The sequence below is a fragment of the Drosophila grimshawi genome, unplaced genomic scaffold, assembly GCF_018153295.1.
Source record: "Drosophila grimshawi isolate 15287-2541.00 unplaced genomic scaffold, ASM1815329v1 contig_44, whole genome shotgun sequence".
Lineage (NCBI taxonomy): Eukaryota > Metazoa > Arthropoda > Insecta > Diptera > Drosophilidae > Drosophila > Drosophila grimshawi.
Window position 1 is genome coordinate 3,572,645 of NW_025063240.1, and position 249,966 is coordinate 3,822,610.

Consider the following 249,966-nt stretch of genomic DNA (forward strand, 5'->3'; position numbering starts at 1 on the left):
ACCTGGCCAAGTCCTATTTTTTAAAATTCTATGAGGAGTCAAAAATGGGCGAAAACCGTCCATTATTTCTCTTTGGAGTGGTGTCAACATTTTTTCAAATCATACATTATAAATGATATTGAAATGTTTAAAAATTCTTTATGCTTTCCAAGATGTTCCCAACAAAATCAATAGATACTCTAATGCTATAATTATTAACATACATTTTTTACAAATACAAAATTATATTTGTAATTCCTAATTAGATTTCAATGTGAAATGTGAATATTGGTCTACAAAATTAAGGAATATTCTGCGCGCCTAAGATAGCTGATGTTATTTTTTTATTTTTTTGGAAAATAAGATTTACAGTGGAATAAAGCTCGATAACTATTTTGACCTTCATATTATTCTTCAAAATAGTTATCGAGCTTTATTCCGGTCCACAAATACGCATAACAAACTGTTCGAGCAACCCATTTGTTTGCACCCACACAAATACAAGTTGGCATATTTCTCCACTGTGTGGGTTGTGTTTGGTTGATGCCCGGAAAACACCACGCGACGCGCCAGTTATTGTTTTGCCACTTCAGTTTCTATTGTTATTGTCAGGCAGCGGCAGCGGCAGCGGCAGCAGCAGCGGCGCCTGCAGCGACGGCTTTGATGGCAATGACTTTATATCCGGTTGGAGTGCTGTTGTTTGTGGTAGCTGCTATTGCAGCTGGTGCAGCTGCAGCGGCGATTATGCAATTTAATTTTGATATAAGTGCGAAATGAAATGCATGCCCTTATTGCAACCTTGTGGCTGCAGCAACAGCAACATTAGCTGCAATAGCAGTAAAAGCAACTGCTCAATACATTGACTTTGCTAATGACGTAATTAGGCGCATTTGGTGTAAGCAGCGTAAACGAGATTTGAACAGCAACATTGTACTCTTAATTAAGTCCATTTAAAGATAGACCCAAAAAATATCTCAACTCTCACGCAGAAGGCAGAAATGAAGCCTTCTTCTATTTCTATTTTTATTTTCGTTTTGATGCGAATTATTTTGACAGATTGTGCTGGAGTCGTCGGCGTTGGCTTCGGCATCGACGTCGTTTTGTTTTGTGTGGCAAGTGTAAATTTATGCAAATTACATCAATAAAAACATTCCGTCTTCGGTTTTTGAACAGCCGGCCCGTTATGATTTGGCCAAGATGGGCGGCCGCGTGTAGCTCATTTTCTATTAACAACTGCGTCCATAAAAACGACAACGACGAAGATGGTTTTGGCATTGGCATGGGCGTTGGCGTTGTCGTTGGCGTTTGCAAAGGCAACGAAGCGTCCAAGCAGAAAACCAACTACGGGACAGGCTCATTTGCATGTCCACCCCAAAAGGCATACGCCTGACCCCGAGCTACGTCCCGAGCCGTCAGCATCAAAGTCACAGTCACCATGTGGTTACGTCTGTGACAGCGTCGAGACTGACAGGCAATCTGGCACAGTGGTCGAATGTCTCTTAACAGCGAGTGAAACCAATAACAAAAATCAAAACCTTTGGTATTTATAAAAAATGCAGTAAATCTTTTTTAACTTGCGATTGATGAATGAAATACTTATGCAGCATCTAAACTGCGCTTAACTTCTTATCTTTACTGAGTTATGACAAAGGTTTCTTAGTTTCTGCATAATTTCGGATATATTCCATTGTCAATTATACACATAATTAATACAAATAATTATTACGATAAATTCAGAGTAGACATAAATCTCTTTTATTGTTTTTCTCTCTTTTATTTTTAGACTTTAGATTAAGTATTTATTATATGGGAACAAATAATTGAATAATTACTGCGAAGCTTGTTTTCTATGGTTTTTTCTGCAATGGACTTTTCATTAAAAATTGAAAATACCTCAAGAAAAATTTAACACATTGCTCATCACATTCCTTTGAAAAACATTTGTGATTTCGATCGATTTAGACAAATTTGGTGTCAGTGTTCAGCTGTCGCATCAAGTTTCGCTTTTGGACACGTTCTGTCTTGGCCCTAATTCAAGCTACGCACAGAGGCTAATCAACGCCAGGCAACTTGGACGGGAATCGTTAGACAGACCATAAACAGAGCGAAGAGCAGCTGTGGAGGAAGGGGCGGGATGAGGAGCGTAGTGTTTGGTTTTTTTCTTTTGAATGGATGGGGCAAGCAGACCGCTAAATTTTATTTAATTTTTGTTTAGCCGCGAAAAGTGGCGTATAAAATTTACTTTGGCTTCGACGATGATGGCAATGGCGATGACGAGGACGAGGACGATGAAGACGACGACAAAGATGAGGACGAGGACATAAAATAATGGAAATTGCCAAATGTGACAGCCACAAAGCTGCGCAGGGGCGGCGGCAAGCGGCAACTTCCAAAGCGGAGGATCGTATAATGCTCGTATAAATTTACAAAAATTCAACTTTAATGCGACTCGACGGCTGTTGCGGCGGCTGCTGGTGCTGCTGCTGTGACTGCGGCTGCAACCGCAAATAGAATTAACTTTTTTTTTTCTGCCCACAATTTCTTTTTGTTAGTCTTTTTTCCTGCTACACATTTTTGGCTTTGAAACCGCTGCCGCCGCCGTTGCTGCTGCTGCTGCTGCTGCTCCTGGCTTGGCTGTTGGTAATCGCCGCACACTTAAGCGGGCAATTTGAAGTGCAATAGCGCAACGTTGCAGAGTCCGAGATAGGTGGGCGGTTGGGTGAGGATGTATTAAGGAACACAGCACTGGCTGAAGCCGAATCTAAAACGGCGCTATAAAACCTCGCATATGAACCGGCAACAGTTGCCAGGGCGGAGTACCAAATTGGCAGCACATTGGCGGCACTATGGCAAATGGCCACAATAAAAAAGCCGTTTGCTGCATTCTCATGCGCAACTTGGCGGCGAAATCAAAAAATATAAAAACGAAAAAAAAAAAGAAGAAAAACGCGAAAAAGAAAAAGAAAAAGAAGAACAACTGCAACAACAGTAGTGGCAGCTACTTACAGAACTTTGTGCTATCGACGACGACCACCGCAAGGCATAAAGCAAGTCCATCTCATCCTGGGGACCAGCTAGTAGTCCTGCTCCTCGCGTGGCCATAAAATGGCCAAACGCATGGAAACAAACGAGCATTGAAATTGAATTTAACAGCAAACAGTTTTAAGTAGCGACCATAAGAAAGGGATAGGGGAGCGAACAGAAGCCACAGCTCATATAGCTGACCGGGTATAGCGAGGGGGTGTTGAGGTTCCCGGCAGAGCAACAACTTCAGTCTGTGTAGAAGTTTGTATGCGCTAATGGAGATGGATGCGTAAAAGTTGAGGCCAAATTGCGTATGCGTCACGCCGTATTGAAAATGGTAATTTTTCAATACCGCGCATACGACATGTGGCCAGAAGGCAAGTACAATATAATAGGTTGAGCATTAGGTATACGTGTGGCTAGACATATACCAAAGTTTAAAGGGAAAGTATCTAAATCGTTATCTTTCTATATGTAAATACTTACGAGCACTTGCATGGTTTTTACAATATTTGCTTTATGTCTTTGAATAAAATTTAAAACGAAAAAATATCATTATCTTTTATCTTAACCACTCTTCAACAAATACTTGAACTTATCACCTAAGACATTCTAAATAAATGCGATCACAATTTTAATTCTGTATTTTATTCACTTACAAGCTCAAATGTTATTAGTTTATAGTGACTAAAGATCAAAGGGAATTTGAAATGCTTGTTAAGTTAATAAATAAGAATACATTTGCTTGCACAACAATTTTTAATAATTGCTTAATTAAATAAATAAATACATTTTTACTAACCAATATAACCGAATCATTTAAATAATATATATTTTGCTTTAATCTAAACATTATTCATATTAAAAAAATTAATCTTAACATAATTTCCAACTAATATTTTTAAAAAATATTGTTATAGATATGAAAAATCTTCAAATTGATCATTATGAATAAATTCTTATAGAACGACTCAAAGCCATTTGGCTTAACTCTCTTGACTACAAGCCAAAAGCATTTTCTCCACTTCTTACCCCTCAAGGACCTGACCCAGCGAATGGACTGCACGTATCAATTGTAGGGCAACGGCGCATTCTGGACGCATATCAGCAACAGCATCGAATGCCATGTCTGCGACTTATCGCCCAAAGAAATATGCAGCAAAATAGTTTCCAAAACAGCCCTGGCCACAACAACAAAAAACAAAGCATTGCAGCAAGAGCATAGTCCACACGGTGTGTGTAATATTGAACGATGGAAGCTTATGTGGCGGATAATACAAGGGGATTTCATTATTTCGGCACTTACGACCGAATAAGCACTAAGCAATTTGAACAACGGGGCCAGAAAAGCATGGCAAATCCTTTGGGGTAATGACAACGACAGCAGTTATAGACTTTAAACCTAAACATAACGCCTTCCAAGAAATCACTAAGAAACTAGAGGAGCAGCAGCAACAGCAACAGCAGTCACAGCAGCAGCATCTTCGCCAAGTTCGAACAACGAGTAAATGAGCTGTCAAAGTTTGTAATGCAGCAACGTTTCTGGCAATGCGGCTGCCAACGACGTCGATAGCAGCGGCGACGCCACCAAATGGCAACGGGCACGAGCTAGACAAGTAAATCTTATTGTGCAGAAAATGGCAAATTTCCCCAGACGGCCAACAGCCAACAGCCAACAGCAGCAGCAGCAGCTGAACCAACCAGCAGAAGTAGCAGCGGCACCACAACAGCTTAAATGCGGGTGGCTTGGCGAGAAAACTGATGAGGTGGTTTTTGTAAAATGGTGGGCGTGGTAGTGTGAATGCAGCAGCAGCAGTAGCAGCAGCAGCATCAGCAACAGCAGCATCGGCAGCAGCGGGTACTTTGAAGTATTTTTCAGCATTGAGCAGACATTTGATTGAGAATGTATTGTATAATTTCCCGAGCGTATTTAGTGTCAGCATCGAGACGCCAAAAAGCGCAATACCAACCAAGCCAGCAACATCAGCAACAACAACAATAACGCTCAACAGCAACAACAATGAGCACACAAGCGACAAGCAAACGAAGCGAATCTTTCGCTTTGTTATTAAAGCGTGTCTGGAATGAACATTTCAATAACTTCAGATACGACATTCATCAGAATCTTAATTTGCAGCTGACAGAGTAGCGAATAATGTTGTTTGGGGATGAATAATGATCCATATTATTGACTAAACGGATGTTCGAATATTTTATTATACAGGTGAAGTTGTATTATACCTGATAAGTTCAATAACGAAGTTGTTTATAGTAAAAGTTTAAATATATTCACATTCACATTCACAATTTTAACATTTTAGTAAATTTATCAAATATTTGTTCAACAATTTCTCACAATTTGTATATAAATTAGTAAAAGTACAAACTAAGATATAAAAATATACTACAAAATACATAGAATGATTATCTTAGCCATGTCCAAGAATACATATCGAAATTGAAACTATACCCTCTACAAGAATATAAAAAATCAGAAATTAAGTCCATTAAATTGAGGATATGAATGATGGCTTATGTTCGATGATTAAAAGCATCGATGTCAATAATTAAGATATATATTGATCAGCAATCGATATGAACTAAGAGACTTTTAATTTTCGACGCAGACTCTTCGAATAACATACTCGTTATCTTTGTAGCCTTTGGCACGCAACAAATTCCCCACATCAGCACTTCTAAAAATTTCGAACGCCAAAAACACATTCATCACTTTGAGAATGACGCCTTACGCTTTTACCAGCCCATCCCGCTTTTAGCCTGCTCGTTTTGTCAGCCTGCCATGTCACTTAATCAATTTCGCGTTAATCAGCGCAACGTCGCCGATGGCATCTTAAAGTAAACACGCAGCAGTATGAATTAGAGGAAATGGTGCCCCTTATCTCAGACGCCATCTTTGAGATGCGTTTCCGTCACGCTGCTCTTAACCTTCTCTTACTCTCTCGTTCGCTGACTCGCTCTCTCGTTCGCTCACTTATTGCTATAATTTTTATGTCAAAATATAAATTAAATTTTTGCTTCACACGCGATTGTCGTTTTGATGTCACACACACGCTCAGACATGCCTTGTGAAATTGTGGATAACTGGGCGCTGGGTTACTCTGGGAGCTTTTAGACTGCTTTGGAGTCACACAGTCACGTCTCAAATGCCAGGCGAGCTGACACAGTTTGTTACTTTTTGGAGGCAAACGCTTCCGACGACGCCTGTAAGCGACGTTGACAATGTCGGCGGGTCCAAAAAGGTTACCAAACACACACACACACGCACACACACAAACATACACAGCATTCACCCTTCAAGATCTGGCAGTGCTAGTATAGTGGTAGGTGGTCGGATGAGATGCCATCATCATCATCGCCATCGTTGTAGTCGTAGTCGCGCACCTTGCGGTCTGCCATTTTCAGCAAGAAGTTCATTACTCATAAATGCTGCACATGGCAGCGTCTCCAGCAACCGTCAGCGATTCCCATTAAAACAACAACAACAGCAACAACGAAAAAGAGAACAAGGTAGAGCAGCGGAGGGGAGACGGTTTTAGGGTTGCGGGTTGCGGGTTGGGGGAGCATTTCAGTATCGCCTCGTTATAAGTAAAGAAATCTGCAGTGCGCTTTAAGTGTTATCGGCGACACGCACACGCAACCACCCAAAAAGCCAAAGCTGTACCATGTGCCACGCCCACAAAATGTGGCAACGTGAAGGACATTTTCATTTTATGACAACGTTTGGCTGGAAAATTTTTTCCGTAACCACCGAATGCTTCTACGTGTTTGCGGCTGAGTTCAAAGATTTATCAGCAATGACTTCGACGAGACTGTCGTCGGTTCTGGTTATCCTCTCCCCTATCCCCTCTCCCCTATCTACATTCTCCTCATGTCTCTTTGTGTATTTGTGTGTGTGTGTGTGTGAATGTGGTTATTTGAACAGATTTAATACCCATACACACACTTCAGTCATGTGTGTGTGTGTGGATCTTTAAGTGCTGCCCATAAAAAGGCGACTTCTAATCCGCTGAGCAGCAGCAAAGGTAGAAAAGAAATAACATCACACACGCGCTCATATTTGTACACACACACACACTTACACACATTTTCACACACACACACACACACACACACACACACAGGCGGAGCGTGAGGTTCAAAAGAATTTTGTAAGCAAAGTTAAAGTTAAAAGTTGAGAAGTCGCTTGCCTCGTTTGGCAGCCCATCATCAAAATGGCATCTAAAGTGGCAAAAATTGGAATTGCCAATTTGTGTTGCATATGTGATGTTGATGCATGCCCCGGGAATGCGATTCACATCCGAGCAGCAACAACAGCATTCGTTGAAAGCTTACACCAAACACCAAAAAAATTGCAAAAGGAGTTAACTACGGGTAGTTAAACATCAAACTAACTTACATACACTCAATATATACATTTATAGCCCCGCGGAAATGCTTTCTACTTCACAACTCACTCGGAATATCCGTTCGCATTTGTATTTGATGCAGCACAACGTCAACTTGATTGACCTAATTTTTGGTGAAATTATTTCTTTATTATCTCAAGTGCTTTTGAAAATGTTTTTGGTCTTCAATTAATGAGTAGTTTTCTGCTTGAGCAGTTCATCAAATTATCTGTAGAAGGGATAATAATAATAATCAAATGTATGCCAATCTCTCAGCTCTTAAAACTCTGGATGGTTGCTGCCACACTTTCCTGATAAACAGCAACAAATTAGAAGCTACAAGCTACAAGATCGACGTGCAGCAGCAACAACAACTAATGTTTGAAATTCAGATCAGCTCTCAGCTGATAGTCCCGGGCAGTAATTATTTTCTTTTTAAGTAAATGTTCTTACTAATATTTAGAATTCTGTACACTGGTTATTAGAACAATACCTCCTGAGTTACCCTTGACGCCAAAATTATGCCAAATAGCTAAAATGCTGGGTGATTTTTTCTGAGTTTACCAATATAGCTTCTATTTACAATTAGAGTACCCATTAAGTTAATTTTTTAACCTTTTTTCTGGCTTTAGTAGTCAATAATCAAGATATTAAATACCTTATTGAGTCAACATCCCGGCGCTTCCTTAAATTCCTCATATTTTTAACAAGCTTTCGTACCCACTTTATGGGCACAGAGTATGAAAAAAGCCTCCACTTAAAAGTGCCAGGAGCCAAACAAGAAGCATTCAACGCCAGTGCTTGTGGGTCAACAATTACTTTTATATGGGGATGAATAGGGTGGTGGTGGACTACTCAATAGCATCGATAGCCTCTCAATGTTTGCCCAACTGGTGGCAATTTAACTCGACTCCGTCTGCTATTTGCGGGTATTGTGCCAATTGCGAGTTCTTCGAGTTGTGTACTCATAGTCGTAGTCGCAACCGCAATCATTTCATTTCCCTTTTTAATATACGCTGCACAAGCACATTAAGGAGAGCAAAGTCGAGAGTCGAGAGCCGGAGCGACAGCCAGAACCAGAATCAGAACCAGAACCATAACCAAACCGATGGCAAACCAAACCACGTGCCAGACGGCGATGATTCCTTCAGCTGAGTAACCCGTCCCCTCCTACTCATGTTCCACATGCTCGATCCCTTTGCAGTTTTTGGTTAGAATATTCGTATAAGTAGTCTTCGGAGGCGTCCCTTTTACTCGTCTTCGTTGCTCGCATACGAGAGTTTTGTTTCCGTTTCCGTTTACAGTGTTTGCAATTTTGCCTCTAGTATTAATGGGCTTAAATTGTATTGATGTGTAAACGCTGCTCACCATACAAAATCATCTATCGCTCTTTCTCTCTCTCCCTCTCTCTCTCTCTCTCCCTCTCTCTCTCTCTCTCTTACTCTCTGTCTCTCTCTGGTCACTCGCTCGACCAAATCGATTGGAAAGTCTACGAAAATTTTCACGCCGCACACGCGCGCTCCTCAGCTAATTTTGCATGCAGCTCAGCGTTTCAGTATATGCTTCAGTCCGCTCCCCGCCTCCTCAGTCACCCTGCCAACATATACTGGATGTCCATCTGTCCGTATTTTTATTGAGCCTGTATACCAGGGACGACACGGACAGCAACAAAATAACGGAAAATGTAGGGAACAGCCCCGCGGGAGGTAAAAAACGCTTTGCACTCACATTGATTGCCTGGCGTAGTTTTATTTATGTTGTTGGTCAGTTTCAGTTTACTACAACAGTTTTTTTATGAGCATTTGTAGGCCACAAAGTGCATATTAAGCTGCAAAAAAAAAGTTAAATATATATATAGAAATTGCACCAAAAAAAATGTAAGTTTGAAAGGGTCAGCAATGGGTTAAGCGCATAACTGCAGGCCGGGTTAATAACCCAATGAGCTCGCAGCAAACTGACTGTCAAATGAACTGAACTGCAAAAACTCGGCCCTTAGCTAAACGAAGCATTTTTAAAGCACTGCGAATTATTTATGAGCTCTTCGAAACTGTTAGCCATCATCATTTTTAATTAGTGGCATATTAGTCAATTACTTAATTGCCTGAATTAAATCAGTTAAAAATGAAAAATCAAACCAAATCCAACAAATAAGTTCCAGGAAAATATTAAAATCTTCTTTTCAAAATGTTTAAACCTCAAAAATCAGTTTTCGCTAATTTTTAAGGTTTTCGAAACGCTAATTTACTGTGAAATAAAATGAATGACAATTTCTCAGCGCACTGGATGGCTGCTGCTGCACTTTACTGATAAACAACAACAACAAATTAGAAGCTGCCAGCTACAAAAACTACAAGCAGCAGCAACAACAACAAATGTTCGCAATAAATAACAGCTCCCAGCTGATAATCAACAGCGAACAAAATGAAGTCAACGTCTCGGGCAGTAAATAATTTTTGAAGTTGCCTGCCATTATGCCGCCCCCTTTGCACCTTACTCAGCACCACCGCCAACCCTGGAAATGTAATTTTCCTCGACATTTTCCGGTTGGCAATCATATCGCGCCAACGCCAGACAACAACAAACTGTCGAAGGGGCGAGCGGGTAAGAAAACTGACCGGAGACGAAACTCTTGAGGACACTGCGAAACGCCGAGTTCGAGTGAGAAATGCGGCAGCGTTTGATTTAAAGCAACAACAGCAAACGGTGGCCAGTTGTGGACCCCAGTTGAAGTCATTATAGCATGGGGTGGGAGAAATGAGACTTTTTTCTTTTTTCCACTCACTCTCACTCAAGGTTGTTGCTGTCGATGCTCTTATGAAATCAGCTTAACGAGATTGGAAATCAGAAACGGAGTGAGTGGTCCAGAATGGAGTCCATTATACATTGCTTCGTTTTGGGGGTTGTAATGCATATAAGAAAGCAGCGAAAACCATTCCACTCCACGATGGTAGTTCAACTGGTCAAACCAATTTGCAGGCAACAAATTGAGGCCACAACAAGGCATAATATCCTCCAACCTATGTGTTGTCAAGAATAAAGCTACTAAAACTTTCCGCTGTGTTGCATTCTTTAACATAAATCGAAAGCGCCAGCAACAATACGTAAAGTTCTATCAGTTTTGCAAACAGGAAAATGATATAGAGGAAACTCTGTCTGCTTGGGGGTGTTTCCGGGTGTTGCACAAGTAAATCGAGAGGAAAATAAGTTACGGGAACATTATAACTGCTTATATGGTATCTATAAATTACGAATCGACCAGGCGCCAATAATATAAAAGTGTCACAGAATTATTAAACATAATAAGTTCAATAAAATTCGAATGAGAAAATTCAAAATACTCAAAGTAAATAAGTTTCCAGCGATAGACAAAGAGGAAAAAAATTGATAATACTTGTAATTTAATAAATAGAATATAAATACATATATTTATAATATACACATACATGGCAGATTTTAATGCATGTTTTCAGCTAGAACTCTTCCCAGCTTTCATCCCTCCCCAACTACGCACGTGCACCCTTTTAACAGCTGATGCATGCGTTATGCATGCAATCACTTCCCTTTACCAGAATGCACTTTGCACGCCTCAAACATACATTTGTCGATATATATATATATAGACATATATATATATATATATATATATACAAATTTCGCTATTCGCTCTCGTTTGTATGTATATATTCATTTCGAATGCGATACATGGCGTTTCCATTGTTTCCATCAACGCTGATGCTGTTGCTGCTGATGCACGCCAATAATTGATGATGAACAAATAAGATGGTTTCTTTTGGGCTTGGGACACGGGAATCTCAGTAGTTGATATCGACGTGTGTCGGCTGTTGTGTAATGCAATTCCATTCAGGCATGCGAGACAGCCAATCTATCCAATTCACATACATACATACACACACACACACTGTCATATACATACGCACATTCATCAGTATGCAAGAGATGAAAGCTGCCACGCTCTCTTTCTCTTTCAGTGCCTGCATCGCTCTCTGCCTCTTAGCCCTGCCAACAAACAAAAGTTATTTCTTTTTAACCATTTCGTTGGGTAGGCTTCGGAAAATATTTGACAGACACGCATCAGAATTGCTGGATATTGTTCCTCTTAACGTTGGCTTTCCCTTTCGACAGAGTTTCATCACTAACTCAAGACGTTTGTAGAAAAATCAAGTTTTACTTACTTAATGCAATAGAAGTTCTTTTAAATGTAAAAAAAAAAAACAGTAAGAAATAGTAAAGAGCAGACAAAATGAGGTAATTATAAAAATATATTTACATATATTGTCAATAAATTACATGTATTGTTTTATATTTAGAAACAAACAATCTTTATTTTAAATTTTTATATTATTTTCTTAGAAATTTCTTGTCAAACATCATAAAGCGTAGTGTATTTGAACAGCGACCATTGTACAGAATGCACTTATCTTGTTTTTATTGTTTTTATTGATTATATCAAAGTGGCTGCCTTGTCCTTTGTTCAATGCATAACTTCCACTTTTGCCTGTTGATTGACTTTTAATTTTCCTTTTCGCTGTTGCAAAATTTTAAGCCTGCCACTCCTATCATTGTGTGTTGGGCTTTCGTCGCATCATTACCGCCATCATTTTAAAAAAATATTTATTCTTAATGGTCATATGTATATGCATATAAATTTTACGGCGCGAGGCGAGCCAAATGAGTTTCCTGCACAGACGTTAACGAAGAAAATGACGAACAACGAGCCACGATGATTTCGCGACTGGCAGCACGTGAAAGAAAAACGTGGCAAGCAGGAAAGGAAAACGGAAAATTTACAAAGTGCAACTAAAAAAGCGATTAAAGAAAAATAAACAAAAAGGGGAAATAAAATCATGAAAAACAGTATCCCAGACGACGTTCATCAACGTCAAACAGCGATCGATAAAATGCTTGCATGTGAATTATTTTAATGAGTTCCGTTTCGTTGGAAATGTAAAATATGAACGATAAACTAAATATATCCAGATAAAAATAATACATGAAAAACTCGTCACACAATGGCAGCCGACGAGTAGAGAGGAGAACAAAAAAAAAACCAAAGCACTGCGATTCGTTTAATGCATCTTAGTGGGGCTTTCCATGGAGTCAAAGGTTACCAGGCTGCCAACTCAGTCAGAGCAAACCATTGGGAGCCAACGTTTTTGGCAACATTTTTCAAATTAATAACCCAAAGTCGAGTACAATTTTCTAAGACGCAAGAAGTAAGATGTCTGAAATACGGTTTTGGCAAACATTTTGATGCAGTTCACATGGCAAAAGTCATGAAAAGAACAATGAAAAGAAAGAATTTATGATTGTCCGGGTTTATTTTTAAACTCGCAATATATTCATATATTGATAATTTTAATTAGTATTATTGTTATTATATTTGTTTATTTTCAGACACGCAAAGTGGGGCCTTATTAATATCATCTTATTATTATGATTGCTATTATTACTGTTGTTATTATTAGTATTCTAATTATTATTATTATTTATATTATTGTTATTATTCTTATATATTTTGGCTACAAATATACTTAGCTCTGACTTAACCATATGCAATAAGTTTTAACATAACTCATCTACTGAAGCTGTAGGTCTGAACTTCTTATAATAACTTATTTTAATAATAAAAAATTGCAGATATCAAGCATATCGACACAGTTATGCCCAACTTGCCTCAAGTTACAGCAATCGTGCAAACGTTGCAAATTTAAACCATGGCGTGTTAACCTTTTGAGACAACCAACTACCAAGAGTTAATATGGCATTGCAGCGTGCCAGTAAATTATTTCGTTTTTACTCTCTTTCTCCATCACATTGTGATAGCCGCGAATCCAACGGAGCACAAAGAAACCTGAAACGAGAGATGGCATGAAGCATGCTATAGCCGTTACTATATCTATATCTGTATCTCTATAGAGAGGTCTATAGAAATCTCAATTTCTTGCTGGTTGTCGTGTCTCGCTTTATGTTTCCCAACATCGTTCCACTTATTTTTTTTTTTGTTGCTTTCTTATATTTTTTCTTCTTTTGGGCGACACTTTTAGCGTCTCAATCAGATAGCGCAAACAGAGAAAGGAAGCCGTTAGTACGAAGCGGGTATACAGGCGGAACAACAAAAGTTGTCAATTGACGCCAAAAGTTGACGCCACAACCCAAATTGAAAAAAAAGAAAGAAAGAAAAGAGAATAAGGTGCAAAATGCAATAACAGTTAAGTCATTGGCCCCAAGTGCTGGCAAATAACCCAACTCCCAACTGCCAAACGTTAACAGTCGCTCGTTGGATTTAAGCATGGCACACGATTCGGCGATTCCGGCTACCAGCTAGACGGTTATAAATAACGCTTAATTGCAGCACAATGTTTATAGCTGCTGCCAATTTTGTAGACGTTGGAAGGGGCTGGACCCATGCACGAGCTGTAGAACACTTTAGTTACTATGTCTGTTTTTTTTTTTAGATAGAGAGAGTGAGAGAGAGAGAGAGGGAAAGGGAAAGAGAGAGAGCTGTTTGGTAGGTGAGTGGCGCAGTAGGAGGTGTGAGCTATTCTTCGGGGGCATTATGAGTAGTTAATTTAGAGCAACAAAGTTGTTAACGGTTGTTGCTTCAGCAGCTGCTGTGGCAGTGGCAATTTTCAGCTTCTTGCTGCAAATTGCCCAATTTTAAATTAACAAATTCCATTTCAACATTTTAATTAGGTTTTAAAAATTTCATGCGACTGCCTGCCACAGTTAGCCGGTAGACGGTAGTTGGTAGCTTTAGCCAGAACAAACCGACAGACCGACTTCCTCGAGAGCAGCTTGCGTATTAATATGCGCCATTTCCGTTTCCGATTAGCATAGCGAAAGCGCGAGCGAGCTAAGCAAATGGCGCCCCAAAATGGCGGCAGCTGCGCCACCAGAGAACAACAACAACAGCATCAACAGCAACAGTAACACACAAACAGGAAATGGCACAGAACTGACTCTGACTGTCTCTACAGACAAGTTGAAAACGGCTTCTCGTGTATGTGTGTGTGTGTGTGTGTGTATGTGTCTGTGTGCGTGCGTATATATCTATCGATGTATATATGTATATATATATGCTGTTTACTGTGTTTACTGTAGGCAAATGTATTTCATTTTCCTTTAATTTTCATCATCATTGCGCGAAACTAGCACAGACAGTAGAAGAACAACAAGAGCGCCCAGCAATGAGCAGAGCGAAAAATTTTCACATTTAAAATCCAAAACGATAAAAAATATCAAGCAAAACTGGTCAACACCATCACACAACGAATAGACAATACACTGCAAATGTAACAGGAAATAGAGAATGAAGTTTGATTTCTTTTTTTTATAATAAGTTTTAAAAATGTTTGAATTAAGTTTAGTACAGAGAAATATCAATCTTTCGGTTAAGAATTTAATTTTTTGTATGATTAAAAACAACGATTTTTAGATAAGAAAAACGGATTTATTTAATCGACTCTGTTGCTTAATGTAGTTGAACTACAAATACTCAAATTAGTCACAGCTATTGTACAATTCATAATTTAATTTGCTTTGAATGTATTACAAATGTATTAGCTAGCTAAGATACCTGCTTAAGGCATTTCATTGGTTATAGTGTATTATAAAGCTTGTGAGCGCTTCTCGCGTTTCGCTTGTGCAAAAGCTGCAGTTAATTTGGTGCTTCAAATTTTAATGCCAGGCCAGGGCAATGGGCAACAAAAGTAGCAACAACAACAATAACATTGAGAACGACCACGTTCAGCAGAAATGGTTGCTAGGACGGCTCTGGGCGCCGTTTTATAGTCAGACGCAAGCTCAGCGTCAAGAGCCAGGCGACCAATCTCTAAGCTGCTCCAGCTCCAGTGGTTGCTGTTGTTATTGTTGTTATCCTTGTTGCTGTCGTAGAAAGGCTCTTTTGCATAAAATTCTCACATTACGCATACGTTGTATTTACAGTTACTGAACATTTTATTTCGTCCCCGTTCACTTTATACTGCAACATTTTGCTTTGCTTTCGTGTTTTTGTGTTTGTTTTTATAGATTTTATGGCATTGCTCAGCTTCTGTTACTGTTGTTATTATTTAAAGCAACAAATATTTTCAACTTAATTAAACTTAAAAAGCAGCTCTCGCTTTCCAGATTCGAACAGCTGCCATTTCGTCCCTTAACTGCAATGCCATATAATTTTGGTGCATAAAATTCACGTTTAATGCCGCAAAGTGTGCAACGCTCTTTATGACCCCCTGCCGTCCTCATTCTCTGACCAAAAACGCACACACACAAAAACACCCACCCGATTTCCATATAAACACAAATACATCACAAAGGTTTGCTGGGACCTCTACGCTCAATTTATGTCCCTGGGCAACAAAAATTTATTGTCAACTGATAAGCGGGTCGTAGCAAAGTAGCCCAAAGGCGAAAATGTATAAAAAAATCACAAAAATTAAAAGCAATCGACAGGCTGAATTTTAAATACTCTTTTAAATATTACATCAGCAAAAAGCAAATCTCTTTATTTGCTTCTGTTCGATATCCCAGTAAAATATTTTATATATTTTTTTGCATTGAGTGTAACTAAAAAATATAGTGCAGAAATAAAATATATTTTTAAATTTTAATTAAAATTTCTTTTGTCAATAAGAAAATTATTGGTTTGTGAAATAAAATATCCAAGAAAGAAACCTCATATATTTCTGTCATTTTTCGAACATCTTCTGCCGTATGCACAAATTTATTTAGGATTATTAAAATTCTGAAATTATTGGAATATAAGTTTAATCTTTCAAGATTTCAGTGGTTTCAACTTTACATATAAATAAAAGACTATTCAAACATGAAAATAATTCATAGTATTTAAAAAAAATCTCTTAAGATGTGCGGTTCTTAAATCCAGTGACCAACTTATAATACCCTCAAGCTGTGGTTAGAATTAGATGAAAACTGGAACTCGGCCAGTTCGTCACTTTATTGATTTTGCTTTGGCACATAAATTTTGAATGGCAAAGAAAAACTTTCGTTTGGGTTCTGGGCGCTTTTTCGGGCATTGGGTTTTTATGCAAATGCATAAAAAGTGTCATGATTGCCGTGTTTGTTTGCCTGGACAAGGCATTGCTGCAGGTTGTGGACATGTCTGACCCAGGACTGACCTTTTGAACAGCCCCTCAAAAATGTGTCTATGGGTTGTCCCTTCCATTTGTTTGTGTTGAGAGATTTGGGCAAAAGTGCTCCATATTTGAGCATATGTTTGGTTTCCCCCGGTCTGAGTGCCTCTGTGGCCTGATAATTGAAATGGCTCCCCAAGGACACGTTAGAAAACCGTCTCTGTCTCGTAGTCATCATTTGCCTGTCTTTATTTATTTCATTTTATTTTTGAATATCCATACATGTTTGTTGTGTAGGCATGCGTAAAGTAGTTGGTACAACAACTATTTGGGATGCAAGGCAATGCTCCGCATACATTGTGTGAGTGAGCAAAAATAAATATGAAATGGATTTAAGAAACATTTTTGCTAAGAAATAAGTATGCGAAAAGAAAAGGTCAGAGATGAAACACAATATTTTTGTTAACATGCTTAACTTGAAATTTACAACTGATTGGCTGAGCTTAAACATGATTGCGGAATGTAGGAATATCACAAAAGATATTTAAAGCTGGAAAGTTGATATGTATATAATCATCAAGGCTTATAATAAGTTCAAGAATTTGTGTATATTTCAAAAACTATAAATGTATGTATTTAAGCAACATATGCGTCTAGAATTTATTCATTTCTACTCCACTGCTAATCAATTTGTTCACTGAAAATTTCACTCCAGCAAACATCTCGTTACGCCACGTAATCTACCGATTCCCCAATTTATGAATGCAGCTAGCGTTATCTTATTAGATGTGTATAAACTTAATATACCTTTTCCATATGTATTTCTGCCCAACATACGAACCATTTTTCATTTCTGTTTCACACATAAAATATCCTCATACGCCCGGCTGCCTTTCAAACTACTCGTACTCCCCGCCCGCCAGCCCACAGCGCCCTTCTCCCACCCACGTCTGTGAGGGCGCCTTGTCAACTGGTTTGAAAAATAGATTTTTACGGGCTTAGTTGCGCATCGTCAGCCACGACGACGACGACGACGACGACGGCGGTGGCGGCTCGGACGGAGGAAGGTGGCATCGTTGGCATTGCTGGCGCAATGTGGACAATATTGTGGTGGCGGGGCGGTGCGGGGTAAGCCTGGCGAATCCCGCGGGCGTTCCCTTTTGTGTCTCACTCGCATCATTTAAAAGACATTTGCCTGTCATTTTATGCCGTGTTTGGCACAGTTTTCTATGGAAAAACTTTTCGCTTGCCAACAATTTGGCGTGTGATGGCTGAGATGAGAGGCCAGCGATAGGCGGCATGTGGCAGGCGGTATATGGCAGGCGGCAGGCGGATCGTGTGCTGCTGATATAGCCATGGAATGACAGTGTCATTAGTTTGGCATTGGCAACACATTGCCAATACATTTGCACCAGGTGCTGCACCAACGTCATTGCAGCTAACAAAAAAAAAAATTATTTAATTTATAGCGCGAAAAAGAGAAATTCTCTAATGATCCAAAAGCGTGGCAAGGCTTCAAATTAGTTTAATTTAATTGGAAATTGGATTTGCAAAATGTATGCAAATTAAAAAAGCCGCTCCGATAGCGACAGCCGGCGTTAATTTTTCAAATCGAAATGCACGGGCTTTATAAGCTTTAATTAGCCTCGTGCTCATGCACAATGCAATTGCAAATCCTTGCAAAATTTACACATAATTTATTTTAAGCCATTTGTACAATGTGGCTCAAGCGTAACTTTCCGAGCTCTACATGGAACACATTCCATCTCTCTCTCTCTCTCTCTCTCTCTCACTCTCCTTTTATGTTTTCTCATACGCTCTCTCTGGGCTTTTGGGGGCCTTTGGTCTGAGCTTTGGGCTTTGAGTTTTAGCTTTGGCTTTGGCTTTGGCTTTGGCTTTCACAAATAAACGCGAAATGCACGCGTCTAAACTTCAAAAGTGCAAGAATGCGCCATTAGAAAAACGCTTAAGCATCGAAGGGGTTGTTTGGGAACCGTTACATTTGTTAGGGTTCTATAGTTTAGGGTATGGCTTTCACCAGCTTCGTTGCATAACATAAAAGTTTTGTGAAATGACATTAACTTAATATGCAACGTGCACAGCGGCGCTAACGCAATTTTATAGCAGCATGAAAAAGTATGAGGCAAATGCGATACCCTCGAAAATATGTTGTACTAGTTATAGTTAAATATTTATTTTAATCAAAGAGCTAATAGACATCGAGTCAATTTAAGTATTGGAAGGCAAGTATATAAGGATGACGGCTAAAAGCTACCGCTAGACTTAGTCACCACAAATATGCTTAAGTATACCCTTTCCTTTTGAACAACGCCCTAAATTTATAGATAATCCCACAATATCTGAGCTTTGAAAACAAGCATCATCAGTTGCTGCGTAAAAACCGCTTTGTGTGTGTGCGTGTCTATGTATTTCGAATGTAGCTCACATGTTTGTGTGGAATTGTGCCACACACACACACACACACACACATGTGTGAGAATGTTACAAGTTTTCACTTAAGTAATTTTTGGTATTGAGGTTTTCATAGCATACTTTCCTGCGCTTTTTTTATAACTGCATGCATAAATCTTACATGCATCAGAGTGTACAGTAATAACTCCGATATGTTTTACAGACGTGACAGGGAGCTTATTGTTAACCTTCACTGACTGCCCTTAATAATAATATTTTTGGTATATAAGTAATTATGATTTATACAAAAATGCAAAAATCGATAAACAACAGCGAGACTCTCAAAAATTTAATTCCCTTAACCATTATAGTCATTATCAGATCCGTGTTAATCAAATCGGCTGTTAATTTTGATCATTAGCCTCCTAATTAAAATATATTTATAAAGAAATGTTCTTATCTTAAGTCTTTAAGAAAGATAAACTGTTTAATTTCCAAGCGATCACTGTACCAATATTTAAACATTTTTTCTCGAGATAATGTTGATGTTATTTTATTTTTACTGTTATGAGCGTTTAAGCAAAACTTTGCGCTCATACATAAAAAAAATAAGTAAAAAAAAAAAGAGGACGAAATATTCGTTGGGTAAACATAAAATTATTATCAACCCGCGCGAGCACACCAGCCAACCAGGACACCAGCAACAAAAACAACGCAGTGCACGCAATGTTGTAGAACAAATATAAAGTTTCTTTTTTTGCCATGGACACTTGTGTTTTTGTTGCTCTCTTTCGGACGCAGTTTTGCATGGCCACGTTGGTAATTGAACCGAGCAAAAAAATTATCCAAAAAATACAGCAACAAAAAAAAAAACAAAAATAAAAAATTCATATCAAGATAAAATAGTCAGCGATAAGCTCAACGTAAGTTGAATGCTCTCAAAAAAATAAATACGTTATCTAATTAAAAATGTACTACAGAAAACAACATGTTTAATTATGAGAAAATAAAATTCCGAAAGAAAAAAAAAACATTTTAATGGTTAATTTTTATCTACAGATAACGAAGTAATTATATTCAAATTGCTTTAGAAAATGCATTATACTCTATACACTTTATAGAGCAGAGCGATAAATGTGTGTTTAAAAGCAGTCGGCAAAGTTGAGCGTTAAAAAACATTTCAACACTTGGCGCACATGGTGTCACAACATCTACAGCAACAACAACAATTACACAGTAGCTAAAGCAACAATAAAAACAACAACAGATACAGCAACACATGACCCAAGCGTGGGGCAACCACAGTGACAACAAAAAAACAAAAACAAAAAAAAAACACTGAAAAAAAAACACCGCAAACTGTTTGGCGGTGCTTATTTTTTATGAGTGACCCGGTCTGGTCCGGCTGGGTCTGGGAGACCATGTCCGACTTGTGTCCTTGTCCGCATCATTGTGCAGTAATTTTCATAAATTGCGTCCCCGACTATTAGCGTTACTTCTAACGTCGCGTTGAAAGCATTACAGCAACAATTTTTATTTTATTTTGCTGGTCAACAACAACTTCACTTAGATCAAAGATAAAAACGCTAAGAAAAAAAACATACAGAAACGGGATGGAAAAGCGAAGAAACCTTTAGATATGCGCAAAAAGATAGCGAAACAAATTTATTTATCATGCAAATGTGACAAACCAGGCAAACACACAAGTCGAGAAACCAACTGACAGTATGACAGCCGACATTCCCCCCACTGTCACTCACTCAACCATTCATTCAGGCATTACTTTAGTCGAGTCACTTGAAGCGTGATTCGAACCGGGAAGCGTTATTTTCAAAATATGTATTTCGCTTGTTAACTTTTTAAACAGCCGGCAAGAACGTGATGGAAGTGTTAAGACGCCGAGTGCTTGACTTGGATATATCCTGTGAACAAGATACACAAATATTTAATCGATCTTATTTATGAAATGACTGTGATCACTCTTTATATATTTCCCACAATCCCAGATGCAACAATATCAGGTAATTCTAGATGTATTACAAATTGTCGCTTGTCATACTAGATCAATTATCATAGTTTTGTATCAACTTTGAGAGTTTGAAAATCATTCTGTTAGCATATGTACTTTTTCTGTTGCACTGTTGCACACACTTTTCTAACTGAATAATATACATCGCATACAAAGTTCTATAGGTAAAGGGTAAAATATGCAGTAAAAGAACCCCCAAACAAACAAACAAATGCTGAAATGTAGAGCACACAAACTGAAAGTAAAAGCTCCGCCAAACTGGAATCTTGCAAGTCGCAAGAAGCATGTGGGAGTTGAAGCTGATGCTGATGCTGATGCTGATGCTGTCTTTGCCCATGGCCAGAATTGTCTGACAGAGCAGCCTGGGTGCAGTTTAAATTGAAACCCAGAAGGGAAAAACAAACTGGAATATTTAATGTGTTATGCAAAAATGCGTTCGCCGTTTACAGTTTACCGTTCGCCAACGTTCAACGTTCAGCGTTCGTTGGGGAGTTGAAAACTGTTGCATGGTGCAGCGCAGCAGCCAACGCTACTTCAGCAATACGTTTAAAATAACAGCAGTCACTACAAAAACAACAACAACAATAGTCATAAGAATAGCAACAGCAAACAACTTTATATCGCTGTCAGCGAGGGAGATTAGAGCAGTTACTCGAATTTAACACCAGCGCAAGTAACAGTTTGATAAACAATTAGAATTTGTGGACTGCGCTGGCTTAATTGTACAACTTTAATTTGTTTGGGACACGAGCTTAAACTATAGATTGCTGCGCTCATTATATATTCCCACCTAATAATATATTCTCATAATAAATCGATTATAAGGAAAATTTGTAAAAAAAAAAAACGATTTAAGAGAAGTTGTAAAATATAAAAACAACTAACCAGCAAATGTGTATTGTTAATTAAAAAGTAAGATTTCTTGTTCTGATTTTAAGGATTGAGTCTTACATTTATTTATTACTATTAACTATAATAAGTATTGATACTAAGGTTATTTTAAATAATAATAATAATAATTAGTATTATTAATATATTAATAAAAAATAATAATATTCAAGATAATAATAACAATAAGCCCAATTTATTTATTCTAAGGATTGTAGGAATAATCCACATCATTCATGAACGCATCAAACTTATAAGGAAAAATTCAATAACAGTTAAATATTCAAATATTTAACATATATTTTCATAAATTTTTTAACAAAATGTTCGGGCAAGTCTTCAGTCAACCCTCTTAATGGTTGCATGGTCTGTCATAGTTTCGGTGGTTCTATCAGTCACTTTGGCGCCTGCCTGCCTATCCTTTACCGCTTTCAGTCAATTCTTTCCCCACTCCCCCAGACAACTCTGCGCCAAAGAATGATAAGAGGGGAAATTTTATGCTAGATTCGCAGAAACCTATATACCCTTACCATTTTTTTTATTTGCTGATCTAACACAAAATTCTTGTAATCTATTTTAAATATAAATAATGAAAACAATTAATTGGTTTGTATGATTATGTTTAGCTAGGCTTAGTAAGAGTATTAAAATGGGACTTGAATTCAGTTATATCAGATGAAACAACAATCAGACAACAATCACGGGGGACTTGTTCGGCAAGCCGAAAAACATACACAAGCATCAGGCACTATGCCACCCTGCATCCACTTCGTCCTACCACATTCCTCTCCAGTCGCACTCGGCATGCATTATTAATGCACATGCAAAATTGGAAATAACTGATGGAAGCCGTCAAAAAATGCTGCCGCTGTCGCTGCCACGCCCACTCCCCACGTGACGTACATGGCGACGTTTACAGGAGAAAAAAAAACAATAAAAAAAAAACAGGCACACACACTTTGGGCAGGCGTGGGTCGTGGCAAGAAGTGCATTCCTGACATTAATAAATCGATGTATGAAATTCCAGCCGCCGGCTATGAGACCCCTTCCCCACCACACACTCCATTGCGATGCAGCCAGCGGCATGCTGCAACAGCCTGCGGGTCACTTTGGGCCACCCATTTGACAAAAGCATGGCACAACACACACTCACACATACTTTCACACGGCACTTTGCTGCACACACTCGCACATATGCATTTTTAATTAATTTCATGCAATTTGTACGAGTCGAGGTCTGTCGAGCGGGGAAGGGTTGCGGGAATAGCTGTGCAATTTGCCAGGGTTAAGCCGATAAGTGCATTTTTAATGTAACCCAATGAATTTTCTATTACATTTTAATTTAAAATAACAAAAAATAAGAGCAAAAGGAAAAGAGAAAGAAAAACAGCATGTAAAAGATTGAGCAGCAGATGGTCGCGCTTTTTGGTCAATGTAATTTGATTAAAGATTTAGATTAATCGTTTTATGGAGATCTAATGGCATATAAATCTCTTTCGCAACGCACTTCAGCGCTGCAAATCAATCATGTCTAAAGTTTCCCCTGATTTTAACGCTGATTGTCCAACTATAAAAAAAGAACTATCAATTAGACTAATAGCGGGGGAGGAATGTTCTGGAATGAAAATGGATGATGGGCTGATGCCAGAGCGAAATCGAAGTGAATTTGCTAACGAGTTGAGTGAGTCTTTTTAAAAGATACAATAAGCTATAATCAATTACAACACAAAGTTTATCAATTAAAAAGTTTTTTTGTAGCGTTCAAGAGGGCTTTTATGCTTTTATGCCCTGACTAAATTAAAATTGAATGAAATGGCAAATATATATCCCATAAAAATATATATGCTTAAATTCCACTAAGAGCGGATAAGTTCACACAAGTATTCATACGCAGTGGACGGCAATATTTGTTGTAAATTAAAAATATTGGTTAAAAAGTTAATCATATTTGTACGTATTACAGAAGTAAATAAATGATTATCATATGATTATGCAAGAGAAAAAATACTTGTCATTTTATATCCTGTAGCAATGAGACAGCTCACCAATAAAGTATTTGTAAAAATAGAGCAACTTAAATGTTTTTAAAATCTTGACATATATATTTTGAAAAATACCGTAAGCATGTTATGTTATAGCTGTCATCTGTTTAAAATTGAGTAATATGAGAATTTCAAATACGCCACATGTCTGCAAGTGTATCTAACCCACCTCAACTGTTCTGTGTTGTTAGGACTTTCTGAAGATTATAAATTTGTTATGAATTTTCCAAGAACCCAGTTAAGCTAAGTACCATTAAATACATATCTTGACACCATGACATTGATGTGTGCATGTTCGTGTTATCGTGACTGACGCTTCGTTGGCATGGCATTTAAAAGGTTGCCTCGCTGAAGTATTGGCATCAAATTGTTGTCTTACGCTCATTGCGTGTTATTACCGATCCATAAAAATCACACTCAACTGCTGATATATATTATATATTTTTCTTCTTTTTTTCTTTGCTCTTGGCGCCGCTTTGGCTGCAAAACAAATTCATCAAAAAATGCGCATACTTCATTTACGGCCAAACAATTTTTATAACCAATTTTTATGAGATGGAAGCAAGACTAAACGCCGTGCCTCCCCACCAAAAAAAAAAAAATAAATAAATAAAAGCCAACAACAGCTCACAAACATAAAAAATGATGTAAATTTTTTAAAAATGCCAACTTGTTTACAAATAAATAGCCCGGTTTTTGTGCAAATATTAGAGGAGCCAGTCCCAAAGCGAAAGCAGCTAAGCAGGAGCTGAAACAAAGCAAAACGGAAAATGAAACAAAAAAAATAAAAAATAAAATAAGAAAAAAGTAAATTTTAATCCCAATGAAATGCCAACACTCGACTACAGTTGAGCTGCTCCTGAGCAGAACACCTCCTGCTTTCCTCCCCCTACACAGATTTATCTCGCTTAATTTACCGTTATTTGGGCATCAGCTTTGCAACAATGCAAAGTGTGGCGAAGAGTATGAAGTACAATAAGAAAATAAACGAAAAAAAAAACAACAACAAAATATAAAAATAAACCTTCGCATGGCCCATAAAATTTCATTAGCGTCATATTTTCAAATAATTTTGTTCTTATTTTGCGCTACCTCTAGCGTGACCTGAACACACCCCCCTCCTGAGCACCAATCCTCCCATCTGCCTCTATTATAGAGTGTCCCCAGAGTCGGTGGCTTTGCTGCCGCCGCCTGCCTCATGTCGCCTGTTGCCTTTTGCGGCTGAGTGGGCGGGTACCAAGGTATAATCATAATTTGAAATTGCTCATTCGAATCTTAGATTGGATTAAGTGCGAATTAGAACATCAATAAGGCGGAGACGGAAGTGGATTCGCAAGCAGAGCAGGACGCCGACCGGAAAGCGGAGACAGTGGCAGTGGCAGAGGCAGCGTAACGCAACATTGACGACAATGCTGCAAAAGGGATCAAAGCGGATTAGCCAACACATATTTGTAATACGGCTGAGACTGGAAATAGGTGTAAATGTGCCAAAACCTCCACTCAGTGTGGGTGTGTGCGAGTGTGCGAGTGTGTGTGCATCAAAGGTGCTCAAGCAGGCGACTTAATGAGCACTGACTGCTTAATCGAAATGCGATAACAATAAACACCCTAGCTGTTGTTATGCATGAAAGGTATCTTGAATTGGCTAATGCAGCTAACTTTAATATTCAAGCTAGTTTCTTTGAAATTAGTCATTCAGAAGGACTACAGGAGATAGCGGAATAGTGGGGTATAGTAGCACAAAGAGACAATTATGGCCCAAATTACTTTCGACACTAAATGGAACTAACAGCTTAAAGATTATATCTTAAACAAGAATTCGAAGATGAAAATTAAGAATGGATTGTCAGCACTCCAGTTGCTCAAACCTGAAATTCTTCAAAACAGATTTCTGTACTTAAATCTTCATTTTGATTTTCTATAGATAAATTTAAGATTAATGATACAGGGATTATAAATATATACAAATTTAAAACTATTAAAACACATTGTCGGTTTCATGCCTTATACGCATAACATTTTTTGTTGCGTCTCACTCAATGTGAATTATCATAATTATATGATAATTTTGTATATCATCAATAAACCTAAAAAAGTGTGATTAAATAATAGCTAAAATTTAAGGGACAAAAGAGCTAGTTTGTGAGCAAATAATTCGACAGACGCTAAGTGTTTAAGTGTGAAATTCCAGGGTTTCTCAATAGATTTCCATTTAAATACTTCAGTGGCACTCTCCACTTATCTTCCCAACCACAACTCTCTTTTTTCCCACCAACCCCCTCTCGCAATCTAGCTCTAAAATGTTACAAACTCTAAAAGCATAGTTGTGAAACTTTTTTGACTCATCAAGCTGGAAACATGCGACAAAAGCCGCTGGGCAGTGCCCATAGAGAGAAGTTTGCTCTGTGTGCTCTTTATCAATGCATAGTGAAAAGTTGCACGGCATTACGCACATTGCCAACAGAAGCCTTCAGGGATAACATAATGCAGCTCCAGCTTGACTCAGCCAACTAACAAATTATTTCTGCATGTGTGCATCACTCAAAAGACCAGAGCTGAATATGTATATGTGTGCGTGCGTGTGTGTGTGTGTGTGAGAGAGAGTGCGTTTTGGGGGCGTAGAAGTGGAACTGATGCCAGCTCAAGCATATGGTCAACAACGGCAGCAACAACTACAGCATAAACAACAATGAAAGCAAAGCCATCAGCTCAACGCTGTTGTCTGGGAAATTAAGAACAATCCCGAGCAATTTCCGGTACGAGAAACTCAAAAATTGTTCAGCTTTTAGGTCTGCTTAGTTAGAGCGTCATTTGCTAACACGCTCCTTATTTGGAGTATCTTTGGGTAGCTGTGTAGAGTGTTAATAGACTTGCACAACGCTGATGGAAATTGTATAGTTTTTAATGCCCTGCAGCGATTAGATGAACGGAAGTAGTCGTCTCTTAGATATACAAAAATAGGTTTCTCTATCAAAATTATTTACCATGCAATTTTATTTAGAAGCAATTCATTGGTAAGCATTGAATGAAACTTGAAATATAATATTAATATTAACTGCTCGTTCCAACAATTCAATATCAAAAAATTCTATACCGCATTTGGTTGTCGCCTAGGCTCCAGCCAGAGTTTCTTTTCAATCTCCTCATTTTCCTAATGCTATGCATGTCTTCAAAAGCTTTAAGCTGATTTATTTTTCATTCAAAGTTAATTTATTAGAAAATAGCTGGTGAAGTTATTATCTAAACGGAAAGTGTGCAGACCATATCAGCATTTGGGTCTTAGCTAAAGGCCAACAAGCATTTTACGCCAATGCCGAGGCGACTTTAAATGAAGTAGAAACTCCCTGCCATAAAATTACGCGCATCGTTAGTGACGATTTGCACCGGACGACAGCAGAGACAAAAGCCAAAAGGGCCGGACAATAACAGAGGAATAAGGAGAGCAGGAGAGCCGCAGAGCCGGAGAGCCGGAGAGTGCCAGTGTGGAAGACAAAGATTTAGCCATGTAAATTAAGGGGCATTTTAAAATAATGTGGAAAATGTTCAACATGCAGCTAAGAAAATTACGTAAATGCGTTCAACTCATTTAATTTATTTGGAATGCTGTTGAGATGACTATGTCTGGGCATGTCCTTGATAGAGCAAAAGTCAAGGGTATGGCAGCGCCCCAAAACCCCAAAAAAACTGGCGCAAAGCTTTAAATTACCACAAACACACAAAATACGCACAAACAAACAAACAAGCAACAACAATAACAACAAAAAACACACACAAAGATCAATGTACAAACATACATATGTATGTATATACATATCTATAATGAATTCAGTGATTTTATTGACTTTTGTGTTGTAATTTATTAGTAGAATTTTCTAGCTGGCAACGCCCATTTGATGGGGCGTTCGCTTGTTCGTTTTTTGGCAACACTGGCAACTTTCTCAAAAGCCGCTACTATAGCGATTTGCTCCCTTTTTCCTTTGAGCAAGGCCAACGAAATTAATTAACCCAACACTGCGGTAGTCGGCCTGGCAGCCAGACCCAAAGGAGCCGCAGCTGCAGCACTCAATGCCACCTTTTGACCTTTTTTTTTTTTGGCTCTTGCGTGACGACGTCTGGGGAACCCCGACCTGTGTGACCTTGTGCTTTTCAAAAGCAAAACATGTGTCATGGTACCCGTATGGTGTGTGTGTGTGTGTGTGTGTTCCAATCTTCTCTGTTCACATTGATTCGTTTTTCTCACATTTGTATCAATCAAACGACTCACTAAGCAATAAGCTCTGGGCGGGGTATGCATTGAAAGCATTGAAAGCAACGAAACTCAATTAAAATAAATACATATAAATTAATTGAAATCCTTGGCATACAAAATGTAATTAGCTTACAGACATTGCTCGCTTTCGTTTGCGGTTTGTGCAAAGGAATCTGATTTATGTAAACAACAGCTAGTATTTGATAACAGCGAGAAATTTTCATTAATAAATGGATTAAATTACTTCAGATTATGAAGGGGTTCAACCAAAGCAAACAAAAGCTTATTAAATAAGACTCACAATTAAAAATAAAGTATTAACAATATTTGAAAGGTTTAACTTGACTTACTCACAATATTTACCTAACAGGGGTGTTCCACGTTGTGAATTTTAATATAACCCACTCCTTAAGCTGTTTGCTTTTCAGAAAACAATTTGTATAAGACGATGGTGATGTGATGGAAGTAAACTCACGTCCAGAAGAAATATCTATGAAGAAATGTATCCAGCGAATGCCAACGTTGACTGCATCCATCATTCTTTGCAGCTGATTTCTTTGTTAAGTCAGCAAGACAAATGTTTGCCATCACCAAAGTCACCAAGGCGATTTATTAACATTTACCAATCCAAAAATGTCATTGCACTTTATTCGAGCAACTTTTTCCAAATGTGATCTAGTAAATAGATATTGATGTGCGCACCCACCTCCCTCTCCGCCACTGATATCACCTCAATCGAAATAATCCACACTGCATTTGGCGCTTGACACCTTGGCAATTTGTATGTTCGGGAATTCAACAACTCAACTCGCTTAACTTGTAAACAAAACCGAAAAGGATATCAATGCGATAAGGGTAAATCGCTAACATGCAATGCACATTTCTCAAATAGTCTCTGGCAACACCCAGAGAGCTTTTGGTATTAGAACACCGACAGCGAATATAGATACAAATATCGATACATATATAAACTTGTAATTTGAGAGGAGCATACCCAAATTGCCATCTGGCGTAACTGAGAAATGCACTTTTAAGCAGCTGATGTTGCTGCTGCAACTATTCGTCAGGACAGTCTTCTTTTTTCTATAACAAGTCCCAATGGCACAACGGGCAAGTCCACCCACCAGCAGATACCCTGTTGCTAAACACAACTTGGATTAAGCGCAGACTAATATAGCTTCGCCATAAAAATAATATTTTAACAACTTGGTCAATTAATAAACTCATTTAAGTAGATATTTGAATTTGGTATACAAAATTGCCATACCTACTTACATCTTTTGAAAATCACAAAAAGTAAGCACTCTTGGCAATATTTCTCAAAACTTTGAAGTGCGCCTCATATGAAGTTCGCTGCGTGGCAACCTTTTAAGTAACTTGTCGTTTTCTATGTTGATTTTGTTTTTGCAGTCGATTCTGCAGACAACAGTTACTTAGGATTAGCGAATTGAGCAAAGCGCAACTAAGAGCAAAAGCCAAAGCACGTAGTAAGGCGAAAAATCCGGGTTCGAATTCCACGACACAGAGTCTCAGTCTCAGTCTCAGTCTGATGATGTATGCTCAGCTCTCTGTGTCAAATCGCACCTGCATGTCTGAGTATATAACCAATGGCAACAGCGCCAACGACAGACATACAGACGGCAACAACAGGCCGAGATGGCAAAAGGCAGATGGAAAAGCAAAGCACCTGCAGCGTTGACCTCAGCATCGACAGCTGGAGCAACAAGCAGCACTTAACAAATGGTAAAAGCATCAACAAGCTTCCGCATCCGCAACGGAACGCGCCGGCAACGCACAGGCACAGATAAAATGTCTTAGCTGCTCCTCCAACCTCTCTGCTTTGTTGTTCAGCGATTATGCCAAGGAGCTGTTGCCGTTGCCATTGCCGTTGCCGGTTGCAACCACTTGAATGGCATGGAGCACGTGTAAAGCGTTTGTAGTGCGTCGGCATGGGATTAGGTGACGAGCAGCTCTCAGAGAGAGAGAGTGGGTAACAGGTAAATGGAATGCGAGTGTGAACTAGTCCAGGCGACATGCCAACACAATTGACATTGATGTTATATGTGTGTGTGTACGGGTTTCTTTACGTATACTGTAAAAATGGCATCCAATGTGAGCTGTCAGATGTTCGAATGTTGAGAGAAATGTGAAAAATGAAAATAAATACGCTGTTGAAATATGGTGTGTGTGTGTGGTTGACATATAACAAAGATGTTGCACACTCTTGGGAAAATGGCAAGTCTGTATTCTCATCATCAATTTTTGTTAGTATTAACTAAAAGTGGATTTCCCTAATGGGATCTGGCGAGCTCACCTGATCTTTCAATAGAGATAATAAATAAGTTCGAAAAATATTGGTAAATACATTAGCGTGTTTGAGTATTTCATACACATATTAAACATAAAAAACTACTCTTAAAATAAAATCATTTTAAAATACACTCTTGGGAAAATGAAAAACCTGTATTTTTGCCACAATTTTGGTTTGTAATAACAAATAGGAAATTCCGCTGAACTCAGCTGAGCTTATTGATTATAATACATATTAAACTAATCTTATTATAGAATCAGTTTTATAATTCATATAATAAATATGAACAAATATATTTTCATAAATACGTGAACGAAAACAAAATACATATTAGATATGTTGGAATATTCATATTATAAATCCACTTAAGTAAACTTGCTGAGTAGAGAACCAAAGCTGAAACTGAAAAGCATCTTGAAGCGAATATGAACATACACCATCAAGCGATGAGACACAGCCAAGGAAGCCAATGTGATAATTCTTCAAAAACTCCAAAGCAAGGTTCTTAGGACATTATACAAAGTACATCACGGCTTAGCTCCCGTTATACGAGAAAAGTCCCTGACCATCCCAACAACTTGGTCATTAATCTGTTGGAAAACCACAAGAGAAAAGAGACTTTTGCCCATATTTACTATAATAATCAGATTTAATTCATCCTCAAATCATTAGCAGAATCCACATATAGTTTTAAATTCCCAATATACAAATAGCTTTTGACAATTTTGTGACCCGGCAAGACCTGACTTCGCTTCAGTTCTTGAAATGCAGCTCACAGCTAATATGAACTTTACATTAAGCACAAGAGAGTAAACGGGAATAGAAACCGTCGGAAAACAAAGCATTCCCTAACCCAACTCTGCAGCAACATTAAAATATTCGCGTTTTGTTTTGTTATGTAATGCATGTTTATGGTTACTCATCATTAATTTGTCGATGAAACTTATGGCAATATTCCCAGGCAATGTTTGCACAAGCTGAGAGCTTTTCCGAGCATATGTGATGTATGTGTGCTTGGGTGGGTGTTCGAGTGTGTGTGTGTAAATTTTTAGTAGCATTTGAGGCGGTCTTGGGTGCGTGTTATTGTTTGCCAAGTTTTTGCATATTATCAACGGCAGCAGCCGAAACAGCAACGAAATGCGTTCATAAAATAATGTAATCTGTTTAAAAACAAACATGTCCTGAGCAATTTCGCGCGGCTAGGGACATATTAAAATGGCACTGGCTGATGCCACCTAAGAAACGCCACCAAACGAGAAACGTCAGGCAAAGAGTCGTTAACAAGACTAAGTTGACAAGGAAACGGTAGAGGAGCAGATGGAACCAAAAAGAAACAACAACAACAACAACAACAAGAATGGCAGCACAAAAACAACCAACCAACCAACTGAACTGAACTCAACTGACTGCCTTGTGGAAACAAATTTTATGCCAAGATAAGTAAGACGGCGACGGCAACGGCGATAACAACTTTGCCACTGCCACTGCCACTGCCACTGCCACTGCCACTGCCACTGCCACTGCCACAGCTACAGCTTCTGTTTCTGCTGCAATTTGAGAAAAGCGCGCGCGGAAAAGTTTTTCAAAATTCATGATGAAAACTAAAAGTATACACAGCATGAGAAGCAGCCAAACGATGCTAACGGTAAACGCATTTTGTATGGCTGCTCAGAAAGTTGGGCGACCAGGCGACCAGCATATCGACAAGCTATTAAAGAGATAACTGAACGCACTATTAAATCAAAACAGCGCGAGGGGAGGGCAAACTTCAAAGATGGTCGACACACTGCCAACAATTCAGCTAACAAAACTTTAAAGCTTTGTCAGATGCAACACTCACAATTAGTCGCCACACGCAAAAAGTGCAACAAAAGCACAGGTAAGCCAGCACAACTGCAGCAACAGCAACCGCAGCAGCACAGTGGAATGCAAATTGCAGCCATTTTTTACTAAATACATATTTGTTTCATAGAAGTTGCTAACAATAAACAAAAACGCTCAACACAAGCTGCCGGTCATATGTGCCATATAATTAAATGTATATATTTGTATAACTCTTGTGCTTTATATATACTTAAAGTGGGCAAATTAACCACCAAATGCTTTTTGGTGCCATTTTAGCCATGTTAGCCTTTGCTAGTACATATATTATACATAATTCCTACATTATTCTACTATTTTCGCTTATTTCTATTTTCTCCTTTAAGTTGTCAACTATTTTGTTGCAAAAATAAAAATAAATTGGAACAAAAAGATATTGCAGACAGTTTACCTTTTTAAATAGTTTTTTAATTAATTTTATATTAATACGTTTATTATTAGCGATATAATTTTAATTCGATATTGTCATCAGCATTCGTAACAAATAAATGAATTCACACAGGGTCAATATGGTTTGATAAATTACTAAATATTTATTTATATTAATACACAATCAATAAATGATATATATTAAATTTTTGTTATATATGATTTATATAAATATATATTATATAATACTAGACATACTGTCAACTATTTTTGAAAAGTCACAAAACAATAAAAAACATAAGAATTCTTGATATGTACAGCATGTTGTCATATTCAAATTTGAATTTGAATTGAATGCAATGCGGACTGCTGACATTGACATGAATACAATTAAAGTTTAGCAGCCACTTAACTAATGCAATTACACTTCAAGTGGCATGACTTTCCACTTAAACTCACCCCGGCAGCACGAACAATAAGCTCTTTGTTGCATATTCACATAGACATGTGTCTGTCCTTTCCTTTCCTTTCCTTTCCTTTCCTTTCCTTTCCTATTCTTTGCTTTGCTTGCCTCTCGCCAGTCCCTGTTCGATGGAATTAACTCCTTCGTGCAGCATCGTTGAAGCGTAACAGTAAGCAAGAAGTTTCCTAGCTGCTTGCCACTACTTAAAATATGAGCACCCATTTCCTATGGTCAAGCAATTGAAAATGATTTTGGACAACAACAAAAACAGTAGCGTAGCAGTTTCTTCAGCTGGCAGCAAAGTCAAAACAGACAAAATTTGTCGAAAATCCTGTGAACAAGCAGAGGACAAAGTGCTGCACATTGCCAGGCAAAAAGGATTACGTCAAGCATATGTATTATATGGGTGGGTGATTCCCCTTCGACCCCCCTTCGAAAACTTATACGTTTTGTCCGTTTGTCCATCGTCAACTTGAAGGAGGCGAAATCACACAGATTTCAATTTTCCGATACGAATTCGATGGCAATTGTCCTGGCTATCCCCATAGCATCGTAATATGACATTTGAAGTGATTTTTATGTGAAACTTGCTGATGCTTCCTCTGGCCCCGGCGACAGCGTTTTTACGACCCAACGTTTGTCCTGCGGACGTGTGTGTGTGTGTGTGTTCTGTTTATGTCCTGCGACTGTTTGCAAAACTCATGCCATCCGAAGCGCAGCAGAGACAAAGGCCAACAACAGCAACAAAATAGCAAAAGGAAAAAACCAACAACAAAAAAAACACCCTTGAAAATTTCTAATCTCTTAATGGATGACAATCTGCGTTTTAAATGGTTTGCACGAGCACTGGCCAAAAATGGATCCGTTCAGAAAAAAAAAATAAAATAAAACTAATTCCATCAGAGCGACTCGTCGCCATTGTTTGACTAATGAAAGAACGCTGTTCTGGCAAGTTTTTAAAGGATTTTACGGACGCTTGTTTGATTTTTGCTTGGCCAGGACTTGCAAAAGCTGAGCGCACAGAATGATTTGGAAAATTGACATAACATGTCAGGACTAATCAGAGAACCATATACACTCATATGTTGTATGTACAAGCAGACAGACAGTTCATAAATCATTGTGTTTCTCTATAATCAGTAAATAAATCTCGCCAGTTGGCTCATTGGCTCTGCCAGACAGCCTTCAAATATTTATGATGATGCGACTCAAAATCACAGCAACTAATCAAATTATGTAACTAAAACCTCAAAGCAGAATAAGCAGGAGGTTGATTTCTTTTAAGCTGCCTCAACATCTTCACATCCTCGGCTCCCAAAACTGTGGGCAGAGTTGAGAGGCAGGTTGAGGTCTATTATAGTTCGTTCCAGACATGCTGGCGACGCAAACATGTCATCGATGTCGATGGGGATGTAATGGGGAATACGCACACACAGCACTAAGCGTACAGTGGTACTTCAATACCCGCAGGATAATCTTGAATAATAAAACTCCCTTTCCATGCCAACAAAAAGCCACAGCTCAGAGACACCCAGTCAGACAGTCAGCCAGGCGACAAGCAAGCACAGATTAATCTACAAAGCAAATAGAATTCGCAGTGAGCTTAATCGCCAACTAAGTCGACCTCAATGCTCCCAAGTAGCTCTAAGGAATGTAAGAAAAGTAACAAATTAATGGGCAATTAAAAAACATACATATTTTTTATTTAATATATAAATCAATATCTGAAGGAGAACTAATTAAAACCAAGTTGTAATTAATTAAAAATAGAATCTTAAGGAATTCAATAGAATTACAATCACTAAAATTAAATACTGCTAAACAACAAATTCCAAAATTATGAAATTTTGTATGCCCACATAAAAGAATACTATATTGTATTCTTATTAATTATTTCAGTGGAATTGGCAAGTATAATTATTGAAATTAAGATATTGAAATAAAATAAATACCTTTCATACATAATGACACAAGTAATTAATGTAATGGAACAGTAATCATAATCAACTTGAACACACTAACAAAAATTAATAACTTTGTTGTAAATTGATATTAAGTAAACAAAAGCACTACCAATTTATTTAATTAACCATTTTTTTCCAGTTCCGCTTCTGATTACATAATTTGCAACTATTTGTCGGCTGTACTTTGATGTCGTGATTTTGATGGTCGTACAGTGCTTTAAAATGCAGAGACACACACAAGCAGACAGAGACTCAAACAAATAAAATTCAACACACTCACACACACACACACACACGCTCAGCAACACACAAATAGGTTGGGACTAACTGTTTTTACACGTCTATGCGCCATTTTGTATGTCGACGCGCCATTTGAATATTTCACAGCGAGAGCCCGGCCAAAACAGAACTCGTCTAGGTTTATTCGTATATGGTCTATAGAACTGTCTGATTGTGTGTCTGTCTGTTTGTCTGGCTGTTTGGTCGCTTTTTAATTATAGCTTTTAAATGCTACCATGCTAACGTGTATTTTATTTATTTCACAGCTGCGGGTGGCTCATCAGACAATGTGCCGGAAAAACATGCCATGTTGTGGAGGCTGCGAGTGGGTGGCTGGGACGGTTATGCAAACTTCCGTTTCCGCTACTCTACCATTCCATCCACAAAGGAAGACCTGCCGTTCCCGGACTTCCCTAATCCCGCGTTCCCCACTCCATTTGTAGAGCTCTGTGAAAGCGCTAAAATTACTCGGGCGCTTTTAATTTGATATGCAAATACAGCAAAAACGAAAGCCAAGTCGGTAAAGGTTGATGATGGAAATGTGAAAAGTGAAAAGCAGACGACACCCAAACCTCAGGCCAACGCCGCCCAACCAATCCTTCAACTATACACCAAAAACCCAATTCAGACCCAAACACGTTGTCTATTTGCAGTTCAAAGACTCAAATGAAGTGCGGCGAGGCGCAGGCTGCTGATGCTGATGCTGCCGCTGCCGCTTCATGATATAGATCTGTGGGTTTGGGTAATGAAAACCCTAACGTGCCAGTTGCCAGCTAGTTGCCAGCTAGTTGGCAATGATGATAGCATAGCAAATGCCAATGATGGAAGTCATAACGGAAGCCATAGAGACGAAGCTGTTGATGCCAGCAGCACTTTTATGAGGTGACTAAGTTGGCGATAGTTTAAGCTGACTTATCGTTGCCATGGTAATTAAAAATGGCGAACTTTAACTACGGCACAAGCTGTTGATAGGCTCTTAAGTTGACAGATATCGTAAAGCTATAAGCAGGCGGCGACAAAACGGCAGCAAGCAACTCACAACTCACAACTTGAACCCCATCATCAGGCGGTTATGCATTTTATTGAAAGTATAAAGTATGCATAAAACATACCAAGAAAGCGACAGCGAAAAACTGGAAAACTGGAAAACTTTCAGAACAAGGCAAAGAGACTAAGAAAAACAGCAAGAAAACATAGAAGCAGTTCTTTCAAATTAAACTCATCTGCATATAAAAATAGTTCATTAATGTAAGTAATACAAATTTTTTGTAAAATAATACTACACCTTAAAAGAAAATGCTTCATAAACTCAAATGTAATAATAATTAATGTAATAGTTAAATATATAAAAAATCTTTAACATTTAAAAATATATATTTTATGAACTGTTGTAAGCCAGTAATTATCTACCTCAATATACATTTATAAATACAGAATTGTTGCATATACTAATGAACTTATCTTAATTGTATCAATCTTAAAATATTATTTCATTTGCCAAAGATTATTTACTCTGTTTTTCGTTAAATTCCAGCAGCATTTCAAACAACTTTGAGTTGTATCAAATTATTATAATGCAGACAAATTATTAATTATAATTTCTGATTTGATTTAATATTTTTTGGTTTTACCCACTCTTTGTTGATTTGTTCAATCAACATTGCAGAAATTTTTGCAAATATTATTAAGCATATAAATTGATTTCAACATGATTAGTTTTATCTGTTTGCTCTGAATAAATACTCAAAATTGCGAAATGTCAACTTTAATTGCCAAATTCAAGTAAGCTAAATTTTTTCATACCATCAAATTTTATATTTAATCTATATTCCACAATTTTATGTTTTCATTTCCACAACATCCCATAAGCATCTCCTTTAATATTTTGCTCTATTCGATTTTTGAGGCATAGTTCACACTCCCTTTCATTGGTAGTTCCACCCTCGAACGTTTGAAATTGTCAACTGCTACAACTAAACGAAATTCGATACTGTTTTTTATGCCTGGGAGCATTTCGAAATAGTCAGCAAATTAATCGCCACACGCTCCGTACTAATCGCTTTATGGATGCAACACATACCAAATGCCTAACTCATGAGATATGCACGCCTCGTGCACGTCCTGTCCAGATAGTCCCCATCGCCATCATCGTCATCATCATCGTAATCATCATCGTCATCATCAGTAGAAGGTGCGCCCAGAATCGTACTTTCAATCGTTGTGCACTCAATCACATGCCGGAAATCAAACGAAGCGGATGTCCGTTCAAATGGTCGCTGGGCTTGTTGGGTTCCTGCGGTTTGCTGCCGCTGTGGGTACGGTGGGCGGGGAGGCGAGTGCAGCGGGTAACCGCAATGTGAAATCGAAAGTCCGCTGATTAAAACTCAACTCGCAATCGAAGCCAGCGAATTGACGACGTCATCATCAACACGATGAACATCATCAGCAATATCATTGTCGCCATTGTGTCGTCGGCTTTGCCGGAAATTTATGCATGTCAATCAGCAAATTAAGCGTGTGCCTCTGACTGGCACGTTTCTTAGCTCCATCCCCTTGCTTTCCTATATTCCGTTCTGTTCAACTTGAGCATTAAACAGTTCTTCTTCATCGCTAAACTTTGGCCCACATTGCGTCATATTTGAAAGTACTCGTATGTATCGCCTTTTTGGCCCTGCAACATTTTGTTAACTTCAAACATTTATTGCATTCTGATGTGGTTGTCCAACGCCAGGCCCTTAAGGAATTCAGTATTCTGTATTCTCCAACCCCGGCATTGCGTATTTTTATTACCAAGACTCGCCAGACTCGAAACTGCCACTGCCACTAAAGCCCGGCGCCAGTTTGCACATAAACACAGCAAAGAGATCCCCTCCAGCAAAATAAAAAAAAAAAAACCGAATTCTTAGCCATTGGTGGGCATTCCCATTGAGTAGCTTGACAAAGGACGCTCCACCCTCCACCTCCGGCCTTGTCTCGGCGGCGAATGCTCCTGCTCTGACCAGCACGTGACCCATGCTCTTGTCACTAACCCTTTCTACAAGTTCGCACTCTTAGTCGCACGTAAGTTGAAAGTAAAAGCAATAAAAATAAAAAATATAAATTGGGACTACTGACAAAAAAAATAAAGACAAGGTCCGACTGGTTGTCAAGTTGCTTTGCATGTGTGAGAAGCAGTTGTTAGCATTGAAGATGTGCCTGTGAACATAATAATAACATAAATTATAATATATGTTCAAGGTGTATACAAAAATATATTGAAATTAAATGAAATTGCTAATTAAAGTTTTATTCGAAATTCCGGAAAGTAAACAAAATTACTTTAGAAGTATAATCTCCGAGAATATCTCACATTGTGATTACAAATTAATATTATTATATTTATATTATTTATTTTTCGGGTTAGAGTCACGGCTCACGACTCATGCACATCTCTAGTGCGATGAATTCCAAAAGGTTTTCTTCGCATAGTTGCTCGCTTTTATTGTTTATTCGTTTTCGATAAGGCAAACGGAAATTGCGAAGCCCCCATTTGGACGTTCCTTGGGCTTACTGAACAGCAGCTAGAAAACAGAAATGAATTAAAGGCCCCAAACAGATAATGGAGAGACACCAGAGCAAAGCAACGAAATGCGTAAAATCAAAAACTGACATATTTTAGCATTTGTGAGTTTGGGGGCAACATTGGATATTGGACTTTGCCTCTTTTATAGTCCTTTGTAAACTTTTTTTTGATTTGAAAAACAATTACGAGGCCCTAAACTTCAAGAAAACGGGATATTGAAACAGTAAAAAAAAAATAAAGAAAAAAATATTGATAGTTAAAAGTGCTTCTAGCAAAAGCAAGTATAAATCGTTATGAGACAAAGCTTTGCCTTTTTTTGTGGCAATTCCGGAAACGATTTATAAGAGAATTGATAGACCCTGATTTGTCTGAGGTTTGAAATTGAGTTTAGACAAAGAGTGATTTGATTAAAAAGCATTAAATAGGCTGGAAAACTTGCACTTTTCAAAGAAAGAAATATATTTCAGATGTACATTTCCTTTACACAAATTCTGCCCAAGATTGGTCTGATCTCATTCGAATTGCTGCTCTAAATGTTAACTGTCCTATTTTTGCATGGCCTTCAAAGACATTTGTCTACTTACATTTCACCCTACTAAGCATTACTCTTGCCTTTCGCCAAACACCACATTTTAAGCGCCACACGATACGAAACTAACCAACAAAATTTCTATCTTCTGAATGCCAAAAGGACATCCATTAGCACGCACAGCCTTCCCCTCACCCCCTGCATAAGCCATGAACAGGCGCATTCAGGAGCAAAATGCTGCTCACAACGCTAATTACGCATTTTGTAACCATTTCTAAACACCGGCAACACTGACACAGACGCATGCCGCAGACTTTTCAGCCCCTGCATTACACTGTCCCCTCCACGCACCCAACCCTCCCTCTGGCCGTGATGCAATTCTCCATCTGCCACATTTCACTACGTTACATGCCATGGCACAAAACAGTCAAGCAGGCAAATAAAAAAAAGTTGCAACACAAAACAGACGACAGACGACAGACAATGTGGCGACTTTGTAACATGAAAATCGCCAGGACAACAGCACGCGACGTTGCCACCTGCCTGCCAGACTCACGGTTCCACTTCCCCTTCCGCACTCACCTTTTCACTTGTGCTAGTGCTGGTTACCCAGCACCCACCTGACTTTATAGCCTGCGCAACAACATTTTTGCTGCATAGACAGAGTAATCGAAAATGTTTGGTAGGGTAGGAGGTGCACTAAAAAAAAAACATAGGTCATAGAATTTTGAAAATCTTACAATTGATTTTGTAAAAGTACTAACGGTGGCTCTTAATCTATTATCCCGAAAGGGAATTTTATTTTTCATATTTTATAAGCCGTTCTTTGATCATACATACTACATTCTTGTACTTGCACTGTACTCATTACCAATGGCTTAGAAAGAATATCAAGAGTCAGAAGCCAATTTCTCCGTTTATATTTACTTCTCGATATCTCAATCCATTATAGACAATATCATCCAAAATCGATTTCCCACCCAAGCTCTTTTTTTTTTGTGAATATGCTTTAAATTTAATGCTCGGCAAAGGTATGTTCGCTTTTAAGTTCCGCTGTACATATTTTTCTGAGTGTATGTGCTTCGACTGTCGAATGTCGTCTACCGTTTGCCGTTTGCCATTATCCAAAACGAATGCGAAACAAAATTCCTGGCAGAAAACATGCAACGCATCCTGCGTGACTGAGACTACGAATGCGACTGCAATGTTTCAGCTGTTTCAGACAACCAGCCAAAGTATTTTTAAGATTTAAAAACCTTACACTGCAGCCCACAGTGCGGCCACTTTGCAACACATTGGTGTGACTTTACCCGTTTCAAGCCTGTTTAGTTTTTTTTTTTTATATATTCTTTCAGGGAGTTTTACCATTTAGCCATGAGCTGTGCAACGCCTTACAACAAAAGGCAAAACGGATGCGTTATGTACTTCCTTTCCCTTGGAGATCCTTGGTATCATTTGATACATATATATTAAACATTATATTCCACATATTTTAGATATTAAAAATGTATTTGCCCAACCAGACCACCTCTAATAACTATTTGATTACTTATCTGACAAGATTATATATACACGGATGAGGTTATATCGTGTTAAAGTAATATCCACAAGGGTATCTTAAGTTCGTTACTGTCAAAAACAACTAGTCTGTCTGGATTGTTTTTTTTTTTTTTCTGTCGCTCTGTTGAAGTAGTGTAATTGAAAAATTCTAGCAAAGTCAAGTCCAAAGTGAGAGTGACAGGCGGCAGGCGGAACGAAGGCGTCTCCAAAGTTACGCTGCAGAAAATTCACCGACGTGCGTAGAAGGAGAGAGGGATAAAGAAAAGGGTTGGGGAGGGGGGGAGACGCGCCACCAAGCGGCAAGCAGCGATGCAGTGAAACGTGGCCAAGTTGCAAGTCAAGACGGCGACTCGGCTTGTAGGCGGCAGGGAAATAGGGCAGGTATTTTAAACGCCAGGCAACAACAATTCCCATTTCATGGCACATTATTTTGTGGCTTTTGTTTTGACTGCCTTCTGGCACTTCCAATAGCAAGTTAGCCGTGTGTGAGTGTGTGTGTTTGGGTGTGAATTAATGGATAGGTATGTGTGTATGTATGTGTGTGTGTGTGTGTTTGTATGAGACAGGCACGTGCCTTCCACTTTTGTCTTTTGCCTGTCTTACATTTAATAATAAAGCTTAGCATATTTTTAATGACTATTTATGAAAATTGCTTGTGGTAGAAACACACTTTTTTATGTAGTATTAAATACCATAAGGATATCCATGAAATAAAGAGAATTCAACAACACAGTTTGATTGATTTTCTTTCAGTTTTTCTTTTTGTTGTATTCTGCGTGTTAAGAAGAAACAGAGAATATTGGTTTTGTACATTAAGTAAGCACTATATATGCACATGCTTATTTACCCAACTATTTTTACTACGTCCACAATAGACAGAACTGTTTTATTATTCTACATATGTTTATATGGAAATGAATGTCGTCGTTCATATTTCAAAAATGGATATGAATCAAGATTACAACCAAAACCTAGACTCATGTTAGTGCAGACGAGCCGACTCTGAATCTGGGTTTTTTCTCTTTTGGGCTTGCAGCCGTGATAAAAATGTTCATAAATCGTAAATTTAAAATTGTCAAGAATGGGAACATTCAAGATATGAAGCCTTTAAAAAAATTGCACTAAGCAATAGATTGACTTTTTTAAAAGTACTAAAAACTTGTCATATTAATTTATTAAATACACATACAAATACACATGTTATATACAACTATATTATAGTTCCTATCCCACGTTTTCAACAAAGCCAATTCAGAGAACATTGCGAAACATTGAATTTGTCGAAAGCCCCAACTCATTTGGTACAACTTGTGTACACATGAAATTTATTATGCCGACCATTGAAAATGCTACACAAAAGCATCCAATTTGCAATGCGAACTAGATCTCTTTTATTTCATTTGTGAGGCTGACGCGCCGCACACAACCACACACACACACACACACACAGCCACACACACAGCCACACACGCAGACATGAGCGGTGTGTTGTACTCCTGCCAAGGCAACTTTAAATTAGCTGATTAACTAAGTAGTAAAACAGACCATAAGCTAGAGTTGGGGTTGGAATAAGAGAACTGGAGACAGACTCACCATTTGCCATGCCCAATGTCTACGTGGGAGTCGTGTCTCTGCCACTTCCACCACTAACAGCAACGACGATAGCAAAAGCAGCAAGAGCAACTGTTACAGGAACACCAAACGGAGGCAATCACAAAATACCGAAAATAATATTTTTTGCGCTTCGTTGCATAAAACAAAACAAGCTGGGCTAAAATAAAAGAAGCGAAATAAAAACATTGCCTGGCTAAAAAATCAACAGCTCACCCAACAAAAAATAAAATAAAAAGAGAAAACTACAAAAAGAGCATCAAGTAACGGAGGAACTGCAGCAAAACTGTTACCAGGCGGCCAAATGAAAAACGTATTTTATCTTTCCACTGGCGAGGCGAATGGAACGCAAAAGGCAGCCGCCGCGAAAGCTCAGGAGCAAGATGATAAAAGAGTGGACCATTTATCAAAAAATACTCACGGCGCCCAAAACAAACGACCACCAAAATATATGAATGCACACTGTTGATCCAATTGCCAAAATAAATAACAAAAATCGTAACACATCGCTTACATTTAGGCTTTAGCTGCAGCTTTTGCGACGCCATGTTGACTGTACCTGGCTGCTAATTTGGGTCTTCCTTTTTTTGTGGCAGGCTAATTGACGTTGCATTTTTGTTTGTCAACTTGCCCCACTGTGCGCTGCTGCAGCTCTGACAACGGCTGCTTGCTGTCTGTGCCCTTTAGCTCTGACTTTTATGTTTTCGCCGCGTAGATATAAAACTACAAAACTAACTCACACACACACACACACACACACGGAGTGAACGAGGGGAAAAGATGGATATGTATGTGGGAAGCCAGTTTTTGATACCCTTGCAATTCAAGTCAGAACTTAAAAATGTACAGAGCATGAAAATCACAATATGCTATACTCTTAAAGACTCAAACATAAGCTAGACAAGATTTCCACCTGATTCTGATTTTTCAACCAAAAGAACATATATTGTTACTTATGTATTACATATCGGCTTGTTACATTTTATATTTTTATTTTTAGTTACTTAATATATAGAGGAATAGCAAATATACCTTTAAGTGAACAAATAAATAAATAAGTGAATATCATTTGAGGACGCCATTTAAGCTACAACAAACAAAAGAATTTATTTAACAGTCGTACTAATTATGTCTTATCACAAAACTACAGTTAATAAGTTGACATTTCAAAAGTTTATAATTATAGACTATTATTAATTACAATTTACAGGGTATGCAAACTTTGCTCATTCAATAATAGTTTGTATACGATTCTTATTATATTTTTTCGCAATGCCGCCGGCCGAGCCAAAAATAACAGTAAATGTGGCTTGCTAACGTTTTTGGTGGAGAGCATGTATGGAGGGGTGGAGTGGATAAGGATAAAAATAAAAATAAAGCAAAATATGAAATGAATGAATTTTTGTTACCCACTGACACGATTTATTTACGAGTGTCCTGGCATTGGATTGTATACCCAACATGTGTAACCTTAGCCAATGCCTGATTGTTGTTGTTCTTGTTGTTGTTGTTGTTCTAAACAACAATAACAATTTTTTATTATCCCTTCTACAGCGTTGCCCGCACTGTGTACATCATTATACAACAATTGAAATGTTGTTTGGCGTCGCCTCGCCTCGCCTCGCCTCGTTCACCCCTCGCTCCACTGCCGCACCACCGCTAGAATTGTGGCGACTAGTCTGACGCCCAGGAGGTGAGAGGATATCCAGTGGCGTTCTGGGCTTTAGCCAGAGCTTGACTGATACCACTGCGAAGGCAGCCAAAAAAAGTCACTAACACACAACACACACATAATACACACTCACAACACACACACACAGAGGCCGCCTTTTTTCAATTACCAGCAAAATATACGAGCTTTGCTTGCTGTTATGACCTTTGCAGAAGTTTCACATGTGGATTTGGATTTTAGTGTGTATTTGTGTGTGCGTGTGTGTGTCTGAAGTGTGCGCGTAAGGTGATATATATTACAAATTTATGATACACACCGTTTTTTGGCAATTTCCTAATAAGAACGCCCTCAGTTTGATATACAACTTATCAACCCAAATGTACTCTCATAATTGTATTATTCTCAATGCAATCGCGGCAGTGAATTTTCTATATAATTATTAGTTAGGTCATCTAAATAATTCTGTGCTTTTGCTGTCGAAAAGTGATTGAACTATAAGCTTTAATACATCTTCGACTTTAATTCAAGTATTCTTTTTTTAAAAACTTTTTCCTCGGTAATGCTTCAAGCACTTACCAACTTTAGTTGTTTACCCTTTTCACTTGAATTACAACCATAGCATATTTTCCAGGACATCTCCTTCAGAAACATTCATTAGAATTCCAACAACAAAATTGACGAAATATGAAAAGTTAATTTAAGTTTCACTTACAAATGGAAATGAAACAGGAATAAAGTGAAATCTATAGCCAGTCCGCACTCAAATACTGTACCCATTCATATGGAGGCGGGTGACCCTAAAATATAACAAATATACAAATATAAAAAGCGGCTAACAAACATGATGCGGATCCAGACGAGACGCCTCGTCTGGGATGGCCAAAATGCTGAAAAGGGTTGCTGGCTGCCTCTCCCTCGACTTCTCGATCTGCCACTCCCACCCCCACGTCTGCCTAATAGATTCCGCATAAATTTATGCGCCCCTTTTTCTGAAATATGAGAACGTCGAGTTCACGACATTTGTTTAGACAGCGAACTTTCTGCGTGGGCGGGGCAGAAGATGGGGCCAGAGGGGGGACGGGGGACGGGGGTTTTGTGTTGTTCAGCTATCTATTTGCACAAAATTAAACACCCGGAGCGTAGAGCAAATAAGTTTCGGAGCTGAGCCAAGCCAAACAATTATCCCTTGTACAAATTCATTTGCCGCACTATTGTCTCATGCAATTAACGCCCAGCGCCAACGAATGAAAATCCAATTTTTGATAAATGCTCAAAGATAAGACAGTATTTTGGCTCTTAGATAGAGTACTCGTAACTTTTGGCTGCTTTACGGCTTTGGCATAATTGCTCTGTCATTGTCGAGTTGTCAAGAATTGCAAAATTGCGAGCTGCAAGCCAAAATGCGAATTTAGTTATAAAAAGGCAAATTGCGTTGCCAAATTAGTTGCCATTTAAGAAGGCAGTCAGCGCTCTCAAGAGCCAGGCCATAAACATGCAATGAACTCAGAACTCATTCCATTCAACGAATAATTCATACACTTTTGCACAACACACTACACTTCTTCCCGTACTGAGAAATCGAGACTGTTATTCTTAAATAAAACTTGCCTAGTCGATCAAGGATTATCAATATGTATCACATTTATTTGTTGTCTTATTATGTTTGATGTTCATTTTCGAAAAGTAAAGCATCCATAAGTTCTTAGAAAGTATAAGGCTTTTTAAATACCAACAAATTTCATTAGTCAATTGATTTTTAAAGAAATTTTCTAAAAAATAATGACAATTCAATAGCTTAATTCTATATAAAAACATAAACAAATTATGCTATCGTAGTTTTAATTGAATTTTGCTTAAAGCTTCTCAATATGATTCTTTAATTAAATTTATACACCATATACAAAAAATAAATAAATATCGTTGTCGACTTTAGTAGAGGAACAAACAGGTTGACAAAGTTATCATTCCACACTTTTTTCGACTGGTTGTAAAAAGTGCACTCGAGACGTTGAAATACTTTGAGCTGTTTTCGTTGTCGTGGCAACAATGTGACGAGACCATAAAATTTTGATTTGACAAATGCGCAGAAAATAAGAGAGTTGGAGAGAGAATAGAGAAGGTATTTGAAGAAAAATTATCTGGGAATTCAGTGAGTGAGCTACCTGCCTTTTGAGTTTTTTGAGTTGTAAACAAAGTTTGTCGCGTTTCTACGCGTTACAAAAAGTTTGCAGTTAATGCGACAAAGGGGATTTACGTAGCAAAGTTTTGCGGCATTGCGCAATGCAGTTACAGTCTTACAGTCTTTGCCTCAACCTCAGCCGCAGCCTCATCCACCTCAGCACCTCAGCACCTCAGCACCCTCCCCTGCTAAATTAGCCCCGGTAACGGCAAAGCCAACTGCAAAAGCAAAGGCAAAGGCAAAGGCATAGGCAAAGGCTGTGCTTGTCAAGAGCTGCACATGCTGAGGACTTCGCTGACAAGCGGCTTGGGAAGCAGTAAAACCCTCAACAGAATAAAGAAAACGCACGCACGTCACGCCGACAGCATTGGCGCACTTAAAGGCCCCAAGGCTGTGGTACACGACTGAGATGTGAGGCAGGTGAGTGTGTGTCTGTGCCACCGATCCCCGATTTCTCATTTGTAGCTGCGGTTTTGCAGCAGCGCTTTACAAAAGCCGCATTGTGTTACTTTAATGAAATGAATCGCCTCAAGGATGTCGGCCTGAATTGAGAACTTTCTACTTTCTACTTTCCACTTGGTACAATCCAAAATTTAAGCTGTTAAAAGATGCAGCACATCCTAAGGGATGCCGCAATATACACATGACCCACAATCAATACAAGGACTGTTAATAAAGCAGCAAATGTTGAACTAGCAGTTGATTTACCAATTTCCCAATGCATTTTTTATGTTTCAATTAAAGTTTCAAACCTTCACTGCATTTTTAGTTTGAAATAGAGAAAGAGAGCAAAAAGACTTTATTTGCCTTTGAAAATACACAGCAAATAGCTTTTAGATATTTATCTTCTATGAGTCTTGTTTGGTTTATTAATAATGATAAAGTGTGTTTTGGCAAAATGTAGGTTTCTGTAGTGAACGCAGAGCATATTTGTTTTTTGCTACTATAAAAATGCTATCCCGAAACTAACTTTTCTTTACGTTTTATCAATTGCCTTCTTGCTTCCACTTTTGCTGATAATTAATTAATTAATTTGGGCTTACAGGCTTATGCTCCTCAGATATTGGAACATTTTTCATCAAGACTGTCCTTTTTTAAGACATTTTTCACACACCCAAAGTGACAAAAAAGTACGGAATCAAGTATGATAACGCTTTAAAAAAAAAAAAAAAAGCATTAAATCTAAAGTGGACTTTTGCCAATCAAATTTATATTGTTCAAATCGTTTATGTGCCTTCAAAGCTGCACTAAGGTCACATACTACTTTAAGTATGTTGCCCAAATGCAAATCGCATAATACTATAAATAAGACAAAAGTACATCCAACAAAATCCATATTTCTATATGAATGAAATGCACAAATGTCTTTGGCAAATAAGAGCAATTCTTTGCATATTTTCAGGCTTGTTTCATATTGTAGTTACACTCATGATTGCCATGGCAATCCAATTGTAAATTCGCCAGCTTCTTTGAATGCCCGTCGATTTAGTCAAAATGCAGTAGGGTGGCTTAGTAGTGATGTGCTAGTGTCTGTAATATGGGGGTTGTGCCTGCAAACATGTGCCAGAAACAAAATTGGGAGGAAGAAAATCGATAAGCACAGCGAAACATTTGTAATACTGAGGATATGTGATATGTCTAAGGAGATGAAAAGGAATTATTCTACTTACATTACAAATTCAAATACTCAACAGTTTTGCCAACAGAGTACTTTAACTAATGAGATACTTGGCAAAAAAAAGAACTGTCAAGAAAACTGACAATGTTTATTTATGAGAAAGATGAGAGCGTTTATGACAGAGATGAAAAGTGAGTGCATTTTAAGGAAAGCAATGTTTAATTTCAATGTTTATTCTCTGTCCAAATCCACTACGATAGAATGAAGAATTTTCATTGTTTCACCCAATACAGATCAGTCTCCATAAAATAATAATATACGCTGTCATATTATTGTATATATCAGCTCAATTAATTACGAACAATTTTGTTACTAGAGTTATCTCTTTATTTTCACTGATAGTTCAAAACTCTGAATTATTTTTATTACAGCTCTAATAGCTTACTTGGAATTGCCGTGCAGTCAAAGTCTAGACTCCGGGACTAGACCCACTTGTTTATGATTTTACCTTTATGACTTGGCCCGGTTGAAGACAGCGAACGGTTAAGTTGCGTGCAGCGCTCAAAACTGGTAGTGCCATTGCCATTGGATATCCCGTTCTTAAATACATCTCTATAAATCTCAATTTCCCACACCCAGCACGCAGCGCCACCAAACAATGCGCTTTGGCTGCGCCCTGCTAAATTTATAACTATGCGCTTTTTATTATTATATTCGTTTTTTAGCTGCTTCTGCTGTTGCTACTGCTGCCTTTTATTAAAAACAGTCAACAACAACAAGAAATGGCCAAAGCTAAAAGGCAAGTAAGCCACAAAGTAGAAAAGTAAAATGCCAACTCCTTGCCAAGAATGAGAAAAGGAACCGAGCAGAACAAAGTCCTCACGCAGCGGAGTTTAAGTGGCACAGGAGCTGCGCTAGCTGCTCCTTCAAATGTCCCGTTATACATTTGCATACGTATTGCAAAAAACAAAAAAAAACAAAAACCATCTCATTCTCTTTCTCTCTCTCTCTCTCTCTCTCTCTCTCTCTCTCTCTCTCTCTCTGCATTTACTCTTTGTGTGCAGTTTTTATATCATGAATTGTTTTCTTTTGAGTCTAGAAAATGACTTTGCATTCTGTGACAAATTAAGTTGGCAGCAAATAAGATATTTTTATGTACCCCTGCAATAAAAAAAACTCTTCAGAATGAGTCAATGGTGAATAAAAGGTTTACTACTGCACTATAGGAGTAAGTCACTGCGCTCCATAATTAGAGGTTAAAAACTTTTTATAACACCATCGATGCCATCGACTTTTTAATTAAACGGCTTAAGGATATTCCGAAGTGTGATTACTCTTTCAACGGGGATTTCAAGTTGTTAATATTCAGATATCTATGGATTAACAAGAATTCAACATTTTCTCTCCTCGAATCATAATCATAATTATTATAATGTCGTATTCAAATACACGAATATACTTTATAATTTGCCTGTTATAGTCATAATCCATCAAATTGGATATCTAAAAAAAAAAATGTGACTTCTTATCACAGCTTTCATCTTTTTGAGATCCACAAGGGTATTTAAACTTTAACGACAGCCCAAAGGTAATTTCTCCATTTTTTTTATTTTCATTTACGCTTCGCGCGAAGTTTGCGCAAGTTAGAAGTACAAATTATGGTGCGCTTTTGCCCAAAAAGTTGTGAGATTTTAATCAAATTTGGTAAAGTGTGTATAAATTGGCAAGCATAGAAAGTAGCACACAACCCCCTCCCTCCATTTACCATACACCAGCCTTCCACCCCTGCGCAGTCGACCGACCCCTTATGCATATGTCGTAATTTGCGCAAGCCAATTTATATGTACAGATATATATATATGTATATATATAAATTCATACATAGACATTTCCATGTACATAAATGCGTATGTATATGTTCTCTTTTCTTAGTCTTTGCCTTTGAACTTTGATCAAATTTTAACCCCTCCGCGTAACGCTCGGCGTGCGCTCTGTCAACTCTCGTAGCATACTTTTTTGGGCACTGTGGCGATGTCTGTGAGAAAAATGATAAGATGACAGCGCATGAAGTGAGCGCACGCAACAGCAACAACAACAGCAGTAGCAGTAGAAGGAGCAGCAAAAAAAAATAATAAAAATGGCAGCTCATTTTTTTTAATATTTTTGGGCAGACAGTTTGTAAACAGAAGCTAAGTAAGGATAGCGTCTGACAGAGTTGGAGAGCAGTTGAACCACCTGCTGAAATTCTTGCGGCAACCCCGGCCAGAGACTAAAATTTAGACGTGCCAACGATTCTCCGAGAGGGCGTCGTGGAGCGGGCAGTGGGAAGGCCTTGCTCGTAGTGTGCACACACGAGTGTGTGATTATGTGTATATATGTGCGACACGTAGCCTTTGACATTGGCCTCGCTAATGAGCGAGCACTTTGACAAGGCGCCTTGGCACTGAACTTCTGAGCGACAAGGTGCCGGCTAATGCAGGTGGAATACCTTTGCTCCCATACAGTTGCTCAATCGAATTTGTGAGTTGAGATGACATGGCTAAAACAAAAGGAGGAGCAGAGGCCGGCAGCATCAAGAGTAAGTGCGAATTGAACGTGTATGACTTTGTCGGGACTAAACTGATTTTCAAACGAGTTGCTAATTGTCAAAGGATTCATCACTGAGCAACCAACTAAATTTGATACCTTACTGATATTTAATTATAATTATTTGTATTTATTATGAACTCATCAAGTATATATTATTGATCAGTCGACATAGCCATCTGTCTGTTTCTGAGAAATATTCCCTTAGGGTTAATGTTATTGTGGAACATACTTTATAAGAGCCGAAATTTATAAGTTATAAATATATAATACATATTGCAAGCCTGTGAAAGTGCTTTAAATTTTCATTATAAGTTAAGTGATTTACGTAATCTCACGAACTTCGCTTGGTTAACTCATATTGAATGGCTACAAACCCCATTTTAATTATTCCATTGTAGCTGGAACAAAAAAATATCCCTTGCCAGCTGTCGCTCTCAACTTCCACTTCCCCCTACATTCACTACCCAAACCAATCACATATCAATGCCCCCTCTTCGATATAACTAACGCATAAATAATAAGACCGTTTGCCAATTTTCGGTGCGAAAATCAAACCATCAGTTTCAAACTCCTAACAAGAGCGAAAATCGATGAAATTACTTTTTATAGCAATATATAATTGTGAAAACAAATCGCTGGCTTTAACCCATTAGTGCTGAACAAAAATGGGAAGTGGTTGGTGGGGAGTGGCTGGGTTGGGTTGGGACTTGTCCCTCCGGCCCTGATTGGCTTTATAAACATTGTTCGAAAAGTTTTTGTAGTCGCATCTCGTTCGCTCTCGTCAATTTTTGGTTCGGAATACTCAACTCATCAAAAATTAATGCAAAAATAAATAATAAAATAATACACCGTTAAATAATCCGAAAACCAACACCATTAATAAAGTGAAAGCAGGACGCAGCACGAAGGACGAAGGACACGAGACGTGGAACGCGACTCAACTCAATTCGACTCGAATCGTTCCGCGAGCCAGCCACTCGCCAACACAATGAAATATTGGCAAATAAAACGATTTTGACGCTGAATTTAAAACAAGTGGCACGTAGCAGACGACGCCAGGACGAACGCCAGGACCAACCCCCAAAAAAACTGTTAGCCTCAAATTCAAATTCGCATTTATTATACTTACATACCAATGGAGGGACAACCAACCAACCCCCCCTCAACTCTCAACCCCACGCAGCGTGCGTTTGTCAAATATTTATTCTTTGGATTGGATCGCTGGATTTACTTATTAGCATGCGCGGGGCAGTGCCAAGCAGGACCCAAGTGCCGTTCGCTAACGAATATAAGAGCCTGTCTGGCTGACTGGCTGACTAGCTGGCTAGCGGGGGGGTTGGGTTCGGTAGTCCCGGAAGGGCCACTCGCACAGCACGGAAATAGGCTAAAGAGCGCGTGAAAAAGTGTACACAGAAGCCACCCAGGAAGACAGGAAAACAGGAAGACACCTGAAGTGTTTGACGTGCCAGGACACCGGGGCAATGAGACATTGGACGCCGAATGCTGGAAGCCGAAATGCTGAATACGCCGTCAATCGTCGCTGACACAAACCGAAATCAATTGTGGAAGGGCAGCGCGAAACGAAATTACCAATTAGTTAAATGGCAAAATGAGTGAGTGCGAGGACGATTTCAGGACTTCAGGGGGCTTCAGCGACTTTCAACGGCGTGTCAGCATTGCCGTCATATTTCATTCTCTCTTCCTCTCTCTTTTCAGTTCTCCCTTTCTCTCTCTCTCTCTCTCTCTCTCTCTCTATCTCCCTCTCTCGCTCTCTCTCTCTCTCTCCATGTCGCAATGCTTATTTAATTATGGAGCCATCTGTGCGCGTTGCAGGTTGCTTTGATTTTACGCTTTTGTGAACATTTCCACATGCCCCTCTGTCCTGCACTCTCAGCCAGTCGCATTATTTGCTTTGCCTTCCCATTTTTTTTATTTCTTTGAGTGCCTCCTCATCGTCTTCGTTGTGTCGCGATTTTCTTATTCGTGTTTGGTTCGTTAATTTCATTGTTTTCGCATAATATTCAACGGAGCCCAAAAGTTCCATTTTTATCAGCGTGTTGCAAAAAAAAAAATTATAATTTATTAAAAAAATTAATTTTATGCGGATCCCTCAAATAAATTCAATAAATATTTGAATAAACAATTTAACAAAACCAAATACAATTTCAGATCTATTTTGTCTCGAAAAAACCACTACAATAAATCCTAAGATTAATTTTCTCATTGCCCAATTTCTGTCAAACTCTGTTAAACTTTATTGGTATATATATTTCCTTTTCAACCAACTATTTTTATCAATTGGTTTTGTGTTTTCTAATAACAAATGTATAAAAGTATATTGGTTTTGTCTGTTTGTCTACATGAAAACAATGTTTTTCGACAACTCTAAATCTAAGAGCCAAATTCCTAAGAGTTTGATGCTACCCCTATTATGGGACTGGGTAATTGATAATTTTAAGAGCTAGTTTCACCAAATCAAATGAAAATATTCAAGATTATTCATGGGTTGGGGCATAAAGGTTTTTTGCCCACTGCTGTATTACAGGCTGTATTACACTGTTACCAGAGTATTCCCCAGTCGCTAGTGATCGACTGCACCATTCTTACTTGTTTTTAGTTTATTTCCATTTCCCATTCATCAATGTCACCAAATTTAGCGATTAGCGCTTTACAAATACAAAAAAAAGAAACAGAAAGAATAAATAAATGTGCTTATTGAGAAGTCAACAGGCTGCGACAGGCAAATTAAATTTACCAACTGACACCTCAATTGAATTTTGCTGCGGGTACAGGAAACGACAAAAGGGAGCAAAGGAGGCTGGAGACAGACAATGGCATATTTTGATATACTATATGTCAGGTAAGATCAAGGCCAGACGTTTGATTTCTTGTGTGGCTGGCTTGATTGGCACAATGGCTAAGGTAATTTTCAATCGAATGTCAATCAAATGCTCTTAAGTTGTTAACTTTCTGAGCGAGAGAATCAGAGAGAGAGAGAGAGCAGGCACATTAGCAGCGCCAACATCCTATTTGTATTTCAATACGTTGGCAAATTTTTGACACAGGTTCGACAACGAACAAAAAAAAAGAAAAACATTAACTAACGAAATGCCGCTGGTAATTTGTTAAAGCGTTTCTTAGCGGATATCACGTGCGCACGTAAGCCCCAAACCTAAAGGCATACACATACACATTTAGCTGGGTGCCAACGCTAGGGGGCGCCAGCATTAAAATCAACGTCGCGTCGTTTCAAGACGATTTGACACGTTGATTGATCCGCTCATTGGCGCACAAAATGAAACCCAAAAACTCCTGACTGAGCCCTGACACGACGCAAATCTGCATGAGGTGTTCCTCATTTTCCCCTTCCTTGTCGGCCACCCTTCCCTTTGTGTCCCTTCCATTGAGCCACACCCATTTGGCAACATCTTCGTCGTTTCGTCTACGATGTGGCATTAAACAAAGTAACAACTTCATGGAAAATAACCAAAAGGGAAACAGTCGAAAGGGATCGACTAAGTGATATCCCGTATATTTAAAGTACTTTCTTAAATAGCAAAATATCAAAAAAGTAATTGTAATTAGCAAAAGTATATATATACAAACCAATATATCAAGGCCTGTCTTTTTTTCCCCATTTAAGGATACAGAACACAGCATTATAATTTAAATTAATCCTTGTATGACTTGATGCCTTCATCGTCAATCCAATTTATATACATTATAAATTATAAACTACATTCATAATATTATACATTAATTTTTGAATTGATCTCTTCGTCATCTCTTATTATATTCAACGATATATAGACTCATAATATTCCATTGTGAAAATGTTTTTATTTCAAAACCAAACTATACTTTCTTTAAAAATCCATTTGTAGTCGGTACAGGGTGTTAAAAGATGCCGTCATTAGTGGCAGTAAAACGCCTTTTGCCACTTTTTTAGGGCGCGTCAGCGACAGCAACACATGCTAAAAAATGATTATAAAAATTCGCTGCGAATTTCTCTGTCGCGTCATGTGCAAAATTATTGTGTAATTAACGACGAACTGCAAAAAAGATAAATATACACCCAAAGATATAGACGAACAAATGGGCGCTATAAAAAAGCGACGCCAGACGATTAGCTAAACGATTTTAGGAACTGGGCGCGTGCAAGAATTTTACTTATCACTGGGTGTGCTCGTCCGGATAATTAATAGATAAATGATATATATTTTTTGCAAAACGGAATAGTGAGCTGAAAACAGAGGGCAGAGAAATGCACAAAAAATAAAAATATTTCTCTAACTCCATCAGTGAGTTAAATATGCTTAAATGCTATATGGTATTGTAAGTATAAATATACTATAAAAAAATACATAACTTTAAACCTTAATGCAATTAAATATTCCAAGTCAGAATCGAACACCACGTACTACATAATTTTGCAAAAAAAAAAAAACAAAATATTGAAACAAATTAACACAAAATAAGTAAGTTAAATAGCTCAAATATAATTATTTATTTAATGCGGTCTAAAAACATTCCACAATTTGTAACAAAATAGTTTTAAAAATAAAAACCAAAAAGATAAAGAATTTTTAAGCGTTTGTTGTTTTTTGATAAGGAATGTAATGCATTGGTATGCAAAAATCAATAAGCTTTCCCACCAGTCAAATATTTTGACTTAACAAAATCTGTGTTTACCTAAAAACTTTTAATATGTGCAGCATGTGTCGGTCAGTGGAAAACAAAGTTTGGACAAATTACGAGTGTAAAATGTACGACCACAATTGCAACTCAAAAATGGAAAATACAAATACAAAATCAAAGCGTTCGCAAATTGAAAAATAGTCGGAAAAGTGGCAAAATGCTTAATGGCTAGAATGCCTGGTCGGCCAGTTTAAAACAGGCCTTCATTACACAACCAATTGACAGTCACATGCCACAAACAAAACCAATAACACTCCCACACACACACGCACACTCACACACACACGCACACACACACACACACACACTCCCACACACACGCACACACACACATACACATACAGATAAAGTACTGAGACAAAAACGTGGCTAACCACATCAGAAAAGTCCATGAGAGCATTGTTTAAATATTGCATCGTATTTAGATTTGTATCTCTACTGTTATCTCTCTCTATTCCTCTCTCTCTCGCTCTATCTCTCAGTCTCTGTATCTGCCTCTGTCTCTTACTCTCTCTTTGGCATTTTGGGCAACAGAGTGGCGAAAAATGAACTTTGTCAATTAATTGCTCAGCTTTGCAATCGAATGGCGAATATTAAAATGCGAATTTCGACCAGCAAAATGCTAACAAAATGCAACGAGACACTCAAACACACTCACGCTCAGAGCATTCCCTGCATATATATATATTTATATATATGTATATTTATATATATATATATTTATATATGTGTATGTATTTGTGTATAAATTAGCAATGTAAATATACCAATTTAAAATGCCGTACAATAAATATGAATACAAAAGCGGCGCACAAAAAAACAAACGACGATATCAGCGTAAAATAATTGAATTTACCCACAGTGGAACAGTCTGTGTGTGAGCGAGATAGAAAGTGCCCGCAGCAGCACACACACACTCACACACACTCGCACAGTCAGCCACACAATTGCACAGTCGGGCAAATAGACAGAGAGACAGGCAAATAGACAAGCCGACATATTGTGTGCCTTTGTACGAATCTAATAAACCGAATCCTGCATACAGATGATGTACATACAAATGTATTTGCAAAAATAACTTCAACTCGGTGCCCGTTTGATGTGTGTGCGCACATTTGCATATGTATGCGTGTGTCTCGCTCATGTGAAAAACACTCTGCAACAAATGTTCGTCCTCTGTCTGCCTGCCACCAAATGACAATAACATTGCTTAAGCGCGCAGTACAATTTTAAATAATACTTTACTAATCTACCAAATCCTCTTATGCCACAAATACCAAAGTTTGCTAACAGTGCGATATATGTTCGTGATAATGATGAGGTATTTCTATTGCTGAACCAAAAAAACATTCTCTTCACAATTCTCCCATATTAATTTTCATTATGCCCAGATCTAATTTCAATTGAAAACTTATAGGCAATGAAATATAAAAAGAAAGCGGCAAAATAGGGCATAGTCTACTCCGTCTTAAAAAGCCTGGAAATTTAGGACTACATATCACAGAAGACTGTCATAATTTAATTTATACTATGGAAATAGAAAATACTATATTTAGATGTTAATATGCTCTACTGAAGAAATTTTTAAGATAATTAAATTAAGTTGCAGAATAACATTATAAGCTGGGGATGACTACTCATCCCCTAAAAGCTTCAATAAAAAATATGCTCGTTGTAGGAAATTTCAGTGGTTTGGGTTGTACAAAACACAAGCCAGCATCAGTAAATAATTGTGGTGATAATTATCTTTACTACTGTTAATTTACAGTTGGCTAAGATATAAATTGTATGAGCTCGAAACATTTTATTGTGTTTATTTTAGTTCTTAGATGATATTTATTCATATAGAATTTTGTGGATTTTTCCCAATATTATTTTTTTATTTTATTTTCTTCTTAATTTTATTTAAGATATTTTTTACTGATTCCAAGTCAAGTATTTTTTATATTTTAAACACTCAAATATATATCGGATCCCATCGGGATTGGAGTATTTAAAAGTAATAAAACTCTTGGAGAAAGCAACAAACATATTTAAATTATAAAAAGAAGTCACCATACAATATTATATTTATTTTATGTATTTATTTTATTTATTTTCCTTGTATGTATCTCTGCCAAAAAGATACTTTTAATGGATTTTACCTTAAAAATATATTTGCAAGCAGCCAAATATTTCGCAAATATTTTGGTGTACAGTGTAATATTCGAGGGTCGTTTGATTATGTCAGCCATACAGCCAATACTTATGAAATATTGAAAACCTGCGGGTCTGGTGTGGCAGTGGTGGCAGTCATAGTGTATGGCTGTGGGCGTGGCCTGGCAAGGGCGTAGGTGTGTGCGCGTGTCACGCAGCGCACACGAATGATGAAATATGCATGAAATTGACTTTTATGCCAAGCCAAAATCACGGCATCTGCATAAGGGAGCTAAACTGCCCCATCACCCCTTCAACCATTGCCTCGATTACATTGTTGTTATTGCTGTTGGGGTTATGTAACTTTAATTGAAATGTAAACTGAAAGCCGCACGCGACTTAAATGAGAAAAGCGACATTTTAATGTGTCAAACAATGGAACCTCCCATGCCTACATATTGGCACACATACCCTTTATCCACTATATTCCCTAACCCAAAAAAGCGTGGACGAACAAGCCACCATAAGCCTATCCAATAAAATGACAGGTAAAATTGCAAAACGTGGACAAATATTTTTGTTTTACATGTTAGCGCATTTTAATTGCGTCAAAAAGTCAAATGTATACGAGTTCAAAATGGTTGAGTACGCTGGCCTAGGCATTTACATATATGAATGTGTTTATGGGTTGTGTTTAGGCACTTGCATAATGCATATCAAATGAGCCGGTGAAAAATGGTCGTGTTGTTGAGGTTTGTGATTCATGAAATCATTTCATGCAATTGTTATAACAAGTACCCAGCTAATAGCTCGAAATGGGTGTTATTATTTGTAATTTTAGAGCAAAGATTTATTTGTATATACCATACCATACTTGCTAATATTGTCATCAAATAATAATATTGAGCGATAAGCAATTAACGCATTCTTTAGCCATATTAAAATCATTTATCGTGAAATTATTTCATGGAATTTTTATAACCAGTACCAAATCGAAATCGGAGTTATTTTTACTGCGAAGTGGTTAAAATATGAACTTTGATCGAGTTTTTTCCACTGCTTATATAAGAATCGATAAATAATAATTGAAGTTTTGTAATAATACATAATTCTCTAGTGCATATTTACTAGACACGCAGCATAATTAGCACAAAGCATAATTAAAATAAATAATACTTTTTTTTTTTAAACAAAAATTGCTCGAAATTATTCACTTATGTTAATGTTACAAGATTCATTTTTGATTTTGCCTCTTAATTTTATCAATTTTATCTTTTATTTATTGAAAACAATTTTTTTTCTTTTGCCAAAGCTTAATTTTTTATATTGAATGTTTGTACAGTGTATATATAATGTTTTTGCTAAAAATACAGTAAAATAAGAATCTTAACACTCTTAAATGGCATACGTAGATATATATTGAAATACATTTCTTAGTGTTAAAAGCATGCCTGAAAAAATATCATAGTATATATTTTAGAGTTAGAGCAAACAGTTGAGATCCAAAAACATTTTCTTAATGCAGACAAACAGCGATACACTAAAACAACAAAAGGATATAAATCATTGTTAAGCGTTTGTAAAATTGGAGTAGGAGTCCAGAATATTGTTTGTATACAGTTTGCTGAGGCTAATGTCGAAAATGTATACATATATATATACATATGCACATATTGTAACAAAGTACTATGTACAATTTACATAAGGAGCAGAGCAAAGTTGCAAGCCTTTTTGCATAGCCAGGACAATGTCGTCAGTGTCGCTGCTGTTGTTTTTGTTGTTGGCATTGTTGTCGTTGTTGTCGCCGCTAGATAATAAATGACCGGCCATTAAATTGCAATTAAAAGCTCATATGTGCGCATAAACTTTGCGCCAGCCAACCAACCCGACGTTGAGACAGACATACAGACATACGGACAGATAGACAGACAGACGGACAGACGGAGAGACAGCGAGGCCACGCCTACCCAGCCAAATTTGACTATGGCCAACGGGCCATCGCATAATAATGAAACCCAGGAGCAGGATAATAGCCCGTATAATAGTAAATTTAACAGTTGGTTGCTCGGCCATTTTCCACTGCAGGAGCTCAGGCCTCAATAGTCAGCAGTCGCTACCGGTAAACAAATTAAGCGCTACTCCCTCATCCCCACCGCACCCTTGCTGAAATCCCATGCCGAATGACCAGGCGGCCACTTTTCTTACATAATTGACATAACGTATACGTAATATGCAGCCGCCTAGGCAGCAGTCTTTGTCAGTGGGCGTGTATTTGCCTGTGCCTGTGTGTGTAGTCAATTAGAAAATGTGCATTCTACATAATTAAGATTTATACACACATTGAACAACATTCAATACGAACAGCAAAGCTAAGTGGCCAAAATATTAAAGGTTCGGCCACAACGATATAAAAATGCCCTTCGCATGATCATCAAGTCTTTATTATTGTTTTATTTATTTTATTTTAATAGTAATGCTTGCAAATAATTCGTAAAGCTCCAATTAAGCAAAACCCAAATACAATTTGCGGCTTGCATTCTCAAATAAATGTTAGTTGAATTCCCAAAAAAGAAAAGAAAAATAGAAGTTAAATAAAATGTTAAGAAAAAAGTTGTGAAATTGAAATTAGTTTAAAAGCTCATACAATTTCAATTCAACTTAAATAACTTCAACAATATTGAAATATTCATATATAATTTAAATACATTTAATTAATAAAAGACAACTTTATTTAATTTAATTCATTTCTTAGAGTCTAATTTCAATGACAACTTCTTGTGGAAATTAATATTTCAAACTTGCCAAGTAGCTCACTCAGCGTTCACTGCAACTTGATCAACTATTTTGAGGAGCACAACACAAAACAAAAAAAAGGCTGAAAAATAAAAAACGGTTAGCGTATTTTGTGCACACTGCCGACTGGCTGCAAATTTCCATTAGCCATGCAAACGCAAAACTAGCCGCCATTTATCTGACTAACTGTGGCGGTATGCATTGGGCACAGAGACAGGAGCGGGGAGGCCGCAACGGATAGTCATCGGCCTGGCAATAGTTAAAATTTACTGCCAGTTACCAAACAGCAGCAGAGGCAACAGCAAGTTGCAAGTTGGCAATATGCATACGCATTTTGTGCGATGCAGCAAACGACGACAGCGACTGAGAGCGGGGCCATTTTAATGGAAATTTTTATTGAAAGCCAACAAAGCGCTCAATGGCCCAGCTAATGGCGTTAGTTCGCCGACTGGAAGAGCCACAGTAAAGTAGCTTAAAACTTAAAATGAATACAGCTGGCAGAAGGCAGAAGGCCTTCTATTTCTCTCTCTCTCCCTCTCTCTCGTTCTATTAGCTAACTCATTTCTTTTTGTTGCAGCCTTTGATATTTTGCGTGCCGCAAGCTCTGCAAAAAGGCAGCAATAAGTTTCCTAGAATATATTACAAATATGCCTTGGGACAAAATATGACTGCAAAAAGAATGCAAGTATTAAAAAATGGAATCGATTCCAGTTTCAATTTATTGAACCAGAACTTGCATACATAAAGTGTGATAATTGATATTCTAGTGAATTTATTATAATAACATATACATGTGGTTTGTTGAATAAAAAATTTAAAATAAATAAAAAAAAACTTCGAATACTAATTTGTATTTTAGTTAATATTTATAAACCTAGATAAATTGGGTTATTATATTTTAGTTTAAAAAAACGTTTATTTCTTACAAAAGAAGGTAAAAGTCGTGTTTGGGAAACAAATGACAAAATAGAATTAGACTAAACAAATTGGAATAATAAGCAAAGAAGTTAATATAATAAACTTAATACACAATAATTTGCTTAAAATATTAATTGCATAACTAAGATTGAGTTTTTTGTAAAAATTTGCCAAAAATACTTAAAACTATAATTCCAAGAACAGCTTTTAAAATAGCTTCAAGGCTTGAGGAATTCTTCTTCGCTTCTACCCTGCCCTTTTTTTTCGTTTCTTCTTGTGAAAATACAAATACATATTTATTAATAATGCCTTTGACTTTTTTCCATCCGAAGAAAGGAAAGGAATTCAGGCAATAAGTGGGCGCTTTTCATTTTTGCACAATTCACTGCCAAAGGCAAAACAAATAACTACAGCCTTATGCTGGTGTGGTATGAGGTTTCCGGGGCGGGGGCGTTGGTAGAGTAAAAGTATCTGCTGCTCATAATTATATAAAATGCGTACGCATTAAAAATTAATAACTAACTGCCGGCTCCATCCGCAGCGTACAAATAAAAGCCCATTTTTAATAAAGTGCAATATCTCGGCAGAACAATGAAAACGGCATTTTTTATAGTTCAGAGAAATGCCAACAAAAGGCGGCTTATTAAATATACGCAATGTTGACTCGCAGTGAAAATTTTGCGATAAAATGTTGATCAATTAATAGGAGATTATGAAAATGGTCAAATATAAAGAACCGGCTGTAAATATCAACAAAAAACGTTTTACTTTATTGCACAATTTACACTATTCACTTAAAATTTAATAAATATTTTCTAAAATAATTGTCTTTTCACACATGAGCCAGAGCTTAAAGATATTGAGCACATATGAATTGTGAAACAGAGCTATCAACATATAAACAAAAATTGTAAAGCATCGTGCATGACTTAAGCTTAAAAAATAATATCTTATGATATTATATATTCTAAATGGTGAAAGCTCAATTGCCTGTTGATAATCCAACAATATTTGCATTTTTAATGCCACGATTACTTCAGCAACAATATCCACCAAATGTACTCTCACTTCATGTCTGGAGACACGAAAAGCAACGCAAATAGATAGGAAGTTTGTTTGGCAAATCTTTATGAAAACAGCTCTATTGTATTAAATGTATGCATAATACATTTATTTCTTACGAACTTGCAAATATGATAAAATAAATTCGAAATTGTCAGGCTTAGGCATTTGAGTGGAGCAATGCACAACAGATGCCCAAAAAACCAAAAAACAAATAAACGAACTGAAAACAATAAAACAACAAAAACTGCCGAATGTGTCCCCGCCTCTCCCAACCACCATTGAACCATTTGAGAATATTGCACCATTTCCATAAATCGCAGAGAAGCTGACGCAAAAACTCTTTGCATCGATGAGCAAAGGCAAAATGCAAAAGCAAAAGCCTCACCAATAACAAAAGGCTGGCAAACTGCTGTTAAACTGTTGTTTAAACGCATTGCCAGCCAAATTGATAGAAGGTGGAGTCTGTGGAGGGTGACTGCAAATTGGTGGAGTTTTTGGGGCCCATTGTGAGACGGAGCCCATGAACCACAAGCCGCCCACCCACAACGCACCACTCAGGCCACACCAACCACACACAACACACACACACACACACACACACACACACACACACACACACACAAACACACAAACACACACAAACACACAAACACACACACACACAAACACACACAAACACACACACACACACTGACACATGCAAAGCATACAAACATCTGCACACAGAGATGCGAGCATGTATTGGGTATTGTAAAATCCCTTTGATTTTTTGCCGCACCATTGCAAACAGCAATTTGGCAAATCCTTTCACAATCAAAATCAACCGCAGATGAAATTTTACCCAAAATTGCTAGGCAAAATGCGAGAGTTCCAACTGCGTTTACGGAGCTTCATAACTATGTCCTAACGTCAACTTCCGGCTGACGAAGATTAAATACTCTTAGCTCTTCCGAATGATCAACAAACTCCCAACTCAATTCTATATCCTTAATGAAAATGTATAATTTATATTTGATTTATATGCCGAGTTTGATCACGCTTCGGTAAATATAGTGTCAATTGAATATATTAAGTTTGTTATAAGTTTAAACCTATTTAAATAATTATCGTTATTAATACAATTGTGATGCTCGACATATTCATAAATTGTTACGAGATACTTCATTAAAAAAGTCGCACGTGACTTTATCGATGCAGTTTCATATTTTCATTTAACAACAGAATTATTATATTCCCTGCAAGGAGAGAACGAAAAAAACGAAAGCAGAAAAAAACAACAACGTTCAAAAATCAGTCGACAGTAAAACGGCAAATTAGCGTTAAGTGGAGTCGCATTCAAAGTCTGACTGAGACTCCGACTCTGACTCCGACTCCGACTCCTACTCAGACTCAGACTCAGAATTTAACCTCGACTCGGAGAAAGAAGTCATTCATTTTACCAGCACAGGTAACAGCAGGTGCTTAAGCATTTTACGAGCAACTGTATTCAATTGGGTTGCAGTTGCCAAGGGCTCCTGGTTGGTTGGCTGTTTGCCTGCATTACGCATACGCCGCGTGTTAACTGCGCTTAAAAGTCAGGCCAATAAGTTGCAGCTTGTAAATTGCCTCATCTCGTTGACTTGTTGTTATTGTTCTTGTTGTTGTTGCTGTCGCTGTTTGTGTAATGAAAACTTTTACAACGCCATATGCAGGCTATTAAATAACAACTTACACACACGCACGCAAATTCACACACACACAAACATTCACACACACACGCCTCGAAATATGCAATCAAGCTCATTTATACTCATTAAGCGCAAAGCGCATAAGAGAAGCACAGCATTAACAGGAGCGGATGTGCACAGGACACGGGATAAGTGAGAATATTAAAAGCGGAGAATACAGTGAAGATTCTGATCGAAAAGTATTAGCACTGAGAATATGAAAAATACACAAACATTAAGAACTAAATCCAAAATTACTTTTTTTTTAAAATGTAGTTATAAAATTTGTAATTTAAAACCAAGAAATGTGAATAAAAATTGAATGATCGAATTTTAGTAAGAAGTTGGCCGAAAAATTGTGTTTAAAAATATAAAGGTCACTAATTCCAAAATTGCTTGCCAAAACGTTTTATTTTTGAAATTTACAATATGTAATTCATATTCATTTTAGTGGAAAACCAAACATTTACATGGAAACCCAAAAGAATTTGATAAATCTAACTTAGGTTTCTTAAATAGTTAACAACTCACTAAACTAATCTTGATTCTGAATAATAAAATAATTATACAATGATTTTAGGCGTTTCGCCTTAGCATAAACGTCCCTGCTGCTCGCAATGCGTATATGTTCTGAGTTTTTTCCCCTGGCTGCTTAACTTGCCTGCTAATATGTTTCTGATGTCTTGCGAAAGGGGGTGATTCGCCCTCCTGAACGTAGGCAACTCTTTTTTACTTAATGTCATGCATCTCAGTCGAAGGCTGAAGCTGAAGTTGAAGCTGGCGTTGAGACTGAGACTGAGACGGAGACGGAGACTGGAGTCCTGTGGCGCTTGGGCTGTGTATGCTGATTACTTTGCTGCTGTTGCTATTCGGTTTATGAATTTACTGCTGCTAGCTGCCGTTGCAAGCTTAAGTAATTAACAAATTAAAATATGTATAGAACGCAGAATGGAGGGAAATATTCTATTTCATTTTGTGCTGTTCGGGGCAGTGCTGCAGTGTTGCTTGATAGGGATAGTAATAAGAAAGCGCCAGCTGTCCCGATCTGAAGTCGACTTGCATAAGAGAGCAAGAATTAAAAGCATGCTTCTGGGCATTGCCATTAAAAATGTTATGCATGGCCACTGTGGTTGTAATGGAAGCAAGCTGATGAAAATAACTGAACTAAATGCCATTATTTAATACATATTGTATGTATGTTAGTATCGCTTACTTACTCACAATTAATATAAAGTTTTAGTTTAAAAAATGGCTTTTGCTAATGGACCATTCTTCAATTATAAGTTAAGTTATTGCACTGATTAATAATTATTCGATATATTTATTACTTTGCAAGTAATATTTGTTAAATAAAAATACACAAGCTGCTTTTTAAGCTCAACATAAATAATCATTTCACTCTGAACTCAAATTATTTGCCAGCAATTAATAACTTTAATTGTAATTTATCGACATTGATTTCACGACAACAACTCAAACTGCGCTTTCAAAATATTTACCGACAGCTGTTGCTGTTTAGTTCACACTCACAAATCCGCAAACCCTGCCAATCAGATGTCAATCCCTTGTCCCCGTAACCAACAATTGGCCAAAAAGCTGTCGCATCAAATGAGCCCCATAAATAATTTTCCTACTCATTTCAATGCCGAACCGAATGCGGACGACACATTAGACAAACGGAGGCCGGGGGAAAATTATCCATCCCAATTTACTGGTGCCAACTGTTGCAAAATTCACAGTTTTTCACACCCGGCACACACACACACACTGCCTGCTCAATAGTGTGTGTGTGGGCAACAAATCGCATAAATCATTCGCCCAGTTGTACACGAAGCACTCTTTGGGGCGTTAATTGTAAATAAATAACATATTAAAATTTCCAGTCAATAAGTTTAAGCCGTAATTAAAAGTAATAATGTGCACAGTAAAACGAGAAACGCTCAGCGTCGTCTACTTCAGTACCTGCTGGCAGGATGCCGAGCAGCAGTCAGGACAACAGCTCGAATGGGGGATATCCCCTGCTGCTCGAGCTATTACTGCTGCTGCTGCTGCTGCTACTGCTACTGCTACTGCTACTGCTGCTGCCAACGGCAGGCGTCGCAAAACTTTTTGCGAAAAAGCTCAATTAAACTGCATTAAGTTTAATAACTTTTGTGCAAACGAACAAAACGAGAGAGTGAACGAACAGTTACGAAATGTCTGCAGACCCAGCCGCAGGCACATTAAAGTACGGGTGAAAGGCTTTTGGCCAGCGGATTATGTACAAAACAGACATGGGGCCCCAAAAACACGTTACGAGTAGAGAACGCAACATATTGTGCGGCTTGCCACACGCAGCGTCAACAACAATAAGAACGTTGTATTGAGGCCACTTAGTTTACACATGCTCAACGGCGCCATACCCTATAGCTAGAAATTTGCTCAGCTGCTCACACTTTTAACATTACTTACGACAGAGGCTCAGAAAATATTATTGAAATTAAGGCAAAGATTACTCAACTCATTTTAATAATTGCATTATTTATAAATACAACTTGTTTAATTATTTATTTAATACTTATTCAAAATAAAGTCAGGGCTCACTCATCTCATTTTTATAATTTTTATTATTTACTTATTTACGGTCAACAATTAAATTAGAAAAAAATATTACAAGAATTAAAAAGTAAATTTCATGAAATGTTAAATAATATTTTATATTTAGCTTTAAGCTAAATTAATTATCAAAAATAACAAAATATATATTGTTGAGCAATATTTTACAGTAAGTGTTTGCGTTGAAACTTGAAATCTTCTTATTTTCTTGCCCTTAAGGCGCTTCTTGAAAATTAAAATCATTTTTCCATTTCGATTAATTTGCCGCTTCTATGGTAGTTTGCCGCCGTCACAATATATCAAAGTTAAATATTTTGACACAGTTAACAGCTGTTGACAGAATCCACACATGTCAACAGTGGGTTAACATTGTGGATCTTAGTTTTGCGGTCTGTAAACGGACACCGTTGACACCGTTTATTTTATATGTAGTTTTTCGTCATCGATAACTTTTTTTGCTTTAAGAGGTAGAGGTCAATAGTTGTGAATAAAGTAAAGTAAACAGACATTTTTGAAAGAAATATAATTTGGTTTAGACTGCTAATTAATTTTTTTGATTTTTACATGCGTATATACATTTTTTGTCAACATAAATTATGCAATACATACTAAATGAACACAGTTTATTAGACAAATTTGAAGGCAAAAATTACCCCTTTTGTCTTGCACACAGAATAAGGCTGGGAAAAAGATTGAAATCAAAAGCAGCATATAAAAACTAATGTGAAAAACTAATTGCAATCCTACAATATATAAAAGAAGGTTTATTAATTAAATGTATTCATTAATTTAAATGTCTATCTCTCCATCTCTTAGAAATATGCACACTTTATTATAGGATCGCTTGCTGAGTATAACAAAAACATGCATACAAAGGTACGAACACCTGTTTATGGTTTTTCGGCAAAACATTTTACAACTACAAGGCCAAAGGAAGGTTGCACACACACACAGTTACACTACACACAGACTCACACACACACACACAACACATCCATTGAATGGTCGTCTGTTGTGTCGTTTGGTCGAGGCCAAAAGTTTTCGTAGCCAACTAATTTTTTCCTGTCAAATGCACAGACGACAACAAAGAAGCAAAAGGCGACGACAACTACGGCGACGGCGACGACGACGATGGCGTCTTGGCGGGAAAGTCGCCAACAATAAAATAAAAAAGGTGAGAGAGTTGAAGGTGAAATTAAATGTAAGCAGCGCAGGATATGCGAAGGATGTGCGTGTCCTCTGTGTGTGTGTGTATTGTGTGTATTGGTGTGTGTTGCCTTTTGCTTACGCCTGATTATGCGTTCGCATGCACACAAAGGTAAAAGTCAAACAGGAGACAAACTTCCTTGCCAGACCAGCAGCAAACAAGAAGCGGCAGCAACAACAACAATAACAACAACAACATCCTCGCATCGTTTTGGCAACCTTTTTTTATTATTATTTTTATTTTTTATTTATTTACGTGCGCTTTTGATGGGGTTGACAGCAGGTGTTTGCTTTTCTGTGTGTGTGTGCGTGGTAAATTTTGATGGCATTTTATGCTGCTGCAGATCAGACCAAAAACTGCCGACCACGCAATTGTCCGCCCTCTCCTCCCTCCCTCACTCCCTCACTCCCAAAACCCACCCCAGTCTCCGCGTTGCCACAACCGGATGCGCTGCGTGTGCCTCATGCGTGCCATAAATGTAATGTCAGGTCACAGGACCACTCCGTGCTCTGTCTCTGTCACGCTCTCCGCATTCCATCAGATACTCAAAAGCAATTCTTTCTTTTTCCAAATTGCTATGCACAACGGTTTTCCCAGCAACTTTCGAGACATTTGCGAAAACAATGCGCTGGCGCTCCAGAGTTATTTTCTTATTTATTTTTATTAATTTTTAATGTAGACTAAATAAAGTGCACATTTTTCTGAATGATTAAAAAGAAGTAATTATAATCAAAATAAAATAATTATTATATAATTAGATATAATTATATAATTAAATATTTATCATAAGTAACTCATAATAAAGTAGAAGAATACTTTATAATAACTCATAATAAAATAAAAGAATATTTTATAATAACTCATAATAAAGTAAAAGAATATTTTATAATAACATATAATAAAATATAAGAATATTTATATTATATTTATTCGAATAATTTTATTTTGTTTGCAAATGAATCAAATTACATGAAATAAAAGCTTTCAATGTTCTTTAATTAGTAATTTATTTTTAATTTTAATGATATTAATCGCCACTCGCTTGACTTTCACCAACTTGGACTTTATCTTCATATTGATAAATGTATTTCTCCATAATTTATTTCAATTATAAATTATGTTCTCACTAAAACAGAGAGACCATATCTCTTTATTTAATCAAATTAAAGTAAACAGTACTTGCAATCATTTATACTTGAATACCAGTCAGTATTACATAAAAAATTCACTGCTGACGGCATTAATGCAGACGGTTCCAGGCAACTGTAATCCACTTATTTTTTTGTATTTTGGTTTTTATTTTGCTTTGTTTCTGCTGCATTTTTCTTTAGATATGAAACGCTGCACATCAAATTGTCTACATGGCAAGGTAACAGAGTATTAAGAATTTCAATACCAGCAGACAGTATTTGACCAGCTACCATGAATGCCATGCCCCAAAACCAGTCGCCACCCAGCCACCATGGCAACGCAAGCCGCTTAACGCAGCCAACTGCCAAATGTAAATATATTCTCCAACCCCAGTCAAACCGACAAAAAATACTTATATAAAACTTTCTTAATAATACAAAAAAAAAAAAAAAAAAACAGCACAAAAAAAACATCCATTCAAGGCGCAGGAGAGCCGCAAGCGGAATGCGCATTGTTTTCAGCTTTTCAGCGCCGAAACAACAATAACAACAACAACAACAGCAATACAAACACCAAGTGGATAAATGAAGAACGGAACTGGGCGCCTGGGAGCGCGACGCGGCATGAGGAACTTAAAAACTTTGGCCATATCCCGCAGCTATGAACAACAGCAATCAATTTTCACATGCCGGCGAACAAATGTGCCGCACCGGGGGTCCGTTCGCGCTACGGATATAACTGGCATACGGGTAGGGGGTATTTTTTTGGGGCAGGAGCTGTACGTTTTCTCACTGGGTAGTTTAAAATTATAATGCGGCGGGCAGAGCGCGTGTGAAAGTACCGTCATGACCATCAAATACTGAGCAAACAACACTGGACACCAGTCACCGTCTATGGCACTCCGGGTGTACATATTTGCCGAACGCTTCACATTACGTCCAGTTCCATCAAATCCGTGGAGACACGCCCACGCCATCAGCGCGCCCCTACATCTCACCCCTGTCCATACCTCCGACACACGCCCCGCTCCGCCAAGGCCCGGCTACGCTCCGCGTTACGTTGCGTCGCGTCGCGTCGAGTCGAGTCGCCTCGCTGATTAATTTCTCGTTTTTGCGCCATTTTCTATTTGTCTTGGTCTCGGTAATTACAACAAGTTGTGAGCTTCGTGCCGCGTGGCACAAGATAAACACACAGCAAGAAGAGATTGCCGGTCAGAAGTGATTCTCAGCTGGCTGAATGCTTCCGGTAATTGAATCAAATGAAGCAGCATTAGTAAGTATTAGCTTCTTATGCTCGTCAGTTCTTTCAACTTCCTTTAGCTTCTCCGCCCTTCTCCCTCGTCGACATAATTCTGTTTGTTTTTGTAAATTAATTTTTAATTTAATATACGTATGATAGGGAAGATAGGACGATATGGTCCGAGGGTTCCTAGTTTCACGCCCACAACCCCCCAGACACAAAAAAGAGAGCTAAGAAAATAGGAAAAATGCAACTAGACTCGGCGACTTGACGATACTCCGTAAACTGATATTTAATACCAAAAGAAAATGCTGTTTAACTTATGAGTTTATAATCTATAATATTTTTAAAATGTAACTAAATTTAACGTTTTCTCTTTTTTGAAACTGTGAGTTATGAGACTTTAATTGGTTTTTCAAACCAAATTAATATCTGAGGTTAATTAATTCCTATAAGTTAAAAGTCTTAAATGGTTCGAATCGCTCATCAAGAAATTTCTTAAAATTGGGCTTCAAAATTTGGAACCCTGTAACATCTAGTTGCTCAACACAGATGTACCCTAAATATATTTGAACATACAGCGTATAAAATTAATAAAAGAAATGTAAAGATAAAATTTTGTTAAGTTGACCTTGCCAAAGAAAATAAAAAAAAAACTTCATTATTATAATTATTTAATGAACAACAAGTCAAACAAACTTTTTATTAAGAATTTTTACTTAATTAAAATTTAAATTGTTTAATCATAACATAAGTAAAATTTAAAGCATCAAATAAAATTTAAAAATAAGACTTAAGATATACAGAAATATAAACGAATAACGACTTTAAGCAAAGTGTTAAAAAACTAAGACAAATATAGAAACAATTTCTAAAATATATAAAAAATATAAGTAAATATAAGTAATCTTAATTTTTCTTAATATATCTGTTAATATGGCATTAACATTTATATATTTAATTTTAGCTAAATGTTTGGTATAACTATAATAATGAAATATGAAGAAAATTCTCTTTTAGGTAAGATTCGTTTGTTTCCGAAATAAGTTTACCATGCACTTTGTGCATTTTTTACAATTATCGTTTATGTTTGGTAACAGAATCGGTAAACACATAAAATAAAATAAATGGAGAATTTTATATACCCCTTATTCTGGCTTATAAGCCTTAAACTAAGCACTCTAATAATTTTTTAAAATTATCGTAAATAGCTTAAAACATTATAAAGTTTAAAAATATTTTGCTTGCAAATACTCATAAAATAAATGTTGAATGAAATTCATATACCTATTACTTTGGCTAATAAACCTAATGGCAGTATTATAATACCACAATGCTAGGCGACACTGGACGACAAAGTGCCCAGAACGAGTCCGCAAGTATTTGAAGTACATAAATAGACGCAGATATAAAAATAACAAAATTGGAATGGGAGCAATGGCGGGAGGGCAATTTCAGTTGGTCAGCAGAATTCGCAGGTTCGCAGTTTGGAGGCTGCCGAAAATAAAAGTAAAGGAGCAACAAAGCACAAAGCGAAGGAAGAGGACAAAAGAGTGAGAGAGAGAGAGAGACAGAGAAAGCGAGTCATAGACGACGAGGAATACGTTTTCCAAGATAAACGGAAACAAGCCAAGATGGAATTAATTTTCCGCTTTGAACAAACAAGCGGATGTAAATAAAAAGTACCAGCGAACGTTTTCTACGTCAAAGTCACTCGACGGGCGGGGTTGGCGTGGCTGGCGGGGCTGGCGGGGCTGTCGAGGTTGGCCCAAAGGAGAAGGGCAGCCGCAATGGCTTAGCCCCCTTCCCCCTCTTTGTGTTGTTTTTGTTTTGTTCTTTATTAAGGGGGGAAGGGAAGGGGAGGGGATTTGGTTAGGGCGCTACGTCTGCCAAGTTTAGTTCCAAGAAGAGGCTGGCCCAAGTTATGTGCTGTTAATGACTGTACAAGAAGTTTAATTGTATGCCCAGCCTTAAGCCGGCCATGAACACAGATAGAGAAGCACACAAAAACAGAAATAGAGATAGAAATAGAAATAGAGACAGAGATAGAAACAGAGACAGGGTTACGGGGCAAAGGTGTGAGCAAGGAGTATGGTTGAGTTATGGTATGGGGAAGGAGTGGAGTGGGGCGCGAAGGGGAGTGGAGGTTAGTGGACGCACACACGCATATTGACAAATTGCAATTTAAATAGACAGCAATAAGTTAAACAGACGCACATGGACACAGAGTGAAACATCAAGAAGAAGTTAGGGAATACAGGAGACAGGCATAAAGCACGCAACATCTAATTAGTTTAGCTGTCCGGCGGGAAATGGGAACTCATCTGTTCCCTGGTGATGGGCGATATATTAGAGTATATTTAAGTAAGCGATGTTTAAATTTAAACAACTATATTACAAATTATATATTTAGAAAATATATTTACAAAATATATTTGAAAATGTACTTTCGTTCATTCGAAACATTTGATTTTTTTTTTTTTTCGGCAAACCAATCTTGGCATATTGCACGCATTCTTAAGACATCATCGGTGGCATTTATACGGTATTTTGAAATGTACTTTCCTTCATTCAAATTGGTTTAGGAAGCTAAACAATTATATAAAAAATAATTGTATAAAAATAATGGTTTATCATTATAAGTTAAAGTTCACAATAACATCTTCGATTCGGTGTTGCATATATATTCTTAAACTCCATAATGTATTAAACTCCAGAATGTAGTAAACAACCTCCCACAGTTTGAAACGATAGTGTCGTAGAATCAGCTGGCTGCTGATATGTTGTCTCATCTCTAAGTTGTAAATGCATTAGGACATTATTTTACTGACTAATTTACTTAGATGTATTATATTATATTTGGTATAGTACACAATAGTTGCCATCTCTCTGCGTTGATGTTGTTGTTTGTGTACCAAATATTGATGAAACATTTACGCACATACGCACACAATTAAACACGTTTACTCACGCAGCACACAAAGTGACTCGCACACACAGACACATAAACCCACACATAAGCACACCCATACTCACACACACACATACACACATAGAGAGAGACTAACACACACGCACAGACAGCATATATAAGTAATAATTGATGGGTTTCCTTTTATAACAACATCAATCATACGCACTGTGTTCGTTGCCCAGGTTAAATAATACATATGCACATACATTTCCAGCATTTGGTATGTATTTATTTGCCAGAGCTTCTTTGCACCATATCAAAAATATATATATATATACAGCACACACACTTGTGTATGTGAATGTGTTAAGCTACTATCTAATCTAATCACGCCTTGACATTGGTGTTGCTACTGTTGATGTTGTTGTTGCTGTTGTCCTTGTTGTGTCATTGTTGATGCTGCTGCTGCCGCTGCTCCTGTTGTGGTTGTTGCTGTTGTGCTGTCTGCGGTCAAACTCTGACGTTTTATCCAGCACAAAATATTTACCCAAATCATGCCACAAAGACCCATATAGATGATACGAAAACGTGGCGCTATGAACATAAAGTTCAAGGCCTGTGCGGGCAGCCAGAAAATACACGAACGCAAAAAGGTGGGTACGAATTTTTCGCGCAATTCCAGAAAAATATCCTCAGAGCCCTCCATAATTGACATACCTAATACAACGAATAAACATACAACATTAATTAATAATTCAAATCGAGGTAAGCTAGAAATTAAAAAATAAAAAGAGCCACTAACTTTAAAATATGTTTATTAATAAAATTGTTAACTTTTATTATTTAAATGCTGGTGGAAGAATATTTAATATGTTGGTTCAGGATTTAATAATAGATAAAAAAAGAACAAATAAATATATAAATTGTTGACCAATTGTCTGTATGAATATTAAAAGTATAATAAAAATATATAATAAAAAATTGTATCTTAATAATTTAATGTCAAAATGTTAAAAAGCATAATAAATATTATTTAATATCAAATTGTTAAAAAGCGTAATAAATCGAACTTTTCATATAAAAAATAATTAAAGAGAACTTGAGAACTTAAACTATTCAAAAATAAGTAAAATAAAATAATAAAAAATAACTAATTGATAAGGCTTTTGCTTAAATCCCAATTTAACGTTTTGAATCATTTTAGACGTTTAGACAGTTCTTACCAGTATAAAATAGTGTCAGACAATATGGTGTCAATATAAACTGATCAAGTAGCAATTTTTTTAGAATTGTTGTCTTCATGGTTCCAGGAAAAACGCCATCTAGCCATTTATACCTAGGATGGATGTCTCACAAGTCAATCAAAAGAGAAGTGCACAAAAAAAAGAGAGATAGAGAGAGAGCGACAGAGACATGGAATGAGATGGCAACCAGTTATGGCAAAGTGAAGGGTGCTGTGTGGGTTAGTGTAATTTTGCATTTGAAACGTGAACATTATTCGGCTCTTGTGTGTATCTTTGTCTATGTAGATTTGTGTATCGTGTGGTGTTTATCATCCGACCGACACTTACATATATCTGACATAATTGCGTGCACATACATATATGCCACATGTTATGGTGCGTAGCGTGCTTAATTGGAGTGGAGCTTTAATAACCAAAAGCTCCATGCTCTTTTGCCGGTGCTGCTAAAGAGAAAAAGGAAAGAGAGCGAGCGAGTGAAGCTGTGTGTGTGCGCGTATGTGTGTGTGTGTCTGTGTGTGGGTGAGTGAGTGCTGTGATTTCATTCTCTTAAATGGCATACACGTGCTATGACAGCTTTTGCAAATAGTAAACAAATTGATTGAATCGAAACGAGACGAAACAAAACGAAAGAGGCGACAAAACAAAAACATTCCACATTTACAATGGCACATGGTAGTAAAAGTGTGTGTATGTATGTGTGTCAATTGGGTGTAATTTATATAAATATTTATGGTTTGGCTTGGATTAATTAGGTGCGTGTAAGTTTTACAGCTTGTGTTAAAATTTATAAGCAGAGAACAGACGAACCAAACGTAGAGTGACGGGGCATAAAATGCAGTACCCATCACCGCATAACGGCCCACAGTTGCATAATCGATGTCCTCACGCTCCTTGGGCGGCTGCAAGACACATAAATTTAATTAACCCTTATGTGTGTGTAAATTTTATGCAATTTGTTTTTCGCTCACCGGCAGCCAACGCTTGGAGACATATTGCTGAGTAAATTCTGCTCCCACATAGAGACTGCCATAGATGGCGCTGTTGGTTACAAAAGGATGGCGCCTGAACAGGCCACGAGCACCCGCAATTATGCGTGACATTGTCCACGAGCAACAACAACAGCAAACCACAACTGCGACAACAACGACAACAACAAAATGTGATTAATTTTGATTTATTTGAGTTGATTTCTCAACTGTTACAATTGAGCTTGCCCTTCCGGGGAGAGAGAGACAGCTGCCAGCACCGACAAAGCTTCACAACTGAATGAAGCTCACGTCGCGCTCAGCTGTTGCAAAAGCTGCCACAGCTTATCAACTTGGTTTTGCGAGAGACAAAGAAAGCGAGACAAAGAGAGAGAGAGAGAGAGAAAGCACCTTACATTTCTGACTATGTTCGATGAACTTTTTCAGTGCGCTACACCGATTTTATTTATTTATAAAATAATTGTAAATAAATAATGCTGTGACTCTATTTTAAACAAAATTAATTGATTCCATTTTTTATTGGCCATAAATTAGCGTACGCACTTGAGTCACAAAAAAATCAATCAATACACTATCTGTCGTTGATTTATGAGCTGTTTGAGATTAGATTTGTTTAATATAAGTGCAATTAATATATCAAGTGGATTATATTGTTGCACCCATTGGCAACAAAGCGCCACAGGAACTAGCTAATTTAGATAAGCAAATAGATAAAACAAGAAGGCTAGATAAACTAATGAATTTGAGTTGTGTTGCGTAGATAAGCAGAAAAAATATTGATATGATAAATCTTATTTTTAACCTTCCTGTTTATGGGTTAAAGTTTAATTCAAGTAATACTTGCTAGTCGTTTATTATGTACGCTCATTTCTTTATGCACTGAAATTGACGCAATCAACTTGTTCAACTCCTTCCGTTTCGATTCCAATCAGTGACTCACTTTGAGAGGCACAAAAACTTTTAACCATAAAAATGCAATAAGTGTACTAACCTCATAGGCAGTGAGCCCCTTTTACGAACAGCAATTCACGCACGACTAACAAGCGCAGCACACACAGAGACAGAGCGAGAGAGAGACAGATAGAGCGAGGGAGGGTGGGAGAGGAAACGCACTTGGGTGAAACTTTGATTGAGTGCCAAGGAAACTAACTGTTTTGGGTGTAAGGTGTGAAAAACTGAAACCAATTTAAAAAGTTTGCCCAACCATATGGAGAGTGCCTGCCTCTCTGACTGACTGCCTGACTACCTGACTGCCTGCCTGGCTGCCTGTTTTCCTGGCGACGAATGCAAGCAAGCAAAAAGTTAAGCTCGACTACGACATACCCTGGAACCCAGCAAATCGATATCAATATTAGAATTCGTTTTTGACCATAACTTGATCGAAGTTCGAGTAACGGAAGCAGTTATCGATATAATGATGCAAAAAGTTATACGAGAACATATATTCCACATTCAAAGTATCTAGCATTGTCATTGAGAGGCATGTCATTCATACGGCCGAACTTACGGATGGACATACGGACGGACGGTTGCACAGACAGACAAAGCTATATTGACTCGGCTGTTGCTCCTGATCAAGAATATATTGACTTTATGGGGTCCGAGATGCATTTCTTTCTGCCTGTTACATACACTTGCACAAAATCAGCATACCCTTTTACAAATTACATGCATACAGACACCAACAGAGAGAGAGAAAGATTAAAAAGCAGGCGACGCTGACAGCACACACAACAAATACAAATACAAATACAACAACAAACGAAGCGAATGAAAGGAAACGAACTTTCGACACACGACAAAGGACACCAAAGAACACCAGTTGAGAGGTCAGGATGAACCTGGGCGCCTTGGCCAGAAGCTTGAGCAATAGTCTGAGATTAACATTGGGCTCCAAGAAACAACTACAGACGCCCAGTGAAAGTTCATCGACGCCATCGGTTCGCTTGGCGCCATCGAGCAGCATCTGCAGCAGAGATCCCGCCCAGGAGGATCGTCTCGCCCAAGCTGTTGCACAGATCAATCAACGGCGTCAGCCCTACAAGCAGACGGTGGAGCTCATCTTGGACAAGGTGAGCGAACTGGAGCACACGCTCTACGAGGATCAACAGCACGAGTTCCAGTTGCGCATGGCAGTCGAGCGGCAAACGGAGCGGATTCACGAGCTCAACTTCTCGTTGGACACGGAGAAGCAGCGTAATAATCGACTCGTCCAACTTCTCCGTGGCGTCGACACCGAATCCAGCAGCGACAGTGAACCGGAAACCCAACTCTTGAACGGGATGCGACTGCATTCCAGGGACGAATTGCATGGATCGATTAGTCCATTGCTTATGCAGCAGCGGTAAGTATCCCAAAATAGAATTAGTCAAGGAATTGTTTGAGCCGGATATACCATTAATCCATTTACACTCAAAAATCTTCCATGTCTTTGCACCAGTTGATTATTATTTTAATTATCGCCAGCATAAATACTTTTCTGTATTTTGGTTGGTATTAGCTTCACTTTGTGGGAACTAGCCAATTATTTCCTAAGCAAATCCTACATTTGTTAATTTGTAATTAAAATATATATTTCATATTCAAATCACATTTTCAAAACGGACAAATTTTCGGTTTTCGCAAATTTTGAGCACTCCAGATTAACATCGGAAGTCTTTTTCTTCAGATTATCGCCGTGAAATAACCTGAATCTTTTCCTCTTTATCTGTTCTTATTCCTGTCTGCTTTCGTTTGTCCTGTTTTTATAATTCTATTATAAATATCGAATATATCTAACTTATTATTATATTATATTAGTAAATCAAATTCCAGTGTGCACTAAGAAAACTAATAATAAATGTTAAAATTAAATAATTAATATTTAGAACAAGAATCCTCCCGAGTCCAGAACTTTCCTTCTTGTTTATTTAATATCAACTTACTGACATGAAATTAACCTTCGTTAAATTTTTATTTAAGGTACGAAGAACTTAGTGCCTCAAATCGTCAAACCCATCGACAACTGGCCAAGAAGGATAAGGCACTGAAGCTGCTGAAGTGCGACTTGGAAGTGTTGCGTGGCAAATATGATTCCATGTACGATGATTATCGCAGCGAGCAGCGCCGGCTGGAGACGCTCTGTGGCCGCTATCTGCATATGCAGCAGAAGAAGAAGCAACAGATCTTCATTCTCAAAGAGACGCTGGGCTATGCCAGCGAATGCCTCTTCCATGCCCAGGTGACCATCGAGAATTGTGCCCGTGGCGCCGACATCGATGAGCATCATTTGACAACGTTCAATCAGAATATGGAGCTTTTTATGCGCGCCCTGCGCAATTGTTGCTGTCTGCGTAAGCTGCGAAAATTGCAGCAGGATGCAGACGAGGTGGATAAGTTGCCGGCGCCATCTGTGGGTGACAGCTCGAACTGTCGTGACCCGCAAGTGACGGCGCAGAAAAAGCGACGATTGCGCAAACGTTCAAAGCACTGAAAATCTTTTAAAATTGCATTTTCTTTCTAGTTTCCACTTAAATGTTTCTCACTAGCAACAAAAAAATGAGTTTAGTTTACCAACAAAGAGCAAGAAAATGTCAAAAATAAGTTAGCAAGGAAAATAAATAAATTCATTGTAAGCATATTTTCATGATTTGCTTAATTTACTTTATTTTATTTGTAGCCTGAAATCAATAAATACGATTTGATGGACGATTAAGACAAAGTTAATAAATATAGAATTATAAAATATTATTTTAAGGTGACTAAGAACCACAACAAAAAAGTATTGCTTTAAAAAATCAGATCAGTTTTTACACATTTAGTTTATTTTATTTCAAGCCTGAAATAAATATAGGCGATTTGATTACGACTAAGTAAGTAAATAAAGAGTTATAATATATTATACAAATATATTTAATGTGAAATGAAAAATGAAAAATGTGAAAAAAGGTTTACTTTAAATATCAGATCAGTTTCGAAATTCATGCTACGATTTTAAAGCATAACTTTCGTTTCCTAGTCTGTCAGTAAGGAAACAAGGCTGAATAGAAAGCACACAAATTTCCAACTAAATACTCTACAAAATGCCGGGATCCAAATCGATAAATGTAAGCCGTTCCAAAGCGCATCCCGCAGCGGAACGTAAGGCACGCAGCACCCAGCATGTCACGATAACTGGCGATAAGAACAAAGCAAGTGAGGAGAATGTGCAACAAATCAAACCGGTGGCAAGTGTAAAGACTGATGAAGATTCGGATACTGATTCGGAGGAGGCACACTCGGAGGCACAGCCGGCCACTGATGTGACCATCTATAATGAGTATAGCATGGGACCCGCTTTCGGTTGCAAGTTTCCATTACAATTTATACATTTTATGGTCAATCGCGTCTTAAGTACCCAGCTAAAAGGTAAGTACTTCTTGATTCTAATAACCGTTTCAATGTAGTTTTTTTATGTGACCACAGGCAAGACCTACCAGCCGGGAGATGCCACCAAGTGGGTGCGCGATGTGGCTGACAATGTCAACCTGAAAATGCAGGGCTATTGTCGGCAGCATCGCTTCAAGCATGTGGTTAATGTTGTCATCTATCAGCAGACAGGTGCTGGTTTCCATTATGGCTTCCGTGCCGTTTGGGATGTACTTGCCGATGATCATGTACGCGTCACCTTTGATGCCGGCACTTTGGTGTGCATTGTCACCGTCTTTGGCTGTTATCAATATTAAATTGAATACGATTTTAGCGCAATAAATATAAATAAATATAAAAAGAAAACTCATTGCATCCCAAATTCAAATGTAAGCATGTGCGCGGGTCAAAATCAGCGCAGAACAGCTGACAGATGCAGGCAAAACTTATCGAAACTATCGATAAGTTACTATTGTAACACGACCATCTCTATTAAAATAATGCGCACATGTTTTTGTTTTTATTTTGCGTAGACGGTTTATTGAAATAGCTCAATTTTAAACAAATCAATTATCAATTGAACAACTTGATGCTATTTGCGAAATGAAGGTGAAAATGATAAGTCGCAACCCGGACAACTATGTCCGGGAAACCAAGCTGCAGCAGCACAAACGTAAGCCGCTAACGAGTAAAAAAAAAATAGCCACTGAATATTTTACAAATTTGCAGTGCCACGGAACTACGATCCGGCGCTGCATCCGCTGGAGGGTCCCAGGGAATATGTGCGTGCCCTGAACGCCACCAAACTGGATCGTGTGTTCGCCAAGCCATTTGTGTGCAATTTGAGTGGGCATCGCGATGGCGTCTCCTGCTTTGGCAAGCATCCCAAATTGTTGTCGACGCTGGCCACTGGCGCCTACGATGGCGAGGTGCGCATCTGGGATTTGGCTAATCGCACGAGCATACGCAATTTTGTGGCTCACGATGGCTTCGTGCGTGGCATTGCATACGCTGGGAATGGCGATCGTTTGTTGACCGTCGGCGATGATAAAACGATCAAAATGTGGAGTTCTCAGGCGCCTGAGCCGGGCGAGGAAGAGGAGCCAATTAACACGATATTGAGTCGTCACATCTTGCACGGCATTTCGCACAATCGCAGGGAGAATAGCTTTGCCACGTGTGGCGAAGTTTGTGCCATTTGGGATGATCAGCATAATGATCCCATCAAGACGCTCAAATGGGGCGTGGACACGCTGCACACGATCTCCTACAATCCCGTGGAGACAACTGTACTCGCCTGCTGTGCCAGTGATCGCAGCATTATTCTGTATGATCAGCGAGAGGCGCAACCGTTGCGCAAAGTTGTGCTGACCATGAAGAGCAACAAGCTCGCCTGGAATCCCATGGAGGCGTTCAACTTTACCGTTGCCAACGAGGATTGCAAGTGAGATGGGTCAAGAGGGAGGAGGAGGAGGAGTAGGAGTATACTAACTGAAATCATCCTTATTTACAGTCTCTACACATTTGACACACGCCAGCTGCAAACGCCTCTAAAGATTCACTTTGATCACGTTTCGGCAGTGACAGATGTGGATTATGCTCCCACAGGGCAGGAGTTTGTCTCCTCCAGCTACGATAAGACGGTGCGCATCTATCATGCCCATCAGAGTCACTCCCGCGACATATATCACACGAAGCGCATGCAGCATGTTGTCTGCGTTGCCTGGTCGCTGGACAATCGGTATATCTTCTCGGGCTCGGATGAGATGAATGTGCGCATGTGGAAGGCGAATGCCTCGGAGAAGTTGGGCATTATACGACCTCGTGAACGTGCCAATTTCAACTATCAGGAGGCGCTCAAGGAGAAGTATGCAGCGCATCCGCAAATCAAGAGGATTGCGCGTCATCGCCAAGTGCCGCGACATGTGCTCAATGCGCAGCGCAAGATGCGTGCTGTCAAGGACAAGGAGCTGCTGAAGGAGGCCAATGTGCGCCGGCACTCGAAGAAGGGCAAGGTGCCCTATGTCAGTGAGAAGCAGAAACATGTCCTGCGACAGGATGTCTAGAAATAAGTGTCTTTCTACTAGTGTCTTAATCAAATGCAAAATATAAAATTCAAATTTAAGTTGCGTGTAATCGATATTTTGGGCATACTGCTCAGCGATAGCGATAACGATAACGATAGCAGCGCTTTTGCGTGCTTATCTGGTGCATTTGGTTTTGTATAAAGTGGACAGCGCCAGCGTTGTGGAGCCCAGTAGTCGTCCTCAGTTGTTACGGCAGCGGCAGTCCGTTTCGTTTGGTCGTTGTTAGGTTTTTGTTTCGTTTTACATTATTTATTTACCAACCAAACGACTCGATTGCCAGTGTTGCAGACGCATAACGTGTTTCTTTCAAACATAAACAGACAAGACTTCGAACAACATGGATGGAATTAGCGATCTTTTGGAGCCATATAGTGAAACAATTGGCAAAATAGCCGGCACAATAACAACACTACAATTTCTGTCTGGCATCGCACTTTTGAATGACATACGTAAAAAGCAGTCTAGCGATGTTTATCCCGTCGAACCGTTTTTGGGCGGAATTGTGCTGTGAGTGTTTACCTATATGTTCCCAAGCATATTCGAACGAAAATGTAATTAAATGCAATGCCGCACACACACACACACATAGAGAGACGAACACACACACAGAACAGTGCTCAACAAACAAATAAAAAATAATTGCAACTGTGTGAAATTGATTACATTTGTTGAATTGTTTTTTGAGTTGTCGCCATGACACTGCAAAATGATGCAGAAAGTTGAACGAAGTTAAGGGGAGTAAAGAGTGAAAGTATTTTTGCATAGTTCAAGGCCAAATCAAACGGCATTTGATAGTCAAGTTTCAAGCAGATCTCAATCAATGCACGGCGCAATTTTCATTTCAACAATTGACAATTGACGGTTACATAAAACTAAACCTCTCAGATCCTATTAGTCAACAAAAATTAGTTCAAATTTATTTAAGCAGACATTTCTTATCGTTCCAAGTATAGCAGACAACACGTACATCTTATCAACATATATACACACATAATATATTATATATAAATATATATATGCCTTGTAACTTAATCTCTTAATATGCCACACTGCCGGCACTTGGGTTAGTCTCCTAGCTTCACATTCGCTGATCATTTGGCGGGCCAAACCCATATCCCAAGCCCCATTTCCACGTGCCCAGTTTCCTTAATGAAAATTGAAATTTGTAAATTTGCACCACTCCCATCCCCCACACCTTTCACACACCCTATAATGCTTAAGTGCTGTAAAACACGCGAGAATCCGCGTAATGCGCAACAGTTGCGTGTTCAAATATTGTTTAGCTTGTGGGGTGGCTTAGTTTGCGGCAAGAAGGAGTTGCAAGGGTCCTTCAACTATTTGGCTCACATATGCAACGGTCACCTATGCTTATACGTAGCAAATATTATTGTTACAGCTGCGAAACCTGTTCAATGAATAATTTAATTTTAGTTTGTGCTTGGGAATTAATAGCTTAACTCAGACATTTTCTATTGATTATTACTTGGATTATTGGAGTACTGAAGAGAAAAAGAATGTGGGTTGGTATTATGGCAAAATAGTCTCCAATAGAACTTGACTTACTCATTTTCAATATCAAATTCATATTCCCGACAAAAATTGCATCATTTTGTTTTTATTTTTTAAATCCCACAAAATACACCTTTAACTTAATCATAATAAAAATAATCAAAATAGTTTGTGATAAGCCAGCTTACTGAAGATAAACGATAACAGCTTTATAACTATGTATATACAAATACAATGTGTATAATTTTCTTGACAAAATTTGCGTAATAATTTAATTTTTGAAAAATTCTACACAATTGCTCTGCATAACTTTTGAAATAAGCAAGCTGAAATATAAAATCAAGAAACCAGTTTTTTTTTTTTTTTGTAATTCAAGAAACCGGAATTATTTGCACTTTAAAATAAATTCTGTAAGCATGGCAAATAGTGAGTTGACTTTTAGTTTAAACATAATCAAAATTATTTCATGATAGGTTAACAAAATTATGCCATAGGTTTTTTTAAACATACTTGAATACTTTTTGATAAGCTAGCTTATTGATGATAATCGATAACAACTATAGAACGATGTATGTAGAAAAAGCTATGTATAACGTTTTGTGGTATTGTTATCTACAAATAAATTAGCGCAACAGAAGTTTTAATGGTGAAATTGTAAATAGATTCTATGGACATATCTATTCAAAATTTCCCCATGAGAATTGCTGTTGCGCGAGCTCACTATGTTATATTAGAATGCTTCAGACGCGACAGCGACTAGGAGATACCCTAAACCACTTAGCAAAGAATACATAATGTATAAATTGATATATAATTATATACAATATATTCTTGTAAGAACAGCTTCTATTTAATTATTAGGGAGTCAAGCTAGTGTTATTAATTTTATATTGCTTTCTGAAGGATAATCAGAAAAATTAAATTGAGCAAACTATTTTTTTGTATTATATTTTTTTATTATTAAATGTAGGAAAATTACAATTATAAACTGAACAATCTAGCTTACGCATGTCTATATATATAGTAGACTACTGATGGTAATTTTAACGTTTGATTCAATTAAGTTCTGTTATACGCGAATTCGTAGTATAAATTTGAAGTCTCCGGCTTTTATAGTCACTTTATGGGCTCCATGAACATGCTTCCCCTTATCTGTTATAAACTTTTGTACAGCTTTTTAATATTTTGTACGTGAAATAAATAAATAAAATAATTTTCTATGGAACTGTGTAGACACTTTGATAATAATAATCTTTACAAAACCCCTTTCGCTTCTCTCTTCTCGCACAGCACTGTGCTGAGCGTAAAACTGGGTCAAGTGATGGGTGACCAGCCAATGATGAAGGTCAACATAATTGGATTTGCCATCAATACGGTGTTCATGGTTGGCTTCTATTATTATGCGTCCGGCGAGAGAAAGACGCAAATTTGGGCAAAAATTGGCTACGTTTCGCTGTTCCTCATGTCCTGCATAGCGTATGCCAACTTTGAGGATCCGAAACAAGTTGAATTCCGTCTTGGCATGATCATCACCGGCATCCTGGTGTGGCTCGTTGGCTCCCCCCTGCTGAACATTCCCAACGTCATCAAGAACAAGAGCACCGAAGGCATGCCCTTCCCCATTATATTTGCTGGACAGCTTGTGGTTACTGCATGGATGTTTTATGCGTTCTCCATTCGTAATCATGTCATGGTGGTAAGTATTAAAGAACCTAAAATGAAATCATAAATTATAAATCTTTACTTATTCGCAATTCGTATTTTAGTGGCAGAATTTGCTCATCTTTGTTTTGGGTGGCATCCAGCTCTCGATGTTTGCCCTCTATCCGAACACACCGGTCAAGAAGCAGCCACCAAGTGGCAAGAAGAGCAGCAAGAAAAATAACTAATTCGATAGATAGGTTCAAAAAATCAAAAATATTCAAATTTTTTATCATCAAAATGAGGGACATTTAATGGCGCCATTTATGTAGTTAGTATATAAAAAAAAAACTGTGCAACAAAAGTCAACCAATTGAAAATGATTACTCTTTTCTACCTATATAAGCAATTTATATATACATCTATATTTTCTTAGAACAAATCGCGCTTCTAGTACAATTCTCGCCAAGCGATCGAGCATTATCAGAATGTAATTAGCTAAGCTTTTACTTTACAAAACTAGCAAATATTTCAAATACTATACATTAGGATAAGCCGAGATATAATATCAAATTAGATGATTATTTGAAATAGTTCAAGTTTTGTAAAGTATGCCCAAAACTAATCCAATATTGTCCAATATTCAATTCAATTAAATAACATTTGTACAAAGCGTAACAAACTATTTGCAAATTTTGACAATAATTCAAATCTTCCAAATGCATATTTATATATATTGTATATAAAAAAAGTGTAATTAATATAAATATTATTATTAAATCAATAAACGTGTTACAAAATCAGAATTCTATTTTTGGCTCCATTACTCCACCGACACCGTGGAGTTGTAATGGGCGCCCAACTGATAGATATGGCGATGATAGCAAATGATTAATGGCGCCCCGCCCAATTCCTCCAGGGAAAGCAGCGTGGAGGCGCCCACAGCTTGGATCACTTCGATGGGGACGCGCAGCAGCGAGGAGAGCGCCTTCAGCTCAATGTGTCCGCCCCACGAGTGCGTCTTGGCAATGTCCTCGCAGTAGGCCTCGAATTGCTCATCGTTAAGCACCTCGCCCGTCTCCGGATGCGTCATGTAGCAGATGAGCTCATCCTTATGAGCACGCACATATTGGGCAGTCTCGTGGCGCAGTTCGGCAACACTGCGATCGGGCAGCCCATGCAGTTGCAGCTGATGACGCACCGCATGATATAAGCAATCACCGTCGGAAGCAATCGAGTGCAACGCAAGCTGGCGACTGCTCAACTTAGCCGTGATCTGCTGCAACTCGATCAGCTTGGGCGACGGCTCATTGGCTGCATTCTGCAGCTCAACGCGTATTTCCTGTTCCCGTTCGCGTGCCTCACGCTCCTTTTTGTCGCGACGCTTCTGCGCCTTGGAGACTCGCTGCTGCGTCGGATGCACTGCATCCACCTCTTCGTCGTTGTCATTGTTATCGTTATTGTTGTTGTTGTGGCTGTCAGCAGCTGGTGGCTCAATGGCAGCTTGTAGTGTTGTCGCAGCTGGTGCAACTGCCTCTTGCAACTCCGCCTGGTGACGCTTCTCCAGTTCGCCCTCTAAGCGCGCCATCTCCTCGAGAAACTCCTTCCTCTTGTTTTTGTTGTTTTTCGGCGCATTTTTCTTCATCGCCTGCAATTTGGCTTGGAGTTCTTTGCGCTCGCGGCGATGGCGGCTGGCCACATCCTCCAGTGTGGACCCGCCCAATCGTGTCTCTAGTTCACTAATTGCCTCAACGCACGACATTTTTGTTTTTATTTAGGTTTTTTTGGCAGATCCTAAGAGATTAATTGAAGTTGATTTTGTTGGCACTCAGCTGTTGTGCTAATGTTAAACAACAACGAAAGGTGCTCAACGTAAACGCAAGATGCTACAAGTTAACATAACGTAACGCCAACATAACATACACACATATCGCCGGCAAATCGTAGTTAGCAGATGGCGGTTCCGCGCTCTGTTAATTAACTGACAACTGTTTATCTGTTTAAAATTTGAAAATAAAAGATTTGAAATTGTTTTCAAATTGCATTTACTTATGCAACTTTAATATTGATACAAATTACTCTAATATTGACAATCTATGATTATCTTTAGTATTGTGCTTATTACCCACATATCATATATAAAAGATACAATTGAGGAGATATTACAAAAGTTGACGCGTGCAAAATGTATCCTTTTTAAAATAACATCTTATATATTTCATATTTTTATAAGCTAATTGCACATTTTGTCTGACACATATCTCTAATGTGAGCTCAACTTAACGTGCATTTCTAGAAAACTTAAGATCTGAGCGAATAACAACAGTTAGTCAATTAAATCGAAAGATAAAAGAATTGTTGAATTTTTGCTGTAGATTTTACAATTTGAAATTGACCAGAGATGACTATCATATATTAACATCTTATATATCTATATATCTATGTGCGTGAATAACAGAAACTTAAATATTCAATGTTACTCGTAGTATAATATGAAAGAATCCTGCAATAACTTTGTTTCATTTTTATCATATTATTTACACGGTCGAGAAGAGAGTGACTATCAATATATACTTAAAAACAATCAGAAAAAAACTTTAATTATATTTAGACTACGTAGGACTCTTCGAATTGCCATATCAAATGGATATTCTCCTTTGCAATGATCACTTAGATGTAATATATATATCCTATATATATGTATATATCTAATGTGAATTTGTTCTCCAGTCGAAATGATATATGTTAACATAATATTTATATAGAAACGGAAGCACCGGCTACTAAACTAACGTAACGTAAACACAACAATAAATCAATCAGTGCCAACATCAGTCAGTCAGTCAGTCTACAGGCTCTTGGTAATGTTGTGGAACAGACGACGTCCCCACCACGACTCCAAATCGAATGGCTTGAAGTCATTCAGAGCCGGACTCGGTGGCTCGACCCAAACAGCTGGCGCTGCCGATGCGGACACAGGTGTGTTGGCGGCCATGATGCTGTCAACAGGATTTGGCGTAGCCAGACTGCTGCTGTTGTTGTTGTTTGCATCGGCCTTGCCATCCGGCATTGCTGTGCTCGAATCATACGGATTTTGTGCGACCAAAATGTTCCAGGCTGCCAAATATTACAAAATGTTAATATTCAAGTCTCTATTCAAGAGATTAAATTCAATGCTTACAGTCATTTATGTAGCGTATTATCTCCTCATGTTGCGGCGTTATCACCTCATCCTCAATCAGTTTTGTGGGCGCAATGCGTTTCGAGGCGAAGCTCTGTTGAAATACCGGGCGAGGTATGCTAAGAGATGCGAGAATAACATAATCAAATCGAATTATTAACCCGACAAATCAAGATGCACACACATACATACGTACATACATACATGTACGCAAGTTAACAGAATCGAATTATTAACTTAACAATAGCAGATGCACACATACATACATACATACATGCTTACAGAATCATCAACTTGACAATGCATGCATGTTAATCATTAACTTGACAATACAAGATGCACACACATACACTTATATGTGCGTGAGCATGTGAGGAGCACTTATGCAAACCATGCGAGACACGCACATGCCGAATACGCAAAACGTAAACGTAATGGAAAATCTTTTGAGGAGCAATTTCTTGTGACGTAATGGGCAGGGAATGAGCGAGTAGCCGATGGTTGATGGCTGTTGATAACCGAGAGTGACCCACGTGTTGTCTGCCCCGGTTACTTAATTAACATAACAACGCTAAATACAAAGGTCGTGTCTGATAAAAAAAATTATATGCTCAGATAAGCCGCATGCAGCGTTCATCCAACCGTTTGCATAAGCAGCCCCCCCAAGTCAGCTGTGCTTCTTCTTCTTTGCTCTTCTTGGTTCACTTACTTTTTGTTTTTTTCGGGACTGTTCAGATCGAAGCTGCTGCTGACGCTGCCATATTTCTTGCCGCTCTCCTTGATGCTCTCGAACTTTTCAAAGTTTTGAGGCAGACCTGTGGGCGGATGGGTGGGTGGGTGGTTTGTTATTGTTTGAATGTAAATTCGGTTAGCCGGCAATAAACACAAAACAAAAGAGAGAGCAAAAGAGAGCGAGCGAGCGCTGTTTGAGCGCGGCTAAGCAGCGCTGCTTCTGCTGCCTCTGTCGGCAGCAGCGGCGTGTTGTGACATAACAGCAACACTTTTCGCAGGCGGCAGCGCTGTTCCCTTTACTCCCTTTGCCATCCTCAACCCCTTTGGGGTTTATTATACTTTTTACATATTACATGTGTTTATTTGTTTTTGCTCGTGCACTTAAATAATAAGGGTGTGTATTGCTTACCGCGTCGCGTCTTAGCAACAATTTTGCTGGGTCCTTTGTTTACCGTGTACATGACAATTTTATTTGATTTGATTTGTATGTTCGCTTTCGGTTTTAGATTCGCTTTGACAGATTTTTTTATATTTTGATGAATTTATGTAAATCCAACTGTTGACAGGCAATTCTGCGGTCTCATTTCAATTTCATTTTCTCAGTCGAGCAATTACACAATATATTCACAGTTAGCTTTGATTTTGTGTTGTGTCGATTGAGTTATTGATGTTATCGGTGCAAAATCAAATGTCAAAATCAATCGTTTCAATTTACTGCCAATTATTTGTGAATAGTTGCTGAAAGGGTAAGCGAATGATTCGCCTTCCTCGCCGTTCGCGTAACACACAATTTGTAACGTATTCCGCGCTACTGCAATGGATGCACACACACTCAGCTCACTCACACACGTGCACCGAAAACATATGGTGCGCTGGCAGTGTGTACACGCCTTGTGCGGATTTTTAAAATTTACCTGCTCACTCAATTTTAAATTCATTAAATGGGGATTAGGGTATTTTCCACAGAAAATCATTAGATTATACGCTAATTCGCATATTACAGCTTTACCTGCACAAATTGACAGCTGCAAAGTAGAATTTTACGACGGCGTCATAAAAACGTCACGTTTATTTTTGTATATAAAAGTCAGGAAATAGATATTTGAGAAATTAGTTGCAAGTCAACATCACGTGCTCAAAGTACTGCAGATAATTTGAATCAGCGCAAAATGTCAAATACTGAAACAAATCAAATTATGCTGCGCTTGAGTGGCCTGCAAATTGTTGAGACACCGCGGCAACAGCAACACCGTGAAAGTGGAAAACGTGAATGTCACTCGGAGAACGCTTGCATGGCGGTTGTACCCGCTACACCCTGTTCTGGTGCAACCACATTCTTGACGGAACTCAAGAAGCGACGGAAAAGCAAAACTTATCGTGTCTTTAACTATGAGATGGACAAGCAATTCATTAAAGCACGCAAATCGTTAGAATTTTAACTAATACCAATGTAATCACTTCTTTTAGCAATAATCACATTCGATTTTAAATCAAACAACACTTTTTTTGAATACAAATAAAATGTACAAATCGCTCATTAAAAACAGAAATTACGCGTTTATTTTGCTATGTGGTCACACTGATTTGGCAGCCGTGACAGTTTCACAAAACTAATTTAACAACTACTCGCTCCGATTTCCTTAGGTAGAAATTAGGATACGACAAAAGGAACATGTGACGCGAGAAGCCACTTTATTAACATATGTTAATAAAAATGGGAATAAAAACAAAATTATACACAAACTTTAGAAAAGTTATATATTTAAATTTAAATTTCAGTTATCTCATTATATTCGATATACGGTTAGTAATTTGACGTGGTCACACTCCAGCTGCTGGTGATGTCAGCCCTGGTCGCTTCAAATCAGCTGTTTGTACGCGTATATTAAATTGTCTGCTCAGCTTAAATACAATATTATTTACTAAAGAATCCATAGAATAATAATATTTACACAATGGAGGACATTTCAATGACGAAGGAGACGAACTCAAACAGCAACGAAACGGCAGATGGGGCCAATAAGCCGCTGCAGTTGCCTACGCCTGAATTCTTGCAGCGCAAAATTTACTTTTTAAGTATATTTTTTTTCAGAGATATCACAAATCGTGAATTAATTGCAAATTTTCTGTTTTTAAGTGGATCAATTGAAGGAAATGCATGCCGAGCTACCAGAGTGAGTAATTACTGGGAAAGCAACTCGTCTCTATTGATTTCCGAATCCAAACAAATCTAGAATCCTGCAGACCCGCATTTCCTATGATTTGCTCACAGAACTCGCAAATTGTGTGTTGAATGAAAGCATCTTTGACATAGTCAAGGCGCTGATGGAATTGCAGCATGTGACCGAGAAGCATTTGATCCAGATGCGAGCTCAAGTGGAGAATGAGTATGAAATCGAGGTAGCCGATTGGCGTGAGAAGATCAAGGATCCGGAGGAACTGCAGCATATACTGGGCCTTATGAAAATCAAACATACAAAAAAACTAGTAGAAACTGACAAGAAAATCGTTGAAGTGCTCGATCAGAAGGTATTTTTCTAACGAAACCCAAAACCAAATCAAACCGTAAACAATTTGTTTATTTCTTGTTTAGGTTTATGACCAGCAATCAATGTTGCAAAAGGCTGGCGTACCTGGATTTTACAGCACTCAGAATCCCAAGGAAATCAAAATACAAATGTTTTTGCTCGATTTCATTTTACGGCTGAGTAGACTTAAATACGAGCCGAGTAAATAGAAATAAATATCCAAAATGCTGCCTTTTCCATAAAGTGGAATTGATATTTTTAATAGAAATAGTATTGAAAAAAATTACGAATTGTACAGTATTGTCTAAGAATTAAACATTTACATGCAATAAAATAAATAAATAAAGTATTTTAAAGCACGGTAAAAGCTTTTGTTGAAAGCTCGCTTGAAGAGCGCACGCTTAAGTAGCTTGGCAACATTTGTATGTTGACCAAAGAGTGCTCTATTTTCATTTCTCAGTGGGTATATTGCCAACAGTAGAAAAGCGAGAGCTGCTCTCACTCTATCTCTCTGGAAGGGGCAGAATATTATCGTTGAGTTGGCGCAGCTATAAATTCCGTGGGAACTCACTTTAGATCAACAGTTGCTCGACTTTCTTAAGACAACAAGCACAGAAAACTTTATATACAAAATATGTCGCTCACCATTGAAAAAGACGTTTCTATTCCTGAACTCAAGGATCTGGTAAGCAAAATGTGAACAAAATGAGTGCATCGAATTATAAGTGTAATAAAAATCATACAAAAAAATACAAAGGCGATCTATAAAATTATTATAGTGTACTTGAATCAAGCTTCCCAGTGCTTTGAACGTATTCAAGGTCACTTGAGCAAAATTTAAGCTTCTATTGCGATGATATGCTTTTTGATGGCACTTCGTATTTTTTTGTTTTGGCCAGTTTTTAGTTACCGCCCAACTTGTCAAGCTGAAACAACAGTCAAAAATGTTTGCGCGTCTCTTTCGTAACTTTAGGGCAAGTTCAAAGTGATTAAATAATAAATAACAATAATAATAAAAATAAATATTGGTAGCAGTGCTGCAAAAAAAAATCTATGAAATTCTTGTGCTTTGCGCTGCTTTTGCTCTTGTTTGCTTTTGCAATAATTGCAATTTTTTCTATGCACAAACTGACCTTGAATATACTTCAGTGACGTCGACGTCGTCGCTATCGTCTATGTCGATGAAACAGCTGTTCGTCGCTGGCATCGCAAACAGCTGAGCAGTAGCAACGCTGAGAGTCGCATGTCAAAAGAACATGAATGAAAGCGCAGAGAGTCAGTTGTCGGCGAAACACAGGCAAAGCAGAATAACTTTAAAAGGCGGCGTTTTTTCAATATGCGCTGCCTGCCCGGTTTAGACTACTTTGGACTCGCCTTTCTCTTTGTGGTGTGCGAAGTTTTCGCTTGTGCATATAGCTCTTATTCTCTCTAACATCCACACGTATTATCCGTTTGTTTTCTTTTTTACTCTCATTCTTTAGAGCACCGTTCGCAACGAGCAAAAGGAGCTCAACTTGTCCCCCGTTCATCACTTAAATGTGAGCCATGCGACGGCCACTTTCGGCATGGGCTGCTTTTGGGGCGCTGAATCGTTGTATGGCGCCACACGTGGCGTTCTGCGCACCACTGTCGGTTATGCGGGCGGCAGCGCCGAATTGCCAACGTACCGTAAAATGTAAGCTTTGCACAGTGGGACATTTATTTTCCTAACGAACAAAAAAATGTCTGCTCTCTCTCCCTGTTCCCCTTTCTCTCTCTTTCTTTGTCGCTTTTCCTAACTTTTATGGCCTACTAACCACTCCCACTCCATGCAGGGGTGATCACACTGAGGTTCTGGAAATTGACTATGATCCCACGGTGATCAACTTCAAGGAGCTGCTGGAATTGTTCTGGAACAATCACGAATATGGCCTGACCAAGCCCATCAAACGTCAATATGCCTCCCTCATACTCTATCACGATGAGGAGCAGAAGAGAATTGCTGCAGCCTCCATGCTGGAAGAGCAAAAGCGTCGTAGTCCCGAGGTGATTACCACGGACATTGCGCCAAAGCTAAACTTCTATGCAGCGGAAGAGTAAGTATTGGATATATTTTGTATATATATTTATATAATTTTGTACATATATATATAATTAAATTAAATAAATCTAGCTATGTACTGAATATTAATTATTTACTTACACAGCTACCATCAAAAGTACAGACTGCAGGGTCACAAAGATCTAGCTGCCTCTCTCAATCTCAATCCGCAGCTGCTGCAGTCAAGTTATGTGGCCACAAAATTGAATGGTTATCTAGCTGGAGTTGGGGGCATCGAGCAGTTTAAAACGGAAGTGGATACCCTCGGATTGACGCCCACTCAGCGCGAGTACTGCAACTATCACATTGAGAATAATGAAGGTCAGGGTCTCTACTGCTGACCATTCTTTATAGACATTAAGCGTAAATCATACACATAAGGGGTGTATATATTTACTACAACTAATTTTAATACTGTCCCGATATTTGTTCTTACATTTCATGTGCAATAAAATGTGTATTACTTAGGTTTAGACTAATACTATGATAATAAATAAATATGATTATTTTTAAAATTTGTTTTTATGGTTTAATCTATTATAATCTGTTAAGTTGCCTACAGTATATATAATTGTTGTTAAAGGTCTGACATCATTCCCGGTAAAGTGCTAAAAATTAGCCGATACTAAAGTAAACAAATGGCAAATGCGTAGAGCCGGTTTTTAGCAACAAAAAAAAACATATATAGTATAATAAAGATTTCGAAATACTATCTGCCTTTTTAATTATGTTTACTATCTGCATTTTATAGCGCTTAATTTAATACAACTAATCTATATAAAGTGAAGCTTTCTGCTAGAAATGAGTTTCGTGAATATAGAGTAGCTTTAATAATCAATAAATTATGTAATGATCAATAAATTATTTAAGCTACTCTATATTTATGAAACCCATTCCTGTGTTAGATATTATTACCGTTCCAAAACTGTGCAACGAGAATACGCTTAAGAATTTTTGACTTCGCGTAGTTACTTCAAGGCTACTATGATTATTATACTATGATTTTATACTTTGATATCGAAGGTATCATAGTATATTGGATTTGTCTGTCAACTTTTTCGACCTTAGAAATAGAGACTTGAAGCTTGGACCGGTATGATATCAAAGTATTTCGCAATCGGATACGCCCGACTGCAACGTTCTCTCCTGTTATTTTATAAATTTTAAATAAATTAAATTATGGCATTTTACTCAAAACCACTATTATTATATATGTATGTATGTATGTACAAATATGTGCGAAAACATACACGTATATGACTAGCTGAATTTTGAATGAATACAATCAGGAGTCTAGATCTAATCGAAACTGGGAAAAATGCATATTCATGGACTTATGTACAAATGTATGTTAGATGACTTTCCACTTGCAAATCCGCTATTCACGGTCGACTCGAATGATTAGCAATTTGGGATCAATATTTACTAAGATATTACAAGCTATATAGCCTAGTTAATCATAATAAAACTGATTAGGGCACTCGGCAATATTGACTGTAATTTAATCATATGACTCGATAACAAACAGTGTACTTAAAACAGAGATACAAATGAGGATTTATCGGTTAATATCACCAATAACTCGAATAAAACTGTTCATCAAACAAATTTAGACACGATCACACATGTACACATGTGCGCACACGCACACACACACACATGCAGACAGCACACGCCGTTATTCTCAGACACCACCGCCCCTTCACTTCACCCGACCAAACAGTGCCTCTTACAACACTTACATTTGTTTGATTCGATGACAACGTCTCTCTCACTAAACGCCGCGGCTTTCCCTTGTCACTTCTCTCTGTCTCTTATTCTTTGCCTTAGATAAGGTAGCAGCGTCGCCTTTCGTCTGTCGGCCGCGTGCCTTGCTCAGCTCACTGATGTTGCTTGATAGCGACGACAAAGCGAAACTGTATACAATAAATGAGCAATTTAAAATGAATTTCGTTAAATGATTTGCATATGTTGGCAGCAACTGATTCACCTGAAATTTGGCAAAACGTTATCCATGAACGCAAAGTATCTGATTTTTCAAGAATCAACAAAATCGGAGCTATTAGTGCGCTGCTGTAAACTTTTGCGATTTAAGCGGCTTGCAAAGGAGCAATTTCCATCAATTTTTGTGGAGTTTCAGATGATACTATGCACGAGCTTCAGGCTAAAAATCAGATCAATCGGGCCAGTGGTTTTCGCACAGCGATTTTTACAAAATTCGTGCGTTATGAGTTTCCATTGCGAATAAGATTTCGAATAAACGCGGCAAGTTGCTCGATTGAAGCGAGAGATAAATTCCATAGTGATATATTTCACACTAGTTTTGTAGATTGTTGCCGAGAATTGTTTGGCTTCGAGCATCCCTAAGACAATTTTGCAAGTCATTCCTGGGCGAAAAGGTCAAAGTTGCTCGTTTTTTTGCAAATCAAATGATTTGCGTAAAATTCCATTAATTGCGTGGCAGAAAAATCCCCATTGTACACAACATTAACAGAATGGCACACATTCATAAATTAATTGAATGTGCTTATTAGAAACCTCAAAATATATTTTTATTTTCTTTTTGAAAGCCATTTAGCTGATAAATCAATAATCAAAATTTAAGTGCAGTGAACTATTCCAAATCTCACATTTACAAATTGGCACGTCAAGATTAAGTGAAAACACTCAAAAAATGCCAAGGTCAGGAGGCAATGTTTTTGCCAATTCTTATCAACGCAATTAAAAAGTGAGATACAGGTTATATAAATCGGTTGTAGATAGAAAAACAGGGCAAAACAGGTTTCCATTTTCGACAATGTAAGATCCCTAATTAAAAACCCCAAACTCACCCTTATTTTTAATGAAACCTTACACAAAATAATTCGCATTTTGAAAAGTATTATGTTATAAGCAAAATGACTGCTAACAACAAAAACTCACACTTTTGATGCGATTTTTTTCTGTGTATATACTTTTAATAAATATTCCCCTTATGCCGGCTAATTTCACCCAATGCTAAGCTATCAAAGCTTTGATCAACAAAGCTTTTTAGCTTAGCAGTTAATTTCCCAACCTTTTAGCAAAGCTTCTTTGAAAACATTTAGTACTTTTAAGTTTGTGTATTAGCTATTTAAATTACCTTAGCATACTTAGAACAATTTATAAACATACTTAAAAACTAAAGCATAAAACACGGAAGCTCAAAGTTATTGGATTATTATCGATCACACCAAGTAAAATATGTGTGAATGTATTCTTCAAATTCTCATCGTTAGGCGTCGCACTGTCTTCCTTTGCTCCATCTCACAACGCTGGCGGCGCAGTTGCCACAAATCATTTGCCTGTCGCTCCTTACGTAACTGCCGTCGGCGGGGCGATAACTCAACCTGGGCGTCAGGCATCGGGAGGCGTCGACAGATGACAAACTCCTCCGCATCCTTGGCAAACAGATTTAATTTGCGTAATCGCACTGTGCGCTTCGGTGTGACTATCAGAGGCGACTCCTCCTCATTTTCCACAGTTGACAACTGCTCCTCGTCGTTGGTGTCAACCAACAGTTCTTGGAACATTTCATCGATGGCCGTGTAATATAGGGTTGCATTCGAGGAGGACATTGTCTGAACAACCTGACGCTTGGCTGGCGCAAACTAAACTGTGATTGACGCCAGACGGGTCCGAGACGTTATTTTCATCCCTCGATGTTTCAGCTACCTGACCAGACTAAAAAATAACATACAAAGGATACTGGAAATTGTTTACCTAACAGCTGCTCGCAGATGAGGGTTTAACAGCATGATCCGTCTCTCCTTCTCTCTCTCTCACTGGCGCTCCTCGTCTTCACTTTCATATGAATCATATATGTATGTATATAGAGTTGCTCATCAGCCAATATAAACCGAAAAGCGGGTAAAAACCCTCTAAATTGGCCACACCAACTATTCTGCGCTGTTCAGAAATTTCCACAATCGACTGATAAAAAACCCAATTATAAGGGTACTCGCTTTAGCGATGAGCGATTAGATTATTTGGCATTGTTTTTGTTAATATATAAATATATATTTTTTTTATTAGCTATTTAACTTATTTTATAAATTCTTTGAGCGTTATGCAATATTCAATATTCCTTGTTAAAGTAATCGCGAATGCTTCTCTTAACAATCGGCATCATTTTCTCTATTGCTTTCTGCGAATCGTTGTTGCTGTCTTTGTTGTAGAAGACGGTGAAGTAAACAATTAATCCAATAATGACCAACACCACTATGAAGGAGCATATAATGCTCAAGACCATTTTGCATGCGCATTCGCAACAACTAAAAAGGATAAAAAACAGTGAAAAATTAGGAGTTTGAAAAGATTTCATTTAATATCAACTAAAGTCAGTCAACACAAAAATAACATAAGTAAATAATATATTTAATTAAATTATTATATATTAATTGTAACTCAAGTTCTGAAAAGATCTTGAACTAAGCAAAGAACGCTTTAAAGTATTATATTTGATTTACAATTGTAGTCTGACTTATAAAAAACAAAATGTTCTTCCGCCAAATAAGTCACTGTTACAAAAATACACTATATTGCATAAATATATTATTGTAATTTTTCTCTGTTAAGCAATGATAATGGAAACACTTTAATAAGTCACAATTCAGGTTAATGCTTAATGTTTTATAACTGCCACACTTAAATGAATATAGGGAATCATTAAAGCTATCAATGCATTCAAACAAAAACCACACTATTTGATAAACTTTAATGTTTTCACAATTATATTACTTTGTGGCTGACTCACAAAAACATTTACAAATTAAAAAACATACCAGCAAATAACTTTGCCTGGGCATTTGAGGCATTCACACAGAGCGTTGCACATTTTGATCTTTTTTCTCGATCCTGTCTATATGTGAAATATATATATATATATATATATATTGTTTATATATATATACTATATAGTGTCGTCGGAAATATTCCGTATGATCCGCCGTTGCTCAAAACAAAATATGAACTGAAATGTTCGTTACTCAGAAATCAAGTTATAGCTGTGAGCCCTGAAAAGCTTTTATCATATCGAGGCGCAGTTATAAACAATCGGCTGATAACAAGACACCAGTAATTAGCACAACAACTGGGCGATAATAAGCCTATGGACGACCTGAAAATATATTTCCGTAGGCTGACTGGCCTTTCAATTGGTTTAAATTCATCATTTGCAGTTGCTGGCAATGATTTGTGATAAACCGAGATTCCGTTATAAATGATTAAACCGTCAGATAAGCCAAGCCGAACCAAACTTGCTGATAGTATCGCTACCACCTCCAAGAATCTAAAGTTAAAAATAGATTAATCTTCAACTTGTTGCCAAAGGGCAATTGCTTCATCTTACTCAAAGAACAGCGAACAGACATCCAAGTCCCCGTAATAAAAGTCAGGTAAACTCAACTATAAGTCCCAGGCACATTGACTTCCACAAAAATATTAATAAATATATATTAATATACATATATATTAATACATACACACCAAAATTTATTCTGTATAGACAAAAGCAATTTGATTAGAAGTGCATAGGCGTTGATAATAAAACATATTTTGTTGGAGGATATGACTAAAGTTGTACAAATAAAACCAATCAGTCAGCGCCTTTGACAAAATGGCATTTACCATCTCAGATAACACTATGATGATGAATACGTTTTCATATAATCATATGTATTGAGTATATGCTATGTATTCGTATTGCTTGGGGATTTACAAGAGCACAGGAAGTTATTATCAACAAATGAATAAAAAAAGAACACACCTTGTTTGCTTGAAAGTTTTAGAAGTTTTTCAGATTATTGAAGATTAGATAAAGGCAACCGATTGGAGCGTTTAAATCAACTAAAGTACTTACCTCGAATAATATAAATAATATGAATATTAGGTCAAGAAATGAAAGGAAATTTCTGACTAGCGATTAGCTATTTGGTGAGAAATTTTAGTTTTTCGATTTAAAAAAAAACTCCCAAACATATATAAGAAATTATAAAATGTAATATTATCTATTTGAGCAGCTTATGTAATCACAATAAAATCATACAGGGATGCTTTATCAGTTCAATACTTTATTTACAATTAAATAGATATGGTGTCTTTTATACGAATGATTCATTGCAGCTGTCTGTCAAATACACAATGGCTGCTATAAAGTTATTGATTGATCTATATTCCACAAGCCGATGACCAGATACCCTTCTGGACTTTGGCAACGTGTTGCTCATTTGTGTAATGTACTTAAAATAAGAATAGTTAACAAATATTAATAACATTTGTATTAGAGATGGATATGACCTCCATTTGCATCGGTTTTATATATCTAACCGAATGCAAAAAGTTGATGTTTTAAGCACTTTTCGAAATGCAGGTTGTCGGTTTATTTAGTTTGTCGACTGACACACGATATCCCAAGTGCTGAGATAGACAAATTGACGATTTACCGAATTTCATGAACTGCCTTGACTTGGCTAATTCGATTTACAACGTAAGCAGTTGTTGTTTCTCTGGCTCTGTGCCAAGTGCCAAATGCCAATTGCAGTCCGCTCACTAAACGATGGAAAGACAAACGCGTCTCGGTCTCTACTTTGTTTACGGCATGTTAATTGAAGCGTCAATCAACAACGCTTGGCTGCAGTCGCAGCCGGGTCTCAACGAGTCCAGTTACAATGTGCGTCACCTGTCCACCCACTTCTCGCGAGTGTTCCTCAGCATTAGTGTGGCGCGCAATGATTTCCCCACGCTGATCGAGGCCCAGTGGCCCGTTTCTTATTTGCCCATGCGCACAGCGATATTTCCCAGCAGTGAGCTGCATGCAAGCCGTGCTGACGTCGAGTTGGATTGCACGCTGTTGCAGCAGGCCCACTGGTCACAAGTGGACAGCCTGAGCCGGTTGTGGGTCATGGATGTGGGCTGGCCACATAACGACTGTCCGCCCAAGCTGCTTGTCTTCGATCTAATGCGCAACAATGCGGAGCTGTTGCGCATCGATTGTGCCCAGCACATTGGCGCCAATGCCACAGAGAGCCTGGTCGTGCAGCTTGGTCCCAGGTCGAGCAGCTGTGAGCTGGAGCGGCACATTTTCTTCATTTCGGACAGTCAGCCGCATATTTTGGCCTATGATATCCTGGAGCAAACCTGGCATCGTCGCCAACTACTAAGCAACAAATACGAGAACATGACTCAGACATTTCCCATTAAGCCAATGGATTTTACCTTTGGACTGCAGGGAGAACTCATTGTCTCCGATCTGGATGGCGTCCTCTACAGTTCCATGCGTAGACTCCAATTAATAAGTTCCACTCCATCCTCCTCCTCCTCAACCATCTCCTCATCGAACTCGCTGCACATACAACTAACACGCTTGGGCAGCCTGCTGGGCCCCAGTCGCAGCATGTTAATGGATTTCTTTGGAGCCCTCTTTTATGTGGTACCCAAATTTGGAGCCGTTGTTCGTTGCGCTCAACTGGCAAATTTAACTGCCGAGGGCAATGAGATTATTTATCTTACTTCCAAGAATATTCAACAAATATTCTTTGGAGCAGAGGGTGCCGTCTGGGTATTAAGTGATCGTGTCCTTACCCCACAGGATATTTGCTATCCCGGCATATTGAATTAATTAATAGAACCTGTAGTTAAAAAACAAAGCATACACGAGAAGCTAAATAACGGCACTTGCATAGCTGTTCCTGTTTGATCGACTATCGATCTTGCGACCGCCGAACGATAGACATCGATTGGCACTAATGCTGTCAACCATCGATTGCCAAACAGAAGAACAAAAAGGTCGAAAAATAAAGGAACTACGCAAATATCATTTTAAAATTCAATTTATGCTAAAAATTCATGAACTAATTGGTTTATGCTTATTTATAATTCAACTTGGATAAGTTAAATTAGTAATAGTATCTTAGGAAACTCAATTAAATACAAAATGTGTAATTTTCTTATATATTACGTTCAGATAGAAAAATAAATGTTTTACGATTACTACACAAAAAAAGAAAATTGCTTGTGCAGGAATGGTTCAGTTCGTGGGCGAGATAGCAGTTCGATACAATTAAATATGAATGCTTAAATATTCGATAATTTCTTCTGTGGGTTGCCTGCACATCTCTAACTGCCTATGAGTCGTTCGTAAGCCGAAAACAAAAGAAAGTTTTCTTATTTGCTGGCGAACAATTATTATTTAACTTCTCGTAATTGTATGTAGTGCATATTTAAATCATACATGCTGTTGTCATTCCATCACTCAGTCAATCATCCTACTTACGGTCTACACATTGCGCACTTTTAAAGTCACGTCCCCCAACTACGGCATCGAAGTGGTCATCTTCAAACGCTGAGGAGGCGGCGGCTAACGAACGCACACCGCTCATGGACGCAACGTCGGCGACGCCACCGGACGCCGATGGCAGCCTGAGCGGCGCAACAGAGCGTTTGGAGCGCCCTCCAAAGCGGCAACAACAACAACAGCAGCAGCAGCAACGTACCAATTATGGCACCAACAATGCAGATGCAACGGATGGGGTAAGTTCATCTACTCGATCAACCCACTTTATGTGCATCAATAAACCTTAAATTGTGTGTATGTATGTGTGTGTGTGTGTGTCTGTGTGTTCTGTAGGCTGTGCTTACCGTGCCCAGTGTCGTCATACGTGAATCTGGCTCTCGTCCCTCAAGACTGAATGCTGGCGGCAATGATGGTGGTCACAGTTCTGGCTCTGGTCCTGGTCCATCCCAGCATGACATCGAGGAGGAGCAGGGCTTGAAATATGGTGCCCAGCATGTCATAAAATTATTTGTGCCCGTCTCTCTCTGCATGTTGGTCGTTGTGGCCACCATAAACTCGATCAGCTTCTACAACAGCACGGATGTTTATCTGTAAGTGTTGATCTGAAATGATAATCAAACTGATAACTGATCCAATTCTTTGCCAGACTCTACACGCCCTTTCACGAGCAATCGCCGGAACCGAGTGTCAAGTTCTGGAATGCCTTAGCAAACTCTCTGATCCTAATGAGCGTTGTTGTAGTGATGACCATTCTGCTGATTGTGCTGTACAAGAAACGCTGTTATCGTGTCATACATGGCTGGCTTATACTCTCCTCGTTCATGCTACTGTTCATCTTCACGTACTTGTACCTGGAGGAGCTGCTGCGTGCTTACAACATTCCCATGGATTACCCAACGGCCGTACTGATTATGTGGAACTTTGGCGTGGCCGGCATGATGGCCATCCATTGGCAGGGTCCATTACGGCTGCAGCAGGGCTATCTGATCTTTGTGGCCGCTCTGATGGCGCTGGTTTTCATTAAGTACCTGCCGGAGTGGACAGCCTGGGCGGTGTTGGCAGCCATCTCAATTTGGGGTAAGATTTCTCGTTGGAAATAATTCACAGAAGCTATTCTTATTTGTTGCCTCATTTACAGATCTCATAGCTGTATTATCGCCACGGGGACCGTTGCGCATTTTGGTTGAAACCGCGCAGGAGCGCAATGAGCAAATCTTTCCAGCATTAATCTACTCCTGTAAGGCTGCAGCTAAGGTTTATTTATGCATTTCCTTTTCTGAGTCTACGTTTGCCTTGCAGCTACGGTCATTTACACCTATATGGGCACACATTATACGCCGGAAGAGACACTGCCAACGGCCACAGCCACTGCCACATCATCGCCGTCATTCAGCAATTCGACAACGACAACGCGAGCGACACAAAACTCGCTGGCATCGCCGGAACCGGCTGCCGGTCCGAGCAGCAGCTCCACACGACCAGGTAATACGCGCACCAATCAACAACGTCAGCAGGACAATCCCTCGGCTGCTGAAGGTATGCCACTTGTGACATTTAAAAGAAATTTGCACGGAAACGGTACATATGCATTTATTTTTTATGATTTCTTATATCTAATCTAATCCCTTAAGCGCTTTCGTTGAGCCTCCTCTGTATTTGTGATCTCGTACTACTTTGTGTTGGTTACTTTAAATTTAGCTGAAAGCTATCTGAAAATTAAGTCACTTAATTTTTAAACTTAGCTAATATTGCTTGCTGCTTAAGGCGTAATTTTTAGTACCAATTCGTTTGACCTTCTTGTCCAGTTGGTCTTTTTAAATGGTGTAGGACGCTGCTACCTAACTGTTCCAATCATTTCCAAAAAAGGAACCAACAATTGAAGCAATCTTTCTGATTTCTTTTTGACAGAGGAAGCGGCTGGCTTCACACAGGAATGGTCCGCCAATCTCAGCGACCGTGTGGCTCGTCGCCAAATCGAGGTTCAGAGCACACAGAGCGCTAATGGACGCTCCAATGAATATCGCACGGTTACAGCGCCAGATTCAACGCAGCAGCCAGAGGCGCAGGAGGAGCGTAAGTGAATTTAGTTAAAATCCTCATTCTATATTAATATCTAATATGATAACTTTGTAGGTGGCATAAAGTTGGGTCTCGGCGATTTCATCTTCTACTCCGTGCTGGTGGGCAAAGCCTCCAGCTATGGCGACTGGACGACAACAATTGCCTGCTTTGTGGCCATATTGATTGGCCTTTGCCTGACGCTGCTGCTCTTGGCCATTTGGCGCAAGGCACTGCCAGCATTGCCCATTTCCATTACATTCGGCCTAATATTTTGCTTTGCCACTAGCGCCGTGGTCAAGCCCTTTATGGAGAATCTATCGGCTAAGCAGGTGTTTATCTAAAACAGACATGTAAATTAATGGATTAACCTATGTTCAAGTATTCTGTGTAATCGTAGTCCAAAAATGCCCCCTTTTACAATAAATTTCTTTAATTAACAAAGCATAGTAACAAACAAAAATGAAAGGACTTTGTTTATGTTGTCTTCAGCTTGACTATTGTTTTGTCCACTAAGTTTATGAGCCAGCCTGGCTCCAGGCCGTGGAACAATTGCCGTGCATTCTTGGCAGCTGTGAGCATCTCATAATCGGCATCATCCTCAATGCGCGGCAACACATAACCGTATTTTTGCGCCAGCACTAGTCGATCCTTGCTTATCTCCTCGGGATTGGCCAAATAACCGCGATTCTTGGCATCCGTGTAGTATTCCGCGGCATCCTGGGGCGGCAGCATGCGCTGTGGTATCGGGATACCCTTTGCGAACCATTTCTTTGGATTGGCCAGAATGTGAAGGCTGCGCGGATCGTAGTAGGCGGTGCGTATGACACCACCATTGCGCTCCACAGCTGCTATGACTGCTTCACTGGCGTGCTGCACTTCAATGTTGATCTTCGCCTTGAAATTGTCCAAGCCATCATCAGTCAGCTGGAATCCATATTGCATTTCCGCCGGTTTCAGCGACAACAGACCCGAATTGCACAACGTGGCGATGTCAATCGGTTGGCTGGCATCAATACGATCAGTGTCGATGAGCACCTGCAGCTGCAGCATGGAAATGGGCGGATATTGGCGACGCATATGATGTCCTTTGTAGTAGGGCTCGTATGGGAAGCGCAGGTAGAAGGGCTGGTTGCCCGTTTCGTAACCGAGACGCATGAAATTTTGTCGCTGACCCGAGCCCTTGTTGCCGGCACCATGCTTATCGCCACCATGTTGAGCGCGTCCGCGTTTGTCCTAAAAAATGACCAAGAATCAATGATGTGAATTCTGCCATCGTGTGAAATGTTATTTAACCAGCCGCTGGCTACTCACGTTCTGTTTGGAGTTGGGATTTGGTCGCAGGTTGCCAATTTGTACACGCGGCAATGTGCGCAAAAGCTTCAAAGCCTTTTCAGAGCTTTCACGCAAGTGTGCCATCTGTTGTTTTAATTAATAAAATCCGAATTTTCCAAAATAAAAACCAACACGAGCAAGAATAAACTACCTACAGTCGCTTATCAACACCTACAGTCTGCATTTAGCAAGCACTGGCAAACACCATCGTTGCCACACTTTCCAAAAATGCTAGAAAACTTAATTAGTCAGTTTTATAGATTCCAGCCCTAGTATGTTTCATTGCTTGGCTGTTAAGTTAGCCGGCCCCATTTGGGGCTCTGAATAAAGGAGCCCCTTTTTACATACAGCTTTACAAGGCTTGTAATCCTTTCCAAATTTTATTTTCAAACCTTTCACAAAACGGTTTGTATTCAAGTCACAAATACCAGAAAGTGTGACCACACTTTCAAACAAACTAAACATCAGTACTGCCACATGTTGCAAAAAACCTACCAAGCTCAATTCTGTCTTCCAGCCCTAGTCGTACTTATAGAATTGTTTGATTAATTTTTTTTATATCTAACATTCTGCGTGTAATCTAATAAACAATTGATTCCTGTTGGCATCATGAATTGTGTCACGTGTCAAGGCAGCGTTGACAAATCATCAAAATGCTTATTAAAAGCACTGGACACCATTAAACAACACTTTATGAGTGAGTAGCAACTTTGTTGTTCTAAATCAGCAGTTAATAAAGGTGCCTCTTTTTATAGTGATGCAAAGTGTATGTGAGGAAAATGTCAAAACCATTAGTCGGTTAAACCAGCATAATGAGAAACTGCACAGGGCAATCAACTTGTTGAACCAGCGCACCAAACCAAGCCCAAAGCGCCGCAGACTCTCGCCCAAAAAGATGCAACAGCGCCGGAGCACCATTCAACTGGCGAATAATGCCTCACCATTTGTGCCGGAGAGTCAGAACTCGCTAAACATGAATATTGCGCTGCAATCCGATGACGAGGAGGAAGAAATCATAACGGAAACGGAGCCAGCAATCAGTCCACATAAATCTTGGAGCGCACGTCGCAAGCTGAACGCCACAAATTGCGAAAATGAGCTGCCAACAAGCACCACAATAAGAACACTCAAAACAGACACCAGCAATGCCTGGCTGAGTAAAGCGCCTATGGACAAATTGCCAGTGGGCAAAACAAAAATGTCGCTGACACTGCGCAGCAACTCACCCAGATTAAAGCAAACGCGACTAAAATTCGATGCTAGCCAAATGAACAATGCGGCAGACTACGATAAGGATATCATTGAATCCAGTCCCAATTTGTATTCCTCGCTGAAGCATGCCAAGCAATCGCGTTCGCTTCTACAGAGGTAAGCAGCAGGCTGCCTGAATAAAATAATCTTAATTATAACAATAATAACAATTGTCAAGTTTGCAGAGCCGACAACACCAGCGCCTTAAGCGTCAAAACCAACTCTTTAAACATCAAAAGCAGCGCAAGCAGTAATAATCAGCATATATTTGATTTGGACGATGACGAGTCGTTCTTCGATCTATGCCCGGATCCGTCAGCACCTCGGCCGTCTTCGGATGTTGTCTTGCCCTCATTGAGCGGCACCTCAGATACTTCCAGCGTGGTGCTGCTCACTCCTGCCACACAGGATATAGTGTTTATTGATGATAGCATTACTGAAGCGAACAATTTAAATACCATGGCCTTTATGGAGGAGGCAATCAAGCAAGATGACAAAGTGTCTCTTGCGAAGTTGCAAGAATTCGAAGCGGATCTAATCAGAAAGTGTCAATTTGAGGCTGCCAATGTGAAACCTATTGCAATTTCAGCTGCGAAGCCAGCTGCCAGCGTAAAGCAGGAGCCACTGACTGAGCTCCCAAGTGATTTTGGCAATGAATCAACCAAGCTGCCAGAAGATTTTGATATGGACGATGACGAGCAGGAGGAAGAAGAAATCTTCCCGCTACCCATTGTGATTAAGCAGGAAAAACAAATGAGCGCTAGGGACCGCTTTAATATTGACTGTGTGCAGTGTGAAAAGGTGTGTTTTTTTAATTTTATCTGCTTTCAATCCAATTGATTTCAATTTTCAATTTATTTTGACAGTTTATCAATTTCATGGGCAACAATTTCGATGACGAAAAGATACGAAAGTATCTGAGTAATTGCAGGCATCACGATGAGCGAGAGCTGGAGAACAATACACCCGATGGCTTTTGGAATCCGCACATGGTTTCATTTGCGGACGATGATCCGCGCAACAAAGTGCACGTTGATCGTCGTTTTGTTGACCAGCAAAAGAAATAAACAAAGACTTGTGGTTATTTTATTTCAACCACCTACAATTTATGCAAATGCTTTATATATTGAAAACGACTCAAAATTATAATTCAATAGTTAATTACAAATTTCCGCGCTTGGCCTGCTCGATCTCAATGGCTGTAAAGAGCGACTTGAAGTTGCCAGCGCCGAAACCCTAAAAATAAAGTGAACATTTCTAAATTAAAATATAAACAGATGATTAGACTAGAATATTGAAACTAACGTTGTGATTGAAACGCTGGATGACCTCCAGGAAGAGCGTTGGCCTGTCCTGGCAGTTCTTCGTAAATATCTGCAGCAGATATCCGTTTTCATCGAAATCAACGAGAATATTCAATTTCTTTAATATTTCCATATCCTCCTTAATTTTAGTGCGACTATGCGACAGCTGCTCCTGCAGTATATCGTAGTACGATGAGGGTATGGTCAAGAATTCTGTGCCACGTGCCCGTAAGTTGGTCACAGCCGCAATAATATCACTCGTGTTGAGGGCAATATGCTGCACACCCGATCCGCCATAGTAGTCAACATATTCCTGAATCTGCGACTTCTTTTTGCCATTGGCCGGCTCGTTGATGGGCATCTTAACCGTCTCCTCATAGTTGGCCATCACAATCGAACGCAGCGCTGAATATTCCGTGTGTATCTGCGAATCATCGACAGACCAAAAGCGATGGAATTGCAAAATGCGTTCATACCAAGCGGCCACGCCCTCCATTTCCAAATCGGGCTGATTGCCCACCACGTGGTCAATGAAGTTTAACTTCGTGACCGGCAGATGCTTGAGGAGCACATCCTCCACACCGCGCTGGAAGCCAGGCAAAAAGTCACCCGCATATCCATTGCGCTCCACAAAAGTGTGCGTTGTGTCACCGTACTAAAACATTGAGATAAATGTCAATTTCAATTTAATTGAAACCACTAGTTTTAGATAACTTCTTAGAGCTTATAGCTTGAAGCCTGAAACAGTTTGCTTACCGTCTTGATGGTGGCAAATCTCACGAAACCATGAGAATCGCTCTCCTCCCAGATGTCGCGAATAACTTCCGCGCCTCGGGTAACCGCCAGGTTAAAGATTGAATTTAAATCCTCCACTTCGAAGGCCACATCCTTGACACCATCGCCGTGCTGCATCAAGTGCAAGCCATGCTCCTTGTCATCGGGCGTGTACGCCGAGACAAACACAAAGACGATCTTATTTTGGCGCACCGCATGTTTCGCGTAGCGTCTCTCTCCCGTCTCCAATCCCTGATAGCCAAGTGGTTCAAAGCCCAAACGGGTCGTATAATAACTAGCCGCCTGTTTGGCGTTTCCAACGTAAAACGTTAGATGATCAAAGCTTAAGAATTTTCCGGCTTCAGGCTGCAGGAAATCACCTTAGTAAATTACTTCGATTTAAAAACGTTTTTACGATGTGAACTTACTTTGGTTCCTTTGTCAGTATAGCTTGTCTATTGCGGAATTAAAAAAATAAATAAATAAAAAGAATTTGTAAAATTTAATATTATATAAAATAGTAGTTTTCGATTTTGAATAAAAGCTGAATGAACAAATATCACTTAACAGAATTCTAGAAGTACAATTAATAATTCACTAAAAAATCTTTAGAATGGAGCAACGTTTTCTGTTGGAAAGCAGGTTTAGTTCATCACTTCACTTCTTATGCATTTTAATTCACATATTTATTATGCGTTATATAACATCACAGATTCATTACCATTATCACTCAGACTCAATTGATGCAAAACTCCTTCTCACACGCGTTATTTTAATAAAACTCAGCTGCGATCCGTTGATCTTCACAGATTGACTATAGCTGAGCCATGCCGAGATGGCGCCTTATATAGGCCCCAGCCGATAGAACTGTTGATCAGGTGAAAATCCTGTACTACTAATGTCTCATTTAAATATTTGTCAAACTAGTATTTTGTTTACGTGTATTTCACAAGCTATATTAAGAGTCAGGTTGTTGTTGTTATTGTTTTCGATATTCGCATATTTAAATAGAAATTGCAGAATTTGTTTACTGGAACAGGTGTTGCTACCTGTTATCATTAAATGTAAGCAAATTCCGTTTATTTCGAATGTAAGTTCTGTTATTTTTGGCCGGTCCCCAACTATGTGTGTCTCACATAAATATGCATAACGTTTTTGCTCTATTAAGTGCGATTTCCTTACATTATATATAGCACTAGTGCTCATTGTGCATGGTAACCAAAATGTTTATGATATGAAGAATTCGTTTTTTTTATAACATTTTGCCGGTTGGCGCTTAAATATTCATGAATTCTACAGGTTTGTTAAGCTACAAATAAAAAAAAAAAGAGTGCCACGCGCTCGTTGCTAAGTCGTTTTCAACTGGATTCTGTTGCGAGCCCCCAAAAATGCTCATTTAAAATGCATAGTGGTCTATATAGAGTATAATTGTTGTTACTTATGATAATCATAATAGTTGTTATGCATAATATTAATCGGCTTTCAATTGAAAAACAATACTTTAAACTGGTTTTCAACAGCTGGCAATGTTTTTGTTATTGTCATTTAATTGCTGTTACAAGTTCACTTTGCATTGCTGCATTTTTACCGACTTTGACCTAAGTAAATAAATTATGTTTAGCATATTCATATGTCAATATATATGCTAAGACTTTCATTGGCACCAAATTGTGATAGAGAGTAGCAGCTCAAGGCTATTAGATATGTAATTTTCGCTTGGGATTATATACTTGTAATTTTCTGTTTCTGGGAAAAGATTAAGAACATTTATTGCTTATATCGCTGGCATAGTTCTTTCATTTTTTTTTTAAATATATAATCAAACAGATTTTTAATGGCTCTTTTGGCATGTGCCATCAATGCGACAATGGCTGCCCTTACATAGTTGCCCCTCAGCACCCTCCAGAAGCCACTCAACTGTGGGCAGGTTGTGGCTTTGGATGCGGCCCTAATAAGCCAATCATAATAAATGTCAAGCATCGAATTGGCTTCATGCCAATGGCCACTTGTGCGCCCCCATCAGAATAGCTCCCATCGAGCGCCCTCCGCCGCACCCTTTGATCAAATCCGTAGCCAGTCAGTTCATCATTAGCTGGTCGCCAGCAGTTGCTGCTGTAGTCTGAGGCTAATCATTAACGCTTAACCGCTTGAGTTCATGCGTTGCCCATACGCCCTGTATGCGTTCGGTATTTTTCTCATCTTCTTTAGCAAGTATTTTTAGCGCACACATAAATCGATTTGAATGGAGCGAAACGAACGCATAATTTATGTGCGGAGCCAAGATGCGTCTTGAGATTTCCAAACACCTATTAAAATGAGAGTGCGACATTTGTGTCTGGGAAGCAGTAGGAAAAGAAGGGGAAACTGCCCTATCCCAAGTGTAGCCCATTTTGAATTTAGGAAGGTGTCGTACCGAAAGGGAAATCAGCAAGAAATAGATACCTACTGAATTGAACTTTAACTTAAAAAGAGTAAACTCCTATGTGACATTATAAATAATTTATATATAGCATTAAATAAGATAAAAATACATTTTATCTGCCAAGAATATTAGAATTCACATATTTTATACTAATCAGCCACTTTTGTTTGCGAAATCGATTTCTTACAAATTAAATGGCCTAGAAAAATATTCCTACGAGATTGATGATTTTACCCCTAATCCAATATTTAAGTGTTATTCTCTGTTCATCTCAATTCATCTTGTAGTAGACGCCTAAATTTAATATTCTTCATTAATCAATTTCCTTAGCGCTTGCCGACACTCTTTTTGAAATACACCAAATACCATAGCAAATCCGTCGTTAATCAAATCGCTTCTGCCCAATCCCATGGAAATATTCTTTACATTTCAGTCAAACGTTTCCCATTCCTCAGCCTTAACCTATGCAAATATTTTGCTTTAAATATCTTTGACTCTGTTGTCCTTGGCGAAGGTTTTTTGCGCCGTTGCGCAGGTTTGTTTGGGTTTGATGTGGGTAGCCTGTTGCTTACGATTGGGATATTATATTACTCATGCTCCCATTAGAATGTCTGGCTTTCTCTCACTCTCTCTCTCTCTCTCTCTCTCTCTCTCTCTGTTTTGGTTAGGGCATTGCCAGCTGCGAGGAAATCGTGTTGCAGGGGTTGCTTTTTGGGCTTGGAGGGTGCAAAGCGCCGTAGTCGTTTGCCACAGAACAAAGGACAAAGGATGTGTGGAGTTGTGCGTTGCCATAGCCGCAAGCTGTCGGCGCCGCAACGTCGCCGTTTGCGTCACGCTTTCAGTCGTCGTCTGAGTCTCGTTTACTACGCTTCCAAGAAGAAAACAACTGCAATATCTAAAAAATCCAAAATTGTTTATTTTATTTAACAAGCGGGGTAACAACAACAAAGACTACTTATGTATGTTTTTTTTTTGTTTTTGTTCATTCTCTATTATTATAAAAAGCCAAACGAACTTGAACTGTCGCTAGTTTTGTAACAAAATAGCAGAGAAAAACCGCCTGAAAAAACTGAAAATCATTTGTCGCCATCTATTTTGCTATTATGCTGTGCTTTTTTTTCGCTTTTTTAAATATTGACAAATTTGTGCTGAATGCTTTGACCGGCGTCTGATTAAAATCTCTGTGTGCAACCTAGAAACAATCTATATGCCCAGAGGCAAAAATGTACAAAATTCACGCATGGAGCGCGTTTTAATGTAGTCGCTACTCTGCTGATTGTTAAATATAGTTTTCATTATGATATACGTTTTTTTTTTTTTTGTATATTCAGTCCGATTTGCTGATTGATTGTTCGGCGTGAAAATGATCATAAATTTTCCTGATTGTCTGCTTTTCACAGTTACCACAACTATTCCAAATATATATTTCGGACACCAGCTGCTGCAGGCGACGTACCAGTGCTTCCTAAACGGTTGTCTACAATGTTAAAATCGCGCGCGTTTTCAGAGAAATCGCGTTTGTTGTGTTGTGTCTGGGTGTTCCCACCCTGTGCTTGTCAAACTGTTCTTTAGCTGTAAAATCGCGAGCGTTTTACGAGTATTAGGAAACCAACTAATAAACGTGCGCGTTTTAAGAAAATATACTGATTTATATTTTGCCTACAAATTACAAACGATTTTTTTATATACTATATATATATATATATGCATAATAAAATGTATATACATAAAAAATCATATTAAATATCAAAGCAAAATCTAGTCTAGAAACAAGTTTGAAAATACTTTTAAAATATTTCATTCATAGCCAAAATTAGTACACTTATGCAAATTGGCAAAATAATTGAAGCTTGCGTGCCCCACAACCATTCAAGGCAAATAGATTGCTTTTTTCATTACCTCGCCCAACATTATTTGCATCCCTATTTCGGTAGTACCTCCCCGTGGAACATTATTTGGCACACCAAGGTCCATTTGATGACTCTCCCATTGCCTTGATACGAATTTCCTGTGAGTGCTGGCAACAATATCCTCTTCATTGAGCTGCATGCACTCTAATTATGTTATTTAATCTCGATGTCGTCATATTGTAGATATTTTTACATTTATATGGATGGTAGACACATTTTAAATGGTAAGCCATAGACTTTTGAGCGCAACCACAAAAGAAAACAACAGCCTCCCACAGTTTGTAGGCCAGAACCACCAGCATTTAATAGTCTATGTGTAATACTAGAAAGTAAAGTCCATAAAATTTCGGTTTCAAAACAAAGAAGAAAAACTGCAGACTCTGCCAAGATTTACGATGCGGCATAGAGGCGGCTGCGGGGAGTAATAACAGGTTGCACCAGCAGCAGCATCAGCATCACAAATAAACAAAAAAAAAAGGGGGAGCCTCAAACAGATCAAGAACTTCCTCAACACATCGTTGTTGTGAATTTGATGTTATTTTTAAATACACACACACACAAATTATGAGGCACTGTATACCTAGTCTTCTCTATTTAAAGGGACTCCGCTGCTGTGCTGCTAGGTGAGCATAAATTATAAATATATTTCAGTCTGTGTCAAATACTGTTTTGCCCAAGCAGCCCAGGAATGTTGTTGTACTGTGTGTTCCGCATCATTTTCAACAAATTACTACAGATTATTAAGTGTCATCCTATTAATGGAGCATGATATAGTTCTTCATTGAGCACTTCTTGGTTGAGTTCCTTAAGCGACTGTTGATAGGCGGTGCTAATCAGTAAATGATTGCATTCAACTTCTGGTTTTACAAAGTTGAGTAATAAGCAAATTTACTTGGATGTTAATTCTTATGAACACGATTAATCAATGCAAACCATAAGAGTTACATTTATTACTGATGAGTTCTGCGAAAAGAGACTGCTTTTGACCTTTAGATAAGAAAGCTGATTAAAGCCTACAATCTAGTAAAGTTAATAAGGCTTATAAATAAGAAACTTTTTGTAAATAGTAGATTGCAAATATTCGCAAGCCTACATTTGCCAGGTTAAATGCATTTTTATAAAGGGTTATAATTGTGCAATTCGAAATTCTTATCTTTGAGTAAATTCAATATTTATTTAATGATATCGCTGTTGAAGGTGGGTTCCTGCAGTTGTGTGAGTAAGACTAAAGAGCTACCCTTTGAAGTCAGCCAATTTGGCGTCGCTTGCGTTCATTTGCGACGCAAAACGTTACGTTATTTTAACAGTCTCAAGCAGCACAACAGCTGCGTCGACGCCAGCGTTAACGCCAGCGTCGCGACGCTTTGAATTGCGAGTGTGAATGTGATGCGACTGCTGCGAGTGCGAGTGCGAGTCGATTGTTTGCTTTCGAACGTTGCTGCGCATCGTTCAGAGTGAATTTGCATTGGCAGCGAAACGGACGACTTTGTCGGGTGTCTGCGACTCTGCAAGTAGAATTTCTCTATGCGAAAAACGGCGCGCTGCACGCATTATTTTCCCGTTGTTGTAGTCGTCGTCGTTGTCTTTGTCGTTTTCTGAAAAATGATTTTCTTAGTTCTTTTTGGTTGGTGAAAATGATTTTCTTGTAACTTTAATTTATGAATGGAGGACGCGCTGAGTGAGTTGCCGAATTGCTGCATAATAAATTATGTGCCGAATACCAAAGATATTTCTATTTGAAATGAAAATTCCAACATAATTTATCCGTTTCTAAAAGGATGAGAGATACAAATTTGTAACATGGATTGATGTGAAATGTGGAAATATAATAAAAAATAATAATTATAAATATCTACACAATTAAGCAGATCAATTATCAGCGGGCAAAATTAAAATAAATTTAAATGTGAGCTTATTAAAAATGAAATAAGTGCACTGGTCCAGAAATGCCTATTGAAATATTTTAAATTATTATTATAATTGAAAATGAAACATTGCGAAGCTAATAAGGAAATTGGATATCCAAAACAAGATTGGGAAAAATTAATATATTAAATATTGTGTAAAGAATAGTTAAAAGTGTCACTGAAATGCTAAACTATGTATGGATTTCATTTAAATTCGATACTCTACTCTCTTCTTTAAATGCTTAACGTAATAAGCGTTAAGTAATGCCAAGCAAAAAATTTTGACTCAAGCCGACATATGATTAAATGATACATACAAATATTTAGAATGCAATCAGGTGTAAAGTGAATAGAAATAATGGCAATCGCTCAGTCGGAAAACGACGGATAATAAAAAGAACTAGTATAGAATGCATACTTTATACGCATTATGCACCACATATTCTACATGACCGCGTTTCGAATATACTAAAACGGTTTCTCTCCCATCTTCCAGCCTCTATGCTCTCAATCACTTGGCACGACTTATGCATCGTATCGAATTACAAAAACAAACAACAAGTATAACTCGATACAGAAATACAAATAAAAAACCACTTAATGTGACTAAAATATTGCATACTAAAAATTTCAAAACACAATGAGGAACACAACAGAAAATTGTTTTGTGCGCAGCACAAGTTCTTGCAACACGAGTGAAAACTATTGTTCCTGCCAAAGATTACACGAAACGAATCGAAAAACTACGCACAATATACGATCCAATATTCTTGCTGAAAGTATAACATTCCTGCATCTATGCGTCCTGCTGTTGCTCTGCCTGAGCTCCACACTGGCCGCACCACAAAGCTCCTGCATACTCTGTGATAAGGAGGATTTGAGGTCCAGGGAGCAGCCAACAATCAGCGACAGCTATGAGGAGTTTACATTTGATCATCAGGTGACACGACAAGATGCCATTCAAGCGCTGCGCAAGTACAACGAAAGTAAGGCTCAATGCTCTTTTATAGAGCTAATCTAAGTCAGAGGTTTATCTTGGAATTGGCAAAATCTAACTCTCCTCTCTTTCACATTTATAGCGCTTGGTGGCGCACAAAACTCTTGCAACTCAATGCAGTGCACGGCGACTGTGATGAAATATTGCTTGGGTTTACAGTTCCTAAATGATCATTGCTGGTGCGAGCTGCAGCACAGAGAAGGTGAGTTGCACAGTGAAATACCATATTATATTATGATAGTATATATGAGCTGCCAGTTTATGGCATGCACACATGGCGCTTAACAACAACAAACAAAACTGTGAGCTTTGCAGATTCTCACAAGTAAACAAAAGAGCTGGAAAATCTTGGAAATGAAAACGGTGGCGAGTGCCACTAACCCACTTAAGAGCTGCTTAAGTTTAGCTTCATTAGTTCATTACAGCAGCAACAACTTAATTCTTTAATGAGCGACAGGCACGCAATGAGTGCAGCTCAAAGATGATGCAAGCTAAGCGAACTGATAAACTGTCCCATAATTGGGTGGGCCCTTCTCTCTCTCTCTCTCTCTCGCTCTCTGTCTCCCTTTCATTAGCACGTGGCCATCGCGGAAGTAGTTAGTCGTAAAAGTTGTGGTCCAAATGTATTAACCGCAGCCACGCTTCATTGCATTGATTTGCATGTTGCTACAGTAGTTGCTCATTATAAAGGCTACATAAAATAGCCCATATTTCGGCAAATACAATATATATAACTTGCTTCTATTTTTGTAACGATTCTAAGAAGAATGTTCATAAATTATAAATTATCCATCTTATCCATGTACACGGAAAATGTTTAAGCATTTTATGAGGGATACTACATAACTTGCTTGACTAAAACAAATTCTTTTGAAAATTGATTTGACCTTTCTAGTTTCATTGAAAATGTTGCCAGCAAAGTTTTTTAGAAATATCTAACAATTTTTTTTATCATAGAAGGCTTAAAATTGTCTTTTGTACTCAGCGTCCTTTGCCTATTTTAGCGTGGCCTCACTGTATGTAAACTTACATTCCAAGTGTCCAAGCGTCAGTTTATAATTTTCTTTAGTTTTTTATATATTTTTTTAATTTTAAATGTTTGTGTTGATGTGCATTGGCGTCTGGTCTGGTCGTCGTTTTGTGGGTTCGGCACTCCGTTCGTATTTTCTACACTTGAATGGTTTTCTTCAAGGCGTGCACAACATTCCGAATCGCATTTTTTCCAAATGCACTCGCAGTTGCATTGTGTTCTAGTAAATATGCTCATTAAATTTAATTTTCTGTAGTAGTGTGTTTTTTTATAGACTCATATAGAGGTTATAATTGGGTTTGTGTTTATGGCCCAAGAGTTTTGCAGTCCACATACTGAAGGCTATCATTGAGAAAGCCCTACATTTACTCGAACAAAGCATGTGCTTGTATTGGCTTATCATTCAATATAATATTTGCTTAATAACTTTTTAAATTCCAGGTATTGGACTCATTTATAATAATACTTATATAGAATACTTATAAATGATCATTTTTGAAGAGGTATCATTAAGTTGTGCAAGGCTGATAGTATAAGTAAATATTGATTATATTCGTCGTGCTACTTCAAGTGCAGTATTGACTGAACTCTAACCCGAAATAAGAATCGATTCCATCTTAAGTGTCTCCTTATCAGGCATCGCAAGTATTTTTGCGCTTGTCGAGAAACAAAATCAGTAAATCTCACTTGCATTTACCCAACAACAAAATCAACTGTTTCAAACTAAGACGATCTTAGCTAAATTTCTATAATATGTTTATTTATGGAACTGAAATATTTTGCCACTGACTTTGTTTTCATTTAATATGCAACGCCTTTAGCTTTGACAATAACAATAACAGCCAAAGCATTCAATTAAATACGTGCTTGAAATGGCAATGCTGAAACACCTGTCTCGTCAATTGTAGCTCGATGAATGAAAACTCTCTGTGGGTGGTTTTAGATTTCTAGTGTATTTTGTAACGACTTTTTACCATTATTGTGGACTGACTGTAAAGCAATTGATTATTACATTCTAAATTTTGGGTAATCAAATTTGAGAGTTTTGCGCGTTTTTTAACACCCAAAGCTAAAAATTTGTTTATTATTTGTTTATCATATATTATTTGATTGCCTGCGATGAGTGTTGACACCGCTTGATGAATCACAAACTGTCTAATTAAATTGAGGAAGCTAATGTACTTGAATAGATACCACGCCAACACTTCAATTGATTTTTTTTTAACTTATTAAATTTATTTAAAAAAATTGGGTTATTTGCAAAAAAAATAGAGAAGCATTTTTATTAAATTAAAACAAGGATTTAGCGTCTAAGAAAATTAATCCATTAACATAAGAATAGGTTAAATATTTTTTATATGTTTTAGTCAAAGCTAGCTTTGCAATCACCTGGAGGTCATCGCATAAAAATAGACTCAATTACTTCAATATAGATTAAAATAAAATTTGAAGATTTAAAATGTGCCATCAATCATAATCAATTCCAGTTTATTTTCAAATATATATGCTTGTTTGATTTTTGTCATGTTCTCGCTTCGTGTCAGCTGTCTGTAAAGATTAATAATACAATTGTGATCACTAAATTGATCCAATATTATTGTGTGTACTGGCGCTCATGTCGATTTGCATCAAATTTAATATAATTACATAATTGGATAAATATTTGTGACACGCAGCAGCGAAACAATGAGTTCGGCCATTATTCCCATTTTTAAAATGAAACTTTATAAAAATCCACAAGTTTTGTTTTTCTAAACAAATGTGTAAACAAATTGTTGAGTTCGACATGGCCCCAGAAGAACAATATTTAGTCATTCAGTCGGTTTTGTATTGTTTGGAAAATTATTTGTTGATTTTGGCGCTGCTCCTAATAAACATATTCTATTTTATTGCTTTCCGCTTCTACTTAAACAAAAAGCACCATAAAACTATATAAAACTAAAACTATCTAAAATAATTTTAAGTGCTCTTACTTTATTTTTTATTTCAAAATGCGTATATATATATATATTAAATAAATTCAAAACACGATGTTGTGTTGCCCAGAGAAAATGCCTTTTTTGGCACAGTTGGCATCAAATATTTTTATGATTGACAGCGACAGCTGATCATATAAAATCAAATCTATGTCCAAATGTCAGTCTGAAATCCCAAGATTTAGTTGAAATATTAAAACTAGAGACATACAAAATGTATTGACTAATTTTTAAGTCAGAAGATTATTGGTGGCACACAATTTCTGTTAATATTTTGTAACTGCAAAATCATTTAGATATTTGTGGAGAAATTAATGTAATTCATTCAAATTTAAGTTATTTTAAAAAGTTTTTGCCAAAATGAAAATTGGGTATAATTCTACTATTATTAAACTTCTTAACACATCTCAAGGAACAATTTGTTCAAGAAAAAATTTCCATATACAAAACATGGTAAACTTTGTATGGAATTCTCGCACTGAGTGCAGAAGGCATCCAACAAATACTTAAATTTATTTCTTAATGTACTACTCATTGATTGATTTATAGAGAGCCATATGTTAAAGAAATCTTTATATACTAAACAGATAATTTATTTTATTACCTTATAGTCTACCATACATACTATATATGTTGCGACCTGAACTAAAAATCTTTTTATATCTGTTACAGAGGGTCTGCCCTATGTGCCGCATATATGTTATGTGGGCGAGAAGGTGTACAAACCATCGGTGGGTTCCTGTTTCTTCTTTGAGGAAGTCAAGGAATGCTGTTGCGCATCCGCTTTGGTCCGCGAGTGTAAGTGTGATTAGAATCTGTATGAATCACTTTCAACAAGATATTTTATTTGAAGAGCACTGGATATATATGTCCGTAATATACTAATACTTGTGCATACAGAAATCAATGCTAAATGCTGGGGTTCCGCAACATTCAACACTCACACACACCCATCTAGGGATTAACAAAGCGATGCTAATTTCATAATGTAAATAGACACGATCGCTTCTGATTCGATAAACAAACCTAAGAAAGGCAGCAGATCATCGCTTCCAAACGCAGCAGAAATCAAATCATGATAATTAGATTTAGTTTATAACGCTAATTGAAATAACTCACCATTTTTCAGCCCACAATAGACGTGATTCGAATAGCTTTAAATCATAAAACATTAGCATCACTCCGTGGTGATTAAAAACTAGCTACTTATTTATATTTATGCATATGCTGAAGAGCAATATATGCTTATTGTTCTTTCCCAAAGTTTACAATTAGTTTGCCTGAACAGAACTTGCTATTCCGAGGCAAATAAACAAATAACTTTGGCTAAATTAAGTGCAGGCTCATAAATAATTATGGCTAAAGCTGCAAAATAAATAAACTTTTTTGGTATTTAGCTTTGAAAATCACATGCTGCCCTTTAACATGGCACAGCTTTTAGCCATCTGTAACTAAATTAAACCTGTTTTCGTAACTCATCCCTTCAGAACAGAATATTTCTAAAATGTAGGCCATTAACCTGTTCTTCTGTTATTAGTGAAATTCAATCTGTATGTAGTGTTAATTATTATATTAAGTTTTATGTATTCAACTTTTGTTGCTCAAGCTTGAAGTAAAATAATGCCATGATAAAAAAAGTTTTTTCTACGTGTCACATTTATAATAATAATAATATAATAATATAATGTCTTCTGTTAATTGCAGGGCGACATATATCAGGCGCTTCATTTACAATACCAACAACCATATTGAGCACGTCGCTGGCATTATTGAGTTTACTGCACTGGCGGAGCAGGAGGCGTTGCATTTGTTAAAGTTGAGAATTGGGCGGGTCCGTGGATTGGCATACAATCTAGTAAAACATAGTCATAGTCGTGTAGTCATCGAGCGGTGCAGCGCGGCGCCTATTTAGCCATTAATAAGTGTACTTAGTTCAAAATGTCCAACACAGATCAAACTTACTTGGTAAGCATTATATATTAATATATTTAAGCGTTAATAAATATAAATTTGTATATCTAAATCTGTGTGTTGGGTTTTTAGTTATCCCATATGCATTATGTGTACATAATATATAGTCACATATTGCATTTATAATTAAATCACTTAATCAATAACTCCGAATGCGGCATGCTGTGTTTTTGAATTAATAACAAAATCTTAATGTGAATTTGGTGTGTACATAATACGAACAGGAACGAAACCACACAATGTTTGAACAAAATTAAAAACAATGCATAATGGATACAAGTTTCTTAGGATGCCTAGACGAAAATGGCAAAGACCGTTGCTTAAATATTATTTGGAGTCGCGCACTTAGATCTAAACGGTCCACTGAACCTCTAGTTCAGCAAGTCGGCCTTAAGTCTAGGTGAAGTCTACAACCTCTCTTGGCTGCTTTATAAGCTGATGCGGTTGTTGAGCGTGCGCTGCAATGCATTCACGCAGGACAGAACATCCTCGTAATCCTTGGACCACTCACGCAAATTGCGCTCCAGTGTCTCCAGCCGTGTCTGTCCCAGCCGCATGCCGCCATGCTTGATGGCCGCATAACAGGAGCAGGCCAGCAGCTTGAAGCATTGTCGCCGCACCGCATTATGGGAATTGCTCTCCCAGTTGGGGGTGCTTGCCACACACTGCCAGGCCATGCTCACATAGTCCACCAATCCATCCCAGTGTGTGGAGTCGTGTAGACACTTCGCTTGCGTCTGCAGCACACGCTTAAATTCGTTTAAATGTATGGATGCTTTTGAGTAAGCAGCGGCATCTGTTTTCTTGCACAGACGCGACGTGGGCAGAGATTTGAATATTAGCCGTTTGGCATGATGCAGCTCCTGCTCCAGCGAACTGCAAATATTTTTGAATGAATAATATACAAATGCTTTGCTATGAGGTGACTCACCTTATGTCTGGCGTGGGCAGCTGAGCGCGTATATTCTCCTCGGCGCTTTGTGTTGCTGTCGGCGTCTCCTGTTTAGTATTGCACATAATCAAATCGATGAGTTGTTGCTGTGAGAGACCTTGCAGAAGCGCTGTCAGAGGCACCTCGTTATTCGTTTGCGCCACCGGGCGATCATCCATTTTAAGTTTCTTCACTATTGGCGTGCCCGGCCACAGCTCTTGCTTGGTGCTGCTCAATTTGATGGGTGAATATGTATCCATTGGCGTCGGATCGGGTGGTGTGCTACCCATTGTCAGCCGTTTGCGTGGCGAACTGCGCAGTATCATACCACTGGTCAATTGCAGATTCTTTGTTGGAGTACGCTGAAAAGGACTGCGTATTGGATTGCTGCTGCTGCCGTTACCGCCGCCATTGACTTTGTCCGGGGAAAAGGTCGTTGTGAAACGACGCCGGCCACGTTGTCGTATAATCAGTTCATCTGGTGAGGGCAGCGGCGAAAAGCTAAAGTCAACACGCAGTCCCAGGCCACCAGCAGCACCGCCTCCTCCAGCACCACCTCCATTGGGTGTGTTCGCTGTAGCGGCCGGTGTGGGCTCATCGGGTGTACGACGATTGGCATTTGTGGGTGTATTCGCAACTCGAAGAGCCTCCAAACGATCGGGTATCTCAGCCAGAGCCATGCGCGTCTGCATTGTCGGTGTCGTTGTCGTCATATTGTTTTCGCCTTAGTAGCTGTAAAATACCAAACAGGAAAATTAGCTGTCATCGCCCCTGACATTTAGTGTGCGCCCCAATTGTACTTGAAGGAATTTTATTAGGTTTTCATTGGAATGTGCTTGACTCGACCGTTTACCTCGCTGGTTGCTAGACTATTTTTATTTTGTTTCGTTTTCTTTGCCAAAATTGCGCCAATTCATATGGCAAGCAAACGCAGGGCTACCAAACACAACAGTGTTGTCGCTGCACGCTAAAATTAACGATCTGGTAAGCATTCGCAAGAGCATACAATTAGCTGTCTGGCAACGTCGTTCTGTTCTTTTGGCGTCTTCATTAACATCGACAGCGTGTTTGGAGAGGTTTTTAATTATTTCATTTATTGAATTATACCAATTAATTGGTCAATTAATCATATAATAATGTGTATGAAGAAGCAAGCTGCGGTTCGTAGTATGTACAATAATCCTGGAAGCATATTTGGCTTTCTCGATTGAACAGCTACAGCCACCTAAACCACGTGGCTTGGAAGTTCTTAATTTTTTAATTTAAAATGAGTTAAAGCTACACATTTCAATACGAGGTAAGTTATTATTCCTTTGCAAGACCTGCACATAAGCAAATCGAATGATGATATTTTCATAACGAAATCAGCAAAATTTTCAGCAATTATGTTGAAATATATTCAAACATGCATCGCCATCTAACAACAAGATTTAATAGATTGATCCTCATAAGCAATTAATTACTCTTCTTTTTGATTAGTGGGAAGCTCTCAATCGGAAATGTGGTTGAGGGCTTCACATAACCTAAATTGTAAAGTACAGTATGACAAGAAAGTGTTTGGACACAGGAAAAAAATGTATATTTTCTCATAATTTTGCTAAAAAAAAGTATCGTATTGACTTTTATTATCTTGTTCTTATTTTTCTACCATTAAGTGGACTTCTTCAAACCATTTAACAAAAAAATTAACAAGATTCATTTACTGAGAGAATTGTACAATTTAATAAACCCAAGTTATACATTCTTTGGCTGTTTACGATTTTGTCAATTCGCTTTTCGGTCGGTCTCGTTAAAAATATGCTATTTTTTTGACTTGCACGTTGTCTGTGACCTTGGTGAACATATTCTGTTGAAATCTGGCCATGAAAGGTAATTTTTGCAAAATGTCGATATTAAAATATTTGTTTGCAAAAGAAGTTAGAAAATACGAATTTTTCCTGTGTCCGAACACTTTATTGACATACTGTACTATAAGTTCAAAATACACACATTGTCACATTTAGTTTCTCTTATACTAAACTCGGAGCAATTATGTGGACTATTCTATTTATTTCTATTTAACATGCATCAACATCTGATCAACCACATACAAAACTAGTTTTGAATTAAAAAAAACAAGAAACTAATTTGCTTTAATTTTCTTGCAGATGCTTTATCCACTTTGATAATTGGAATACGGAATTAATCCATGATCTGAAGTAAGTCTTATATACATCAACAACTCTAGAAAATACCTTTCAATGATGATAAATTCATATCTTCCTCAGACAAATTATGTTGAAATCTATTTAACATGCATCACCATCTGATTACTCATATAGAAAACTAGTTCTTCATTTAAAAAACATGAAACTAATGTGCATTAATTCTCTTCCAGGCGTTTCGTGGACTTTGAATCAGCGTAAATTCAAATGGGAGAATTAGACCATGATCTGAAGTAAGTTTTATATCCATTGTCAACTAGAAAATAATTTTAAATGATGAAAACTTCATACACTACTCAGATCAATTATGTTGAAATCTTTTTAACATGCATCACCATCTGATTAGTTACTTAATAATCTTATTCTTTGATGAAAAAACATAACACTAACTTTTGCTAATTCTACTTTTAGACGTCGTGTGCACTTTGAATTGGAAAAGCAGATTTGGAACTGCTTCATAATCAATCCCAGGAAGTAAGTCTTTTAGTGGATATTATCCAAAGTAAAAACCTTTCAATGATGACAATTTCATACCCTACTCAGAGCAATTATGTTGAAATCTATTTAACATGCATCACCATCTGACTAATTTCCAAAACAAAAAGAATGCTTGTTGTGAAAAATATGAAACTAATTTGTATTAAATTCCTTTTCTTTTCAGGCCACTCCAGCGGCAATTGATTCAGACATAATATTTCAATATTTTAATATCTATTTCAATGGTATATAAAAATAAACTTATAAACAACACTCCCAAACACAGCTATCTATTAACGAATCCACAGCAACAACAACAGCATAAATATGATTTTCCTTCGGTTCACACGACTCCAACTGAAACTCCCACTCAACTCTGGCGGCACTACATTGCCATAGGCCATCTCCTTGTTGGACGCTGAGCCGCGTTCTGTGAAATCGCGCTTCTTTTTAAAGCTCTCGTAGTACCAATCCATGCCATCCTTGCGCTCCGCCAGCACCGGCTCCGGCTGGGTATCGGTGCGCTTCTGTGCCTGCCTGGCAATAAGCTGCTGCTCGCTGGCCAAGCTCTCATTGTCTATGCTGGGCGTGGTGCGTTGATACTCCTCGGCCGTGGGCTGTGCCAACTGTTGTTGGTGTTGTGTATACACCTTGGTGATGGTCGAACGGCCGCCGGGACTGCGTACACCTCCCGCCGCCGCACCCGCTCCCCGCGCAGGCGCAGCGGTCACCTGAGCACTGCTGCTGGGCGTTGCCTTGTAATCAGTTGGTGCTTCCGTTGTCGTTGTCGTTACCCACGAATGACTTTTGATTTGTGCCACGTGCTCTTCCGCTGGCGGTATTAATAATATGGTTTCTGCTGTTGTTGTTTGATACAGTTTCGGTGGCCGGAGCAGCGTTACCGATTGCGCCTCCAAATCCTCATCATCGTCGTACTGGGAGTTCACATCTTGTTGCTCGCTGGAGGCGCTGCTTTGGGGTACTTCTGTTGTGGTTGTGGTCGAACTACTTGTTAAGCTTCGGGTTGTAGTTCTGGCTGTGGTGCGTGTAGTTGAGATTGGCCTTGTGCTTAGCACCACTGGCATCGGTGTGGTGAAGTCGGTCGTCGTTTCGGTCACGTAGTAGGTGACCGTCTCGCTGCTCTCTGAACTGCTGGTGGTGGGGCTGGGATGAGCCTGTGTCTCCGACTTCTCCTGCCGCACCGCTATGGGCACAAAGTGATGCTCCAAGTGTGGCTTGCTGGTGACATTTACGGGCTCCACCAGGCCTCGACGCTTTTGTGGATCAGGCACTGGCATAAAACCGCCCACATGGGCGGGCACAATTGGACGAAAGCCACCGCGTTCGATGCTCGTCGGCTCACGAAATGTGGTGCGAAAAACGCCAACAGTTGTCGCCGCGCCACTCTCATTGCTCTGCGCCTCTTCCGCTGAGTTGGTGACCACCTCGGCCGCACCATAACGATTCCGAGCATTCTGTTGTTGCTGTTGTTGCTGCTGCTCCCGCAAATACTTCTCGAATTCGGCGCTGTTCGGCTGATACATCCTCGTCTTTCCTCGTCCAGTCGGTGGCAAGTTGATGTGCGCCATGCGATGTGTGGCTGGCATTGCATCGTCCTGATCTGTGCGCTGTTTGCGTCCACGGTCGCCAAAGCCAAAGAAGCGACCCAAACTCAGACTGGGTATGGGATAGCCAAAGAAGGTGAACGGTGATCCAACGCCGTCACCAGGCTGTGGTCGTCTATTAAAGTATTTGGTGTGCAGCAGCGTATTGTTCAGATCAATGTTGCCACTTGCCACCGACGTCGGACGGGGTCGCTGTGAGCTGCTGCCCACTGCATTGCTGGCATCCGGCACATCCGTGGAGTCCACATACTGATCGTAGAAGTATTCACTGTCGCCCACCATCGGTCGTTCGCCATTTGCCTCGCACTCATCATTGAACTCGTCGGGCAGATCACGCTGGAAGACATCGCCATGCTCGTTAAGCAGTGGCAAATGATCGCCATCGTTGCGATCATTGTTCTCGCCACCCTTGAACAGCTCCAGGCCGGCACACAGACTGCGCTCCATGCGAGCAGCACGCAGAAGTCGACCATCCTTGCATTTCGGTCCGGGATAGGGGAAATTCGTCTCCTGCAGCCAGACAGAGAGCCACTGCATCTCACAATTGCAATCAATGGGATTACCTAATGGGAATAAATGTACTTAACTTTATTATACCTCTTATAATATTTAATTGAATTTATTCTCACCATCCACATCAAGTATAGCAATGTTGCCTCTCAGATTCCTAAACGTTCGCTCCTTGATGGTTCTCAGTTGGTTATTGCGCATGGATAGAACTCGCAATCTGGGCATGGTTTCAAAGGGGGAGCCCTGACAAATTCGTAGGCAAGGAGAAAGTTAAATAAACACAATCTTTCATTGATTTTTAGACCCACCTGTATTCTGCATATCTGATTGTTGTCCATCTTCAGCTCGACCAGCCAATTAAGTGCCTTGAGTGGCATGGTTGAGACCAGTTTTACACCATTGGTGGATAGATCCAATACCTCCAGGTTGCGCATGCTGCGCAATCCAATGTTCTCCATATTACGAAAATGGTTGTTGGACAGATTAAGGAAGACCAGCGAACTGGCATGATGAAAACTCTCCGGTGAGATGAAGCGCAGTTTATTGTATTGAAAATGTGAGGCCAGTAGCGAGGGCAGCTCCTCGAAAACATGATCCTTCAGCTCGACCAGCTTATTGTCGGCCAGCACAAACTCCTGCAGCTCATCCAGACCCTTGAGGGCTCCTGGTTGCACGCTGGCAATCTCATTACTGCTGAGATCCAGATACTGCAACTTGGGTAAGTTTCTGAATGTGCCCTGCTGCAGTTCCACAATCAGATTATTGGACATACGTATCTCGACCACATTGCGCCAGTTATTGACCACATCGGAGTGCACACGTGTGATCTGATTGTAGCTCAGATCCACATCCCGCAGACTGTGCAGATTGCCCAGACCCACGGAGATGTCCAGTAGTGCATTGCCGGACAGATCCAGGTACTCCAGCGACCGCTGGTTATCGAAGGCGGTGGGTGAAATGGTGCGTATGAGATTGCGGGACAAATCCAGCTGCTCCAGCCGGCTGTTATTCGAGAAAAAATTGTCCGTGACGGACTCCAGTTTGTTGGACTGCAAATTGAGATTGCGCAGCTCCGCAAGCGGTAGTAGTGCACGCTCATCCGCCTGGCCCAGCTGATTGTCCTGCAGGTGGAGCAGCTCCAGACGCTGGATGCCCAAGAATGACGTGTCCTCCAGTAGGCGGAGCTGATTCTGCGCCAGACTCAGGACACGCAGCTCCGGCGCCGCCTGGAATCCATGACGCGCCAGCTGCTCGATGCGGTTCTGGCTGAGATCCAGCATGCGCAGATTAGGCAGCTGCAGCGATTTGCTGCCAGCGGCGGGCAAAGCGGTAATCCGATTGCCACGCAACGAAATACGTTCCACAATTTGGGGCAGGCCTGGAATAACAACCGTCAGCTGATTGAAACTGGCATCCACCTCGAAGAGACGTTCCAAATGCATAAAAGTGCCCGGTTGAATGCGGCTCAGCTCATTGGAGGATATGTTGAGCGTTTCCAGCAGACCGTTGTGCCGAAAACTGTTGGCAGCCAGATCCTTAAGCCCATTCTCGCTGAGATCCAGACGACGCAGTGACGGCAAACCCGCCAGCAGCTGTGCATCCACACGAACGAATTGATTCTGCGCCAAATCCAGGCCCTTCAGACCGGGTAGATTCCAAAAGGGCAATGACAAATCGGAGCTAAGACTATTGTTGCGCATGCGCAGTTCCCGCAGAGCGGGCATTGCCATCAAGGCATCACGTTCAATTCGCCGCAACTGATTGTTATTGAGATGCAGTTGCTCCAGGGTGCCATGGCCACGCAGAGCTCCATAGGGCAGTTCACTCAATTGATTGCTACTCATATCGAGGAAGCGCAGTGTGGGCAGAGCATCCAACAGAGCACGCAGTGCCTCCACATGGGCAATCTCATTGTTGTAGATGTGCACGGCCTCGACCCCGCTGCCGGAGGACTGCAGCATTGATTCCGGATGGATGCGTCGGATAAGATTGTTGTGCAGATAAATCGTCTTCAATTGTGGGGTGCCGAGAAAGGCGCCATATTGCAACTCTGTGATGCGATTATCATTCAGATGCAGCTCGGAAAGATTGGGTAAATCGACAAAGGATCCATCCTCAATAACATTGATGATGTTGTGATCCAAGCGCAGCTTCTTCAAATGCTCCAAATCCTTGACAATGCGTCCAATCATGCCCACATCGCTGATCTGATTATGCGACAGCTTCAAACTAACCAAATTGGGCAACCTTGCCAAGGCACGCAAGTGAATCCAGTTGAGACCATTGCGACTAAGATCCAGATTCTTCAGCGATATCAAGCCATCGAATAGGCCCGCCTCCAGCCGTGTCAGACCCGTGCCCCCAGTGATGTGTATGTGTTGCAACTTGGGCAGATGCCGGAAGCTATGTGGTTGCAACTCAGTCAGGGATCCGCTCTGCACACTCATATAGGTCAGACTGAGCAGACCGGAGAAGTCGGGCAGATGCTTTAACTCATCGCTCTGGATGGTGATGGCCAGCATGTTGATCATGCCGTTCAAGCTCTCCGATGGGATGCTCCGCAGCTGTGGCTCCACTATGAAGATCTCCACTAGACTATTCTCGAGCTCATTTAGCCACCCGTTGGACACACGTTCGATGCTATTGTATCTCAACATCAGGCGCACAATCTGCAGATTGCCAAAGAAGCGTCCAGGCAGTGCCGGCAGCTGATTGTTCTCCAGCACCAACTCATCGATTTTGGTCTTAATATTCCGCTCCACGGATTTCAGGCCATCCATAATCTGTGGCAAATTGCTGTGCGAGCACCTGTTGCAAAGTAAAGGCTGAGTTGAGTCTGAGGTTTTATTTTACAATGGACTCACCATATTTGTATCTCCTTGCCACGCAGTGAACAGCGACAAGGCAGAATTGCCTCCGAGGGTGGACAGCTGTCTGCTTGCACCAGCGTCGTCCATGTGGCATATAGCAGCAGGATGGGTAGCAATATCATTCTGAGATGCACTTAGTTCATGGGAATGGTGTAGCCCGACTGGCACATACCTAAAGGACACACCAAAAAGCTTAACAATAACTTTGTAATTGCTTTGAGAAGAAGGAAGACACAAATTCTAGGATTAGGAACCGGGTATCTTAGAGAAACAAGTGCTGAACCTGGGTTGTTTCTTATGATCATTTAAATAAAATTGTATTTAAAAAGAAGAGAAGAAAAACTTAAACTATTAATAAACTAAATCACTCCGAAAAAATCGTCCTGGATTTTAGATAGATTGGTGCCAAGAGTTCCTCACCTGATTATTCAGAAGGAAAATTTCTGCCTTAGTTTTTATAAGGTTTGCATTTCTTAATATGAGGACCGATTTTTTTAAAATTAAGATAAGATATGTCTAATTTTAAGGGTGTTGTTTTCTATATATATAAAAGCATTTTACATAATTTATAAATTACGAGTTTGTGTTACAACGGATAATCTCAAATATATAACATACATGTGTAATATACTACTTAGAGCACTTAACGATTCGATTCGATTCGATTATTCAAATAATCTTATAATTTGATAATATTTTTCAAAATAATCAAATCCAAAATTGTTGATAATAAAAGTGCACAGCTGAATGAATTCACATATTTTCCAATTCCAAACATAGAATCAAAACATTGATGGCTCTCCTACAAACAGGTGGCAATGATAACTGATTATTGACAATATATGACAAAGTGAAAGCATATATAAATTAAACGCTATTTGCAAAAAATAGTGGGCAATAGATCGTCTAGATTTGGCCCCCCCTGGACAAAGCATATACCACACTTCAACGGAATGGCCCGTACGAAGGAGCCTTAAATTAATGGTAACTGACTAAACTGACTGACTAAACTTATCAATAGAGTTATCAGGCATTAAATAAATCAATTTCATTGATAAGTTACTGGAATATCTCTCTCTGGCTATATAAGAAGGCAGCACAGTGATTGGTTTCAGACCCCGGAGGTTACTTCTATAGTCTACAATGCGCGTCTTTCTCTACGTTCTGCCACTTGTGCTGGCCTTGGGACAAGCGTCCGCTGATCCCAAATATTGCCTGAATGAGATGGTGAAATCGGATGAACGCATACGCTCCCATGGATACCCGGCTGAGACCCATGAAGTCGTCACCGAAGATGGTTACGTGCTGACCCTCTTCCGCATTCCTTACTCGCATAAGCTGAATAACCAGCACCTGGATCGGCCACCTGTGCTACTGCAGCATGGACTGTTCAGCAACTCAGATTGCTGGCTCTGTTCAGGACCGGACGATTCGCTAGCTTATCTGCTAGCCGATGCCGGCTACGATGTCTGGCTGGGCAATGCACGCGGCAACATCTACTCGCGAAGCAACACTGAGATGTCCGTGAACAATCCCAAGTTCTGGCACTTTGATTGGCATGAGATTGGCACTATCGACATCGCGGCCATGATCGATTACATTCTGGATGAGACGCAGCACAGTCAGTTGCACTATGCTGGTCACTCGCAGGGCACAACGGTATATTTGGTGCTGATGTCCGAGCGGCCGGAGTACAATGAGAAGATCAAGTCGGGTCATTTGTTGGCCCCGTGCGCCTTCTTTGAACATGGTGCATCCCCAATCTTTACATTGTTGAGTCCATTGGTGGGCACACCCGGTGGCATTTGGAATCAGGTGTTTGTGGACTCTGAACTGATTCCGCATAATAATCTAATCAATCGCATTGGGGACACTGCCTGTGGACACGGTAGTCCCTTTGACTCCATCTGCAAGAACGGATTCCTAATGTTCGCCAATGGCGGCTATGAGAACATCAATCTGGTAAGTGGAAACTTGACTCAGAGCCATATGTTTAATAGTAAAGGAACATACTCAAATTCATTGGACTGCATATTTAAATTGATTTCCATCTTTAATGAAATATCTTGTCTCTCCTTCAGACATCCATGCAAACTTTGATTGAAACGCATCCGGGTGGCTCTTCTGGCAATCAGGGCATTCATTACATCCAACTGAGCGTTTCGAACAAGTTCCGTCAATACGATTGGGGCACCAAGAAGAATCTTGCACTCTATGGCCAGGAATTGCCACCCGATTATGATCTGAGCAAAATTACTGCCAAGACGCACTCGTATTCCAGCCACAACGATGCCCTGTGCGGTCCAGAGGATGTCGACACAATGGTTTCCAAGTTCACCCATCTGACCGAGGATCATCGTGTGCCTCTGCAGAGTTTCAATCACTTGGACTTCATTGTGGCCAACAACATGAAGGAGCTGGTCAACGATTTGATTGTTGAGAGAATCAACACGTATGAAAGTCGCTAATTATGTTGACAAAAACGATTTGTATTGCATTCAACCAAGCATTGCAAAATAAATAGTTCGCAACCGAATGGAGAATTTATTGATTAATTGTTTTTGTTTATAAAACAATAACAATATTTTTGTATTAATCATTTAATATGATTAGCTTATCAGCTCTTTTTTTTTCTGTCTACACTTAAGCTATTTTTATTATCATCTATCTATAAAAAATAATCAGGGGTAAGGAGCGATTTGCAAAAAGAAAAATAATTGCATTATTTCAGTATCCATATTTGTTTAAAGAAGATTGTTACTAGGATAACTGCATCCATGCCAATTTTGGATACTATTAAAGCATGTTATTGCCATAGTTTTGGTAGTGGCCAGTCGCACGACAGGAAGTTGTACTTCGACTTGTGCAATAACCCAAAGACTTTGTAAAAACAATGCTCTAAACTGGCATATCTACAATCCAGGGCTATAGCCACCAAGTATATCTAAATGTACAGCTGTAGTCTCAATGCAGCTGCGCAACTTCGACCAAAAACCAAAAAAAAAAAACCAAAAAAAAAAAGAAACTTTTTGCGCCGAGAAGCGTAACATGGCTTTTCAACAAAATTTTGTAATCATTTAACAACAAAACAAAAAACAAACATAAAGATGAGCAAAAATAGACGTAGTAGCTGGTTGCAGGGAGTGAAACGGTCTGAAGAGCTTCTGCTGCTGTTGCCCCTCCATATGGTCTACTATTCCACTCTCTATACGCATGCGCGCCGAGTTTACATCAAACGAACCTTGAAATTATTGTCGTTTTCATCATTGTCTGTAATTTCTTTGGCTTCCAGCTGCCGCTCAGAGCACAAAGCTAGCTATAAGCGCCAGTTTACTTCGTACACCTTGAAGTTATAGACTATGGATCTATGGATCTGCCGCAACTAAGTGTGACTCTTGAAAACCTGCTCTGCAGCTCAACTGGAGGCGACATCTTTTGCGACAGTTTCACCACTTTTATGTAGTTTCTTATTTTGCTCTGATTTCTTTTGAGTCTCTACTAATTAAATAACTGTTAGTTCTTGAATTTGCGTGTACTTTAAAACGGTATTTATAGGGAATGCAGAAAAATAGTTTACGATTTGCGTGAGATAATATTAATATTGTCATAATTAGAACGTTTTATTTTAAGTCAGTCCATCCAGCAAATGCCAAAAAAAGAGCGTATTAAGATTATTTCTTATATAGTTAACGTTTAGGCAAATAAATACAACTAAATTCTTTTTTCAGGGGGAACACCCATCAATAAGCAACGTTTTCCTCGCTTTTATTGTTACATTTTGAAAGTTTTTAGCCAAGCTTACTTTAAAAACTGCGTATCCAAATAATCCGTCTGAGTTTCTGCTCTTTAGCTTAAATTATTTCTTGTAAATTTTACTCAAAAACTTTTCTATCAATTGCACATCGAAAGGGGTTTCTTAAGCTCCACAACGAGTATAGATTTATTTTCGTTGTTTTCAAATTTCCGATCACTTCACTTTCAAGCGCACTTTTGCTTTTCTTATTAATTTTGTGTAATTGAATTAAAAACGCACTTAAACTTCTTCAGTGGATTTTTCTTTGTGAGGAGCCGACTTGCCGAACCGTCTCGATTGGAATGCGCGTTGAAACTGTTTTCAAAGCGTTATGTGGAGCCCACCAGATTACTCAAGATTTCTACAAATATTTTGAGCGTACAACATTCAACATTCACTGGAATGCGGGGGAGTAGCGCCAAGAAGCGAATGCTTCCTGCCTGTGCAATATCGGAGCAGAGTTTGGCGCCACACTTGGCTGATTCTCACTCAACAGACAACTTGGCCAGCTACTTGGCTCAGAGCATTTGTGTGGATCGCATGTGGATTCAAACAAAGAATTGAACTGTGACCAGGGCTCAGGGGTCGTCGTCGTCGACGTCGGTTGGTGTTGGGAACTGTGCCTGGTCATGTTGCTGTCGGTGTGAGGTTGGTTGTTTATGGCACGATTATATTGAAATTGCAAGTGAAATTAGTGTGAATAATGTGAGGAAATTGCTTGTTTAAATGCGAAGGCCAAACCACACTTTAAACAGAAGTTAATAATCTTAAATATAATTATAATAATGCGATAACTTTTTGTGTATATACATATATGTCTAGAAATGACTTATCTAATATCATTTGCCTCTAATCTTGTTTTTAAACTATATTAAAAAGTCTGCCTGAAGCTTTTGAAACTCTCTGCCTACACCAAGACATAAAACAAAAAAACCCTCTAATTATTTTAATTAATGGCTATGGTCGTGAGTTACAGTCTTTCACAAAGCCATTAAATATAACAAAATAAAAAAGCAAACATAGTTTTGTAATTATACTCAGTTTTGCAAATGTTATAAAATGTTCATAAAATGTAACTTTTTTTTGCAACTTATACTTTAAGATTTTTTTGTTTACACGTTAACACTAAATTCCAAATTTGTAGTAATTATTAACGAATTATTAAAACAAAAAAAAACACATTCCATAACGAACTAGGAAGAGCAAAATACGATTCCTTGGAAAATAATAAAAATAAATCAGTAACTTTTAACTTAAGTTCCAAATCTTATCAAAGTCTCTGTGTTTAAAAGATTCAACTGAACATATTACTCTTAATATAAAAGACTGTATTTCAATTTCCTTGTCGCCAAATTAGCAAAAGGTTTCACTTTCATTTCCAGACATTTTTATTTCCTTGCCGGGTATCTCACGATATCTCATGGGATATTTATGCTTTATGCTCCGCTAAGTTTTACTAAATTAAATAGAAGGCCTCATAAAGCGCTTGATTCACATATTTGTGTTTGTTACTGTTTGGGTTGTTTCAAAGTTTTAAACGTCATCATAGTAGTAGGGAATTGCTTTTGATTTTTAATTGCTTCAGAAAAATGTATGGTTGTGGATCACGTATGCGACATTTATGATCGAAGGATATAGATTTATGGCTGACCCTTTTTCTTATTGTGGGTTGACATCAGGTGGAGGATCACTCAGCAGCACTTGTGTGTGCGTACGTGATTGTATTCTTAAAATCTGCATATATGACCAAAGGTGCATCTAAACTACGATTAAAATTCTTAAAATGAAGACTTGCTTTTTCCTCCGATGGGAGCGTTGACACAACCTTGCTCTGCATGCATCCTCTCATTATGTGAATAATTTAGGCATGTCTTGCAGCAGTATAACTGTGACTTGTGTGATGTGAGTTGCCGTCTTACAAGTCTGGAAGTATATAAAAACAAATATATGTATATGTTTTTGTGTGGGAAAACATTCAGGTGTGAGGTTTCGTATGAGTTCTATACATTGCCAAAATAGTGACAAAAGAGAAGCGCACCTGTCACTCCCCCATCCAATAAATTAACTCCAATATTGAAGCAATTAAAAATCAAAAGCAATAAGCCACTTCCTGTCATAGAATCCCCAATTCTCTATTACTTTTATTTCCTTGCCGGTTATCTCACGATATCTCATGGGCGCTTTATACTCGGCTCAGTTTTGCTAAATTTAATAGAAGCCTCATCAAGCGCTTGATTCACATATTTGTGTTTGTTACTGTTTTGGTTGTTTTAAAGTTTTAAACGTCATCATTATTATTGTCTCCTTTTGTTAGTTACATAAACTTTAACGGCATCGTCGCCAGCTTTGTGGTCGCTTGGCTGAACATAGGTCTGGGACTGGCACTGGGCATGGGACTGGGACTGGGACTGCCACTGGCAGTTAAAGCATACAACACTTTCTTAATATATGAATTTAATTTAAAAAACTGTCTAGCAATTTGGAATGTTCGCTGCGTAACAGTTGAAACGAAACATGCTGAAGTATATACATTTCTGTGGTTAAATAATTCCCAGCTGTCCGATTTGTTAGTTGCGGGTGCGGGTTTTCAAATGCGTATGCCCAAGTATTTTTAGTCGAAGCATAATACAAAGTGTATTCTTGAGTTGTCTAAGTGTGAAAAACATATACATACGTCAACATATTCAAGGCTATGCAACTGGCATAACATTGCACGTCATTGCTTCAAGAGCCTAATGCAAAATGTTTCTATGCATGCTGATAACCTTTGGGGAACATTAATTTACATTTTATATTCTAAAACTAGTGCAAGTTCAATGCTGTGTAATCAACACAGCACACGTTTCTCCATTTGTCATTTACAGGCGCTTGCCCTCACTTACAATCAATTTATTTCATTTCTCCTGGTATTGAAAAATTGATGCTAGAATCTATTGTTGTTTTCAAGGTTAATTCAATTTCGCCCCGATTTGTTAGAAAGTCGACAAAAAATATGCGTTACAAACTATGAACATTAGAAGTTACAGTAGCGTGGTATGAAGAATTTGAATGGGGGCTTTGTCATATTAAATGGGTAGAAATCTTTAATTCTGACTTTTGTTCTTGAGTCCTCGTATAACGATCATGGCTTAACATCTTCTCGACCTCTGTTCGATAATATACTAAAATTCACAATTTTTGCATTTCTATTTTTTTTAAATGCATTTCTTAATAGAAATATTTCTTAAGAATAGAAAAACACCATATTTTTGGGATTGTTGATTTAGGGCAAGCGTTTGAGGAAAAGGAATTTCTTATATTTAAAATTTAATTCTGAATCAATAATATCATTATAATTCTCAATTGAAAGCGATTTTCTACATCTCAGAATGCATTTCTTCTGAGTGTAGCAACAGCCAATACACCAATCTTTATTCTTCTACGGAAATAAGTTCAGATCTTTCCATTGGGGGCCTGTCTTGTTGCAATTGCTTTATGGAACACCCTGTATGCGCATGTTTAATTTTTTTTTTTTGCATAACCTCGTCGCATAGATATGTACCGAAATAAGACCTGCTCTCCCCCCTACCCATAAGGAAACCCGCCTAGCTAAATTAACTCAATTTGATTTTGCTGCTGCTATTTTTCTTTGATTGTTGTTGTCAAATGGCGGGCCTCCTCTTGGCAGCGGTTGCTTTCGCTTTTATTATATTATAAATGGCAAAACGATATATCTTTTGCCATGGTGACAACAACACCAACACCAGCAATGTCTCATAATGAATCAAAAAACTAAAAACAACAACAGTAAAAAAAACTTAAATTGAATGTATGCCAACTGCCGACAACTAACGAATAGTGATCCGACTGCTCAGGCGATATTTACGCGAATACGAGTATATAGTGAACATATTTGACTTGTAAAAATGATTTGCTAAATTTCGAAATCAGTTGAAAACTGTAACTCGCTGCGACGTGTCGCCTTTAGAATCCGCTGCAACTCAAATCGATTTCGAAACATGTGGCGCAGGTGTCTGACCAGTCTGACATTTAGTCAGCGACAGGTGCAACCAGTGCTGAGGCTGATACATCATAAAGCGCCTGCAACCAGACCGCCGAAGATTCTAATCACGGGTCAGTCAGTTGTTCAAGGCTCCAATTCATTGACCGGTGCTGCTACCATTTGATAGCTTTTTAATATGCGTTCCACTCTACTCCTCCATTGAGCAGGTGGTCTGGGGCAGCTGGGCATTGAGTGCGCCAAGCTGATGCGCTCCCATTATGGCAATGAGAACGTTATACTCTCGGATATTATCAAGCCCAGTCAAGCGGTGCTGGAGAATGGTCCCTATATATTCGCTGATATACTGGACTTTAAGGGTTTGCAGAAGATTGTCGTAGATCATCGCATCGATTGGCTAATACACTTCTCGGCACTGCTCAGTGCAGTGGGTGAGCAAAATGTTCCACTAGCTGTGAGGTAAAAATACCCGAACGGATCCCCAGTGATGCTCGATAAATTTCAATTATGTAAACCACTTTCTTAGAGTCAACATTGAGGGCGTGCACAATGTTATCGAGTTGGCCAAACAGTATAAGCTGCGCGTCTTTGTACCTAGCACAATTGGCGCCTTTGGGCCTGACAGTCCCCGCAATCCCACACCGAATGTTACGGTAGGTGTAGCCGCTGCTCGCTCCTCCGGCAGTTTGTTCGATATTCAAATACGGTCTCATTGCTGCAGATACAAAGGCCGCGCACTATTTATGGCGTTTCCAAGGTGCATGCCGAGCTCATTGGTGAATATTATTATCACAAATTCGGTCTGGATTTCAGATGTCTACGCTTCCCAGGCGTTATTTCCAGCGATCCGCCAGGCGGCGGCACTACGGGTAAGTCACTTGTCAATCATCAAAGTATATTAGCATCGAGAAATTGCAGATACTTTCGCCAACTAAACTGTAACGTGTAGTTAAATGATTTTCAAGCTATATTAAAGTCAATTGTTGGCATATAGTTTATGCTAACCAATAGCATGACAATGTGCAGAATCTGAAATTATACTTAAACTGCCAATCCAGGCCACGCTAATGACATGAATAAGTTAATTTAATCACCTAGAGAACTAGATTTTCAAGCTCAACTGTTTTATATTCAAAATAAATAACATGATATTTATTCATGGCTGCAAAATTAATAACTAGATTTATATATAGTTATATTATATTATATTTTCGCTCCAACCGTGATTAATTCTTTTCCCTGCTTTTGAATTCTTTGAACTTCAAATGTGATTAATTACTTTTCCTATTCCTTACTTTAAATTAATTATTTTTGATTTCTAAAATTCAAACTTAAACTGATTAAACAATAATATATATAATAAAAAACATAACCAAAAACTTTCTTTTTTTTGCAGATTATGCTGTGGCTGTGTTCCATGAGGCATTGCGTCATGGCAAATACACGTGCTACCTCAAACCAGACACACGTTTACCCATGATGTACATTGAGGATTGCCTGCGGTGGGTAAACCCCAATATCAAAGCCAGAAATAGTATTCTTAACTACTTTATACCATTTGACAGGGCTCTGCTGGAATTTATGCGTGCACCCAACGAGCAGCTGAAGCGACGTGTCTACAATGTGACAGCCATGTCCTTTACGCCCGAGGAGCTGGTGGATCAGCTGAGCAAGCATGTGCCCGACTTGCATGTGACTTATAAGCCGGATAGCAGACAGCTTATTGCCGATTCTTGGCCGCAGATCTTTGATGATTCGGAGGCGCGCCATGATTGGCACTGGCAGCACAAATATGATTTAAAAAATCTGGTCGATTTCATGGTCAAGGATGTGCAGGAGAATTATATCAATGCGCCAAATGGGCAGCCTTAAGATGCTCGGGGCACTGCAACTGGAAAATCGCAACTAAATAGTATTCCACCAATCCATTGGATTCCGATGGCATGTAAATGCATTTAACTGTACAATTTGTTGAAATAAATTTCTTGTCTTTGGGAAAATAAACACAATAAACTAAGAATTGTTGAACGATTTTCATTTACTCACTCTAAATATATATTTATATTTTATATAAACATTATGCCACACTTTAAAGTGCCTTGTGGTAATTGTTAAAATGCAAAAGGAACTGAATATATTTGTTTATTTTGTGTTTCAGGTTTAAAGCTTTTATTACACGTCATTAATTAAATCTAAGCACCTTGTTGGATTTAAATACAAATCCAGTTTGTGTTAAGTTTCAACTCTTACTTTCTACTTAGGCTACGTTATACAATGCATTATGGTTAGAAAATACTCTACATATAAATATATAATTGATAGATATATATTAAGTTCTATATATCGAACTCTTCGATCGCTTCATGATGCAGACAGCCGCCATGTGTGGCTATATACAAATCAGCTGTTTCATCTGTGAATTTGGATTCACTTTTAGCATCTAGTTTATCATTTATGGTCTCTAAGACATTGCCTGAATTTTGTTGTCGCTGCTGTTGCTGCTCTTGTTGTGGGCCGTCTGTAAACGAGCAGAGAGCAGAGAGTTTTTCTCTATCAGTTTTATATTCGATTTGTATTTCATCTCTGTGTAATTTTCTAATTTCTAATTTCGAATTTAAATATTTTTTTTTTGTTTTTTTTTTTCATTTGCAAGGCTCTTCACAAAGTATTTTGCATAAGAAATTGATTTACAGAGTGTTGACGAGTTTGTCTAAACTTTTAACTAAATACAGAAATTATTTACAATTGCCACCTTTATTATACCATACAGCATTATACAAAAACAAACAGGCTTTTTGAATAGGTACATGTACAACTTTAAATAATTCCATTGTCAGCTCATTGTCACAACTTTTTGTAGTACATTGATGCCTAATCAAAAAGTAACAAGTATACAACTTCCATTCATTTTTAGAATATATATGGACAAGTTAGCATTTTGTTTAATAATACAAATTAGCGGTAGTTAATTAGCAAGAAACTAAGGAAATATAAAACATTCCATCCCTCGAAAAAAAATGTCTTTCTTTATTGAAAACATTTGCGTTAAGATTTTAATCGAAAATGGGAGGATTACAAAAAGGTTTCGGATTTGGAAACTTATATAAGTAAGAGGAGGTCAAAAAAAATTACGTTTACATATGTTATTTATACAGAAAGGATTAGGAAATTATGCACCATGACTTGACACAAAGTCATACAAAATTAAAGTTGCTATCGAAATCTAAAAAAGTCTGTCATTTTTATAGCACTTGAAAATGGGCGCGTAAGACAATTTATTAGCTGCACAAATAGGAGAAAATATATTTAAGGAAAGTCATAGCCACAAACTCAGCAATGTTTAATGATAGTGTGTGGATTCCTTGTTTGGTTATTTGATCAGCTTAGGATCAGCGTACGAAGCGAAGAAATTTTTACATCTTCTAGTGGATTCACTGTTGTCAGTGATAAGAGAATAGAAGGACCGAAAGATCGCATTATATAGAATAAAGCAAGCAGAATAACTTAAAGAGTATCAGAAAAATGGTAAGCAGATTTGAAATATAATTAGTTATTTACATCAATTGATGGAACTATGCAATTTTAAGGTTTTTGTTGAAGTGATTACTTTAATTGAGCATAGACTGGAATTGCTTAAGTGAGTATCCAAGCAATTCCAGTCGATGCTCAATTTAAAGTAAAGAAAATAAACTTTTATCATTGAAGATAAACTGTTACGTATAATAAATTTAATTTTTCATAATTGCTAAGATCGATAGAAATATCAAAAATGCAATATGAACAAAACTTCATAGAAAATAACAATAATAAAATATTGACAGTTAATATTTGTACATTGAGCTGTGCATTCCATTGATTACTTAATATTTAATAAATAAGTTCACAGTTTTTTTTAATTGTATATAAGGTACGAGAATGTTCTGATATAACAAGAAAGCACATTCTATGGAAATGGATGTGAATATCGCGAAGGAGTTGGGTAAATAATGGAAATTGTAATCGGTTTAGACAAGTTATTCATATTTAATAGAATATTTTAAGACATTTTTTGGAAACTAAGCTTTTCATTAAGTATGAATATATCAATTTTGATCTGGAAAGTGAAGCAGATTTAAAACATAGCAAATTAAAGTTAGGCGAATTTAATAAACGAGTTTTTAATCGGACGGCTTGCACGAATATTTATAGAAATAGGAAATAGGAAAACTGGAAAAATGAGAAGAAAAAAAAGAGATAAAGTCTAAAGACAACTGGTTTTTTTTACAAAACTTTGGAGTCTCAGCAAACGAATAGCAGATCTCCTTATAGGCTTTGCATAAGTCAATCAAAACGAATTTTAATAGCCGGCGAATAAGATATTTAACGCTGTTGGCAACGATAAGAAAACGTATATCAACAGCAAATAAAGATAAGAAAATCAAAGAATAAGGAAAGAAAACAACATATAATAGCTGTGTGTTGAGTACATGAAATTACAAACTACAGAGCTCTTTTTTTGCTGAGTAGTCATAATTATAGCTTCATATTATAGCCATCTATAAATGTGTTGCAAACACACTTTGTGAAAGGCCTTTGCTTGCAAAGCTGTTGCCAATGTGGGCAATATTTAACTTAATGCTATATTAGACTTAATTAGAGATTGCTTAAGTGTTAGTTTGTTTGATTGCAACGTTTTAAGTAGTTATAAGTAATAATTTGATTTTGTGTTTCAATTTAAGTACATAATAGATTCAAAACCGATGCTGTTTGCGAGTTCTAATACAAATATTATTTTATCATCTGTTTTTGTTGTTTGTACAATGCGGCGATATACAACAATTCATTTAATATATGTATATATATGTACGTTTTAAACTATATATATACTTATATTATTGATCGATTAATTGATACGTTTTTTGCTATTTAAATGTGGATATTTTTAACAATTGCTTTGGCTCATTTCTATTGCTTATTTGATTTTCTCATTAAGTATACGCGACGTTCGCACGCCGACTGATTTCTCTGCCTGTATTTGTGGGTGTATGTAAATGTGTTGTTTTGTTGGTTTTCTTTTCTTTTTTTTTTGTGAGTAATATGCAAATTTTTTTGAATGTACATTTAAATATATAAGCAAATTCGACGGCAAATGGAAATTATTTTTGGGTGACTGAAAGAGAGACGTGTCGGGGGAACTGTTGCATGTTGTATGTGTGTTTAAGTGTGTGTGCGTGAGTCTGTGCTATATACATATTTAGACATATATATGTATATATAGATGATATGCATGTTTCTAGATCATGTGCGACATCATGCAACGACTCACATCACGGTTAGCGCGATGCAAATGACCTTGATAATGTTGATGGATGCGTGGATGCAACTGTTGCTGTTGTTGTTGTTGCTGTTGCGGCTGTTGCTGATGATGTTGCTGCTGCTGCTGCTGTTGTTGCTGCATATCATAATCGTAGTCCATGAGACAGGCCTGCGTCCCGATCATATGTGTGGCAGGCAGCGAGAAGAAATCTATATAAACAAATAGCCCTTATTAGTGTTATTATTTATTTTCATATTTATTTAGGCTTGGACCAATGCAAAATAATAATTTAAAAAAACATCTGAAAATATGAATTATATATTTATTATAAGTACAATAATTTTTCAATTTAATTTAAAAATGTGTCAAAATTAAATAAATAATATATATAATTATATTGCACTCTTCTGAAACTTTTCAAATTGCGTTTTGATAATTTCCGTGATTCCAATTGCTAAATACTGTAACCAAATTCTCAGTCGCTGCGCTGCCGGCGCTGATAGTGCCCCACTTACCGTTCATTTATAAATAGCCGGTAAATAATGTAGGCAGCGTTGACAGCGACTGCGATGTCATCGGTTATCAGGTCCCCTACTCCCCTCTCTCTCTCTATGCATTACTAACCACTGTTTATGTTTGCAGTTGCTGTTGTCAGCGATAACATTTAGAGAGTGTCTAATAAGCACGTTGATTAACCAAATACAAGTGAAAGCCCCACTTGGACAACAACAGCAACAACAACATATAGAAAAACTGATGGCCAACGTATATTGATTACTTGTCAACGGGGGCGACCGATCAACGTTGAAAATAACTTTTTTTATATACATACCCTGTAGTTATTAAATTGGGGTGTGGGTATATATAACGGGAGGAGAGCACAAGAAAAGTTGTCTGTCCATAAAATCCATATTACTGTATATTAAGCAAATTTTGATTTGTCCATAACATAAGAAAGAAATAATAAGTTACCAAAATAGCTTCGAATACAGGGTATTTCCGATTCGAGCAGTTTCGCTTAAAGCACCTTTACTTGTTTTGGATGAGGTCAGCTAGCGATAACTGGAAACTTTTTTTATTGACCCAAGTATATTTTTATTGTATAGATTTGTCTACTTTTAAAAATATATTTATTTATTTATTGAATTGCAAGAAGTGAGAAATTAAGATTTTTAGAGACTCCCGATAAGAATGATCTCATCTATGCAAAGAATCCAGAAATATCACAAATACAATGGCATCAAATACATATACATGTGTGTATAAACATATATATATATATATATATATATATATATATACATATATATATATATATATACATATATATACCATGTGTGCGAGTGTAAGCAACAGGCTTGTGACTATGTCACCATTCTCCGCACTGCTCTTCTTATCGCTCGGGGGGTTAAAAATGTGTTTTTGGGTTTTATACGTTTAATTAAGTTATTCAACATGACAAACTGCTGCACGCTTTATTTTATAAATCCAGTATAATTTAGTTTCTTATGACCATTTCACCGCCATACAATTTACAAAACATGCCAATGCGCATGTTGAGTTATTGCGTGTTTGTCTTTTACACAATGAGCTTTTGTAAAATAAAAAAGCTTTGGCGTACTTGAGTCAATATATACATATATATATATATGTTTGTAAATATTTATTAATAATTAAATATATACAGAGTATATCCTGCAATAACCTTACACTAATTATTAATCGATTCAATATACTGTACTAAAAAATCAACTTATTCAAGACAATAAATTTTTGTAAATTAAAAATATAGAGTATCTGTGATTCTAAACTTGTTGTTTACTTGTTTGTTTGTGTTGTGTGTTCGTTGTCCAATCGGAATCTACACAGATAACACAAAAAAAAATGACTAAGAATTCTGAAAGGGATGACCCAGAAAAAAGAAAGATATGAGACAAAAATAAAAACGTGTACATCAAAAACGTTGCCAACAATAATTTCAAAATTTGATTTTGTAATACAATTTACGAAATGTGTTTCACCGCCAGCGGCAAATTAAAAAGAGCGCACACATTTTATGTTGTGCGGCCTGCGTGCGGTGTGAAAAAAAGTCAAGGCCAACCGCAAAAAAATATATTACACTTTAAACTTCAGCGTTTTTCATTTACATAAATATTATAAATGCGCATAAAATTACCGTTACAATACTGTGCGACCAGATCGGCATCATCGAGACGGCATCGCTTCACGGCCGTCAAATTGTCCATCTCCATTTCCAACTGTTCGTGTCCCACTGCAAAGCAGCGTTTCTTGCAGCGCGATGCGACAGTGGCAGAGGGAGAGGCGTCGAAGCCAACGCCGACGCCGACGTCAGCATCGCTCACTTGCATTTGCATTGGCTGCACAGTGTGGTTGTTGTTGTTGCAGCTGTTGTTGTTATTGTCGGAAGCCGAAGCGGCGTCAGACGCATTGTTTACAAGCGCATATCCATAATAACCGTTCGAGACGGACGCAATGTGAGAGACGACACGTGCATTGAATGGATCCACAATCGATGAATTGCGCGCCGGTGTCCCAGTTTCGAAATTGACAGCATCGGAATCACCATGTGCCCAGCACTCGAAATTAGTCAAGACCATCGCTGATGCTATCGTTGTTGTATACGCTGAGCAGTGGAAATTTACCAAGAATACTTTAAGCACATGCACACACAGAGATACACACAAATTGAGAAGCGGAACAACAAAAACGAGTTGTGTATTGAACGACGCTCGATTTCGGACTGTACGTGCGTTGAGGCCGGCGATGTTTGTTCAACTGCAGCGAGCCGATTTCAGTTATTTAATTACTTCAAAATAGCATCATTGGCAAAATGGAGAACACCATTTAATTAAAACACACACACTCGCGCGCTCACGCCATCACCGAATGAAACAATACGAAAGCCAATGACGCCAATTGTTAAAAATAAATACAATTGGCAATATATATCGATATGTTTTCTGGCGATGTGCAGGCGCTTTTGCATTCACAACATATCGCAATAATGATTATCGATAGCGCGTAGGGTGAGTACCCTTTTTATTGAATGCGATATATGTGACATTCACAATAGACGCGATATATTAAATTCATAACGATATTTACAACAACATTGGATACTAACATATATATGGCCTTATCAATTGGTGGTATACGTCGCTTCAAGTTAAAGAGCACGAGCTGAAACAAACAAATACGTTGCCACCTAGTCGACATATTCGATCGCAACGGGCTAAACAATCGATTAATATTGTCCAGCCTATCATGTGATTGTCACGTCAAAGAAACAGAAAACAACAAAAAGCAGTAAATTAAATCTGTTTCCCAACATTATTGAAATAGCACAAGTATTAAGCCAAATGAATACCAAAAGCAAGAAGGGTAACGGTGGTGGAGGAGACGCTGGCCACAACAAACTCTCCAAACAGCAATCGGACGTAAGTGAAATGTAAACAATTACTGGCCCCATTTTGCCGGCTGTATTTTCTTTACAAAATGTAATGCGTCCACAATTTCTTGAAGGACTCAAAGGACTACAGTGCCTTAAAGGTGGTCCTCTTCTACTGCTCGCTCATCGTATTCCTGCCCGTGGTGACTTTCTTCGCGCTGAAGGGCTACGTCCTGGAAAGATTCTTCACCATGTCCGAGATAAAGGTGAATATTGGATCAGCTGTTGGCGCGGTTATTGCACTTCACATCGCACTGGGCTTGTATGTTTATCGAGCCTATTTTGGCGGATCGAAGACGCAGTCAAAGCAGGACTAACGGCACTTCGAGGGATGCCACAAGAAAATGCGACTGTTCCATTTATTTACCATTTCCAATTTCAAATGCAACGTTTCTTGTTTTGTTTAGTAAACATTAGCGTTAAGTAAACTAATTACAACTAATTCACAAGGGAATTGTTTATTCTGTGAGTATGAGAGAAAGTTACCCCCATTTAAAAAGATATATATATACGTGTGTGTACGTGTGTGCGTAAATCGTGTAATTGCATAATTCTCGATAACAAAACACGCGCTGCAATGTTGTTTTTGGGGTCTATCAATCAGATTGTGGTCAGTGTTTAGTATCACAAATTGTATATTATCTTCATATATATAATTGTATAAAATACGTTGAAATAGAGATGCGTGGTTTATTCAATATTGTACGTAAATATGGCTGGACGGATGTATTTAGGAAATGTCTGCCCGGGCAGGGTAAATATATTTACAACTTGGGCGCCTACTTCGAGCTAAGCGATGTGGTAAGTAGCTAACCCACTTAACAGGTGAAGAACATTAAGTAATAGATTTATCAATTGCTGTTTGTTCGTTTAAAATCGTTTAACAGTCTTATTCCAATTGGAAATGTATCTTGTAAATCATTTACAAGCTGTTAACTAGGCAGTGCTGATGAACTCTGTTAAGTGAGCACATTAACAGACTGGTGGAGCAAATGTTAAATGAGCATTAACAATGTGGCAACGCCATAGTTTTTGTTTGTGTTCGTTTTTCTTATCCAATTTTGTTAACTTTAATTTCCAACACAAGGCTTGAATATTTAGTCTTAATATGCTTTGCAACGACAACGCTTCAATTGAAGGCACAAAAAAAAAATACTCTTACATTGCACGCTTTCGCACAACTGTCATAGTGCCACATGCATCAACGTGTCTGCAACCACCTGTTGCAATATTTAAAAGCATTAGTTTTGCTCCAACTATTTTGAAGCAATTGTGAACATGTTGAAGCTACAACTACCACAATATTTCTGGCCAATATGTGTGTTAAGCACATTGATTGCCAGGCAAACAACAACAGCCACATCATCATCAAGTGACTACCTTGTTGGTCGCAATAAGGTAGCATCAGTTTTAACATCTGGTTCAATATTCTTACTGCAAATTTCTTTCAGAGCATTTACAATCCTTGTCGGCTATCCGATTCGCAGCTGCTGGAGTATAGCAATCTCTCAGATGGCCAACATCTGCTCGAGGCCATTAAAAACATTGCCATTCCGAGAGTGGTTGGCACTTCAAATCACAGCATTGTGCGTCAATATATTGAGCAGAGTCTGCGGGATCTCGACTGGCATGTGGAACTGGACAGCTTTCACGATAAGGCACCGATAAAGGGCACCTTGCACTTTAGCAATATAATTGCCACGTTGAATCCGCAAGCGGATCGCTATTTGGTCTTGGCCTGCCACTACGACAGCAAATATATGCCGGATGTGGAGTTTGTGGGTGCCACAGATTCGGCTGTGCCTTGTGCGATTCTACTGAATGTGGCCAAGGTGCTGCAGCAACAGCTGCTCCCATTGCACAACTCAAAGTTGAGTCTTATGCTGATCTTTTTCGACGGCGAGGAGGCGTTCGATCAGTGGGGTCCCAAGGATTCCATTTACGGTGCTCGCCACTTGGCTCAGCTGTGGCAGGAGCAGGGCAAATTGGATCGCATCGACATGCTGGTGCTGCTCGATTTACTGGGCGCACCAGATCCCAACTTCTACAGCTTCTTCTCGAACACGGAGTCGTGGTATATGCGACTACTGGATCTGGAGACGCGTCTAGGCCAGAGGCATCTGTTGGAGCGCTATGTGAGCAGCGGTGTCGCGAAACGTGAACCAAGGCGCTACTTTCAGCCCCAAGGGATGTACATAAGTCGCGTGGAAGATGATCATGTGCCCTTCCTGCAGCGAAATGTGCCCGTTCTCCATTTGATTCCCATGCCCTTTCCCAGCGTTTGGCACACACCGGATGATAACGAAAGTGTTATCGACTATGCCACGACCAACAATCTGGCGCTGATAATACGACTCTTCATCCTCGAGTATATGTGTGACGATGACCAGGCCAGAAATGAGCGTAAAATTCCCCATTAACTATATAAGGCCTTATCAAATTCATCTATCTGATTCCGTTTCCAATTCTGAATCATTGTATTTTTGCTAATGCAAATAATTGTTCAGTTGTTGTAGCGAGACTGGTTTGAATGTTTTTGTTACCTTCTCTTAATTGAGATCACCGAACATGACTTAAAAAAATCGATTGGCATATTATTTTCTTATAACTAGTTGGAAAACATTAAAAAATAAAATAAATGTAAATGTATATTGTATATTGTATATTGTATATATGAACCTAAATGCAACATTTATTTGTTAAACTTAATTATAAACTATTTATAAACACTCGTTAAAACTAATTAAGCGTCTCATGTTCAAATGTTGGCTCCCAAAAATATATATGGCAAATACTGCTAATTTATGCTATATATCCTATTTGAGGATCAAAGCTAATCTATTTGATAGCATATGTGCAGCTGCAGTCGCTAAAATAAGCTTAAGCTTTAGTTAAAATCGTAACATCTTATCAATAATAATAATAATACATGACTACGATGATAAAGCTAGTGATGTTCCATGGATGAGGTTGCTGCATTTGGCAGCGAGACGCTCGATGGACACGAAGGTAGCGACGATGGCATCGCTTCCTGCTCCACTTGAGACTCCTTTTGGCTTTTTATGAGTTGCGCCACACTCAGCTCCTTGGGCGTCTCGACAATGATGGCGCTTAGCTCAGCGCAGGACTTGGTCTTGGAGGGATTTGTGTGTGCATCGCCACCATCTGGACTGCTGCTCACCTCACGTAAATCAGATCGGGAATCCCGGCAACAAACCTTCTCAATGCAATCAGACGCTTGACACTGCATCAGGCACTCCAACGATGCGGAGTCACTTTTATTCGATGCCGGCTGAAACTCCGGTTGGATGGTGACCTCTGTGATGCCCTGTTCCTCGAAATAGGTGCGCACCTTCTGAATGATCTGCAGATAGAGTTTGGGATTCTGGAATTGTATGTGTATGGTCGCCACATAGCTGTTTGCGGCCAGCTGCCATATGTGCAGATCGTGATAGCTAACAATCTCTGGAAATTTGCTGACCAGCGTCTGTTCAAAGATCTCCAGATCGATGGAGCCGGGAATCGTTTGCAGCAGAATCAGACAAGATTCTTTCACTGTAAATGAATAAAATGTAAAATTATTTCTGTTAACATACATTTTGTTAAGCTGTTAAGTAAATTGTTATACAACTTATATACTGTTATTTGGAAAACAGAACTGTTATATACTTACTGTATGGATAACTTAAGGTGACCAGCAGCACACATGAGAATATCGATAGAACTGGATCAATGAACTTGGCCGTATGCTGTTCATCCTCAGCCACATAGACAATGGCAGCACAAACGATGACAAACAGGGTGCTCGACACATCGCGCAACATTTCCACAGCACCCTGTCGCTTGGTCGTGAAAAAAGCTTTGTCCATCTCTGACTCGAGATCCTGACGCAGCTGGCGATCGTTGCGTGACTTGCTCAAAGTACGCTGCATGGGCTTCAGTGCCAGATCCGAGTGACTGGACATGGAACGTTCGAGCACAACGTTGCCACCTGGCGTCAAGTGCAGAAAGCTGCCCTGATGCAACGTATAGCCACCGATCAGCAAATAGGTCAGCCCATTCAATATCAGACCCACAAGACCCAGTATCAAAACCGGTATGGGTAAATGCATCGTATCCTGATGATCAATGTGCACCAGCGTCTGCAGCGCCTCCACAATCAGCGAGAAGGACAACGAGGCCAATATGATGAACACAATCAGCATAGTGAGAATATCGATGCGTGCCCAGCCGAAAGTATTGCGCAGCTTTTGCTCACGCGACTCCCGCTTGGCCAGCTGCTGTTCCTCCGTCTCGCTCAGCGTGAGCGTTACGGCGATCTTGTCAGCCGAGGAGTCATTTGCCAAAATGGGCGTTGGAAATGGCTTGTGTTCCTTCTCATTTATTTTGCTGTGCTGTTATGGGCGAAAAGAAAATAAAGAAAAGAATTAGAAAAGGGTTTTCTTAAAGGAAAAGAGCTTAGAAAGCGACGAGCTAAAGAGCCTGTAATTTAAAGACGAAACAAAAAGAGAGTATTGCAAAGTTAAAGTTTTCAAGATGTCGTCGATAAGACATAAGGCATTTATGCGGTTAAAATTTAATATGCTAAATGAAATATGCAAATGAAAGTTATATAAATAAATAGCTAATGGTTTGTGAAGAAACGTTTTGTATTCAAGGATCAGTTGTAGCACTCAGAAAAAAATCGCCCTCAATTGTAGTAAATCACCCAGAAAAATATACGTTTTTTATATTCAATGAATACCAGTATCTGCTGTAGAATCAACGCTCAAATATATGATTTTTCGTTTTTTCCGAAATGATTTTTAATTTTTTTATTTAAAGCATTAATCATTAAATACCTATATATATACTATGCTTAACTGCTTGGAATCTCGTCACCAACATGGTTGTCAGCGCATTTTAACGCTTGGCTTAACTCAGTCAAAGGTCTTTCTGTCTGTCAATTACACATACATAATAAGTCCACAATTTAAAGCTGGCCGCCGTTTCACAATGCGCCCCACTCAACTGTTTCTAGCGGCTTTCGTTTGCGGTGTTTTTTGGTTGATATCTGGTCCGTTGCGTGTTGTTTCGGCCACAAGTCTTATGTAGGCTCTACATTTTTACCTACTTTGTGGTATTTCGTTTTCTTCAAAACGTGCTTGGCAAGCGTGCCCATATCCTCTACATATATAGTAAAAAAATAAAAATTAAATAAACACTCGACCACTCGAATTTGCAAATTTTTGCACTCATTCGAACCATTTTTGTTTGGATTTGACAAATCAATTTGCATAATTATTTGATATTTGCCCATAGGCGAAACTATTTGTTTACCTTAACGTAGCTGAATTGATTATAATAAGACTTGGAATAAGCCAAGTGTTGAAAATTAATATGTTACTGGGTCAGCTACTAGACAACGATTTTACGATTATATTGTATATGCGGCGTTAAACTTATTTTATTATTGTGTTTATCAGGTGAAACCTTATCACAATGCCTGTCAGACACTCAATTATTCTGTCCGTAATTTGAACACAGGTAAACTACACAAAATGGAAGAAAAAAAAACAGTTGCTATCTGTGAGCATAATTTGAGTACAATGTACTGATTAGGCCAGACAATACCCCTGACCAAACCGAAATAAAAAGTTGTTATAGGCATATACAATAACTCTTTCACTTTCTATCTTTCAATATCAGCACTATATTTTTGTTTAATCTAATCTAATCGGAACTTTGTGCAAATTAAGATATATTTTGTTAGTAGATATTGACAATAACACGCGACTTAAAAATCAATAAGCAACAAATCGAAACCAAGTCAAAGGCCAAACCCGTTTTGATCCATTAAAAGTGCACAGTTCAATGCACTGCATCTGCTTTATTTTTTATTATTTCCACTGTTTTCGTGTTTTTTTTTTTATTGTACTTGTGTTCAATTTCCGATTTGCTTATCAATTCGATTGGACAGCTTGTTGGCTTCCCAACAAACTCGGGCAATAAATATTAAAAGTTGGTTGATCCACTCACCTTAATCGTTACAATACAACCGGCCAGTGCCAAAATGTTGCACAACATGTGATGGGAGGCCATGAGGAGAGTCAACGCATGCGTTATATGACTGAGGATCAGTTGGAGCACAAAGTAGCACACGGATAGCATCAACACCACGTACAACGGTATGGGCTGGCACCGTTGCATGACCTCTTTGATGGACATGTTTCAAGGGATTGGGTGGCAAATGGGTGCTGCAATGGAGATCACACAGATTATGTTAATTAGTTCAGCACACAATTCGACTAGGCGGAAATAAATAATGATCTTTATTTGGGATACTTGAAAATGGATCAAATTATTGATCATATCAATTTGCACGGGACTGTTCACAATATGGCCAAAGATATTGGTAATTAGCAATGTGTCGACTTTTGAGCTTATAATTAAATTGATTTACGTTGTTAAATATTTATATATGAACAATGAACCAATTATAGTGTCGACTCAGCGAATATTTAACCCATTTCGATTACGCGAACCAATGTCAAGTTTGAGCGTCTATTGAATAATAGTTGATGCACTCTAAAAAAACATCGTCCTGCATTTTAGAAATAAGCCAAGCTTTGGCTAGACGGGTGACTCACTTTAATATTCAGAATGAATATTTCTAAAAAGTAGAATACTGAATAAAATTCGTTCAATTTTCATTTAATATTTGCTGCTTTTTGTTGGTTTAATTATTATAAATTTCATATTAATATTTTATGAAATTAATTTAATAATAAAAACTGTTTCTAAAAATGGAAGAAAAATCACCATATTTTTGGGAGTTTCGATTAAGGGCAAGAATTTCAAAGTTTTAAAAATGTGTGTTCTTATATTTGGAAATTATTTGCAAAAACAATTTTCTAAAATTCTGGGCAATTTTTTTCAGAGTGTAATAAACACCAAAAAGTGTGCTATGTGTTCCCAATGGCATTATGTGCAGATTTGGGCAGCTGGGGGGTTCAGGTAACGCCTCTGCTATACGGATTGGCCTCTCCGCCTGTTTACCTGCCTGCCTGGCATGCTAATAAAGATGCCACCACCTACCTATATACCTATATTCCTATATATCTGGCTCTGACATTGACGTAAGACTACGTGACAATTGCCAGCCGGTTGCTCGCTAGTTGTAAACCAAGGTTAGCCCTTTTACAGCTGTCACAAACGACTTTAATTGATCGGATAAACCGTGAAGTGATCGTTAAGATATGCTACAATTGATCGCAGGCCCACACATATTGAGGGGGCATTACGAACAGTTTAACGTAATTATAATTATAAGATAGGCGTACTGAATTTGTTATCGTCTCGATATGTATCCCAGGCTCAACTACATGCCTGTAAATGTTTATGCCTCATAAGCTATAGGCCCAAGGCCCGCTTAGATAACATTTTGCCTTATCTGTTGTCTATAGTTATCTATAAGTCGTCCTTGTATTTAAACCATATCTAAAATGCTTAAATTAGAATTAAGTTTCTTCTTGGAACTATTTAGAAATCTTATCTATTCATAGATGTAATTACAATAATTCTTTTTTGCTTAAATAAAAAGTACTTGACCTGGAGCTAAAAAAAAAACAGTTATTTCATAGTTACAATATCGGAAACTGTTTTCAGCTTGGATTATATTTGGCCAATCCAATTCGTTTATATTAAAGCAAAATTAAAAATGGAGTGTAAGCAATACATATTTACAATTAGGCCAGGCTTTCTGGAAATAAGTAGATAAGATTTATGATGATGTTTAACAATTCACTGCATGCTTAAGTTCCGATATCATCATCATCTAATTTTGTAATAAATTGATGGCGTGCCTAAAGAAATTTCTTGCTGATCCCAGAACACGTTTACGATTCTACCCAAATAGGATCTATCTTTCGAATATCTTTCAACTATTAGGTATTCTAAACAGCTCGCCAGGTGGGTGCTACGCAATCCCAACCTTATCTAACTGTCACCCCCAAGCAACTAATTGCATTTTAAATGCTTCACGTGGGCGTCAAAATTGTTTAGATCAAAAATCAACAATCTCGGCAGAGCCAATGCATTGTTTTACAAAATTAGCCACCCCCAATGTTGCCACAAAATCGATTACAAAGCGTTCAACTACGCCTCCAGCTGCCATTGACAAACTTTTCACACACAAAAAAAAAAGTAGTTATATATATAGTGCCACCTAATTAAATTGGTGTCCAGTGAGAGGTTGACTTGTATACTGCCCATTGATTTATATAGTATATATATATAGTATAGTCGTACTTTTCGCTGTGGCTACTTTGTCCGCAGCTAAATGTTCATTTCCTCAATTAGATTTCGCTTTCATTGAATAAAGCGCAATCCGAGCTGTCAGCCAGGGAGTATTGTGCTAAACTGTAACACTGAAGTGCTCGATGCGATAAAAAAAAAAACTTAAATTTACACGTAATACAAGTGGCAAGTCTGTTTGACATATGAAAAAATAAACTCTCTTGATTGTAAATCAAGCAATATTCTCGGAGCTAAAATCGACAGTGGTTGATGGAATTCAAAAATAGTAAAACTAATTTGATCAATCTAATATTCCAGTTGCGTGAACCGCTCGACCTTGTTCAACGTGTCCAAAATACCAAAAAAAAAAAAAACACGAGTACAATAGATAAACATTTAACTATACTATTTAAAAATGTTAGACAATTGGGGGCTACCTGTTCAATTAAATTGCTGTAGGCGTACTTATGAGTAAACGGGCCAGGGATCAATGTAGAAACCTTTTTAAAATTTTCAAAATCAAATAAAATTCAAATTTCTGTTGTGTTTTTTTTTAATTTTTGCGCACATACTAAAATGAAATTAGTATGCAAGCATTGGCGTCGCCTCAAAGTTAACGAACAACAACAAAAAACTGCAGTTGATGACCAAAAGATACCAAAAATGTTTATACACAAAAGCAAAACACAAAAACAAAGAAACAAAAATTGTTTACAAAAGTCGTTGAGCCGAACTTGAGTTGATGAAATGATGAAGTGACTCGTTTTATTGATCTAATTGACAAGCAAACTGCCAATCCTGGAAGACAGATTTATGAACTGGACTTTTTCGCCGTAAAGCGGATTTGGCAACTAAAAACCTTGAAGAATATTAATTAAATAAACACAAATCGTAGGCATTATGTCTCTATATATTTATCTACTGCATTTGATATATATTTACATTTTCTTGATATCTAATAGCGCGTGTTTTTTTGTCTGATCGATATGGGGAAAGGTTTTTGTCACTTTTTGCCTGTCTTGCAATTCAACAGTTGTTTCAGATATAAAGTAATAATGCAATATGTATAATTGAGAAACGATTTTATACGAGTGCTGCACCTGTCAGATCGTGAAACACATTTACTGCATTTCTCCACAACTTTTAAATACGTTTCGTGATTTTTGTGCCCTTATCGATAAAGGCTGCAAGCAGAAAGCCAGTACTCCCTGCACTTTCCCTCACACAAATAATTATTTAATTATACTTGAACAAATTGAAACACAATGGGATCGCTTTTAATATGCCAATTCTGTTTGTTGTAAATTTAAACAAATTACATTTAATGAGACTCAGAGCCAGACTGCAACTAAATTGGTCAATACAAATCGCATGAACTTTTCAATTTTCCTCAAGTACCTATAGGGAATTTCAATAAAAACAACAAACAAAAAATAACAGTTAGTTGACTGTTGGTTTATTTTCAAGGCCCGTTTCATAATTTGCATTGAATCGCTGTTAAAGCTTGAGCCCCACACAATATTTTGCTGAATTCCAAGTCTAGACGCACATTGGCGCAAATTAACATTAATTTTGGTATCTCTTTGTATGACTCAGATTTTCTTTATTTTGTAAATCTTGCTGTATTTTTGGTGCCATGCTACAAAATAATCACTTGCTAAATGATTCCATTCATTGTTTGCTAACGAATCAACTGACTTGTATATCACAGGCTTGATTTCTTAGCATTTTGCAAATGGAATATTTTATTTGAATGATAAAAGTTGAGCCAGCCCCCAGTGACTAACTTACATAGCCAAAGTTCTATAAAATTATTGTATTTTCGATTATTATTGTTTATTATTTTTTTTGGCAGGCCCAAAATATAAAGTTCGTTCAAATCAAATTTATAGAGATACGCCTAATCTACATTGCTGAACGTAAAAATAGAAGCGCGTGTACGAAAAAACACGTATATTTATTTATATGAAAATCGCAAAATTAAATACGTACAAATATCTATTTTTAGCACTTCACACAAAAACCGCATGCAAATTTGCGTTTGAATTATAATTTTATGAACCGTTAATTCAAAATTTGTTTTTTGGGGCGTTAATTTTCACACACACACACGACGGCGACACCTGTCGGCTAAAATAATTTGCAATCGGCCGAATATGCGCTTCGACGACGTTGACGGCTGTGCGGCTCAAACTCTAATGAAACGCCTGGCATCCAATGCGAACGCAGATCAAGCGCAAAAACAATGATGATGACGATAATCGTGATGATGATGATAATGCCATGGAAAGCAGAAAACGTACCGAAATAAATACAAATTAGGCAGGCAGCGCGCACTGAAAGTGAGAGCGTTGATAGACGGAGAGAGCGAGCGATAGAGAGAGAAAGAGGTAGACAGAGAGCCTCGCGCTTATGGGGGTGGTAGACTGTTGAGTAGACTGTTGAGTGCGTGCGCTTAGGTAGACAAGCATTATCAGTGGGTGGGAATAATTACAATCATTTCGACAGATAGGCCCAGAGAAAGACAGAGCGAGAGAGAGGCAAAGAGGACAAAGTACGTATGCTGTGTAAACAGGCGCGTGCACGTCGATGTATCTAGCTTTGTCTTTGCGGTGATTTTCGTTTACACGTGTCGCTTATCGTATTCAATAACAATGAGTGTAAGGATTTTTCTGGTATCAGTTGAAGTCGCATTAATTTGAAACATATGCTAATCTTTTTGTAATCTTCATGGGCAGAAAATATTTAGCCATCAATTATTTTAGTTTGTTCACACCAAAAACTATTTGTTGCCAGGAGCGCATTGTGTTATTGTAGTTAAATATTAAGTTCATTGCTCTGTGGTCTGTTGTATTTCTTATCGACTCTTCACTCTCGATAAGGGTGTTTTGGTTCTTTTATTTTTATTTATTTTTTTTTCAGTACTTAGATACGTTTAATTTAATATGTATATAGTACTGCGGTTTGTAGTCGACGACAGTTTAACGCAAACTGTCCAACTTGTGTTTAACAAATGTTTTTATAATTCTCTCACAGACATGCAGAATTCAATTTGCGCTGGAAAATGCAATAAACACGCACATTAGATAAAAAATAAAAAGGCGTGTGTAGTTATAGCAGCTAAAGTGTGGCACGTCAGGTAATAAATATTATAAGCAATGTTTGCAGATACTTAGCACTATGTATGTTTATATATATATATATATATATTTATATATTTTTTTTATTTCTGTTTATACATGATAAGAACCAAGAACCGCCGAAATTTGAATTCGGCAAAACTTTCTAACGGATCTGGCAGCACCGAGCATTTCGTTCATCGACCATCGATTATTGTGCACAGTATTTTTTTGTTCCATTGGTATTTTATGTTCGAATATTCGGTCACACTAGCCTGCTGCTGACATCTCGGGCTGTGTTTTTATTGTTGCGACCACCGGACGTGGAATCTGCGTGGAATACATAAAATATAACTATAAATTAACCAAGCTAGTTGGTGTGTTGTGCGCCACTGTATAATGGCTGCCATAGTACTAACTAGGAACATGCAGCTGGCGAGTAAGTGACGCTGCTCAGCACCCAAAATCCAACTGCTTCTCGCCAAAAAAATTATGTAATGTCCGTTGCAATTTGCTGATCTGATTTTGATTTAATATTTTTTCTCAGAGCACCATGGCACCGGTGTCATCGGTGTGCTGTGCCTGCGCAGCTACAGCGCTGCCGCTGCGCCACCCGATGCGGATGCCCCCCGTCCGCTGAAGACGACAAATGTGGCCGCCATGAAGCGAGGCACCGGCGGACGCAGCAGTTTCAATGGAATCGTTGCCACCGTTTTCGGTGCCACTGGTTTTGTCGGCCGCTATGTCTGCAACAAGCTGGGGAAGTCGGGCACCCAAATGATTTTGCCCTATCGCGGCGATGAGTCCGACGTGATTCGCCTCAAGGTATGCGGTGATCTGGGGCAGGTGCTCTTCCATTTCTATAATTTGGAGGATCCGCGTTCCATTCGCGATGCAGTAAAGCATTCGAATGTGGTCATCAACTTGGTGGGACGCGATTACGAGACGAAGAACTTCAAGTTCAAGGATGTCAATGTCAATGGCGCCGCTCGACTGGCTAGGTAAGCAATGATGGAATTAGAAACCCGAACTGAATTTAAATTTTGATTTGTAGCATTTGTCGCGATTCCGGCGTGGAGCGTTTTATTCACCTGTCCGCGCTGAATGCTGAGGCCAATCCAAAGGCGCATTGCATCTCAGGCGGCAGCCAGTGGCTCAAGTCCAAGTACGAGGGTGAGCTCCAAGTGCGCGATGCCTTCCCCAATGCAACGATTATACGTCCGGCGGATATCTACGGCTCCGAGGATCGCTTCTTGCGTTACTATGCACACATCTGGCGGCGTCAATTCCGCTCGATGCCACTGTGGCATAATGGGGAGCTCACCGTAAAGCAACCCGTCTTCGTTTCGGATGTGGCACAGGCGATTGTCAATGCCGCCAAGGATCCGGACAGCGCCGGTCGCATCTACCAGGCTGTGGGGTAAGCTCAGTTTCTCTTATATCTTTGGAGGAGTAGAGTAAAATTACCGGATTTCTTGATTAGATCTGTCTGTCTAAGCAAATTGGCCTCAGTTAAATGAAATCTGGTTAAGATCTTTTTATTTATTGATTTATTTAATATATTTATATATATATATATATAAAATAAATAATGCACATTAAAAAATAAATAATTTATACAGTAAATAAATGTATATTTGTAAATAAATAAATAATATCAACTAAAGTCAGTCAACAAAAAAAATTACATAAAGTAAAAGATAGATTCAATTAAATTCAAAATTACATTTAAATTAAAAAAATAAGGAATATTTAAAAGATTTATAAGATTTCTGCGGATATTTAGATGCAAAAAAAAAAAGAAAATTAGACCAAATCAGATCTTGACCAAAGTCAGAAAGATAAAAACATATTAAAAATATAATATATTAAATAATATAATATATAAATATATAAGGTAGGCATTACTTTTTTATGATTCTCATTCAATTCTTTTTAAAATACTGTTTTAAATTTACAGTCCAAAACGTTATCAGTTGAGCGAGCTGGTCGACTGGTTCCATCGGCTGATGCGCAAGGATCAGAAACGTTGGGGCTATCAGCGTTACGATATGCGCTGGGATCCCACCTTCAAGTTGAAGGCTCGTTTGACCAGTCTGATTTGCCCCGGAGCGCCCGTTGGTGGACTGCATCTGGATCGCATTGAGCGCGAGGCCATCACCGATAAGGTGTTGCCTGGTGTGCCCACGCTGGAGGATTTGGGCGTGCAACTGACCACCATGGAGGAGCAGGTGCCGTGGGAGCTACGTCCCTATCGCGCCGCCTTGTACTATGATGCGGAATTGGGTGAATTTGAGGCAGCTTCGCCCCCAAAAACGATTGAGGCTCGCGAAGAGCTGCGTTTGTTTGCTTAAAAAATATTGTGAATTGGAAATAATTAGTGCGTTTATCACTTTAAATAAAATGTCTACAACTTAAACGAAAAAGAAAAAATCACATAACATAAAGATATACATTATTTATATTTATTTGGCTATGTAAAATGTTATATATTTATTTTTAAGACTTCAGCACATACGTCTACCAACACTGGCTGCTGTGCTGCACAACATTATGCAATACTTGAACAGTGCTGCCAGATCAGGTTTGCGCTGCGCAACCCTAGAAATAATCAAAACAAAGTCACATTTCGACAGATGCAGGCAACACTTGCAAACATTTTTGAGGTAATTCTTATTTCCTAGCGGCAAAAGCTTTTGCAGTTTTCCTTCAACCTTACGCCTGTGCAAGCGTCGCGACGCGGAAAATTCGCACGGCTGAAAGCGGCTGAAAATTCGATTCAAGTGCCAACTTCCTATAGGCAAAATACCAGTGAAAAAAGTGCACGCGTTTCAATACCAAATCGGCATTTGTGTAAGTGTTTGTGTTGGTGATTGTGTGCATGTGTGTGTGTGTGATGCAGCGCGCTAACACAAAAATGGCAAATGTTGCATATAGACAAGTTTGAATTTGAATGCTGCAATACACGGAAGTGTTAAAAAAGTGTGAATTGTAAGAGTGACAGAATTGGAAATCGTAACACTCTCATATATAGAAATCGAATTTCATAACAGATAAATCGATCAAAGCGCAAACGTCAGCATCGTCGTAGTCGTCCCTTAACCGAAAAGCCCTGGGAAACCGAAAGCCTCGCCATTGTACCAAAAAAAAAAAAAAACGGTACGAACGAGGGGGCGGCTTTGGGTGCTGTGTGTTCTGTAACAGCACACAAAAATCATCTGCAGGCAGGCGGGCGTCAGCATCAGCTGTGACGCTTGCAGCGACAGCAGCATCAAAAAGCTTTGCGGTGTTAAGAGGCATAGCCAAAGGCAGCAAAGAAGACATAGCAGCATAATCATAATAATAATAAATTAAGAGTGTGTGAGCGAGTGAAAGCCTCGCAGCTATTCTTAGACTATTTGCGCAAGTGTCCACCTATTAAGCAGAAGCAGAACCCGCAGCAGCAGCGCCGCCAAGGACCACGCCCACGATCAAAGGCCGCCCATCAGAGCAGCAGCAGATTTGTCGTTGCCGGCGTCACTGCTGCGTGAATACAACGTCATCGTCATCAACGGTTGCAATTTCGTATATAAAACCAAAATTTATGCTTTATATCGTCACGTGGCGAGCAGTGGCACGTCGGGTCAAGTGCAACAGCAACAGCAGCTGAGAGTCGCTCAAATACAATTGCGACACAAAATGTTATTTGCCGCTGCCGCTGCCGCCAGCGGTAATAAAACCGTTCGTTTGGGGTCGGCTGCTGTTGTTGCTGCTGCTGCAGTGCCGCCGCCAGCTGCGCTGCTGCAGGATCACCATCATCATCAGCAGTTGACCATCAAAAACTGTTCTCAATCGCAGACGGGCGAGCGCATTTCGGGTGAGTTCACTCTTGTTTTTTTGTTTTATGCAAAGCTTTTTCGTTCTCTTGCGTGCGTGTTCTCTCTCGCTCGCACCTACTCACTAACTATGACGCTCTTAAGTTCGTTGACGTTTCTTCGCGTCTCTGCCAACGCCGAAGCATTCTGTTTATTTTGGTTTATGCGGCAGTTTCATGTTATTTATACATTTCAGCATAGGTTAACACATAAATAAATAAATATATATATATATATGTATATGTATATGTATATATATTGGCTATGAAAATTGGCCACAAGTTCTTAACAGTTTGTTGACTCTTATGTAATTTTTATTTTGTTTGTATCACTTTCGCCTTGACAATTAAATGTTTGTCTCATTTTAATTTATTAAAAAAAATAGCAGGCTCAAAATAGTTAACAGAATGCTGTTTGCCGTAGTTTCCCCAATTCCTTGTACATATTTCTTGCATCGCAAAACTTTCCATTGCGGTGCGTCTGCCAAAGCAATGAAGAGAATACGAATAAACAAGTCAAAACGAAACACCAAAAACCCACAAATAGTGTAAAACACGTGCAGTTACTCACACGTACTCACACACACATTGAAATACTTAGCAGAGAGAGAGAGAGACAAAGAGAGAATATCGCTTAACCGATAAGCAGTTAAAACTGCAGGGTTAATAATCATAGAAATATTATTCAAACAAATTGCGGATTTAAGAACATCCCAATGCGCTGCAACTGTAAAGTCCGCTCCAGTTCTCACAAAAGCTGTGATACACTCACACCACCACACAACGAGTTTATCTCAGTGAATTCTTTCATGCTCTGTTCCACTCTTGTTTTTGTTGTCCCAGTCATCGCCAGCTCGCCGGCTGTGCTTTTTTTTTTGCCCAGATAAAACAATCTGTCTCAGATTTTGAAGGCCAGTGAAAGAAAAGCCGACAACTAGAAACAGATGGATAAATGTTTTATGATCTAAAGTTATATGATATCTGATACATTGTGTGTATGTTTGTATATCACTACAATGCTTTGTCAGAAGCGCATGTGAATTTGTATATATATGTGTGTGTGTGTTACTTTTCGTTCTACAGTGTTAGAAAAACAGTTTGCCCGCGCTGATGGAAAAACAGTAAGTCACACACACATACATGTATATATATGCATAATTGCAAAGCTGTAATCAATAAGCCTAGGCCTTGATAAAAGAGAGAACATTTTTCATTTTCTTTCGTAACATTTCACCTTTCACTTCTCAATTGCCTTTTGGCGACTGTTTTATTTCTATGTGAATATGTATGTGTTTTAATGAGATGTAGTTTTCTGTCTGTTATGGAATCTCCTAATGGTAATGTGATTGAACCCAGAAAAACTCTTATCTCTTACAATTTGCTATCTCTCACTGTTGCTATGCGCAAAAAAAAAAGAAGAAAAGAATAAGAAAGAACGCAACTTGGAAAATTGTAAATATTTTGAGTAGATTAGACAGGCAATGTTGCATAAATATTCCATATGTCGCTGAACTTTTCCAATGGCAAGTTAAAATGCGAAATTCCTAAACTTTGTTGAGTTATGTTGCCAAACTTGCTACACACATTCAAATTAAGTACATATTAGCTGTTATAGACGGTTTTGAGCGCATTATGAAATAAAATATATAAAATAGAGTCTACGAAACTAGAAGTGCACACTTAAATACAACTCAAAATTGAAGACTTTTATATTACATATATCTAATAGTTTAAAAATTTTTGGAAAACTTTCGGATGTAATAAATTCTCAATTTCCTTTTTGTACACGGAAATATAAATGGATAAATAACCGCAGAGTTTAGATTAGTATGTAAGTAAATAAAAAGAAGAATACCCAGATGTTATACCATTATACAATTTGAGAGTATTTCAACATCGTTGAGCTTTTAACTGAACTTTCGTCTTGTGAGCGGGAGAGAGCGCCTCAAAACGAAAGAGAGAGAGGGAGAGAGAGAGCACAAGCGTGAGTACGGAAATGGGCAAGCAAAGTATAAACTGCGATTAATATGCTGACTGCTGTTGCCGGCGGCTTCGGTGTCGGCATTAAATAAGCGGCGGCTACCCAATTCTGTCGTCATTTCCAATAAGCACGTTGACGAGATCGGACGCGCGTTCGTTCGCCGTTTAAATTTGAGAGAAATTGTAAAGTTGCTCGAACCACGTTGTTGACTGACACACTTAATGAGAAATTAAAAATTAAATTTTGCAGGTACATCAGCAGCCAAGTCAGTCGCATCCTCAGCCGTTGCTGCGCCAGCTAAAGTCGAGCTAATGGAGGCTATGAAGAAATTAGATGCTGATCTGGTTGCATTGTTTGCCACCGCCGTTGAGCCCACCTCAATGGATCAGCTAAAGAAGCAGCAGCATCTGAATAAAGTGGAGCAACTGTGGACGGAGCAGGAGCTGCCGGAACAGGTGGAGGAGGAGGAGCTACCAGCAGCAGAATGCATGGCTCGACCCCAAGATCAGGCCACGCCGGAGCTTTTCAAACAGGTGAATGCCTTGCAACTACATCTGGAGGCCTTAACCCTGCAAGCGGAGGGCACCAAACTCATGGAGCTACTCCAAACCGAAGTGCGACCCATTTTCACCGTCGAATGTCAGTTGTCCAAGGAGTTGATCAAGTCTGTGCCACGTGCTCCGATGTTTCACCTAATGCAATTCGAATCGGAGAAGTTCCAAAGCCTGACGCAATGCACCCGTTTCGGACAGACCCAGCAGCGCCAGGTGCAAGTATCTGAGATGCTGGAGAGCGGCAATGAAATGGGCAGCATTAATTTTACGATCTGGTGGCGCGAGCCTGGCACCTGCCTCAACGAGATGCTCGGCATGGGCTGCTTGCCTTTGGCAGAACTTTACCAAGCCTCACTGCTGGAACAGTGCAAATGCATCGCCGTCCAGCGAAGGGATCTCCACTTGGCCAGCTTGTATCTGAAGATCAGTTTGCGTGCCGATCAGCAACTGATGCACTGCAAGACTGTTACCAATGGACAGACACCAGCTGAGGGTGGCAACAACAACAACAATAGCAGTGGCAACAATAATAAGAACAACAACAGTGCAGCTGCCGCAGGTGAATATATATGACTAAATTTGCGTGGGTGCAACCAACAACAACACCAACACAACAACAACAACTGCTACATCGACAACAACAACAAATTGCACACAGAAGTCATTTTATTGACAACGTATCTGTTGCCTCTGCTGCTCCTAATCAGGCTTTATCATCTACTGGTTGGCGTCTTTAAATTGATGCACATCTTGTTAAACTCAATAAAAAATTTTATTTTATTTGCAAACGAACAAAACAATACTATTTTTTCGTCTTTTTTTATTTTAATCCCTAATCACACAGCTACACATGACAATATTTACAGTTATATTCTTATATCATTGTTTGCATGTTTATATAAATACATTTTAAGTTGCGCCCCGCAGTGGCTTGAAAAAAACTTGCTTGCATATGTTAAGTAGAAGTGGGAAATTTATTCATTTATGTTAAGCATAACATACTATTAACAGAGATCGTTGATAGTGAATTTTGTTTAGAAGAATGTTTACAGATGTTAAGTAGAAGTGGGAAATTACTTGCTAGTATTGCACATAGCATACAAATATTAACACTGATCGTGGTAAGTGAATTTAGTTTAGAAGGATTTTTACAAATGTTAAGTAGATGTGGGAAATTTACTCACTTGTGTTAAGCAGAGCATAAAAAAGCACTATTAACAGAAATCGACCTTTATTGTTGGGTGAAAGATCGTTAGTCTATTTATTCTGTTAATTATTAAGCTATATGAAAGATTTTATTGGTCATCTAAGAACGCTTAACGCATTTCTTCAACCAAAACAAACATTTTGTATGCAATTCTATCCTTTTATGTTTTACTTTTTTTTAAGTTGTTTAAACTTAAAATAATCAGAAATACTTTTAATATTTCTGGGGGATTAGAATAGGAGGAATAGTCAAAAAAAAAAACAGAAAACTATTCGAAATCACCTTAAATCTACTTTAAGTTACAAACAAAATAATAATTTAATTTTTTAATTAGATGTTTTTTTTATTTCAAAGTGCATAGCATGAAAGTATTTTTAAGTATATTATTTAATATTTTTATTTAGTCATACATATTTATATGATATTTATTTTCAAGAATTTATGGAAATTAAGGTTATTTTTTTATGCGTTTCTTACTTTATAACTTAATATTTTTTGAATAATTAATATATTATTTTACTTAGTTATTCATCTACCCAAGTTAATTGAAGATTATATTTGAATTTAATCGCTTATATCATTCCACTATGCTTTATTAGTATTCCAATTATTGGCCTGGCCAAAATATCGGTTCCCCACTCTGCCCCCAGTGTAGTCTATGCAATCTAGTATAAAATCCAGGCACATTCCCGGTTCCTGGTTCAATGTGATTGATTCACTTATCATGCGATGCAACGTATTCGTTACATCTGCGCATTTTCAATATTGTTATGCAATCGCACTGGGGATCAAGGGGCAGCTACATAATCTCGCTGATCTCGTTCTGTTTTCTCTCTTCTGCTGTAGGCAACAATAATTGCAACGGCAACAGCAACAACAGGGACTCCTCAAGGGCAACTGCAACCACGCCGCCAACAGCGAATAACAAAGTCTCATTGGAGATAGTCAACTTCATGGCCGAGACGAGCAAAGTGCGTCTGTTGCGTGGCTATATCTATGCCAGTGAGACACGTCATCTCTCCGCCAGCGATGCCGGCAACAGCAAGGAACTGGTGCTCCAACCCTTCTGGCAATCGCAGCCACTCAGCGTCCAAATGAATCCGGATGGCGCCTTTCAGCTAAAGGAACAGTTCGCCATCCTCAACGACGAGAAGTTTCTGCATAGCGTGGAGCGACAACAGTTAATGCTGGAGGTGCGTCCACTGGGTGGACAAGTGCATCTGCCACTGCATCAATTTTACATCGCCTACAGAGATGACAGCATTACCAATCACCTGTGCAAGGGCAAGGTAGGAATTGAGAATATAAAATAAAAATTACAATTTAAAAATTAATTTATTGCAGTTGCCCGTCATTTCCATTGATGGCTGGACGCCCATTGTGCATCCGGAGACCCAAAAGCAGCTGGGCGAGCTCAAAGTGCTGCTGGCAATTGGCAGCGAATCGCAGATCGCACAATTGAAGCAGCTGCGCGGTTTCGATCCGGACAACAATCAGCAACCACTGCGACGCACCACAGATCTGCTGGACATGCTCCAAAATGCGCTCGCTGCCCCAGCAACAGCCGCAACTGTGACAACTTCAACGCTTGAGAAGATTCCGCCACCAGTCACCAACTCCCCGTTTAGCTTCAGTTTGCAAATTGTGGGTGCTGCTGGGTTGCCTCTAAATCCTGGCTATGGCAAGAGTGGCAAGAAGCAGCAGGCCAAGCGGCAGGCGGCAGCCAAACGTTTTCCGCCCAATGAGCCCCCAAACACTTATGTGACCTTTCAGGCTCTGGATTGCAGTGGGCAGCAGACGTACAAGTCGCACGAGGGCTTAGTCTATGCCACGCCCATTGTGGAACTGTCAACGACACCGCAATGGCACAGCAAGTTCCAAGTGCAGGTGTCTGTCGATTACCTGAGCAATGTGAGTAGAGAATGGGAATCTCCATTATCGTCCTTTATTAATAAATACCTTTCTCAATCATTTGGGCAGCCCCAGAAACTGTTTATTTTGAAGGTGTGGAAGAAGACGGCGTTGAGTGCGGGCACAAGCAGTGAACCGACTCCTTTGGAGGATGCTATCATTGGTTTTGCCGCTTTGAATCTGAATCGCAGCAGCGCCGGTGGTTTTCCCACTGGTTGGCACAACATTGTCGACTTCAATGGTCGTGTGACTGGTGGCCTCGAGGTGCATGTTCAAGCGTTGCCTGCTCCCGTTCCAGGCAGTGTGGACAATGCCATCGATCAGTTTGAGCAATTGCCGGAGTTGCGGCACTTGCAGCTCGGCCAGGCCATTAAGCGCAAATTTACAGAACTGGAGCAAATCTCGAATAGATTGCGCAGCCGGCTGGTGAATGTGACAGGGGAATCGCTGCAATCGCCGCAGTACGATGTGAATGCAGCGCTGGACAATTGGCAGCCGGAGGAACTGCAACAGTGGCATGAGGATGATGATCTGGTGGCTGACTTTGAGCGTGCATTGCGTACTCCAACACCACCGCCACCGCCACCTGCAACAGCAGAGAGCGCAGAGGCCACCACTCCCACCGCACAAGGCCGAGCCGATGCTGGCAAGGAATAGCCCCGGCTAAGGCTCAATTCTCTTCTAGCACATCAATTTAGTAAAAAAGGAAAACAAAGAAAAACAATTTACACACTTTTTCACACACTCTCGATGTCTACGCAACGGGCTCAAACGTAGTAGTTATATGATCTTTAGATAACCATCTATATATATATATATATACAATTATATAAACATATGTAGTTATATATATATTATCATGTGCTGTACTTAAATTTGGCAAATTATTTGTCACAATTCACAAATTCACCTTTTGAATGGCTGTCGAATAGCATGAAATCAAATCAGAGGCGATCACTTGGCGATCGCTTCCCTAATTTGCCAAGATATAAACAAGCAATTATTGAATATTGTTTAAGTCAACTGTGTTATTGAGCATACTCGACAGCGAATACCCCCTATAAATAGTGTTAAACCCACAATTGGCTCGATTCGCCATTTATGTATTAGTTTTGAAACTGTGTTAATCACCTAAGTATTTAGTCACTATTACTTAATACAAATTAAATGCTATGCAAATTTAAAAATGAACTTTTTTTCGTGGGGGAGTTTACAGTTCTACTCGTATATAGTTAACTGAAGCGGGTTGAATATTATATTGCATTATATATATGCAAATTAATTTAAAAACTTTTTTTAAATCTGAAATATATATTATTAAATATATATGCAACTGAATATTAAAAAAAAAATTGTTTTTGTGTCTGAAATTACAGTTCTACTTGGTTATAACTAGCTGAATCAGGTTAAATATTATAATGGAGCTCTACCTCTTCGATACTTTCCCGATTGCTAATATGTATAAATATATATAGAAATTATTTATATGTGTTCCGGCATATTGAATAATATTAAAGCGTGTGTTGTTATAATCAATCGTTATGACAGTTCCATTAAAACTGATAATCATCGACGGACGAAAACAAAATGTATAATCGTGAAATTTCCACACTCGCAAGTTAGTCATTTGTTGACAGTCAAGTTGAATTTCACAACAAAAGCAAGCATATATTAAAGTGATGAATTTGTGATCGTTTTGATATAGTATTATTTAATTTGCGCTCTTTGTATAATTTTCCCCAACACTCTTCCGGCCATAAATTAGAAATACAATAGACGTCATTGTTTTTAAATACATTTTGAAAAATATTTTTAATATAAAAATGGTTATATTCTTAGCTTAAGACTACTATGTACGTGTGAGTGCGTGTGTATTTTTTTTTTTGCTCGGGGCAGCTGCCTCCCTGCCGAACTCTTCAGCTTTCACTTTTATATGCTAGAAAATCAAAACATGTCTGACGCGGAAAATATGATAATTGATATACATATGTATCTATATTATTCAGCTACAATATGTCTACATGAATATTCAGATATATATGTATGTTTGTTTACGTGGTACTAAAGTCAATGTTCTTAGAATGCTTGCTTATTTTTCTTTCTTCTTTTCTTTCTTTTTTATGTCACGAATAATGATTTCCTCAACTTTGGACGCAGCAAAACAAATACAGTTAAAGAACTCAAATCATTTGAAATCATTTTACTGTATTCGAAGAGAAATGCGACCTTTGCTTCAGGTTTGTTCATGAAGGTAATTGGTATTTATAAAAACTGTATAAAATAGATGTACGTATACAGAAAAATCTGTTGAACCCACTGCCTAGGCATTAGCTTATGTTGCTTACAAATAACATAGTTATGCTTATGTGTGCTACTATAAGTATATATGTATATTTATGTATGGATATATATATATATATATATATATGTATCTGATGAGTAGGTTAAAATTGTTTTGGGTGGTGTGAGCTGGAATACGTTTGGCTGTGGTTATTGACACTGATCCACTCTCGATGTTTCCACATATATATGTATTTATTTATATGGAACGTTGCATGTTCTGTTTTCCGTTGATTGATTGGATTGCTGTGCTGCATATTATATTGTTGGTTAAAACATATACGGCGACTTTCAGTCAATGACCACGCGGGTAAGTAGTATACCACGCTTGCTCAGCCATATCCTATAAATGTAGATATAAACATATGTCATAATTTCAAATAGAAATGTGATTATAATTGAAGTTTACCCGAAACCGGCGCCCAGCAGCAGCGAGAGGACATTAGTAACTAGCAATGAGTAGAGAATTTCGCGGGAGAACAACGAATTAGCACCCAGACGCTTTAAGCGTATGGAGTAACCCGAACTCTTCTTCTTCTCATCCTCATCTCCGGAATTGGAGCGCTCAAATTTCCAATCTCTGCAATTAAGCCAAAAGTAAACACATTAACTAAATCCAATACAAATAGATATATAGATATGAAAATAGGTTGCTTGCTTACTTTGGTGGCTGCTCGTCGGCGCCGCGATTCCAGTTCTGCAACCAATCTCCATTATCGGCTTTTTGTTTATCGCCAGTCTATTTTGGGATTGTGCATATATAATTAGTTCAAGTGACAGTCAAGTCAAAACAAGGCAAGGCCATTTGATTATCTCCTCAGTCACACTCACCTTTGTCCAATAATTAATATACACATTTCGCAGCTCATCATCCGGGCAAAGTTCCGATTGCGGACTGTTTGGCGGACTTTTGGGGCTCTCGTGGGGTGTATCGCGTCTCGAACTGGCCAGGGATACGACGCGACTGGACTGATTTGATTCGCGTTGTGCCTCGCGCAACAAACGCAAATATTCCTCACCGTTGCTAAAGGGCAGCGGTGTAATTCTGTCGGGACTCTTAATACCAGCCATGGCAGCTGTTGTGCTCAGTTCAATCCAAGATTCTGTAACGTAATAATCATTAAAAAAATATATAAGATCAATTGTAAAATGGATTAAGTACACAATAATTAAAAAGGATGAAAACAAAAATCCGACATGGCATTTTTATGGCCAGCAGTGCAGCTGTAATTAACAGCGTCATTATTTTTAACAGAGGTAATAAATTTTTGTTTATTTTCAATTATTAGAGTTGGCAGCTTTTCGTGTTAACAGCTCCAGTTGTATGTTAACAGTTCAAGCCACACTAACAGCTACGCGTGGGCAGACGCTGTACCCTTTGTTATTGTTTGTTTTGGCTGTTTTTTATAGCCGCTGCTGGCAGCACTTCATAGTTTTAACAGCAGCAGCTATTTTCAGCAGCTGCGCATTGCCAGTGCTCAACAACCAAAATGCCGCCCCCATTTTTGTTATTGTTTGTCTGTGTTCTGTTTACGTAGACATATGTATGTATGTATTTGTGTGTCAGTTTGTGTATGTGTGTACGCGTGAGCCCCATTGATAAGGCAAACAGAGAAAAGCAACACAATTTCCGTTTCGTTTCGTTTGTGTTTTGTTTTGTTTATTACTGATGCATGTTTTGTTTTGTCTATGGCAATATCATCAACCAATTTAATGTTCAAACAAAGCCAACAACGAACATCAAAGATTGCAAATGGGATAATTACAGTAGTAGAATATAGTAGTTGATGCTGATAATCAGCAATAAATAAATACATATTTTATGTTTGCAATCAATTACGCCACAAACTTAAACAAATTTAAAACACTCACGTGGCAGCAGACCGATCATCTGAATATATTGAAAACCAAACGAATACTGAAAAGTTGCACACAAACAGCAAAAATAAATCATATATTTGAACAGGTAACAAAACAAGAAGCGAAAACAATAACAAAGCTGACACATAAACAGGTTAACAGGTACAACTGTAAATCGGGGAAATCGGGAAACGTTCATTAAGGGTAGCAAATCAAACATGGCTTGCTGACTCACAGCACGTAGGCAAATGGCAAAATGGCCTGACTCCTCTCCCTCTCGCTCTCTTTTGCAGTTCGTTTCTTTCTCTTTGTATTTGTTTGCATGCATGTATGTGAGAGTGCAGCTGTTAAGCCCTGATCCCAGGCTGTCAAGCGTTCAGCCCAATGAACCGCCTTTTGTTGACTGCATACACATACACATATACATATACATATGTACATAGTCTCAGATTTGCTTGCTTTTATCATACATATATAAATGAAGTATACATATATATAACCACAACACACGTTTTTGATAATGAACTTGCCGCGTCACACACAAAATGCTACTAGGCTAAAGTCGCAATTTCTGGACTATGTGAAAAAGCAAGAACAAAAAAAATGAAAAACAAGTGCCATAAGGCAAATGCCCTCCAACAATTGCTTTTAAGCGAAATTTAGCACACACACTCACATGCATAAATACATGAGTGTGTTGTTGCGGTAAAGTCAAAATAAGCCGCGTGACGTCAATGAGGCGAAATATGATAAAAATAACGATAATATACGAACATATTTAAATATAATAAAGTGCAATTGTAAATAAAGACAGAATGCAAGACACGTAGTATGTATGCCTGTATGTGTGAATGGCGTTACTCCCTCTCGCCCGACTGTGATTTCCGATTCTTCTTTGTCTGCTGCGAAGTTGGCAGCCTTTGTTGTTGTGGTCATCGTCTGACGGCTGCTGCGCAAGAGAGACGCACACACACACAGCATAACAAAACAAGAATGGCAATAACAAAGTGGAGCCTTGAACAGTATACATATGTGTTGTATGCATGTGTGAGCAAATGCAATGGAGATGCGCACACAGTAAGCCGACCTACACACATACATACGCACTTACATACAAACATACAATTACAAGCAACATCTATTTTTAACTAGATACAAACATACAATTACAAGCAACATCTATTTTTAACTAGATACAAACAATAATAATAACACGTCATAGAAAATCAAAGTATTGTTATTATTATTGATAAATACCAACACACCACACACACACTCATATATATTTGTATGTGTGTGTCTTGAATGCGATTGTAAACTTACCGCCCAGCAAATCTTCTGTCGATTTTGGTGTCGTAGACATTTTGTTTTTTTCTCTGTGTATACGTATGTTTTTTGTTTGTATATATTATTGTACGCTACGCCCGTACAGCAGTCGAAATTCTTTTATTAGTTATTTTTGTACTAAACACGTCGTCCAAAGATAATAACCCGTTTGTTATTATTGCGGTGCAAGTATTAATTTATGCAGATTGAACTAAACTCTTCGCCACAGCGGCCCTTGTATTAGACATATGCGTTTGTATGTATGTGTGTCGTATATTTTGTGTCAGTGTATGCGTGATAAAATGCGTTTTATTTTTTACAGTTCCTGTTCCGCCTGCACTAATTTCTTGTTTTATGTTTTTAGCTCAAGTTAGCAGCTGTCGTTTCTTTATATACGCTTAGTGAATAATGAGCTATTTCATTTAATAGAAGTGTAATATACAATTTTCTTTTACGCACGCTGGTAAAAACCTAATGCGTAGTTCTCTTAAAGCTGCTGCTTGAATGCAGCACTAACCACAAACGGCTCGTTGAAAAACACGAAGATGACTGCTCGCAAGCACAACAAAACTGCCACCAGACGAAAACAAAAAACGAAACACGGCAAGGAAGAAGAAGACCGAACTTAACGCGTACACAGTGATGCCAGACAGACAAAAGCAAATGCAGCCCTGTTGTGTGCGCGCACTTAAACTTTTATTAACGTGTTTTCAAAAACAAATCAAATGTTTGCAAATCACTTTTCGCCACATTACGCACAAAATAAAAATTGTTGCCTTGCACAATTTCGCTGGGTGAAACATACAAATCCTTTTGCGGATCATACTGAGCACGTCCCAACAGTTTGAGAAATTCGTGACGTTCACGCAGACGAAACTCGCGAGAGGCCAACAACTCAGGACATTGAAGGATCTGCGCATGGCTCAGGCCCATCTCGTTGTGAGCATAGCTGAAACGCTCCACGAGATCATCGGGTGCTGCAACAGGCAATAGTTTCTTTTATTAGTATGTTAGATGTTTAAAAGGATGTTTTTACCTACGTATCATCATCAGACGTGGCTTGTGCACAATTAGCGATTGCAGCTCCTTGTAACTGAAGCCCATTTCCTCGCGTAACGTAAATACAGATTTTCGCAAGTGCTCCATGTTGTAGGTAATCAGTCGTGGCTCCTTGGTTGCCAGCAGGCGCAAATCGTGCCCACTCAGGCCGAACTCCTTTTGAAAGTAGCCCAAACGGCGATCAACGCGTCGCGTTGAGAACATTAACCAATATGGATTCTGGGTGAAAATACGTCGACGTGCCTCATCCGAGAAACGCTTACTGCGCAGATACTCGACACGCGTCTGCAAGTCATCCAGCTCCACCTTGAATAGTAGTGGATTCTTGGTAATCAACACACCAAAGTCATGCGGCGATATGCCCTGATCGGACAGGAAAGTTAAATAGGGTTTCACATTCTGCTCAAAGTCCAGGCGAAGCACAAACTGACCCAGACCCTTGCGCCGCTCAATGCTATGCAGATCGACGCCCAGACTCATTAGCTGCTGCAGTGTCTTGGAGTTGTTTACATGCGCAGCCAAATTGAAGGTGGGAACATGAGCTTCACGCTTGCCAAAATCTAAGGCGATTTCATCTCGACGCTCGTTTCTTTTTAGCCCCACATCCTGTGGTGGTTCTGCTGTTGCGTCTAGCACACTGAACTCACTTGGTGCCTTGCGCAGCGCACGTAAATGGCGCAATTGATCAACAATCACATGTTTATTTGTTACAATATGTGTGGTTTTCTGTATTTTATTGATGTTACGTATCCAAGAGCAAAGCATGGCAACAGCTGACTGTTAGAGTTGCCAGACTATGCCGCAGGCGGCAAATACATACGATGACCTTTATTTTTAAGCTATGCGTAGTGCTGGAAAACATCAAACACTCTTTGAATATCGATACTATCGCATAATGTAACAGCACTAGTAGACATTCCGATCTTGTGTTTTTCTTATTGTATTCTTTTGATAGGTAAACTTCATAAAATAAAGAGCATTAATTGGTTTTGGGCAATTACCTTTATACACATAGAACGTAGAAATTAAATAACTTGCACCAATGGACAAACTACGCCGTGTTTTAAGTGGCAATGACACCACACCGGAGGAAGAGAGCAGCATTATTACCCAGGTAAAACCACAATTTAACCCATAATATTATTAAGCGGTTAGTTTCGCTTCTGCGGACTGAAACTGTAAACTGGCATGCCCACTCCCTTTCTCTTCCCATCCCCCACGCGCTCACCCCCTGCTGATCGTAAGTCTGATCTGTGACTCAACGCCTTATCAACTTTTGTTATTAATGTTGTTGTTTTTATTAACTGCAGATTAATGATATGTCAACATTAAGCTGGAGCACCCGAATCAAGGCATTTTGTATTTGCTTTGTGCTTGGCATATTGCTCTCATTTCTGGGCTCAATTGCGCTCTTTTTGCATCGCGGCATTGTCGTCTTTGCCGTTTTCTACACGCTGGGCAATCTTGTATCGATGGCCAGGTGAGTTGAGTTGACAAACCAAAGATTTAACTTGAGCAGAAGGTGCGAATTGCTAATTGACATCATTTGCAGTACGTGCTTCCTTATGGGCCCTTTGAAGCAGGTGAAGAAGATGTTTGCCGAAACGCGTCTGATTGCCACCAGCATTGTAATTGTTGCCATTGTGATGACTTTTGTCTCCGCCATTGTGGTAAAGTATATTCCATTTATTTAGAACTTTTCAATTCGTTTTTTATTTATTTTTTTTGTTTTTTGTATCATCTTTATTTTTTGAAAACTGATCTGGTCTGTTTTGTTTTGTTTTATTTTTATAGTTAAAAAAAGCCGGCCTCACACTTATATTCATAATCATACAAAGCCTGGCCATGACTTGGTATTCGCTCTCTTACATACCCTATGCACGAGATGCGGTCAGAAACACAGTTTCCGCATGCTTTGAGGTTTAGCTAGTGTGTTTTGTTTTTGTACAGAACTTTTTAGTTATATATATAAATATATATGTATATTCAGTTGATGAAATTGTAATGCTATCAATGTAATAGTATGTATTATTAATGATTTACTTATGTAGCTCTTAAGTTTCTTAAATGGGCAATTATTAAAAAATGTACTAATCTAGTTTTAGAGCTTAGATGTCTTTCTCTTTTCATTTGTTTTTTTGCTACACACGATTGCTTATTAACAAATTTTCGTTGGTTTTTAATATCATTTATACACATACAATACATACAATATATAAATTTAATTTAATCAGTACAGTTTTTGCATAAAGTGTATGTACATATTTTTGTTTTTGTTTTTTAATAGAAACGCCCCCTTTATTTGATTTTGTGTTTATAGTTTAGGTATTTCTTTTTGGCTTACTAAAACATGGCCTCATTCGAATTTCTTCTCTTTTGTTGGCGACACATTACCTAGAAAATCGAAAACAGTCACATTAATCAAACAAATAATTAGTTAAACAATTTTAATTTTAATATCGTAGTGCGCTGTGCTAGGCCCATCAGTGGAAATACTTTGTGGCACATGTGCTTAGGCACGCAAGAATGCAGTTCCAAAGAGAGCGGAAAGAAAACACACATTAAAATGAGAATGAAAGTGAGTTAAAGTTGCAACAACTTTCACAGCATAATGAGAACAAAAAGAAAAAAAGAAAATGAAGAGTGCAACACATGTGTCAATTGGTTAAATACTGATCGATATACCTTTTGTTGGTGTATTCTGCGCACTGTCCAATTGTCGTTTATTTTGCGTGGGTGTGGGTGAAACATCGTCCTTCCGCTTAAGTTGCTATCGAAAGTATAGAAAATATTAGCAGATATAAATTAGATTTGGTTTTTTATTTGGTTTTACCTGCCAGTAGACGGCCACGTAGACGAAGGACACCGATATTAACACCTGTATGGTCAGCCAGATCACAATGTTGATGGCTTGCGTGCGCTCAAACAACTCCTTGCCATTCTTAATGCAAAGGATGGCTTCGGAGACCATAATGGCGCCGTAAACCCAACATTGGGTGCCGACGCGTTTGCAGCGCGTATCGGTCACATATACATAATATTGCCTAAACAAAAGAGATTCGCATGAAATTAGTAAGCAATCAGCAAAAACAAAATATATAAAATACTTGCCTAACTGAGGGCGCCACAAACAGACCAATGAATATTAGACGACCAATGACAATGAAATGATCGGGCGGCATCTCGAAAATGTGCTTCAAGAAGAACGTGTTCAGTTCGGTGACCTGCCAGAATATGACCAATTGGATGACGGCTGCGAAACGCATGGCCGTCGATTTGGGATCCAGCCAACGGATCGCTGACCAACTCTCGGGCGTAAATTGTAGCATGGCACGCTTGATTTTGCCCGTCGTTGTTGAGATATCCTTAATGCTGGCCCATTTGTATTCACGCATCTCGAGTATCTGGCAGATCTTGAGGCCCACCCAAATACCGAGGCCATTGCAGATGATCACATCGAGGATGAGGGCGTCCCACCAGCACTCAATGAAATTGGGCAACAGATGGGCAAATGTGATCTCCGTTATTTCCCACATCACTGAGATGGCCCAAAGGATGCCCATGTGGCGTATAAGTATTGCCTTGAAGGCCCAGCCCAGAAAATGGCCCCAGGCGAACACATCCAAATGACCCTTGACCCGATCCCAGCTAATGTCCGAACAATTCACACCGTATTCCTGTCAAAATCAGAGATTTAATTTAATGATTGATTGGGCAGCTATAAATGCATACTTATTTTGTCAGATTTACCTTCTCCATGTCTATGTGAAAGTTCCTTAGCTTCGGATCGAGCCAATAGAACATGCTACGTATGGTTGAATAGTTTTGGAACATGAGGAACTGCAGCAGGAGCAAATACAATACGGAACAGCCAAACAGGATGCGCCAAACTGCCGGATGCGGTCGGGTGAATGGTCCATTTGGAAAGGCGATAACCGAAACGATCAGAAAGAAGAAGACTATGCATAACAGTCCCGCCCACAGATTATCATCCAAATTCGCCTCGTTTCTATAATTGAAATAGTAAAGTGTCGTCAAATCAATTATTCTTCTTGGCGTTGTAATGTTTTCCATTTGGTTAGCTAATCAGTATCAGTGCCGACGAACTTTGGAACGGATTGCGCCACAGAGTCGATGACCTTTCGTACACACTTAAAACACGAGATTCGTTTTTTTTTTGGCCCCCTCTGACACATTTGGCAGAGATGTGATCATAGATGTAGACACGATCAGTTCCGATCGGTCACGATGCACAAAAGGCACGACAATTCAACTAAGGATGATTATTGTATGTTATATATTAAAATAAATTACATTTGACAGGCAGAAATGTCACAGAAATTCGATCTACATTGAGTAGTTCACAGAAATTCGAGCAAATCGTACAGCTCTTTGCTGTCGTATTGGAATTATTATTATTTTGGTCTCTATGTTCTACAATCAAGACAGTTCTCAATTCAAAATCGCTCAAGGAATTAAGCTAGGCACCATAGAAAATTACTTGCCAATTTTTACTGTTAAAAGCTCATTGAAATTCTTGTATACCAATCGATCTACTATCTGATTATATCTATGACAATGGATTAATTTGATATGCTTAGTCAGCATTTAATGACGAAATATATTTGAGGACCACGTAAAGATTAGTGGACTTATTGGAATTTGCATTTGTTTTGTCTCGTTCTGATCTCTATTCTAATCACGACAGTTTTCATTTGGAAAACATTTAAAAATATAACGTTAGGCAACATAAATCATTACTGAGCACATAGATGATAATAGATTCATTTTCTGCGCCTACTAAATATTGTATATAATTTGAATTGATTTTGTTTTGTCACGCGGTCATCTCTATACTATGTTCTAATCATGACAGCCAGCCAAGGTTGATTGACAAGTGTCGCAAAAAAGAGAACAACAATTGCTTCACTTATTTCATCGGTCGTCTTGACCAAGTTAATGCAAATGGCACATTAACAAACCAAAATAGAAAGATCGATACGTGTCCGTACGCTACTGGCGCACTAATCTCTTCCACACACATACATCTATATATTCCAAATACCTGACGAAGGCGAAATACATTCCGCAGAGTATGGAAACGGCCAGCAAGGTGATTGTGTGCGGCTTGTAGAAGAAATCCAAGGAAATGTCATCCACTGGCCGCTCGTTGACAATTACGAAAGTCTTTGCGATTTCCTCTTTGCGCCGGTTGTTGCTATTGTCGCTGTGTTTCGTTGGCGTTGCTGGTGCACTCGCTGCCCCCGATTTGTACTTTGCGGATGCGATGTTGGAGTCACCAGTGCGCTCCTGTTCCTCCTCGGCATCGCCTGCGGTTGGCGTGCCTCGTGAATTGGAACGTTTTTTCATGTTGTTTGTTTGTGTTGCGGCGATTTCAATAATCAGTGTTTGTTCGATGGCGTGATTGTTGCTGTGCTACTGCTGCTACTTCTGCTGCTGCTACTGCTGCTGCTACTTCTGCTGCTGCTGCTTCTGCTGCTGCTGGTGATAATGTTGTTATTGAGTATTGAGCACGCGGGCAGAGCAACGAATTGCGCAACATTCGTTCCAAAGTTTATGAGATGCTCAAAGACGCTGTATTTTGGTTGCTATTTTAGCCGAAAATGTCGCTTATTGTATTTATTAATTGTTCAACTCAATCGATTAATGTTTTATTTAATGATTTTGAGTTTGCTTCACTTGCTCTGTTGTCAATTAATCAGCATGCTACGCGGCGCCTTTTTGCGTAAGCAAGAGCAAAAGAAATAAACCTGCCAATCTGACACTTGCCGGGCAGCAACTACCACAAAATACGATTTGTTGTGACGACACAGCGCTGCCAAATGCCACAGCGTTGCCAGGCAGCTGTAGTCTTCTTGGGTATGCCGAAGCAAGAAGAAGAGCTAATAATTTAAATGTATACCATAAAATTAGCTGTTCATTTTATTAATTTTCATTTTTAATTAAATATTTATACATTTTTGCAGGTAATTGAGCTTTTTCATTTGCTTTCAGTGTTAATGGCGTTGCCAGACTTTAGTAGAACAGACGGAAAACAGCTGATTCACTTGTCTGCTAAGCGCGCACTGCTAACTTATTTTTAACAGTTCGAATTTCGCACATTTTACAGAAGTACATACTTACGTCTGGAGAAAGAAGATGCTCAATATTAAACAGTTAATTACTGATAAGCCGGCGACATTATCGTTAGCGTTTTTTTTTTAGCACAAAGAATCAACAATGAAAAACAACTGCAAATTAAATTTCGATTCGCAATCAGAGTCAAACTGCGTTAGGTTTATAATGTGCATGCGTCTGATTAAGGTTATCATTGTTGCTGTTGCTATTGCTTTTTAATCTCGCCAATAAATGCATGAAGAGAGAATAAATTTAATTCACTCAAATTTGATTTTAATCTCGAACCAATAGCAACTAAGAAGCAAATTGAACAGCCCGCGCAAATATACCCTATTAGCAGTATTTGAATGTTATAAGTTTTAATGCCGATGAAACTCATTATATTTTATTTTATTATTACACTTTCATTGGAGGTTTGTTTTTTACCAACCAAAGTACCTCAGTTGGTACATTTGAACCACATTCGTCAGCCGTGGTGACATTACTGACCCGCCTTAACGAAATGTGAATTTATTAACATACAAGCTTAAATTCACCACAATATGTTGTGGAACTGTCGGAATTATGTTAACGTTATGTTTAGCGGTCGAGAGAGTGCCGGAAAGTTCTACAAAGTTCAAACTTAAATTCACCATTAATAAACCTAAAATGACGAACAGCTGCCCGAATTTATTAATGTACAAACTTAAAGTCACCATAAATAAACAAAAATCAATAAAATGCTGTGCAGTTGCCCTAACATTTTGTTAACAGTTTGAAGCGGTCGAGAGAGAGCCGGAATGTTCTCGACAGCTTTAACATGCCGTATAAATAGCAGAGACTGCAGCGCACTCTTAACAGTTCAACACAGTGAAGCAAAGCGAGAAGAGTTTTCTCGGAGCAAAATAATAACATAATGCGGTCGTTGCCATTGTTTTTGCGGATGGCCGAGAGGCTGACAAGGATGCCGAGCGTATCCCCGTTTCAGGCCATCTACCACGAACCGTTCATGTGGCCGGCTCTAACGTTGCCCCGCCAATGGCAACAGCTTGAACGCCAGCAGGAGCAATATTTGGCGCAAGCAGCAAGCATTGGGAAACAGGGCTACCAGGTCAGCATGGATGTCAGTGAATTCAAGCCCAACGAACTGACTGTCAAACTGGTGAACAACAGCGTCATTGTTGAGGGTAAATCGGAGCAGCAGGAAGATGATCAGGGCTCCTACACTTCTCGTCACTTTCTGCGCCGCTTTGCTCTGCCCGAGGGCTACGAGCCGGACATGACCACATCCAGCTTGAGCAGCGATGGGGTGCTTACTATCAATGTGCCCAATCCACCAGCTGTTGACGAAGCGCTGAAGGAACGTCTAGTGCCCATACAGCAAACTGGCCCAGCGGAACTAAATGTCAAACCGAATCTGCCACTGGATGCAGCGGCAGAGGAGCAAAAGGAAACAGCAATAAAGCCCGACAAAGATTAGATGTTCCTTATTAAGAATTAATAAATGATTGGCTTAGATTTCCGCCTATATATAAATTAAATTAATTTAGCAATAATGATCTGTTAAAATTTGCCAGCACTACAAATAATATCAACAGAACTATTTTTATTTTTTTAAATAGTCATTAGAGCCTACATGTTCTGTTAATGTTATTCTTTTTTTTAATATAACTAAAGATATACAGTAAATATATATGTATATATAAAGAAAATACAGAAAATCAAACCATTCGTATTATGATATTAATCCGCTTATTGTAAGCAATGTTTAAAATTATCCAGTACTACAAAATATACAAACAACCCTGTTTTTCTACTTTTTCCCAAAATAGTTTACAATTTTATTTTAACTAGTTTTAAGAACTCCACTTAATAGTAGAAAAATAAGAATAAAAATAAAAGTCAATTAAAATATTTTTTTACATAAGAAAACACTACAAAAATACCAACAGTCCTATCTTAACAGTTATACACTATATGTATATATTTTTTTTATTTTTTCAAGACATAAAAAATACAGTCATGTTTTTCTACTTATTTTTTAAATGGTTGTATTCATGTATGTATTTTTTTAATTTAGCTAAAATGGCACTCAATAAATAAACCATAAACATAAACAAAAGCAAAGTGTTTTATTATTTGGCAGCAGCTCACTTGCACTTGCACTTATTCCCTACCCCTCTGTACTCTGATCCCCTTGCTTTGCTCTACACTTTCCTTGATGACGTTCAAATTTGATTCGCATCCAAATAATATTGCACATTTGGCGTTGGACGACACGCTTGTGTCTTGTTTGTTAACCTTCGCGCATCGCGCTAATGATTCATCCACCAATCCGCCCATTGCCCATCCGCATCCGGCGCAGCCTCCGACTCGGATACGAGGCCAGTTTGATCGTCGTTTTTGTCATCGTCGTTGACGTTGTCTATAAAAGCGCTGCGAGCGATGTTGACGAGCTTTATAGGAATTTCAGACGCGAGATGGCGCTGGTGCCGACAACCACATATCGTGATCTTTCCCGCGAATTGGATCGTCCGCGTCCGCTCTACCAGCCACAACCATATGACTATCCCCCACTGTATCCGTATCTGTGGGACGACCCGCGTGCCTGGTGGCCCCGAATGGGCAGCACCGACTATTTGCGTCCCTTAGATGACCTAGTGACGCGACGGGTGCGCAATCAGTTAATCCAAGCTACACCGCAAGAGTGGACACATCCCATGCACTGGGACAATTACTATACCGGCGAGCGTGTGCATGCGGACGAGAAGGGTTTCCGCATCGACATTGATGTGCGCCAGTTTCGACCCTCTGAGATTGTGGTGAAGACCACCGATGATTATATCACTGTCGAGGGCAATCACAACAAACGCAACGAGGGCGCCAATGGCTATGTGGAGCGACATTTTGTGCGCAAATATCTGCTGCCCCGTGGCTACAATGCCAACGAGGTCATCTCCGACATATCCTCGGATGGCATCCTGACTATTAAGGCACCGCCACCGCCACCCACCAAATACTACAGTCCCAGCGAGCGTTTGGTGCGCGTCCACGAAACAGGCAAATTGGCCCTGCCCTGGAAATAGAGTCCCAGTATAAACCTTTGGCTACTGCGTACCCTGCTTTTCTGCATAGCCCTGGCCATGCAACAGCAACACAAACAGGGTATATTCAATATAAATTTCAAGGTGAACTATTTTTGGCCATTTTGACCATGTTGTAACGAAAATTTCAATTCATTTTAAATACTACGTAAAATGCTTGTCGAAGTCTTTAATGCGCAATAAACTGATAGAAACAAATGAATGTCGGCATATTGCTCCATAAAATAAATAAGATAAATTACAAAATTCTACAAATATTTAGTTTTTTGATTCGTTTTCATTTAACGGCCTTTTGCTAATTATAAAATACAATTTGTTTTCATACAACGGAAATACAAATATGAATATGGATATGGCTTTCGAATCATATAGTAATGTGTTTAATGTTTAATGTGCAGTTTTTAAGCTTATTTACTTATTTATTATTATTCCATTTTGTTTTTGCAGTGTTCGTATTCTCAGCAGCGCAATTATTCGCCTGTCTGACTTTATAGTGGCCTCACTCTCGCCTAGTCTTAGACATTGCTGGCGCCATCTGTAGCATTGATGCTCAAGCGAACAGTGTCAATTTGTTGAAAATTCTCGATGTGTTACTGCTTGAGCTGCTCCTTGTTAGGCGGTAGAGGCGCGTTCAGAGTAAGCACTCCATCGAAGTACTCAGTTGAGATGACAATGTTGTCATCGTATTTCTTGGGCAAGGTATATTTCTGCACAAAGTGGAGCCATGCAAAGATTCCTGCTCTTGCAGATGGACAAATCGAAATTATTGTCATGATTACCACTTGGTCAAGCCTATGTTGACCCAGTATAATTTCGAAAAAATGATTCCAATTGAATTGGTAATTGCTTCCACAGTTATGATGCTCACTCGACAAATTCTGTTAATAAAATTGAACATTGTCTGCTGTAGGCAAATGTCTTTCATAGCTGACTGACGACTACTTGTGTTGTGTGTGTGAGTATTTGGGTGCCTACGTGCGACACAGCGAAGCAGTGCGAAAAAGAAAACGTAAAAGAGCGGCAGACGTTTCTATGTGGCAGTAACCAAATACAAACGCACTTTAGTAACTCTTATTGGAGTACATATTTCTATTTATCTTTTAATTGGCGCTTGTGGAAAAAAACTGAACTACAGAAAAAAGTTAAACTTGTACAAACATACATACACATAATAATAATTCTTGCACACATACCTATGAATTGATGTACACTTATTTCTCACAATTCATTCAAATGAAAATGGCCAGTAAAATTCGGATGAAAATAGGTATTTATTTATGTTTATCTTTATCTTTATTCGATCTTAGCAATTGAAACAAATATAAATACGATGATACAATGAAGTGCACCCGCTGTTCTTAATCTTGAATGAAATTAAGTGAATTTACATGGATGGACTGTAGTTTTAAAGTGCACAGGAACTGGAAATTGAACATTAATAAAATGCCAGTTATAAATGTCTTAATGCTAGTGTTAGTGTGATGTGTATGTGTTAATGTATGCATGCGTGTGTCCGAGTTTCTTTTTAGTCTTGCACTCTCCGAACAGCGTGGCACACTTCGTTTTCAATCGTTCTCTCCTCTATGCATATTCGTTGTCGCTGTTCTATTTGCCGGTCTCCATTTTCTCAGTTGCGCCATTTTCGCCTTTGTCTTTGGCGTTGGTGGCGCCCTCTGGCGCCTTGACGTTTAAGTGAGCCGGTCCAGTTTGTTGAATTTGGACGATGCGTTCCTGCTTGGCCTGCTCCTTGTTGGGTGGCGGAGGCGCCTTCAACGTGAGCACCCCATCCGAGGAGACCGTCGAGACGACATCGTTGGCATTGTAGTCCTTGGGTAAGGTATATTTACGCACAAAATGACGCTGAATCAAGCCGTGTCCATCCTCCCGCTCCTCGTGTTTGCCCTCGACAATGACGGTTTTGTCCACCACTTTGACAGACAGTTCGCTCGGCTTGAATTGGGCCACATCCATGCACACCTGGAAACCATCCTTGCCAATCACGGGCAGCAGAGCATTTTGACCGCCGCCAGAGGAGCCACGACGACGCAACGCCAGCGGATGATGATGATGGCGGTCGTAGGGATTGAAATGAGAGCGGCGACGATGCAGTTGCAGCTGGTGTGGCATCAAAGGACGCGGTGAACGATGGAACAGTTCGTGAGCGTGTACTCCATATCCGAAGTCATCGTCCAACAAATGATCCCAGTCGTTGTAAGCACTTTCGAGATCGCGTGCCAAACTCAGCAGTGGAACAATCGACATTTTTTTTGCTTTATTCTTTCTTTGTATTTAAATTTAAAATTTTTCTTTTGCTCTTTTTTCTTCGACTTTTTGCTTACTTCTGCGCAGCAGTCGTATTTCGTGCAACGGTTCGAATACAAATGTAGAGGAGAGGTTGACGTAGCGGGCTTTTTATACCAACGCCAAGTTGACACACACACAGAAGCATTGGCAGTTAAATCAACAATTGTTGCTGTTGTGCTCTTGAAAATTCTCGCTCTTTCTGTGGCCATGCTTGAAGTTTCTCGCTCTTTCTGTGGCCTGTACATGCATGTGTATGTGTGAGTCTGTCGGCAAAATATGTTTTGCATGTTCGTTCTCTCCCTTTCGCTCTCTATTACACACAGAAGCATAGAAGTAAAGCTCATGCATTTTGAAATGCTCAATTTTCATCTCATTATTGCTGCTGTTGTAAATGCAATGTTTTAAAATATTAAAGTACATGTAATGATTCAAAGGGGGACAGTGGCTGACGTTTCGGAAGTGCATTGAACTTACGCTATCTCTGTTTGCCGCAACCGGTTTGTTTGTCACTCTCTTATTTTTCAATGTAAAAAAAATGTAAAGGTGTATGTGTGCATATGTACATGAATCCCTCCCTTTGCCGAAAATTGCATGTGTATGTGGTTCTTTCGAATGTATGTATGTATTAGTAGCAAACATTTTTAATGCTCAATTTGCTGTTAAATTACTTGAATAAACTGAAAACTTTTCAGCTTCTGCATAAATTTGTAGGAACATAAAAATGATAATGTTTGTTTATGCTTATGTATTCGTGTATACATAAATATGTACGTGTTTTCGCAAATGTTTATATATCATTCTCGAAACGGACGAATTGTATGTGTATGTGCGTAAAAAGGCGCATGTGCATACACTGCAAAAAAAGATGATACGCGCACATAAATAAATGTATATATGGATCTGCAATTTATTTTATCTATCCAGCCCACCCCATAATTAAAAATGAGTATTTTTTTGTTTTCGTTATTTATTTCTTCCGGCACGTAATTGCAATGCAAATTAAAATACTGTAATACTATTAAATGCTTATTTTTATATGAATGCTTAATTGAAGAATATATTTATAAATTTGATGAAAACAGACATTGACTTTGATAATTGATTAACAATAAATGTTTGTATGTATTCTGCACACTACAAATGAATAAATTATGTTCACTTGTCATCGCCCTGCTCCAGTTGCTCCTTGGCATTATCCTTGACATTGAGATGGGCTGGGCCAACTTGTTGGATTTGAACGACGCGTTCACTGCTCTTATCCTCGATGGCCGCCGGCTTTGGCACACTGACGGTAAGCACTCCATCGGAGGATAGTGTCGAGGCGACTTTCTCGGCCTCATAGCCCTCGGGCAGAGCATAGCGCCGGACAAAGTGGCGTGTGATGAAGCCGTGATCATCCTCCCGTTCCTCGTGCTTGCCCTCGACAACGATGGAATTTTCCACCACTTTGACATTGAGTTCACTCGGCTTGAACTGGGCCACATCCATGCACACTTGGAATCCGTCCTTGCCCACGTTTGACACTAGTCCGGCACCCTGTTTCTCCAGCTGGTGCATTTGGTCCAGGGGCATTCCGGTCAATGCCAGGTAAGGGTTACGCTGCTGCCGCCGGCAATAGTAGGGTGCATCGTAGAAGGGCACCACCATCATCCGGTTCAGGTCATCGGCGAGGCTCAGCAGCAGTGGAAGATTTGCCATATTGTTGCTTAATTTTCCTTGTAATAGCTTTTTACTTGAAGAGATCTGGTTTTGTGGAACACTTGCTCTGTAGTCGACGATTGGCGACGATTTGTTACTGCTTCGGATATTCGAATCGAACTGCTGCCACGACGCAATACTCCAGCTATTTATAGCTGCTTGAGTGGTGAATTTTTGCGCGCCTCTGTGCGACAGAGCGGGATGGCGGACCACGACGCAATGTTTGCCGAAATTTCTAGCTCTGCTTAGAACTGAATAATTTAGTACATTTTCTCGAAATCGCTAGAACATTTCTAGCAACGAAAGTGAGAGTCTGACGATAAGATAACAAATGTTTACCGGTTAAATGGGAAAAATGGAGAGTATCTGATAAGAGCAACAAATAAACAAACACAAATAGAGTCAAGCATCGAAATTGTGAGAATTTTCTAAAACATGTTCCAGATTCCTGTTAATGAATTATCCACACCAGCTTTATTAAATCGACAAAAATAGTTTGTTTAGATTGATATTTGATTGATTTTGTATAATATTACGTAAACTTTAATTCACGGGTGATAAAAAAAAACTAAGGTAAAAAGTACAAAGCGATAATGAAAATTGGTTTACAAGCATGCATAAATATGTACAAATGTTTTTTGTATTTAAATCTATGTATTTATGTAACTTATAGCAAAAATACAATATTGGAAAAAAAAACTATTATTTCAGGGATTGTGTATATTATTTCAAAAAGTATGTGTGTATGTGTATATGATGAGTGTCGTCTGCCTCTCTTCAAACACACGCGACATGTAAACGCTTTATGTATGGATGTGTCAGCGTCTGACCCACAGTTGTTTTTTTTTGGCTTATCATTTTTTGGACTGTCAACAACCGCTGTTTATGATTTTGCAATTCTCTTTTCGGCCGATCCCGTTAGAAATTAGCAATTTTTATGTTGTCTTGCATTTTGTCTTTCACCTTGGTAAATATATTCTGCTGAAATTTGTCCGTGCAAGATAATTTTTGCACAAGAAAAGTGATATATTTTTTGGTATATTATAACCACCTGCTTGGGTAAGTTATAAGGGAGCAACTTCCAAGCAAATAACGCTCCATAAAATTCGCAAAAGCCTACATACATATATCTATCGCAATTTTTGAGGGAAACTAAGTAATTTATCGTTACTAAAAATCGTCAAAGATCGGTATTTCTTGGCTACACCCATCCTGCTCTTTTTATGTATACAGTCTGAAACCTACTTCGGTTAAACTACTGATAATATCGCGCTGGAATAGCTTTGGAGCTTGACTCATTGTTTTAAAACCACCCAGCAGAATGTGACCAACAGAGGATTTAAAGCACATTGCCATTTCTGATCAATCACAGCACGTTGCTTTCATCGCTGGTACTTTAGTTGCTTCAAAATGTTGAAGGAATGATTACGCGCAGCTTGCCGCTTGTTGACTGAGCGCTAATTTTGCAGGCCACTCGGCATTGGCAGCTGTCTAGCCACGACACCGCCTGCTACCTGTAATTTCCCTTCGTTGGGCGTGTGACCAGTAATTGTGACACATTGACAACATTTAGTATAGCTTAGACGCAGTCGCTGCAGCTGCAGTTCAGTGTGCAACTGACCAGCGACATGGAAGGACAGACAGGTTGGAAATTGCGGCACATATTCAGGAACAAAAAGGTTAATCAGGTGGATGACCATGAAAATAGCTCACCCAAGGAAATAGATGAGGTGAATTTCGATTTCAATGTTATAAGGAACGATAAACCAGCGGACTATGCTCAGCTAGAAATATTCCATCGCGCCGCAAGTCCCAGTAAGTAAAACACCAAATAACCAATGACTATTTATACAATTTCTATATGTTTAACAGTTATGTTGCTGGGTCAGTGTTTTGCTGTGATGCCACTGACTGCCATCTGGCAAGCAAATCCTCGTTTTGTGAAGTTCCGCTTCAAATCTGTGCAAATGTTGATAACATTGCTCTTTATGGCGGCCAGTTTGGTGCTCAATTTGTCCATGATGAAGTTTTTGGTTAAGATTGGCATCACAGCGAAGAACTTTGGTTGGTTTAAGCCACTCGAAGCAAAGTCGTGTTAAAATTGATGCCATTTTCTATTCTCCAATAGTGGGTCTGGTGTTCTACACCTGTGTGCAATGCGCTTGCATATTATTCATAGATCTGGCGCGTCATTGGCCGCCTTTAATACGCTACTGGACACGTGTTGAGTTGATCTTCAACAAGCCACCCTATGAGGTACTCAAAAGAAGTCTCTCACAGCGTGTGCGACTTTCCGCTCTAATCATCATAGGCTGTTCCATTGGTAACAGTTTGACAATAGCTACTTGACTGATAATTACTTGGGTTCCTTTTGCAGTTGAGCATGCTTTGTATCAAACCTCTGCGGTTATAAGCTACACGCGACAGGCGGAATTCTGCTCAAAGTTTCCCAATAGTACAATGGGTGGCGTGTCCTTTGAAAACTACATCGTAATGAACTATTCTTATGTGTTCCAAGTGCTGTCCTATAATCGGTTTGTGGGTGCCTATATTTTGGTAAGACAAAAACTGTCATTTTATTCTCGACTAATTTGGTGGTAAACTTTTATTATAGCTGGTAGCTGGCACCAGTACTTTTATATGGAACTATATGGATTTATTTATCATGATGATCAGCAAGGCATTGGCCTATCGCTTCGAGCAAATCTCCGATCGTGTTCGCAGGCTGCAGAATGAGGAGCGGGTACCGGAGTCCACATTCATAGAGATTCGCGAGCACTATGTACGCATGTGTCAGCTGCTGGAGCGCGTGGATAATGCCTTGTCCAGCATCATTTTGTTGTCTTGTGCAAATAATTTATACTTTGTATGCGTTCAGCTGCTGAACATATTCAAGTGAGTGCTGACCCAATGTCCTCATGGCAATAAGTTAAACCCCTGGTTTTCTCATTATTCCTTTTTCATTAGCAAATTTCGCTGGCCTATCAATTATATATACTACTGGTACTCGATGCTGTATCTGGTGTGTCGCACGGCTTGCGTCTTTCTCACAGCTGCTACCATCAATGATGAATCGAAGAGTGCGCTGGCTGTGCTGCGTCGTGTGTCCAGCAAAAATTGGTGTGTGGAGGTGGAACGGCTCATCTTTCAAATGTCCACACAAACAGTGGCCTTGTCTGGCAAGAAATTCTATTTTCTAACGCGCAAGCTGCTTTTTGGTGTGCGTATAACTCTTCCTTCTTATGGTTCTTTAAGTTAATCTCCTTTCGCCCCCGATTTAGATGGCTGGCACAATAGTTACCTACGAGCTCGTGTTGTTGCAATTCGATGAACCCAATCGCCGCAAGGGTTTGCAGCCCTTGTGCGCCTGATAGGTGGCAGCCACAATTACAATTTGACAGGCGACTACAATTATCTTTAGATTATTGTAAAAACTAGCTGCTAACCCGTACAATTGTACAAAACCCGTCACGTCCATTTATTGCCTGCACGTATGCATTTTGCTCAAGCGTAAACAGTCCGTTTTTTTTATACTGTCTCGAAAGGTAACCAGAAATGTTGGACTTTGTCTAGCTGAGAATCTCAAATTTATTGAAGAATTTTTATACATTTACAGTATTTTTATACCTTTCATATCTCAAGCTTTGATGCTTTGAGGCCTGTGAACAATATATGTTCTCATGATGTCAAGGATATAAAACTTTGTTGGTTTAGTCCTTGCCTATTTTATTCAACTAACATTTTGATACTCAATCTATGCGAATTTGGAAAGAAGAAATTCAGCGAAACACATTTGCCCTGGAGGTAAGGGTTATTTGTTTTTGACCAGGCGTCTGATATTTGCTGTGAGTATTATTTATCAAAATATATGGCACATATAATTCTATAGCCATTGCTTCCTTGCAGATGGCTGGTACCCTGATGGCTTACAAGCTGTAGCTAATTAGCCAAATTAGTGGCTTTGAGGTGCAAAAGAGCATTTGTAGTCGCTGTTTTGGATCCTCTAAGAGCATTTTCTTATAGTACAGCCACTTATAATCATATTGCATATTTTATGAGGCTGTCAACGGTAGCCATGCAATTTGCACAAAGATTGTAAACAGATAAGCAAAAAAAAAACAAACTATGCAATTCACATGGAATTAAAGAGAAGAAAACTCCTCCCACCCAAAAAAAAAAAACATTTTGTTGACTTTGATAATTCGCAACGAAAATATACGATTGTAGTTGGGCACCAGACATGGTCGGGTCCACAAGTGATACGACAAGGCGCCGCCAGAGCGCAAAGCTTGTCAATTTATGACGTGCGAGGAAGTAAAAATGAATTAATGAATAACCAACTTTGGCTCAAAAGTTCGTAGTTTAAACTGATTTTGCTGCAGTCCAACAAGGCCGATAAAGTTAATGATTGCTATGAGCATTGAGTTCTCCAGCCCCATGTAAGCAATACACCACAATTTGTGGTTTTACACATATAGATAGAGTGTGTCACACTGAAACTTTAATTATAGATTAGTGCAAAACAACAGGTGTTTTTAATAGCTAGCAGGACATGCAAGCAAAAAGTTGGGCCTTTGGGCTGACAGGCACAGCCACAGTTGTGGCTTGCCAGCAGTCTTAAAATGAGGTTTCTGCCCAAACTGGAACGTAAATTTCGACATTGGAGAAAGCTGAAAAAGTCGCCACTACTGCGTAAATTGGATGAGTTTTGTGAGAGGTGGGAATCTTAATATAAGAATACATCTACTGTAAAATAAGCTCATATATAATTTAGTGTTCGTAAGCAGGGTTTTGAACAAACCTCTAAAGAGTCTGTTCACAGCTTGAAAAGTGACGAGAAGAAGGAAAAGGGTAAGCAATAAACGCTTTAAATATTTACGGATCATAATAATGCATGTAATTTCATGATCATCTGAAGAACTTTGCTATAAAAGACGCGAACAATTCCTGTACAATGGCAGCTTTCATGAGGCAGTCGGCAACGTTTTACTTATAGCCCAATGTTTTGCCATGATGCCGGTGAGGGGTGTCACAGCCAAACATCCCAGTAGCATGAGCTTCGCGTGGCGCAATTTGCGCACCTGCTGCTGCCTCCTGTTTGTTGCGTCCATGCTGGTTAATCTGGGCTTGACCATCTATAAAGTGTTGGTTGGTTCGATTACAATCAATAATATTCGGCCCCTGATCTTCAAGAGTAGCATCGTAGTTGTGTGTCTTACTGCTCTCAACTTGGCACGGAAATGGCCAGAGCTGATGATGGACTGGCATAGAACCGAAGTGGATCTGCCGCAATATCAGACGCAGCCGGAAAAGCGACGCATGGCGCACTCCATCAAAATGGTCATGTTTGTGGGCATGATGTTGTCCTTTGGTAAGCAGCTAATTAACTCAAAGCTTTAATAATATATGCTATAAAATATATACTTCACACAGCGGAACATTTGCTGAGCATTATTTCGGCCATCAGTTATGCGTCGTTTTGCAATCGAACCGATGATCCCATCCGCAATTTTTTTCTGTTAACCAACGATGAGATTTTCTTTGTGCTGGATTACTCTTTGCCGCTGGCATTGTGGGGTAAATTGCAAAATGTCTACTCAACTTTTATATGGAACTATATGGATATATTTGTGATGATTGTAAGCATCGGTTTGGCATCCAAATTTCGTCAGCTCAACGACAATTTGCTCCAGTTCAAGGGCATGGTGTGTGTTTAGTTGTGGATTATTTATATTTCATATATTATTTATATATGTATATATTCTTAGCACATGGCTCGTTCGTACTGGTCGGAGCGGCGTACACAATATCGTAATATTTGCACATTATGCGAAAAAATGGACGATGCCATATCGTTGATAACTATGATCTCCTTCTCCAACAATCTGTATTTTATATGTGTGCAGCTACTGCGCAGTCTCAAGTATGTTGAATATCTGTTTTTGTTTTGTTTTTAGATGGAGATCACTTTATCACTTTGCTCCACAGCTCGATGCCTTCGAAAGCGGATGCTGTCTACTTTTACTTCTCGCTTATATTTCTGATTGGACGCACACTGGCCGTGTCCTTGTATGCGGCTGGTGTACATGATGAGTCCCGACGATCGTTGCGCTATTTGCACTGTGTGCCCAAGGATTCGTGGTGTCCGGAGGCAAAGCGCTTTGCCGAGGAGATAACCAGCGATATGGTTGCACTCAGTTGCATGAAGATATTTCCTCTGACACGGAAATTGGTGCTCAGTGTGAGTGTTCTTAAATCATATTATCAAGTACATATAATATATATATACCTTTGATCTTACAGGTAGCTGGCACTATAGTTACATACGAGCTGGTGCTAATACAGTTCCATGAGGATGAGAATTTGTGGGATTGCGTTAACAGCAGCTATTCATAATTTCAATATTCAAAAAGAATATATTTTTTTTTTGCATAATAAATAAAAAATCGTTATTTGCATTTTATTATTATCATTGAAGCAATAAGGAAACCAACAAAAGATCGCTCCTTAATATCAATCGGTTACATGCTTAACTATAGTTACACAACTACGTTCATATGTTCATTAATGTGTATGTGAGATTGTAGAGTTAAATATCAAATATTATTTCATGTTCTTGTTCTTGTTGTTGTTTCAATACAATGGTCACTAGTTCACTTACAGGCTAAACAGCTACTAATGGGTTTTGTGTAGGAGGAGCTGTGACTGGCATGGGGTCATCTCAGTGGTCTTTTCTTGTTTTTTTCTTTTTGGTGCTCTTGATTGATAACGATTTAAGTATACAATGCAATCAATGCAAAAGCTTCACACAAAAATTCAGCTAAACATTTTTAAATATAAACTTGCTTAAATTTAAATTCAGTTGCGGTTATTCTTTCGTAATGTTTTTGTTTTTGTTTTGTTTTTCTTTCATATATATAATATTTTGCTACGACAAAGAAGGTAACATGTACGGAAGTCTGGTGGTTTCTTGTTGCTTAAATATTTGTTAACGTTATAAAACCAGGCTCAAAGTATATGTATATGAATATGTATTGTAGATTGTACGATTAGTTATGTATGTAAATGTATATGTATATGTAAATGGAGCTACAGCGGAAGCTATATGATCATGATATAATTACCTATAATAATGCGTTAGTGGCTTGCTATAACTACGATGGGTGGTGCGGTGTGGTGTGGTGTGGTTGGGTGTATTTGTTAGTAATACTACTTATGTGAGTTTTACAGCTGCCAGTAAAAGCTATCAAAAACTTGTTCGATGTTGTTGAACGCCATCAATTACATTACATAGCACATATAGAGGGTAAAAAAAGCACATGAGTTGAGAAAGGCAAAATAAAAATAAAGTATCACAAAGATTGAGATCTTAAATTAAAGCATAGCGAAAGTTCAAATAAATACAAAAACTGAGAGCCATATTAATTATACTAGTTTCAAATAGACCTTACGAGGAATGCAGAAACACAAATGCGAGCGTGTATGAATGTTTGCGTTGCGATTGAATCAAGCCTGAGCTAGCAGTTGGCCAAATCAATCAATGAGTCTGCTGTTGTGCAGCTCAATGTCGTTTGGCATCGTATTGCTTAACTTTCTCTGGTATGGCTGCCTTCTCCACAACCACATGCAGGCCCAGTTCCTCCAGAGATTTTACATAGATGAGCTTGCGCCAGAATTTTGTGCTAATTCAGAAAGAACAATACGAATTAGATAGAAGGAATAAATAATTTAATTAAATTATAATTAAATACCTGACAAAGGGGCGCGCCATCCAGACCAAGGATTTAATCCAAAATGTGGGATGCACCAAATACATGTGCTTCAGACTCTTGCGCAAGCGACGATCCAACAGTTGGTAGCAACTATAAATTCAATATTTACCAATGGTTTTACTAACTTATAACTTATGGTAGCTCTTACCGTTTTAGCCATGGAAATGGAGGCACATTGCGTCGACTGGAGCCGCCATGCAAATAGATAAGCACATAGTCATCAGTGACGAGCTGCTCCAGTGTCTTGACTACATACAGAAAAAGATTGTCCATAACATAGCTGTAATCGGCACGCGATCTGTCCGGCAAGTGACAAGCGCAGAATATGACAATCGCATTCTGTCCGCCGGCTTTCAAATAGCCGCCATGAGAGAGCACACGCTTATAGGGCTCAATGACGCGCATATCGATTTCGCGGGTGCGTCCATCGGGCAACGTAATCTTTTGCCAATTGCGGGAATCACGTCGTTCCTCATCTGCTGTATACTGTGGCAGCTCCGACGAAGCAGCTCCTCCGGAACCAACAGCGGTTGCATGCGGTGTTGGCGTTGTGGTCATGCCAAAGTCATCCAACTCGTCATCGTTGTCGGGCAGCAGTTCGGGACCCTCACACTCATCGTCATCATCATCATCCTCACCATCCAAGCCATCGATCAGCGAACTCGATGGACTCAGCGAGGCCAAATTATGCTCGATGTCTTCGTCGTCGTCGAAACTGTGATTTGATATGGAATCCAAACTGGATATATCCTCCCCGACAACCGCTGCACCACTCGATCGTTTCGTTTTGCGCGACGCTTTATTGTTCACATTGGGCAGCAGTGAAACCGACTGGAAATTGGACTCCACAGCAGCCAAATACTGTGAAACATCCGCATCCGACTCGCTGCTCAGTAAATCAGGGCTATTGGCGCGAAGCAAACACACCTTGGCATCCTGTGGCTTCACCCGCATATTGTTCTGTTGATTCAGTGTATTGCGCACCGCTTCGGTTGTTGCCTGCTCTGTGCGCGGCACAACATCGGGGAAATTCTTGCACTTGCCCTGAAATGGCTCCGAATCGGAGTCCGTGTTTGTGGGCGACATCAGCGGATGGCTGTTGGCCAGCGTCAGCATGCGTTCACCTATTTGTCGTTGTGGCAGCAATTCCGGACGTATTATGCGATTATCAAGCGTTGATGAGTTCTTGTTTTCGATATTCTCTCGCTCATCCTCGATTTTATTTGGCATGGTGGCATCGTTGGCCTGCTCATCGGCCAGCGGTGAAACGCCTGTGGAGTCCGTTGGCGTCTCGGAGATGTCCATTTTGCTCTCGGACTGCGAAGACTCCGACTCCGCGTAGTGACAACTACAAACGCAATCGATTAGTCATCACAACAGTCGTCATTGGAATTGTGCTGGGCGCTTACCTCATAGTTTTGTAGCGTTTGGCAAATGCTTCAGCGAGTTTTAGCAATATTGGAATGCCGTTACGCACTCATTAATGTAGAGCATTCTTAAGAATATACATCACATTATATTATTATCAAGTTTCACATCACTACATTTTGTTAGCAATCTTAGGGCAGATGCACAAACGTCAACTACATTGGTCACACTTTTTTTAAGCTGCAATGTATCGATAGTATTGCACGGAACTGTTAACAGTGTGCTTAGTCTGTTGAATTGAATTTACAATCTAAATCGGAATGGCCTTACCCGCTGTACAAATTGACAATGTTTTATAACTGTAATTTGCTTCTTTTTTTTTGAATTTACAGTGCATAACTGTATTTAAGCATCTATTAATTTTAAAATAATTATGTTAACTTAATATGTACGTTAGTGTTGCCACCTAGCAGAACAACCGCCTTACGATGTCGACGTATCGAGTAGTTGTATATCGATTTGTCGCAGAGTTACCAGGAATTTGTGCGTCGTAAAAGAAAAACAAATTATTGGACAAAAAACCATGGAAGGCACTCAATTACCTGTAACAATTACAAATAATGATGCACCAGCAAATGTGAAGACCGCCAATGCGCCTATTGTGGCTACGCACACAGCAGGCGTCCCTGCCACTGTCAGTGTGTCATCGACATCTGTCAACACTTGCGCAGCCCCAGCAGCTACAACAACAACTACAACAACGACTACAACCAAAACGCTTTTGAGTAAAACTCCAATTCACAATTTGCCGATAGAGTTGCTGCAAAACGACGCAGCGAAACGCCGAAGGTGAGTTTCTGACAATTCAATCAATCTAACTGTTAACTGTCACTGACGTCAAATAATATTTAAAGCTCTTCGCGAACAATTAAACGCAAACGTTTTGACGACGAAATCGTCGAATACAATCTGACAATACCAGCGAGCCGTGGCGGCGCTGATCCAAACCGCTCGAATCGACCGCGCACCATTTCGCAAAACTATCCTGGAATTGTGACGACACAAACGGCGTTGTTGTTGCAATCGCCCGCATCGACTTTAGCGGCGGCCGCTGTTGTTGCGCCCGAAACGCCTCAGACACCAGGCACTGCTGTGGAATCGCTGCCCGGCACACCAAGTATTGTGGCTGCTGCAGCACCTGCTACGCCTTTAACGCCAGCCACGCCCGCATTGCCGCTGCCCACAGTTAACACATCTGTGGCACTAGCGCAGCCAAAGCCGAGACCGATTATGGACCGGGCTCCAGCCACTGAACGTCGTCCGCGTCCCTCGCGCACTACAAGCAACCGTAAGCCACGCCGCAATGGCCGCCCATTGGCACAGATGGCCACCAAGGATCTGGGTCGCTGGAAGCCAATTGATGACCTGGCACTCGTTATTGGCATACAGCAAACAAACGATTTGCGAATGATTCATCGTGGCGTCAAGTTCTCCTGTAAATTTACGCTGCAGGAGCTGCAGCAGCGTTGGTACGCGCTGCTGTACGAACCAGCCGTGTCGCGTATTGCCGTCTCCGCCATGCGTAATCTGCATCCCGAAATGGTGGAGTCCGTGCAGCGCAAGGCTCTATACAGTGTGCAGGAGGAGGATCTGCTGGGCACCATCAAGAGCGTAAGCAATAAGCCCTGTGCACCTTTCTAACTTAAACTAATATTCTTCAATCACAAACAGACGGAAACACCGAAACTGGAGCAATTCCAAGAGCTGCTGGACAAGAATGCAGGCATTTTCTATTGTGCACGTACCGCTAAGTCGCTCCACAATCACTGGCTGCTGCTCAAGCAGTACTGTTTGCTGCCGGATCAAACAATAAAGCCGTTGCAGGGTTCAGATCAGCCGTTGAGTTTTTCAGATGCAGAGGATCAAATATTAGATCAGGAATTGAATGAGCCGCGTGACGAGGCGCTGGAGATTGAAACAATGCTGGCCGACCGGCGCAACAAGCGCGACATACGTCTGCTGGAGAACGAGCTATCACGTTGGGGTGTCTTGGTTGATTCTGTGCTGGGTCCGACGGCTGCCAGTGAATTCGACAATCAAACACTTGCCTGTCTATGCGGTCGCCTGGTGCGATATTTAATGCGCTCCAAGGAGATAACATTTGGTCGCGAGGCCAAGGAGTGCGGCGTGGATGTCGATCTGTCGTTGGAGGGACCTGCTGCAAAGATATCACGTCGCCAGGGCACTATAAAGATGCGTAGCAATGGCGATTTCTTCATTGCCAACGAGGGCAAGCGGGCCATCTTCATTGATGGCACACCGCTGCTGAATGGCAATAAGACGCGACTGGCCCACAATTGCACTGTGGAGATCTCAGGACTGCGCTTCACGTTTCTGGTTAACTATGAGCTCATCAATGCCATACGGCAGGAGAGCGCCAAAACATCGAATCATTTGAATTAGACTAGTATTAGCCTCTTATAAAATTAAAATTAAAGCAAAAGCAGCTGTCCCCGTCAAGGTCGCTGCCATTACTACTATTCTTAACATTAATAAGAAAATACGTTCTGGAAATATACAACATAAACAATGGCATAAGCGAGTACTTCACGCCCACTGGATCTAGTAAAGTCAATGCGCCAATACGCCTTCAATCGAGCGGAAGCAATCAAGCAATACGCCCAATACACGATAGATACCTTAGCTCGAGTGGCTTATACACTTTTGTCATCAGGTTTGCAATGGTGAAATATTTATATATTTTGTGTATTTAGTTAGGTGTTAAATATCTCAAAGTTAGCTTGGATATAATAAATCCAGAAGTTAAAATTATTCAAAAACTAAAAGCGCCATTCTCAAATCTTGAACTTAATTGAAAATAACGTTTTTAAATTCTGGGAGCTAATAAACCCCTAAGAAAATCAACATTTAGTTGTACATATTGTGCATATTACAAATATTATTTGAAGTATTGAGAGCATTAGATGAGTGTCCACTCTCTAGCGCATTATTAATATTTAAATTTGTTTCGATTGACACCAATTGTAACAGGATCTCGATTTCTTTGTGGTCAGTTTTTTTTTCTGGCAAACCTACGCAATTGGCGTGATATTGAGTTCAAAACACCTACGCAGTCTGTCAGCAACTTCAGGCCAAGAACGGCGAGACAAATTTGAGTTCTTGGGGCGCTGTGTCATGTGGCTAATTTGCGACTAACTTCGTAAGCGTCTATTAATTACAGCGTAGCTTTTGAAAGTATGCACAGAAAAAAAAAAAACAAAAAAATACCAATCTATTCGCAAACAAATCTGCGCTTTTGAGAATTTCTTAGTAGAGACACAGAGAAACAGAGACACGCGATTGTTTAAATTTCTTCCCATATGTAATTATTAACGAATTTAAATAAAGTCTTTTGTCAACTTACAAAAATATATGTATTTAAAAGTTAGTACTTTTATTTTCCGCTCATTGTTCTAAGCCAACAAAAATGTTGTTAGCTTGATTAAATTGCGCAGTGTTAGCAGCGTCAAATACCGTCTTTGGTTAGCTGCATAATATTTTGTTGAACCGTTCGAGGCGTCTGCCAAAAACAAAAAAAAAAACAAAAAACCAGGCATAATTAATTAATGTGGCTGACAACACCTGTAACTTAATATAGAAATTAGCCACTACAAGGGGAACATAGAGAAAGTTCGATGACTTTCGGCAGACGCGACGACCTTTCTTTGCTGCCTTCTGTCTTCAGTCTTCTTACCTCGGGTCTGCGATGGTCTTCGATGTTCTTCGATGGTCTTTAAACTGCGTTGTTGACACTATAAACTAATAAGCTGTCGGCCATGAGTCGACCCTCAATCTGAGTCGGAGTCGGCGTCGGAATTGTGAATCGGGTGTCGGGATTCTTTGGGCTTATAATCTGTTTGCCACTCGGCGGGCATTGCAGGCAAATTAAAATATAATTAATTGTTGTCACTGTCTATAAAAAGTCAATTTTTTGTCCGATAGATGGAATTCTTGTTCGTTTACTTGGAATTTCGCTACGCTTCTGCTTCATCTTTTGTGGGTCTTCTGCTTTGGTTCAATAACAAGTCGAACGTTGATTTGTGTGCATTTTTTGTGGCCAGAATCATCAGCTGCTTTCTTTTTGGCCAATATAGCTGATGATGCTAGAACGAACTAATGAAGTTTAGCTTTGTCTATTTGTTATTATTGTTGTTGCTGTTGCCGCTTCTTTTTTTTTTTTTTTTTTTGTTATTACATATTATATCTTTGGCTGCCTTTTGTGCAGTTCACCGAACTTTTGTTGTTGTTTTTCATTAAAAAAAAAGTCGGCGATGTTTCGGTGATGTCGCAACTGCTAAAATTAGTCTGAATTTTGTATGCTTGTATGTCTTTTCTAAATTTTTTCTATTAGCGTAGGTCAAGCTGTTTTTTTTTCTCTAGTTTTTTTTTTTGCAAATCTCTAGCATCTTTTGTTCTGTTAGTCTCTGCCCTAGCTTTGCATCCAAATATGGATCGTTGGCGTTTTTTTAAAGCTCGAGAAGATTGGCGTTTTTTTTTTTGCATGTGTGGGTGCTTAACTTGGGGGCGCAACTTTCACGACCCAATTTGCTGGATTAGCTGCATGAGATCATAATGGAATTACTTGAATTTTGGGGTTAGTCTTTGTCCAAGTGACGCCTGTACATTTTTCCAGCTGATATAACTCAGCGATTATCTCATGCACTTCAACGTTTGCTGCTTACATAAAAAAATAAAACAAAACTGTCGCAGTCAGAGCGCGTCAACAATTCGTGACTTTGCAGGAATAATGGAGAAAAAATATCTATTGGAAAAAACCAATAGAAAGACAACAAACTGCAGCGCATAACCGAAGCTTAAATACACTTCAAGTTCGCATCTCTTTTACTGTTAATTGATTGTCATTTTTACGATCTCATTATCAAGAGACAATGTTGTTCAAAATTCACCATCAAATCATTTTCATAATCAGACCACCGTAAAGAAAGTTTTGCATAGATTCTGAATTTGTATTAGAATAAATATGGCTACAATTTGGACTGATATCCATAAGATGTCTGCAAGCATATTAACACAGCATAATCCGGTAAAAATTAGTGATACCAAATTTATTACAATAAACAGTCATTGATTTTTAGTGATTTGACTCTAAGATTAACACATTTGTTTTTAGAGGGTCCATAAAAACAGTAAGTGTATCGTAAAGGTTTAAAAATAGACTTTAAATATGACACTGAACAATTTGGTGAATCGATATGCCAAAATCTCTTCTCTTTTCTCCGTTCCGTTCGACTCCTTCTCCAATTCATCATTAAACAAAACGAAACCTTGTCTTCTCATGTAACAATGAACAATTTGGCCCTAAGCGTTTAATTTCCTGCATGTATATGTATGTGAGTGTGTGTGTGTGTGTGTACAGTGTGCGCCATAAGTGCACGCACATTGATTATACAATGCGCAAATACGATAACATTTATAATACTTCATAGTTGGTCAGTTGTTGCTATTGTTGTTGTTATTGTTGTTGTTTTGTTTTAATTTTGCTAATCGCGTTTCGATCAATTTGATTTCAATTGTCAAACGCGCAGCAATGCTGTTGGGGCGAGAGGGAGTTGGGGGCGTGTTTGGCTGAGTGACACTTTTGGACAGCATGTCGTATGCGTCATGTATTCAAATATTTAAATTCTGTTTCGCTTGTAACGCATAAATAATCCAACTACTCGAATTTGTTCCGCGTTGCCTTATTTTATTTTTCGTTGCTCATACGCACAGTGGGTCGCGTGCTTGTGATCTGCATACTAATTTCGCTACATTTTGTTTATTGCATCGTGTTGCAAATATATTTTCGGACTGTGAGCATTAGATTTATAAAATGTTTAGTTTTCCACTGTGATTTAGTGTGTGGCAAATGATATCATGCCAAAGACATGTGACGTCACTGAAGCACCCACAACAGTGCACGCGATATAGGCGCAGTTATCTAAGATTTGATTTGTTGCTGTTGCTGTTGCCGTTTGCCGTATGCCTATTGGTGGCGACTCAAGCGCCAGCCGGCGGCAACAAGTTGATTCAAACGACAGCCTTGAAATGCGTCGCTCCATTAGACAGACGGCGACTTCAACTCTCTGTCCGTCACCCACGCACTCCACAGCCAACAAAAACAAACACATTAGACAAAAAACAATTCCAACAATAACACCAGCAACAGCAACAATAATGAAACGCACTGGCGCCAAAATCAACTATGCTCAATTTGCAAAAAACTCCACTTTGGAGCTTAAGAGCTCAAGTTGTTATATGAGCCGAGATCTTTTGCAGACAAATAATTACAACGATTTTGATTTTTTAATTAAATCAGGCCACAAAGCAATACCTGATTGTGGGCATACATCTTAGATATGTATCTCATATGGCAACGACTAGCTTGAACTTTTATGACACATGTGGGCGCCATTTTCACAAACGATTTATTTATATATTATTATTATGATTATACATTATTTTTTTCGACTGACTCAAATGTGAATTGTTTACTGATTTGTGAAAATATAGATTTTGTTTTGTTTTGTATTTATATCACATTTGCAGATAAAACTTTAATTATAAAATTGAATTTGAAATTTCAATGAAAATACTATTATTGCTTATGTACTTATTCACAATACAATCGAGTAAGCGTCTCCTGTCAATACTTTTAAACAAAATCAGAGGAGAATGACTTTAAAGTTCGAATTCCAAGGCAACGCAAAAATAAACCCTTTCTAAATAAATTGCTCAATATATGAAGTCTCGAGTGCTGCACTTGAACATAATAGTATCAATATAGTATAAATACGTACAGCATGCAATGTAAATGTTGAACTTTATACCAGAATTAAGTGTAATTATTTTCGTGCTCAATATCAATCTGTGTGTGATGTAAACCCAGACAGATTCAATTTGGCGCGTGACTATTTGCGGGTGGGTGGCCAGAGAATACGTCCCGAAACTGAAATCGGCTTATGGCCTGGAAAGTGGCCAAGAGTGTTCATAAAGTAGATTACTTCTAACAGCCATGACAAGAGACAAACAGCTTTACAGCGTCATGCCGCAGACAGTCGCCAGTCGAGACCCTCGACTGGGCTTCCCCTACCTCCCAGAGGCAAAGCCACCTCGACTTTGCGCCGATACGATCCGAAACGAACCGACTGTGAAACGAAGCCGTCGATGTGGCTGTGATCGCGCTCCGAACGGTTTGGCGATTTGAATTCGAAGTTTTTAAACCGTCAACTAAAAGCGCTGCGATTTTAGTGGCAAACGAGCCAGCTGAGCAAACGGACGTGAGACACGGCTTAAACACAAAACAACAACAACAACAGAAAAAAAGAAACAGATTTGAGATCGTTAGCAATCAAAACGCTAGACGTTTATCGGAAGTGCAACAAAGTCGGCGGAACTAATTACACATTTCGACTATTAACGGCACATCTTTTAGCCAATTTTTTTGTTCAACTTCGACGCGCACGGGCGTGATGTCGGTGGCAGCTGCAGCAGTTGCCAATAATAACCATAATCACAAATTTAATACGGGTTGCAATTTTGGTTCAAAGTAGATGCAAATACAGTGACAAATTAATATTTATTAATTTGCAACAAAGTGTTCAAAATTGTTGTGTAACATTGAATAACATCGTGTATACATCATGTGGCTGAAGAGCATTCATTTGGTAAGTGTAAGCAGACGTGTGTGTTTTTGTGTGTGTGTCTGTGAGAGAGATAAGAGCAGCAAACATTTAAATTATGTTTTTGATGTGGTGCTTGGATAGTGTCCTACAATTAATCGACATTGATATCAGCGCAGCGATCTTTGTTATTTAGTAAATAAGTGGCTAAATAGGTGACGGGATCCGTGGGTCTCTCCTGTGCCAGAGACCGCAGTCCATGCAATAGAATGGGCGCAACTGTCTGCTCCAGATACTGACGCACTGTCGCCGAATTGAGATCCGGACGTGGCTTGTGGCAGAATGTGTGGACATCTGCGCCAGAGTTCCCTTCATGCTCCTTCAATAAGGACTTGTTAGTAATTCCGGTATCCGACATAATGTGCCTTTTATCGTAATAAACGTGGTTTATATTATATTTTATTTTACCAGCTACAGAATTTAGAAAACTAAAAATTCCCGAAACAATACTTTTTTTTATTTTTATAAATAATTGATTTCAGTTGTTATTTCAAGCAGTTGTAGAAGTAGTCAGCTAAAATGTTAAAACACGAATGAAAATTTAGGTGCAAAAGCTACACGGCTTACTTTGATGGAATTTCTATATTTTCATGGACTACGCTGTTGCTCAAAAACTATGTTCTCATTTCAAATAAAAACACAATTTTATTTTTTGTCTGAGTTTCAACTTAAAATGCAAATTGCATGACACGGCTAAATGGTTCCCACAATTTCATTTTCTATTTTTCTATAAGCTTCAGCACGAAATCCATCAGCGCATCTATAACTGCAAGCTAAAACAAAAAACAGTAATTTGTTTCAAAGATTTAAGAGCATCGCTGAAGTTGCGTTGATTTATTATCAACTAGAATATGGCAAGCTGGCAAACAAGTTGGGAAACATTTTCAAAGTGTTAACCTACTAAAATACCTTAAGAATTTGACGAGCGTATTTATTTTCTATATTTTTATTTTTATTAGCAAATTAAAACGAAATTCGAATTAAAAGTTTGTCATAAGTCGACAGACGTACGGACTTGGGCAATAAACTTGTTGGAGTTCTTAAATGCAAAAACAAGAGTTAAATCTTATAAAGCTAATGGATAACATTAAATGGCAGGCAATTCAATATTCAATATTGAAAAATAGTTTTAGCATAAAACATTTTAGATTTACGAATCAATATTTTACAAACACAATTTGCGAAATGCCACTTGTTTTTGTTTGGCTATTTGCCGGTGTTTGTGCTAATACAAGTCTATTGAATAATTCATTGGCTTACGTACGACTAGTCATACAACAAATATGCCAACGAAACAAGCGATTAACGCCACATTTTTTTTTGTCGTTTTTCGCCATAGCAAACCAGTAGTATTTGACCTATATTAGAGATGCCCAGATTAATTTGAATATAAATAGAATTCAGTGAATAGGCAAAACGTTATTTCTTAACTGTTTGCGAGGCCGCAAGGGCGGCCGTTGGAGGGTTTTAATTAATCTCAACAGCATTAAAAGATTTCAACAAAAATCGTGCATTACATTTACTTGTTTCTGCTGTGGTGCTTATGATGAGGCAGCAGGCTGAGGATTCCTCCGATAATGGTCTCGGAACTGTGTAAACGTGTAAATTTGAATAGTACGAAAAGATAAATAGATAGATAGATAGATAGAGAGAGGGGAAAAATGAAATAACAATTTGAAAAGCATAACAAAGGTCACTGGCATCGTCTGAAGCCCGACTTAAAAATTCAGCGGTGATGAGTATGCGTTGATGATTATGTGGCTGTTAAATGGATGGATAGATGAATGGACGGATTGATGTATTTTAAAGTGTGAGTGCGTGGTTGCGTCGTGGGCAGCCGCAGCCGCAGCAGCAGCAGCCGCAACAGCAGCAATAGCACGTGGGCAGGGCCAACCTTTCCCTTGGAAGGCAACAAATCAAACAAATTGCAGCAGCAATTGCGCAAATTGGTAACGCTATTAAAACAAGTCCAAGACAGGTTCAAGACAAGCTGTAAAAATGCTAATGGGCAGCTGTAAAAACCACAGCAACGCAACAAAAATATGATATAAAATCAAAACAACAAAATTAGCGCAACTGAATTAATTAACAACTGTAGCATTTGGACTTTTTTTTATTGTGTTTATTGTTTGACCTTGAGAGAGATGGCGGCAGCCAGCGACAGACAAGTTATCAGATTGAGTGACAGCTACGAATGTGAAATATTCTGCTGATTTTTGTTGTACTTTATAGCAAACCCAAAACTGGACTTAAGTTCAATATTTAAATTGATCATTTATTGTTTTCACATTTCACAATTCATTATATTTGTATAATTAAATATCATTTTAAATGTAACATGCTGCGAGTAAAAACAAAAAAAATAAATACAGCTCCAGGGAAATCACAGATAAATTCTTTGTTTGCCATTTTGCATAGCATAAATTATTTGAGCACGCCCCTAATGAACTTTGATTAAAATCGCATTTCATGAATTGGCCAAAAAACACCGCTTAAAAATAACAGCAACTTTTTAACAATGATTCGGCAATTTCATTATGTTAACTGACCCAATTGCCCATAGTGTAGTTAATGTATTACAAAAGAAATTTTCGAGTTTGGAGGACCGACAGCAAATTTGAATTGGAATTCTAATGATGTGCTTGGTTCACACGCCTGAAGTTTGGAAATGGAATTTCTCACTTAACTCAATTAGCTAAACAATATTTGTGGCCAATTTGCAAACAGTTTTTAATGTTGCCCGAACCAAATTAGCTACAGCTGCTGTTTAAAATTTTTATGGCTCCATTCGAATGAATGAATGGCGGCAATAGATGCTCTCTGAGTAATGTGGGAACATGACGCGGGTGGAGTCGACATTTTGGACTTGTTGATTTGTCGTGCAGTTTATGTTTACTACCTAATATGGTTGATATATTTTAAGGAAGGCTGTGCATGGATGTGTGAAGAACACGCTACCGATGTCAAAAAAAAATAAATAAGCTTCATGTTAAAAGAAATATATCACGTGATGTAATTCATTTATGCCAGTGTTAGATGAGTGTTCATACGAAATGTGTCATCAATGGGTAGTCCCCCAGTTTACATTAGGTGACTACTACTACTCTTATTTAATTTATTTATACGAAAATAATAGCTTCGAAAATATGTGGCTTGAAATGCACATTTTTTGTGTATTATTATTGTGACAATTTCGATCTGGCGTAATTTAGCATTATTTTTGCTGTCTATGACACACGCCTTGTCACACTTCTGACTCAAATATTTCAGCATGAACACAACTGACAGCCCCAAGTGGAAGTTGTAAGAGTGCAAACAAGACAACCACGCGATATAGAACACAGTGCCTCCATGGCGATGCTGTGTCCCCCTGCCCACACACACACGCCACACACGGTGAGTAGTGTCAACAGTGTCACTAGATTACCGGTTGTTTGTTTATCAAGAAGTTGTATCCAAGGTGCTGCCTACGCAGGCACAAATGAGTCTCTCTCGAATACAATAGTAATAATCGCTGTGTGAAGACATTAAAACTATGCCAAAGTCACGCTGTCGTTGGCCCTTTCGAAAGTAAAACAAAAAATCAAAAAGAAAAATACGAAACAAACAAATCCAAACAAAAAACCATTATCACACATTGCATTTGGCCAGCGAATGAATAGTTTGGCGTTTTGGAATTTGTTCCAGCGGCATTTTGCATAAAATGCAACATTGCTGACACAGTTCACGGCGCCCAGCCCACAGCGAGCAGTAACTGGGAGCTTGTAAGCGCTGCCAAAATGCTTTTCCCACATGGTGTTATCTGTGAGATACTTGTACATACCTTCGTGCATGCATATGAAGTTCATTTACACGCAGCTCAGACACACTGAGCGGCAACAACAATTACTATGATTAATTTGTCTTCAAAAATAACAAAAAATAAATAAAAAAAAAGAAGAAAAACAACAGCTTTATTTTTGATGTACATTGACGCCACTAAGTAAACCACAGCAATTATGAAACACAGTTTAGCATTTTATCCAGGCACCAAACACCTAAAAGAAGCATCCAACTTGGGCAAACAATGCAAGTTGCATGCCCGCACGCCGCTGACAATGAAAAAAGGCTTTATACAACACGAAATTAAAACACGAGCGCACATTGAACATGGCCAACAACAGACTGTAGCTATGCCAAGTTGCATTGGGCCATGTCGAAGCTGAGTTGAATATAATTCAATTTCTTGTTGTATTATTTCTTCGTGCAACTTTCACTCTCTTGTGAGGCCGAATGTCACGAGCGAGTTTTGGGTTTTCTTTGGCCACAAAAAACGGGTGGACTTGGACTGTAACCCACTTGGAACGTTGACAAATTGGAGCAGCCAAGTGCAGCGCCTAAAATGCAGAAACTTTGCAAAAAAAAAAACAATATTCAAATTTTACAGCTGCAAGCCCAGGCGACAAAGCGACAAAGCGACGAAGCGTGGCGGCGTTAAAGAATCGGCACACAAAACAATAGACTTAGGACACGAACTCACCGAAGCCAAAGCGGGCGGGTGAGGCATTGAGGCGTGCAAGCGTCACTATTGATAGCTTTTGCTACACATTTGGTTGTGTATGTGATTTATGGGAATTTATTAAAGACTTTTCTTTCTTTTGTCCATTAGATTAATCAGTCAAAGTCAAAGTTTCTTGGCCTCCAAAAGACGATGTTTTTGTTGTTACTCTTGCTGGTTGTGAGAATTTGTGATGAGTCAGCGCCATTTCGTATGCCTTTTGGGCATTAGTTAAGAGCGGGCTTCATAGCTGGCTGCCTAATTACAAATGGCCTTCATGTGATTTGCAGTTAAAATAGCATTCGGAAAGCTTACACAACATTTCACGCCTCGACAAATTTTGGGCGCGCCACCAACAATTCTGAGTGCGTTATGCAATTCAATTTTATAGCAGCTCGACAATATTCATAATCATTAGCCATGTAGCCAGAGCCATAAAAAAATTCAGTGAAAACTTTCGGAAGCGCGTGAAAAACTGAAATGCCTACGTGAGCTGCCCCCTTGATTCTTTCGGGCCGTGTCGTTTGACCTTGTCGCTGTAGTAGTCATAATAAAGCTTATGACTTATTATTTATGATGCATGTACACATTTGTTTGACAGCTGACAAACGCATTTGCATGCCAATTGCATAATTACACAGCAAATGAATTCTATTCCATTGCTGAGATAATATGCGTAACTCACACGCACATCATAGCTGCAGCTGTGGGTGGGTGTGAAGTCAGGTAAGCAGAGTGAAACAGTAACATTTCACTCATAATAATAATAAATGTAGTAAGCGTCATTTCACACCTCTCATGCATGCCAAATGTATTACGCATTTGGCAAGTTCCAACCAAAATGGCTAAAATGATGCAATGACGGCAGCGACAAATGCAAGTCAAACTGCCTCAATGCAATTTGTTAAATGATCTACGCCAGTTGAGCAGCAACAAACAAACAACAGCAAAGAACTGTAATGTTTGGCACATGTAAGCTTGTATGCCCTACAAGAGTGTTGCATCTATGAAGAAATATTAGTGAAGATAATTGAAAGAGTGTGTAAAAAATGAGATATAATATAAATTAGTATTTGCTAATGGAAAATCTACATGTTCTTTGAAATTGTATTACATTTCGAAAAAACAATATTTAGCAGAGATAATTTTCAGAATAAACATTAACAAGTTGGAGATATTCCGTAGTGTAGATAATGTTTAAATAGGTGGAAATCAGTTTAATTGATTAGTTTTTTCAAAAAATTTGTTTAGAAGGAATGCAAATATTTTAGATAAAAATTATATTATATTATATATATTGTTAAATATTTATTATATTTCATATTATAATTTAAGTACACAGTACATTCAATTCAATTCGCATTAAACACTTTCATTATATTTATTTCATTTGGAAGAGTATTAAAATATGCTTAGAAGCATGTAAGCCATTTGCAAGCTGAAGTTGCATGCGTCGGATGTGATTTTATTTATAGAAATTAGCAATTGTGTAGCCGAGTAGCAACAGCTGCCAAATGGAAATATTGTAAACTAGGTTAACCAGAGGCGTTACTAATCAGCAGCAGTTCGGGTCACTTTGAAATTGGACAAACAATACAGGCGGACAGGCGGACGTTGTTTAAAAACGCGTGGTTAGCGTTGCTGGTTGTTGAAAAACATGTGCCCACTAATCAAACACCAACACATGTTGTAGATATCTATATTATTCTACATTATTTTAAGTGTGTGGCAAGTTGTATTTGCAATTGAATTCTAGCCACTTATATAACTGTGAACAACTAAAGAAACAGGAAATGTCAGCGCCGAAATTGTTGTTCAAAAAAGGCAATCAATTGTTGTGTTTGTGCAGGTTACGAAAAGTCAATCAACTAACGAAACTTAATACAATTTCGTTGCGGCAGTTGTTGTTGCTGATGCTGCTGTGGCTGCTCCCACAGCAATTTGAGCAATGCTCGAAATTTGACGGCGGTCTGTCAGTAGCTCTTAAGCTCATATATTGAGACCCTCTGCTGTGCCCGGTGTGGGTGTCTCACCAAAAATGTGTAATTTAATAGGCAACAAGAGTCATTCGCTAAGTTGTTGTTGTTGTTGCTGTGGCGCACATTCTCGGAATTGATTGTGTCTAATGAAATGTTTCATTAAATCGCCGCATATTAATATAGGATTTCATGTTCGCATTGTGTTTTTGTTTGATGTCATTATTTTTTGTGGAATTTGAGCAATTAGAAATTATTATTTGCTTCATTGCCTCGCTGATATGTTTGTCAATGCTCAAATGTCAGCTTCAGGGCGTGTTGTCAGGTAATAGAAACGTTGTGCAGCATATCTGACAAGTTTCTTTGAGTAACATATGGTGGCTATAATCATTGTGTGATTAACAAGCGAATAAGCAAACGATTCCCCAGATTCCCGCCTACAAACCCACAAAAACCGCAGAAAACAGAAAACAATAACAAACCACAACAACACCTTCGCATGCTATGTAACAAGTTTGTGTCCTAAGTCTTTGGATTTGCATGCGATATTTTTGCCCATTTTAGCTTTGATTTGAATGCTTTGGCATATTTAAAGACGGAAGCGGCAAGCAAATTGTAATTATCATGATTATACATATCTTTATCGGCCCATGCAAGCTGGTAAATAGGAAAAGCAAACACGCAGCTAATCATAATGTGAAAGGTTCACCGTCATCGCTGTAGGTGTGCTTCATTAGCGACTTGTTTTAATAATATTAAAAACAAAATTTGCTGGTAGAATGCAAGATAATCGCAAATCCAAAAAAAAAAAAAGAAAAACACAAGCTGCGCTACATATTCTCGGCTCATTTATCATAATTTTTGCTACATTTTGTTGTTTTGTTTTGTGTTGTGTGATCTAATAAATTTAGAGCGCGCGCATAATTATAGCTGAAGCGATTTTTAATTAAAAACCACAACAGTGAAGGTCAGTCTGGGGCTAGGCAGTGCCCCCTGGGGGGCGCTCATTCACAAAGAGTTAGATAGTTTTGGTTTCATTGACTTGGCATAAATTGCAGCTTGGGCATTTGTAGAATTTTTTTGGGGTCAGATAGCCAATGCTTTTTGTTTGTTTGCGCTGATGCCCAGCGCTGCGTAAATTACGCCAAAAATGTTGTGCAACCGTTAACGGTCTTTGTTGTTACCATTTCGACCAGCAGCAGCAGCAATAACAATAACGTAAACAAAAAGCGCCACTTAAATTGCGCGCCAAGAAAAACGTGATTTTCCACTTTTGATTTTGTTTTTTAAGGCGCGCTCGCTCCTTATGGGCGCCTGACTTGATGATTCTCACGTAACCAACGCTGGCAACATGCGGCAAGCAGCCGGCAACATCAACATATGTTGCCGAGCTGCGGCTAGAGTCGACACCAACGCCAACCGGTTGAGTAACTACGAAGCCAATTTCGAACTAAACATTTCTTCCAGATCTTTGCTCTCAAAGCTAAAGTGGCTGTTGTTGCTGGCACTTTTACTCTCGTTGTTGCCGTCGCTTGCATGTCTGTCTGCCCGTCTATCTGTCTGCAATCTTTTGGCCCCATAACGGAAATGGCCATAATAATTTTTGCACAATTTATTACGTTGCGTTAGCAAATAAAATAAATTTACTAGCCAAGCTATTTGCAGCAAATTGAATGTGACGTTTATGTGCAAATATTTACGATTGTAATTGGATGAAAAGGGGACTTTATTTTGGCATAAAGAAATTGGCAATGTACTTATTTTATATGTATATACATATATGCATTTTTGACCGGCTCATGCTGATGTAATCCATTTCTGGCTCATTTGCATGATTGATTGTTGCATTTGCGAGATGAGTTGGTCAGTTGTTAGTCAGAAATTTAATTAATCACGAAATGTTAATCAAAAGGTGTACCAAAATATATGTCTGGGTGAAATTAAATTCAATTAATATGTAAAACAGACAGCTTGGCTTGAGTGACTGACAATAAAGATAAAAATACTAGCCTCAAAAAATAAACGTAGCAAATTAGCTTAACAATATAATAACAATTTCTAAAGCTTATTCACTCAGCTACATCCGCAGTTTCAATTCAGTTAGTCTTAAATATGTGCTTGAGGTAATTTGAACGCCATTTGTTTTTCTTAAAGAATTATTTTTTATTTTTGCAACCCACAGTCAGAAAGACTGTCTGTCATAAAGCGACACCTTAAACCAGAAATATTTTACACATTAATTATTTAAAGCACAATAAATAAAAACAGAATGAATACGAATCGAGCAACGAGCACAAAATTATAATAATAAAATGTCAACTACACAAAAAATTAGCTTAATTGAACCGCACAAACCACAATACGCCGTTTGAGACGCCCACAGAGCTGTGGAGGCGACGCTCCCGGTCGCTGCCCCCTCATCGAGTGGCAGTTGCGACTACATCCATATATAAGAGTTAAAAATAATTGAAGCGTTAATGTCGACGATACGTGTATGTGCGGGTGGTGCTTTGCCATTAGAATAATTGGCAAAGAATCTTAATGCGGTAAGGCAAGCCAAATGGCTAGAGAACGACAACCTTGTCCCTGAATTAGCATTAGGCACATAAAGTATACGCAACATGCAACCGAACCGGTTCGACATCGGTTGTGTTGTTTACGCTGTGGTTGCTGCAACTGCAAAGCACACTTTCACATGCCACATTTCCGTCCACAACTTGTTGTGCGTTGCGCAACAGCTGCGATTACGGTTGCATCTCTTAATGTCACCTTGACTCTGAAACTGAAGTGCAGCGATGACTACCCGTTTTAGCCAAATTGCAACCAGTTGGCATTTAGATATCTGGCCGCCAAATGTCCTCATTTGGCCAGATCCAGATGCATTTCTAGCAGCGGATATAACAATGACTATGACCATAAGCCATTAGTCAAAAAACAAGTGGCAAGCAGCAGCAAGTCGCAAGTAGCAAGTGGCAAGTGGCAAGTGGCAAGTTACTGACCCCTTGTCGACAATTTTCAATTGCAGCTGGCATTGGTCGCACTGGCAGCCGGCTCGTGGGGCGATGCAAGTCAAAGTCAGTACCACATTCAAACGGATGAGGGACCCGAGAGATATTTCCGCTTTCAGACCGACAACGGACAGTTTCGCAAGGAGAAACGACTCCAGGACGGCACTGTCATCGGTAAGTACACAATCACACAAACATAATAATGACTAGTGGTTGGTGATTAGTCAAATACAATTGATGAATACAAGGGAAAGGGATATAGCGTCTTAGAACAATCTAACTGCTCTAAATGCAGTTCCTGTACAGTTGATTCAAATTAGTCTCTTATTGCTGACTCAATTTGTGTTGGAAGATAACAATTCATTTCAAATGAAATTTGAATTTCTACCAATACATTTTTTGATCGATTTTTTTGTTCACATCGAAACCTGTTCACAGATTTGGTTGTATTCATTGAGTTAATTTAAGCCGATTTTGTCTTCCAATTAAAATTCTATACAATGATTTATTTAAATATAATTTGCATATATATGGAGGTAAAATTGGGTAAAAAGGAATCCCTCATGGAAGGCTATTCACCTATTTATGTCATTTACAGGCACCGAGGCATGGATCGATGCAGCTGGCTTTTTGCGTCAAAAGGACTACATTGCCGATAAGGAAGGCTATCGTATACTTAAGTCAAAGACCATCTATGTGGGCCAGGGCAGACCCATTGAGGTAACCAGTTCAATAATAATTCCCGACCACTGTAGCTCTCACATACTGATTTGTTTTTCAGGATGCCATCAAATCTACAAAGACATCGCCGGCACAGTCAGGCATTCTGGTTGATGGCAATGCAGGTGGCAATAGCGTAGCTGGCGGCTATCGAAAGCATGCTTATGGTTATAGCAGCACTACAACAACGACTACACCAGCACCGCCACAGCCACTGTATGAGCCACCGAACTTGGCCACTGCAAATCTGGCCTCGGGCGTGGGTAAGCTCAACTATTTGCCACCGGAACAGGCAGCGAAGCTGCAGCCACAATCGCAGTTGGGCTTCGATCATTATCCGGACGAGCTACCTCGAGCACGGGACCAGCTGTTGCGTGGCAATGTGCACATTCAGCCCAATGCAGAACCGATTGATGACATCAACGCCATCAATGTGTACGATGAGGAGGCTGATCATAACTTTGCGCCGGGTCGTTTCGCTTCCGTCATCGGCTCCACGACTCCCCGAACTCCCCTGTTTGTGCCGTCACCCTCACCAGCGCTCTCAACGCCAGAGCTATCCATGTTGCCACCCTTGGGCGCCTCGCAGCGACGACGTCTGCGTCCACGACCCACAGCCATAGGCATTGTGTCCAGTACACCGGCGCCCATCGCAGCGGGGGATAGCTTTGGCTACTCCACGCCGGCACCCTTTGCACCGCAGCCACTGCCCTCCTTCGTTTCGGATGTCGGCTATTCTTATGCGCCCGCACCCTCATCCGCCAGCAGTGGCTATGGTTTCTATACGCCCAACTCACCGGTGGACGTTAATGCATTGGGTTCGGCGGCGCTGTTGCCTCCGTTGCCGGATCGAGCATATCGCCGCCGATTGCGTCCGCTGCATAGCAACAACTTGGATGCGTCGGACTATGATGGCGTTAGTGTGACGCGCAATGGATTCCGCTATGTGCTGCCCAAGCAGTATCACGAGGAGGCCCAAGTGGACGGCAAGCGAGCAGGCAGCTTTGGCTATGTGGATCCATTTGGCATACGCCGCGTTGTCTACTACAATGCATCGCCCGGACGCGGATTTGTGCATCGCAATAACAATCAGTATGTGGGTGCAAATGGTGCGCCCTACGATGATCCTGGACCGGCGCAGTTGGTGAATGAGTAAGCTGCGAGGCAACGATGAGCAACGATCGAAGCATCCTTGTCCGCAGCTTTGAGAGCGGCGTTAGAATTAATCAAATCGATCCAAACACACAAACTGCCCCCGGAATCACACACAACAAGCACCAAAACTAACCGAATAGCCTCAAAGAAAGGGTATTCAAGCATTTGTGAATATTTGAAATATTTAATAGTGCTAATAGTACCCTTAACGAAAACGCATCACTTGATTAATCTGTATATAACCATCACGCTTTAAACATTTATCTCTCAATCACATACACACACGAACAGAAACAAAATCAAACAAAACGAATATCTGTGTTAATTAATTTAATACTTATATGTGTAACTTAATTTATGTATAATCAATCCAACTGTGCAATCTTGCGCGGTAGCTGTAGTTGTAGTTAAATTAAAGCTTCATTAGGGCCACTCACTGTTGAGCGGGGCCCACACTTTTGTAGTTAAGTGAAATCGTTTCATGTATTAATCTTGCCATATTAACAACACGTAAATAAATACTTAACAAACACACACTTATAAAGAAGCAGAACACACACACACACACACACATAAACACACCTAGCCTTTAAATCAGTGTGTAATTTCTTTGTTAATAGTTGTTCATTATGCAAAATCACTAATGCAATTCTTAAAAACAATGAGCACCCGTTGCCAAGAAATTATAGCAAGCTAAAATACAACAAATTATTGTTCAATATTTAGCTCTGTAAAAATAAAAAAGATATATATATATTTAAAAAATAATATGTTTGTCTTACTTAGTCGCACTTAAGATGCTTTCTGGTTTGTGGTCACCTTCTAGCAATCACTTCCAAGGAATGAGCTTGGAAACAGTTCAGTTCCTTGGCTGCCGAATGCAAGTGCAGAGGATCGGGATGGCGTTACAAATACTCGATCCACCAAACGGTCGAGCGCATTTTCATAGCCAACGAGTAACGATCGTTCTCAGCAACCTTTCATATTGCTAAGATCATCTGCTCAATGGTCATATTCAGATAGTCAATCTGTCAAATTTCCATATGAAATTATTATCAGGCATCTGCCTCAAAGTATCCACTATTGCCAGCTTTTTCATTGTTCCACATATTGTGGCATGAATATGGCGCTGCGTTTGCCACTGTCTCATAAATTTATCCGAGTCGTCGAGCAGGGTCTTTCCCGATCTGTATAATATTGGGTGGCTTGGCCTCAACATAAAGAGTGGCAGGATGTGAGTTGACCAGTGAAATTTTAGTACGCTTGCCAGCTGCAACAGGAATGGCGTATTGGATCCAAAATAGGGGCGCGATATTTCTTCGAGCCTGGGATTATAATACAAGCGACGACAACTGAAATTAACATAAAGATTAGAGTCTAGTCAAATGAAAATATATTTATATAATTACACTGCATCGAGGGCAAACATAAGCGTATTATCCGAGCACTGTAAGAAGCTCATTTTTGGATTATATTGAGTTGAGAAATAACATATCAGTGCGGAAAAATAATGATTACTCATAAAATCTAAAGTAATGGGCAGATTGCTAAATGCCGTCATGCCAATTATGGGTGGATAGCGAAACTTGTGCACAAATCAAAGCAAATATGGACCCATTGTGTAGTCATTGATTATCAAATCGAATTGAAAACCAGCCGGATAGACTAACAACTGCTGTAGTCCCTGCAATAAAGCGATAAATTTAGTCGATTCCAAGCCAAAATTATAATTGAAAGGCATCGTTGTGTAATCGGCAATACCAATAAACGAGTTTATATTAATTTGATTGCGATCTCTTAAAAAATCATAGGCTCGTTCCAGATACATAGATGTAGCCAACAGTGGTTGGGCGCGGCAGGTCAACAGACAATATGGTCAGATTATGGCCACGTTCGGCCAGCTCGTACAGCAGCACACTGTTCCCATAAATCACAGCAAGTCTTTCGTTAGCTGTTCGTTTTATATTCGTTTATATTTGTAATTACTTGCCATATGCGATGACTGCGAGTGGTCAATCCTCTCAGTGGCAATATACTTTTGCATCCATTGCACAACTGCATTACAAGCGCAATGATGATGCCAAGAGAAATATTCTTCCACATTGTGTTAGCTACTAACTTGTTGTCAATATAAATACAAATAAATAGAGAATGATAACTTTTTATAGGTTCGCTTAAGGCAATCTGATCGCAGATTCATCGTTGAACTTTTCGTGCTGTTAACTTGCAACAATTGGCAGCAGCTTGACTGATTGCCACACCGGAACACAGCCATTCTTTGTGGTATCCGTATTGTGTTAGCTATTAATTTGTTGCCAAGATCGCTTCGTTGTCTTGTAGCGATTTGTTTTTATTTGAACTCTGACATAACTTAAATTTAGATGAGGCAGAGCAATCATTACCATCTGTTTAGAATAGACGATGACGCGTAATTATTGCATTTACTTTAAGTGCAGTAAGCGGAAAAGCTTTAGCATTCCACTTATCAGAAGCAAGCAGTGCACATAGAGCTTTCAACCTAACCTAACTTAATAGTCCCACTCTGATAAGTCTCAGGTTTATTTCTCATAGGTGGCTTTGCTACAAACTCTCTACAGAAATTGGTCAGTATTAGGGTTTTTGTTTATTGAGAGAACAAAACTCTCCGGCACACAATTCGAAATACAAATACATATTAAAAGAGAGAACGTGAATTTTTATCGGTTCGTTTAAGGTAATCTTATCGCGCACTCGACGGTGAATCAGTCGTGTATTTGATCTGAAACAGTTTGGTAGTATGAAAGCATTTGCGGCACTTTTGGTGCTGCTCATTTGCAACAATTGGCAACAGTTGCATGGGGCAAGAATTCTTTGCTTGATTGCCACACCGGAACACAACAATCCCAGCTGGACGCAGCCATTCTTCGAGGCACTCGCAGAACGAGGCCACCTTTTGACTGTTGTAAGCACATTGGCCGATCCATCTATTCCGGGCATAACCCACATTCCGGTGTCTAACGATTACGATGTGATCAAGAAGCATTATGTGAACGAAATGGGCTATTACAATAATTACTGGGACATAAAGCAGGTGCTAATCTGGTATGAGGCATTGCTAGGCACCTGTCAGTCAGCAGCTGAGATCGATTTGGTAAAAATGCTTGAGAAAGTCAAACACAAATATGATTTGATTATCTATGATGCCACCTATTCCATGGAGTGTCTGTTGTCCAAGTTTCCCAAATTTCGCAAAGTACCAGTGCTGGCCTTGAGTGGCGGCAAACTAACCACAGATTTGATGCATTTAGTTCAGGCTGAGAACACAATTAATCCAGCAACAATTCCTCATTTCATCAGCCATCTGCCGAGGGAAATGAGCCACTGGCAACGTATACAGAATCATGTCCTGTACCTAACTGAATCCTTGTGAGTCCTAAAATTGTAATAACCTAGAATTTTGATCATTCCATTTCATATTTCTTGGCAGCATTCGTTGGGCAGTGGTTAAGCCAGTTTTAAACGGCATTCATAAACATGAGTATGCCAGTCCAGAGGTTCAGCTGGTGCTGCTTAATACGCATCCAGTACTGGATCATGTGCAAAATATACCACCAAATGTCATTGAAGTTGGTGGCCTGCACATTCGAGCCGAGTCGGAACCATTGTCATTCAGCACACAGGAATTTTTGGAGAGGTCCTCCGAGGGTATTATCTACATTAATCTACCGCATATTGATCTCATGTATGGCGTCGGCCTGAGGGCCATTGAAAATATGGTCAGAGAGTACCGTCAGTTTGGTTTTCTCTGGAATGTGAATAATGTGAAGGATCCGACACTATCCAAGAATTTCCACAATTTAAGAACTATAAACGTTCGGGATAATATGCAACAGAACATCTTGGGTTAGTTTAAAACTTGATGTGTTGGACTTTATTATTTGCTACATAGTATTATTATTACATTCTATTTCAGCTCAGTCCAATATTAAGGCATTTCTGACGCATGGCGATAACTTTGGTCTTCAGGAGGCAATCTACAATGCAGTGCCGGTAATTGTGTTGCCCTTGCTAATGGATCAGTTTAATGTGAGAATGCAGCTTAAAAACTAAGATTGCCTTACTAAACCATTGTCTATTTTATCACAGAATGCACAACGCGTCAAGGAACGTGATCTGGGAATTCAGATATCAGTTGGTGACTTCAGTGTAGACAGCCTCTCTGAAGCTCTCAAGCAAATAGTACGTGATAAGGTCTATTCGAAGGCATTGCATCAGGCACAGTTTAATTTCCGCACACGCCAAGTGAAACCCGTCGATCAGGCGGTTTGGTATGCAGAGCAATTGATTGGCCAGCCGAAGTTGTTTGAGCATTTGTCGGTGCCCAAATCTCTTGAGTATGGCTACTTTATTACTCAATCGCTGGAGGTCTTGGTTTATCCACTTCTGTTCATCATCATCTTCATAATCAATTTTATCCTTCTGATTTGGAACTGTAAGTCTGGCAAAAAGAAGACAAAGCAACATCAAATCGCAAAAAAATTAAAGAGGAAAATGCGCTCAGATGGGACTGAAAATGAACTGAAAAAAGATTAGAGATAGGATTAGTAAAGATTAAATAAAATAATTAAGCAACAACAAATTGAAAAATAACTAATTCGAAAATAATTATTGGATCTGCATGAAATAACTACATATCGATAATATGAATAGTTATTTGACTTCATTACAACACATCACAAACCCTTTTTAATATTTGCCGCCTAAAGGTATGCAACATTTATTTTAAAGCTGAGCTAAAAACTCTCTTTAGTACATTTGAAGAGCATCTAAGAGCCACTGATCAGGTAGACACATTTTGTTTAAGATCCACAACACAGGTAAGAACGACTCACAATGCAGATCGATCGAAATTCGTTTGCCTTTCTGGCGACAAGTGAAACAAAAGAAGTCGCAAGCAAATTGAGAAAAAAAACCCACAATGCTCGTCCATAATAAAAGTCCGCCTCTCAGTACCTTTCGAGAATTGGCGGCGAACGGATCAGAATGTTAACAAAACTGCTGAAAATCTGTTGCAATTCGAGGCAATGCACATTTGCGAAACCATTCGATTCGATGCCAGGGCCACGCGGTCCGTTTGGCCTCGGTAATCTTTACAATTATATGCCTGGCATTGGTGCCTATTCGTGGCTGCAGCTGCACAAGGCCGGACAGGATAAATATGAGAAATATGGTGGCATTGTGCGAGAGACTATGGTGCCGGGACAGGATATTGTGTGGATCTACGATCCCAAGGATATTGCAACTCTGCTCAACGAACGTCACTGTCCACAGCGACGCAGTCATCTGGCACTCGCAAAATACCGCAAAGAGCGACCGCATCTCTACAAGACAACGGGACTGCTGCCCACAAATGGACCGGATTGGTGGCGTCTTCGATCACAGCTGCAGAAGGAGCTGAGTGCGCCGCAAAGTGTGCGCAGCTTTGTGAACGAAGTGGACGGAGTCACCAAGGAGTTTCTAAAATTTCTGGAACAATCGGCGGGAGATGATACTCCCGTTGATATGCTGCCCAAGCTAACCCGCCTCAATTTGGAACGTAAGAAAAGTCGGCGAGAATCTCTCAACTCTCAATTACTAAACAACAATTTTCAATTGCTAGTTACCTGCCTGTTGACGTTTGGAGCACGCCTAAAATCATTTCAGCCAGAGGAACAGCATTCCCATTCCCGTTCCACGCGTCTGATGCATGCCGCTGAAACTACAAACAGTTGTGTACTGCCTACGGATCAGGGTCTGCAGCTGTGGAGATTTATGGAGACACCCAGCTATCGAAAGCTGCGCCACGCTCAGTCCTATATGGAGAGTGTCGCCCTGCAGCTGTTGGACCAGAACATGGAAGCAGGCACTGTCCGATCCTCGCTAATTGGCACCTATCTGCAGAATCCTCAACTCGATGGCTTTGATGTGGTGGGCACAGCAGCTGATTTACTGTTGGCGGGCATTGATACCACCTCGTATGCGTCGGCATTTCTCCTCTATCATGTCGCACGTAATCCGGAAGTGCAAGAGCGACTGTACCAGGAGGCACTCAAGGTGCTGCCCCATCCCGAACAGTCACTCAGTGCTGATTGCCTGCGCACTGAGATTACTTATACGCGAGCCGTGCTCAAGGAGTCACTGCGTCTGAATCCCATTTCGATTGGTGTTGGTCGTGTGCTCAACCAGGACACTGTGCTGAGTGGTTACTTTGTGCCCAAGGGCGTAAGTAGATAAGAGTTTATTCTCTACTACCTATCTATCCAATCTATATATATACTTTTCATATCTTAGACGACTGTGGTAACACAAAATATGGTAGCTTGTCGCCAGCCTCAGCATTTTCCCGATCCTCTGCGTTTTCAGCCCGATCGTTGGCTGAAGCAGCGTAATGCCCTTAATCCCTATCTGGTGCTGCCCTTCGGACATGGCATGCGTGCCTGTATCGCACGTCGCCTAGCCGAACAGAATATGCACGTCTTGCTGCTGAGGGTGAGTTTCGATCGTCTTCGCTGCTGTTTTCACCAATTGGTTTCATCAATTTGCAATTCAATTTGAGCAGCTGCTGCGCAACTATGAGCTCATCTGGCGGGGTCGAACGGATGTGGAGCTGGACATTGTGACGCTGCTGATCAACAAACCCAATGCGCCGGTGATGATCGAGCTGAGATCGCGATTAGCAAGTCAAAACTGAGGCACAGTCGCGCACTAAACTCTTCGCCCATGGGTTTTTGTCATTAAAATATGAACTTCTTAATACATTTTTAATATATCGTATATTTATAATTATTGTAAATCATATGACTAGTGTTTTTTTCTTCATATATATTTATTTTTTATTATTTTTAATTGAAAGGCTGCGGGTGTTTTGGTCTACAAGTACTACAAAAGAGTGGAAAACACAAATTGATTTGATCTCTAAGTTTACAATACAAATAGAAAGGCATACGCAAGAAATTCTTTATATGGTGCCAAAAGTTGCTTTAGAATCATTTTCGTATATAATACTCGAAAGTAGGTGAGTGTGTGCCCTGGCTACAGTGTTGTCGTTACCTCATTCAATTGTTTGTATGTGGAAGATGTTTTAGTTTTAGAAGCAACACTGGCCGCAAGCTTATATTTAATTGTAGAATGTCTAAATATTAATATTGTAGTTATATATGCAATTAATTGGATGTGTGTGTGTGTGTGTGTGTATATGGCTTTAAAAAAATGTTCCTAATCTGGTTGGCCCACTAAAAGCCCCATTCTGCTTTCTGCTCTTATACTGACTGCTAACCTAACCGAGGTACAGTTACGCCCTGTAAGCTCAACTCTATCTCTCTTACCACTAAACAAGCTATCGTTTCACTATAATCAGACTGATTGATCCATGTCCAGTTGAAGTCAATAATATGTCGCTTATACTGGTCCTGTATAATTTTTTCGTCTACTTTGTGTCTGTCTCTTCGGCACTATTCTCCGTACTGCTGTGTTCTTGTTGTCTGTTCTAACCTATAAGGACTTTGGTTGTTTGCCGCACTAAACGCTAGGGTGATTGGTGAAAAAATACATGTACATCTAGATTTCTCTTGGAGCTGAACCGTTTGCGGGAACACATCTGGATCTGGCTTTTCACAAAAATACATTTATTTACTTATCTAACATGTGTTTTTTTTTTTTTTTTTTGCAGATCGGTTTTCAGTTATCAGGTCGACGGGCCCTATCAACTACTCGTATATATATGGCTATATCGTTGAATATGTTGTGTGTGTGTTTTTCTTTTTTCGTTTTGTTGATGAAGTTTGAGATATGAGTTAAGTAGCTACACGGTTCTGCTGCCTTATAGCTCTAGCAGCAGAACTTCCTCATGCTAGAGTATATTTAGCAGAGATGAGTCCATCATGCGATCATCATACAAACTGAGGGTCTTCGAGGCACGCGCCTTCCTCACCGATGGCGGCACATCTCCGGGAGTTTTCACCCGCTCGCTGGGATCCCGCAAACGTTCACTGCTTCCCCGTCCACTGAACACCTCACGGAAGACTTCCAAACTGTGCTGGCGTCGCATTTGTTGCTCCGTTGGCTGGATTATGTTGCTGCCACTGTTGCTTGTCACGAGCAATGAATTTGTGCGCAGATGACCAGGACGACGCTTGGGCGCCCGATTGCCGTTAGTTAGCATATGCAGCTCATTCTCATTGATATTATTATTGTTGGTGGTGGTGTTGTTAATGTGCTTGATGAGGCTGCTCGATAGTGAGCGGGGCACGATGTGAGCGGGAGTGCCACTACGCTGCTCTGCGCTGCGCAACTGCAAGAGATTGGCTCTGTCCAGTGGCTGCAAGGGACTCAGATCCAGATTGTTGGGTCGTCGCAGACCACCAGCCAAACGTTGCCCCTCTATACCCTTGAGAGCCGCCACCAGATTTGATTTCTCCTCGCCCAATTGAAGCTGCCGGCACAACTCCTCGGCGTGCTCCTTGCGAAAGAGTTTCTTCTGGATGAGGGCTCGGACACCATGCCAGCCGCGCAGCTTGTGATCCGTATTCTGTTGTTTCGGGAAGCCCTGGCCCAGGCTGGAGTTATGCTTCTGCTGATGGCTGGCAATGAGCTCCTCTACGCTGACATCATGCTCTAGGCAGGATAGACTCTGCTCCTGCTGCGGCTGTGACTGGAAGCTGTGCTTCTTGCTGCGCTCCACCAGCACTGGCGGTGTGCGCTGCGCTTGCGGCGCCAGATTACGCTCCTGGCAGGGATTGCGACCCTGCAGATGCGGCTGCAGTTGCGGCTGTGCATAGTTCAAATGATTCTTCTCTGTGGGCAGCTGCTGATTGGGTGGCGGTTGCAGGAGACCACCATCCGCTGATGTGAGCTGCCCTTGTGCCTGATGCACTGCAGCCGAAGTGGTTGTGATTGTGGAGTTGCTGGTCAAGTGGAGCTGTGCTTCCGGTGAGGTCAGATTGTTGGTATTGAGCAGCGGACTTGCGGGCTGTGCCTGAAGGCGGGGCCGCAGGCTAGACATCTCCTGCATCCGTTCCTCGGCACACAACGAGGTCAGCCGAGCATCTGCATCGTGATCCCAGCAATCCTCGCAAGTGTCACGCACCAGCTTGGCAGCGGATCCTCCACCCCAGCCCGCTGGGAACAGGGGCCGGGCCTTGTGACGCACCACCAATGCCTGCATCTGATCGAAACTGGGATGCGGACCCACTTCCTGCTCGTAGGGTGCCTTATACGGTGGCGTCAACTGGCCGGGCGCATAGAATTCCGAGCAGCGTGTCGCCACCTCCCAGAGCACCAGGCCCAGTGCATAGACATCCATTTGCTTGAGGGATGTCTCGCAATCACGCAAATTGACGGCTCCCTCAAGCAGTTCCGGTGCCATGTAGCGAAGTGTGCCCACCTCATTGATGCTCTTCGTCTCGGCCATGGCCACCTCGCCCTTGTACTCATACTTGGAGCCAAATACCTTCAGTGCGAACCCAAAGTCTGCCACGCAACAGCTTAGATCCGCTTGGACAAGAACATTGCGAGAGTTGAGATCCCGATGGGCCACACAGGGCTTGTGCAGATCACCCAGTCGCAGCTCTGTGTGCAGATGGGAGAGGCCACGTGTGATGGACCGCAACATGCCACAGCACTGAGTAAAGTCTGTGCTATTGGCAATGAGCCAATCCTGTAGGCAGCCAAGCGGTGCCAAAGATAAAACCAACTGATACTCCATGCGACCATCCATGGTGCGACGTTCATCGTAGCCTGGGTGGAAAAAGAAATGGAAGAGAGACATAACGTTAGTAATTTATTACAGCTTCAAAAGCGAATTATTGGCTTACCGAAATAGCTGAGCAGCGCCGGACAATCCATCAATGGCAACGCATAGATGTTTCTCTCGTTTACATAATACTGATGATGTGCCTCCGGATAGATCTTGACAGCCACCTCCTGTTCGTGGAGCAGGCCCTTCATCACCGTGCCATACTTGCCACTGCCGAGCATACCAATCAAATTCATATTATCGACGTTGCGCAAATTCGAACTGTAACCGGGTCCCGAGGGTGCCAACGGTGATTCTTCCGGTTCGCTCTTCTCCTTCACAGAACAATAATACTGAGCCGCAATCAGGCTACTAATGATGATGACCGTGAGCAGTGCTATAAGGCTCAGCATCGTGCTGGCTGTAAGTGAGTTTTGCTGCTGTGATGCCGCTCGATTGGAAACCGCCGCGCGCACATTGTTGGCCAGTTCCAGTGGTGCTGGCTCCACAACCGCCACTTGAGCATTGCACAACTCGCCCGAACAGCAGCAATAGTACAGGGTATTGTTGCGTGATGTTGGCGCCGAACTGGTGCACTCTGTTTGACTGCAAATCGAATTGCGATCCGTATTGTCCTTCCAGCAGCCTAAGCAAAGAGTCAGTTATTATTATGGTTTAAACGAGAGAAAGCCAACTATTCTACACACTCGAAAATAAAGTAATATATATTTTTTAGGATGTGTGTGCCCACTACTTACCCTGCTTAACCAATCGAGTGCCATTTGCCGTCTGATTCCACAGGCTGAAGCAGAAAGTGTATCCTTCGGTGCAGCTACGCTTGTGCGGCTCACTGGGTGACATATTTGACTCCAGGAGCTGCTGTTGCTGCTGCTCCGCACTGATGCCCTCACTGTTCTCCTGCTCGTAGTCGTCATCGTGCTGGGTATTATCATTCTCCATATAGCTCATGCAGCTATACTGACGACTCGGCGCCGGCGCTAGACAACAATAAGAAAATGCTTAGTTTTTGTTTAGAACCAAATTTTGTAATTTTTGATACTCACAGGCAAAGGTCAGCGTAATCATGGCCAATAGCAGCAGCACGGCTTGCTGCCAGCTCCACATTCGTCTAGACATATTTTCGATTATCTTTTGTTTGGCGTGCACTGTGTTAATGGATTTATTGTTGTTGCTGTTGTTGTTGTTGTTTTTATCACCTCAACTCCTCGACGCGATTTGATTATGTCATTTTGGCTGATGGGGCAATTTTAGAACAACAAATATTGCTGAAATACGCATAAATTAAATAACAAGAAAATGTTTTGTTTATTACATTTCTCTGTTATAAATAGCAATATTCATAATTATAAATATAATCGCAACGAGAAGTCTGCCAGTTCGTTCAGTTCGTCAATGGCTTTTCCACACTTTTAAGGTATTTATTTTTTTATATTTTTATTTTTTTTTCAGTTACTTTGGTCTGCGGGTACTGTTTCTGTATTCCATAGGCGCGGTGTAGTTAATTTCGCCAGCGCTGCAACTTTATTAAGCGACGCCAGCAGTAATATAACGATAACGCTGAGACCTAAATACTCAAATACTCAATCAACTTGGCCGAGCGTGCAAACTGCAAAGAACCCAGTCACAGTTGCTGATCATCAGCAACGGAATTGTTTTTGTCGTTGTCGTTTTTGTTTTCGTTTTCGTTGTTGTCATTTGTCATTTGTCAGTAGTTGTTGTCGTTGGCGCTACGAGTTGCGCTTCTCTGTCCCTCAGTCCCTCAGTCCGTCAGTCCGTCAATCTGTCGCTCAGTCTGCCTGTCTGTATGTCAGTTTGTCAGTCTGTATGTCGGACTGTTCACCAACCCATTTTCTTGAAAATGAAGCTAGCGCTGAATTGAGGGGCGTTTCGCAGACAAGATTGCACTTTGGAATCATTTGGGAGCGCATTCTGTGCTTCAGCGAAATATTATTATTAATACACTGAGCAAAAAATGGCGAACGTACAAATTAATTACCACAAATAAAATAATAAGCAAAAACTGACTAAAGTGAAGCAGTTGTGAACAGCAAAAATATATTTATTATATTCACCAGCAATAAGACTAAAACAATAACAGAATTTTCAAACATATTTATGTTATTTCTTTCAGTGCATGTATGCATACGCAGTATGTGTGCCAAATGCCTTCTCCATTCAAGTGGCGCCCGTAACGCTGATTATAAAATTTTGTTGTTGGTCTTCATTACGCGCTTGGCTGAACTTTGAAAAATGTTGTTGCTTTTAACGTGAATAACTACACAAGGCTTACATTGGGCTCACCTTATCTAATCTCACACATACACACACACACACATATCTATGTTTAGTTATGGTTATGAACTAAGTTATGGAATTTGGGTTAATTGACTTCCAGATATTCTCGCCATAAGCAGGATAATTAAGTGACTCTGGTAATCATTTTACGGCAAGCCTTAAATATATTATTAAATTTGTAAACATGACACAATTTTAAGTACATTTGGGTAGAAATATGTGTTAAACTCTTTGATATTTGTGTTGTAGACTCCCATTGGGGCGCCGTTGGAGATTAAAGAGTGAAACGAAAAGTCTCTGAATATTGATGATAAGAAACCGCGACGCAATGAAGATGGTCACATAAAAATTGCGTTGTGTCACAATGTGAACCAAATACATATTCAACTGAATTTGCTATTTAAACTATATAGCATGTATATATGTAAACTATATATATATGATACTATTGCATAGGTTGTAAAATTGGAAATGTGTTGTGGCTCAAAGAAGAAGATAATTTGATAGGAATTAGTTGGCTCATAATTGGCGATCCTTCTACGTTGCCATCATCATCATCATCATCATGATCATCGTGGTTAACGCATGTAGTAAATTCATATATAAATAAACATGGCAACTAATTGTGCAGCCTTTGGTTTTATGCTTTGTTTTCGCACGATATCTTCAATGGGAGTCAATGCGTGCACCCAAAGAGAGAGGCAGAGAGAGAGAGAGAGAGAGTGTGAGTGTGTGTGTGAGATAGGGAGAGAGAGAGCGAGAGAGAGTACCACTCCAGACATGGCACTCTCAAGATTCATGCGCACGGTGCATGGCACAGGCATTTACACATATACAGAGAGAGAGAGAGAGAGAAGGAGAGAGAGAGAGCGAAACGCAAGTGGCGCGCCAAAACAGGTTCCCTAAGGTGAAGTGATAGAGTGCCTGTAAGGGGGGAGGGGTGCGCAAGGGGATACTGTCTGCTCCAGCATGACAGCCGACGGCGCCAGTTAATTGCAAACTTTTTTTTTTATAGCCATTTGCTGTTGCGCGTATTTTTCGTGTCGTTGTTGTTGGGGGACTGTGCAGTGAGCTGATTAACTTTCTGCTTGCTGAGTGTGCGTTTAGTTATATATACATATATATATATATATGTGTGTGTGTGTGTGTGTGTGTTTATTTGTGTATTTTGGTGCGCATCTTTGCAAATGCGACAGCGTCGCTGACGATGTGTATATGCAGAAAATCAATGCACACAAAATACACAGAAACAGAAACAGAAACATAAAAGTGCAAGCAAAAGACGAAGATGCGACTTTTTTTTTTAAGAGTCCTGGTTTCTGGTTTTGTATATGCACCAGGGTGGGTGGGCGCCACTGACTTGGACTCTTGCATGTGTGTGTGTGTGAGTGTGTTTGCTTATTCGTGTGTGTGTGTGTGTGTGTCAGTGCGTGCGCAGACCTGCTACAAAAATTGATTTTTCCAAGTCATTGCGAGCTGTTTGCCGCAAATTGAATATGGAAAACATATTTCGTTGAGTTTGCAAAAAACTGGCAAAACTTGTCAAGTTTGCAGTTGTTTTTACTTTTTTTTATCTACTTCTTTTTTGCAAATTGTTGTTAAAAAACTTGAAAATTTCGCTTACACTCTTAGGCACTCTTCTTCAGGGCATGCCCGCACTGCCCCGAATTAAAATTATTTTTTTCTTCTAGTTTTGCTTTCATTAAATTTGTTTGCTTTTATTTAAGCGTAAATAGCACAGTAGACATTTATAACTGTGGCCGGCGCCAGTCGCTTGTTTGTTTTTTTTATTATGTTTGGAGGAAATTGAACTCCTCTTCAAAAGTTGTACTATTGAAAATTAAGTTTGCAGCGCGACGTTTTGCAAAATGCTTTGTTGCCGTTTGCCTTTTTGCCGTTGGACGCCGCCTTCGCCGTCGCTCGCTGAGAACTGACTGAGGGAGACTTAGGCGCCAGCAGCGTCGTCGACGGCGGCGTCGTCAGCATGCGCATATTTACGAAGCAGCGTGGAATGACACACACGACAATTGGCGCTCCCAGAGAGCGCGAGAGCGCAACAGACATACACACAGAGAGAGAAAGTGCGCAAGAGAGCGAGAGAGCAGCAAAGAGCTGAAATCACTTGTTGAATGCCCAAAACAAAGTGAGAATGAGTACAGTTCAGGATGGTTTCTTTATTGAGTAACGAACATATATTTATTATTGTTCGATTGGGTGAGCCGGCAGCACTTGACCGGCACAAGTGCCAAATCCTATGCGCAAACCATTCTTCTCGCAGTGGCCGCGTATGATGACCTCATCGTAGTCCTGGAGAAATTTGCGCGTTTTGCCGCCTTGCAAATCCACCGTTTTAGTGCCGCGCCAACACAGCTCCAAGAGGGAACCATATGAATCGGGCGTCTCGCCACTAATCGTGCCCGATGCCATCAAATCACCAGGACGCAAATTGCAGCCAGTTATCGAATGATGTGCGATCTGCTGCAGCGGTGTCCAATATAAATGCTTAAAGTTGGACTTGCTAATGAGCGTCTCATTATCATTGGCAGCTGAAGATCATAAATAAAATGGAAATAAAATTGATGCATTTATATTTCTTAGAAACTCACGCTTCAGGGACACTTCCAAATTGATGTCAAAGTTGAAGGGCAAAGTCTGACGCAAATATGGCAGCACTTCCGGTTCCTGTGGGAAATTGTCCAGCAAAAATGGCTTCAGCGCTGCCGTCGTCACGACCCACGGTGATATGGTTGTGCCCATATTCTTGGCTGTAAATGGACCTAGCGGCACATATTCCCATTTCTGGATGTCACGAGCGCTCCAGTCGTTCATGAGTGTGAAGCCAAACACATTCTGCCAGGCATCATCCACCTTGATGGGATCGCCCAACTTATTGCCGGGTCCGCCAATGAAGAAGGCCATTTCCAGTTCAAAGTCCATAAGCTTGCAAGCACCGAAGATCGGCTTCTCGGCACCCTCGGGCAATGTCTGACCCAGGGGACGGCGTATTGGAGTGCCTGAGACGACAACAGAGCTGGCGCGTCCATGATAACCCACTGGTAGATGGCGCCAATTGGGCATGAGAGCATTGGCGGCGCCTCGGAACATAATGCCCACATTAGTGGCATGATGAATCGAGGAGTAAAAGTCCGTATAGTCACCGATCTGTGCCGGCAGATGCAGTGAAATCTCCGACTGATGCACAATTGCACTGCAAATGAATCACTTGTAATTTGTATCTGCAATATTTGCAGTGCAACTTACACGCTTCTTAAGTCCACATTCTGTTCCACTTCAGAGCCTTTGAGTAGCAGTTGCTGGGTTCGTGTCCTTACTGCATCCCAAGCTTCGTGGCCCAAGCTCATCAGCAAGTTAAGCGTTTCAGCCTGTAGGGCAGCCTATAAAATGCCATAATGCAGTATGAATATACATCAAGCAGTGCGGCAAGCAGTGAACAGAACTTACCTGCAGCGGGACTGCAAACAAATGCGATACAACTTTTAGATCCAACACGTGCTCACCAATGGCGACGCACAGGCGATGAACCGTCTACAATACGATATAAGGAAATTATACGACATTAATCTACGATATTCACAGTCTAGATAAGCAGCAGCTGCAGCAGATACAGGTGTTGTACATTTATAGTTAGTTGTTGTTGTTTTTATACATATCAAATAGAATGAATGTTTTTGTAAACAAACTAGTTTGCCTTTTGATTTATGCAAATGATATGCACTGAAGCGGTCTTTGTTCTAAAGTAATATTCCAAAAATAAAAAAACATGTGAAACTGGAAGTCACATGGAGTATAAGGGAAAATAACTAAAAAAAAATCGCTTACAAATATGACTTTAGAAAAAATCGAGAAACTCACTGAAAAATCGAAATTTTACTTTACTAATAATGTTTCATTACTTGTTTCATTGTAGATATTACTATAATTTATTATATATTTTGAAATGGGTTACTTACTTTTGATTTGGTTGAGAAGACAGCATATGGCAAATTTTCCAAGGGAAAATCGCTGCCCGCTGGCACTGGCACAAAGCTTGCTGTCATTTTATTCAAGTTTACACTTTTGTTAAGTATTTTGTTGAAGATTTTACAACTTTTAGGCAGTTGTATGCTGATTAAACAGATTAAAATGACAGCAACAAATGGAAGTGTGCGTAGCGCCAGAGCGATGATGACAACTGAGCGACTGCTTGAGAATGATCGTCTTTATAAATGTACATTTAATTTGGCCAGTTGCTCTTTAGCCGGTTCGGCCGGTTTCTTGTTGTGCTCTTCGGAAAACAAGCCCCTCGTTTTGTAAGAGAACCCATTGAAAACTGTGTTTTTTGTATGCTCTTTGGTTACTTGTATTTATTATTTACTCATATATTTATATTTTTGTGTGTATGTATATATCTTTATTAAGATGCTGGAATAATTGCATTTATTCGAATTCTCAAATACATATACATAAATTTATACATCGTATTGCAAATTATGTGATCTGACTTTTCAAGTATTCCATTTAATTGTTAATATATCTGATATACACATATGTAGTTTTATTTTGATAGAACTTAGTTAACACCATACTAAAATACAGTTCATATATATTTTTGGAATTATTTATATTGTTAAGAATATTTGTGTACAGCGCGTGTAGTTATGAATTGTTTATACCCATTACCCATGGGGTACTTGGATTTTAAGTTTACTAATTTGGGTTTTTTCTTTCACTATTAATCCATGCCATTTTCAACACGCGGCTGCTGCTTCAAACCAGGTTAAAATACAACAAAAGTCAACTAAAATTCTTGAAGTTCGAACATTTTTTTGTTAATTTTCTTTTTTCATATTTTGTGTATTAATTGCATTTAATTGACACCGAATATATCTCATATATATATCAGATATTTATCATGATAAATAAAGTCTAGTAACCATTGTTCAACTAAATTATTCGATTATACGTATTCTTGTATGTATATAGCACAGTTCGATACTTGGACTAGTTTTGGCCTAAGTTCCCATCAAGCTTCATTCAGTTGAATATAGTTCATATAGGGTCTTGGAGCCTTCATAAACTCAACAGCAAAACTGAGTTAGAAAACTGCGATTTTCAACCAATTTCTTGGATTATACGATTACAATTTTAATAAGCACAGGTCTCTTTTGATACATGTATAGTTTAAAGGTACATACAATTGCCTGAAGCATAAACTTTGCAATAGATCAACTTTAGATATACTTTTTTATATAGCAGCAACAGAATTCACATACTTTAACCAATTAAATCAAAATTACTTCATTTCCATCATTTCATATGTTAAGATAGCAAAATCAGTTTTTAGTCACACATTCGAAATTCTCTTTTTTTTTAAGTTTTTTTTTTTGGGACTCAAACTTTGGTTTTGAGATTCAGTTGGGTGTTTTTTTTTTGGTGGTGAATGTGGCGGGTGGTTGTTGTAGTTGTATTCATTTATAAATATACATCTAGATATTTATAGAGTTGAACTATTTAATTTTAAACATGTAATGTGCAACAGTCGTAATAAACTATTTGAATTATTCATTAAATGTGAAACATAAAATCAACTTGGCTCTTATAAGTTTCGATAACATTTTGATTATAAGTATGTGAGTACATATGTTTAAAAGTCTTCCAATATTTGATAGGCTTTTAGAACAGTATAACAGAAAAAAGGAACCAAACGTAACATTTAGTAACATTTTGTTTTGTTTTTTGTTTTTGTTTTTTTTTTTTCCAGAAACAAATGTACAGCAACATTGAACTTTGATTAGTTGGAAGTTCCCAATGCGTTCTTATGATATGCTTTTTACCTTAAAGATACTTCTTGGTTGTATGAACTATGCAAAACAACAGCTACTATTATCTCTCTGGAGGAAACAATGCTTGTCAACTGGAATTGAAATCGCTTACAAATCATCGCCCAATCGGTGTATCTCATCGAGCATAAAGTCCACATCCACTTCGGTCACAGCAGCCGACGAGATGATCGAGCGGAAGAAGTTGGGTCGTCGATCATCTGGCTGATAGCCGACCATAAGTGTGCCCTTCTGCATCATACGGCCCTTGATTATCGGACAGGTCTGCAATATGAGCAGATACCGATGCAACTACATATTTTTAAGGTTTCTATTCATTGATTTCTCACCTTGCCCAGCTCCACTTCCTTTTTGGCGTCATGTGGCACGCCCCTCAAACGCTTGGGTATATACCAGAATGAAACATTCACGCATTCCGGCTCCATAATCAAATGGAAACGATCAGGTTGCTCTCGAATGCGCTTCAGTTGATACTGAACCAGTTCCATCAAGCGATCCTGCTGCTGCTCGAATCCTTCGGTGCCCTTGGCGCGCCACTGCAGCCACAGCTTGAAGATGTCATTGTGGCGTCCACATTGGATTACCTTGTCGCCAGTGTCATAGCTTATGTCGTAGTGTTTGTCGGTCATGAACAGATACTCGGCCGACATCTGGTTGCAGCTGATGAGCAGGCCCTGTAAATAAAAGATTTTCGGGATCGATATAAATGAAAGTATTTCCTCCGTTTCTTTATTTATTTTTTTTTTTGCTCATAAGTCAAGTTGAAATTTTAATTAAAATTCCGCCTGCCAAAAGGCGCAACTGTGACCGATGGCAACATATTGCACAGAATGTCTAAAAAGAAGGCAAGGCCAATCGGAGGGTGGCTCTGACTGGGCGCATTTGCAAGACCTGAAGTAGCAGCAACAGGGTTGTCAAACGTTTGCTCATTCATTGTAGTTTGGAGCGGCGACAACTCCTGTATTTTGACTGCCTGCCTGCCTGTCTGCCTGTCTGTCCGTTGTTTGGCATGAAAAATAACAAGGAATTGTTTGAAACACAATTGGAATTCTTTGCACAAACAACGAACAAACAAACATTGTGCATATGCAAAAGAATGTTGTGGAAGTAGTCCCCAAAACTCGAGGAAGGAGCAGGTTTAAAATGAGAAGTTTCACTGGCTTAAATATATAATTGTGATCCGATTATTTGAAGCAGTTGAAAGGAAGTTGTTGTGAAAAATAAAAAGTGAATAGTATATTTAATATGTACTTACATCCTCCTTGAAATGGATAGTCGAGCACTGGAACAGTGCTCCCATTAGCTTGTGTGGATTCCAGGTAACCGAATCAACACTGCAAAAGTCAAATCATAAATGTTTAACTTATATTAAATGACATTCAATTACAAATTACAAACAATTAACACTAAGCTGCCTCGCTCTGCGGTCGGTCTTCCGTACCCTCTGAGAGTATCAGCCCTCACGCACAGCAGGACAAGGGCAGAAGCAAGTGCCATAAATTGTGGCAATTTCAAGCCGCAGCACTTTAATTGAATTCAAAGCGAGCGCAACCCCAGAGACCGAGCCTGAGGGTTGACAGACGCCACTAAACATCCCCCTGGGGGGGCCAAGAGCTATTTACAGTTACATGTGGGTGTCTATAAACATGATGCTTATGGAGTGCCAGTGTCTGGCAAAGCATGCTTCAGGTTGAGTGGCGGCATGCGGCATGCGGCTCATGCCACAAAATGTGTTGAATGCCCGAGGAGAACTTTGGCCATTGTTTTAAGCATTTGCACAAACTCACCAGAATTAAGAGCATCTCCTAAGCAGCTAGGGCCCGATACCATTAATCAAGTCAGTCTAAGCCGCAAGTTGTCAGCTGCACGCGCATTTTGATGATTAATTTATAAAGCGATTGCTATTGCTGTTCAATTAGGGCCAAACAATTTGCATGCCAAGATTTTTTTGATTGGGCAATGAATAGCCACTTGATGGATGGGGGTCCATCAATCTGAAAGTGTTTATGGGAGCACTCCCTTGACCGCAAACTGTCAATACGACAGCTGCAGTGGCGACATTTGCCTAAGCTGCCCAGGGATTTCCGGAGGGTTAGGGGTTTGTCGTAAAGTGCACTTAGGCACTCCGATTCTCCAACTTTACGTTGTACGTTTTAAGTTTAAAATTAAAAATTCCTTGCAGAGCAATCTAGAGAGAAGCAGCCGTCCGCATTGCCTTCCGGCTATTGTTCGGCGTAATTGTTGTGTAAGTAATGCCCACCAACCACCCATCCCACCCCACAAGGACAGACGGAAGGGTGTTGGCTGTGTGGAGCAAGGGAGTGCGCGGGTTGGAAATCCACTTTGTTCATTTGTTTGTCTTTTGCGTAAACGAAAATGCACTCGGCTTTGGGCCTTGTAATCCCTTTAAGCTCTGAACACCTGATGGAGGCACTAAATGACAAATTGAGATTTTTGCCACATGTCGCTGAGGGCTCTGAGTGGGGGAGAGTGCGGAATGAGTGTATTGAGTTTTGAGCGATGCGGGCCATTTGGGAGCGTTTAGATTTAAATTTACACAACAAGAGATTTCAATTTTTGTTTTTAACTTTCTGAATATGGGGGCAAAAGCAGGCTGAACAAAAGGCCAAGCCAGAAGATGAATGAGACGAGTTATTGCATGGGACATGAAGATGTGACGACAGGTTGGACTTTAATAAAGTGCCTTGTATTAAGTGACAGACAAAATGAGAATTTGAATTTAAATTTCGGATTTTATATATTTTTATCGATTTAAACTTATGGAGTTAATTGGTTGTACTTGCCGTTCGATTCCGGTGAATCTGGGATGGCGATGCTTTCGCGACATCAACAAACCACCGCCCCAAGCAGCCTGTAAAGAAATTGAAACCAAAAATTGCATTAGAAAAGTTAAGGTTTGACTTCACAAATGATACTCACATCGACGTGCATCCAGCAATTGTATTTCTGACAGATATCGGCAATGGCATTAATATCATCGAAGGCGCCCAGCACAGTGGTGCCGGCGGTGGCGTTCACAAAGAACGGAATATCGCCCTTGGCCTTGCGCTCCAGTATCAAACGCTCCAGCTCCGAGGTAATCATCTTGCCATGCTCATCGGATGGCACCATGACGCAGTGATCGGTGCCGAGACCACAGACCGCAGCGCAAGAATCGAGTAATGGCACTGATCAGATGTGAACATAACCAGAGTGCCTGGTAGACCGACCGAACCGTGCTCCTTGTAGTTGGGAAACATCTTGTGGCGAGCGGCCAGGAAGGCGTACAGATTCGAAATGGAGCCACCGGGTGCCAAAATCGAATCGCCACCCGACCACCCAATAATCTCGCGCATCTTGGTCAGAACGACGGTCTCCATGAGAATGAAGACTGGAGCTATCTCATATGTGAACATGTTCGTATTGGCAGTGGCTGTTAACCATTCGCCAGCCATGGAGATCAGATCCAAGCCGTTCGACAGCTGATTGAAGAAGTGCGGATGTCCTGTTTGGTGGTGGAGTAAAAGATTTGAGGTCCTCGTTTAATGTAGCTGAAAAATGCCAGCCGCCTTTCGACATGGCTGTCTGTCAACTGGAGCCCGCTAAGCTGACAGCAGATGTGCCTGGCAGCTGTGTTGCCATCTACGCTACACTTTTCTTTTTTTTTTTTGTTTTTTGTTTTATTAAAAATATTTCAGCTGAAACAAAGCAACAACACGGCCTCCTCCCTTCATTCGCAAAGCACGGCTGACTGGCGTTCAATACAAGGCCGGATGTGCATATGTTCAAGGGCAGACGGGCCGACGAACACATTACTGAAGCCCTGTTTGGGGTCAGCAAAATCAATAAGGCCGAGCTGTGCTTAAAGCGCCAGGTTCGTATAAAAGATGCCCCACTCTCTCTCTAGTGTCTCCTTAAATTGCTCATTTATTGCAGCTAATTGCGACTTGCAGCACACAAAATCCCACGAAAAATCACAAAATGCTTTCAGTACAAAACAGCATCAGGAGGCTGTCGGAATCCCCTCACTAAATGTCCTGGCGAACCCTTCGCCGTAGCTGTATTTTTTGTTTGGGGCGTCTGTCAGTTTACATCTTGAGTGCCATAAGTCGTGTGATTAAAATCCCATTCGCCACAAGGCTAAATTCACCCACCCACACACACAAACTTACACACAAACACAAACATTTCAATTTGCGCATGTGGTGCCAGGAGTCTCGGGACTCGAACTCGAGTCGCAACAAGGTCCTGAATCACCCTCGACCTAGACACGAGCTTACTCTGGCGGGCAGGCAGTCAGTCATTCATTCGCATCAAAGGATCAGGAATGCAGCGAGTCAGAAAATAACAACGGATTTTGATTAAAGCTTCCCTTTTTATAGAGTCGTCCTCGATGCAGACAGAAAGCCTCCTGGCTCTCGCCTTGGCATATCATGTTTCCCTCGTGGCAGGGTGCACATTATGTGAGATTATGGATCATAAATGGGATTTATATCAGGCCAGTTTACGAAGAATATGTGCTTGTTGTACTAAAAACCAAAATTCCACTGGCAAACTATGCGAATATTTCAACTTGTGAATTATGCGAATTTAAGAATTGATTTTGCCATTGAGTAAGTAAAATTTTACTTGTTGAGATTTGTGGATAGTTTATTGTTTTAATAGACAGCTTCTTAGTAAGCAATTATTATTCAGAATGTTTCTTCTTATGTGGTTCCTTTACATTACACCACAATCCATGCTTAATTACATTCATAAAGCATTCGAAAATAATCAAATTCTTGTTTATTGAGAGACTCTCTGATTGCGAGCAGTTTTAATTCAATTTTAGGCAATGAAATCTGTGCAGGACTCCTGCTACTGCCACAATTTCCTGCGTTCCCAAAGGGAAGTGGGGGAATGCTTAGCAGTGACGGAAGCTCACGCTGTTTCCTAGACAAGACCACAGTTTCCGGGGTTGGGCGGGTGATGCTTATTATCGATACTCCAAACACAATTGCGGTCACGTGCACGTCCTACTCCTGGCTGCGTCCTGGACGCCCCTTGCATTAATTTTCAATGAAATCAGGCGCATATTCACATGCAGTAATGAAAAAAAAAAAAGAAGAAAAACCCAACAAAAAGCAAAACGTGCGAATGACTTTTGGCAGCTAAAGCCGCAATCAGAAAGAACCCTTTGGCTGATTTATGATTGATGGCAAATGCGATTTAGAGGTTTTAAGGTCACTTCGGCTGAGCCTTTGGGGGAGATGGGATGAGGCTGTCGAGTGTTTGTGAAAGGTGTAAACAACGATGGACGAGACGAGCACAGCTCAATGGGCCATAAAATGACATTGTCTGTTCCGATGTCCTCTCGCAGCTAATGTGCTTATCTACAAGGCTGCACACTTTGTGCCATAATGCGACCACAAATTCCTCAGGCACGCGCCCCGTAAATTATTCCTAACAAGCATATGCTTTGTGTTTGTATGCAAATTTATGCAGAGACAAATTTGATTAACGCCAACAACTTGCTGACTGTGCAAACATGTGATAAGCTACCCCTGGGAACAAGAGCAAAACAATTCCCAGTTCAACCCATCCATTCAAATCACTTACCCGTCTTCACTTGATACTTCAGCGTTGTGGCACAGTCCTCGATCAACTGCTGCAGCGGCAGAGCCCTATCCGGCACTTCCAAGTCGAGCAGACGCTTCATATCCTCCGGATGATGAAAGTCCAGCACCTTTTCATTGCGATCGTTCGTTGCCTTCACAAAGTCCAACAGCACATCGATAACTTTCAACAGAAACTCACGTGTCTCGGCTCCAGCAGTGACTGTTGTGGGCATCAGATCTACGATAAAAAGAGCCACAAAAAATGGCATAATGCATATTGTCAGTGGACTTCGGCTGCGCTCTTATCGCTGAGCATTAAAAAGAGGAAATTTGGTGGAGCGTACGCTGCTGCTGACAGTGTAAATGACTTTTTGCCTTATCTGGCCGCAGTACCTTGTTATGATATATGATTACTATTGTGATTGTGATGGGCATTTGTGGGCGGGCTTTGTTTGAAATTGAAATGGCTGAGCCATAAAAAACAGATTTAATTTTGCTACCCATACAGTGGGCAGTGCTACCTTTTATATAAGTTGTATAATAAAAATGTCTCCTTTCTTTTCCACTTTATTCAATTAAAAAAAAAAATTAATGCTGAATCTCAAAAATATATGTTGTTCTATTCAGTTGTAGTTTTGTTACATTAAACTGAAATCGGACTTTAGAATGCGAGTAAATTGTGTCCTCAAGTTTAATATTATATTCAAAGTTTCAAAAGCATTTCTTATTAACATTATATCCCATAGGTCAGATTTAGGGACATGCCTAAGCTGTGATTCGATTTCAAAAACCCTGGGTTTTCTGTTAATGGTTTGACATGTATAATAATATCACATTCAAAGTTTGAAAAACTTATCTGACTCGACTTGCGTGTTAAAATTGTACTCTAAAATCGGATTGAGATTCAGGTTTAAACCTTCCACAGCCATAATTCTGTTAACAGTTATCCGATTTTCGAGGGCTTTTTGATCATTATTACTTAGAGTGTTATTATAATAGACTAACTTAGTTTCTTATACTTTACATTATAATAACCACAAATCGAGCACAGTATTTCTTATGTATTTCGTATATATATATATAAGATTCTATTTTCTTATGTGGCCTGCTTCAGTTTATTGCTGAATGTAATCACTTTTGCTGAGTTTGCGCACATTTTAAGATTTTATGGCTCATGGCCACATGCAGTGCCAGTCTGTGGCTTTTGGGATTTGGAAAATTCGAGGACGAGGTTGAATTACAGCGGATGGCTTTGCTGGCAGGCCTTGGCTGTGGTTGCTGCTATTAATTGCCTGGCTTTATAATGAAATTAATGTTGGCCACCAAGCGCCCATCTGGAAACGCCCAGCACAGCTATTTTCTGGCGCGAAATCAATGGAAGAAAAGTTAACGTTGCGCATGATTGCCATTAAAAGCGCATCAGGCGAAGCCTGGCGAATTTCAATTCAAATAAATAGCAACCACACCAGGCCACCAGCAGTTCCAGACAAATTGTAGCAATTTCAAAATTCCACAAGTTTACAGCAAAGTTAAATAAAATTTAATGTGCTGAGCTGTTATGAGATGAGCGAACTTAATGTCAAAGACAGCCGTGGCCAGAGCTCTCAGCCTGCCCACCCTGACTACAGATCCCGATTCTGCCTCCACTCACACATATGTATGTATATATGTGTGTGTGTGTGTGTACTCTCCATCCCGCTCTTACATGTAAGCGTGCGTAATATCCTGTGACTAAACGGTTTATGTTTGTTGTGCTTTCAATTTCGTGCACGCGTCTGGCAGCACCTTTTGGCATGTGTCCTGCTTCTGGTCCTGGCTACAGTTGGTGGTTGGTGGCTGGCTGCCTTTGACTTTTGGTCGTCTGTCTGTTCGTCTGCCTGTGCGACTGTTTGTCTGTTTGTTTGCTGGCCAAAAATCTGTTACAAGGCATTCGGCAGTTTCACGCTTCAGCGAAGCCAAACGGCCCAACAATTTATCAAGGTCTGTTGCAGGAGCTGCTGCCACTGGCAGCGAGTGTCCTGGACAGTGCGCCAATATGCTTGTCGAGTTTAGTAAGTGTGTGTGTGTGTGTGTGTGTGCATGTGTATGTGTGTGTGTGTGAGTGAGTGCGTCCTTGTGGTTGTCCTTCGCAGCGTTTTGTTTACCAGTGTCAGTTTAACACTCTCATTTATTATTTACTCAGCAAATAGATTTTTGTTTAGTTATGTTGAGGAATTGCACAGACAAATGCTGCAGTTACTTATGACTTATAATTATGAGATTTGTAGACGATTTAATCTTAGCAGTGGAACTATTATATAGGAAATAATTCTAATTTTTAATAAAAAAAAGTTTGTTAAATAATAAAATATTATTTAATATTTATTAAATATATTTTTATACCCTGAAACCTATTTAAAAATGGGTAAAAATGGTAAAATACTTTTGTGCAAATGTATGTAATAGGCAGAAACATCTCCGACCCCATAAAGTATATATATTCTTGATCAGAAGCCATGTTCGTGTGTCCGTCCGTTTGTCTGTATGAGCACGCGGATCTCAGAGACTATAAGGACTTCAGACTTCAAATTTGGAATACAGGCTGTCGTATACCCGGCTCAGAACAAGTTTGCTAAATTTATCGATAACTGCCTTCGTTACTCGAATATCGATACATTTAGATTTCCGATAGCAACTGCTACACTTTTAAAGGCAGAATTTTCTAATTTATACATAATATACATATGCATATTATGGATAAATTACCCAAATTTCATCAAGATGGGATAAGAAACACCCAAATTATAGTCGAAAATACATTCTCGTTTCTATCAGCATCAGAGCCTGTGCTTGCTAAAAGAAACGAAACGCGTGCTTTTGCAGAGCTGCTCACATTTGGGTGCAAAATATGTTAAAAATAAATTTACCAATAAAACTACAATATACTTGTTGTTCTAATTTTTATTAGCATTTCAAAAACTATAAACTCTCTTACAGACGGGAAAAGGAATCAATCTATAATCAGCACATAAATTTATATGATTCTTATGATGTAATTTAATAATGTTTGTATTTTATTTTTAGTCAGAAAATATACCTAGATTTAAGCTTAACTAAAAAGGCATTCCGTTTCATACAGTATATTTATGGAATATTATAATATATAGTGTATATGAAGAATTTAAGCATTCATATGATAATAGATAGCCAAGTTTACGAAATGTACTCACCATATGCCGTCAGTTTACCCGTCCTTTCGGAGAGCTTGTACCCGTTCGGATTGAGCGACATTTTCTCCTCTGCAATAAAACACAAGAACAAAAGATGAGCACAGAGCGTGGAAAATAAGGTCTAGATCAATGTCGTCTTAAACTAGGCAATGATACAATGACCAAATGTTATGCAATTATATAGCCCTGAACAAATCTTACTTCACACTGCACATATATTTGTATAGATATATCTCAATTAGAAGTAAATAGTTACACAATTCTCAAGACCAAAAACAGATACCTACAATTACATAACCAACACCAAAAGCTTGGGAATTGGGCGCGAAAATGCAACGGTTGGGTAAATAAACAGAAAATCGAATGGAAGGAGAGATATCTGGTATATGTATATGTGTAGTAATATATAACTTCCAGCTAGGCAGCAAGGACAACTGAAGGACAAAATTGGTGTGTGAGTGTGGGTGGCACACAATTTTCTATATATAGAGTAAACAATGCATGTACACAGATTTTATATACTAAAACTGAGGTCTGCGTGGATTCCAAATACATAGTATATACGGAGCTGGGCCCCATCTGCAATTGCGCAGTGAGTTTCAACTTAATTTCCTTGTATGTGTATGTGTGTGTGTGAGTCTCTGTGTATATACAGCATTTGGATACAGACAGCGCGACAGCTGTAGTTAATGGGTAAAAACCTTCAACCTTACCAAACTCTTATATAAGAGACACCCACTCCGATTATTGAGTTAAAAAGTGGCCTAGAAAAAGTTGAGCACTGATAATACGATGTCTTACCGATTATCCTGCGGATATCGTCGATGTATTGCTTTAGATAATTCACTTTGGCTGCTTGTTGGCAATTACGTGTGGGAAGCGAAAATGTGCGATAGTTGTAGTACTATTAACAATACTAAAAACAACAAACAAAATGGCGTTTGCGAACGAGCGAGCGAAATGAGCGTTAAGGTTTAGGCTGCCTAACTAGCTAGAGTTAGTTAGTTTGATTCAGTAATCTTTGGAGATGATCTGGAATGCGATAGATATTGGTGACTGACTGGTGCTACTGGTATGTGATAGCTACAACTTACAAAACTCGATTAACGAACAAACGCGAGTTTTCACGGCAAGCGTTCAACTGTAAAGCACTCTGAAACTGAACCGAACGGGACGGAACAAATTGGCTAACTGTTACGATTTGGTTTTGAGTCGGTTCTGAAGCTGGTTGGGCTTTGCTAAAAGCAGCTACACTCGCTGACGATCTGCGGAGCTATGAGCACCAACATCCGCTTGTGGCGCCTACGAAGCTTCTGCGATGTTACGCACAAAATGGCTACCCACCTACACACACAGACACACACAGACACACACACACAGACACAGTCAGACCCATATATATATGCCATTTTGAGCTGTGTGTTGCATAACCTTCACAACAGCAAAGACATTCCAAGCTTGTTATGTGTGAGCACGTCGTATATATGCAGATGTGTAAGCGTGTATTTGTATTTGTTGCCCACATTTGGGCGCCAAAGTGCGCAGGCAAGCGACTACAATGACGTCACTGGCTTTTTGGGCAACCATCTTGGTCCTCCAAGATGGGCGGAGCTACATTAAGGGGCGGCGGCATATCCACGTATCCAACAGATACATACCCAAACAGCAAACATCTGCGCATGCTCCGGAATTTCTTGGACTGACAATTTTATGCCCCACTCTCAGCAAAGCTGTAATTTTTTTTATTTTTATAAATTTAAGTGGCAGGCGTTGCTGTTGTTGTACATACAACAGTTTTTTTTTATCAGGCACTTTGTCTGTTTTTGCCATGTGATGTGGCAGAATGAAAAGCTAATTAACGAACTAATTTTGCAACTGTTTTTGACATTTACAATGCTGAAGTTTTTTATTGCCAGTCCGGCAAAAAGGAAAACGCAATTTGTGCAGGCAAAAACCTTGGAGCCCTTTTTCTCAACCAAAAAGGAAACAATAAACCAGCATGTACAAAACATACCTAGACAATTATGTACATATGTGTTGGTCTATATGGCAATTTATGGATTTTTTCCGGGCACGCAGAAATTTAGGTCAAAGTAGGGCGCCCAAAAAAATAGCACCTATACGGATACAGTTTCTGACATACACAGATACAATTTGCAATATGGAGGACAGTTGGCCAGGGGCCCAACCCACTCAGTTCAATTGCATTACATGCAATCCAGTGATTTCCATAGCATACTTTTGAGTGGATGGACACACACATATATATATATATATATATATATATGGAAGAAGTTATGCAACATTTCTTCCAACTTGGTATAATGGAAAATGTACAAGGTAGCAAAGTAACTAAAGCTGCAAGTTGCCAACACAAACATCCTTTTCCTAACTTGGTTCTTATCTGACAACATGCAGCCACCATTTTTGCCAAAGTTCCAAACTCTTGTTAAGCCCTTAAGTGCCTCAAGTATTGCAATATCATTTTGCGATAGAGATTTGTTTAACTTTCAAAGTGATTTTTAATAAGTAATCAGCTGCTTTTATTTAAAATATGTGCAGGATAAAGTACCACACAGAGCCTATGTATAAGCCAGGCTATAGAGTCCCCAGCCATTCTAGTAATTTAATATATATATTTGAATACAAATCTATAACATTAATGGCGAGAATGGGGGCAGAAAGGCCCCTGATAGGACCAGAACCGTATTGTGGCATAGGCAGACAAACTATACGACTGCCACTCAGAAATGAAGAGAAACAGATGCGGCAGCAAAGCTGGACGGAGGCAGTAGGTCTCCGGCAAGCCAGATGTCTCCTAAGTGGTTACAATCTTAAACGATTTAAGCAGGCTATAACCATGGGAAAGAATAATCTTAGAATACTTACCGGTCTAATGACGGGACACTGTAGACTAAGAAGTCACCTAACTAGACTAGGTATATATAGTAGCGATCTCTGCAGGTTCTGTGAAAGAGAGGAGGAATCCTCGATACACATCCTAGCAGAATGTGTCGCACTAGCTAGAAAAAGATGTAGCATCCTAGGGATGCATGTCTTGAATTTTAGAGACATAGAAGACCTCAACCCAACAACGATCCTAGCATTCGTACGGGATCTGGGGCTGATGGAAGAGCTATAGAAGGAGGCACAATAGATCTTACAGGCCGCGGTGCAAGCCGCGGTGCAAGTTCTAAGGAATCTTACGATCAGAATGATTTGTTTTGCAGCCTTAATTATAAATCGATTGGCATTGGCTTCTATTCAATCTCATAGAATTTCGCATATGTTTTGTTTCATCGTTATCTTTAGTCTCTAGGGCCACTGACGAAGCGTAAACACTGCGCACTTGTTTTGATGTACTGTATCGCTTATTATACATATTCCTCGGCCAATAATTGTTATCTGCTGTAATAACTGACAGCTTGGGGCTTATCGGGCGAAAGCGCACTTGAAAGCCAAATGCTACTAATAATAATTAAGTACTCCTGGCTGCTCTTATCTCTGATCAAAGGCAACAACAGCAACAACAACAATAACGAAGCAGAAAGGTGTCAGTTTTATGAGCACGTGTCAAAATGTGACACAAGGGGAAATCTCTGGGCCAAAAGCCCAACAAATTCACCTGAGTTTACTATGAGCTGATAATATTTTTATATACAAATACAACTATATATAAATATTAATAAAAAAGCTTTTGCTTTGGATCCACGGACCTAAACACACCAAATTCAGTTTGTGTTCTGGCTCACATTTCAGTTCGTTTAAAACATGAGCGCTCCTCGAATGATATTCAATAATGGTCTGAGCATTGAGCCACGAAGCACACAACGAGTGAATTAAATAAAACGTAGTAAAAGTAACAAAAATTGAGTTGATTTGTTAAATCAAATTGAACATATTAAAAAGATTCTTTGCATCTGTTTGTGTCTAAAGTGAAAAGTAAGTGTTGTATTATCTTATAAGAAAAAACTTAGCTTAAAAAGTGTTCCCTTATTTTACTTGCCCGCATTCGAATAAATAATAGCTGTATAAATCAGCGTATTTTAAAACGAACTCCCTTTTGGATAATAAATTAAGAATTCTGAGTGCTGTGGAAGCCTAAATAATGGCAGATTTACCTCATTGCTGGCTTGATGAAGCTTTTGCTATTTTTCCCCACACATTTAAGCTGTTAATTAATCATTCAATTCCAAGCGGACTTTGCTTGAATAACTTTAAATAAGGTTTGCTTATTGTTTAGGTCAGCCTTTATTTGACTTAAGGCTTATGCAATATTCATAAATATTTACCTGGCTGTGTTTGCACGTAGCGCAGATAGGCTCTATAACCCAGATACGCGAAAATATTTGAATTCTTTTCAAATTTGTTGTACTTTACAGCCACAAAAACGAGACAAGCAAGCACAAATTGCAAAAAGTTAATTAAAAGCCGGATACAGCTGGGGGGTAAAAGCCCAATATATATTTATACGTAATTACATAAATAAACCACAGGACTCTACACTATACTTATATATAAGTGTATGTGTTAGATATTTTGGCAGACGCTTCCACTCTCGCTGGCAACTTCCAACTGAGCGCCAGTCGGAGTTGCTCACAACAACAACATCAAACGGGAGTGAATTAGTTGTAAAAAAAAGTAAAAATCAATGATCTGGGTGGCGAGATAATTTACCAGCAAAAGATATAAGGCATACTAACGAGGCGAAAGCAAACAGTAACAGGCCTTTTAAATATGGCAAATCAAGCGCGTGAAATTTCAGATTGCAATGAGGACCTCCAACAATGGAACCTATGCAACGGGGCTTTTGTTGCCTACTTTCAGGCGCGCGATAATTGCATTTTGAGCGCAATTGCTTCCATTGTGCAGGCAAGCACGGCTTATGGAGGAAGGCAACACCTTCACCTGCACACCCATCCATATCATACATGCGAGCAAGCATATAGCATCAAATTCTATTACGTATACCACATGTAAAACGGCCATGACTGTTTTCCATGCCACATACATATATCCTTTTCGCTAACCTTCTCTCTTTCTCTGACCCTCTCTCTGTCTCTTTCTTTCTAGCCAGAGTCCTCAGCATGTTTCGACTGCTATTGGTTGTTGCTGCCGTCTGCTGTGCGCAGACTCACAGCGTTGTGACGTCACAGCATCCACGATTATTGCAGGCTTTGGGGGATGTTGCAAAAGCGCTGCAAGCAGAGCCACAGCAGAGCCTTGAGGAAGCAGCGCGTACGTCGCCGTCGCCAGCTCTGACGTCCGTTAGCGTAGTTCAGGATTGGAGTTTGGTGTGTAAAGAGCTCTGCGGGTAAGTCAAGAGATCCCATTAAACTTTTGCTTTAGACCAGGCCTGGCGAGGCCAAATCTTATCTACAATAGGCAACATCGCTCCTCATTGTGCCCATTGCCCATTGCCATTGCATTCACATTATTTTGAAAGTCGATAAGGATTCGGGAGGAGCTGTCACAATGATTGACAAATTAGTGAAGTCTTGATGTTTTCATGACGAGTGATTTATAATTCTGAAAAATTTATGTGCGATATGCGTTGGCATTTCGAGTGCTACGCAATTTCAGATTACTAATCGACCTTCAAAGAAAATATGACTTGGCCTATATCTATATCTACTCCAACGCTTTCAACTCAACTATTTCTTTGTTTTTTTTTCTTTTTCAATTCACAATTTGTAGGGCTGGCCTCGGCGTAGCGCCATGTGCGAATTACTGCGCCACGTCTGGCGTCGAGATGTCCACGATCCTGGGCACATATTTTGATTTGGCTAAATGCGAGCAACTGCAAGGATCGCAAACGGGTAAGAAAAATGTGCTGAGATATGTGTTATTATAGTTTTAATTGATCTAAGGAAACCAATTGAAGAACCAATAAGATCATTTGCTTTACTACTGCATTTTGAGTGGGAAATATTATTATAATTTTTTACAAATAAATTATACATTTAGTATGTATCTTAAGTAAACAAGAAATTATTTAACATGGTATAATTATTTGAAAATATTTAAGATATAGATATAGAGTAAGTATGCTTAGATATGTGGTTTGAGGGCATAAGGATCAGAGTTGGTTGAAAAGATAATATTAGAATTTTCGAATAATACATTTTAGAATTTATTTTATTTCCAAGTTAACAAGAAAATAATTAACTTTTTATTATTAATTATTAATTGGAAATATACAAAAGATTATTATTTAAATATACGAAGATTATTATATTTTAATTATTTTTGAGATCTTAATATATTTTATTATAAGTAAATTAAAGAAAATTCCTAATTTTAAAACAAGACTAGTTCACGTTTTTTGATTATCAATTCCAAAATGTTCTTCTTCTATATTTCAGACCCCAAGTGTAATACGGTTGAATCAGTTAAGAAGTACGGCTCTCGACTCTGTTCGAGTTATTGCCATCAACGTCAACGCACGATATCCGGTTGCAGTCCTTGCCAGTTGTTGGGTGTTTTGGATGAGGTCAGTAAAGAGCAGGGTGTGACTACACATGGTTCCGGTGAAGGTGATGCCAGGCAGGCTGTGCAAGTAGCCAAGGGCATGGAGCAGGCCAGTGAAGCCGATACGGATACGCCGGACTGGGACGAAATGTGCAAGACACTCTGCAAAACTGGCGATGGCGGGTCCTTGTGCAACTGTGATTTATCGCCGTTTCTCATCTGAGCTCAATGCTCGGCTGAAGGTACATAAATCACAACAAATTATATATGCAACTATATTTTGTTGTTGTTTTCCCTTATTTGTATACTAAATATATACACATATATATTTTTGATTTGGTGTCGCATTCTGCGAATAATTTACGTTTGTGTTAATGCTAGTGTTGTCTTTATGTATTTGTTCACTGTTGTTAACAAAAAACTTTAGTTGAATTGTATAAAAGTAAAGGCAAATCGAAAATCTATATAAATATAATTACATTGTGCGGTCGAAAAAGCCGTCGCGAGCTAACAAACAAAATTCCCTATGCGAATCAATTAATTTGTAATTAATTTCAATTCAAAAAAAAAAATACTATTGAATATAGTGAACTAAATAAGAAAATCAAAAAAAAAAATAATAATAATAAAAAAAACACACACAAAAGAAAACACATCTAAAATCAACACTACAAAATTAAAGTTCTCAGCTCGAAAGAGACAAGCAGCAAAATCACAAAAGGGCTTCCAGTGCGGCATTGGTATCTGAAGGACATGGTGATATATCAAATAGCCATATCCAGATCCAGTTGTTGGCACAAATACAAACCTAAGGATTAGTTGTAGCATTGGATAGAAAAAAAGAGCTGAGGCGAGCTAAATCGTAGAAATCACAACCAATTAATATCAAAAATACACAACATATCGTCGTAAAAACAATTATTTACAAAAAACACATGCTACAAATATCAAATAATATCATTAAAACTATTATAATATCACTTTTGTTTAATTAATGGAATCAGCATATCAATTTAACAAAGGCAGAAGGAACAGTTGATATACATTATTTATTTTCAAATTTCTAGTAATATCAAAAAACCAAAAAAAAAAAGAAAAAAAAAGAAATCAGCATCAATTATGTGTCACAATTATAATAAATGTTAACCAAGAGTTTAGTGTTGGTTATTGAATGAATCAATATACTATATATATGCATACATATGAATATACATATATAGCTAAATTGGTCTATACAAAATGAGTTGCGATTGCAAATCAGAGGCTCAGTTCAAAAGAAAAGCGCCCCAACGTTTTTCGAGGAAGACATTAATTAAATAAGTGTATTTACTTGCAAATATCTCAATGTGCATAACTATATATAAACATATATATATATATATATATATATATATACATATATACATATAAATATATTAATTATATATATATACATATATACATATAAATATATTAATGTATACTTTATATGCTAAAAAGTGTTTGGAAGACATTTTTTCGCATTGTATTGAAATGGAAGACAATTTCAGCAAACAACAACAAGCATTTTGGAAGACATGCGTCAATTGCAAAACCAACATCTCTTGCAATTAGTTTCTTAAGAGCTTAAGCATAGAATACCAAAAACTAAACAAAAAAAAACAGAAAAACTATAATTTATTTATATTTAAAGGCTAGCACACGTTGTTGTGTCAAACGCGACGCTGTGACAGACAATAATTAAATATACAATAATAATACCAGCAATGTTTTAAGTGTGTAAAGTTTTAAATAACAAAAACCAACATTGGCTACACCGAAAAAAAAAACATACATATATAAATGTTAGAACATATTTGTAATCTGGCACTCCTTAAATGTTTGTAATTGCA

The 249,966-nt window shown here is 39.1% G+C and overlaps 50 protein-coding genes and 3 non-coding genes across 70 annotated transcripts in view; 31 read left to right on the forward strand and 22 right to left on the reverse strand.

The window, feature by feature from the left end:
- The window catches only part of LOC122322565 (nucleolin-like), a 6,874-nt gene extending 4,566 nt beyond the window's left edge, over positions 1-2,308 (forward strand). Inside the window, exon 3 of the mRNA XM_043215320.1 lies at positions 2,195-2,308. Within this exon, the coding sequence (XP_043071255.1) occupies positions 2,195-2,308 (114 nt within the window). The remainder of the gene's footprint in view (positions 1-2,194) is intronic.
- A 71,090-nt stretch (positions 2,309-73,398) lies between these two features.
- Positions 73,399-76,394, reverse strand: LOC6557501 (mpv17-like protein). Of its 2 annotated transcripts, none has more exons than XM_032742935.1 (5): positions 76,353-76,394; positions 75,344-75,507; positions 75,183-75,274; positions 74,355-74,467; positions 73,399-73,848 (listed from the first exon to the last, which is right to left on the reverse strand). In XM_032742935.1, the coding sequence occupies exons 2-5, from the start codon at positions 75,473-75,475 to the stop codon at positions 73,541-73,543; spliced, it is 645 nt and encodes a 214-aa protein (XP_032598826.1). In that variant the 5' UTR covers positions 75,476-75,507; positions 76,353-76,394; the 3' UTR covers positions 73,399-73,540. The 2 variants fall into 2 exon arrangements, with proteins under 2 accessions (XP_032598826.1, XP_032598825.1); XM_032742934.2 differs by lacking the exon at positions 76,353-76,394 and adding an exon at positions 75,578-75,640 and having other exon boundaries at positions 73,459-73,848.
- A 376-nt stretch (positions 76,395-76,770) lies between these two features.
- On the forward strand, positions 76,771-78,970 carry LOC6556930. Its single transcript, XM_001985338.2, has 2 exons — positions 76,771-77,705; positions 78,323-78,970. Exons 1-2 carry the CDS (start codon positions 77,197-77,199, stop codon positions 78,831-78,833), a joined length of 1,020 nt encoding a protein of 339 aa, XP_001985374.1. The 5' UTR covers positions 76,771-77,196; the 3' UTR covers positions 78,834-78,970.
- A 399-nt stretch (positions 78,971-79,369) lies between these two features.
- On the forward strand, positions 79,370-80,102 carry LOC6557591 (dynein light chain Tctex-type). The gene is made up of 2 exons (XM_001985337.3): positions 79,370-79,747; positions 79,805-80,102. The coding sequence occupies exons 1-2, from the start codon at positions 79,423-79,425 to the stop codon at positions 80,062-80,064; spliced, it is 585 nt and encodes a 194-aa protein (XP_001985373.1). The 5' UTR covers positions 79,370-79,422; the 3' UTR covers positions 80,065-80,102.
- Positions 80,103-80,223: 121 nt separating this feature from the next.
- Positions 80,224-81,872, forward strand: LOC6557590 (DDB1- and CUL4-associated factor 13). Its single transcript, XM_001985336.3, has 3 exons — positions 80,224-80,420; positions 80,477-81,191; positions 81,261-81,872. The coding sequence occupies exons 1-3, from the start codon at positions 80,351-80,353 to the stop codon at positions 81,811-81,813; spliced, it is 1,338 nt and encodes a 445-aa protein (XP_001985372.1). The 5' UTR covers positions 80,224-80,350; the 3' UTR covers positions 81,814-81,872.
- Positions 81,873-81,980: 108 nt separating this feature from the next.
- LOC6556957 (sugar transporter SWEET1) lies at positions 81,981-85,785 on the forward strand. The gene is made up of 3 exons (XM_001985335.3): positions 81,981-82,341; positions 84,634-85,039; positions 85,110-85,785. The coding sequence occupies exons 1-3, from the start codon at positions 82,172-82,174 to the stop codon at positions 85,230-85,232; spliced, it is 699 nt and encodes a 232-aa protein (XP_001985371.2). The 5' UTR covers positions 81,981-82,171; the 3' UTR covers positions 85,233-85,785.
- LOC6557588 (deubiquitinase OTUD6B) lies at positions 85,742-86,798 on the reverse strand. Its single transcript, XM_001985334.3, has one exon. It carries the CDS (start codon positions 86,744-86,746, stop codon positions 85,808-85,810), a length of 939 nt encoding a protein of 312 aa, XP_001985370.1. The 5' UTR covers positions 86,747-86,798; the 3' UTR covers positions 85,742-85,807.
- A 214-nt stretch (positions 86,799-87,012) lies between these two features.
- LOC6557556 (MAPK regulated corepressor interacting protein 2) lies at positions 87,013-89,731 on the reverse strand. The gene is made up of 4 exons (XM_001985333.3): positions 89,307-89,731; positions 88,875-88,980; positions 88,166-88,284; positions 87,013-88,101 (listed from the first exon to the last, which is right to left on the reverse strand). Exons 1-4 carry the CDS (start codon positions 89,356-89,358, stop codon positions 87,833-87,835), a joined length of 546 nt encoding a protein of 181 aa, XP_001985369.1. The 5' UTR covers positions 89,359-89,731; the 3' UTR covers positions 87,013-87,832.
- Positions 89,732-90,056: 325 nt separating this feature from the next.
- LOC6557586 (protein Z600) lies at positions 90,057-90,415 on the forward strand. The gene has a single exon (XM_001985332.3). The coding sequence runs from the start codon at positions 90,067-90,069 to the stop codon at positions 90,334-90,336; it is 270 nt and encodes an 89-aa protein (XP_001985368.2). The 5' UTR covers positions 90,057-90,066; the 3' UTR covers positions 90,337-90,415.
- Positions 90,416-90,526: 111 nt separating this feature from the next.
- Positions 90,527-91,774, forward strand: LOC6557578 (gonadal protein gdl). Of its 2 annotated transcripts, none has more exons than XM_032740794.1 (5): positions 90,527-90,771; positions 90,835-90,973; positions 91,035-91,071; positions 91,132-91,426; positions 91,491-91,774. In XM_032740794.1, the coding sequence occupies exons 1-5, from the start codon at positions 90,739-90,741 to the stop codon at positions 91,632-91,634; spliced, it is 648 nt and encodes a 215-aa protein (XP_032596685.1). In that variant the 5' UTR covers positions 90,527-90,738; the 3' UTR covers positions 91,635-91,774. The 2 variants fall into 2 exon arrangements, with proteins under 2 accessions (XP_032596685.1, XP_043071424.1); XM_043215489.1 differs by having other exon boundaries at positions 90,761-90,777.
- Positions 91,775-92,009: 235 nt separating this feature from the next.
- Positions 92,010-94,020, forward strand: LOC6556828 (peptide methionine sulfoxide reductase). 3 transcript variants are annotated; one of them, XM_001985330.3, is made up of 4 exons: positions 92,010-92,110; positions 92,907-93,100; positions 93,240-93,500; positions 93,612-94,020. In XM_001985330.3, the coding sequence occupies exons 1-4, from the start codon at positions 92,060-92,062 to the stop codon at positions 93,844-93,846; spliced, it is 741 nt and encodes a 246-aa protein (XP_001985366.1). In that variant the 5' UTR covers positions 92,010-92,059; the 3' UTR covers positions 93,847-94,020. The 3 variants fall into 3 exon arrangements, with proteins under 3 accessions (XP_001985366.1, XP_032596680.1, XP_032596672.1); XM_032740789.2 differs by having other exon boundaries at positions 92,030-92,110; positions 92,907-93,088; XM_032740781.2 differs by lacking the exon at positions 92,010-92,110 and adding an exon at positions 92,640-92,812.
- Positions 94,021-96,744: 2,724 nt separating this feature from the next.
- LOC6571338 lies at positions 96,745-97,101 on the reverse strand. Its single transcript, XM_001997504.2, has one exon. It carries the CDS (start codon positions 97,099-97,101, stop codon positions 96,745-96,747), a length of 357 nt encoding a protein of 118 aa, XP_001997540.1.
- A 430-nt stretch (positions 97,102-97,531) lies between these two features.
- On the reverse strand, positions 97,532-98,492 carry LOC6557008 (protein midgut expression 1). The gene is made up of 2 exons (XM_001985328.2): positions 98,308-98,492; positions 97,532-97,797 (listed from the first exon to the last, which is right to left on the reverse strand). The coding sequence occupies exons 1-2, from the start codon at positions 98,358-98,360 to the stop codon at positions 97,602-97,604; spliced, it is 249 nt and encodes an 82-aa protein (XP_001985364.1). The 5' UTR covers positions 98,361-98,492; the 3' UTR covers positions 97,532-97,601.
- Positions 98,493-100,026: 1,534 nt separating this feature from the next.
- On the forward strand, positions 100,027-101,464 carry LOC6556884. Its single transcript, XM_001985327.3, has one exon. It carries the CDS (start codon positions 100,080-100,082, stop codon positions 101,139-101,141), a length of 1,062 nt encoding a protein of 353 aa, XP_001985363.1. The 5' UTR covers positions 100,027-100,079; the 3' UTR covers positions 101,142-101,464.
- A 172-nt stretch (positions 101,465-101,636) lies between these two features.
- Positions 101,637-104,218, forward strand: LOC6557507 (presenilin homolog). 4 transcript variants are annotated; one of them, XM_032743355.2, is made up of 8 exons: positions 101,637-101,727; positions 101,822-102,052; positions 102,150-102,406; positions 102,463-102,893; positions 102,955-103,053; positions 103,116-103,394; positions 103,725-103,889; positions 103,950-104,218. In XM_032743355.2, the coding sequence occupies exons 2-8, from the start codon at positions 101,900-101,902 to the stop codon at positions 104,216-104,218; spliced, it is 1,653 nt and encodes a 550-aa protein (XP_032599246.1). In that variant the 5' UTR covers positions 101,637-101,727; positions 101,822-101,899. The 4 variants fall into 4 exon arrangements, with proteins under 4 accessions (XP_032599246.1, XP_032599247.1, XP_032599245.1 ...); XM_032743356.2 differs by having other exon boundaries at positions 101,650-101,727; positions 103,116-103,352; XM_032743354.2 differs by having other exon boundaries at positions 101,650-102,052.
- Positions 104,219-104,262: 44 nt separating this feature from the next.
- LOC6557412 (39S ribosomal protein L15, mitochondrial) lies at positions 104,263-105,384 on the reverse strand. Its single transcript, XM_001985325.2, has 2 exons — positions 105,189-105,384; positions 104,263-105,110 (listed from the first exon to the last, which is right to left on the reverse strand). Exons 1-2 carry the CDS (start codon positions 105,291-105,293, stop codon positions 104,352-104,354), a joined length of 864 nt encoding a protein of 287 aa, XP_001985361.1. The 5' UTR covers positions 105,294-105,384; the 3' UTR covers positions 104,263-104,351.
- A 332-nt stretch (positions 105,385-105,716) lies between these two features.
- LOC6557505 lies at positions 105,717-107,728 on the forward strand. 3 transcript variants are annotated; one of them, XM_001985324.3, is made up of 4 exons: positions 105,717-105,906; positions 105,965-106,577; positions 106,646-107,261; positions 107,327-107,728. In XM_001985324.3, the coding sequence occupies exons 1-4, from the start codon at positions 105,819-105,821 to the stop codon at positions 107,525-107,527; spliced, it is 1,518 nt and encodes a 505-aa protein (XP_001985360.1). In that variant the 5' UTR covers positions 105,717-105,818; the 3' UTR covers positions 107,528-107,728. The 3 variants fall into 3 exon arrangements, with proteins under 3 accessions (XP_001985360.1, XP_032599250.1, XP_032599249.1); XM_032743359.2 differs by lacking the exon at positions 107,327-107,728 and having other exon boundaries at positions 105,787-105,906; positions 106,639-106,778; XM_032743358.2 differs by lacking the exon at positions 105,717-105,906 and having other exon boundaries at positions 106,470-106,577; positions 106,639-107,261; positions 107,327-107,565.
- On the reverse strand, positions 107,622-109,418 carry LOC6556882 (4-hydroxyphenylpyruvate dioxygenase). The gene is made up of 5 exons (XM_032743360.2): positions 109,260-109,418; positions 108,967-108,993; positions 108,521-108,904; positions 107,766-108,419; positions 107,622-107,696 (listed from the first exon to the last, which is right to left on the reverse strand). Exons 1-5 carry the CDS (start codon positions 109,260-109,262, stop codon positions 107,622-107,624), a joined length of 1,143 nt encoding a protein of 380 aa, XP_032599251.1. The 5' UTR covers positions 109,263-109,418.
- A 4,907-nt stretch (positions 109,419-114,325) lies between these two features.
- LOC6557367 lies at positions 114,326-124,636 on the forward strand. Of its 5 annotated transcripts, XR_004365256.1 has the most exons (9): positions 114,327-114,494; positions 115,274-115,763; positions 115,857-115,976; positions 119,453-119,578; positions 120,485-120,745; positions 123,830-123,880; positions 124,060-124,119; positions 124,298-124,360; positions 124,548-124,636. XR_004365256.1 is itself a non-coding variant. In XM_032738257.2 (5 exons), exons 2-5 carry the CDS (start codon positions 115,418-115,420, stop codon positions 120,592-120,594), a joined length of 702 nt encoding a protein of 233 aa, XP_032594148.1. In that variant the 5' UTR covers positions 114,326-114,494; positions 115,274-115,417; the 3' UTR covers positions 120,595-120,600. The 5 variants fall into 5 exon arrangements, 3 of the variants coding, with proteins under 3 accessions (XP_032594148.1, XP_032594145.1, XP_001985358.2); XM_032738257.2 differs by lacking the exons at positions 123,830-123,880; positions 124,060-124,119; positions 124,298-124,360; positions 124,548-124,636 and having other exon boundaries at positions 114,326-114,494; positions 120,485-120,600; XM_032738254.2 differs by lacking the exons at positions 123,830-123,880; positions 124,060-124,119; positions 124,298-124,360; positions 124,548-124,636 and having other exon boundaries at positions 114,337-114,548; positions 120,485-120,600.
- LOC6557461 lies at positions 120,788-122,606 on the reverse strand. The gene is made up of 3 exons (XM_001985321.3): positions 122,536-122,606; positions 121,683-122,414; positions 120,788-121,627 (listed from the first exon to the last, which is right to left on the reverse strand). Exons 2-3 carry the CDS (start codon positions 122,393-122,395, stop codon positions 121,180-121,182), a joined length of 1,161 nt encoding a protein of 386 aa, XP_001985357.1. The 5' UTR covers positions 122,396-122,414; positions 122,536-122,606; the 3' UTR covers positions 120,788-121,179.
- On the forward strand, positions 123,913-124,002 carry LOC6557570. Its single transcript, XR_047047.2, has one exon. It is a non-coding gene; the product is annotated as a small nucleolar RNA Me18S-Um1356 (small nucleolar RNA).
- Positions 124,151-124,236, forward strand: LOC6557481. Its single transcript, XR_047046.2, has one exon. It is a non-coding gene; the product is annotated as a small nucleolar RNA Me18S-Um1356 (small nucleolar RNA).
- On the forward strand, positions 124,393-124,479 carry LOC6557550. Its single transcript, XR_047045.2, has one exon. It is a non-coding gene; the product is annotated as a small nucleolar RNA Me18S-Um1356 (small nucleolar RNA).
- On the reverse strand, positions 124,623-129,615 carry LOC6557582 (protein artichoke). The gene is made up of 4 exons (XM_001985320.3): positions 129,363-129,615; positions 126,807-129,306; positions 126,618-126,741; positions 124,623-126,551 (listed from the first exon to the last, which is right to left on the reverse strand). The coding sequence occupies exons 1-4, from the start codon at positions 129,488-129,490 to the stop codon at positions 124,657-124,659; spliced, it is 4,647 nt and encodes a 1,548-aa protein (XP_001985356.1). The 5' UTR covers positions 129,491-129,615; the 3' UTR covers positions 124,623-124,656.
- Positions 129,616-130,484: 869 nt separating this feature from the next.
- Positions 130,485-131,919, forward strand: LOC6557498 (lipase 3). The gene is made up of 2 exons (XM_001985319.2): positions 130,485-131,330; positions 131,450-131,919. The coding sequence occupies exons 1-2, from the start codon at positions 130,512-130,514 to the stop codon at positions 131,834-131,836; spliced, it is 1,206 nt and encodes a 401-aa protein (XP_001985355.1). The 5' UTR covers positions 130,485-130,511; the 3' UTR covers positions 131,837-131,919.
- A 5,154-nt stretch (positions 131,920-137,073) lies between these two features.
- Positions 137,074-139,181, forward strand: LOC6557568 (L-threonine 3-dehydrogenase, mitochondrial). Its single transcript, XM_001985318.3, has 6 exons — positions 137,074-137,274; positions 137,371-137,620; positions 137,688-137,814; positions 137,883-138,030; positions 138,558-138,663; positions 138,727-139,181. Exons 1-6 carry the CDS (start codon positions 137,160-137,162, stop codon positions 139,031-139,033), a joined length of 1,053 nt encoding a protein of 350 aa, XP_001985354.1. The 5' UTR covers positions 137,074-137,159; the 3' UTR covers positions 139,034-139,181.
- Positions 139,182-139,286: 105 nt separating this feature from the next.
- On the reverse strand, positions 139,287-145,394 carry LOC6557492 (signal transducer and activator of transcription C). Its single transcript, XM_001985317.3, has 3 exons — positions 144,634-145,394; positions 142,467-142,666; positions 139,287-139,679 (listed from the first exon to the last, which is right to left on the reverse strand). Exons 1-3 carry the CDS (start codon positions 145,073-145,075, stop codon positions 139,623-139,625), a joined length of 699 nt encoding a protein of 232 aa, XP_001985353.2. The 5' UTR covers positions 145,076-145,394; the 3' UTR covers positions 139,287-139,622.
- Positions 145,395-145,716: 322 nt separating this feature from the next.
- On the forward strand, positions 145,717-146,368 carry LOC6557581 (vacuolar ATPase assembly integral membrane protein VMA21 homolog). The gene is made up of 2 exons (XM_001985316.3): positions 145,717-145,915; positions 146,001-146,368. Exons 1-2 carry the CDS (start codon positions 145,838-145,840, stop codon positions 146,241-146,243), a joined length of 321 nt encoding a protein of 106 aa, XP_001985352.1. The 5' UTR covers positions 145,717-145,837; the 3' UTR covers positions 146,244-146,368.
- A 560-nt stretch (positions 146,369-146,928) lies between these two features.
- On the forward strand, positions 146,929-148,736 carry LOC6557561 (glutaminyl-peptide cyclotransferase). The gene is made up of 2 exons (XM_001985315.2): positions 146,929-147,324; positions 147,378-148,736. Exons 1-2 carry the CDS (start codon positions 147,205-147,207, stop codon positions 148,344-148,346), a joined length of 1,089 nt encoding a protein of 362 aa, XP_001985351.1. The 5' UTR covers positions 146,929-147,204; the 3' UTR covers positions 148,347-148,736.
- A 127-nt stretch (positions 148,737-148,863) lies between these two features.
- On the reverse strand, positions 148,864-157,113 carry LOC6556602 (zinc transporter 1). 2 transcript variants are annotated; one of them, XM_001985314.3, is made up of 4 exons: positions 156,507-157,113; positions 151,945-152,162; positions 149,600-150,320; positions 148,864-149,481 (listed from the first exon to the last, which is right to left on the reverse strand). In XM_001985314.3, the coding sequence occupies exons 2-4, from the start codon at positions 152,131-152,133 to the stop codon at positions 148,874-148,876; spliced, it is 1,518 nt and encodes a 505-aa protein (XP_001985350.1). In that variant the 5' UTR covers positions 152,134-152,162; positions 156,507-157,113; the 3' UTR covers positions 148,864-148,873. The 2 variants fall into 2 exon arrangements, with proteins under 2 accessions (XP_001985350.1, XP_032599274.1); XM_032743383.2 differs by lacking the exon at positions 156,507-157,113 and adding an exon at positions 156,196-156,297.
- Positions 157,114-157,565: 452 nt separating this feature from the next.
- On the forward strand, positions 157,566-159,739 carry LOC6556586 (NADH dehydrogenase [ubiquinone] 1 alpha subcomplex subunit 9, mitochondrial). Its single transcript, XM_001985313.3, has 4 exons — positions 157,566-157,761; positions 157,870-158,323; positions 158,377-158,742; positions 159,283-159,739. Exons 1-4 carry the CDS (start codon positions 157,722-157,724, stop codon positions 159,674-159,676), a joined length of 1,254 nt encoding a protein of 417 aa, XP_001985349.1. The 5' UTR covers positions 157,566-157,721; the 3' UTR covers positions 159,677-159,739.
- A 493-nt stretch (positions 159,740-160,232) lies between these two features.
- On the forward strand, positions 160,233-168,015 carry LOC6556539. Of its 2 annotated transcripts, XM_001985312.3 has the most exons (5): positions 160,233-161,178; positions 163,406-164,269; positions 165,764-166,206; positions 166,262-166,828; positions 166,898-168,015. In XM_001985312.3, the coding sequence occupies exons 1-5, from the start codon at positions 161,001-161,003 to the stop codon at positions 167,483-167,485; spliced, it is 2,640 nt and encodes an 879-aa protein (XP_001985348.1). In that variant the 5' UTR covers positions 160,233-161,000; the 3' UTR covers positions 167,486-168,015. The 2 variants fall into 2 exon arrangements, with proteins under 2 accessions (XP_001985348.1, XP_043071575.1); XM_043215640.1 differs by lacking the exons at positions 160,233-161,178; positions 165,764-166,206; positions 166,262-166,828; positions 166,898-168,015 and adding an exon at positions 163,253-163,338 and having other exon boundaries at positions 163,406-164,510.
- A 595-nt stretch (positions 168,016-168,610) lies between these two features.
- On the reverse strand, positions 168,611-172,927 carry LOC6556407. Of its 2 annotated transcripts, none has more exons than XM_001985311.3 (5): positions 172,352-172,927; positions 170,000-170,271; positions 169,831-169,907; positions 169,578-169,748; positions 168,611-169,511 (listed from the first exon to the last, which is right to left on the reverse strand). In XM_001985311.3, the coding sequence occupies exons 1-5, from the start codon at positions 172,389-172,391 to the stop codon at positions 169,460-169,462; spliced, it is 612 nt and encodes a 203-aa protein (XP_001985347.1). In that variant the 5' UTR covers positions 172,392-172,927; the 3' UTR covers positions 168,611-169,459. The 2 variants fall into 2 exon arrangements, with proteins under 2 accessions (XP_001985347.1, XP_032590674.1); XM_032734783.2 differs by lacking the exon at positions 172,352-172,927 and adding an exon at positions 171,041-171,085.
- Positions 172,928-173,028: 101 nt separating this feature from the next.
- On the reverse strand, positions 173,029-174,186 carry LOC6556411 (transcription termination factor 3, mitochondrial). The gene is made up of 2 exons (XM_001985310.2): positions 173,395-174,186; positions 173,029-173,331 (listed from the first exon to the last, which is right to left on the reverse strand). Exons 1-2 carry the CDS (start codon positions 174,176-174,178, stop codon positions 173,054-173,056), a joined length of 1,062 nt encoding a protein of 353 aa, XP_001985346.1. The 5' UTR covers positions 174,179-174,186; the 3' UTR covers positions 173,029-173,053.
- Positions 174,187-174,297: 111 nt separating this feature from the next.
- On the forward strand, positions 174,298-175,349 carry LOC6556416 (vesicle transport protein SFT2A). The gene is made up of 4 exons (XM_001985309.3): positions 174,298-174,527; positions 174,724-174,893; positions 174,966-175,083; positions 175,208-175,349. The coding sequence occupies exons 1-4, from the start codon at positions 174,456-174,458 to the stop codon at positions 175,337-175,339; spliced, it is 492 nt and encodes a 163-aa protein (XP_001985345.1). The 5' UTR covers positions 174,298-174,455; the 3' UTR covers positions 175,340-175,349.
- On the reverse strand, positions 175,182-179,213 carry LOC6556419 (phosphatidylserine synthase). Its single transcript, XM_001985308.3, has 6 exons — positions 178,479-179,213; positions 177,164-177,422; positions 176,525-177,090; positions 176,247-176,457; positions 176,099-176,183; positions 175,182-175,807 (listed from the first exon to the last, which is right to left on the reverse strand). Exons 1-6 carry the CDS (start codon positions 178,781-178,783, stop codon positions 175,770-175,772), a joined length of 1,464 nt encoding a protein of 487 aa, XP_001985344.1. The 5' UTR covers positions 178,784-179,213; the 3' UTR covers positions 175,182-175,769.
- Positions 179,214-180,390: 1,177 nt separating this feature from the next.
- Positions 180,391-181,135, forward strand: LOC6556421 (heat shock protein 22). The gene has a single exon (XM_001985307.2). The coding sequence runs from the start codon at positions 180,447-180,449 to the stop codon at positions 181,008-181,010; it is 564 nt and encodes a 187-aa protein (XP_001985343.2). The 5' UTR covers positions 180,391-180,446; the 3' UTR covers positions 181,011-181,135.
- Positions 181,136-181,990: 855 nt separating this feature from the next.
- LOC6556423 (heat shock protein 27) lies at positions 181,991-182,889 on the forward strand. The gene has a single exon (XM_001985306.2). The coding sequence runs from the start codon at positions 182,011-182,013 to the stop codon at positions 182,614-182,616; it is 606 nt and encodes a 201-aa protein (XP_001985342.1). The 5' UTR covers positions 181,991-182,010; the 3' UTR covers positions 182,617-182,889.
- Positions 182,890-183,898: 1,009 nt separating this feature from the next.
- On the reverse strand, positions 183,899-185,001 carry LOC6556426 (heat shock protein 27). Its single transcript, XM_001985305.2, has one exon. The coding sequence runs from the start codon at positions 184,894-184,896 to the stop codon at positions 184,240-184,242; it is 657 nt and encodes a 218-aa protein (XP_001985341.1). The 5' UTR covers positions 184,897-185,001; the 3' UTR covers positions 183,899-184,239.
- Positions 185,002-185,891: 890 nt separating this feature from the next.
- On the reverse strand, positions 185,892-186,844 carry LOC6556430 (heat shock protein 23). The gene has a single exon (XM_001985304.2). The coding sequence runs from the start codon at positions 186,634-186,636 to the stop codon at positions 186,094-186,096; it is 543 nt and encodes a 180-aa protein (XP_001985340.1). The 5' UTR covers positions 186,637-186,844; the 3' UTR covers positions 185,892-186,093.
- Positions 186,845-187,680: 836 nt separating this feature from the next.
- Positions 187,681-190,016, forward strand: LOC6556434 (gustatory receptor for sugar taste 64a). Its single transcript, XM_043215581.1, has 8 exons — positions 187,681-187,695; positions 188,009-188,451; positions 188,509-188,700; positions 188,765-188,959; positions 189,014-189,192; positions 189,251-189,531; positions 189,604-189,856; positions 189,918-190,016. The coding sequence occupies exons 2-8, from the start codon at positions 188,265-188,267 to the stop codon at positions 190,005-190,007; spliced, it is 1,377 nt and encodes a 458-aa protein (XP_043071516.1). The 5' UTR covers positions 187,681-187,695; positions 188,009-188,264; the 3' UTR covers positions 190,008-190,016.
- A 1,200-nt stretch (positions 190,017-191,216) lies between these two features.
- LOC6556436 (gustatory receptor for sugar taste 64f) lies at positions 191,217-193,032 on the forward strand. The gene is made up of 7 exons (XM_001985302.3): positions 191,217-191,353; positions 191,411-191,487; positions 191,555-192,007; positions 192,070-192,341; positions 192,405-192,559; positions 192,625-192,877; positions 192,940-193,032. Exons 1-7 carry the CDS (start codon positions 191,259-191,261, stop codon positions 193,030-193,032), a joined length of 1,398 nt encoding a protein of 465 aa, XP_001985338.1. The 5' UTR covers positions 191,217-191,258.
- A 23-nt stretch (positions 193,033-193,055) lies between these two features.
- Positions 193,056-196,018, reverse strand: LOC6556438 (protein prune homolog 2). The gene is made up of 4 exons (XM_001985301.3): positions 195,818-196,018; positions 194,557-195,756; positions 194,388-194,498; positions 193,056-194,318 (listed from the first exon to the last, which is right to left on the reverse strand). The coding sequence occupies exons 1-4, from the start codon at positions 195,820-195,822 to the stop codon at positions 194,198-194,200; spliced, it is 1,437 nt and encodes a 478-aa protein (XP_001985337.1). The 5' UTR covers positions 195,823-196,018; the 3' UTR covers positions 193,056-194,197.
- A 268-nt stretch (positions 196,019-196,286) lies between these two features.
- LOC6556441 (microspherule protein 1) lies at positions 196,287-198,378 on the forward strand. The gene is made up of 3 exons (XM_001985300.2): positions 196,287-196,625; positions 196,691-197,447; positions 197,508-198,378. The coding sequence occupies exons 1-3, from the start codon at positions 196,360-196,362 to the stop codon at positions 198,237-198,239; spliced, it is 1,755 nt and encodes a 584-aa protein (XP_001985336.1). The 5' UTR covers positions 196,287-196,359; the 3' UTR covers positions 198,240-198,378.
- A 5,015-nt stretch (positions 198,379-203,393) lies between these two features.
- On the reverse strand, positions 203,394-204,044 carry LOC6570733 (protein dpy-30 homolog). The gene has a single exon (XM_001996911.2). The coding sequence runs from the start codon at positions 203,871-203,873 to the stop codon at positions 203,610-203,612; it is 264 nt and encodes an 87-aa protein (XP_001996947.1). The 5' UTR covers positions 203,874-204,044; the 3' UTR covers positions 203,394-203,609.
- Positions 204,045-212,505: 8,461 nt separating this feature from the next.
- On the forward strand, positions 212,506-215,670 carry LOC6570734. Its single transcript, XM_043215321.1, has 4 exons — positions 212,506-212,520; positions 213,054-213,210; positions 213,635-213,756; positions 213,818-215,670. The coding sequence occupies exons 1-4, from the start codon at positions 212,506-212,508 to the stop codon at positions 214,910-214,912; spliced, it is 1,389 nt and encodes a 462-aa protein (XP_043071256.1). The 3' UTR covers positions 214,913-215,670.
- Positions 215,671-215,743: 73 nt separating this feature from the next.
- On the reverse strand, positions 215,744-216,675 carry LOC122322604. The gene is made up of 2 exons (XM_043215513.1): positions 216,321-216,675; positions 215,744-216,263 (listed from the first exon to the last, which is right to left on the reverse strand). The coding sequence occupies exons 1-2, from the start codon at positions 216,470-216,472 to the stop codon at positions 215,927-215,929; spliced, it is 489 nt and encodes a 162-aa protein (XP_043071448.1). The 5' UTR covers positions 216,473-216,675; the 3' UTR covers positions 215,744-215,926.
- Positions 216,676-217,500: 825 nt separating this feature from the next.
- On the forward strand, positions 217,501-219,540 carry LOC6570687 (UDP-glucosyltransferase 2). Its single transcript, XM_001996866.3, has 4 exons — positions 217,501-218,316; positions 218,378-218,793; positions 218,864-218,976; positions 219,037-219,540. Exons 1-4 carry the CDS (start codon positions 217,688-217,690, stop codon positions 219,481-219,483), a joined length of 1,605 nt encoding a protein of 534 aa, XP_001996902.1. The 5' UTR covers positions 217,501-217,687; the 3' UTR covers positions 219,484-219,540.
- A 207-nt stretch (positions 219,541-219,747) lies between these two features.
- On the forward strand, positions 219,748-221,687 carry LOC6570685 (cytochrome P450 302a1, mitochondrial). Its single transcript, XM_001996867.2, has 4 exons — positions 219,748-220,486; positions 220,550-221,151; positions 221,221-221,418; positions 221,489-221,687. Exons 1-4 carry the CDS (start codon positions 219,934-219,936, stop codon positions 221,618-221,620), a joined length of 1,485 nt encoding a protein of 494 aa, XP_001996903.1. The 5' UTR covers positions 219,748-219,933; the 3' UTR covers positions 221,621-221,687.
- Positions 221,688-222,091: 404 nt separating this feature from the next.
- On the reverse strand, positions 222,092-228,883 carry LOC6570686 (bone morphogenetic protein receptor type-2). Of its 2 annotated transcripts, none has more exons than XM_032742202.2 (5): positions 228,603-228,883; positions 225,727-225,948; positions 225,421-225,660; positions 224,742-225,308; positions 222,092-224,664 (listed from the first exon to the last, which is right to left on the reverse strand). In XM_032742202.2, exons 2-5 carry the CDS (start codon positions 225,797-225,799, stop codon positions 222,779-222,781), a joined length of 2,766 nt encoding a protein of 921 aa, XP_032598093.1. In that variant the 5' UTR covers positions 225,800-225,948; positions 228,603-228,883; the 3' UTR covers positions 222,092-222,778. The 2 variants fall into 2 exon arrangements, with proteins under 2 accessions (XP_032598093.1, XP_032598094.1); XM_032742203.1 differs by lacking the exon at positions 228,603-228,883 and adding an exon at positions 226,137-226,213.
- A 249-nt stretch (positions 228,884-229,132) lies between these two features.
- LOC6556447 (fumarylacetoacetase) lies at positions 229,133-231,184 on the reverse strand. The gene is made up of 5 exons (XM_001985298.2): positions 230,950-231,184; positions 230,441-230,524; positions 230,240-230,373; positions 229,585-230,186; positions 229,133-229,524 (listed from the first exon to the last, which is right to left on the reverse strand). The coding sequence occupies exons 1-5, from the start codon at positions 231,034-231,036 to the stop codon at positions 229,178-229,180; spliced, it is 1,254 nt and encodes a 417-aa protein (XP_001985334.1). The 5' UTR covers positions 231,037-231,184; the 3' UTR covers positions 229,133-229,177.
- A 221-nt stretch (positions 231,185-231,405) lies between these two features.
- On the reverse strand, positions 231,406-242,886 carry LOC6556448 (glutamate decarboxylase). The gene is given in 9 exon segments (XM_001985297.3): positions 231,406-233,082; positions 233,148-233,492; positions 234,074-234,152; positions 235,623-235,690; positions 235,759-235,994; positions 235,997-236,323; positions 238,417-238,653; positions 241,625-241,693; positions 242,719-242,886. Coding segments are annotated over 8 exon segments (1,527 nt in total). The 5' UTR covers positions 241,686-241,693; positions 242,719-242,886; the 3' UTR covers positions 231,406-232,908.
- Positions 242,887-245,357: 2,471 nt separating this feature from the next.
- On the forward strand, positions 245,358-248,454 carry LOC6556452. Its single transcript, XM_001985296.2, has 4 exons — positions 245,358-245,566; positions 246,702-246,938; positions 247,322-247,443; positions 247,990-248,454. The coding sequence occupies exons 2-4, from the start codon at positions 246,712-246,714 to the stop codon at positions 248,316-248,318; spliced, it is 678 nt and encodes a 225-aa protein (XP_001985332.1). The 5' UTR covers positions 245,358-245,566; positions 246,702-246,711; the 3' UTR covers positions 248,319-248,454.
- The last annotated feature ends 1,512 nt before the right edge of the window (positions 248,455-249,966 follow it).

Bases quoted from the DNA above. Each gene is read 5' to 3' on its own strand.
- LOC6556407 (XM_001985311.3), bottom strand. From the start codon at position 172,391: ATGTCTACGACACCAAAATCGACAGAAGATTTGCTGGGCG. The intron at 170,272-172,351 runs GTAAGTTTACAA...ATTACGTTACAG, and splicing joins GACAGAAGATTTGCTGGGCG to AATCTTGGATTGAACTGAGC. The intron at 169,512-169,577 runs GTAAACTTCAAT...CTACATTTATAG, and splicing joins CTGCTGGGCGCCGGTTTCGG to GATATGGCTGAGCAAGCGTG.
- LOC6557578 (XM_032740794.1), top strand. From the start codon at position 90,739: ATGTCAGCCCTGGTCGCTTCAAATCAGCTGTTT. The intron at 90,974-91,034 runs GTATATTTTTTT...TCTGTTTTTAAG, and splicing joins GCGCAAAATTTACTTTTTAA to TGGATCAATTGAAGGAAATG. The intron at 91,427-91,490 runs GTATTTTTCTAA...TTTCTTGTTTAG, and splicing joins TTGAAGTGCTCGATCAGAAG to GTTTATGACCAGCAATCAAT.
- LOC6557507 (XM_032743355.2), top strand. From the start codon at position 101,900: ATGGACGCAACGTCGGCGACGCCACCGGACGCCGATGGCAGCCTGAGC. The intron at 102,407-102,462 runs GTAAGTGTTGAT...ATTCTTTGCCAG, and splicing joins AACAGCACGGATGTTTATCT to ACTCTACACGCCCTTTCACG. The intron at 103,395-103,724 runs GTACATATGCAT...TCTTTTTGACAG, and splicing joins AAGAAATTTGCACGGAAACG to AGGAAGCGGCTGGCTTCACA.
- LOC6570687 (XM_001996866.3), top strand. From the start codon at position 217,688: ATGAAAGCATTTGCGGCACTTTTGGTGCTGCTCATTTGCAACAATTGG. The intron at 218,794-218,863 runs GTTAGTTTAAAA...ATTCTATTTCAG, and splicing joins TATGCAACAGAACATCTTGG to CTCAGTCCAATATTAAGGCA. The intron at 218,977-219,036 runs GTGAGAATGCAG...ATTTTATCACAG, and splicing joins TGCTAATGGATCAGTTTAAT to AATGCACAACGCGTCAAGGA.
- LOC6557367 (XM_032738257.2), top strand. From the start codon at position 115,418: ATGAGGAACACAACAGAAAATTGTTTTGTGCGCAGCACAAGTTCTTGC. The intron at 115,764-115,856 runs GTAAGGCTCAAT...TCACATTTATAG, and splicing joins GCTGCGCAAGTACAACGAAA to CGCTTGGTGGCGCACAAAAC. The intron at 119,579-120,484 runs GTAAGTGTGATT...TGTTAATTGCAG, and splicing joins ATCCGCTTTGGTCCGCGAGT to GGCGACATATATCAGGCGCT.
- LOC6557412 (XM_001985325.2), bottom strand. From the start codon at position 105,293: ATGGCACACTTGCGTGAAAGCTCTGAAAAGGCTTTGAAGCTTTTGCGC. The intron at 105,111-105,188 runs GTGAGTAGCCAG...GTCATTTTTTAG, and splicing joins ATCCCAACTCCAAACAGAAC to GACAAACGCGGACGCGCTCA.
- LOC6571338 (XM_001997504.2), bottom strand. From the start codon at position 97,101: ATGTCCTCCTCGAATGCAACCCTATATTACACGGCCATCGATGAAATG.
- LOC6557556 (XM_001985333.3), bottom strand. From the start codon at position 89,358: ATGTACACGGTAAACAAAGGACCCAGCAAAATTGTTGCTAAGACGCGA. The intron at 88,981-89,306 runs GTAAGCAATACA...ATCCGCCCACAG, and splicing joins TGTTGCTAAGACGCGACGCG to GTCTGCCTCAAAACTTTGAA. The intron at 88,102-88,165 runs GTAAGCATTGAA...AATATTTGGCAG, and splicing joins AATACGCTACATAAATGACT to CCTGGAACATTTTGGTCGCA.
- LOC6556882 (XM_032743360.2), bottom strand. The intron at 108,905-108,966 runs GTAAGTTCACAT...GATTTCCTGCAG, and splicing joins ATACTGACAAAGGAACCAAA to CCTGAAGCCGGAAAATTCTT. The intron at 107,697-107,765 runs GTTAGTTTCAAT...CTTTATTTTTAG, and splicing joins TCCAGCGTTTCAATCACAAC to GGTTTCGGCGCTGGCAACTT.
- LOC6556421 (XM_001985307.2), top strand. From the start codon at position 180,447: ATGCGGTCGTTGCCATTGTTTTTGCGGATGGCCGAGAGGCTGACAAGG.
- LOC6557501 (XM_032742935.1), bottom strand. From the start codon at position 75,475: ATGTCACGCATAATTGCGGGTGCTCGTGGCCTGTTCAGGCGCCATCCT. The intron at 75,275-75,343 runs GTGAGCGAAAAA...TGTGTCTTGCAG, and splicing joins TCTCCAAGCGTTGGCTGCCG to CCGCCCAAGGAGCGTGAGGA. The intron at 73,849-74,354 runs GTAAGAACTGTC...TCGTTGTATTAG, and splicing joins TCTGACACTATTTTATACTG to GTATGTCAATTATGGAGGGC.
- LOC6556438 (XM_001985301.3), bottom strand. The intron at 194,499-194,556 runs GTAAGAGCTACC...TTGAATTTATAG, and splicing joins CCATTTCCATGGCTAAAACG to TTGCTACCAACTGTTGGATC. The intron at 194,319-194,387 runs GTATTTAATTAT...TTTCTGAATTAG, and splicing joins ATGGCGCGCCCCTTTGTCAG to CACAAAATTCTGGCGCAAGC.
- LOC6556416 (XM_001985309.3), top strand. From the start codon at position 174,456: ATGGACAAACTACGCCGTGTTTTAAGTGGCAATGACACCACACCGGAG. The intron at 174,894-174,965 runs GTGAGTTGAGTT...CATCATTTGCAG, and splicing joins AATCTTGTATCGATGGCCAG to TACGTGCTTCCTTATGGGCC. The intron at 175,084-175,207 runs GTAAAGTATATT...TTATTTTTATAG, and splicing joins CTTTTGTCTCCGCCATTGTG to TTAAAAAAAGCCGGCCTCAC.
- LOC6556436 (XM_001985302.3), top strand. From the start codon at position 191,259: ATGAGGTTTCTGCCCAAACTGGAACGTAAATTTCGACATTGGAGAAAG. The intron at 191,354-191,410 runs GTGGGAATCTTA...TATATAATTTAG, and splicing joins TTGGATGAGTTTTGTGAGAG to TGTTCGTAAGCAGGGTTTTG. The intron at 192,342-192,404 runs GTGTGTGTTTAG...ATATATTCTTAG, and splicing joins TGCTCCAGTTCAAGGGCATG to CACATGGCTCGTTCGTACTG.
- LOC6556423 (XM_001985306.2), top strand. From the start codon at position 182,011: ATGGCGCTGGTGCCGACAACCACATATCGTGATCTTTCCCGCGAATTG.
- LOC6557008 (XM_001985328.2), bottom strand. From the start codon at position 98,360: ATGTGCAACGCTCTGTGTGAATGCCTCAAATGCCCAGGCAAAGTTATT. The intron at 97,798-98,307 runs GTATGTTTTTTA...TATCCTTTTTAG, and splicing joins CCAGGCAAAGTTATTTGCTG to TTGTTGCGAATGCGCATGCA.
- LOC6556602 (XM_001985314.3), bottom strand. From the start codon at position 152,133: ATGTCCATCAAAGAGGTCATGCAACGGTGCCAGCCCATACCGTTGTAC. The intron at 150,321-151,944 runs GTGAGTGGATCA...CGCCCATAACAG, and splicing joins GTTGTATTGTAACGATTAAG to CACAGCAAAATAAATGAGAA. The intron at 149,482-149,599 runs GTAAGTATATAA...ATTCATTTACAG, and splicing joins CACCTTAAGTTATCCATACA to TGAAAGAATCTTGTCTGATT.
- LOC6557505 (XM_001985324.3), top strand. From the start codon at position 105,819: ATGAATTGTGTCACGTGTCAAGGCAGCGTTGACAAATCATCAAAATGC. The intron at 106,578-106,645 runs GTAAGCAGCAGG...TCAAGTTTGCAG, and splicing joins TCGCGTTCGCTTCTACAGAG to AGCCGACAACACCAGCGCCT. The intron at 107,262-107,326 runs GTGTGTTTTTTT...TTATTTTGACAG, and splicing joins ACTGTGTGCAGTGTGAAAAG to TTTATCAATTTCATGGGCAA.
- LOC6556419 (XM_001985308.3), bottom strand. From the start codon at position 178,783: ATGAAAAAACGTTCCAATTCACGAGGCACGCCAACCGCAGGCGATGCC. The intron at 177,091-177,163 runs GTAAATCTGACA...TGATTTTGACAG, and splicing joins TTCACATAGACATGGAGAAG to GAATACGGTGTGAATTGTTC. The intron at 175,808-176,098 runs GTATATCGATCA...TCGATTTTCTAG, and splicing joins GCAGAATACACCAACAAAAG to GTAATGTGTCGCCAACAAAA.
- LOC122322604 (XM_043215513.1), bottom strand. From the start codon at position 216,472: ATGACGGCATTTAGCAATCTGCCCATTACTTTAGATTTTATGAGTAAT. The intron at 216,264-216,320 runs GTAATTATATAA...TGTTAATTTCAG, and splicing joins ATGTTTGCCCTCGATGCAGT to TTGTCGTCGCTTGTATTATA.
- LOC6557591 (XM_001985337.3), top strand. From the start codon at position 79,423: ATGCCGGGATCCAAATCGATAAATGTAAGCCGTTCCAAAGCGCATCCC. The intron at 79,748-79,804 runs GTAAGTACTTCT...ATGTGACCACAG, and splicing joins CTTAAGTACCCAGCTAAAAG to GCAAGACCTACCAGCCGGGA.
- LOC6556586 (XM_001985313.3), top strand. From the start codon at position 157,722: ATGGCTGCCATAGTACTAACTAGGAACATGCAGCTGGCGA. The intron at 157,762-157,869 runs GTAAGTGACGCT...ATTTTTTCTCAG, and splicing joins TAGGAACATGCAGCTGGCGA to AGCACCATGGCACCGGTGTC. The intron at 158,324-158,376 runs GTAAGCAATGAT...TTTGATTTGTAG, and splicing joins GGCGCCGCTCGACTGGCTAG to CATTTGTCGCGATTCCGGCG.
- LOC6557586 (XM_001985332.3), top strand. From the start codon at position 90,067: ATGTCAAATACTGAAACAAATCAAATTATGCTGCGCTTGAGTGGCCTG.
- LOC6556828 (XM_001985330.3), top strand. From the start codon at position 92,060: ATGTCGCTCACCATTGAAAAAGACGTTTCTATTCCTGAACTCAAGGAT. The intron at 93,101-93,239 runs GTAAGCTTTGCA...CACTCCATGCAG, and splicing joins TTGCCAACGTACCGTAAAAT to GGGTGATCACACTGAGGTTC. The intron at 93,501-93,611 runs GTAAGTATTGGA...TTACTTACACAG, and splicing joins AACTTCTATGCAGCGGAAGA to CTACCATCAAAAGTACAGAC.
- LOC6557568 (XM_001985318.3), top strand. From the start codon at position 137,160: ATGTGGCGCAGGTGTCTGACCAGTCTGACATTTAGTCAGCGACAGGTG. The intron at 137,621-137,687 runs GTAAAAATACCC...CCACTTTCTTAG, and splicing joins AATGTTCCACTAGCTGTGAG to AGTCAACATTGAGGGCGTGC. The intron at 138,664-138,726 runs GTGGGTAAACCC...ACCATTTGACAG, and splicing joins TACATTGAGGATTGCCTGCG to GGCTCTGCTGGAATTTATGC.
- LOC6557581 (XM_001985316.3), top strand. From the start codon at position 145,838: ATGAATACCAAAAGCAAGAAGGGTAACGGTGGTGGAGGAGACGCTGGC. The intron at 145,916-146,000 runs GTAAGTGAAATG...AATTTCTTGAAG, and splicing joins TCTCCAAACAGCAATCGGAC to GACTCAAAGGACTACAGTGC.
- LOC6557561 (XM_001985315.2), top strand. From the start codon at position 147,205: ATGTTGAAGCTACAACTACCACAATATTTCTGGCCAATATGTGTGTTA. The intron at 147,325-147,377 runs GTAGCATCAGTT...AATTTCTTTCAG, and splicing joins ACCTTGTTGGTCGCAATAAG to AGCATTTACAATCCTTGTCG.
- LOC6570686 (XM_032742202.2), bottom strand. From the start codon at position 225,799: ATGTCTAGACGAATGTGGAGCTGGCAGCAAGCCGTGCTGCTGCTATTG. The intron at 225,661-225,726 runs GTGAGTATCAAA...ATTGTTGTCTAG, and splicing joins GATTACGCTGACCTTTGCCT to CGCCGGCGCCGAGTCGTCAG. The intron at 224,665-224,741 runs GTAAGCCAATAA...TTTTCCACCCAG, and splicing joins GGCGCTGCTCAGCTATTTCG to GCTACGATGAACGTCGCACC.
- LOC6557582 (XM_001985320.3), bottom strand. From the start codon at position 129,490: ATGATATTGCTACCCATCCTGCTGCTATATGCCACATGGACGACGCTG. The intron at 126,742-126,806 runs GTGGGTCTAAAA...CGAATTTGTCAG, and splicing joins ATCAGATATGCAGAATACAG to GGCTCCCCCTTTGAAACCAT. The intron at 126,552-126,617 runs GTGAGAATAAAT...TATTCCCATTAG, and splicing joins TGCTATACTTGATGTGGATG to GTAATCCCATTGATTGCAAT.
- LOC6556957 (XM_001985335.3), top strand. From the start codon at position 82,172: ATGGATGGAATTAGCGATCTTTTGGAGCCATATAGTGAAACAATTGGC. The intron at 82,342-84,633 runs GTGAGTGTTTAC...CTTCTCGCACAG, and splicing joins TTTTTGGGCGGAATTGTGCT to CACTGTGCTGAGCGTAAAAC. The intron at 85,040-85,109 runs GTAAGTATTAAA...TTCGTATTTTAG, and splicing joins TTCGTAATCATGTCATGGTG to TGGCAGAATTTGCTCATCTT.
- LOC6556539 (XM_001985312.3), top strand. From the start codon at position 161,001: ATGTTATTTGCCGCTGCCGCTGCCGCCAGCGGTAATAAAACCGTTCGT. The intron at 164,270-165,763 runs GTGAATATATAT...CTTCTGCTGTAG, and splicing joins CAACAGTGCAGCTGCCGCAG to GCAACAATAATTGCAACGGC. The intron at 166,829-166,897 runs GTGAGTAGAGAA...TCATTTGGGCAG, and splicing joins CTGTCGATTACCTGAGCAAT to CCCCAGAAACTGTTTATTTT.
- LOC6557492 (XM_001985317.3), bottom strand. From the start codon at position 145,075: ATGGTCTTGACTAATTTCGAGTGCTGGGCACATGGTGATTCCGATGCT. The intron at 142,667-144,633 runs GTAATTTTATGC...TTGTTTATATAG, and splicing joins GGTCGCACAGTATTGTAACG to ATTTCTTCTCGCTGCCTGCC. The intron at 139,680-142,466 runs GTGAGTCGTTGC...GCTCGTTTACAG, and splicing joins TGCATCGCGCTAACCGTGAT to ACGGCCCACAACAAGAGCAG.
- LOC6556430 (XM_001985304.2), bottom strand. From the start codon at position 186,636: ATGGCAAATCTTCCACTGCTGCTGAGCCTCGCCGATGACCTGAACCGG.
- LOC6556452 (XM_001985296.2), top strand. From the start codon at position 246,712: ATGTTTCGACTGCTATTGGTTGTTGCTGCCGTCTGCTGTGCGCAGACT. The intron at 246,939-247,321 runs GTAAGTCAAGAG...CACAATTTGTAG, and splicing joins GTGTGTAAAGAGCTCTGCGG to GGCTGGCCTCGGCGTAGCGC. The intron at 247,444-247,989 runs GTAAGAAAAATG...TCTATATTTCAG, and splicing joins ACTGCAAGGATCGCAAACGG to ACCCCAAGTGTAATACGGTT.
- LOC6556411 (XM_001985310.2), bottom strand. From the start codon at position 174,178: ATGCTTTGCTCTTGGATACGTAACATCAATAAAATACAGAAAACCACA. The intron at 173,332-173,394 runs GTAGGTAAAAAC...TGCCTGTTGCAG, and splicing joins GCCACGTCTGATGATGATAC to CACCCGATGATCTCGTGGAG.
- LOC6556426 (XM_001985305.2), bottom strand. From the start codon at position 184,896: ATGTCGATTGTTCCACTGCTGAGTTTGGCACGCGATCTCGAAAGTGCT.
- LOC6556441 (XM_001985300.2), top strand. From the start codon at position 196,360: ATGGAAGGCACTCAATTACCTGTAACAATTACAAATAATGATGCACCA. The intron at 196,626-196,690 runs GTGAGTTTCTGA...TAATATTTAAAG, and splicing joins GACGCAGCGAAACGCCGAAG to CTCTTCGCGAACAATTAAAC. The intron at 197,448-197,507 runs GTAAGCAATAAG...AATCACAAACAG, and splicing joins TGCTGGGCACCATCAAGAGC to ACGGAAACACCGAAACTGGA.
- LOC6556930 (XM_001985338.2), top strand. From the start codon at position 77,197: ATGAACCTGGGCGCCTTGGCCAGAAGCTTGAGCAATAGTCTGAGATTA. The intron at 77,706-78,322 runs GTAAGTATCCCA...TTTTTATTTAAG, and splicing joins CCATTGCTTATGCAGCAGCG to GTACGAAGAACTTAGTGCCT.
- LOC6557498 (XM_001985319.2), top strand. From the start codon at position 130,512: ATGCGCGTCTTTCTCTACGTTCTGCCACTTGTGCTGGCCTTGGGACAA. The intron at 131,331-131,449 runs GTAAGTGGAAAC...TCTCTCCTTCAG, and splicing joins GCTATGAGAACATCAATCTG to ACATCCATGCAAACTTTGAT.
- LOC6557588 (XM_001985334.3), bottom strand. From the start codon at position 86,746: ATGTCGTGCGTTGAGGCAATTAGTGAACTAGAGACACGATTGGGCGGG.
- LOC6570685 (XM_001996867.2), top strand. From the start codon at position 219,934: ATGTTAACAAAACTGCTGAAAATCTGTTGCAATTCGAGGCAATGCACA. The intron at 221,152-221,220 runs GTAAGTAGATAA...TTCATATCTTAG, and splicing joins GTTACTTTGTGCCCAAGGGC to ACGACTGTGGTAACACAAAA. The intron at 221,419-221,488 runs GTGAGTTTCGAT...CAATTTGAGCAG, and splicing joins TGCACGTCTTGCTGCTGAGG to CTGCTGCGCAACTATGAGCT.
- LOC6570733 (XM_001996911.2), bottom strand. From the start codon at position 203,873: ATGTCGGATACCGGAATTACTAACAAGTCCTTATTGAAGGAGCATGAA.
- LOC6556884 (XM_001985327.3), top strand. From the start codon at position 100,080: ATGGAAAGACAAACGCGTCTCGGTCTCTACTTTGTTTACGGCATGTTA.
- LOC6556434 (XM_043215581.1), top strand. From the start codon at position 188,265: ATGGAAGGACAGACAGGTTGGAAATTGCGGCACATATTCAGGAACAAA. The intron at 188,701-188,764 runs GTTGGTTTAAGC...ATTCTCCAATAG, and splicing joins CATCACAGCGAAGAACTTTG to TGGGTCTGGTGTTCTACACC. The intron at 188,960-189,013 runs GTAACAGTTTGA...TTCCTTTTGCAG, and splicing joins CATCATAGGCTGTTCCATTG to TTGAGCATGCTTTGTATCAA.
- LOC6557461 (XM_001985321.3), bottom strand. From the start codon at position 122,395: ATGACGACAACGACACCGACAATGCAGACGCGCATGGCTCTGGCTGAG. The intron at 121,628-121,682 runs GTGAGTCACCTC...AAATATTTGCAG, and splicing joins CTGCCCACGCCAGACATAAG to TTCGCTGGAGCAGGAGCTGC.
- LOC6570734 (XM_043215321.1), top strand. The intron at 213,211-213,634 runs GTAAGTACACAA...TGTCATTTACAG, and splicing joins CCAGGACGGCACTGTCATCG to GCACCGAGGCATGGATCGAT. The intron at 213,757-213,817 runs GTAACCAGTTCA...TTTGTTTTTCAG, and splicing joins GCCAGGGCAGACCCATTGAG to GATGCCATCAAATCTACAAA.
- LOC6557590 (XM_001985336.3), top strand. From the start codon at position 80,351: ATGAAGGTGAAAATGATAAGTCGCAACCCGGACAACTATGTCCGGGAA. The intron at 80,421-80,476 runs GTAAGCCGCTAA...ACAAATTTGCAG, and splicing joins CAAGCTGCAGCAGCACAAAC to TGCCACGGAACTACGATCCG. The intron at 81,192-81,260 runs GTGAGATGGGTC...CCTTATTTACAG, and splicing joins GTTGCCAACGAGGATTGCAA to TCTCTACACATTTGACACAC.
- LOC6556447 (XM_001985298.2), bottom strand. From the start codon at position 231,036: ATGACAGCAAGCTTTGTGCCAGTGCCAGCGGGCAGCGATTTTCCCTTG. The intron at 230,374-230,440 runs GTAAGTTCTGTT...GGCATTTTATAG, and splicing joins TGTTTGCAGTCCCGCTGCAG to GCTGCCCTACAGGCTGAAAC. The intron at 229,525-229,584 runs GTGAGTTTCTAA...TATGATCTTCAG, and splicing joins TTTGGAAGTGTCCCTGAAGC to CTGCCAATGATAATGAGACG.